At 42.4% G+C, this 288,358-nt stretch overlaps 1 protein-coding gene across 6 annotated transcripts; it reads left to right on the top strand.

The window, feature by feature from the left end:
* Nucleotides 1–53,330: 53,330 nt before the first annotated feature.
* Nucleotides 53,331–234,991, top strand: epc1 (enhancer of polycomb homolog 1). 6 transcript variants are annotated; one of them, XM_033045425.1, is made up of 15 exons: nucleotides 53,331–53,562; nucleotides 103,463–103,594; nucleotides 167,676–167,835; nucleotides 187,364–187,509; nucleotides 188,228–188,434; nucleotides 188,945–189,093; nucleotides 192,635–192,794; nucleotides 193,145–193,321; nucleotides 194,613–194,702; nucleotides 199,611–199,759; nucleotides 200,917–201,272; nucleotides 222,593–222,711; nucleotides 223,586–223,721; nucleotides 227,517–227,886; nucleotides 233,348–234,991. In XM_033045425.1, the coding sequence occupies exons 2-15, from the start codon at nucleotides 103,544–103,546 to the stop codon at nucleotides 233,418–233,420; spliced, it is 2,343 nt and encodes a 780-aa protein (XP_032901316.1). In that variant the 5' UTR covers nucleotides 53,331–53,562; nucleotides 103,463–103,543; the 3' UTR covers nucleotides 233,421–234,991. The 6 variants fall into 6 exon arrangements, 5 of the variants coding, with proteins under 5 accessions (XP_032901316.1, XP_032901326.1, XP_032901306.1 ...); XM_033045435.1 differs by lacking the exon at nucleotides 53,331–53,562 and adding an exon at nucleotides 54,144–54,162; XR_004415995.1 differs by lacking the exons at nucleotides 53,331–53,562; nucleotides 103,463–103,594 and adding exons at nucleotides 122,720–123,303; nucleotides 230,611–230,763.
* The last annotated feature ends 53,367 nt before the right edge of the window (nucleotides 234,992–288,358 follow it).

Raw genomic sequence — 288,358 nt, 5'->3', positions numbered from 1 at the left:
AATGTTGCCCCTTGTCTGGACCTTGAGTCCGTAATAAAGTTTATTATTATTATTATTATTATTATTATTATTATTATTATTATTATTATTATTATTATTATTATTATTATTATTATTATTATTATTATTATTATTATTGTCCAAATTGCCCTTTACATAATAGTGCTACCTTCTTGAACTCACACAGTCATGAGGAAGATATTCCCATTGTCCTGATTCAGCTTATTGACCAAAGAGTTGACATACACCTTTTGCCTGCATGGAGACGGCTTTACCCGGAGTTTTTAAGCTTAGGTTTTGGTTTATTATTGTCATATGTACAAAGGCACAGTGAGAAGCTTTGTTTTGCATGCTATACAAACAGATCAGATATACCATAAATACCTTTAAGGCTATGATCACATGGAAATAAATGCTTAGTGCATTATTATGTACTTAATCAATATTTCAACACATTTCCAACCACTAAATCCTATTCTGAACTTCCATTTCAGGCAGAATGAATTGAAGCATGATGTTTGAATACTGTGTGTGCATTCTAGCAATGACATTGGTGTCTCGGATGGAGAGGCATCAACTGGCATTTGAGAGCACATCTGCATTCTAATTAAATTGTCCACTCTTGGAACATGGTCTTACGCTGGCAATGTTAATGCCCACCTGCACCCTGGCCAAGTCCATGCATTGTAATCACCAGCACTCACCAACACAGACTCTGCACGTCAAACAAGCAAAAAATCACAGATGCTGCAAATATGAGATAAAAACAGAAAGTGCTGCAAGTATTTTAAATTTACGAGTCGTCCTTAAGTACAGGATAGATGCCGGAAGAGTGGAGGTGGGCAAATGTTGTACCTCTTTTCAAGAAGGGCTGCAGGGAAAATACTGGGAACTATAGGCCGATGAGCTAAACATCTGTAGTTGGTAAGTTACTAGAGAGTATTCTGAGGGATAGGTTATATAGGCATTTGGATGGACAAGGGCTGATTAGGGATAGTCAACATGGTTTTGTACATGGGAGGTCATGTCTCACAAATCTGATTGATTTTTTTGAAGGTGACCAAAAAGGTCGATGAGGGCAGAGCTGTTGATTTTGTGTACATGGACTTCAGTAAGACATTTGACAAGGTTCTGCATGGTAGGCTGCTCTGGAAGGTTAGATCGCATGGGATCCAAGGAGAGATAGCTGAATGGATAGCAAATTGGCTCCATGGAAGGAAGCAGAGGGAGATGGTGGAAGATTGCTTCTTGGACTGGAGGCCTGTGACGAGTGGTGTGCCACAGGGTTCGGTGCTGGGCCCGTTACTGTTTGTCATCTACATCAATGATTTGGATAAGAACATACAGGGCAAGATTAGCAAGTTTGCTGATGATACAAAAGTGAGTGGTTTTGCAGATAGTGAAGATGGTCATGAAAGATTACATCACGATCTGAATCAATTGGCCAGGTGGGCGGAGGAATGGTTGATGGAATTTAATACAGAGAATTGTGAAGTGTTGCATTTTGGGACGTCGAACAAGGGCAGGACCTACACAGTAAATGGTAGGCCTCTGGGTAGTGTTGTAGAGCAGAGCAATCTAGGAGTACAGGTGCATGGTTCCTCGAAGGTCGAGTCGCAGGTAGAGTCAAGGTGGTCAAAAAGGCTTTTGGAACTTTGGCCTTCATCAGTCAGAGTATTGAATATAGAAGTTGGGAGGTCATGTTGCAGTTGTATAAGATGCTGATGAGACCGTATTTTGAATATTGTGTTCAGTTCTGGGCATCATGTTAGAGGAAAGATATTGTCAAGCTTGAAAGGGTTCAGTGAAGATTTACGAGGATGTTGCCAGGACTAAAGGGTGTGAGCTAAAGGGAGAGGTTGAGTAGACTGGGTCTCTATTCTGTGGAGCGCAGGAGGATGAGGGGTGATCTTACAGAGGTGTATAAAATCATGAGAGGAATAGATCGGGTAGATGCACAGAGTCTCTTGCCCAGAGTAGGGAAATTGAGGACCAGAGGACATAGGTTCAAGGTGAATGGGGAAAAGATTTAATAGGAATCTGAGGGGTAACTTTTTCACACAAAGGGTGGTGGGTGTATGGAACAAGCTGCCTGATGAGGTAGTTGAGGCTGGGACTATTCCAATGTTTAAGAAACAGTTAGGCAGGTACATGGACAGGACAGGTTTGAAGGGATATGGACCAAGCGCAGGCAGGTGGGACACGTGTAGCTGGGACACGTTGGCTGGTGTGGGCAAGTTGGGCCGAAGGGCCTGTATCCACACTGTATCACTCTATGACTCTAAGTACTCTGCAGGTCAGGCAGCATCACTGAAAAGAGAAAAGGAGTTAACATTTTTAGGTCTAAGAAAAAACACGATCAGCTGAGTGTTTCCAGCACTTTATTTTTTATATCTGCAGCGGCTTGTGGTCCATGAAGATTGTAAATTTCACACCATACAAGTACTTGTGTCATACTTAACCCTCAACCAATATCAATGAACATATTGATCATGATCTCATTTCTCTCGGTGGGTGATGAGAGTGTGCAGATCAGCTGCTATGGTGGGGGTACAGCAATGATGGACCAACCGAATGTGACTGCGGAGAGGAAACCCAAACTATGGAGCACCCACTTACCAGCCCCCTCCTCCCAGACCCCTGCAAACCAGAAGATCTCAAGGTCTTCAACCGACGAGCCAGAGTCTGTGTTATGCAGTGGCTTAGAAAATTGTAGCGACACGAGAAGAAGAAGCTGCTATATTTCCTACCGAATAACCGTGCTTACATTCAAAAAGTACTTCCTTGACTGTAGTGATGATAGTTACGTATACTTTAGTTGTGAAAATGCAATCAAAGACAGAACTTTCTTTCAGAGAAATCTGAATTGCAATTCTCGGAAGTTCATTCATAATTCAATGAATATCGAACACTAAACTGGCTTTGATGTATGTCAGAGTGGAATAAAATAGTTTTTTTTTTTGTAAAATGGCCCCCAGCACATTTGCAAATACTAAAAGTATGGTGAAAATTTGATCAAGTAGCTTTTATATATTCTGCGACCAAAAGTATTGAATATAAGTTCTGAGTAAATCTAAGACTGAAGCAGATAATTCACTCACTGCCATTGAGAGTAACAGGGGGTTATTACTGGGTATGCAACAAGAGGTTATGCAATATATATTGTGAAAATAAAAAAACGTCTGCAGATCTGCAGGGTGGCACTGTGGCGCAAAGGTAGAGCTGCTGCCCTACAGCGACAGAGACCCGGGTTCGATCCTGACTACAGGTGCTGTAGTCCTGAGTACAGGTACGGAGTTTGTGTGTTCTTCCCCTGACCTGCGGGTACAGAGCAGATTTACGAGGGTGTTGCCAGGACTAGAGGGTCTGAGCTATAGGGAGAGATTGAGTAGGCTGCGACTTTATTCCTTGGAGAGCAGGAGGATGAGGTGTGATCTTATCGAGGTGTATAAAATCATGAGAGGAATAGATCTGGGTAGATGCACAGTCTCTTACCCGAACAAGGACAAGAGGACATACAATAGGTTTAAAGTGAAGGAGAAAAGATTTAGTAGGAATCTGAAGGGTAACCTTTTCACACAAAGAGTGGTGGGTGTATGGAACAAGCTGCCAGAGGAGGTAGTTGAGGCAGGGACTATCCCAACATTTAAGAAATAATTAGACAGGCACATGGATAGGACAGGTTTGGAGGGATATGGACCAAACGCGGGCAGGTGGGACTAGTGTAGCTGGGACATATTGGCCGGTGTGGGCAAGTTGGGCCAAAGGGTCTGTTTCCATGCTGTATCACTCTATGACACAGCTCATGACATCGATGGGCTATTCAGGACGAATCACATCACCGTGACATCATGGAGTTACCTGGACTGCTTTCTGTGGAAGAAAAAATTCCCAAAGTGTTATCTAAATTGTTTGTTTTGCATCTCCCAGTAGGAGTTGAGTGTTACATGCAGCATATGAGACGGGATAGGTTTAAGAATAGAAGTACACGTTTAATTCTTCCAGCTTTAATGAAACAATTGGTACTTTCATGACCCTCATTATTCTAATATTGACACCATGCTGGATTGTTGGAGGCAGCCTGTAAATCTAACTGCCCCTGTGAGGTGCAGCACTCATGTTTAGATTTATTATTGTCACGTGTACTGTGGTACAGTGAAAAGCTTTGTTATCCATGCGATCCTAATAGATCAGAGTTATGGCAAGGTTAGGTGTGAAAATGAGAGATTATAGGGGATGATACTGTCATAAAGAATACTGTCCTTGAAGAGATGGAGGGGCAGAAAGAAATGGGGTAATTGGTGCGCACATCTGAGAGTCATAGTGTCACATTGCACAAACACATGGCCTAACTTGTCCATGCCAACCAAGATGCCCCATCTAAACTAGTCCCATGTGTCCATGTTTGGCCCATATAGTCTTAAAACCTTTTCTATCATGTATCTGTCCAAATCTATATATTACTAAAACTCTTGTTTGTGCCGGCAATGTGTCACTCTGCTCTGCTTTTCCATATCTTCTTCCAAACGCTAGGCCACAGCCTTCCCATTTTCACATATTCTACTCCCATGTTCCCCGTCGAAGTGATAAACATCTTCCCGTCGCATTCCGACATATTTCCAGTTATTCATGATTTAAAGTTTCAAAAAAGCAAGAACCGCTTTCTCAGAGAGCGTGCAGTGATGATGTCACAATGCCTCTCACAGTGCACCAATTACAATGGGCTCTGAAACTGGCTGCCAACTTGCCACAATGACCGTTGCCAACAGTAACAATGGCTTCTCAAGCTGGCTGACTCACAGTGCACCAATCACAATGGGCTCTCAAGCTGTCTACGACCTGGGTAGGCCCTGGGGCAGGGAATGGGAGTGAGGGGAGGAGGATGAGGGAAATGAGGAGGGAGATGGGGCAGGGTCTCTACCCCCTCCCTCTCTGCCCAAGTCCCTTTCTGCCCCCCTCCTTCTCCCTCTACCATCCCTCTCCACTCCCCTCCATCTCTACCCCCTCCCTCTCTACACCCTCCCCCTCCCTCACTACCCCCTCCCTCTCCCTCTCTACCACCTCCCCCTCCCTCTCTATCCCCCCCTTCTCTGCCACCCCTCCCTCTCTACCCCCCTTCCTCTCTATCCCCCCTCCCTCTCTACCACCCCTCCCTCTCTAACCCCCCCCCCCCCTCACGCTCCCCCCCCCCCCCCCTCCATCTCCAGGGAGTGGTGAGTATTGGGACCTATGGGTGGGTGAGTGGTGGAATATTGCGGTCGGGGACCAGCCCTCCCCTGTGATGCCGCACACAACCCTCCCCCTCCCCCCCCCCCCCCCCCCCCCCCCCTGGGGGATGGGTCCCACTTGGTCTAGTATATTTTAAATGTTGTTATTGTACCTGCCTCAACTACTTCCTCTGGCAGCTCGTTCCATATAACCACTGCCCTCTGCAGGTAACAGTTGTCCCTCAGGTTATATTAAATCAATCCCCAGTCCCTTAAACCTACTGGAAGCCCATGATACCCCCACCTATTCATACAATCAATTTACTTATGATTTTATAGACCTCTATTCATTTCTATAAGATTGCAGATGTATCGTAAATATCTGCGGTCCCAGCACCGAGCCTTGCGGTACCCCACTAGTCACTGCCTGCCATTCCGAAAGGGACCCGTTAATCCCTACTCTTTGTTTCCTATCTGCCAACCACTTCTCTATCCATGTCAGCGCTCTACCCCCAATACCATACGCCCTAATTTTGCCCACTAATCTCTTATATGGGACCTTATCAAAGGCTTTCTGAAAGTCCAGGTACACTACATCCACTGGCTCTCCCTTGTCCATTTTCCTAGTTACATCTTCAAAAAATTCCCGAAGATTAGTCAAGCATGATTTCCCATTTGTAAATCCATGCTGACTTGGACCGATCCTGTTACTGCTATCCAAATGTTCGGCTATTTCATCTTTTATAATTGACTCCAGCATCTTCCCCACCACCGATGTCAGGCTAACTGGTCTATAATTCCCTGTATTCTCTCTCCCGCCTTTTTTTTAAAGTGGGATAACATTAGCTACCCTCCAATCCACAGGAACTGATCCTGAGTCTATAGAACATTGGAAAATGATCACCAATGCATCCACAATTTCGAATTATGCCTGGTTATTAGCTACAGATATATATACATGTTTCCTGCAAATATATATATATATCTGTGTGTGCGTGTGTGTGTGTATTTATTCATATACACACACACTGAACTATTTTTCTGAAGAAGGATCTCGACCCAAAACAACAATAGAGCACTATTGTCCAGGGAGAAAAGTACAAAGGTAAGCTAGCCAAGAATATAAAGGAGGATATTAAAAGCTTCTTTAGGTATGTGAAGAGGAAATGATTAGTAAAGACAAATGTCAGTCCATTGAAGACAGAAACAGGTGAATTTATTATGGGGAGCAAGGAAATGGCAGACGGGTTGAACAGGTGCTTTGGTTCTGTCTTCACTGAAGAAGAAAACAAACAATTTCCCAGATGTTCTAGAGGACCGAGGATCTAGGGTGACGGAGGAACTGAAGGAAATTCACATTAGTCAGGAAATGGTGTTGGGTAGACTGATGGAACTGAAGGCTGATAAATCCCCAGGGCCTGATGGTCTGTATCCCAGCATACTGAAGGAGGTGGCTCTAGAAATTTTGGATGCATTGGTGATCATTTTCCAATGTTCTATGGATTCCTGATCGGTTCTTGTGGATTGGAGGGTAGCTAATGTTATCCCGCATTTTAAGAAAGGAGGGAGAGAGAAAAAAGGGAATTACAAACCAGTTCGCCTGACATCGGTAGTGGGGAAGATGCCGGAGTGAATTATTAAAGATGTAATAGTGGCACATTTGGATAGCAGTAACAGGATCGGTCCGAGTCAGCATGGATTTACGAAGGGGAAATCTTGCTTTACTAATCTTCTGGAATTTTTTGAGGATGTAACTAGGAAAATGGACAAGGGAAAGCCAGTGGATGTAATGTTTCTGGACTTTCAGAAAGCTTTTGATAAGGTCCCTCTTGGGTGACTTGGAAAGGTTGGGTGAGTGGGCAGATGCATGGCAGATGCAGTATAATGTGGGTAAATGTGAGGTTATCCACTTCGCTGGCAAGAACAAGAAGGCAGATTATTATCTGAATGGTGTCAGATTAGGAAAAGGGGAAGTGCAACGTGACCTGGGTGTCCTTGTGCACCAGTCGCTGAAAGTAAGCATGCAGGTACAGCAGGCAGTGACGAAAGCGAATGGCATGTTGGCCTTCATAACGAGAGGATTTGAGTATTGGAGCAAAGAGGTCCTTCTGCAGTGGTACAGGGCCCTGGTGAGACCACATCTGGAGTATGGTGTGCAGTTTTGGTCTCCTAATTTGAGGAAGGACATTCTTGCTATTGAGGGAGTGCAGCCTAGGTGCACAATGTTAATTCCTGGGATGGCGGGACTGTCATATGATGAAAGAATGGAACGACTTGTATTCACTGGAATTTAGAAGGATGAGAGGATATCATCTAGAAACATGTAAGATTATTAAGGGATTGGACAAACTAGATGCAGGAAACATGTTCCCGATGTTGGGGGAGTCCAGAATCAGGAGTCACAGTTTAAGAATAAGGGGTAGGCTATTTAGAACTGAGATGAGGAAAAACTTTCTTACCCAGAGAGCTGTGAATCGGTGGAATTCTCTGCCTCAGAAGGCAGTGGAGGCCGATTCATTGGATGCATTCAAAAGAGAGTTAGATATAGCTCTTAGGGCGAGCGGAATCAAGGGATATCGGGAGAAGGCAAGGACGGGGTACTAATTGTGGATGATCAGCCATGAACATATTGAATGGCGGTGCTGGCTCAAAGGGCCAAATGGCCTACTCCTGCACCTATTGTATATACTTGTAAGTACATTCAAACACAATGCACCCATTGAAATATACTAAGCACACTGCTATATACCCAAACATCCTGGAGTACATAGAACATTATATATTGTTCTTATATATTGGGCATACTGTTTGACAACACAATAAATGGATTTTGGATTAGTTAATGGTGAAAAACAGAGCAGGAATAAACAGATTATTCTCTATGGGGTGGCTGTGGCTAATGGGGTGCCACAAGGATTGAATCTAGGGTTCAGCTGTTCATGGTCTGTGTCATTTGATGTAAATGTGTGAATAATGTGCACCATACCCACATCTGATAATAATACTAGCATCAGTTCATTCCAAAGAGGGAGAAAGATTCCAAGAGGATTAAGGGGCGACCGTGGCTGACAAGGAAAGTCAGGGACAGTATACAACTAAAAGAGAAGAAGTACAACGTAGCAAAGATGAGCGGGAAGCTAGAGGATTGGGTAACGTTTAAAGAGCAACAGAAGATAACTAAAAATCCAATATGGGGGAAAAAGAAGAGGTACAAAGGTAAGCTATCCAAGAATATAAAGGAGGATAGTAAAAGCTTCTTTAGGTATGTGAAGAGGAAAAAATTAGTTAAGACCAATGTTGGATCCTTGAAGACTGAAAAGGGTGAGTGGGCAGATGCAGTTTAATGTGGATAAATGTGAGGTTATCCACTTTGGTGGCAAAAACAAGAAGGCAGATTATTATCTGAATGGTGTCAAGTTGGGAAAAGGGGAAGTACAATGAGATCTGAGGGGGTCCTTGTTCATCAGTCACTGAAAGTAAGCATGCAGGTACAGCAGGCAGTGAAGAAAGCAAATGGCATGTTGGCCTTTATAACAAGAGGAGTTGAGTATAGGAGCAAAGATGTTCTCCTGCAGTTGTTTAGCGCCCTAGTGAGACCACACCTGGAATACTGTGTGGAATTTTGGTCCCCTAATTTGAGGAAGGACATTCTTGCTATTGAGGGAGTGTAGCGTAGGTTTACAAGGTTAATTCCTGGGATGGTAGGACTGTCATATGTTGATAGAATGGAACGGCTGGGCTTGTATACTCTGGAATTTCAAAGGATGAGAAGGGATCGTATTGAAACATAAGATTATTAAGGGATTGGACACGCTAGAAGCAGGAAAAATGTTCCCGATGTTGAGGAAGTCCAGATCCAGGGGCCACAGTTTAAGAATAAGCAGTAAGCCATTTAGAATGGAGACGAGGAATACTTTTTCTCACAGAGAGTTGTGAGTCTGTGGAATTCTCTGCCTCAGAGGGCGGTGGAGGCCGGTTCTCTGGATACTTTCAAGGGAGAGCTAGATAGGGCTCTTAAAGATAGTGGTCAGGGGATATTGGGAGAAAGCAGGAACAGGGTACTGATTGGGGATGATCAGCCATGATCACATTGAATGGCGGTGCTGGTTCGAAGGGCCGAAAGGCCAACTCCTGCACCTATTATCTATTGTCTATTATCTATGAGAATGCAGGGTGACTTGGGCAGATTGGGTGAGTGGGCAGATGCATGGCAGATGCAGTTTTATGTAGATAAATGTGATAGCAAAAACAGGAGGGCAGATTATTATCTAAATGGTGTCAAGTTGGGAAAAGGGGAAGTACAACGGGATCTGGTGGTCCTTGTTCATCAGTCAATGAAAGTAAGCATGCAGGTACAGCAGGCAGTGAAGAAAACTAATGGCATGTTGGCCTTCAAGAGGAGTTATGTATAGGAGCAAAGAGGTCCTTTTGCTGTTGTACAGGGCCCTAGTGAGACCACACCTGGAGTATTGTGTGCAGTTTTGGTCTCCAAATTTGAGGAAGGAGATTCTTGCTATTGACGGAGTGCAGCGTAGGTTCACAAGTTTAATTCCTGGGATGGCAGAACTGTCATATGCTGGGAGAATGGAGTGGCTGGGCTTGCATACTCTGTAATTTAGAAGGATGAGAGGATATCTTATTGAAACATATAGGATTATTAAGGGTTTGGACACGCTAGAGGCAGGAAACATGTTTCCGATGTTGGGGGAGTCCAGAACCAGGGGCCACAGTTTAAGAATAAAAATAAGTTTAGAACGGTGACGAGGAAACACTTTTTCACACAGAGAGTTGTGAGTCTGTGGAATTCTCTGCCTCAGAAGGCGGTGGAGGCCGGTTCTCTGGACACTTTCAAGAGAGAGCTAGATAGGGCTCTTGAAGATAGCGGAGTCAGGGGATATGGGGAGAAGGCAGGAACGGGGTACTGATTGTGGATGATCAGCCATGATCACATTGAATGGCGGTGCTGGCTCGAAGGGCCGAATGGCCTACTCCTGCACCTATTGTCTATTGAATTGTGCTTTGCTGGCATTGCTAGCATTTATTGCCTATCCCCAAGTGCTCCTGAAAAAGTAGTTTAGTTTAGTTTAATTTATTGTCACGTGTACCGAGGTACAGTGAGAAGCTTTTTTGTTGCGTGCTAACCAGTCAGCAGAAAGACAATACATGATTACAAGCGAGCCATTCACAGTGTATAGATACACTGTAAGGGAATAACGTTTAGTGCAAGGTAAAGCCAGCAAAGTCTGATCAAGGGTAGTCCAAGGGTCATCTAAGAGGTAAAAAGTAGTTCAGCACTGCTCTCTGGTTGTGGTAGGATGATTCAGTTGCCTGATAACAGCTGGGAAGAAACTGTCCCCAAATGTCAGCTGTCTTATTGATCCGCTACAGTCTTCCAGGTGAATATACTCCCACATTGCTATTTCAGGTCGGGAGTGTGGTGCCGACGAGAATAAATTTCTTCACCCAGGATGTAATGAATCCTTAGAATTTCCTACTGCGGAGTATATGGAGGCTCAGTCAGAGATCGATAGATTTTTTTGATATTAATGGAATCACGAAATATGAGGTTAATATAACAAAATAGCACAGAGGTACAAGATCAGCTATGATCTTATTGAATGACACATCAGACATGAGGGGACAAATCAACTAAACCTGCTCTTAAGTATTGCGTGGTAACTTTCACGGGTTAGCAGAGAGAAATATTGGCTATTCTGACAAATTAATCAATGACAAAAACCTTCCAAAATATGTTTATATCACGTTGGTAATAGCACAGTGCATGGCCACTGAATAACCAGTGGTGAGGACGTTTAATACAGAAATTGTAGTTATCCAATTAATGACTATTTTCAGATATAAGAACAGTTATGCTGTTAATATTTATCTATTGAATTTACATTGACTTCAGTCAGGCATTCGACTCCTGTGAAATTTAATGCCTGTGCTGACTGATGAATAAAATAAAGTGGAACAGATTCAAATATGTTGTGTGACTCACAATGGTATTTTAGTGGCACCAAAAATGATTTCCTCGTTAAAAAAAAGTTAGAAATACTCAGGAGGTCATGTAGCATCAGTGAAGAGCAAAACAAGAGTTACATTTTCCAGTTGATGACCTGAATGCAAGATCATGTAAATGAAAAATGAACTCTGTTTCTCACTTTACAAATTGTGCCTAACTGGCTGAGTTAAACGACCAACAATTTAGATCTAAAAGTAAAATATTGCAGATGCTGGATATCTGAAATAAAACACAAAGTGCTTTTAATACTCCGCTTTATTTCAGATGTCCAGCGTCTGCAGTATTTTACTTTTGGATCTAAATTCGTGGTCTTTTTTCCTCATTTTATCCTCCCCTGTGGATACATAAGGTAATTCATGCGATCCTCTGAGTCTTCCAGTACTTTGTCCAAGACTCTGTCTCTCCCATTTCCAGATTGCACCAAACTATTCAAAAAAATTGTCCGGATACATGTTTATCACTTATGCCCCTGTCCCACTTAGGAAACCTGAATGGAAACCTCTGGAGACTTTGCGCCCCACCCAAGGTTTCCACACGGTTCCCGGAGGTTTTTGTCAGTCTCCCTAATGGTCGAAAGTGGTTTCCGCTTCTATGTTCCGTCGATTATTTCAAAAAATTCAAAACCGGCCGCGACTAAAAATAGGTTGCCGTTTTAAAAATCGGTAATTTTTTAGTCGAAGCCGGTTGCGATGCTAGTTGAAGGTGGTTGCCGGAGGTTGTAGGTAGTGGAAGGTAAGACCTCCCTGGTGGAATAAAACTGGGTGAAAAAAAGGTCTTACAGAAACCTTGGGTGGGGTGCAAAGTCTCCAGAGGTTTCCGTTCAGGTTTCCTAAGTGGGACAGGGGCATAATGCCATTCCTGTGCTGGGTTCAGGGACACGGTCAAAGCGTCACAGACCAAAATGCAACATGTTTACTGATCCTACATATTCCAGGTCCAGGATCATGCAATGTGGAGAATGAATATATTATATATGGATGCTACTGAGAAATGTGAGTCCTTCCATTTGTATGCTATAGAATCCCTGCATAAATGGTGGAAGATGCACAAATACTCACCCACCAAAATCAAACATCTCCTGCCCATCCATGGCAGAATTCGAAGTTCCAACGTTGGCCTCTACGAATCCATGAAATCAGAGTGGAAGCAAGACATCCTCGATCCTATGAGATTGCCAAAGGTACAGAAGAATATAAAAGTAACAGTTTCGAGGAAATATAAGCCAAGCAATTTAAACAGTTACAGATGTGAGCAATTCAGATGCAATAAAATGAACCATTAGACTTACACTGCTGAAGAGGATGCATAATATTAGGCTTATTTCATTAGACTTTAATCGGTACATTGATGAAATTTAATTAATGAAATGCTTTCAATTTTACTCTGTTATTTTTGAATATTCTGTGAATCATTAATGAATACACAGTGTCAGTACAAACCTGACATCTCTATTCTTATAAAACTCTGATCTTGGATGTGTATTTATTTGTGTGTTTGTGTGTAATCACATCTTCAAGAAAAAACGACGCAATAACGATAAAATGTTTACATATTCCCGTAGACATTTTTTCCCCTGGAGTCCAAAATCGCCTTATCTGAAAATTTCATGCTTTATTTCTCGAGTTATTAATGAAAAAGTTCAAAAATCAGACAAAACTTTGAATTTAAAAACTGTCTTTCGCTGATGACATCACAATGGGTCTGCGTTGCATGCCGTCTTTATCGCGCTGCGAGTGACGTCACACCCCCCTGACCACCCCCCCCCCCCCAATTTGCATTTATGCCAAGCCAATTTACTTATGAACCTATGCGTTTTCGGAATGTGGGAGGAAACTGAAGAACTCGGAGAAAACCCACGTAGGTCACGAGAAGAACGTACAAACTCAGTACAGACAGCGCCCGTAGTTGGGAACGAATCTGGGTCTCCAGCAAGTCTACTGCTGCGCCACTGTGTCACCCATTTTATTAGAAAATCAGTGGCAAAAACCCAATCAGTATCAGTGAAATTAATGCGACCAAAGGAGATGCCAAAGACCACCTCCTGGATGGAGCTCTGAGTTCATCCATTCAGAGTCGCACCAATTTTCAAGAGGCCATTTGGTTCTTATATTGTTCAAGGCTCTCTACATCCAATATTATCTGAGGATTTTGTTTGCCCCAAGGCTGGATAGGCTTTACAATTTACAGTTCCAGACTAACATTCCTGAACAAAGGTAACTGAGGAATGTTTACTTTAATTTAGGGATACAGCGCAGAAACAGGCCCTTCGGCCCACTGAGTCAGTGCCGACCAACGATCCCCGCAAATTAACACTATCCTACACACACTAGGGAAAATTTACATTTATACCAAGCCAATTAACCTACAAACCTTTACGTCTTTGGCATGTGGGAGGAAACCGAAGATCTCGGAGAAAACCTACGGAGGTCACGGGGAGAACGTACAAACTTCGTACAGACAACACCCATAGTCGGGATCGAACTCGGGTCTCTGGCGCTATAAGGCAGCAACTCTACTGCTGCACCACCGTGCCACCCACCACCCAGAGAATGGGTCATGGGGGAACGGGATTGCATTGAGAGTCGGCAAAGATTCGATGGAGTGAATAGGCTTCTTCTCTATTGTGGGAAATATGATGATAAGATAACGTGAACTTAGAACATGTGGTGCTTCATTATACATTGCTGAGTAATCCACTATCAATTTTGCCAGCGACAAGTTGCATAAACCATCGTTTCTGGACAATACTATATCTATTGCCAAAATGGACCAGGCATTTCCATTCTCAATCCATCTTTACATATCTGACATTTGTTCAGTGCCAGACATGCATCTACTGATATCAATGATCATGCAGCATGTGATTCAACAGGTCGTGCCTGAACTGGGAAGTTGCAATCCAGAAAACCATCACTATTGAAGAATCACACAAAAACAAGAGCACAAGAAACAGGGGACATCAGTTGGGTCCCATCTGTAGGTTCACTGTGCTAACATAAGGCACTTCACAAGGTAGCTCCCAAACTCACTTGGCGCTATTCATACCTATTCTGGGGTGGAAAGATTGCAACCTTCACGTGGTCGGCCCTGTTTCGACGAGATGAGAAAAACATTTTTCACACTGAGAGTGGTGAATCTCTGGAATTCTCTGCCACAGAAGGTAGTTGAGGCCAGTTCATTGGCTATATTTAAGAGGGAGTTAGATGTGGCCCTTGTGGCTAAAGGGATCAGGGGGTATGGAGAGAAGGCAGGTACAGGATACTGAGTTGGATGATCAGCCATGATCATATTGAATGGCGGTGCAGGCTCGAAGGGCCGAATGGCCTACTCTTGCACCTATTTTCAATGTTTCTATGTTTCTATGTTTCTAGGAATGCAATCAACCTGGCGTGCACAAAGTTATCCTACAACTTTAGGCTGTGCACGCCATACGCAAGAAGAAGAAGATATCTATTCTAAAGTGTTCAAACTACCATGTATTTTTTGGAATGAAAAGACACAGATTGCTGGAGTAACAGCAGGTCAAAGTTCATTTCTTAAAAAGCAGATAGCAACAAAAACTGTTAAAGGTAAACCATGACAACCTTTGATTGATTCGTCAGGCGGGAGCGGCAAAGATCTACAATGAGCACAAACGTCGCTCAGCGCTTCTCAGGCTCCACTCACAGAACAAAGGAAACTTAGCACAATTATACATTTTTCTTATCAGTAAAACACTCCTACCAAGTCTGAATATGGCATGACTGAAAGATTCTGTAGCCTTTCAGAATATAAGAAAAGCTGGGTCCAAATCAAGCTCATCCAATGACAAGTTATTACTTATCTCTGCAGCGTTCTTTCAGTCTTAGCTTCTTTATGGCCTTGAAAAGAAGCACATGTTATGACACAGGTTGCCATCTTAATGTCTTTATTGAAAAGACAACCTGCCCTCCATATTGTGTTCCATATAATTTTCAAAATCATTCAGACTTGGCACCGAGTCATTCTTTTGTTCTACTAGATCATGCATTTGTAGAAGAATGATTCCATTTTAGATTTGACTATTAGATTTGACTATTAGCTCTTTCACACGCAGCATCTCCGGAGAAAGGGATAGAAGATGTTTTGGGTTGGGACCCTTCCTCAGACTGGTTGGAGTATGGGGAGAAAGCTGGAGGAGAGACGGGAGTGGGACAAAGCCTGGCAATTGATAGGTGGATACAGGGGAAGGAGGATTTAGTTGGCAGAAGGTTGGAAAAAGGCCAGAGATGAAAAGACAAAAGGTGGCACGATAAGGAGAAAAGAATAGAGAAGGTGCACGTGAAACACTGTCTCACCTGGAAGGACTGCTGGGATCCCTGGATGGATGTGAGGGAGGAGGTATAGGAACAGTTGTTACATCACTTGCGGTTGGAGTTAAAAGTACCTGGGGACGGGATGGTTTGGGTGGGAAGGGCTGAGTGAACCATGGGCCCCATAGCAGAAGCATCCACGTCATGGAGTTGGAAACTGGAAGTATCCTGAGCTAATTCTGCTACCAGCATCATCTATTGCAACAAGTGATGACTTCCACTGATTGTCTCAGGAAGCTTGCTTCCTTTTCAGGACGGACGATGACAGCGATATCAACATTTGAAACATGGAAGACGGACACAAAATAAGAAGTGAACTGTGGAGATGTGGAGGGAGCGATCTATGTGGAAATCACAAAGAGGTGGGGATGGGAAGATGTGATTGGTGGTGGGATCTCATTGAAGGTAGTAGAAATGTCAGAGAATGATATGTTGGATGTGGAGTGTTCAAAAGGGAACTGCAGATGCTGGAATATCGAAGGTACACAAAATTGCTGGGGAAACTCAGCGGGTGCAGCAGCATTGAAACTGTCTCCGGAGAGAGGAGGAGAACTTCTTCAAAGTAGGCATACCTTGAGGAGATATCGCAGTGGAGTAGACAAAGTGTTCAAAAGGGAACTGCAGATGCTGGAATATCGAAGGTACACAAAATTGCTGCGGTAACTCAGCGGGTGCAGCAGCATAGTCTGAAGAAGGGTTTCGGCCCGAAACGTCGCCTATTTCCATCGCTCCATAGATGCTGCTGCATCCGCTGAGTTTCCCCAGCAATTTTGTGTACCTGTTGGATGTGGAGGTTGGTTAAGTGAAAGATAAGGACTAGGGAAACTCTATCCTGGAGGATATCCTGCTGGCATGCTGGTTCTCCCGATTGCTAACCATTTTAACTCTCCTCCCTTTCCCATACCAACCTTTCTATCTTCTGCCTACTTCATGGCCAGAGTGAGGCTGGAGGAATTGCACTCCAAATACCACTTGGTTAGCTTACAACCCAATAGTATGAACATCAAATTCTCCGATTTTAGGTAACTAACCTACAAACAACCCTCCCCTCACCCTGCTTATCCCACTCCCCTTATTCTCCCCACTTTCTCTTCCCTGTGCTCCATCTGGATTCAAACATATTTCTCCCCTTACCACCCCTCTCCCTGTCTCCTCTGACCTGTATTCCTTCCTCTGGCTTTACAATTCACACCTCTTCTATCTTAATCTCATACTTCTTGTCTTTTCATCTCTGGTCTTTGTCCAACCATCTGTCTATCAAAATCCCACCTCATCTATATCCACATTTCACATGTGTAGGAAGGAGCTGCAGATGCTGGTTCACAGCAAAGATAGACACAAAATGCCGGAGTAATTCAGCAGGGCAGGCGGCATCTCTGGAGAGAAGGAATGGATGACATTTCGGGCCGATACCCTTTTTCATACCCTATATCTATCTATCCACCTTTCACTTTCCAGGCTTTGTTCTGCCCCCCTAGTTCACCCCCCCCCCCCCCCCTCCTCCCCTCACCTCCCAATCACTATCAGCTGAAAAAGGGACCTAACCCTAAATATCTATATCCATGTTCTCCAGATACGCTGCCTGGCTCACTGAGCTACTCCAGCATTTTATGTCTATCTGCAGGTAATAGTGTTTCTCTGTATCAAATCAACTACCCATATGTTTCTTGGTGGAAGAGTACATGGGTTTGGGAGTAATCAGTACTCTGACCCATCAATTGTTCCAGGTCCTGGCCTAGTGGATCTCAGCAGGGGCTATCTTTAATCGGAGTACTCAGTGCAATGCTGCTGACCCAGTAGCACGGTTAGCACTGACACTATTTAGTTTAGTTTAGAGATACAGCACGGAAATATAGTTGGGATCACGGAGACATGGCTCCAGGGTGACCAAGGCTGGGAGCGGAACATCCAGGGATATTCAATATTCAGGAGGGATAGACAGAAAGGGAAAGGAGGTGGGGTAGCTTTGCTGGTTAGAGAGCAGATTAACACAATAGAAAGGAAGGACATTAGCTTGGAGGATGTGGAATCGATATGGGTAGAGCTGCGAAACACTAAGAGGCAGAAAACGCTAGTGGGAGTTGTGTACAGGCCACCTAACAGTAGTAGTGGAGTTGGGGATGGCATCAAACAGGAAATTAGAAATGCGTGCAACAAAGGTAAAACAGTTATAATGGGTGACTTCAATCTACATATAGATTGGGTGAATCAAATTGGCAAGGGTGCGGAGGAAGAGGATTTCTTGGAATGTATGCGGGATAGTTTTCTAAACCAACATGTAGAGGAACCAACGAGAGAGCAGGCTATTCTAGATTTGGTATTGAGTAATGAGGAAGGGTTAGTTAGCAGTCTTGTTGTGCGTGGCCCCTTGGGCAAGAGTGACCATAATATGGTTGAGTTCTTCATTAGGATGGAGAGTGAAATTGTTAATTCAGAAACAAGGGTCCTGAACTTAAAGAAAGGTAACTTTGAGGGTATGAGACGTGAATTGGCCAAGATAGACTGGCAATTGATTCTTAATGGGTTGACGGTGGATATGCAATGGAAGGCATTTAAAGACTGCATGGATGAACTACAACAATTGTTCATCCCAGTTTGGCAAAAAAATAAATCAGGGAAGGTAGTGCATCCGTGGATAACAAGGGAAATCAGGGATAGTATCAAAACAAAAGATGAAGCGTAAAATTAGCCAGAAAAAGCAGCCTACCAGAGGACTGGGAGAAATTCAGTCCAGCAGAGGAGGACAAAGGGCTTAATTAGGAAAGGGAAAATAGATTATGAAAGAAAACTGGCAGGGAACATAAAAACTGACTGCAAAAGCTTCTATAGATATGTGAAGAGAAAAAGATTATTAAACAAATGTAGGTCCCTTGCAGTCAGAAACAGGTGAATTGATCATGGGGAACAAGGACATGGCAGACCAATTGAATAACTACTTTGGTTCTGTCTTCACTAAGGAAAACATAAATAATCTGCTGGAAAATGGCAGGGGGCCGGGGGTCAAATGAGATGAAGGAACTGAGTGAAATCCAGGTTAACCGGGAAGTGGTGTTAGGTAAATTGAATGGATTAACGGCCGATAAATCCCCAGGGCCAGATAGGCTGCATCCCAGAGTACTTAAGGAAGTAGCCCCAGAAATAGTGGATGCATTAGTGATAATTTTTCAAAACTCTTTAGATTCTGGAGTAGTTCCTGAGGATTGGAGGGTAGCTAATGTAACCCCACTTTTTAAAAAGGGAGGGAGAGAGAAACCGGGGAATTACAGACCAGTTAGTCTAACGTCGGTAGTGGGGAAACTGCTAGAATCAGTTATTAAAGATGGGATAGCAGCACATTTGGAAAGTGGTGAAATCATTGGACAAAGTCAGCATGGATTTATGAAGGGTAAATCATGTCTGACGAATCTTATAGAATTTTTCGAGGATGTAACTAGTAGAGTGGATACGGGAGAACCAGTGGATGTGTTATATCTGGACTTTCAGAAGGCTTTCGACAAGGTCCCACATAAGAGATTTGTATACAAACTTAAAGCACACGGTATTGGGGGTTCAGTATTGATGCGGATAGAGAACTGGCTGGCAGACAGGAAGCAAAGAGTAGGAGTAAACGGGTCCTTTTCACAATGGCAGGCAGTGACTAGTGGGGTACCGCAAGGCTCAGTGCCGGGACCCTAGCTATTTACGATATATATTAATGATTTGGACGAGGGAATTGAATGCAACATCTCCAAGTTGCAGATGACACGAAGCTGGGGGACAGTGTTAGCTGTGTGGAGGATGCTAGGAGGCTGCAAGGTGACTTGGATAGGCTGGGTGAGTGGGCAAATGCATGGCAGATGCAGTATAATGTGGATAAATGTGAGGTTATCCACTTTGGTGGCAAAAACAGGAAAGTAGACTATTATCTGAATGGTGGCCGATTAGGAAAGGGGGAGATGCAACGAGACCTGGGTGTCATGGTACACCAGTCATTAAAAGTAGGCATGCAGGTGCAGCAGGCAGTGAAGAAAGCGAATGGTATGTTAGCATTCATAGCAAAAGGATTTGAGTATAGGAGCAGGGAGGTTCTACTGCAGTTGTACAGGGTCTTGGTGAGACCACACCTGGAGTATTGCGTACAGTTTTGGTCTCCTAATCTGAGGAAATACATTCTTGCCATAGAGGCAGTACAGAGAAGGTTCACCAGACTGATTCCTGGGATGTCAGGACTTTCATATGAAGAAAGACTGGATAGACTCGGTTTGTACTCGCTAGAATTTAGAAGATTGAGGGGGGATCTTATAGAAACTTACAAAATTCTTAAGGGGTTGGACAGGCTAGATGCAGGAAGATTGTTCCCGATGTTGGGGAAGTCCAGAACAAGGGGTCACAGTTTAAGGATAAGGGGGAAATCTTTTAGGACCGAGATGAGGAAAACATTTTTCACACAGAGTGCTGAATCTCTGGAATTCTCTGCCACAGAAGGTAGTTGAGGCCAGTTCATTGGCTATATTTAAGAGGGAGTTAGATGTGGCCCTTGTGGCTAAAGGGATCAGGGGGTATGGAGAGAAGGCAGGTACAGGATACTGAGTTGGATGATCAGCCATGATCATATTGAATGGCGGTGCAGGCTCGAAGGGCCGAATAGCCTACTCCTGCACCTATTTTCTATGTTTCTATCTAAGTTTCTATGAAACAGGCCCTTCGGCCCACAGAGTCTGCACCAACCAGCGATCCCCGCACACTAACACTATCCTACACTAGCGACAATTTTTACATTCATACCAAGCCAATTAACCTACAAGCCTGTACGTCTTTGGAGTGTGGGAGGAAACCGAAGATCTCGGAGAAAACCCACGCAGGTCACGAGGAGAACGTACAAACTCCGTACAGACAGCACCCGTAGTCAGGATTGAACCCGGGTCTCTAGCGCTGTAAGGCAGCAACTCTACCGCAGCGCCACCGTGCCGCCCCATTGAAATGAATGCAATAAGCGGCGAGAGTGAGGTTGCTATGTTTCTGCACTGAAATCAATGTTTAATTAGACATTGGAAACCGCACTTCCATATCTGGGAGCTATCAAATTTAGCCTCCATTGTTTATTGTAATAACAATGTACTATTGAATTCCTTTGGCAAGCACTGTCATGTTAAATAATTCTCCTACCTGCTCCACTTTGCTTCAGTGCTGCACTTTACAGGCAGTGCTTGTAAATCCGTTTTCTTTTTGCATAATTACATAATGGGAAAATACAGAATGACATGGTTGTAAAAAGCCGGAAATCAACCTAATTTAATTACGCCTTCATCACAGTCAAATTACCATCGCACTCACTGTGCTTTTCAAATCTAATCTGCCATTATTGCCTATGCTAATGCACCTTGGCAGAACACTTTGACCTCTCCACTGGTCATTTTGGAAATTGAATGCACCACCAATCTGAAATCTGCCAGCAAATTACAGAGCTTGCCTCGAGCTATGAACTGTTATAAATTTATGAAGATTGATGTCTACTGAATAAAAAGATGTATGTGCCTGTGGGATGAATCAATGTGCATACATATGGTTATCAGTCATAACTGGACCAGCTAATCTCAGATGTGGGTGCAGCTGAAGTAGAGTCCAATCTAAACTCAGTGCCTGGGTAGCAATTCCTCATATCTAAGCAACATCAGCACGTTACAAAGGGGAACACTGGCTGTGATTCAGAGGTCTTTTCTTGATGACTTTTTACGATCATCAGGAGTCCAAATGTAATGGATCGATTTAACCATGTATTGTCTTTCCGCCGACTGGTTAGCACGCAACAAAAGCTTATCACTGTTCCTCGGTACACGTGACAATAAACTAAACTAAACAGCAAATATAGCTTGGTGTGCTAAGGAGGACCTGCTTGTCTAAAGAGGGTTGAGGGTCTAATTGTTATCAAATAAGAAACAGGAGCATTACCCCAATTGGCCCACTGATCTTGTTCGGCCATTCTATGAGATGAGAATAATAGAATCATCGAACAGGCCCTTAAGTCCACTGTCCATGCGAACCAGGTTAGCATATTGGACTAGTCACATTTGCCTGCATTTGGCTGATGGCCCTTAAAATTCTTCCTTTCCATATACTGTATTTATCCAATTTAGCAGTTATAATTTTATCCGTTTCTGGCAGATCATTCCAGATACAAACTAACCTCCAAATGAAAAGGTTAGCCCTGAGGTCTCTTAAATCACACATTAAGCCTATGTCCTCTAGTTTTAGAATTCTCTACTGTTGGAAAAAGAATATGAGCGTTCACTTTATCCATGCCCTTCATGTCCTTGTATAAGGCCAATAAGTTCACACCTCAGCCTCCTACGCTCCAAGAAAAACGACCCAGCCTATCTAACCTCTCCCTATATCTGAAGCCCACAAGTCCAGGTAACATCCATGAATCCCTTCCTCACTCTTTCCAATTTAATTACATAATTCCTATTGCTGGGCATGCCGTACTCCAAATGTCATCTCACAAATGACTTGTACAACTCATTGTACAGCTGCCCCAAGATTATGGCAGACCCAATCTTATCCTCAAAATGATTTACCCCCTCTTTCCCCAACTCTCCCGACTCCTTTGTAGTTCAAATACCCGACAATCTGCACCTTAAATATATTCAATATCGCCACCTCCACAACTTACTAGGTCAGAGAATTCCAGTAGGCCCCTCCTTTCCTCCTTAAATGATTGACCCCTTATTCTTAAATCATGCTTCATAGTTCTAAAACTCTACCACAGGAACTAGTGCTTCAGAATCCACCCTGTGAATTCCACTCAGAATCGTTTATATTTTAATCAGATTACCTCTCAATCTTTTGAACTCAATGAGTTTAGACAGAATTTATATAATATTTCTTCATATGTTAGCCAAACTACTGCTGCACTTCATCCAATGCAAATGTATCTTTGTTTAAATATAGAGACCAAATCAGTGTACAATATACTCAAGATGTGGCAATATCTCACTTGCCTTCCAAATTACCTGAGATCCCAGATACCTTTGTTATGCAACATTTTGTAGTCTCACTCCATTTAGATAATAATTTCCTTTTTCATTCCTCCTTCCAAAGAGAATTACCTCACATTTTTCCTCCTTTCTCCTCACGAGGAGAAAAGATGAGGTACAAAGGTAAGCTAGCCAAGAATATAAAGGAGGATAGTAAAAGTTTCTTTAGGTATGTGAAAAAGAAAAAACTAGTTGGACCCTTGAAGACTGAAAAAGGTGAATTTAGTATGGGGAACAAGGAAATGGCAGATGAGTTGAACAGGTACTTTGGATCCGTCTTCACTAAGGAGGACACAAACAATCTTCCTGATGTACTAGTGGCCAGAGGATCTGTGGTGACGGAGGAGCTGAAGGAAATCCACATTAGGCAGGAAATGGTGTTGGGTAAACTGATGGGACTGAAGGCTGATAAATCCCCAGGGCCTGTTGGTCTGCATCCCAGGGTACTTAAGGAAGTGGCTCTAGAAATCGTGGACGCATTGGTGATCATTTTCCAATCGTCTATAGATTCAGGATCAGTTCCTGTGGATTGGAGGGTAGCTAATGTTATCCCACTTTTTAAGAAAGGCGGGAGAGAGAAAACAGGGAATTATAGACCAGTTAGCCTGACATCGGTGGTGGAGAAGATGCTGGAGTCAATCATAAAAGATGAAATAGCTGCACATATGGATAGTAGTAACAGGCCCGAGTCAGCATGGATTTATGAAGGGGAAATCATGCTTGACTAATCTTCTGGAATTTTTTGAGGATGTAACTAGGAAAATGGACAAGGGAGAGCCAGTGGACTTTCAGAAAGCATTTGATAAGGTCCCATATTGGAGATTAGTGGGCAAAATTAGGGCACATGGTATTGGGGGTAGAGTGCTGACATGTATAGAAAATTGGTTGGCAGACAGGAAACAACGAGTAGGGATTAACAGGTCCCTTTCAGAATGGCAGGCAGTGACTAGTGGGGTACCGCAAGGCTCGGTGCTGGGACTGCAGCTATTTACAATATACATCAATAATTTAGATGAAGGGATTCAAAGTAACATTAGCAAATTTGCAGATGACACAAAGCTGGGTGGCAGTGAACTGTGAGGAGGATGCTATGAGAATGCAGGGTGACTTGGACAGGTTGGGTGAGTGGGCAGATGCATGGCAGATACAGTTTAATGTGGATAAATGTGAGGTTATCCTGTTTGGTAGCAAAAATAGGAAGGCAGATTATTATCTAAATGGTGTCAAGTTGCGAAAAAGGGGAAGTACAACAGGGGTCCTTGTTCATCAGTCAATGAAAGTAAGCATGCAGGTACAGCAGGCAATGAAGAAAGCGAATGGCATGTTGGCCTTCTTAACAAGAGGAGTTGAGTATAGGAGCAAAGAGGTCCTTCTGCAGTTGTACAGGTCCCTAGTGAGACCACACCTGGAGTATTGTGTGCAGTTTTGGTCCCCTAATTTGAGGAAGGATGTTCTTGCTATTGAAAGAGTGCAGCATAGATTTACAAGGTTAATTCCTGGGATTGCGGGACTATCATATGCTGAGAGAATGGAGCGGCTGGGCTTGTATACTCTGGAATTTAGAAGGGTGAGAGGGTGTCTATTGAAACCTATAAGATTATTAAGGGTTTGGACACGCTAGAGGCAGGAAACATGTTCCCGATGTTGGGGGAGTCCAGAACCAGGGGCCACAGTTGAAGAATAAGGGGTAAGCCATTTAGAACGGAGATGAGGAATCACTTTTTCACACAGAGAGTTGTGAGTTTGTGGAATTCTCCGCCTCAGAGGGCGGTGGAGGCTGGTTCTCTGGATACTTTCAAGAGAGAGCTAGATATGGGCTCTTAAAGATAGGGGAATCAGGGGATATGGGGAGAAGGCAGGAACGGGGTACTGATTGGGGATGATCAGCCATGATCACATTGAATGGCGGTGCTGGCTTGAAGGGCCGAATGGCCTATTCCTGCACCTATTGTCTATTGTTCCACTGACAGCTGCCTGCTCACTCATTTTGTCTAACCATATTCTTTTGCAGGCTCCTAGTTTCCTCACAACTTGCTAATTCACCTATCTTTATAGAAACATATAAATGAAAACAAGATAACCTGAGCAGATTGGGCCATTAGTTTCTCTCTGCCTTTCTGTTACTCCAACCAAAAATGAATAACTTCACATAGTGCATAGGTTACTTATTTGCCACTCACTTAAATCGTCTAAACTGTCTCGAAGCCTTATAATATCCTCCTACAATTTTTAATCAATCTATGCTCTTGGCTACTTTTTTGTTAAATCACATTTTGTTCACGTATCCAAATCATAATGAATAGCTGAGGCTCAACCACTGAAAGCTGAAGCTCTGCAAAAGTCACAGCCGGTCACATTGAAAAACTAGACATATATTCATCAGATAAGACACAAAAAGCTGGAGTAACTCAGCGGGTCAGTCAGCATCTCTGGACAAAAGGAATAGGCGGAGTTTCGGGTCGAGAGCCTTCTTCAGGCCAAGTCAGGGGAAAGGGAAACGAGAGATGTTTAGTTTAGTTTAGAAATACAGCGCGGAAACAGGCCCTTCGACCCACCAAGACCGTGCCGACCAGCGATCCCTGCACACTAAAACTATCCTACATACACGAGGGACAATTTACAATTTTATCAAGCCAATAAACCTACAAACCTGTACGTCTTTGGAATGTGGGAAGAACCCAGATCTCCCGGGGAAAACCCGCGTGGTCACAGGGAGGACATCCAAACTCCATATAGACAGCACCCGTAGTCAGGATCGAACCCGTGTCTCTGCCGCTGTTAGGTAGCAACTCTACCGCTGCACCACTGTGCCGCCCCGGATATGGATGGTAATGTAGAGAGATATAGAACAAATGAATGTCCAACACCTTACTTTCTTTACATCCACCACTGGAAGCTCTTACTATCTGCGTTTGAATTATTTGCTATTTTGCACCCTTTTTCATTTTTGTTCATTATTCTTTGCTGGTTTCTAACCTAAAGTTTTAATTCTCCCAATTAATCGGCACAATGCTGAATGCCTTTTTTTTTAAATTTGATACCATCTTTCTTAAGTTAGTCACTGTTAATATACCGCATACTTTTCAAATTGGGATATGCCTTTGTTGATATTTGTGAACTATTTCCTTAAATGCCTGCTTCTGCTGATCTATCATCTTAACTTTTAATCTATTTTCCCAGTGTTGTCTTTGTTGTAGTTACACTGTAATTACCTTAATTATCTTATGGACATAGCATTCAAACCCAGGTTTCTCACCGGCAGACTGAATGTGGTACAAATATTCCATGATCACGCTTTGATGGGGGATTCCTTATGATGAGATCATTGAATAATGCTTAATTCCATCTCTAAAATGCTGTCTGGTTAGTCCTAAAAAATTGCTCCAAGAAATGATAGCAAATACACTATATGAAAGCATCCTCAAGGCTATCCTTGTCAATTGTGTTTTTCCAATCAGTATGATGATTCAAATCCCTTGTGATCCTACCAGTGACATTTTAACCCTTATTCTCATCTCCACCCAAACCAGTTCTACGGCTTGATCTTCTGCACTGATATCATTCCTCATCACTCTGTTTATTGACAGTGGTATCATTCTGAATTGTCACATTCCACTGAATATTCAATTCCAGTGAGGGTTGATTGGGGATAGTCAGCATAGCCTTGCGCTCACAAATTGTCTCCAAGATGGAGCCCAACCCAAGCTATATGCCTACTAGCCACAGAAGCAGATCTACGATCTCATGTTAAAATCGCTCCACACTCTTAAATCTCTACTCCCATAGCAACATTTTTTTACTTTAACTACGATCTTCTTAAACTCCTCTTTTCCCTTATCATCTATCTATACACTGTAAATGGGTCGATTGTAATCATGTATCGTGTTTCTGCTGACTGGATAGCACGCGACAAAAAACTTTTCACTGTACCTCGGTACACGTGACAATACAATACAATACAATACAATACCATTTATTTTGGTGTTGAATTTCTTTATGAATACTGTGTTGTATTTTTATTAGTGTGCTGCAAGGACTTCAGAATTTCCCCTGAATAAGGGGATTAATAAAGTATTTATCTATCTATCTATCTATCTATTTGTCATTTGAACCTCATATGAGGTTCAAACGAAATTTGGTTTCTGCAGTCATACAAGAAAAGAACCAAGACACACACCAACACAATTTACACAAACACCCATCACAGTGAATCTCCTCCTCACTGTGATGGAAGGCAAAGTCTTGTCTCTCCCCTGCTCTCCATTCTTCTCCCGATGTCAAAGTCAAAGCCTCCGACGAGCGCTAGCAAGTCCGCGGCCATTTAAAGCCACGCCGGGCGATGTAAGGCCCCGCTCCAGCTCACTTTCAACCCCGCAATTCGGGCGGGAGAAGTCGCCGTTGCCGGTGCCCCGTGTAAACTAACAAACTTGATTGTGATTTTTGAAGTAGTAACCAAGTGGGCAGGGTGATGGAAGTAGTCTACACAGACTCCACCAAGATCTTTGATAAGTTTCTGCATGGCAGGCGGCTCTAGAAGGATAGATCGCATGGGAGAACAAGCTAATTGAATACGCAATTGGCTTAATGGCAGGACACAGGATGATGGCAGAAGGTTGTTATTCAGACTGGTGGCCCGTGACTAGTGATGTGCCTCAGGGATTAGTGCTGGGCCCAGCGTTGTTTACCATTTATATAAAAGACTTGGATGAGAATGTACTCGGCACGGTTAGTAAGTTTGCAGATGGCACTAATATAGGCAGTATCAGAGACAGTCAAGTAGGCTATCAAGAATTACAGCAAGATCTTGATCAGCTGGACGGGTGCACTGAGGAAAGGCAAATGGAGTTTATTTCAGATATGTATATATATATATATGTGTATGTGTATTTTTGTAAATCAAGCCAGGGCAGAGCCTTCACAGTGAACGGTACTGCCCTGGGGAATATTATAGAACAAAGGGATCGAGCAGTAGGAGTACATAATTCCCATAAGTAGCGTCACAGGTGGACAGGGTGGTAAAGAAGGCTTTTGGCACACCGGCCTTCATCAGTCAGGGCAATGAGTGCAGAAATTGCGACATTGTGTTACAGTTACATAAGATTTGGTGAGGCAGCTCTCGGAGAATTGTGTTCAGTTTTGCTCACCCTGCTATAGGAATGATGCACTTAAAACTGGAAAACATGCAGAAAAGATTTAAGAGGATGTTGCTAGGACACAAGAGATTAAATTATAGGGGAAGGTTGGGAACGCTCGGACTTTATACCCTGGAGTACAGAGATTGAGGGGTGATCTTATAAGACGTGGAAACAATGAATGCACACAGTCTTTTGCATAGGGGATCAAAAACAAGAGAGTATAGATCAAGAGTCAAGTCAAGAGAGTTTATTGTCATGTGTCCCTGATAAGAGAATGAAATTCTTGCTTTGCTTCGGTACAACAGAACATAGTAGGCATTGACTACAAAACAGATCAGTGTGTCCATATACCATTATAAACGTAAATACACACATGAATAAATAAACTGATAAAGTGCAAATAACAGATAATGGGCTATTAATGTTCAGAGTTTTGTCCGAGCCAAGTTTAATAGCCTGATGGCTGTGGGTAAGTAGCTTGTCCTGAACCTGGTCGTTGCAGTCTACAGGCTCCTGTACCTTCTATCTGAAGGTAGCAGGGAGATGAGTGTGTGGCCAGGATGGTGTGGGTCCTTGATGATATTGCCAGCCTTTTTGAGACTGCGATAGATCCCCTCGATGGAAGGGAGGTCAGAGCCGATGATGGACTGGGCAGTGTTTACTACTTTATGTAGTCTTTTCCTCTCCAGGGCGCTCAAGTTGCCGAACCAAGCCATGATGCTCTCTACTGTTCACCTGTAGAAGATAGAGAGAGTCCTCCTTGACAAACTGACTCTCCGTAATCTTCTCAGGAAGTAGAGGCGCTGATGTGCTTTCTTAATAATTGCATCAGTGTTCTCAGACCAGGAAAGATCTTCAGAGATATGCACGCCCAGGAATTTGAAGCTCTTGACCCTTTCAACCATCGACCCATTGATATAAACAGGACTGTAGGTCCCCATCCTACTCCTTCCAAAGTCCACAATCAGTTCCTTGGTTTTGCTGGTGTTGAGGGCCAGGTTATTGTGCTGGCACAATATGGACAGTTGCTCCATCTCTCTTCTATACTCTGACTCATCCCCATCAGTGATACGTCCCACAACAGTGGTGTCATCAGCGAACTTGATGATGGAGATCGCACTATGACCGGCTACGCAGTCATGAGTATAGAGAGAGTACAGCAGGGGGCTGAGCACGCAGCCTTGAGGTGCTCCCGTGCTGATTGTTATCGAGTCTGACACATTTCCACCAATACAAACAGACTGTGGTCTGTGAATCAGGAAGTCGAGGATCTAGTTGCAGAGGGATGTGCAGAGACCCAGTTTTGCGAGTTTGGTAACCAGCTTGGAGGGAGTGATTGTGTTAAATGCCGAGCTGTAATTAATGAATAACAGCCTGACATATGAGTTTTTGTTGTCCAAGTGGTCCAGAGCGGTGTGGAGGGCCAGTGAGATTGCATCCACCATTGATCTGTTGTGGCGGTAAGCGAACTGCAGTGGGTCCAGGTTTTTGTTGAGGTAGGAGTTGATTTGCGTCATGATCAACCTCTCAAAGCACTTCATCACCACAGGCGTTAGTGCCACTGGTCGATAGTCATTGAGGCACGTCACCGTACTCTTCTTGGGCACTGGTATAATTGATGCCCTTTTGAAGCAAGTGGGAACCTCGGACCTCAGAAGTGAAAGGTTGAGAGGGGAAAGATTCCATAGAAATCTAAGGAGCAATGTTTTCACATTGGGAGTGGTACGCATGCAGGAGTCAAACACAGACAAATTAGATTATAATTGGGCTGAAAAGCCTGTTTTCGTACTGTAACACTCTATTTACCTCCGGAATGGCTACCAGATTATACTCATTCCTATCTACTGTATCTGTTGTTCAAGGTGTGGACTCTTATACATCGGCAAGACCAAACGTAGACTGGGCGATCGTTTTGCTGAACACCTTCACTCAGTCTGCCTGGACCTACCTGATCTCCCGGTTGCCAAAACCCATTCCCGCACAGACCTTTCTGTCCTAGGCCTCCTCCATTGTCGGAGTGAGGCTAAACGCAAATTGGAGGAACAACATCTCATATTTTGCTTGGGCAGCTTACAGTGGTATGAATATTGATTTCTCGAACTTCACGTAACCCCTGCATTCCCTCACTCTCCATCCCTCCTCCACCCAAGTCGCACTAGCTTCTCGTTCACACACAGCAAACATCTCACAATAGCCTGTTTCCTTTCTCATCGTTACATTTTTGCATTTCTTTCATTCGTTTGTTCTAAATCTCTCTACATCACTGTCTATATCTCTCATTTCCCTTCCCCCTGACTGTAGACTGAAGAAGGGTCTCAACCCGAAATGTCACCCATTCCTTCTCTCCAGAGATGCTGCCTGTCCCAGAGTTACTCCAGCATTTTGTACTTATCTTCAGTTCAAACCAGCATCTGCAGTTCCTTCCTGCCTATTTGTAATCAACTTATTTATCTCGTTGTCTTCTCATATCATTTTTCTTTACTTGATCTCTACTTACTGATATATTCTTATGGTTGTATGTTCTTCTCCTTCCTAATGCTCTCTGGTTATTGTCCTTCAAAATTGTCTTTTCGTTTTTCTCTGCTGTCATCAGTAACCTTCACCTGAACCACTATCATCATTTCCAACTGAGGATTTCTCTCTTCTGATTATGTCACATCTGCTGCAAAGCTAGTTTAAGCTCTCTCTATTGCAAAATTCAATCTAATATTACATTTTCTTTAACTCGGGTGTAACAGAAATAGGGAACATTTGGAACAGCTTCAGTTCAAGTAATGCCGGATGAAATGTAAACCAATCTCCGGGTCGGTATATCTAATAAAGGCAGCATATGTGGGAGTTTAAATTCTTAGGATGCAAAGAAAAGTGGGAATTGCTCTCCTCAAACTTTTCTTTCTGGTATTCGCACAAAAATGGTTTTCATTTTTGAACAAAGGCAATTGATTTTACTTGTGTTCAAACTGAATAGCAATACAGATATTTGGTTTTGAATATACAACTGCTGAAAAAGCAGATGCACCAAGGCTTATATCCAGAATTAGAAAATATGAATCAAACCTTAGAATGCTTAAAAGTGAGCCAGTTTGAAGGTCAGAATTATAATATGCAATTCAGGTCAAATCAATTGGAAGTTAAAATGAAATATCTGATGCTGAATATAAACCAATTACAGGCCTCTGTCATAGGAGAATACATGGTTTGGTTTACATGATTACTAACTAATACATATTATATTTTGGACTTCAATCTAAGATGCATCAATTCCTTTTAATGGCTCACTACAGCTGAACTATCATTCAGATCTATAATTGAATTTAGTCAACTTTGAAGATCCATTGGACATTTATGGATGATAAAATGTATACATGCAATTCTTATCTCCCAGTGGCTCATCTGCCTAAAACATTGATAAGTCTTACCACTCGTAAGCATTCCAGAGCCAATCCATAATCTTTCTGAGTTAGCTGATCATTTCAAGACTGGCATGAAAAATTATATCAGTAAATTTATGTATGTTAGAAAAGAGAAATTCTCATTTTAATCCCCACCTGATTAGAAGGAATAAGGTGCTGCAAAATGAGTTCAGGGAGATGGGTAAAAGGCTAAAAAGCAGGGTGGTGATCCCTGGATTACTTATAGTGTCGCGTGCGATGAGAGTAGGAACTGGAAGATAGGGCAGTTGAATATGTAACTGAGGAGTTGGTGCAGGGGGCAGGGATTCAGATTTTTTAGTTTAGTTTAGTTTAGAGATACAGTGCGGAAACATGCCCAACGAGTCCACGCCGACCAGCGATTCTCGCACATTAACACTATCCTACACACTGGGAACAATTTACATTTATACCAACCCATTTAACCTCCAAACCTGTATGTCTTTGGCGTGGGGGAGGAAACTGAAGATCTTGGAGAAATCCCACGCAGGTCACGGGGAGAACATACAAACTCCGTACAGACAGCACCCGCAGTCAGGATCGAACTCAGGACTCTGGCACTTTAAGGCAGTAGCTCTGCCACTACGCCACTGATCAATGGGATCTCTTCTGGGGCAGAGGTGACTTGTAAAGAGAGATGGGTTGCACCTGAACTGGAGGGGGACCAATATTCTTGGCAGGCAGATTCGCTAGTGCTACATAGTGGGTTGAAACTAGATTGGCAGGAGGGTATAATCCTATGCAGGAACAAGGCAAGTGAGAGGCTGCAAGTCAGTATAAATGGTGAAGAACGTTCAGTGGACAGAATAGGCAATAGAATGGCAGGGAACGAGGAAGCACTGTCGGTTCGAAGTGAACTTATTTTAATGTGAGAGGCCTGACGGGCAAGGCAGAACTCAAGGCATGGATAGGTACGTGCTGCTGGGACATTGCAGCCATTACAGAAACCTGGTTGAGAGTGGGACAGGACTGGCAGCTCAATGTTCCAGGGTACAGATGCTGAAGGAGAGGTAGAGGAGAGGGTAAAAGAGAACGGGGTGTTGCTTTATTGATTAAGGATGTCACGGCAGTGGTTAGATATGGCATTACTGATGGTTCACCCAGTGAGTCTAAATGGATGAAGCTTCTTCTTCTTATCGAGTCCACACACAAGATTAGAAGTTGTTCAGCCAGAGCTGAACACACTTCTCGGCATCTGCACAATGGTGTCTGTCTTGCGCTTCTTGTGCTTCTTGTGCGTGGTGGTGGAAAGATTGGTTGAAACAGGGCCGCGACGTGAACGCTCTTTCCTTGGCCCCATGGATGAAGCTGAGAAATATGAAAGGGATGGTCACCTTGTTGGGAGTGCACTACAGGCCCCCAAATAATCAATGGGAATCAGAAGAGCAAATATGTCAGGAGATTGCAGGCAGTTGCAGGACTAATAAGTTTGACATAGTACAGGATTTTAACTTTCCCAGTATTGACTGGGACTGTCATAGTGCAAAAGGAGTAGACGTGGCAGAATTTGTCAAATGCGTTCAGGAAAGTTACCTCAGGCAATATGTAGAGGGCTCTACACCAGAGACAGCAACACTTGATCTAGTCTTTATTTATTTTTTATTTATTTATTTATTCCGAACAAGTAAAGACATTAAAGACATTAATAGTAACAAAATCGAAATTATCAAACAATTGGACATTACAATCAATATTTACAAAGCAATGAGAAGAACAAAAGCAAAGTTCCAATGTCCAACTCGGTGTCTGTACAAGCTCGAAAAGGAGTGAGAAGAGAATAACTTATTAAATCTCACCCCTTTTCCCCGACACTTCTACCATATTTAAAAATCAATTAATTACTAATAATAATACTACCCTAGGCAATTTCCCATAATACCTACAGACATATATATACATACAACTATTATGCACATACAAACTTCATATCTGAAGTACCCAAACATAAGTAAACAATAGTAAAGCAATAGATAAACATTAACCCCCACTTGTCAACCATCCCCTCCATCCCTGCACCCCTTGAAAATTATTTTTTTATATATCATTTGGTTATCATATAGTCTTGGGAAATTGGGAGGGGCAAGTGGATGAAGTGTTTGTGGGTGAGTCTTTTGGGACGAGCCACCACTGTTCAATTAGCTTTAAGATAATTATGGATGAAGACAAAGCCCCCCGCCCAAGTTAAATTTCTGAATTGGGGCAAGCCCAACTTTGAAGGTATTAGATAGGCACCCGCTCAACATGATTGGAGGAAGTTGTTTGCAGAAAAAGGAACATCCGGTAAGTGGGATGTTTAAATAAATATGTTGGCAAGGGTCTAGGACAGTGGTTCTTAACCTAGGGGTCGTGGCCCCCTGCGGCCTAACATCGTGGAGTTGGCGTCCTCTTGCTGGGACTTCTATAGTTCCAAAACCGTGAAGCCTGTGGACTTTAACATCTCGGAACGGGCGATCCCTTTGCCAGGGGTCGGCATTTGGTGCTCCAACCTGCGGACTTTAACACGACGGTGCTCACGGCCTCTGGTTAGCGACCGACTTCGGGAACTACAAGCTGCAGGAGTTTGATCGCCCTGATGCTGGAGCTTAGACCGCCCCGACGGGCGAGCTCGATCACCGTTTGCGGATGGTTCGACTGCCCCCGACCGCGGGAGGAAAGGAGGAAAGATGATAAGACTTTATTGTCTTCCATCACAGTGGGGAATGCGGAGGAGCCGCTGTGGTGGATGTTTATGTCAAATTTTTATGTAGTTGCGTGTCTTGTTGTTTTTTTAGTATGACTGTATGGCAAATTCCTCGCATGTTGCAAAACATGCCTGGCTAATAAATTACGATTATGATTATTATGATTATGATTTAAAAAAGGGGGGGCAGGAGATTGCTCTGGCAGATAATATTAAGGATAATCCCAAGAGATTTCATGTACATTAAGGGAAAATGGGTAACCAGGGGGAGAATAGGGGAATCAGGAATCAATGCGTTCAACTCTGTGTGGAACCACAGAAGATTGGCAAGGTCCTCAATGAGTATTTCCCTTCTATTTTTTTTATCGTGGAGAAAGAAATGAGCACAGGGGACATGGGGTAGTCAATGGAAGAGTCTTGAGGGCAGTCAGCATTACGATCGAGGAGGTGCTGAAGGTGCAAAGGTATGAAGGTAGATTTGTGTATCTTCATACATGTTAGGGCCTTCAGCACCTCCTTGACCATAATTCTGACTGTTGTAGGAAGCTAGGAAGCTAGAGAAGTAATTGCAGGTGCCCTGGCTGATATTTTTGAGTCATCATTAAATACGGGTTGAACTGAAGAGTGGCAAATGTTGTACCTCTATTTGAGAAGGCCTGCAAGGAAACGCCTGGGAACTTGAGGCCAGTGAGTCTAACATCTGTGGTTGGAAAGTTAAGGGCCTGTCCCACATTCACGACCTCTGCCGAGTTTGCCCTTGGCTCATACTCGCAGCATGGTCGGCAAGAGGTCGTAGGAGGTCGTAGGTAGGTCCTAGGTAGGTCGTGATGCTGGTCGTAGATACTCGTGGCATCAAGTAGGTCGGGGCGTTTTTCTAGCCTGATGAAAAATGTCCATGAGTAAAAAAGGTCGTGAATTAGGTCGTGAAAGTGGGACAGGCCCTTTATCAGAGTATTCTGTGGGATAAGATATACATGCATTTAAATGGACAAGGGCCGATTAGGGATAGTCAGCACAGTTTTTTTACATGGGAGATAGTGTTTCATGAATCTGATTTTGAGTTTTCTGAAGATATAACCAAAAAGATTGATGAGGGCAGAGCAAAAGACATTGTATATATGGTACATATATTCATATATGAACATTGTGTTCAGTTTTGGTCACCCTGTGAAAGGAAAAATGTTGTTAAGCTGGAAAGGATGCAGATTTCCGAGGATGTTACCAGGATGAGAGGGACTGAGCTATAGGGAATACTCTAAAGCAGGAGTCGGCAACCTTGCTCTGCATAGGGGCCAGGACCCGTGTCTGTGAGCGGATGGAGGGCTACATCTATCGCCATAGTGTGACACTTGGTGTTGTTTTCACGTATTTTTCACTTGGCATTACTTTTCACGTGTTTTTCAATTCGTTTTCTGCAGTTCCCAGGTCCCTCGCGTCCCCGGGACTGGCTAGCGCCCAAGTTGCGAAAACGAACTGAAAAAAAATACACCTGCGGGCCGGATGATTTCAGGTTGTGGGCCGGTTCCGGTCCGTAGGCCGTAGGTTGTCAACCCCTGCTCTAAAGAGACATCCTCCGATTCTATGGTCTCTCCAATATATTACTGGTACATTCTGATAAATTTCCCCTACCACTTCTGGGTTCTAAAATGCCATGACCAAAACTGCACAAAAATCTTCACTGAAAGCTGATCTTGGATTTGTATAGTTTTAATATAACATTCCTTGCTCCCGCACCCCAAATATCTCTTTAAAGCCAATGAATTAATAAACTTTTTTTAAAACAAACAACTAGATGAATTTGTCCTTCCACTTTCAAGGACTTACATAAATCCCCACAATATGCACAAGAAAATCTTCACAGGTAGACTCATGCTTCAAAACCATCCTTTCAAGTACATCTTCAACTGGAACACAAGATTTAATACATAATGTTACACTGCAGGAGCGGGATATGTGAAAAATGTATTAATTAATTGGGACTACATTATCTATTGGCACTGCAGTTCAATTTCTCCAAATGGTTTTGAGATCACATTAATCACCAGAGTTACTCTTGTGAAACATCTGTGCGTATTTTAACGTGAGCTGCCAATCCTTTTTTATGACCAAATAAACAATGAAAATAAACAGAGCATGAAAATGTAGTTTTGTTGTTGAAATCAGCATTTACGCTTTCCTTTACAGATAGGTTTCTCCTCTATCAATCATACGGCTTATTTTGGTATTTGCATCAGCTTTTTATTTGGGTGAAATACTGAACAAAACCCAAATAATGATGAGGCCATTGTATTTATTGGAGGCAATCTTTGGATATGAAATTGATACAAAATGCTGGAATAATTCAGCGGGACAGGCAGCATCTCTAGAGAGAAGGAATCGGTGGCTTTTCGGGTGGAGAGCCTTCTTCAGACTGAAGAAGGGTCTCGACCCAAAACGTCACCTATTCCTTCGCTCCACAGATCTGCCTGTCCTGCGGAGTTACTCCAGCATTTAGTGTCCATCTCGGTGTAAACCAGCATCTGTAGCTCTTTCCTGCACATTTGGATATGAAATAGCTGGATATGAAATTATGGATATTCTGAGGTTATTAACATGAATGGCACAAATGATCCTCAGTTACGTCGTTCTTATGACAAACATTCCCAAGAGAAATGAGAGCCAAGACAGCTTAGGATAGTTTACATTAAAACAAAAAGTAGGCAAAATCATTAATGTTATTCCAGGATAAGCAATGGATAGTAGGATAAAATGCATTATCCGGAAGTGGCTCCAGAAGTGGCGGCGTTGCCCTAGCCTCGCCTGCAGTCCGTCTTGTCTTTTTCTTTTTTTTGTTTTCTTTGACTTGTTGGAGTATGTTTTAGTTTATTTTTAGTTGTGTACAGTGCATTGAGAAAGTATTCAGGTCCCTTCACTTTTTCCACATTTTGTTACATTACAGCCTTCTTCTAAAATTGATTACATTCATATTTGTTATCATCAATCTACGCAAAACACCTCATAATATAAAAGCGAAAACAGGTGTTTAGTCATTTTTGCAAAATAATTAAAAATAAATAACTGAAATATCACATTTACGTAAGTATTCAGACCCTTTGCTATGACTCTCAAAATTGAGCTTCGGTGCATCCTGTTTTCATTGATTATCCTTGAGATGTTTCTCCAACTTGATTGGAGTCCACCAGTGGTAAATTAAATTTATTGTGCATGATTTGGAAAGGCACACACCAGTCTGTACAAGGTCCCACAGTTGACAGTGCATGTCAGAGCAAAAACCAAGCCATGAAGACGAAGGAATTGTCTGTAGAACTCCGAGACAGGATTGTGTTGAGACACAGATCTGGGGAAGGGTATAAAACATTTTTTGCAGCATTGCAGGTCCCAAAGAACTCAGTGGCCTCCGTCATTCTTAAATAGAACTTTGAAACCACCAGGACTCTTCATAAAGCTGGTCGCCCGGCCAAATTGAGCAATCGGGTGAGAAGGGCCTTGGTCAGGGAGGTGACCAAGAACCCGATGGACACTCTGACAGAGCTCCAGAGTTCCTCTGTGGAAATGGGAGAAACTTCCAGAAGGACAACTATATTTGCAGCACTCCACCAATCAGGCCTTTATTGTAGAGTGGCCAGACAGAAGCCACTCCTCAGTTAAAGGCACATGACAGCCCGCTTGGAGTTTGCCAAAAGGCACCTAAACAAGATTCCCTGGCCTGATGAAACCAAGATTGAAATCTTTGGCCTGAATGCCAAGTGTCACGTCTGGAGGAAACCAGGCACCGCTCAACACCTGGTCAGTACCATACCTACGGTGAAGCATGGTGGTGGCAGCATCATGCTGTGGGAATGTTTTTCAGCGGCAGGAACTGGGAGACTAGTCAGGATCGAGGGAAAGATGAACGGAGCAAAGTACAGAGAGATCCTTGATGAAAACCTGCTCCAGAGCATTCAGGACCTCAGACTGGGGTGGAGGTTCACCTTCCAACAGGGCAATGACCTAAAGCTCACGTCCAAGACAACGCAAGAGTGGCTTTGTGACAAGTCTGTGAATGTCCGTGAATGGCCCAGCCAGAGCCCGGACTTGAACCCGATCGAATATCTCTGGAGGGACCTGAAAATAGCTGTGTATCAACACTCCCCATTCAACCTGACAGAGCTTGAGAGGATCTGCAAAGAAGAATGGGAGAAATTACCCAAATACAGGTGTGCCAAACTTGTAGCATCATACCCAAGAAGACTTGAGGTTGTAATCACTGCCAAAGGTGCCTCAATAAAGTACTGAGTAAAGGGTCTGAATACTTATGTAAATGTGATATTTCAGTTATTTATTTTTAATTATTTTGCAAAAATTTCTAAACACCTATTTTCGCATTTTTATGTGGGCTACTGTGTGTAGATTACTGATAAAAAAAATGAATTTAATCCATTTTAGAATAAGGTTGTAACATAACAAAATGTGGAAAAGTGAAGGGGTCTGAATACTTACTGAATGCACTGTATGTGTGGGGGGGCGGGGGAAACTTGTTTTGGTCTCTTCCTGCAGCCTTTTCTCTGTCGTATCCCCCTCTCCGTCTCCGTCTGCGCTGAGGCCTAATCGCGGAGCTGGCGGCCTCCAACTGGGGCTGACCTCGGGGCTCCGGGGGCAGAGCCTGGACTCACCAACGCGAAGCTGGCCGACCGGGGCTGTGGTGGCGCTGCGGCCGCGGCCCTACTTCGGAGCCTCGGAGGCTTCGGCCGTGGTCCCAGTGGACGACAACATCGGGAGCTCACAGGTCCCAGGTTGGTGACCGATTCTCCGGAGCTCCCGCAACGACAGCTTCGTCCACTGGACTGGAGGGTGGCAGCTTCGTCCGCCCCGGGCCGCGGAGTTTGAACCAGCCCGTTCGCCGGAGCTCGGCTTCGGCCGCGGGACTTGCCATCGCCCGGCGGGGGGCACAGCATCGAAAGCCTGGATCGCCTCAACGCAGAGGGAGAACAAGAAAGGAAGAGACAAGGACTTTAACACTTTTGCCTTCCATCACAATGAGGAGGTGCCTGGTAGACTCACTGTGGTGGATATTAAACTGTGTTCATTGTGTGTTCTGTTATTTTATTCTTTGTCATGACTGCAAGGCACGTAATTTTGTTCAAACCAAAGTTTGAATGACAATAAAGGATACTTTATACTTTATTACCCATTGGGATAAAAGTCCCAATTTGGTAAGTCTACCATAAAAAGATATCTTACATTTTCATTGTATTCCCTCTTAAAATAATTATACTATTTAGCATTTAGTTCAGAAAGCAGTCGATATTTATAGGCTAGAACATTAGTAATGAAGTTTATAGGTTAGTGACCTACAATATGGTTGGGTCAGAATAGTCCTTCCTTATTTGCCGGAGTATTGGAATCTGGGAGTATTGGAAAACCACAATCCCAGAATTAGTTTAAACCTCAAGATGTTCAAAAAAATTCATACTGGGTAAATTATTTTCTTCCATTTATTAATCAGGTGTAAAATGCGAGATTTAGACATTTATTCACATTGAAACGTTCCACTGATTCGTTTATTTGGACATTTTTAATTGATTAGCATTCAAACTACAGGAAGACTGATACAATGCTCCTGTGTCATTTTCATTTTATTTTTGCTTGTTGTTTAGTTATGTTATGAGATGAGCCCATATTATTATTTTTTGATAAGTCAAGACAAGAGGCCAAGGGCCAAATTCAGGATCTCACCAACATGAAGCTCAGATTAATCAGCAAATGTTGGCTGAATGAGTCAGGCTTGGCTTTAAGGAGGATAATAAGTGCTCCATTGTGTAAATCAAAATGTAAAAAACAGCAGATAGTGGAAATCTGAAAAAACCCCAGAAGATGTCGGAAACACTCAACAGGTCAGTCTGCATCTCTGGTTAGAGAAACATTGCCAATGTTTCAAGTTGAAGATGCTTTGTTGGAACCAGGAATAAGAAAACAGGAAAGAGCTAATGCAAAATTATCTCCATTTGTACAGCCTGACTTTCTGCAGCCCTGAATTATTTCCTTTACATTTCAACAAGATGGTCTCTGAAACTTATTTCCATGCAAACCCTGGCCTCATCCCATCACTTATATTCCCTTTGCACTAACTATTCCCAATCTGTTCCATCACCACCTTCTTTAAAACCTAAAATTAACATGTTTTCTCTCTCCCATTTTGACAAAGAGCCTTCGATATGAAACATAAGCTCTTTCCACATATGCTGCCTGATGAGCTGGGTTATTTCCCACATTTCCGGTTTCCCACTGGATCTTTGACAGGTCACAACGCACTTGAAAGAAGTCTACTAGACCCTGCCGGCCTTAACTCACCATCATTTATTTTAGGTGACCTTCATAGCTCTGTGGGATTAGTTACTGGTCACGATTCGCCTTACCTGCCTTTTATCTTTTTTCTTTGATGTTTAACAAAGTAATACAATTAACGGTAAAAGAATATTCAGTTTAAACTCTTTAACCTTCTTGATCCTATGCCAATTTGCACATGGCACAGGTAGCAATCGAGAAATTATTACCTTTTTGGTTCTGCTTTTCAATTTAGTGCCTAGCTGTTCAAATTCCCTTAGCAGGGCCTCTTTCCTTGTTCCACCTATGTCATTGGTACCCACATGGACCACGATGACTGGATCTTTGCCCTCCCACTCCAAATTCCAACTGAAATGTCCTGTACCCAGGCACCAGGCAGGCAACACAGCTTTCGGGACTCGATCCTCGTGACAGAGAATTGCGTCTATTCTTGGCGACACTATCCCAAATGACATCTACATGTCTCTTCTCTTTCCCCTCCTCGATGTCTCCCTGATCCATGGTGCCGTAGTTAGGTTGCTCTTCCTTCCTACAGCCCCACCCTCGTCTGCACAGGCAGGAAAGGGGAAGATAGAGTACAGAATACGACACAGATAGGTTTATTGTCCGATTCATCTTTATCCCTTTGCGGACGTTGGACTTTGTCTGTGGAACTGAAGCACTACAATGCTCAGAACCTTGTACCTTCCCCTTTGCTCTACCTAATGTACTTGAAATTAACTTGATTGTATTTATGTATTATATTATCTGATCTAATTAGATAACAAGCAAAACAAAGCTTTTCACTATACCTCGGCAGATGAGACAATAATAACCCTAGACCATTCATCAGGTTATCACCGTCATCAGAACAGTTCAAATTTTAACTTTTACAAACTGATTTAGTTTAGGCTAATGGGGATTACTAAGCTTATTTCTGAAACTTTGTTGACTTGCTGGAGTTGAGTTGTTATTTTGAATTTGAATTAACGTCAACAAAGGATGGGAGGATGATAACAGCATTGCAGTTCTTTTAAATACAGTCAAAGGAGAGATGAGTAGGAAGGAACTGCAGGTGCTGGGTCACCCCGAATATAGGCACAAATTGCTGGAGTAACTCAGCGGGACAGGCAGCATATCTGGAAAGAAGGAATAGGAGACTTTTCAGGTTGAGGCCCTGAGTACAGATGGGCCAAATACGCTCATTGTATCTGTTCTTATTTTCTCTGAGAACTGTGACTTGAGGCAAGTTGGCCTGAGAGCTGCTAGAGTTTGAATCAGTGGCAACATTTAATTTCATAATTCCCGATTTGAGGAGTTGCACAAAATCATTGAAACAGAAGTGCTCATTTATACATGCAATATGATTTGTTAACTTCCTTGCTGATTTTCTGTTGCTTTCACCAAGGTTAGAGAAAATGTATGGAGTGGGACAAACAAGATTGCAGTTAGAGCAGAGGATCATAATGATACAGGCACACTTGTCCCTGAAAGTGGTGACACAGGTACATACTGTAGGGTGGTGCATAAAGCATTTGGTACACTTGATTACATCGGGAAGGCATCCGAGTAAAGGAGTTATGATATCATGTGACAACCGTGCATGGTTTTGGTGAGACCACACTAGGAGTATTGCGTCTGCTCACCCTGCCTTAGGAAAGATTTCATTAAGCTGGAAAGGTTGCGGAAACGATTCAGGTCGTTAGCCATAGAGTGATACATTGTGGAAACCGGCCCTTTGGCCCAACTTGCCCACCCCAGCCAACATGGCCCAGCTACACTAGTCCCACCTGCCCACGTTTGGTCCATATCCCTCCAAATATGTCCTATTCATGTACCTGTCTAACTGTTTCTTAAATGTTGGATAGTCCCTGCCTCAACTACCTCCTCTGGCAGCTTGTTCCATACATCCACAACCCTTTGTGTGAAAAGGTTACCCCTCAGATTCCTTTTAGATCTTTTCCCCTTCACTTTAAACCTATGTCCTCTGGTCCTCGATACACCTACTCTGAGCACGAGACTCTATGCATCTACCCAATCTCTTCCTCACATGATTTTATACACCTCAATAAGATTACCTCATCCTCCTGCGCTCCAAAGAATAGAGTCCCAGCCAACTCAACCTCTCCCTATAGCTCAGACCCTCTAGTCCTGGCAACATCCTTGTAAATCTCCTCTTGACTCTTTCCAGCTTGACAACATCTTTCCTATTACATGGTGCCTAGAACTGAACACAATACTCTAAATGCGGCCTCCGCGCCTCTACATCCTGAGAAGATTACGGAGATTCGGTCTGTCAAGGAGGACTCTCTTTAACTTCTACAGGTGCACAGCGGAGAGCATATTGACTGGCTGCATCGTGGCTTGGTTCAGCAACTTGAACGTCCGGGAGTGGAAAAGACTCCAAAAAGTTGTGAACACTGCCCAGTCCATCACCGGCTCTGACCTCCCCACCATTGAAGGGATGTATTGTAGTCGCTGCCTCAAAAAGGCAGCTAACATCATCAAATACCCACACCATTCTGGCCACACACTCATCTCACCGTTGCCATCGGGAAGAAGGTACAGGAGCCTGAGAACTCTGACGTCCAGGTTCAGGAACAGCTTCTCCCCTAGTCATCAGGCTATTAAACACTACAACCTCAAATAAGCTCTGAACTACAATAGACTATTATTATTATTATTATTATTATTATTATTATTGCACTGTTATTGTTTGTTCTTTTTTCTGAGTTTTTGTTATATTATTTAACATGATTTGTGCTGCATGAAGTAAGAATTTCATTGTTCTATCTGGGACATATGACAATAAAACACTCTTGACTCCCCATTGTCTTATACAGATGTTATCAGGACTCGAGGGCTTGAGTTAAAAGAAGAGTATTGATAGGCCAGGAATTTTTGATCCCTCCCTGGAGTGTGGGAGACTGGGAGCTGACCTTACAGAGGAATACAAACACATGAAGAGTCTGTTTCCTTGCTGTATGACCCTCTGACTATGAAGGGCCATTATTCTGACTTTTTATTAATACCGCTTTCTCAAATGATATCCAGTAAAGGCTATTTTATTATATCATTATGAGTAGAAAGGAGAGAATAGTTCAAAAAGATTGCATTGATGTGGCAGCAAGCATTCAGTTTGAAGGTCAGTATTTATTTTTCCACCTTTCAAAAAAATACAGGGATGCATGAGCTGCTTATTTTCTCCTGGGTGATGTTCAGACAGCCATCATGGTTAAAACGATCATCGTTTTAAGTATTGCAACTAACGTGTCAACTTGCTAACACTTCGTGAAGAAAAATAAATCGAGCTTTTCTCGCAGGACTTTCTAAGTTGTCATTATTATCCAATGTGGGAATGAAACGAGCAGTCGGATTGTGAAGGATGATTGGATAGAAGGTGGGACTGCGGACTGTCACCACCACCAATCAATAGGAGCAAGCAGCGAGTCCTTCCAAATTAGGTCAATGTTCTTTTTGTTCAACAGCAATATCATGTTAATCTTTAAGGCATGTGTTTGCGACGGGGAACCGTAAATGATTCCCATCTTCGTGCGATTAAAAAATGTATTTAAAACAACGTTTCCAGATACACGTAGAAGGTTGATCACCATAACTGTCGCAGGCTTAACTGGGCGTTCACAAAATGACTAGGGAGGAACAGCAGGTGCTGCTTTACAGACCGAAGATGGACACAAAATGCTGGGTATTCCAGCACTGTGTGTCTATGTTCACGAAATGACCGTTGAATTCGACCAGGAATGCCGACTTCGGATCTTGCACCTCATTCTCAATACGGATGTGCTTGAGAGTAGTGGGGTGGAATGCTTCCATTGCCCTGCTGTGGCTGTTTTCATGGAAGTATCTTCTCTATAGTAGAGTCCCTGCAATCTTGGCCCTCAAGGAGCATTTCTGTCACGACCCAATAAAGGAAATGGACAAGCGACGGTTCGGGGCGGAATCCTTCTTCGTATTATGGAATGCGAGGGTGGAGAAGAGAGATAGAAAAAAGAGGTCGGGGCAGGAGAAAAGTGATAGGTAAATTCTAGCGAGGGGAGTAGGGAGGGCTGATTGGCAAAGATAGTGACAAAGGTTAGAGATAAAAGGAGACAAACGGTTGTCAGAGAAGGAAAGAAGTGGAGGGAAATTTAAAGTTGGATGAAGGAATACGAGTGTAAGGAGACTAAGGGTGGGGGGGGGATGGAAATGAGTCTAAGGTGGAAGGAAAGAAACAAGTGATGGTGTGGGAGAAATGTGTGCATATTGGGGGGGGGGGATAAGTGGGGTATTATTTTAAATTGGAGAACTCAATGTTCATACTGTTGGGTTGTTGGCCTTCAAGGATTTGAGTATAGGAGCAAGGAGGTCCTACTGCAGTTGTACAGAGCCCTGGTGTAACTGCACCTGGAGTATTGTGTGCAGTTTTGGTCCCCTAATTTGAGGAAGGACATCCTTGCTATTGAGGGAATACAGCGCAGGTTCACCAGGTCAATTCCTGGGATGGTGCCGACTTGATGGACCAACAGACCATTGCTATATGGATAGAAATTATGGCGTGCCGGCCATCTAAAAACATTGTAGAACATTTAGAATTAGCTAAAATGGTAAAGGTAAGGTTATGAAAAGATTGGGGAAAAAAGCTTTTATGTAAAGGGATTGCCAGTCATTCTGCTGCAAAACCGATGAAGTAGTTAAGTAATGCCCCTGTCCCACTTAGGAAACCTGAACGGAAACCTCTGAAGAATTTGTGCCCCACCCAAGGTTTCCATGCGGTTCCCGGAGGTTTTTGTCAGTCTTCCTACCTGCTTCCACCACCTGCAACCTCCGGCAACCATCTGCAACATCCGGGAACCGCACGGAAACCTTGGGTGGGGCGCAAAGTCTCCAGAGGTTTCCATTCAGGTTTCCTAAGTGGGACAGGGGCATTACTCTATAGTATCCAGAGGCTTGGATGACTGATCCAGAAACCTGTTTGGATCCCACCTTGGTGGCAGGGAAATTTAATTTAAATTTCTTGTCATTAGGTTTGCTGATAATTACATCAGGTTAGGTTGTGAGTGCGGAGGAAACTACACAGACTTCAGAAGGAATATGATTGAGCTGAATGAGTGGGTGAGAACTAAACATGGAATATAATATTAGCGCAAGTAACGGAAAACCGGAGTATTTGATGCAGGTGAGAGATTAGGTAGTGAGACCATAAATGTTAAAGGGGCATAAGTGTGCTTGTCACTGAAGGCTAAAATGCAGGTTTGGTAAATTATTAGGAGGGAAAATGGTACATTATCCTTTATTTTTGATTATATTTACAATGTGTACGACTTTGAGGCCACATTGAGTGCATCATGTTCGAATCCCGCTTGGAGTGCATACTGTCGTTGTGTCCTTGGGCAAGACACTTCACCCACCTTTGCCTGTGTGTGAATGTGTGTGAGTGATTGGTGGTGGTCGGAGGGGCCGTAGGTGCAGATTGGCAGCCACGCTTCCGTCAGTCTGCCCCAGGGCAGCTGTGGCTACAGAAGTAGCTTACCACCACCGAGTGTGACTGAGGAGTGAATGAATAATGCGATGTAAAGCGCCTTGAGTATTAGAAAGGCGCTATATAAATCCCATCCATTATTATTATTATTATCATGTTCATTTTTGGTTTAATCATCCACAAAAGGATGTACTTGCCAGAGGAAGTGCAGTGAAGGTTCACTGGACTGGTTATGAGGGTGATAAATGAGTCCGATGAGTAGAGATTGAGCGGACTGGCCCTGAATCTCTCAAGAACAGAAGAATGAGAGGCAATCTCATTGAAATTGAGGAAATCTTTTTTTTTAAATGACAGACAAGATACATTTAGTTAATTAGTGTTCCCCTGTCCTTGCATGATTTGGCCAACATGTGACCCGAGAACCAAGGTAATGTATCATATATTCATTGAGTGATACAGTTTGGAGACTGGCACCTCGACCCAACTTACCCACACCGACCGGCATGTCCCAGCTACACTAGTCCCACCTGCCCGCGTTTGGTCCATATCCCTCCAAACCTGTCCTATCCATGAACCTGTCTAACCGTTTCTTAAATGTTGGGATAGTCCCTGCCTCAACTACCTCCCCTGGCAGCTTGTTCCATACACCCATCTTCCTTTGTGTGAAAAGTTTACCCCTCAAATTCCTATTAAATCTTTTCCCCTTCACCTTAAACCTATGTGCTCTGGTCCTCGATTCACCTACTCTGGACAGGAGACTCTGTGCATCTACCCAATCTATTCCTCTCATGATTTTATACACCACAATCTTCTTCTTTTCGTGTCCATCTTGTTACAAATGTTGGCCTCACTGTCATCGTCCGTCCTGAAAAGGACGCAAGCTTCCGGCGACAATCAGTGGGAGCCATCACTTGTCGTAATGGATGATGGTGGTAGCAGAATTAGCTCGGGATACTTCCAGTTTCCAGCCCCGCGACGTGGACGCTTCTGCTCTGGGGCCTACACCGCAATAAGATCAACCCTCATCCTCCTGGGCTCCAAGGAATATAGTCCCAAACTATTCAGCCTCTCCCTGTAGCTCGGCCCCTCTAGGCCTGGCAACATCCTTGTAAATCTTTTCTTTACCCTTTCCAGTTTGACAACATATTTTCTACAACAGTGTCCGGAACTGAACACAAAACGCCTTTTTGTCCATTCTATCTACCTGCGACCACCTTCAAGGAACCATGCACCTGCACTCCTAGATCCCTCTGCTCTACAACTCCCCAGAGCCCTACCATTCACTGTGTAGGTCCTGCCCATGCTAGACTGCCCAAAATGCAACATCTCACATCTCTGTATCAACCATCAACCATTCCTCAGACCACCTGGCCAATCGATCCAGATCCTGCTGCAGTTTTTCACAACCATCTTCACTATCTGCAAAAACACACACTTTTGTTTCATCTGCGAACTTGCTAATCTTGCCATGCATGTTCTCATCAAAATCATTGCTATAGATGACAAACTGTAACGGGCCCAGCGCCGCACCATGAGGCACACCACTAGTCACAGGCCTCCAGTCCGAGAAGCAACCTTCCACCATCACCTTCTGCTTCCTACCAATCTTCGATCCATTCAGCTATCTCTTCTTGGATCCCATGTGATCTAACCTTCTAGAGCGGCCTACCATGCTGAACCTTGTCGAAGGCAACGTGGTTGACTTTTACCTTCTGAAATGGCCTGGCAAGTCACTCAATGCCGTGTAATAAGGATATGCAATATAACGGTGGCCTATCAAGCAACACTCAAGTACTATAAAGATAATTTTGAGAGAGTAGTTGGGCTCGTTAGTGTTTGTATGAATCTTAAATTATAAAGGTATATCGTCGATGTACTAAGGTATGCATGTTGAACTCCACTTCTGAATACCAATTCTGTTGACTTTGTTTAATGCATATATGAGGCCAAATTTCTGCCCTGTAATTTTATGGCTGAGCAATTACCAAATTTGAAATGCAGTAATGGTAACAAGTCTTAACAAATGGACTTGTCATAAATATATAGAACCTTTTATGCGTGTTCATTCAAGTCCATAATGAAGTAAAACTAATAATTTAGCACTACCTACTGATGAACATGTTCTTATAGATGTACACCTCTGATGCCTACTTTACTTGCTATGGCCAAAGTAAAATTTAACATAACTGCAATCTACCAAATATTTCACAATACATATCTATACATTTATTTGAGTGTTATTTAATAAGATGTAAACTTGTTCAATTTTACTTAGCAAGTTGACCTACAAATAGTCAATATAAACAAAATAATAGCTGAAAGTCCACAATATAGGGTCATCAAATCTAATATTTATGTAATGATGCTGACATGTCCATTACAAACTTTAGGCGGTAAAACAGAAAACATAACTTCATGTAAACATCAGAACAGTTGTCTTACGATACGGTACAGTAAAGAAACAGGCCCTTCAGCCCAGAATGTTTGCGCTGAACATGACACCAAGTTAAACTAATCTCCTCTGCCAACATATGATCTTTCAGTTCACTGCATATCCATGTGCCTATCTAAAAGCTTCATAAGAACCACCATCATATTTGCTTCCTCCTGTACCCCTGGCAGTGAATTCCACCTCTCTCTGCGTTGAAAATCATGCCCAGCTCATCTCCTTTCAACTTTCCCTCTCTGACCTTGAAACTATGCCCTTTAGTCATTGTCATTTCTATTCTGGGATAAAGGTTACAGTGTCTGAACCTATCATTGCCTCTTACAATGTTATATATTTCTGTCAGGTCTCCCCTCAATCTCTGAGGCTCCAGAGAAAACAACTCAAGTTTATCAAACCTCTCCTCGTAGCTAATACCTTGTAAGCCAGGAAGCATTTTGGTAAACCTTTTCTGCACTCTGTCCAAAGCTTGGGTTTGTGTTTATTATCGTGCACTGAGGTAGAGCTTTGTTTTGCATGCTATCCAAACAGATCTGATGTACCATACATAAATACTCATACTATATATAGAGCAAAGAGGAAGATACAGAGTAAAGAATATAGTTCTCAGCATTATAACATCAATTCTATAGTCCAATGTCCTCAATGGGGTAGAGGTGAATCTTACAGTACCCTAGCTAATGGAAGGATTGTTCAGAAGCCTGATGACAGGGGGGGGGAAGCTGTTCCTAAGTCTATGCACTTTCAAGCTTCTGTACCTTCTGCTGGATAACAGCAGGGAGAAGGAATGACTGGAGTGGGACAAGCCTGTGATTATGTTGGCTGCATTTCTGAAGTAGCATGAAGTGCAGATGGAATCAATGGTGGGAAGTCTGGTCAGTGTGATGGACTGGGCTACATCTGCAACTTCTTGTGGTCTGGGGCTGAGCTGTACCCAAACCAAGCTGTGATGCATCCTGACCGTATGCTTTCTCTGGTGCATCTGTAGAAGTTTGCAAGAGTCATTGGAGATACACTGAATTTCCACAGTCTCCTTAGGGAGTAGAGGCATCGGTGTGCCTTCTGGGCTCTCGCATCAATGTGGTTCGTCCACGACAGATCATTGGTAATATTAACGCCAAGGAACCTGAAGCTCTCTACAATTTCCACTTCTGCACCATTGATGCTCCTGCGTGCATCTACCACATCCTGCCTGCAATGGGGACAACCAGAACTGCACACAATATTCCAAATGCAGCCTAACCACAGTTTATAAAGCTGCAACATGACTTCTTGACTCTTAGCTTCAGTGCCTCAGCAACGAAGGCAAGCATACCGGACACTCAAAATCTAATCGGGAATTAGACTCAAAATGTTGACTATTCCTTTCCCCTCATAGGCACTGCTGAGCTTGCTATGTTCATCCAGTAGATTGTTTGTTGCTCTAGATTAAATCTGTCACCAAAATCCAAAGTTTGTAATATGGCCAATAGAAAATAAAACTCTGTCAGCATATATTTCTGAGCATGCAGTTGGTTCAACAACACTTTAAGTATATAAGGCCCACTTGCCTCGAAAAGCAATTCTCACAAAAGATTTTGAGATAAGTTTGAAACCTAATTTTCAAAGATTTATATGAAACGTGGTGAGATTCATTAAGAAATTTGCAGGGAGGAACTGCAGATGCTGGTTTACACCAAAGATAGACACAAAATGCTGGAGTAATTCAGCGGGACAGGCAGAATCTCTGGATAGAAGGAATGGGTGACGTCTTGGGTCGAGACCCGTCTTTAGTGCGAAGAAGGGTCTCGACTCGAAACGTCACCCATTTCTTCTATCCAGAGATGCTGCCTGTTCCGCTGAGTTACTCCAGCATTTTGTGTGTATCTTCATTATGATTTTTTTTTGTAGTAATAATCTATTCAAACAATACATGTGATGACAGGGCCTGGGATTAAATAACTACGAGTTGTATTTATTTATGAATACTTAGAAGAGGCATGATTATTTATTGTAAAGTAGATTGTTAGTAAATTATCTTAGTGTAATTTGTTGTCACAGGCACGGCCAATAAAATATTTGTCCTTGTTAACCATGAAACGTCCCATCTGTACTAATCACATTTGCCAGCATTTGTCTTTGTTTCAAGTCTCATTAAATCTTGGTTGAAGATAATCATTGAATAATCAGAACTGTTTCTGAAGCTTGAGTTTTCTTTTAAATACTTAACTTAGAAAATATAATATAACTCCTGTATGCTAATTTTGAATTATGAAAACTAATTTTGTTAAAAACTTAAATGGTACAATATAGGTAATGAAAAGGAGGATCTAGTTGACAATAGACAAAGTGATAGATGTGGGAAGGTTGGAAGGAAAGAAAAAGTTGCATTTATATAGTGACTTTCCCTTCCCGATTCAGGAAATTTCAAGTAATTTAGTACACCAGAATTGCTACCACTGATGTATTACGGAAACGCATCAGTCTAAGCACAGTAAGCTCCCACAAGCAGCAATGTGATCAAAGAGATTTGGTGCCTTTGGCTCAAACAGTATTGATCTTAGGTGTCATGCATTACTGTCCAGTACTCCCAAGCACCTTAATTAGTACTTGATTAGTGCAGGTGTGAGGGGTATGTGGAGAAGGCAGGAGAATGGGATTGAGGGGAGAGATAGATCAGCCATGATTGACTGGTGGAGTACACTTGATGGGCCAAATGGCCTAATTATGTTCCTATCACACAAGAGCTTCCCCAGGCCTGTTAGTCTACTTGCTAATCAAGTCTTCTATTTTTGTTCATGTATCCATTATGCTCATTTATCCCAAAATCATCAACACCCCAAGTCTCCTCCATTGTCAGAGTGAGGCTAAATGCAAATTGGAGGAGCAGCATCTCATATTTTGCTTGGGCAGCTTACAGCCCATCGGTATGAATATTGATTTCTCTCACTTCAGGTAGCCCCGACATTCCTTATCTCTCTCTATCCCTCCCCGACCCAAGTCGCACCAGCTTCTCATTTTCACCCCACAAATAGCTAACAATGGCCTGTTTCCCTTTTCATCGTTATTTTTTTGCATATCTTTCTTTCATTCATTGTTCTTTATCTCTCCATCTATATCTCTCGTTTCCATTATCCCTAAACCAGTCTGAAAAAGGGTCTCGACCCAAAACATCACCCATTCTTTCTCTTCAGAGATGCTGCCTGTCCCGCTGAGTTACTCCAGCTTTTTGTGTCTATCTTCACCTCAAGTCTCCAGTTCCACTTCCTCTCAAACTGCAATGTCCTTTTTCCAGTGACCCAAGGTGGTGACTTCATTTTCCTAGTCTATTTTTACATAGCACTGCAAAGCACAGAAACAGGCCACTCAACCCAACCAGTCCATACCATCATTTATGCACCACCTGATTATCTCCAGTCTTTCCTCGTCTGACTCAGTAGAACCAGCCATTCCCTTCCCTCTCATTTACCAATCTAGGCTTCCATTAAATGGGTCAAACATTCTCCATGCTAGAGAATTGCACATTTTCACTATTCCTTTGATAACAAAATATTTCTGAATTCCAAGGTAGAAAAAATGCTGGAGAAACTCTGCGGATGAGGCAGCATCCATGGAGTGAAGGAAATAGGCAACGTTTCGGGTCTCTTGTTTCCAATGAAATTCTGGAACCTACACTACTTTGCATACTCCAAAAATCTGGGAAAGCCCAAAACTACATTGTCTAAATCCTTCCCGTCCCATAGAACATACATCATTATCCTAAATTCATTTTCTAGTCCTGGCAGACCCCAGGATTCTGACAAATGCTATTACATTGTCATAAGTAATTATATCTTTAAACTAATTAAACCAAATTTTACATGAGCAGTAGCATACATTCTTTACAGATCTTTAGGGGACCTATGTTTTTCTTTGGAGGCAGAGTTGAGGAATCGACCTATATTAGGTTGGCGACACCCGCATATGGAATATATGCAAACTGAACTTCACTGGGCAGTTGCATATGTGACAAATAATGCACTATTGATTGATTTATATTATGTAATGGATATTTTAACATAAAATATCATGATTTGGTGCAGGAATAGGTCTTACCACCTCCTGAGCTTCCAGCATTAAACAAAATGACTGATCTGTTTAAAATGCCATTTTCATCTCCTATCCCTTGATTCCTAATATTCATAAATCTATAGATCTCTGCATTGAACATGATCATAACCATGGCTCAAGGGACGTTAGGGTAGAAATTGTAAACAGTTACCCCCTTTCATTGCAGGTCTTATAGGGCCCACACCGTCCCCCCCCCCCCAGGCTCCGACCACTTCATTCTATCCTTTAGTAATTCCTTCTCCTTAGCAATAGAAAATATTTCAGACAAATGTTTAAACCATTTGAGACAAATGTTATGCTGCTATCAAGTCTCTAGGACACTTTTTGAGCTTCGCAAACGTGAACCTCAAGGTCTGCGGCTGATTTCATCATTTGATCCAACCTTGTAATATTTAGTTAAAATATAAATGCTCGTAAAGAATGTACTAAACGCGCGTGCAGAAAATAACAGTACGATTAAAAAAACCCCAGCAAGTTTTAAAGTCGCTCAGTGCTTCAAACACTTAACCACAGCACTCCTTAAAATTTTCCTCTGCTTTTGCTGAACAGCTCGTTCCACGCATTTTACCACCCTCAGTAAAACGCAGTTAAATCTAAACTGGCCTCTCAACCTCCCACTTAGATGCTTTTTAACATTTAAAGGGAAATTTGTAAAAAATAATAATTAAAAACCCTCAAAAGAGTAACAGACCTCGCGTGGAAAAAAACAACCTACTATGGTATGCATTTTGCCCCAAAAATTACTTTAAAAAATCCCAGCGAATATGATTGCATCATAGAATCGGCGGATCTAGGGAGGGTGTGGCTAAAACGCAGATTAAGACAAAAGCAGGTCGGTTCCACGGGGAGCCGGATTTAAAAAAAACACAGCGCGATCGAAACGATAACAGTCTCTACAAGGGGGGAACAAAAAAGCGGGAGTATTTACCCATTTTATTTTGTTTTAAACCTCAACTTCTGCCATTGAAAAGTGAGCTCATCGACCATGAGCTCGCTACAGGTGATTGGTGACACTCGCCGCCCAATCACTATGCGCCTGTTAGCCATTGCAAAGTTGTTAACCCCAAGAAGTCTTCTGTGGTTGTGTGTTTTAATCTCGGTGATACCACACGGCTGATTCCCCCACCACCGACCGACCCATCCAGCCACCCCCTCCGTCCCTCCCTCCCAACCTCTTACCACCCACCCACCCCCTCCCTCCTCCACCACCTACCTCCTTCCCTCCTGTACAGAAAGCTCTGGTGCCAGGTGGGAAGAGCAACGAACAACGTTTGCAAACAGCGATCCGGTGGCTAGTGGCTGTTTGATATTGTAAAACAGATTGGAAATATCGCATCTGTCGTTTATAACGCGCAAGTAACAGCCTATCTTCTGACAATCGTCTCGGACAGGGCTTGTCAACATCCTCCCTGGGTGCAGATTGGTGAGTATTTCTTTAAAAAAAAATCTATATATATATAATCTCGCCCTATTTCAATTCATAGATTTGAAGCTATTATATTTTGTAATGCAACTTAAACAAATTTCTTGGGGGCATGGTGGGGTGAAGAAAGGATATACATTAACAGCATGGGGAAGATGACGAGAGTATTATTCCCTTTGCTTTGGTCTCGATTCCGCCCATGCTGTCGCGTCAGTCGTGGCGAAAGATAGATAATTGTAAGCTTTTTTTTTAATTTAAGAGAAGGGGAGGAAATACAGCTTTCTTAAAAAAAAAAAAAAATTATAATCTTTATACCAAACCGTGATACCGGAGAAAAAAATATCGATAGTTTCTAAAATAACTTTATTGGATCGAGTTGGGACTTTTTACCCCTCCCCAGCCCATTCTTCAGATAGGGATAGCAGACAAAACGAGGCAGAATCAAAATGTGTACGATAAGCGGATTTTTTTTCCAACAAAAAAGGAAAAAAATGCTCAAGAGAATATGTGACTGATTATTTCCCATCCCCATTTCCAAGACGGTGAATGACAAATCTGATCTGCGTTGCCACCGGACACACTGTAACTCTTTAATAATGGGTAGGACTGCTGAGATATTGTTGGCTGCGTTTGGCTGGGGAGAGGAGGGATGGGAAATTGACATATTAACTCGCTTTATATTAAGTTACGGCTGGACTAATGGTCGCTGCTGCTGCTCTCTTTTGCAAATTCATGTTGTATGTTCCGCGCCATTGGGGCCAGTTCTGAAAAGATGTCTCTTTCCTTTCCACCCCCACCCCCAATCATACACTTTTTGTGGGGGTGGGCTTAAGAGTTTGGTCGGTTTAATTAGATATTAACACATGTAAAAGTTGCGCGTATTTTCAGGCATATTCTGGCTTTTTATTTATTTTTATTTTGCACACGATGGGAGATTCAACGACGCTTGGATTGTTTGCACTGACTGTTGTTGGTGGCGGCGCTGTTTTACCCTTAATTGGGGGGTGGGGAGGGGAGGGGAAGTGGGGGAGAGACTTTGAATCTAATGTCGATTTGACCAAATTGAAAGGGGAGAGAGAGGGAGAAGCGAGTGGGACTGAAAGGGAGGAATCAGAAGATATTGTTTTATTGTGCAAGGGGTAGAGACTTAGAATCGTAGAAGCACCCACACTTCGCACTGCCATGAGTATTCACCTCGATATAGGAAAAAAGAGGAATATCTTGCGCTCATCCTTGGAGGGGGCCCCCAGCTTAAACACATACTGGCTGATTCTGCTGCTTTTTACAAGGGGCGGAGATTTGATAAATTGTATCAAACGACACCACTTTCATTTTATTGAGAATCCCTCCTCCTCCCCCCGCAGGAACTCCTCCTGCGAATCTTCACACAATTCTTTGTAACTTATTGCAACCTCGTTGAGTTTGAGATTTAGATTTAGATATATACCGAGTGTAATGTTACTGGCGATCTGGGCGATGTATCGCTGCAGAAATCAGGTGCCATTTTCCCCCCCCAAGTTTTTTTTGTTATGTGAAAAGTGACGGCGGCGTTAAATGATCAAAATAAATGGCTGCATGAATTTTCTAACGACGTATATTTTGTTGGTGTGTTTTGTTTTAAACGCTTGCTGGAGGTTGATTTTTTTTTTCTCTTCTGCCTTTTGTTTGAATTGTTTCATACGGAATGATTTTAAAAGTGCAGCTTTGAGGAGGTGGAATAAAAAGGTGAATTGTATCTACAGTAGATGACAGGAGACAGACGTGTTTCGCGAAAAGAAAGACCCACATTGCTTTAAAAAAAAATCTTGCCACGTTGTGAAAATATCATCCAGAGTTCTGTACTCTGGAACCGTCCTCCAGCAACACCAGTGCAGAATCGTGCAGGGTGGCTGAGGCCATTGTTGTGCCACACTTGCAAGAGCAGTGATTATGCACAGACATATTTGCTGTCTTCTGTATTCAACATGACTAGTGACTAGTTGAATTATATCAAAGCTACGTATCAGGAATGTGTCAGAGCAACTTGGTGTGACTTGATCCTGCACCACCGCTGCAGAGAGAATAAATATTTATTTTTCTCTAAAATTACCAGGACCAATTTCATCATGAAAATTCAATGGAGCAAAACAATATCAGAAATATTTGATTGTATTTGTATAGGTGCAAATCAATTGAATCTTTTGTTATCCAAGAGTAAATTATTCATGATTATCATTGAATGCCAATGGCTGATATGCGTCTTTATTCAAGATTAAATTCAGATTTGCTTTAGAACCATCCAGAACTAATCAGTTGACTGCTGCAAATTAGGTTGTCTCCGACTCACTGTTAACATGGTGCAGTCACAAAGCATATTTCTGGCACTTTCAATCATCTTTGATGGGTAGGTGGGAGGGGAGAGGAGGAAGATATGCATTTAGGGAATCCATTCAGACCATCTAACCAGATAAGTGATAAACATCTAACCATAGATATCTGCATGTGGACACAGGAACGACTGCATTCACAACCTCTCTGTCCTTGGAGACTCTGGGTCCATTTGTTTATCGGATTTGTATGTCATTTATAATTGGAGGGGTGAGCCAATATTTACTGTTCCGTCTAGTTTTGGTTAACTATGCAACTTGCAGACTATAATTACATTTAGCATGAAACCACTGGTTTTGTTTTTTAAAGGGAAAATGTAAATATTTCCAATGTACAGTATACCCGGTCAATGTAATATTAAAAATTAATATATATTTCCTTGGTGTACACTCTTCAGCTCCATCTGATTTCATAGCCAAACGTGTGAAACATTCAACTTCTTAATGCTGTTCCATGCAATGTGATCAGACTAACTGTAATCTGCACCTTAACTTCATTGCAGCAAAGGTGGAATCATTACATTGTTTTTTTTGTTTTTAAAGCCCTGCAAACTGTCTGTTTTGAAAGCTCCATTGTACAAATATTTATAAACTTGGGATGTGGGAATGTTCTAGATTTCTAGATTTTTCCACGTGAAAAAAAAAGGTAATTCCTGATTTTTTTTCTTCTTGAAATGCCTAGGTCTAATTTTAAGATGGCTGTTTTGATTTCACATAACAGAACCTACCAATACAGATCATTTAAAAATCACATAAATCATTTGGCTCCATATGAGTACTCTTCAAGTCAATAAGATCATGGCTGATCTTTTACCTTGCTGCAATTTCCAGTGCTTGTCACATATCCCTTGACTTGTGTTAATAGTTTTAAAAAAATCAATCTACGTTGAATATATTGGATAGAGCTTCCACACCACCATGAGTAGAGAAGTCTAAAGATGAATTATCCTCTTGTAGTGAATACATTTCTTCCCATTTCCAATTTGATTGGGTAACCCTTGAATTTTTAGACCATGGCCTCTGATTTGCTGCATCCTGCCTAGGCGATTTAACATCACCACATTTACCCTCTCAAGCCAATTTAGAATGTTTAATGTTTCAATGAAATCAACTCTCCTTCATCTAAACTCAGAAATATAATTGCAGTCAGCTTTATCTTTCCTCGTACTACAAGTTCTGCATCAAAGGATTCAATCATTTGGGGAACCTTTGTTGCTCTCTATCAAAGTGCATCTTTCTTGGAAAAGATGATCCGACCTATATAAAGATGGTGTCTCACCAAAGCCCTATGTAACTGCAATCAAATTGGTTCTTGTTCTCAAAGCCTCTTATAATAATGGACAACATACAACATAGAAAACATAGAACATAGAAAATAACTGAGTTCTTTTGTCAATCTAAAGTCAACTTGACTCAAACACTTGTAGCTGTTGAAATCGATTCTTTATTCAGCTGAGACTAGTCTCTGAACCTTCCAACACAGAGCTGATAGAAACATAGAAAATAGGTGCAGGAGTAGGCCAATCGGCCCTTCGAGCCTGTACCGCCATTCAATATGTTCATGTCTGATCATCCAACTCAGTATCCTGTACCTGCCTTCTCTCTATACCCCCTGATCCCTTTAGCCACAAGTGCCACATCTAACTCCCTCTTAAATATAGCCAATGAACTGGCCTCAACTACCTTCTGTGGCAGAGAATTCCACAGATTCACCACTCTCTGTGTAAAAAATGATTTTCTCATCTCGGTCCTAAAAGACTTCCCCCTTATCCTTAAACCTTGCTGACCCCTTCTGGACTTCCCCAACATCGGGAATAATCTTCCTGCATCTAGCCTGTCCAACCCCTCAAGAATTTTGTAAGTTTCTATAAGATCCCCCCTCAATCTTCTAAATTCTAGCGAGTACAAGCCGAGTCTATCCAGTCTTTCTTCATATGAAAGTCCTGACATCCCAGGAATCAGTCTGGTGAATCTTTTCTGTGGCAAGAATCTTTTCTATGGCAAAAATGTATTTCCTCAGATTAGGAGACCAAAACTGTACGCAATACTCCAGGTGTGGTCTCACCAAGACCCTGTACAACTGCAGTAGAACCTCCCTGCTCCTATACTCAAATCCTTTTGCTATGAATGTTAACATACCATTCACTTTCTTCACTGCCTGCTGCACCTGCATGCCTACTTTCAATGACTGGTGTACCATGACACCCAGGTCTCGTTGCCTCCCCTTTTCCTAATCGGCCACCATTCAGATAATAATCTACTTTCCTGTTTTTGCCACCAAAGTGGATAACCTCACATTTATCCACATTATACTGCATCTGCCATGCATTTGCCCACTCACCCAACCTATCCAAGTCACCTTGCAGCCTCCTAGCATCCTCCTCACAGCTAACACTGTCCCCCAGCTTCGTGTCATCCGCAAACTTGGAGATGTTGCATTCAATTCCCTAATCCAGATCATGAATATATATTGTAAATAGCTGGGGTCCAAGCACTGAGCCTTGCGGTACCCCACTAGTCACTGCCTGCCATTCTGAAAAGGACCCATTTACTCCTACTCTTTGCTTCCTGTCTGCCAGCCAGTTCTCTATGCACATCAATACTGAACCCCCAATACTGTGTGCTTTATGTTCGCATGCTAATCTCTTATGTGGGACCTTGTCGAAAGCCTTCTGAAAGTCCAGATATAACTAGTTCTCCCTTATCCACTCTACTAGTTACAGCCTCGAAAAATTCTATAAGATTCGTCAGATATGATTTACCTTTCATAAATCCATGCTGACTTTGTCCAATGAATTCACCACTTTCCAAATGTGCTTCTTGTTTGCCATATCTGCAGATTAATTTAAATAATTTGGGTAGAAGGACACCCAGGACATTCTAAACATCAACATTTTTCAATCTCTCACCACTTACAAAAATAAACTCTCTTTGTATTTTGCTTCTGTCAATGTGGATGAATTTTCATTTTTCCAAAATGGTCTTCCGCTTGCCACAGCAAATTGGATACATTAAACTCAACTCCCTTTGTCCATTTCACTGATATCGAAATGTGAACAGCTGGAGCACCAACACTAATCCCTATTGATAGACCTAAAATGCTGGAGTAACTCACTGGGTCAGGCAGCATCTCTGGAGAAAATGGATGACATTTCAAAGCGATCCTGGTCCAACCACAGAACCTAAGGCCCAAAAAAGCACAGCCTCGACTTTCCCAGAACACAAAGGAAATTGTCCAATGACTTGACAATTTCTTCAGATGCACCATAGAAAGCATCCTATAGGGATGCATCAAAACTTGGTTTGGTAACTTCTGTCCAAGACCAACTCTTCTGCAGAGAGCAATGGATGCCGTCTAGTCCATTGTGCAAAGCCAACTTCCCCACCCCATTGACTTAATCTACACTTCACACTGCGTCGGGGAAGCAGCTAACACAATCAAGGTTGCTCACATTCCATTCATTCGCACTTCTCCCCTTAGGCAGTAGATACAAAAGCTTGTAAGCACGTACCATCAGTTTCAGGAACAGCTTATTCGCCACAGTTATCAAACAGATCTTTCAGATCCGATCCCCCAACCTACCATGATGTTGTCTTTGCACTTTTTATCTGCTCTACCTCTGTAGCTGTCACACTTTATGCTGCAGTCTAGTTATTTTTTCTCATTGCATCACTTGCTGTCCTTGTGTCTGATTAGATTGTACTCCTATATGTTATTAGTTGATCAGATAACATGCAAAATGTTTTTCACTGTACCTCAGTACACATGACACCAATAAACCAATACCTACACCATTTCATTGGTCATGGCCTTCCAACCTGAAAATAGACAATAGGTGCAGGAGTAGGCCATTTGGCCCTTCGAGCCAGCACTGCCATTTAATGTGATCATGGCTGATCATCCCCAATCAGTATCCCGTTCCTGCCTTCTCCCCATATCCCCTGACTCCGCTATCTTTAAGAGCCCTATCTAGCTCTCTTGAAAGTATCCAGAGAACCGGCCTCCGCCACCCTCTGAGGCAGAGAATTCCATACTCACAACTCAAAAATTACCTATTTATCCCTGTATATTGCTTTCTGTCCATTGGTCAATCCTCAATCCACACCAGTATATTATCATGTGCTCTAATTTTATCTAATAACCTTTTCAGTGGTATCTTATTTAAGACCCTAATTTTTTTTTAAATATATCACATTCATTGATCTACCCCTTATCCTACCAATTTCAAACTCAAAAATTCTTACAGATGTGTCAAACAGGATTTCCCCACTCATAAAGCTGTCGACTCTGCACAAACCCATTTTATTATCCAAGAGCCTTGTTAGCACTTCCTTAATATTTGTAACATTTTTCCAACTCCTGATGTATTACTCTCTTGAACATAGAACATAGAAGAATCCAGCACCAGTGCATGTGCTTCAGCCCACAATCTCTGGACCATCAGGTATCTACCCATATCCCTCCATTCCAACATATCCATAAGTCTACCCCAAAGTCTTAAAAATGCCACTAATGCATGTGCTTTGCCCACCACTCCTGGCTGTATGTTCCAGACAGTCATCGCCCTCTGTGGGGGGGAAAATACAAACTTGCTCTGCACACCTTCTTTACATAGAAACATAGAAAATAAGTGCAGGAGGAGGCCATTCGGCCCTTCGAGTCAGCACCGCCATTCATTGTGATCATGGCTGATTGTCCCCTATCAATAACCTGTGCCTGCCTTCTCCCCATATCCCTTGACTCCACCAGCCCCATGAGCTCTATCTAGCTCTCTCTTAAATCCATCCAGTGATTTGCCCTCTGTGGCAGGGAATTCATCAAATTCACAACTCTCTGGGTGATAAAGCTTTTTCTCACCTCCGTCTTAAATGGCCTCCCCTTTATTCTAAGACTGTGGCCCCTGGTTCTGGACTCGCCTGGGAACATTTTTCCTGCATCTAGCTTGTCCAGTCCTTTTATCATTTTATGTTTCTATAAGATGTCCCCTTATCCTTCTAAACTCCAGTGAATACAAGCCTAGTCTTTTCAATCTTTCCACGTATGACAGTACCGCCATCCCAGGGATCAATCTCGTGAACCTACGCTGCACTGCCTCAATCACAAGGATGTCCTTCCTCAAATTAGGAGACCAAAACTGTACGCAATACTTCAGATGTGGTCTTACCAGAGCCCTATACAACTGCAGAAGAACCTCTCTACTCTTGTACTGAAATCCTCTTGATATGAACTTTAAACTTTACCCCTCTCATCTTATAGCTGTGCCCTCTAGTATTTTATTTTCCATCCTGGGAAAAATATTCTGACTGTCTACTCTATCTATGCCTCTCATAATTTTATATTCCAGTCCTCGCAAAATAAATGCCAACATTGCATTTGCCTTCCTTACTAAAAATTCAAATTTAACTTTGGGGAATATTGCACCAGCACTCCCAAATCCCTTTGCATCTCCAATTTCTGAATGCACTCCCCATTTAAAAAATAATCTACGCCTTTATTCCTACTACCAAAGTGCGCAATTTCATACTATGCTACGCTGTATTCCATCTGTCACTACTTTGTTCACTCTCCCAACCTGTCCCAAGTCCTTCTGCAGGCTCCCTACTTCCTCTACACAACCATCTATCTTCATATCATCCACAAAATTGCCCACAGCCATCAATTCCATCATCCAAATTATTAATATACCACATGAAAAGTAGCGGACCCAACACCGACCACTGCGAAACACTGCTAGTCACTGGCAGCCAACCAGAAAAAGCCCCCTTGTTCCTACTCTTTTTGCCACCTTCCACTCAGCCAATCTTCTATTCATGCTAATGTCTTCCCTCCAGTACTATGGGTTCCAATCTTGTTTAGCAGCCGTATGTGTGGCACTTATCAAAGGCCTTCTGAAAATCCAAGTATACAGCATCCATTGACTGCTTTGTCCATCATGCTATTTACTTCCAACAGATTTGTCAGGCAAGATCTCCTCTTCACAAAACCATGCTGACACTGGTCTACTTTACCATGCTCTTCTAAGTACTTGGAAACCTCATCTGAAATAATGGACGCTAAAATCTTACCTTACCAAAAAAAAAAAAAAAAAAAAATCTTACCAACCGCTGAAGTCGGGCTAACCTGCCTATAGCTTCCCCTCATTTGCCTCACTCCCTTCCTGAACAGTGGAGTAACACTTGCAATTTTCCAGTCCACTGGGACCACTCCTGACACTAGTGATTCCTGAAAGATCACTACTAATGCCTCCACAATCTCTAAAGCCACATCTTTCAGAATCCTGGGGTGAAGTCCATCTGTTGCAGTTGACTTATCCACCTTCAGACATTTCAGCTTCAAGCACTTTCCCCTTAGTAATAGCAGCTCCACTTACTTCGGTCCCCTGACTCTCTTGAAATTCTGGTGTCTTCCACTGTGGAGACTGATGCAAAAACGTATTCAATTCATCCGTCATTTTATACCCCATTACCACTACTCCATCGTCATTTTCCAGCGGTCCAATGTCCATTCTTGCCTCTCTTTTACTCTTTACATATGTGAAGAAAGATTTTGTATCCTCTTTAATATTATTGAATAGCTTACCATCATATTTCATCTTTTCCCTTCCTATTGCTTTTTTAGTTGCCTTCTGTTGGTTTTTAAAAGCTTCCCAATCCTCAAGCTTCCTGCTAATCTTGATAATATTATATGAATGCTCTTTTACTTTTATGCTGTCTTTGACTTCCTTTGTTAGCCATGGCCACCTCATTCTCCCATTAGAATTCATCTTCCTCTTTAGCATGAAAAGATCCTGCATCTTCTGAATTACTCCCGGAAACCCCCTGGCTTTCCGGGAGTAATTCACTCCACGGTTGCTGCTCCACGGTCATTCCTGCTAGGGTCCCTTTCCAATCAACTTTAGCCAGCTCCTCACTCATGCCCGGGTAGTTGCCTTTACTCAATATTAATACCAACACATCTGATTTCATCTTCTCCCTCTCAAACTGCAGTTTGAATTTTATCATATGCTTACTACCTCTAATCAAATCCGGTTTGTTACACAACTCCAAATCCAGAATTGCCCTCTCTCTAGTAGGCTCGATCACAAGCTGCTCTAAGAAGCCATCTTGTAGGCACTCTACAAATTCCTCCTGTTACGATCCAGTACCAACATGATTTTCCCAGTCTACCTTCATATTGTGATCCCCTATGACCACTGTAACATTGCCTTTCTTACATGCCGATTGTATCTCATGATGCAATTTGTACCCTATATCCTGGCTACAGCTCGAAAGCCTGCATGTAATTCCCATCAGGGTCTTTGTACCCTTGCAGTTTCTTAACTCTACGCACAAGGATTCTACATCTTCTGATCCTATGTCATCCCTTGCTACGGATTGAATTTCATTCATTAAGAGCAGAGCCACCACTCCCCTCTACCCACCTGTCTGTCCTTTCAATAAGATGTGTATCCTTGGGATGTTCAGTTCCCAGGCCCGATCCTCTTTCAACCACATCTCCGTGATACCCAAATGGTGAACCTACCAATTTCTAACTTTGTTCCGTATACTGTGTGCATTCAAATTTAACAGTTAATTTTGTATTTGCCACCCGCCTTCTCAAATCGCTCCCCATTTTGCCTGACAAACTCTGTACAGACATCACCGTAGTCTGGATTGAACCCGGATCTCTGGCGCAGTAAGGCTGCAACTCTGCCACGGCGACACCATACCACTCTACTCACAAAACTCCTTGCAAGGATGTTGCTGCCCCTGTAGTTCAGGTGCAACATGTCCCTCGTGTACAGATCACAGCTGCCCCAGAAGAGATAATGGTCCAAAAATCTGAATCGCTGTCCCCTTCACCACCTCCTCAGTGACATATTGGATTGTCCTATTCTCCTATTACTACCCACACTAACACATGACACTGGGGGTAATCCAAGGATTACCACCCTGAAAGTCCAACATTTTAACCCTTTGACTAACTCCCTATATTCATTCCACAGAACCTCATCCCTTTTCCCACCTATGTCAATTGTACCAATGTGCACAACACTATGTCAATAGTATCAATGTGCACAACAACTTCTGGCTGCTTGCCAGTGACAGACCATCCTGCAGTCCTGTTTGCTGCCACAGAATCTCCCTTCTATCCACCTAACTATTGAGTTTCCCTTCACAATGACTCTGCCTGACCTCTCCCTACCCCACTGTGCATCAGAACCAGGCCCAGTGCCAAAATCCTGGCTGCTGTATTTTCAGGGTGTTATGGACTTGGACCAAAAATCCCTCTGTAATCAATGCCGTTAAGGGTATATATACTAGACTAAGTGGGACCCGCATCACACCGGAGGACTGGTCCCCCAACGCAATATTCCACCTCTCCACCAATTCCAATATTGGTGGCCAGTGGGGGGGGGGGGGGGCTCTGGAGCTCTAGTATGGGTGTTGTTGACTGAAGGGACTGGTTTCCAGAGGGCTAGTATGGACATTGTGGGTTGAATGGATTCTTGGGCTGGCGGCTCAGTCACTCAAGCCTGTTGTGCTGGCAGCTCACTCACTCACGGCTGGTGGGCTGGCAGTTGACTTGCGGCTATTCCTTGAAATTCCATTTCAAGCAGGGTGCAAGGCCACCAAATTCAAGTGCAGTTTCTGATCACTTGAAGCAGGATGCAAGGCCACCAAATGCAAGTGCAGTTTCATACCACTTCAAGCAGGGTGCAAGGCCACCAAATTCAAGTGCAGTTTCATACCATTTCAAGCAGGGTGCAAGTCTGCGAGTCGTGACCTCTACCTCCTCCATCTTGCAGAAACTGAGCCACCCCCACACTTCTGTGTTTTATAGTCCCTTCCCCCCCCCCCCCCCTCCCACCAGAAGGGATGTGGCCTTCATGGCGTGGCTGACAGGAGAGAGGATCTCAACATTTTTTAAACACTAATAACTCTTATTTTTCATCGATGGGAAAAATCCTCGGCACCTGATGAGCGGAGGGGAACTCTGAGTAAGATGGCCAAAAATCAGATGTATGAGGTCGAGTGTTTTCTAAAATCAATATAAAGCGCAAACAGGAAGTGGTCAAGATGAGACTTTTAATTATATAGAAGGCAAGGCAACTTTAATTTGGCAAGGCAACTTTAATTTGGCAAGGCAACTTTAATTCGGCAACACAGCTTTAGCATTTCCAAACCAAAGGCAATGCAGCTTTAGCATTTCCAAACCAAAGGCAACGCAGCTTTGGCATTTCCAAACCAAAGGCAACACAGCTTTAGCATTTCCAAACTATATTTTCAAACCACATTAAGGGCACTGACAGGTCAGTAAAACTACTCACAGTTTAGTAGACTTCTGGGTTTTATAGTGCCTCTGGAAGGGGCATGGTCTTCAAGAGAGAGAATCTCAACATTTTTAAAACACTAATAACTCTTTTATTTTTCATCGATGGGAAGAATCCTCTTGTCCTGTGCAGCGGAGGGGGACTCTGAGTAAGATGGCCAAAAATCACAGCTGTAAGTGTCAGCGATTCTTCTAAAATCAATATACAGAACAACAGGAAGTGGTCAAGATCAGACTTTTAGTAATATAGATAACAAACAGCAGCGGTTACAGCACAGATTGCTGTGGAACTCCATTGGTCACAGACCTGCTGCCTGAATATAGTCCTTCCACCATATCTCTATCAGTTCCAAATGCATACACCATGAATCCTGTGTATCTTAATCTTCTGAATCAGCCTAACATGCTGGACTTTATTGAATGCCATGAAGTCAACATCCAGCACCCTACCCTCATCACTCACCTTCGCCACCTTCTCAAAAGGCTTGATTAAGTTAGTAAGACCTTTGGTATGTTGCCTACATTACCAGCACCAATTCCTAACTCAGCACCATCTTAGATGGTGGTGGAGGGGAAAATGTGGTCACCATTGACCAGAAGGTAAACTAGAGTTAAGAAAAATATTTTTTAAGCCAGTTAAAAATACTATAGCAACAAGAGGTGGTCAGAGTCTGAAGTGAGTGGCTCAACTAATTTCCCCATAGCCTTCCAACCATCCACAGGGCATGTTAGGAGCATGATGAAATATCCTCCATTTTCTGTGATGCGTGCAACTTCTTCAATGATGCACAAGAATGCTATGCCATCCAGGGCAAAGCAGCCTGCCTGACTGACACACCCTCCACAATGAGTGTGCATGAATTACAAAATATACCGCAGTTCCTTATCAAGGCCAATTCCACATGGAAGATGGGTAAAGGCAGCAGGTGGGAACATCACCATCTGAAAGTTGTTCTTTCAAGTTGCACATCTCTTTGATATTAAAAATATGTTACTGTTGCTTCATCATAGTGTCTAGAGCCCAGAACTCGCAATCCAACAACAGCTGGGGAATAACTTCACAAGGAACATAACATTAGTTCAAGAAAGTGCCTCACCACCACCTTCTTGAGCAACTATCGGAGAAACAATAAATGGTGTCCTTTCCAACGGTGCCTACATCTTTTGAAAATTAGCCCTCTGATAGCCTTGCATGTTATTTGCAATGTCTGGATAGAACTTAACAGATATCCACACATTTTCATATAAACATAGCCCATTGAGAATATGAAACAAAACAGAAAATTCTGGAAATGCACAGCAGGCCCATGAGCATTTAAGTGCATATTAATCTTTTGAACAACTCAATAGAATAAAGGAAATTCAACTGAAAAATTGAGATGGTATTTTTGAAGGACGGTAGAAAGATAGGGGTGAAAGATTATAATTGGCTATTGTGTTATTGCTAATAATTTAGCAGGTGCTGAAAATGACAATGTAGTCCACATCAGTGACAATGACTTCACTCTTCAAGATGGTTGGCCATTCTTGAAACACTGTAAACACCATCTTCTGATCACTGTTGTTTTGCGGTACTTTTAAACCTGTGATGAACGCATAATTAATTTCATAGCTGATTTAAAAATTAAAAATTAATTTCCTGTGAATTATCAAGCATGATAATAGTTGTCTGATGTGAAAACGGCACTCTGTTGTTAGGACCAATTGTCAGAATACAAAATAAAGAAAAGTTTGAAATGGGAAAAAATGAAAGTATTTCTTCCTTGCCTTCCCGAGCCTTTAAAATAAAATATTGAGTTCCATTAATTGAAAAAAAGTAATGATCTGCTATTCAGAAGAATAAATGCAATGGAGCAGTGTAATGAGCCACCATGTGATTTTGTTTAACATGCCAGGAACAAATTTTATGACTATTAAAAAAAAAAAACATCTTCTACTTTAGCATTAAGTGTAAGGGAGGTTTATGGCAGCATGGATTCAGGGCAGCTTTTTATGCTGTCTGATGGGTCTATGCTAGTTTACATTTCCCCCACCACCCGTATTGTAAGAGCAAAGGGTTGTCAAATAGTGCTACATAATGCAAGTACATTGGGACCTGCTTGTCATAATCCTTTTCTGCATAGATGTTGCCTGACCCGCTGAGTTACTCCAGCTTTTTCTGTCTGAATCTGATACAGTTACAAGTAACTGAACCTATATTTAATTTAGTTTAGAGATACAGCACCTATAGTCAGGATCGAACCAGGGTTTCTGGCGCTGTAAAGGCAGTAAATCTATCGCTTTGCCACTGTGCTGCCCAAACTAAACTAAACTACATTCTTGAATTAATGGACTATTGATTATTTATAGCGATTTTCCACCAAAAAGGGAAAGTTTATTTGCTGACCAACTGAAGACTAGATCAGAGTAACATTTAGGTGCTTCATCTCCTCCCGCTCTACAATCCTTCATGTAAGTGAAGGGTGTCGACCCGAAACGTCACCCATTCCTTCTCTCCAGAGATGCTGCCTTCCCCGCTGAGTTACTCCAGCTTTTTGTGTCTATCTTCACTTTAAACCAGCATCTGCGGTTTCATCTTACACATGTATGCATCTGCCCCCATTATCATCGGATGCCCAAGGTCTTTCTGATATCTACCACCAGAATATCAGAATCTAACAAAAGCAAGAACTGTAGTTATATGCACACAAACTGAATGTTGACGATTTTGAATAAAAGGATATTGCATGGCGCAAAAAAAATAATTCCACATCACTGACTTGGTAATTATGCTTCTTTGTGAATGTCATAAGGAAATTCCTGTGACATCGCACACATACAGATTGTTACATAGATCTTGTGGGGAGAAAATTATCAGCTGATTCTTACAGTTACAATAGTGCTTCAACTCCCAGTGTTGTTGTTCAGAACATGTATAAACTAAAGAAGTAATTGTGACTGTAAAGCTGTCAGCTATAATCTTAAAACTTCCACATGTGTGGTAAAGAAATGTGAGTTTTTCTTTTTCTAATTCCTCACTCCAAGTCATTTGTGCAATCTTTCTTGTGTTTCTCAGAAAAAAATAGCAGATGATGTGGTGGATGTTGTATCAGCACTTGAATCCATTTTGTTTATAGTACATTTGGCATTTTGTTAAATAAAAGAATGAGAGATGGTAAATAATTGGAAGATGAAATGGAAGTGAAATTCCGACATATTTATAACTTTTTAAAATGGTAAACTGAAATCTTACGGTGATTGAGGATATTGTTTTGAATTTTCTGATTTTTTTTTTTTTATTTCAAGACTTCCATTTTACCTCTCATAGCAATTAATAATGGAGCTCTCTGTTTCCTTTGGTTATGCTTTCTTGTCTGCTGCATATAAAACAGAATACAAATTTCTCCTTCATCTTTACAAAAATCCTGTATGCCATAAATCATTTCCTGGCTGGGCTCGGACATGTTTCCTGCTCCTAGGCTCTTAAAGCAGTCAATAGGAGATAAGCATTGCAGAGTGAAAATTCGTTCTTTGAGGACTTGCGAGTTTAAATCATTGCTGAGCCACTTTATTTTGCAATGCTAATATTTTTCTCTTTCTCCAGACTGCTGTGCTTGAAATAAATAAGGCATTGAGACTTTATATTGGTTGACCTTGTGTTAATATCGAGAGAAAATATGTACATTTTGGGCAGAGGGTGGGGTGCAGAAGGGTGGGAGAAGTGATGACTTCCTTCATTCTTTTGTCCTCCACCAGACTCGTTTGCAAACAACCTCGCCTGACCTGTATTCACCACTTAACAGCTCCACCCCCTCCCTACCAGCTTCCTACCCTCGACTTCATTCTGCCTGGAGCATGATCTTGACCCAAATGCCATCTGTCTATTTCCCACTGAGTTTATCCAGCAATTGTTTCCCCCCCTCAGGATTCTAGCATCTGCTTTCTGTTGTGTTGCTGAAGGTAGGCCTAGGTGAAGTGGATGTAGAGAGGATCATTCCAGTAGTGGGAAAGTCTAGGACCAGATGGCACAGCCTCAGAATAAAAAAATAATTATTTTGTGTCCATCTACCGCAAGCTTCCGGCGACAATCGGTGGAAGCCATCACTTGTTGCAATAGATGATGGTGGCAACATAATTAGCTCGGGATACTTCCAGTTCCCAGCACCGTGACGTGGACGCTTCTGCTATGGGGCCCGAATAAAAGGTCAGACACTTAGAATGGAGATGAGGAAGAATTTCTTTTAGCCAGAGGGTGGTGAATCTGTGGAATTCATTTCCACAGCCAGCTGTGGAGACCAACGCATTGGGTATTTTCAAAACAAAGATTGATGGGTTCTTGATTTGTAAGGGCGTCAAGGAGAAGGCAGGAGAATGGGGTTGAGAGGGAAAAATACATCAATCCCCATAATCAAATGGCGGAGCAGATTTGATGGCCTGAATGGCCTAATTGTGCTCCTCAGTATTATTATGCAATGATGCGATTATTCTTGTGTATTTTTTGAACCACGAAGATAGCTACGATGGTACCATTGAACCATTTTGTGCTGCTAGTTAATGGCGTAGGCAAGGGAGCTTGTTTTTTATCAGTCATTCAACAGGAATCAGAGTGGTAGGGATCACATACATAGCAAAAACTGTCTGTGAGACCTGTTCCTTTTTTAGAAATATTCTGTCAAATATTATGCTTAAGCAAAATCTTTACCTTAATTTTGGCATTTGGGGGGTTGACTGATAGAGCAACCTACCCTTTTGAGTCAACGGGTAATTCCAAGTAATTTTTCTGGAGGATTGTTGCAGTGCAGCTTTTGGATCTATTGGCCAGTAACTCAATTTGTCAAAAGATGTAAAAACATTTATCATTACTTTTTTGTAAAGATAACAGAGGAGATTGAAGAAGGAAGGTCAGGAGATGTTGTCTATATGAACTTTATCAAGGCATTTGACAAAGATCCTCCAAGTTAGGCTGGTCCAGAACATTGAGGTACACGGGAACCAAGGCCAGCTGGCTAATTAGATCCAAATCCGTCTGATCTATCTGAAGAAGGGTCTCGACCCAAAATGTCACCCATTCCTTCTCTCCAGAGATGCTGCCTCACCCGCTGAGTTACTCCAGCATTTTGTGTCTACCTTAATTAGATCCAAAATTGACTTTGTGCTTGATGGCAGAGGGTAATGGTGGAAGAATGTTTTTCTGAATAGAACTCTTGGGTTATTTGGTGTACCCCCATGGCAAATGGTGTGGGCACCTTTTGCTGTTTGTGCACTTAGAAATAATAAATAGCAAGTTTGTAGATGACATGAAAATTAGTGGTTACTTTTGTTCACGGCTACGATAGGAAATATCAGTTGGAAAATGGGATGGAATGTTGGCAGATGGAATTTAGTCCTGACAATGTAGCGATCATTTTGGGAAGTCATCTAGGAGTTGTACATATACAGTAAATTAAATGGCACAAAATAATGTTGATGAACTGAACGACATAGGGGTCCAAATCTATTGTTTGCTGAAAATGGCAAAAACGGTCAATAGGATAGTGAAGAAGGCAAATGCTTGCTTTCATATTTTGGTGTACATAATATAAGAGTTGAGAGGTTTTATTGCAATTTTGCAAAACACTGGTCAGGCCACACTTGCTGCAATTTGTGCCGTTCTGGTGGTCACACTTATGGACGAATGTAATTATCGCTGGAGAGAGTACTGGGGGGATTCACCAAGATGGTGCTTGGATTGGAGGACTGTTGTTATGGGGAGAGATCTCATAATCTTATACCTCTGTCTAGTCACCTCCCAGCTCATTCACACCAGGGAAAACAAGCTCTCCTCGTAACTAGTTGCCCCTGTGGTGAAGGGGGCGGCGGATAACCCGATAGACGGGTATAAAATTTGTGGGAGCCGTGTATAGAATATATGTTCTAAAAGATTTTTGTTTAAGCAGAGAATGGTTGATATCTGGGACACGCTGCCAGAAGAGGTGGTGGAATCGGATACAATTGATATGTTTCGGATGCATTTAGACAGACACTTGCATAAGAAAAACATTGAAGGGCAAATGGGATTGATAGACAGTGTTTTGGGACAAAGACCCATCATTTATTTATTTGCATCTGTACTCCACAATTTGAGATTTGTAATAGAAAAAATCACATGTGGTTAAAGTGGACATTGTCAGATTTTAATAAAGGCCATTTTTATACATTTTGGTTTCACCATGTAGAAATTACAGCAGTGTTTATACATAGTCCACCCAGTTCAGGGCACCATAATATTTGGGACACAGCAATGTCATGTAAATGAGGGTAGTCATGTTTAGTATTTTGTTGCATTTCCTTTGCATGCAATGACTGTTTGAAGTCTGCGATTCATGGGCATCACCAGTTGCTGGGTGTCTTCTCTGGTGATGCTCTGCCAGGCCTGTATTGCAGCCATCTTTAGCTTATGCTTGTTTAGGGGGCTAGTCCCCTTCAGTTTTCTCTCCAGCATATAAAAGGCATGCTCAATTGGGTTCAGATCGGGTGATTGACTTGGCCACTCAAGAATTTACCATTTTTTAGCTTTGAAAAACTCCTTTGTTGCTTTAGCTGTATGTTTGTGATCATTGCCTTGCTGTAGAATGAACCACCGGCCAATGAGTTTTAAACTTGAGCAGATAGGATGTGTTTATACACTTCAGAATTCTTTATGCTACTACCACAGTTGTATCATGAATGAACATAAGTGAGCCAGTACTTTCAGCAGCCGTACATGCCCAGGCCATAACACCTCCACCACTGTGTTTCACTGAGGTGATATGCTTTGGATCTTGGGCAGTTCCTTCTCTCCTCCATACTTTGCTCTTGTCATCACTGATATAAGTTAATCTTCGTCTCATCTGTCCGCAAGATCTTTTTCCAAAACTGTGGTTGCTCTTTTAAGTACTACTTGGCAAATTAGCCTGGCCATCTATTTTTGCGGCTAACCAGTGGTTTACATCTTGCAGTGTAGCCTCTGTTTTTCTGTTCATGAAGTCTTCTGCGGACAGTGGTCATTGACAAATCCACACCTGACTCCTGAAGAGTGTTTCTGGTCTGTCGGACAGGTGTTTGGGGATTTTTCTTTACTCTTGAGAGAATTCTTCTGTCTTCAGCTGTGGAGGTCTTCCTTGGCCTGCCAGTCCCTTTGCCATTAGTAAGCTCACCTGTGCTCTCTTCTTAATGATGTTCCAAACAGTTGATTTTGGTAAGACTGAGGCTTGGCGGATGTCTCTAACAGTTTCATTCTTGTTTCTCAGTCTCATAATGGCTTCTTTGACTTTCATTGGCACAACTTTGGTCCTCATGTTCATAAACAGCAATATTTTTTTTCAAAGGTGATGGAGAGACTGGAGGTAAGACCAGGTGCTGAGAGCTCTCTTATACCTGCATGGAGGCAATTAAACACACCTGGGCAATTACAAACACCTGTGAAGCCATGCGTTCCAAACGTTATGGTTACCTGAAATGGGCGGAACTATGTATAAACACAGCTGTACATGGTGAAACCAAAATGTATAAAAATACCCTTTAATAAAATCTGACAAAGTGCACTTTAACCACATGTGATTTTTTTTTTTTCTCTATACAAATCTCAAATAGTGGAGTACAGAGGCGAATACATAAAGGACAGGTCTTTGTCCCAAACATTATGGAGGGCACTGTAAGCTGACAAAAAATATGGTAACAATGTGATGGGCGTCATTGCCCATTTTCTGTGCTGTACACTCAATAACTCTTGAGGGTTCAATGATTGCAAGGTTTCAAGGCCTTGTGATGGTACTCCAAAATGACCTTTAATTGACCTTGGTGGTTGCCAAAAGCAGCACTTATGACTCCAGCTACAGATTCTGAACAATACTGGAGTCCAGTAGGAAGGTCCAACTGTGTCATACCTAGCACCTAGAGATATGTTTATTATTTGCATGTGTAATATTTGGCTTGGGAGATTATTCAGATAAATATCTGACTATTGTCATGGCTTTAGCAATGGTCTTCTCTTGCCATGAAGTCAGACGTGCAACCCTTTGCTGACTATTCCACATCAGCATTTACATTTTCTCCACTAATTAAGTAACCTGTGCCGGTTGACACCAGAATTGGGATGATTTCCATGTATGGTCTAACTAAATGATAACTGACATTTGAACCATGCAAGTACTAGGTATTGATTTTCTAAAATGAGACACAGTCCAAATCATGTTTGACCTTCAACAGCAGTTTTGCAACTAACTAATAATATCTTGCATGTTATCATTGGTCAGTATCTCACCTGAGAGCCACATCAACCAGGTACTGGAGGAATAGAGTGGAGCATGTTCCCTGTTGCTTCCTTTGCTCTTAAAACCTGCTCCCATCCTGCCCCTTGAGATGTTCCACCATTGAATCGTATAATGGATAATCTGTACCTCCATACTAACCTGCATCTGTAGAATTTATTATATGTCTCCAGTTGCCTTGAGAAGGTGGCGGGTTCTTCATTGCCGTCTTGTTACTCCTTATGTGCAGGAAGGAACTGCAGATGCTGGTTTACACTGAAGATAGACACAAAAATGCTGGAGTAACTCAGTGGGACAGACCGCATCTTTGAATAGAAAGAATGGGTGACGTTTAGGGTCGAGAACCATATAACCATATAACAATTTACAGCACGGAAACAGGCCATCTCGACCATTCTAGTCCGTGCCGAACACGTATTCTCCCCTAGTCCCATATACCTACGCTCAGACCATAACCCTCCATTCCTTTCCCGTCCATATAACTATCCAATTTATTTTTAAATGATAAAAACGAACCTGCCTCCACCACCTTCCCTGGAAGCTCATTCCACACAGCCACCACTCTCTGAGTAAAGAAGTTCCCCCTCATGTTACCCCTAAACCTCTGTCCCTTAATTCTCAAGTCATGTCCCCTTGTTTGAATCTTCCCTACTCTCAGTGGGAAAAGCTTATCCACGTCAACTCTGTCTATCCCTCTCATCATTTTAAAGACCTCTATCAAGTCCCCCCTTAACCTTCTGCGCTCCAAAGAATAAAGCCCTAACTTGTTCAACCTTTCTCTGTAACTTAGTTGCTGAAACCCAGGCAACATTCTAGTAAATCTCCTCTGTACTCTCTCTATTTTGTTGACATCCTTCCTATAATTAGGCGACCAAAATTGTACCCCATACTCCAGAATTGGCCTCACCAATGCCTTGTACAATTTTAACATTACATCCCAACTTCTATACTCAATGCTCTGATTTATAAAGGCCAGCACACCAAAAGCTTTCTTTACCACCCTATCTACATGAGATTCCACTTTCAGGGAACTGTGCACAGTTATTCCCAGATCCCTCTGTTCACCTGCATTCTTCAATTCCCTACCATTTACCATGTACGTCCTATTTTGATTTGTCCTGCCAAGATGTAGCACCTCACACTTATCAGCATTAAACTCCATCTGCCATCTTTCAGTCCACTCTTCCAACTGGCATAAATCTCTCTGTAGACTTTGAAAATCTACTTCATTATCCACAACCCCACCTATCTTAGTATCATCTGCATACTTACTAATCCAATTTACCACACCATCATCCAGATCATTGATGTACATGACAAACAATAGTGGACCCAACACAGATCCCTGTGGCACCCCACTAGTCACTGGCCTCCAACCTGACAAACAACCATCCACCATTACTCTCTGGCATCTCCCATTCAGCCACTGTTGAATCCATCTTGCTACTCCACCATTAATACCCAACCATTGAACCTTCTTAACCAACCTTCCATGAGGAACCTTGTCAAAGGCCTTACTGAAGTCCATATATACAACATCCACTGCTTTACCCTCATCAATTTCCCGAGTAACCTCTTCAAAAAATTCAAGAAGATTAGTCAAACATGACCTTCCAGGCACAAATCCATGTTGACTGTTCCTAATCAGACCCTGTTTATCCAGATGCTTATATATATTATCTCTAAGTATCCTTTCAATTAATTTGCCCACCACTGACGTCAAACTAACAGGTCTATAATTGCTAGGTTTACTCTTAGACCCCTTTTTAAACAATGCAACAACATGCGCAGTACGCCAATCCTCCGGCACTATTCCCGTTTCTAATGACATTTGAAATATTTCTGTCATAGCCCCTGCTATTTCTACACTAACTTCCCTCAATGTCCTAGGGAATATCCTGTCCGGACCTGGAGACTTATCCACTTTTATATTTCTCAAAAGTGTCAGTACTTCCTCTTCTTTGAATCTCATAGTTTCCATAGCTACTCTACTTGTTTCCCTTACCTCACATAATTCAATATCCTTCTCCTTGGTGAATACCGAAGAAAAGAAATTGTTCAATATCTCCCTCATCTCTTTTGGCTCTGCAGATAGCTGTCCACTCTGACTCTTTAATGGACCAATTTTATCCCTCGTTATCCTTTTGCTATTAATATAGCTGTAGAAACCCTTTGGGTTTACTTTTACCTTACTTGCCAAAACAACCTCATATCTTCTTTTAGCTTTTCTTATTTCTTTCATAAGATTCTTTTTACATTCTTTATACTCCTTAAGCACCTCATTTACTCCATGCTGCCTATAATTATTGTAGAACTCCCTCTTTTTCCGAACCAAGTGTCCAATTTCCCTTGAAAACCATGGCTCTTTCCGATTTTTACTATTTCCTTTCAACCGAACAGGGACATAAAGATTCTGTACTCTTAAAATTTCACCTTTAAATGTACTCCATTTCTCTTCTACATCTTTCCCATAAAACAAAATGTCCCAATTTACTCCTTTTATATCCTTTCGCATCTCCTCAAAGTTAGCCTTTCTCCAATCAAAAATCACAACCCTAGGTCCGGTTCTGACCCTCTCCATAATTATATTGAAACTAATGATATTGTGATCACTGGTCCCGAACTGTTCCCCAACGCATACCTCTGCCACCTGACCCGTCTCATTTCCTAACAGGAGGTCCAGCACCGCTCCTTCTCTAGCGAACCTTCTTCAGACTGAGAATCTGGGGAGAGGGAGACGCGTTGAAATGGAAGGGTAAGGTATGAAATCGAGACATCAAAAGGGATGGAAATCAAGGGAAATGTACAATAGATCATTGAACGCTTCGTTGTCAACTACCCCTAGCTAACAAACAGTGGCAAACTGGTCAGGGTGTCAGCTGGCCGATGGCAAGTGGGCCCCCTTTATCAAGTGGACCCCTGATGAAGTGGGCCCCCTTTGTCTCCTGGCAACCAATATTTTTAGACCCAGTCCGCCACTGCTAACAAAGGTAACAATTTAATCAGGGAGGACAGTTATACGTCGGAAAACTAAGGTGGGGAGCGGTGGAGAGAGATGGAAAGCAAGAGTTACTTGAAGTTAGAAAAGTCTATATTCACATCGCTGGGTTGAAAGCTGCCCAAGTGAAATTTGCGCTGGGCCTCACTCTGACAGTGGAGGAGGCCCTGGACAGAAAGGTCAGTATGGGAATGGGAGGGGGGAGATAAAGTGTTTAGCAACCGGGAGATCAGGTAGCAGACTGAGGGGAGGTGTTCAGCGAAACTACAGCAGTTTGATGTAACTGATTAGCTTGCGATGTTTCTTCAGCGGTAGTTCAACAAATTTACACTGGAATCTCATTGTTTCACCAACATCAACCCCTGCCTCATCCTGTGGAATTTATGAGAACTGTATCATCAAAATTTTAGGAGAAGTATAAAACTAATTAGTAATCCTGTAGTCCTGGAAAACATGATAATTATAATAAGACAACAGTTACATTCATTTTATGTTAGTTCAAAACATCTTTCAGGAAACTGCATTAATTGACTGCATCTTGTATATCTCTAAAACCAATTAATTTGCTCAGTAGTTACATTTGATATTAGACAAAAACAATTGATGTAAAAAAAATATTGGCTAAGGTAAGTTGGTGCGTATGAATTTTAGAAAACCTGAAATATCATATAATTTTATGTACGATGCACTATCTTCGAGTTAAGGTGTATACTTTCATTTCCCTGTATCATTCTAAGTAAACCAACCATAAGACATTCACCTCCATTGTTTGGTTGATAAAATCTGCTGACAAGAAGTTTCATTAGTTTCAGGTGCAAATGTAGAAGCATTCAGTACTTTGAAAATTGCTTTTGTGCCTGTTTTTGTGTTTTGGAAAAGCCAGAACATTCCAGCGAATAAAGCATTATTCTGTTATTAAACAGTGTAGTTAGTTTTGGTTTGGGTCAGCAGTAAGCCAGCACAGATGTTTTAAACCAAATCGTTGTTTTCTGCTTACAAATAAGGCAGGCACGTGCCGTCATGGTAAGCAAGGTAGGCACTGCCTACCCTGACTAAAATTATAAAATAATAATTATTAAATATAAATAGTAAAGGCACGGGAGAATTTTGCCTACTTAAGAGACCGATCTCTTAGGTAGGCATAATTCTCCGTGCCTTTCATACGCAGTACATGTAGTACGAGAAGGTCTGTGCAGCCCGCGTGCCATTGATGCTGCTTCAAGCCGTCATTTTCAAGGGGAGCTGAAACTCTGCCTTTGCAGCGTGGACTGCGTACTGCGCATGCGCAAGTTTCTTGGTGGTTTTTTCAAACATGGATTGTCATTATCTTAAGAAACAAAGAGAAAATAATGGAGTTTGTGTACAAATAATGTGGATGTAGATTTCTTTGAGCTATATGTTTTAAGATACCGCATTTCCCGGCAATGAAGAAGCTATTGTTTACCCAAAAATATGGCATGAAAATGTACCTGCATCTCGGAAGCCGAAGGTTAGGTTGTTGGCCAAGAAAGATAGACTTGGCTATCCCTCAGTACAGCAACATCAAGAACGATGTTGGTGTACTGAGGGATAGCCAAGTCTATCCCTCATTGCTAGCAGCTGATGGGAAGCAGATGTAAAACGACAGCGCCGCTGGGGGGGAGGAGAGTGCCTTTCACAGCGTGTGGGGGGGGGAGTCTGGCCAGGGTTAAAGTTGCAGGTAGGCAGGAGCATTGAGAAGGAGGGGGTCGGGGATCATGCCAGCAACCAGCTCGAGCGGGTCAGCGGGCGATGGATAACAGGACAGCGGGCGGTGGAGCTTACTCCATGTGTCAGTGCGAGTAACCCCAATTGGTCCCTTGTTCGCGCTGACACAGGAGTAAGCTCCACCGCCCGCTGTGATGTTATCCATCCCCCGCTGACCCACTCCGCTCTATGATCTTTGCTCTTGAGCTGGTCCCCTCACTGTTCAGACGGAGAGCACTGCCAGAGGTGAGCGGACCGGCAGAATGTGCTGAGGTCCCAGCAGCCGCTCGCAGCCACCCGAGCTACTTCTCTCCCCGGCCACAATGCAGTGGCTCCGTGCTCGGAGCGCCACGGCAGCGGTGAATGAGTAAGTTACTGGCATGATCCCCGGGGATAAGCTGTAAACTAGGATATCTGAACTATGAGTGAATGCGAGCAGTTCGAGAGTGAGGATACAGACAAATTAATGCAAGAGTTAGGAAATGTAGATCTGGAAGATGTACATGGTAGGTCAGGCTGGGCATGTACTCCACTCCTAGAGAAGGAAAAAGAGGGGTGACCCAATATCACAGAAAGAGGATTGATACAGACATAAATCAAATTATCTGCAGTTATAGAATTCAATATTGAATGCAGCAATATTGAGGATGCAGCATGTCCAAGCAGAAAATGAAATGTTGTTCCTCTAGTTGGCATTGAACTTCATTGTAACAGTACAGGAGACCACAGACTGATAGGACAAAGTAGAATGAGATGGAAAATTAAAATAGAAAGCAGCAGGGAGCCCTGGGGTGTCCCTGTGAATTTAAAGCAGGTACTCTACAAGGCGATCATTCAATCTGTTTGGTTTCTCCAATGTAAGAGAAGACACCAATGTGAACATGAATGCAGTGCACTAACTTGGAAGAAATGGAAATGAATTGCTGCTTAACCTAGGGAGACATTTTAGGGTTTCTGGATGATTTGGATTGTCAGGAGTCTGATCTTGCACTTTAGTCTGATTAGTGAATGATGTTTGGAGCAGACCCATTTCCCGTTCCCTGTTGTTGCATTGTTGCCAACTAAAAATTCCAGCTCATTGACTATGGGCCAAAGAATTTCAAAGCAAATCCATCTGCTGCAGTTGAAAACGTTCTCACAAATTCCCACATAGTGTATTTCAGATACAAAGCCTACTCTGCCATCTCTTCATCTATGTTATGCAGATACAATGTTTATTTAAAGATTTTTAATTGTTTTAAGACCAGAGACCACACACAAATGTGACCTTTGCGAGAGAGACTGTCACTCCCGCATTGGTCTCTCCAGCCACAAGCTACGCTGCTCTAGCCGAGGTTTGGAGCAAGCAGCCAACAACTAGGATGCATCACCCATGACCGAGGGGGGGGGCCTACTACTACATACTACTACCTAGCCTCAAAATTAGGAATCTGCCAAATCGGAGGAGATGAGAATAACCAAATGCACCTCAGGAGAGGGGTGAATCTTTGGAATTTTCTAGCCAAAACGTCTGAAGGTTTTCTCAATGATTATCTTCAAGGCAGAAAATTGAAATGTTCTTTCAATAATATGGAAATTTAGAGACAAGTGATTACTGCAGAAAAGTGCTACAGAGGCAAAAAGATCGTGGACATTGAATGGCGGAAGAGACATGATGGGTTGAATGGCCTACTCCAAGATATTGCAGCGAATTGTGGACACAGTCCGGACCATTACACAAACCAATCTCCCTTCCGTTAAGGAAACTACATTTATATCTATCGCTGCCTCGGCAAGGCCAGCAGCATAATCAAGGATGAGTTGCACCCTGGCCATCTCTCTTCCATCGGGCAAAAAGTAAAGAATTATGAAAACACACACCTCCAGATTCAGAGACAATTTCTTCTCTTCTGTTATCAGGCAACTGATCCATCCTGCTGCAGCCAGAGAGCAGTGTTGAACTACTATTGGAGTATCTATGATTGGACTTAACTGGCTTTACCTTGCACTGGACATTATTCCTTTATCATGTGTCTGTACACTGGCTCGATTGTAATTATGTATTGTCTTTCTGTTGGCTGGTTAGCATGCAACAAAAGCTTTTCACTGTACCTCAGTACATGTGACAAATAAACTACAGTATGCAAAAACACATAAAATACGAGCAGGAGTAGGCAACTGTGACCATGAACCTGCCCTGCCATTTAGTATAACCTTGGCTACTGTCCTCAACTACTTTTTACATGATTTCCATAACCCTCAATTCCTCGATGTTTCAAATATTTACATATTATGGCCTTAAAATGAAAAGAGAAGTTGTTCTTGGAAAAAATTTATTCATAAGATCATAAAATGCAAAAAGGTCAGATTTCAGAAAACTTAAAAAATTATTGTATCTTGTGGAGTGTAAAGGACCAGCCTGAATAAAGGATAAAATAAAACTCAAAGTACTGGAGTAACTCAGTGGGTCAGGCAGCATCTCTCGAGAAAATGGATAGGCGGGAAATATGTTCACGATGTTGGGGGAGAGTCCAGAACCAGGGGCCATAGTTTAAGAATAAGGGGTAGGCCATTTACAACGGAGATGAGGAAAACCTTTTTTACCCAGAGAATTGTGAATCTGGAATTCTCCGCCTCAAAAGGCAGCGGAGGCCAATTCTCTGGGTGCTTTCAAGAGACAGTTAGATGGAGCTCTTGAAGATAGAGGAGTCAGGGGATTTGGTGAGAAGGCAGGAACGGGGTACTGAATGTGGATGATCAGCCATGATCACAGTGAATGGCGGTGCTGGCTCGAATAGCCGAATGGTCTACTCTTGCACCTATTGTCCATTCTGGTTGGTATTAACAGTTATTATGGTAGTGTTTTGTTTAATGAGTTTTGTTTTGCAAATGGAAGTACTTTTGTTTTGCAAATGGAAGTACTTCTGGGATTCGGAGTGGAGCCTCATAGGTTTGGGAGCTGCCTATCTGTGTCTGAGCACTGTGTGTCAGGGTTTGTGCGAATGAAGCTTAAGATTGCTTAAAGTGGTGCCATGCAAGAAGCTTGTTTTATCCTGAATAGCATCAATCTTCCTGTGTATTGATGGACCTGTACTTGTCCAGACAAGTCCAGATGATACTCGCACTCCTGACTTAAGCCTTGTGGATGATAAGGCGCTGGCATGCAAGGAGGTAAATCATTCACCACAGATACCAGCCTCTGAATCACTCTTGTAGGTACAGTATTTGCGTGTGTAGGCCTAGTTGATTTCCTGGTCAAGGCATCAACTCATGGTTGGGAACATTATTGAATATCAAGGGAAATTTTTTTTTTATATGTGCGAACTTGTTTATCAAATCATGTCGTATGTTGCTGTATTTCTGCAAATTAGTCATAAATTAATTTTCACAGTTTAGAAACATTTTTTATTATTTTACTCTTCATTTGCTTGATTCGTAGCCAAAGAAAATGCAGAAATTATCTGACTCACAGGTAAAAGGCTGTGGGCTCTGTTCCAGCAGAACTACTGGCCGAAGGACCTTACTGAAGCACTTAATTTCAGGCTGGTTTTATTGTTTACTGTTCCAACTTTTACCATGATGGTAGCGATTGAAGGAACTGCAGGTGCTGGTTAAAACCGAGCCCTGAAACGTCACCCATTCCTTCTCTCCAGAGATGCTGTCTGACCCGCTGAGTTAATCCAGGTTTTTGTGTCTATCATTCATGGTAGTGATTGACTTGGCTCGGGTCACTAATCAGGTCATTGTTTTCTTTTGAACATCAAGCAAGTGGGATCATACAAGTGCAGAGGTAGATTGGGCATAAAACTACAGATGGATTCATTAAGGCAGAAGAAAAGGCTTGCAGATCAATGGAAACCGTGCAAGTTAACTGAGGTAGTGATATCAAAGAACTGGCACAACTCATTAACTGAGAAATGGGAAATTACGTGCAACATGTAAAGGTGAAAAGGATAAAACATTTTAATATGTGAGATCAATTGGAGCTAGATTTTTGTAGCAGATTAAGATGGAGATTAAATAAAAGGATTTTAAAGAAAATAAGAAAGAAAGAAATTGAAATGGGTCAAGGAAAGTGTTTTGGAAATACCCAAACTGGGAAATTAGAGAGGATTATTCAAGATAATAAAGTGAGAGATAAGAATTTACAGCCTTAAAACATCAAAACTGATGTTCAATAGGGAAATGAATGTTAACATTGGCTCTGATGTAGAACTCCCAAGTGATTTAAGCCTTTCCAAAGATGTGCAGATGTGTGGGAGTGCTGCCCCACTGGAGGTGTTTACTTTCAGTTGTGAAACATAGAAACATAGAAAATAGGTGGAGGAGTAGGCCATTCGGCCCTTCGAGCCTCCACAGCCATTCAATATGATCATGGCTGATCATCCAACTCAGTATCCTGTACCTGCTTTCTCTACATACCCCCTGATCCCTTTAGCCACAAGGGCCACATCTAACTCCCTCTTAAATATAGCCAATGAACTGGCCTCAACTACCTTCTGTGGCAGAGAATTCCAGGGATTCACCACTCTCTGTGTGAAAAATGTTTTTCTCATCTCAGTCCTAAAAGATTTTGCCCTTATCCTTAAACTGTGACCCCTTGTTCTGGACTTCCCCAACATCGGGAACAATCTTCCTGCATCTAGCCTGTCCAACCCCTTAAGAGTTTTGTAAGTTTCTATAAGATCCCCCCCCTCAATCTTCCCTTTTTTTAGCGAGTACAAGCCGAGTCTATCCAGTCGTTCTTCATATAAAAGTCCTGACATCCCAGGAATCGGTCTGGTGAACCTTCTCTGTACTCCCTCTATGGCAAGAATGTCTTTCCTCAGATTAGGAGACCAAAACTGTACGCAATACTCCAGGTGTGATCTCACCAAGACCCTGTACAACTGCAGCAGAACCTCCCTGCTCCTATACGCAAATCCTTTCGCTATGAATGCTAACATACCATTCGCTTTCTTCACTACCTGCTGCACCTGCATGCCTACTTTCAATGACTGGTGTACCATGACACTTTTCTGTTTTTGCCACCAAAGTGGATAACCTCACATTTATCCACATTATACAGCATCTGCCATGCATTTGCCCACTCACCCAGCCTATCCAAGTCACCTTGCAGCCTCCTAGCATCCTCCTCACAGCTCCTCACTGCGCCCCAGCTTCATGTCATCCGCAAACTTGGAGATGTTGCATACAATTCCCTCATCCAAATCATTAATATATATTGTAAATAGCTGGGGTCCCAGCACTGAGCCTTGCGGTACCCCACTAGTCACTGCCTGCCATTCTGAAAAGGACCTGTTTACTCCTACTCTTTGCTTCCTGTCTGCCAGCCAGTTCTCTATCCACATCAATACTGAACCCCCAATACCGTGTGCTTTAAGTTTGTATACTAACCTCTTATGTGGGACCTTGTCGAAAGCCTTCTGAAAGTCCAGATATAACACATCCACTGGTTCTCCCTTATCCAATCTACTAGTTACATCCTCGAAAAATTCTATAGGATTCATCAGATATGATTTACCTTTCATAAATCCATGCTGACTTTGTCCAATGATTTCACCACTTTCCAAATGTGCTGCTATCCCATCTTTAATAACTGACTCTAGCAGTTTCCCCACTACCGACGTTAGACTAACTGGTCTGTAATTCCCCGTTTTCTCTCTCCCTCCCTTTTTAAAAAGTGGGGTTACATTAGCTACCCTCCAATCCTCAGGAACTACTCCAGAATCTAAAGAGTTTTGAAAAATTATCACTAATGCATCCACTATTTCTGGGGCTACTTCCTTAAGTACTCTGGGATGCAGCCTATCTGGCCCTGGGGATTTATCGGCCTTTAATCCTTTCAATTTACCTAACATCACTTCCCGGCTAACCTCGATTTCACTCAGTTCCTCCATCTCATTTGACCCCCGGTCCCCTGCTATTTCCGGCAGATTATTTATGTCTTCCTTAGTGAGGACAGAACTAAAGTAGTTATTCAATTGGTCTGCCATGTCCTTGTTCCCCATGATCAATTCACCTGTTTCTGACTGCAAGGGACCTACATTTGTTTTAACTAATCTTTTTCTCTTCACATATCTATAAAAACTTTTGCAGTCAGTTTTTATGTTCCCTGCCAATTTTCTTTCATAATTTATTTTCCCTTTCCTAATTAAGCCCTTTGTCCTCCTCTGCTGGACTCTGAATTTCTCCCAGTCCTCTGGTAGGCTGCTTTTTCTGGCTAATTTGTATGCTTCATCTTTTGTTTTGATACTATCCCTGATTTCCCTTGTTATCCACGGATGCACTACCTTCCCTGATTTATTCTTTTGCCAAACTGGGATGAACAATTGTTGTAGTTCATCCATGCAGTCTTTAAATGCCTTCCACTGCATATCCACCGTCAACACTTTAAGAATCAATTGTCTCATACCCTCAAAGTTACCTTTCTTTAAGTTCAGAACCCTTGTTTCTGAATTAATGATGTCACTCTCCATCCTAATGAAGCACTCAACCATATTATGGTCACTCTTGCCCAAGGGGCAACGCACAACAAGACTGCTAACTAACCCTTCCTCATTACTCAATACCCAGTCTAGAATAGCCTGCTCTCTCTCCAAGCTAATGTCCTTCCTTTCTATTGCATTAATCTCCTCTCTAACCAGCAACGCTACCTCACCTCCTTTTCCTTTCTGTCTATTCTGAATATTGAATATCCCTGGATGTTCAGCTCCCAGTCTTGGTCACCCTGGAGCCATGTCTCCGTGATCCCAACTATATAATAGTCATTAATAACTATATGCACATTCAACTCATCCACCTTATTACGAATGCTCCTTGCATTAAGATACAAAGCCTTCAGCCTTGTTTTTACAACACCCTTACCCCTTATACAATTATGTTGAAATGTGCCCTTTTTGATTTTTGCCCTGGATTTGTCTGCCTGCCACTTTTACTTTTCACCTTGCTACCTATTGCTTCTACCCTCATTTTACAGCCCTCTGTCTCTCTGCTCAAACATTTAAGAAACCCACCACCTCTTATTCTCTATTTATTATCTTTTTCTTCTTTCTCCCCTACATGTTGGGTCTGAGTGCTTCTGAAGTTAACTGGAAGTTAAGCAGGCCTGTGAATGATTCGGCAAAAAGGGAATGTTCTGCGCACAACTACTGGTCATCAACTCTGGTATTCAATTTTATAGAAGAAGCTGTAGATACCAGCTTATAAAAGAAGACACAAAGTGCTGGAGTAACTCAGTGGATCAGGCAGCATCTCTGGAGAATATGGATAGGTAATGTTTCAGGTCAGGACCCTTCGTCAGAAGGAAGGCTGAAGAAGAGTCTCAACCCCAAAACGACACCTCTCCATGTTCTCCAGAGATGTCTTCTGACCCACTGAGTTGCTCCAGCACTTTGTGTTTTTTTAATTTAAATTTATCCTGGCTTTGAGTTGTTGTTTCTGGGAGAGAGATCTCTCTGGTTTTCTTCAAAAAGGTTTTTTTTTAAAAATCTTGTTTAGTGTTCTCTGATATATTGGTCAACCTAACTAACTCTAATAATGTATCGTAATCTCTCAAAAGTAGAGAAAAGTTATTGGAATGTTGTAAATCACAGCAAATAATTGTTTTCCCAAAATACCTTGTTGACTCCAATGAACTTGGCTCATCGTGAGATCAGTGAGATGCTGTGTGCATTTGTGTTTCTTTAACGAGATTTCATGGCACATAGAAAAGGAAAATCATGAAAATGGATGATCTTGTTAGTTATAGAGTCATACAGTGTGAAACTTGACCACACCAACCAACTTGTCCCATCTATTTTAGTCCAACCTGTCTGTGCTTGGCCCATATCCCTCCAAGCCTATCTTATTCATGTACCTGTCCAAATATTTCTTAAACGTTGCAATACTACCTCCTCCACCAGCTCGTTCCAAACACCCGCCATCCTCTGTGTGAAAACGTTGCCCCTCAGATTCCTATTAAATCTTTCCCCCCTCACCTTAAACCTATGTCCTCTGGTTCTTGATTCCCCTACTCTGCGCAAGAAACTGTGTCTACCCGATCTATTTCAAGTTCAAGTGAGTTTATTGTCATGTGTCCCTGTATAGGACAATGAAATTCTTGCTTTGCTTCAGCACACAGAACATAGTAGGCATTTACTACAAAACAGATAAGTGTGTCCATATACCATAATATAAATATATACACACATGAATAAATAGACTGATAAAGTGCAAATAACAGAAAATGGGTTATTAATAATCAGAGTTTTGTCCGAGCCAGGTTTAATAGCCTGATGGCTGTGGGGAAGTAGCTATTCCTGAACCTGGTTGTTGCAGTCTTCAGGCTCCTGTACCTTCTACCTGAAGGTAGCAGGGAGATGAGTGTGTGGCCAGGATGGTGTGGGTCTTTGATGATACTGCCAGCCTTTTTGAGGCAGCGACTGCGATAAATCCCCTCGATGGAAGGAAGGTCAGAGCCGATGATGGACTGGGCAGTGTTTACTACTTTTTGTAGTATTTTCCTCTCCAGGGCGCTCAAATTGCCGAACCAAGCCACGATGCAACCGGTCAGCATGCTCTCTACTGTGCCCCTGTAGAAGTTAGAGAGAGTCTTCCTTGACAAACCGACTCTCTGTAATCTTCTCAGGAAGTAGAGGCGCTGATGAGCTTTCTTGATAATTGCATTAGTATTTTTGGACCAGGAAAGATCTTCAGAGATGTGCACGCCCAGGAATTTGAAGCTCTTGACCCTTTCAACCATCGACCCGTTGATATAAATGGGGCTGTGGGTCCCCCTCCTACTCCTTCCAAAGTCCACAATCAGTTCCTTGGTTTTGCTGGTGTTGAGGGCCAGGTTATTGCGCTGGCACCATATGGACAGTGCTCGATCTCTCTTCTATACTCTGACTCATCCCCATCAGTAATACGCCCCACAACAGTGGTGTCGTCAGCGAACTGGATGATGGAGTTCGCACTGTGACTGGCTACGCAGTCATGAGTATAGAGTGAGTACAGCAGGGGGCTGAGGACGCAGCCTTGAGGTGCTCCAGTGCTGATTGTTATCGAGGCTGACACATTTCCACCAATACGAACAGACTGTGGTCTGTGAATGAGGAAGTCGAGGATCCAATTGCAGAGGGATGCGCAGAGACCCAGTTCTGCGAGTTTGGTAACCAGCTTGGAGCGGATGATTGTGTTAAATTCTCATGATTTTCTCTCATGATTTCTCTCATGATTTTGTACACCTTTATAAAATTACCCCGCATCCTGCTGTGCTCCAAGGAATAGAGTCCTATCCTGTTTAACCTCCCCCTATAGCTCAGGGCCTCCAGTCCTGGCGACATCCGTGTAAAATTTCTCTGCACACTTTCCAGCTTGATAAATTCCTGCTATAACATGGTGCCCAGAACTAAACACAATACTCCAAATGCAGCCTCACCAACGTCTTTTATAATTGCAACATAACCTTGCAACTTCTGTACTCAACCATAGTATTTTATACTATAGTTCAGAACTAGATTTCTGCAAATAGTTTATTAGCATAATGTTTGTAACTGGATGAGCAATTTGAATGTCAGAATCCCATCACTGAATTTAAAAGAAGAAACATTGTCCATGGATACAATCTAGTTAGTTAAAGTGGGCTGTGAAAGGATTTAGAAGTAGTTTAGAATGGTTTGTAATGGGTAGGGTTTAATAATGTGAATTTAACAGCGTTAAAAATGTATGTGATGTGAATGATAACATGGAAAAAAACATGTCAATGAATTGAAAAGAAGGAAGATCAGGAGGCCAAATAGCATATCAATCTTTACCATTCAACAAGGAAAATAGTGCTTTCATGTGCTTGAAGAATATAAATTAGTAGTTAAACGGGTAGAATTGCTTATGGACATTTTGTAGTTTAAAAAGATTGAAGTGGACAATAAAAATCTGAGTTTATTTTAATAATAGGTGAAAGTAATACTGTAGGAGTACAAAGAATAACTTGGAAAAAGCATCGTTTTTCAAAAGTAAGTGAAGAACAAGAACTAAATGGGCTACAATGTGCAGTAGAATGCATATGATTCTTTGAGTAACTATCTTTTGTGTGGTAGTTTAGATTCCTGAACAAAATATAGAAAATATTTCATAGTTTTGTTTTTGTTTGTTTGTTTTCTTGAATTTTTATTGGAAATAATAGTTAAAACAAATTGAATCCCAATGGAGTATCTTTTAGATCCAATCGTGGCAATGCTCATCACTTAAGGGCCTGTCCCACATGGGCGACATTTTAGGCGATAACCTGAAAAGAGCTTGTGGTCGGGCGCGGTGTCTCCCTGCCGCCCCAGGATTTTGGAATGTTCAAAATCCTCGCGCGACATCTGCGTGTCTTATGTCGTGCGGCCTTTTGCACAATGAGGTACGGGTGACGCACGGTCATTGCCTATGTAAATTTATTGTGCGTCATTATGCGACAACGATGAGTCATGATTTATAGGGAAGCTGGGTAATCAAATGACGTCACGTGTCCCAGATGACGCAACCTGTCGTATATCTTGCTGTATCATGTCGCGGATGGACGTACATTCACACCGCTCAACAGCTGTGACGTCACGGGCGCTGTTCTATGCTGTTGCATGCCATCCTATGGTGACGCGTGGAAATTGGTGACGCGGAGTGTCGTACTACTTGACGGTTTTTAGGCGACATCGGGCGTCAGTCACTGACGCCCGTCGTCGTTCATTAAATCGCAAAGTGGGACAGGCCCTTTAGTAAGCAAATGATTGACCAACAGATACTGTAGATTAAAGTATATGCCAATGGACCAGATCCTTTGTAAATTGAGAAAAACAGATTCTCTTAACCACTAGTTTGTGATTAAACTAAGAAATTCATTTTCCTGAAATGTCCAATGATTATATTGAATCAACTTCTAAATATTTCTGGTGGGGTTTATATGAAATGAGTACCTATATGCATTGATATAGTATAGGGCTCGCATTTGAAGTATTTAGAAAAACAATTGTGTGGGTATGTGGAGATTTTTCTTTGATCTCTAATAGATGCTGAAATGTTCACTGCCCATTGTACTCATAGTTTGATTTTTAATATAAGAAATTAAATTTGGCCTTTGATTCATTGCATATTTAGTGTTAACGATAAAGATAACTTCCAGCCTGTTTCTAATCACCCAAAGGATCTGTGACATATTTTTGCAATATAAAAATTAATATCAGCAAATTTAAAAAATGCAGGCATTTGGTAGATGAAAAGAACCCTTATTAACCTGGAGTTGCATTGTGAATTTGTGCATGGGTGTTCAAACTTTAAAGATAAAATTATCAAGTCAGTCAAGTCAATTTTATTTCTATAGCACATTTAAAAACCACTCTCGTTGACTAAAGTGCTTTACATCAGTGCAGGTACTAACGTTCTACAATCAACAACACATACATAAATACACACATACAGCACTCCCTCAGAGGACCTCAAGAAAGGCTTGTGAGTAGAAATAAGTTTTAAGTCTAGACTTAAAATAATTGATGGAGGGGGCAGTTCTGATGGGAAGAGGGATGCTGTTCCATAGTCTAGGTGCTACAACCGCAAAGGTGCGGTTGCCCCTGAGCTTATGTCTAGACCGCGGGATGGTCAGTAACCCCAAGTCGGCCGACCTGAGGGACCTGGAGGTGGTGTAGTGGGTTAGCAAATTTTTGATGTAGGTGGGGGCAAGCCCGTTATGGGCTTTGTATACATAAAGGAGGATCTTGAAATTGATTCCAGTGTCGAGAGGCCAGAATCGGGGTGATTATAATTTTAACGGTGATTATGGCCAATTAACTTTTATTGTAAACGGACACCACATTTTGTGTTTCATAAAATGTGGTGTCATGGACATGGTTCATCAGTAACTTGATACTTCCATTTATAATTTAAAGACATTTCCCGTGATCTGATGACTTTAAACTTTGAGCTCTAGGGAGTTGCAGACTCTGAACTAGTTAATATTCTTCAAAATACATATTTGAAACGAGCTGTGATATTGCAATCTAATGTGAAGGAAAGGCAGTAATGTTAAGATTTTGCAATATTACATTGATTTTCATCATTTATTCGATTTCTCTGACAATTAAGCATCTCTACCAGATAACCTGAATGCCGTTTTAATAACCGTTTTGAACAGGCAAAAAAAGTTCCACGGCGATGAAACTCCCCGCCCCATCTTAATGACCACTACTCGGTAACTCTACCATCAACCAAAATGAAGTGCTTTGAACGATTGGCAATAGGCCTAATTTACACTAGTCTTCCAGACAATCTAACCCCCTGCATTTGTATATAGGAAAAAATAACCTACAAAGGATGCCATCTCTCTTTCATTACATTCAGTCCAAAATAATCTTGACAATAAGAACACCAATGTCAAGATGCTTTTTCTTGATTACAGCTCATCCTTCCACACCATATTGAATAAGCTCATCCCTAAGCTTCTGGACCTTGGCTTTAGGGCCTCCACCTACAACGGGCTTCTGGACTTCCTGACTGGCAGACCTCAGTTGGTTAGAATCTGTCACAATATTTCCTCCATTCTGACCCTCAGAGCTGTGTCCTCAGTCTCCTGCTCTACTCCCAGTATACCCATGACTGTGTGTCTAAGTACAATACCCATGCATCTTTAAGCTCACCGATGGTTGTTGCTGAATCTACAATGATGGAACGAGTACAAAAAAGGGATTGAGAACATTGTGGCAGGACAATAATCGAGCCCTTAAGGGCCTGTCCCACTTGCCGTCATTTGCGCGTCACGCAGGTGGCGAGCGAAGATTTTGTACATCACAAAATCCTGGGACACCGCGCGTCACTGCCTATGTCACCACGCACCATGTGCGCGTCACGACACGCGTGTCGTGATGCGTAAATGATGTGGCATAGATTACGCGCAAATGACGGCCAAGTGGGATAGGCCCTTTACTGTTGTCAGCAAGACTAAAGAGTTGGTTGTTGACCTAAGGAAGTGAAGGGGTGAGCGCAACCCTGTCCTCACCAACAGAGCTACTTATGTTGATCATGCTGCTCGCAATGTTTAAAAGGCATTTAGAGAGGCACGTGGATAAGAAAGGTTTAGAACGACATGGCCATCTAGGATTTGCTCAGCGGGCACTTTAGTTGGCATGCACACATTTAGGAGACAGCATGAACTTGATGAACCATGTCCAGTGCTGCGATGAGTTTATTGAAGGGCATTAAAAAATGCAGGTTTATTTTTTGCCACTGTTCCATGCTACAACATGTATCTACGTACAAGAACAATTCATATATGGAATCTGTTTTAGTTCATCTCGAGTCATATATTGTCTTTAGTTTGCAAGTAAACATTCATAGCAATACAAAGGAAAGAAGATATTTCTCATCATTTTGTGAATTTAAGTATAACATAGTTTGTGCTATGCTTTAAGGAGTTTGAATCTTATCCTTTTATCTTTCTTTTTAAGTTGTGATTCTTTAAAAAAATAAAATAAAATAAAAAATAAAAAATTCTACATCTAATAGAATTTGCATGTTTTGAGTACATTTACTGTTAGTATTTTGTACAAATTCATTTATTTCTACAGGATATATTAGTGTAAATATCCTGAATTTTAATTCTTTTCTGTATATGAGAAGCTACTCGTTGGTTACGCTGTAAAAATGTTTTGCATGCCACAAAGTTCACACTGGGTGAATTTTAAAGCTTCTGTTCTATGCAAGAATTTAAAAATTTACTCCAAAACCTGGTGACCTTCCTGTTCATTTGACACACATCTTGGTCATAAATTCATCCCGCTCCGTGACTTGATTCATTCACAGGATAAGACCAAGGCTGCCAAAGCCACAATTTGCTTCCCATCCCTAACTGTCCTTGAACTCATAAGCTAATTTATGGTTGATCACATTGCTATAGTTAAATATAGGTCAGACTGTGTAATGACTGCAAACGTCCGTCCTAAAAACATGAATGTTCCAGGTGCCATTTTAATGACAGCCTGGTAACGTTATGGTGGTTGATCCAACATTAGCTTATTATTCTCAAATTCCTTTAACATTTTCGTTCTTTGGCAGGCAATCTTGGCATTTTGTCCTATGAATTAAATAGTCAAGATATTTTGTCCAGATCCAAGTTACCTGTGAATCAACTTATCACTACCCTATGGCATAACCATGTTGAAAGTTAACTGACATATTTATGTTGTTCGAATACTCTTCATTTGGTGTATATTAAGCTCGACGTTGCTTTAACTTGCAGGCCCCTGGCATGTAACCTCTTGTTGCACGGGTCCTTTGATCTGACAGTGTGGACAGACCCAGAAATGTAACTGAAGCAGAACAGCCTCACCCAGCTATAATAAGTTTTATTGCCACATGTTCTGTACTGCTCAGACTTAGTGGCAACAGGTCTATTCCAAAAGTTTGCTATACTTTTTGGCAGAAACTACGTGTGCAGAGGATTTTTTCTCTCTCTCCATTTTCTGTTTGAAAATTTTAACTTGTCATGCAGAAACACATCCTTCGGCCCAACTTATCTATGCTGATCAAGATGCCCCATCTAAGTAGTCCCATTTGCCCATATTTGGCCCATATCACTGTCAACCTTTCCGATCCTTGTACCTCTCCAAATGACTTTGAAATGTTGCTATTGTACCTGCTTCAACTACTTTCTCTGGCAGCTCGTTCCAAATACCTCTATGTGAAAACTTTGGCCCTGAATGTGCTATTATATTTTCTGCCTCTCACCATAAACCTATGGCCTCTAGTTCTTAATTCCCCTATCCGGGGATAAAGACAATGTGCATTCACCCAATCTAGTCCCCTCATAATATTATACCTTAAGCATATGTCTTAAGCCTCCTGTGCACGAAGGGATAAAGTCCTTGGCTGCCCAAACTGTCCCTATAGCTCAGGATCCTGGATCCTGGCAACATAAATCTTCTCTGCACTTTTTCCAGCTTAATGGCATCTTTCCAATAACGGCAGGTTGTGTCACACTAATTTGATTGAGTTTTTTCAGGAGGGGCCAAAAGAGATTGAAGAAGGTTATGGCAGTGGATGTTGTATATGTGGATTTTGGTAAGGCTTTTGATAGGGTGCCACATAATAGGCTGATCCAGAAGAGTAAGATATATGGGATTCATGATGACTTGTATGGATTCATAATTGGTTTATCCATAAAAGACAGAGGGTCGTGGTTGACTGAAGATATTCTGGCTAGAAGTAGCTCTGACCAATGGAGTTTCACAGGGATCTATACTGGGACATACAAACAGTGTGGAAGGCTATCAGAAATCCAGTGGGATATAGATCAACTACAGAAATGGGTGGAGAAATGGCAGGTGGAGTTTAACCTGAGCAAATGTGAGGTGTGCACTTTGGGAGATTGAATGTGAGGGGAAGGTATTCAGTTAATGACAAGATTCGTAACAGCATTGAAGTGCAGAGGGATCTTGGAGTCTTAGTTCATAGCTCACTGAAGCTATGGCAGTACAGTAAATAGGGTGGTAAAGAAGGTGGAATGGAATAATTTATTGTCACATGTGACAAGGCACACTGAAATTCTTTGCAAGGAATGCAAATAGTCAGCACATAAACGGCGCTGACAAACTAACCCCGCCGGTTCCTCCTTGTTCTCTCCCCCCCCCCCCCCCCACCACCTCCCGGAAGCGTGAGAGTTGGCAGCCCTGTCTAAGGCCAGGATGTGACAAAAGACGCACAGGGAGACACATACACAAAGGAAGACACACACACACACACACACACACGGAGACAGACAGACACACACACACACACACACACACACACACGCGCACAGGGAGACAGACAGACACACACACACACACACGGGAGACAGACAGACACACACACACACACACACAGAGACACACACACACGGAGACACACAGAGACACGCACACACAGGGACACACACACACAGACACACACACACACACACAGGGAGACACACACAGGGAGACACACACACACACACACACACACGGAGACGCACACACACAGGGAGACACACAGACGCGCACACACACACGGAGACACACACACACACACAAACACACAGGGATAAACACACAGGGATACACACACAGGGATACACACACACAGGGAGACACACACACACGGAGACACACAGAGACACGCACACACGCACAGGGAGACACACAGGGAGGCACACTCACACACACTCAGGGAGGCACACACACACACACACACGGAAACAGACACACACCTTTCCTTCCCCCCCCTCCCTCCTCCCCCTCCCTCTTTCCTCCCCTCCCTCTCTTTCTTCATCCTCCCTCTTTTTCCTCACGCTTCCTCTTTCTCCCCTTTCTCCCAAAGATCCTCTGCTATAGGATCTTTGCTTTCTCATTCCCTTCCTTCATCCCCTTTCTACATTCCCTTCCTTCATCCCCTTTCTACATTCCCTCCCCCTGCCTCTCTTTGCCTCCATCCCTCCCTTTTTTTCTTTCTCTCTATCTCTTTCTCCCCTCCTCCTCTTTCCCGGGCCGCCCAATGGGGAGTCTGGCGGGCAGGGTGTAGCGTGGATTGGCGGCGCTGGCGCTGCCGTGTGAGTTGAATGGCAGGAGCTATAGGATCTTTGCTGCACAGTTTGTCTCTTTGCGCCACATGACAGCGATCTGCACGGATTGGGGAAGCGCATCAGTCCCGGGCAGCGGGTGTCAGCGCTTTTGTGCGCCGTCTGCGAGCTCTGCGCTTCCGCTATAGGATCTTTGCTGTGCAGGGACTGAAGACAGCCTGTCAGCGTGAGAATTCCGTCTTCAGCGTGAGGGCGTGAGAATTGGCTGAAATGCGTGAGAGTTGGCAGCCCTGCTTGGGGCATTCTGTATAAGAGTCAGGAGGTCATGATGCAGCTCTATAGGACTTTGGTTAGAATAGAATAGAATGCATTTATTGTCATTCAAACCTAGGTTTGAACGAAATATAATTTCTACAGTTTTTTACATTACAAAACAATCCAAGACCCACACTTAACACAGTTTACATAAACATCCATCACAGTGAGTCTCCAACATCTCCTCACTGTGATGGAAGGCAAAGTCTTTATCTCTACCCTTTGTTCCTTCTCCCGTGGTCCAGCAGTCCAACTGCAGTGTCAAGGCGAACTGGGGCTCCGATGTTAAAGCCCCCGGCGGGCGATGGTAAGTCCTGAGGCCGTTTAAGTCACGCCGGGCGATGTTAGGCCCCGGCTCCATGTCCTTTAAACCCGCGATTCCAGCGGGAGAAGTCGCCGTTGCGGAGCTCGGAAAAGCGGTCTCCCACCAGGGACTTGGAGCTCCCGATGTTCCTGTTCACCGGGTCTGCAGCCGGTGCCTCCGAACTCCAAAGTCGGGTCGCAGCCGCACGCCACCACAGCTCTTCCCGCTCCGAAGTTGGCCAGCTCTGTGATCTCAGTTCCGCAGGCTCTGCAACTGGAGCCCTCAGGTTAGTCCCGGCCGGAGGTCGCCGCCGGCTCCACGATGTTAGGCCCAACGACATCCGAGACCCGACAGGGAATAGTCGGGTCCCCGCACAAGGAAGAGATTTAAAACGGTTTCCCCCACAGCCCCCCCACCACCCCCCACATATACACAACTATAAAAAAATAATAAAAACGAACTCAAGACATACATTTAACAAGACAAAAAAGAAAAAAGACAGACGACTGTAGTCGAGCCGCTGCCATTAGGCGCCGCCACTCCCACATGGTTAGGCCGCAATTGGAGTATTTCATGCAGTTCCAGTCACCCCATTAAGGAAGTACATGATCCAATAAGGATATGGATCAGACAAAATGTAGAATCGATCATCTACAGGCAGATGAGATCAGTTTAACATGGCAACATGTTCAGCACAAACATTGTGGGCCGAAGGGCCTGTGCTGTACTGTTCTATGTTCTAAAATCAGAAACCTGCAGATGCTTGAGAAATAAAACATAAACAGAAAAGGCAAGAACAAATCAGCAAATCAGGCAGCATCCATGGAAGGCAAAATATTTAATGTTTTGGGCCCAATACCCTTAATAAGAATTGAGGATGAGGAAAGTGAATATTAAGTTACAGCAGCAGCAACATAGGGCCTTGTAAAAATGATTGGGTGAGGGTGACTTGCGGGAATGAATATTTATTGTCATTTTGTCAACTGCATTGATATTCAGAGGGATCTTGGGATCCAAATCAATCGTTCCCTGAAAGTGGTATCACAAATAGATAGAGTGGTAAAGAAGGCAAAGGTATGCTCAATTCCCCTATTGGTTGGGTCAATTGAGTATAAGAGTAAGGAAATAAGGATACGGCATTTGGAATATTGCATGCAGTTCTGGTTGACCCATTACGGGAAGGATATGGAAGCTTTGGAGAGGGTACAGAAGAGATTTACCAGAATTGTTCCTGGATGAGAGAATATTAGCTACAAGGAGAAGTTTGACAGACTTGAATTGCTTTTTCTGTAATGTCAGAGGTTATGGGGAGACCTGATAATCTATATACAGGTGCACAACCTTTTATCCGAAGATCCAAATAACGAAAACCTCCGAATAGCGGCCATTTTTTCGGTCCTTGAAGAAAGGTCCTTGAAAACGTTCACCGAGGGCGGCCCGCAGAGGTGACAGCGGAACCTCCGGTCGGTCCTCGAAGAAAGGGGAACTAAATCCCCATTCATAAAAGAGAAGGTGAGGGTATATTGCGCGGGAGGGTTAATAATTGACAATATGCTGCTGCCTGCCCGCTGAATTAAAAAGTTCCCACAGTGGACTCACGATATAGTGTTTCGTGAGTCTTGCGTGGGAACTTTTTAACTCAGCGGGGCAGGCAGCAGCAGATTGTCGCTCCCTTCAGTTTCACCCCACCTACACCCCTCTGCTTCCCGGCCATGTGTGTGACCCCTTCCCTCCCCTCTCCAGCTCCCCGCCCATTGCACCGGCGCGGGGGCTTTGCACTGTCTTCACGTCGGCGATTGCAGCAGGACCGTGTCAGGACCAATTAGACACCGACCACCAGGCCCACCGCAAGCATGGAGATCCCAGAGACCCACAGCCAACAGCAGCCCAGCCCCGCCCCACTCCAACTACAGAGGAACCTGGGTTGCGGATGACGGGGCGCAGCTCGGGGCGTCGTAGGGGCCCATCGGGGAGCGGCCACTCAAAGCCACGCCGGGAGATGTATGGCCCTGCCCCGGGTCTTGATGTTGGAGCCCCCGGCGGGCGCTAGCAAGTCCGCGGCAATTGACAGCCGCGCCGGGCGTTGTAAGGCCCCCCTCCAGGTCACTCTCAACCTCTATGATGTTTGCTCTCAACCCCGTAATTCGGGCGGGAGAAGTCGCCGCTGCCAGTGCCCTGCAAAGCAGTCTCCCACTGGAGACCCGCGAGCTCCCGGTGTCACCATCCACCGGAGTCGGGTCGCAGCAGCTCGCCCCCGCAACTCTCCACGCTCCGAAGCTGGCTAGCTCCACGGAGGTAGGTCCGTAGGTCCAAAGCTCCCACCGCCGCCCACCGTCCCCCAGGCCCACTGCAAGCACGGAGATCCCAGAGACCCACAGCCAGCAGCAACTCCAGCCCAGCCCTACTCCAACTCCAGAGGAACACGTAGGGGCAGAAGCTGATGGTGTGCAAGGTACGTCTTGTTCTTGGGGTGGCGGATGAGGGGGCGCAGCTCGGGCTGTGGGCGAACTGCCACTGGTCGCTGTAGCGGCCAAAGATCATAGAGGAGCTCCTCGATGATCTTTGGTAGCGGCCCATTGGGGAGCGGATTCCTCTGGAGTTGGAGGGGGAGGGGGGTATTGTGCTGTTTGATCGCCCCCTGCTATCCCAGGGACAGGGAGACACAGCGGCTTTTTAGACTGGTGGGCAATCACTTCCAAAGTTCTGCCCACACAGTCAGTACACCTCTCCTACACTGTATTTCATACAAACATTTATTCTGCAAGAAAAAACGACATTGAAGACTCAAACTCGCGATCGAGTAACTGCCAGCATCAAGGCGCAAACTCGCGACCTTGCGGATATGAGCCGAGCACTCTACCACTGAGCCAGCCATTAAAATCTACGCTAAAAAATTTCCATTCCGAAGACCGACAAATTCTGAATTACGAAAAGTGTCTGGTCCCAAGGCTTTCAGATAAAAGGTTGTGCACCTGTATTACTAAAACTCTGATCTTGTTTGTTGCTATGCGTGGGTGCGTGTCTTTGTGTCTGTGCATGCCTATGTGATCCCGGAATACGGCAAAACAGTACACGATAGCACTACAATTTTTGTGCCACCTTACTCACAATTTTCCTGTGGTGTGGTGTATCAAGTTTTGTTCAGATTTATGTTGTATTTTAAACGTTATTCACATTTTCTAATTTACAAAACCCCAATTTGAGAAAAATGTATTTCCTCTGCACAGGCACTTACAGCTATTATGTCACAATGGCATTGGTGCCCTGCCCGCTACAATGTTGCTATCCTAGAACACTGCGTCCTGCCAGCCCAAGCAAGTGCCATTGCATTTTGTTTAAAGTTTAAAATTAGGGAGGGTGAATAAGGGGAAATGAGCAGACCCTGCGCAGTTGAGGGCTATGGGTGAGTGGTGGAATATTGTGTTGGGGGAAACAGGTTGTGTTGGGGGAACGGGTGAGTGGTGGAATATTGCGTTGGGGGACCAGGCCTCCTGTGTTGGGGAATGGGGGAGTGGTGGAATATTGCGTTGGGGAACGCGTTGCGTTGGGGGACCGGACCTTCCGTGGGGGCTATGGGTGAGTGGTGGAATATTGCATTGGGGGATTGGGTTGCGTTGGGGGACCAGGCCTCCCGTGTGACAGAGACCCAATCTTTTATTCCTCAGGGTGGAAATATCGAAGACCAGAGGGTATAACATTAAGGTGAGAGGGCAAAGTTTAAAGGAGATGTGTGGGGCTGTTTATTTTTACACGGAGGGTGGCAGATGCCTGGATCCGGGGTAGTGATGGAGGCAGATACAATAATAGCATCTAAAGGGCGTTTAGATAGGCACATGGATATGCAAGGAAAGGAGGGATATGGATCATGTCCAGGCAGATGAACTTAGTTATCTTGGCATACTGTATGGCACAGACATTGTGCTGTATTATTTTATGTTCCATGTGCACAAGTGTTGTGAGGTACAAGCACAATGAAAAACTTGCAGCAGCATCACCGACACAGATTCTAACGACACACAAAGACATAAATTCTACATAAATTACATAAATTCTACAAGACAGTGGAAAGAAAATGACTGCAAGTGAAAGACGATACGTAATAGAGAACAATTCAACAAATGAACAGACCCTTTGGCCCACAAAAGTCTGTACAGAACATGATGCCAAATTTAACTAATCTCCTCTGTCTGCATGTGATCCATATTACTCACTGCCTCTTAAATGTCACTGTCTTATCTGCTTCCACACCACCCCTGGCAGTGCATTCCAAAACCTCTCCTTTGACCCTCCTGACCTTAAAGCTATGCCTTCATGACTTTCACATTTCCATCCGAGGAACAAGGTTTCCCCTCTCTATGCTTCTCATAATTTTATTTATTTATATCAGGTCCCCCCTCAGTCTTGCACATTTCAGAGAAAACAATCTTAGTGTGTCCAACCTCTCCTTAGCTAATGCCCTCTAATCCAGGCGGCATTCTGGTAAACCTCTTCTACACCTTCACAAAGCCTCCACATCCTTCCTGGAATGGATGCCTGATAAAAAATACTGCAGCATTGAAAGGTATAAAGATGCAACAAACACAGAGGAAGTGAAAGATTGCAACTACGCAATATCTGATATCAAATTATTTTGTCTGCAGTACTACTGGTTGCAATTCAGGAAATGCTGATTTGGAGCCAATAAGTAGTTAGAACCTCTCATTTTTCAGATGCATGAGATTTTTAAAGAAAAACTAATTTCAAGTTTAAAATATAATGCATTTAATGTTCCCTTGCATTAATTGGTCTGTCATTTAGAAGAAAAGCAGTTTATTCTGCTGAAAGAAATCTTGAGCAGATAGAAAAGCTAAATCCTATGAATATCAGAATATTTTTTTGATTAAAAGTGTGAGGTAAAAAAATGCTTGTTCCTTGCATTCAAAATATCAAACTCCCCCTTGCTGAGCGTCCAGCAGTCAAAATGAAAATATTTGTCTTTGAACAGAACTACTAGGAATAGCTTCTCTTGGATTCCAAATGAACAGAGTTCCTTTCAAATACGTCAGTCTGAAATTAGCTGATCTATGCGATAAATGTGATTCTACTTAAAATAGTTTAATAGGCTCCTTACATTTTCATTAACCAAGGCCGCATTTAGAGTATTGTGTTCAGTTCTGCGCACCGTGTTGTAGGAAAGATGTTGTCAAGCTGGAAAGGGTGCAAAGAAGATTTACGAGGGTGTTGCCAGGATTAGAGGGTCTGAGCTATGGGCAGAGGTTGAGTAGGCTGGGACTCTACTCCTTGGGACGTACAAGGATGAGGGGTGATCTTATTGAGGTGTATAAGATAATGAGAAGAATAGATTAGGTAGGTGCACTGAGTCTTGTGCTCAGAGTGGGTGAATTGAAAACCACATAGGTTTAAGGTGAAGGGGAAAAGATTGAATAGGAATCTGAGGGGTAACTTTTTTCACACAAAGGGTGGTGGATGTATAGAACAAGCTGCCAGACAAGGTAGTTGAGGCAGGGACTATCCCAACATTTAAGAAACAGGTACATGGATAGGACAGGTTTGGAGGGATATGGACCAAACACTGGCAGGTGGGATGAGTGTAGCTGGGATATGTTGGCTGGTGTGGGCAAGTTAGGCCAAAGGGCAGTTTCCACACTGTATCACTCTATGACTTGCGTTTTCTGACTGTATGGGTATTGGTGGGGGAGGTGGACAAAATTGTATCCTGTACTTACTGCCCATTATTAAAATCTTGTCCTCGCCAAATCTCTGGAACCAAATACTGTTTGAAATTCACTAACCTGCACTCAAATTGTACATCCAGTAAAGACGTTTTATTTAGCCATCTAAAAACAGGAACTTTTGTTTAAAAGGAAGCATGAAGTATGAACTGTATTTTCGTAAAGGGTTTTTTTCAGATTGACGCGAGTAATTTGAATAAATGATTGGTGGAAAGAACCCTGTGCAATGACACTAAGAGATTTTAAAATTGAGAATGGTCAGATTATGAACCAAATTAATCTGATTTCCAGCAACTATATTCTTCCCACTTTTAACTTGCATTTTGTGATCTTTACAAGCCCAATATAAATTATTTGAAGTGAATCTAATCCCTCCATATTGTTCCCAGAAGCAAAGGAATTAGCTATTACCTTCCATTCAACTGCTCAGATGTTTCATTGCCTTGCCCACAGATATTTTTACTAAGATGAAATCTGATTCAGTGTGTTGCACTTTACATTCAATTCTAAGTTCTATGCAACTTAAAACACACTTTCCTCAAATCTAACATGTCATTGACTTAAAATGTTCACGCTTTAACCCTCTACACAGATGCTCCTGATCTACCAAATATTCCCAGCATTTTCTGATTTTATTTTGGTCTAAAATAACATAGATTACTGATAGATACAATTATTAACATAGCAAAATACCACTTGATAACCATCAGTCTTTAGAAATATAAAGTGTCCGAGGCATTTGAATACTCCTCCAGTGAATTTCTGTAGTTAGCAATGACCTCTTGGAACAAATCCTAGACAGCACTGTGATTTATCCTTTTACTTGGATAGAGAACTGGCTGGTGGATGGAGAACTGGCTGGCAGACAGGAAGCAAAGAGTAGGAGTAAACGGGTCCTTTTCACAATGGCAGGCAGTGACTAGTGGGGTACCGCAAGGCTCAGTTCTGGGACCCCAGCTATTTACGATATATATTAATGATTTGGACGAGGGAATTGAATGCAACATCTCCAAGTTTGCGGATGACACGAAGCTGGGGGGCAGTGTTAGCTGTGAGGAGGATGCTAGGAGGCTGCAAGGTGACTTGGATAGGCTGGGTGAGTGGGCAAATGTTTGGCAGATGCAGTATAATGTGGATAAATGTGAGGTTATCCACTTTGGTGGCAAAAACAGGAAAGTAGATTATTATCTGAATGGTGGCCGATTAGGAAAGGGGGAGATGCAACGAGACCTGGGTGTCATGGTACACCAGTCATTAAAAGTAGGCATGCAGGTGCAGCACGCAGTGAAGAAGGCGAATGGTATGTTAGCATTCATAGCAAAAGGATTTGAGTATAGGAGCAGGGAGGTTCTACTGCAGTTGTACAGGGTCTTGGTGAGACCACACCTGGAGTATTGCGTACAGTTTTGGTCTCCTAATCTGAGGAAAGACATTCTTGCCATAGAGGGAGTACAGAGAAGGTTCACCAGACTGATTCCTGTGATGTCAGGACTTTCATATGAAGAAAGACTGGATAGACTCGGTTTGTACTCGCTAGAATTTAGAAGATTGAGGGGGGATCTTATAGAAACTTACAAAATTCTTAAGGGGTTGGACAGGCTAGATGCAGGAAGATTGTTCCCGATGTTGGGGAAGTCCAGAACAAGGGGTCACAGTTTAAGGATAAAGGGGAAATCTTTTAGGACCGAGATGAGGGAAACTTTTTTCACACAGAGTGGTGAATTTCTGGAATTCTCTCCCGCAGAAGGTAGTTGAGGCCAGTTCATTGGCTATATTTAAGAGGGAGTTAGATGTGGCCCTTGTGGCTAAAGGGATCAGGGGGTATGGAGAGAAAGCAGGTACAGGATACTGAGTTGGATGATCAGCCATGATCATATTGAATGGCGGTGCAGGCTCGAAGGGCCGAATGGCCTACTCCGGCACCTATTTTCTATGTTTCTATCTAAGTTTCTATGAAACAGGCCCTTCGGCCCACAGTCTGCACCGACCAGCGATTCCCGCACACTAACACTACATATGTTTCTATGTTACTTAAGCACCCAGGATTCACCGAGCATATCCTTGCCGAATTATTGAAGAACAATGGATTGCATTCCTGTTGGCGCAAAGTGCCTTTTAAAGCAAATTTTTTTGGTATTGCCGTGCTTGAATGAATGATGAAGGTCTGAAATTGTTGCTTATTATTTAATCCATCCTGACCTTTAAGCTATTTGAGTTACATAAAGTTGACACTTAATAAATTCAGGCAATCCCTGTATCTTACTTCTATAAAACTGACTATAGTTCAGTTTGACATTCTATGTATTATTTTCCAAAATACTAAGAAATAAAAGCTAAAATGTTTTTTTATAATTTCAGGTCTGTTTCTCCACTGTGCCCCATTCTCGAGCATCATGAAGGAAACAATAGCAACGATTGTAAATATGGACTGGATATTGTATGTTTGTTTTAATCGAAGCATTAATGAGCCCACTAAAGGATGCCTGCTTGGTGAGTCTTTACAAAATATTTATGTGGGTGTCGGGTGATGAAAAAATATTTGTCATGCAAGATTTTGTAAAGAGCTGGCAGTGGATATTAATATAATGACATGATTCTTTACTAATATTAAGCTGATGCAGAGCTGATTTATTTTGTAACATCTGCTGCTGAAGATTTTCATTATAATACACAAATTTTCATTAACACTGCATTTTCTTTATATTACAATGAAATGTGACCTGAATTATTTTATTGTGTGTTTTATAAAGAAAGATAGAAACCCCGTTTATCCATTTTCCCCATTTAACACCTTCAGGTTTTCTAGGATCAGTTAAATTAAAAAAAACGAATTACTGCTTTGTATGTGGAGTACAACTACTTTTAATGCTTGAAACACTCATGTTACAAAATAATTGATTTATTATTGTGGATTGATTGTTCTGCCCTGAATGGATTTAGAACATTTAACCCAGCACTAATGTGCAATTGTTAATTTACTACGACGATATGGGTGAGATGCACCACATATGTTCTTTTCATATGTGTATTGACCTAAGTGGGCTATTAGCCCAAATTATAAATAAAAACTTGAGTATTTATAAAAAAAATAATAATTTAAAAAAAAAGTTTAATATTGCTTAATTTGGTCAGAGGGGGGAAAAAAGAAAAGGATGGATGGGGCACGAAGGGAAGGAGAGATGAGTGAATGATGGGGTGGTAAGAATGGGTTGGAGTGAGAGAAGGTAATCTTCATGCATTGTCTCTTTGTGATCTCAAGGCACCCAGGTATGTTTTCACCATTACACTTTGCATTACACAGCATGTTTCGTGACTGAACCTTCTATTCTGTCCATCTAATCCATGCTGTTGTTTATGCTCCTCGTGAACATTGTCCCAGCTAATTGCATTTTCATTTCATTTCCATTGCCATTGCAGTTTCAAACACAGGGCAAGTCAAACAGCTCATTGCATTTTCATTTCATTTTCCATTGCCACTGCAGTTTTAAGCACATGGCAGGCCAAACAACTCATTTTATTTTCATTAAGGGCTAACAAATAATTTATTGCAAGTACATTGCAGACTCACAGTTCAGTTGATTCGCAGCTTAGAATGAGAGTTGTGGCCTCTCCCTCGCAATCTTGCAGAGTGACATGTCCAGGCATCCGGGGTTTTATAGTCCTGCTCCCCCCCCCCGGAAGGGGTGTTGCCTTCATCGCGGTGATTGACAGGCGAGAGGAACTCAAGGTTTTTTAAATACTCATAACTTTTTTAATTTTTCATCGATGGGAAAAATCCTTGGGGCCTGCTCAGCGGAGGAGGACTGAGTAAGATGGCCAAAAATCATAGTGATATATGGTAGCGTTTTTTCTAAAATCAATATACAGCGCAGACAGGAAATGGTCAAGATGACACTTTTAATTATATAGATGTTAATTTGGTTATTGTTCTTCATGGGGAATTGAAACTGTCAGATGATCTTTCCTTTCAAAGTACGAGTTATTTTTTCCGTAATTATACACACTGATTTGCATTGTTATTGTCCATTTATTAGAACTCTGCTTTTACTAATTCTGAAGATTCTGAGTTCATCAGCTTCCTAAGTTTTATTGTAGCTAGGAATACATGTCTGTAAGAATGAATGTGATTGGGGTGCAGCACGCAAACATTAAGAACAACATCAGTAGTTTAGTAAATACGCAGAATTCTTCACTTTACTGTAAGAAACATACACAATATTGTTAAGGATTCAGAAAATCCAGCATGGTAAGGCTGATGAAAGACACAAAAAGCTGGAATAACTCAGCGGGTCAGACAGCATCTCTGGAGAAAAGGAATAGGTGATGTTATGGGTCAAGACCCTTCTGAAGAACCCGTTTGACCCGAAACGTCACCCATTCCTTTTCTCCAGAGATGCTGTCTGACCCGCTGAGTTACTCCAGCTTTTTGTGTCTTTCTTCGGTTTAAACCAGTGTCTGCAGTTCCTTCCTACACATGGTAAAACTGATCTCAGTTGGTACATTCCAATTAATATTCTGTGGAGATACTTATTCAGTACACTAGGTCACTGCAATGGGAATGTAATTTTATTTTTCCATATTGAATCAGAATCAGGGAGGTGATGAGATTGGCTATATATATTATTTTTTTTTCTGTGAGGATGCAGTATTATTTCTATGCAAGGCATGATCATTCTTACTTTCTCCTCCTGCAGCACTGAATTCAGTGGTGAATCTTTCTGAATGTTAACTCCGCCGCCATTAACACAGTTATAATATACTTATTTACAAAGTGAATTAGAGCCCTCTACAGGTAGTATAAGCCAACTGCATATTTGGACACAAGTTTTCTAAGGCAGCAAATTCATTTTGCTGTTTCATTTAAAATTTGCAGTATCACGTAATAAATTGGCTGCTTCTTTACGTGGGGTTATTGTATCTAATCGTCTGGGCCATTTACATTTAGACTTTAGAGATATAGCACGGAAACGGGCCCTTCGTCCCACTGAGTTTGTGCCAACCAGCGACCACCCCATACACTAACACTATCCTGCACACTAGACAATTTACAATTTTATCAAAGCTTTCAAATATGTACGTCTTTGGCGTATGGGAGAAAACCCGAACACCCGGAGAAAACCCACATAATCAGAGGGAGAACGTACAAACTTTGTAGACAGCACCCGTAGTCATGATCGCGCTTGGGTCTCTGGCTCTGTAAGGCAGCAAATATACTACTGTGCCACCCCAATTTATTTAATGGCAAATGAAATGTCCTCTTCAAACAACAATCGAGGCATGGCTGCAAATGTTTATTTTGATTTCATATGGTTTTGCTATTTTTAAGATCTACTAGACCAAGGGCAGTTGGGTCTGCTCCCCCAACGCAGCCGTCCCCTACCTGTATCCCCCACGGGAGGCGTGCGGGGCAGAGAGGGAGCGGGGGGAGTCAGAGAGGGGGTAGAGTTTTTAGGGGTGGGGTGGGTGGGGGCGCGTCGTCACAGGGAAGGGCTGGTTCCGAACGCAATACTCCCTCACTCGCGGCTCCCGGCTGCAGGCTCCCACAACGCACCCGTCCCCATACCCATAGCCCCCACGGGAGGCCGGCTGCAGGCTCCATGCAGGATCCGAGTACGGGGGGGGGGGGGGGGGGGGGGTCGGGGTGGGGTGGGGTGACATCACTTGCAGCGCGAGCAAGAAAGTGGTTTTTTTTTGTCAAAGTCTTTTCAAATTCTTGAACATTTTCATAAATAACGAGAAATAAAGCATGAATTTTTCAGATTAGGCGATTTCGGACGCCAGGGGGAAAAATCTCTAGCGGAATATGTAAAAAATTTACAGTTAGCGCATCGTTTTTTTGAGAAGATATGATTTTATACACACACACACGCACGCACGCAAGATCAGAGTTTTAATAGTTAACTAGACCAAGTGCAGACCCGTTGGGTCTGTTCCCGCAACACGCAGTTGCGAGGGGGCGGCCTGAGGCGTCACACACACTAACCACCCCCATTGATATTATATTAAGAAGGGAGGGAGGAGAGGGGTAGGGCCGGCCAGCAGCCGTCGGCCTCAGAGTGAGCCTCAGCTCCATGGCCTCGCACCCTCGGCGCTTCAGACCCCGGGGGGGGGAGGGTGGAGCGGGCGGGCGTGATCCCGAGTGAGCCTGCGGGCCGCCAGTGAGGACGGCGAAAAGTAGCGGGGGACCAGCCGATCTGTGGCTTCGGCCAGCATGACAGAGCCAGGCCCGGGGGGGGGGGGGCCATCAGCCGTTATGGTCACGCGATGAGAATGTGGCCAGCAAGAGGCGGAAAAATGAGTGAGTGGGGGGGGGGGGGGGGGGGGGGGGTGAAGGATCTTATTAAAAATGTGTACAGAATTTTTTTTTAATGAGGAGTGGATTTGCGAATGTAAAAGTAAAATCGCTAGCAAAATGGTAAAAATCTCTGCGTTCTTGCGTCTGGCTTTCGCGGAGTAACGAATTAAAGGCAAAATCAAAATGACATACATCCCCACACACACACACACACACAGAGTTTTAAAAGTATACTAGACCAAGTGCAGACCCGTTGGGTCTGCTCCCCCAACGCAGCCGTTACCTACCCGTAGCCCCCACGGGAGACGTGGTCCTCCAACTCTAGCGGCTCAGGAATCAGCAGTGCGGCTGTTTTTAAATGCCGTCTTTGAGGCGAGATGTGGGCGCCAGCAGCCGTTATGGCCGCTGGACAGCAGGAGGCGACAAAATGAGTGGGGGGGGGGGGGGGGGGGGGGAGAGAAGGATTTGATTAAAAATGTGTACATAAACACGACAAAATTTAAGGAGGAGTGGATACTTGGAATGAAAAGTGAAATCTCTACCGAAATGGAAAAAATCAGGGCGTTTGTGGGTCGGGTGTTGTCGTGGCAACGAATCAAAGGCTGGCAACCACAAGTCAGGCAGAAAGCCAGCAGCCAGCCAGCAGGCACACAGTTTGATTGATAGATTGATAGATAGATAGATAGATAGATAGATAGATAGATAGATAGATAGATAGATAGATAGATAGATAGATAGATAGATAGATAGATAGATAGATAGATAGATAGATAGATAGATAGATAGATAGATAGATAGATAGATAGATAGATAGATAGATAGATAGATAGATAGATAGATAGATAGATAGATAGATAGATAGATAGATAGATAGATAGATAGATAGATAGATAGATAGATAGATAGATAGATAGATAGATAGATAGATAGATAGATAGATAGATAGATAGATAGATAGATAGATAGATAGATAGATAGATAGATAGATAGATAGATAGATAGATAGATAGATAGATAGATAGATAGATAGATAGATAGATAGATAGATAGATAGATAGATAGATAGATAGATAGATAGATAGATAGATAGATAGATAGATAGATAGATAGATAGATAGATAGATAGATAGATAGATAGATAGATAGATAGATAGATAGATAGATAGATAGATAGATAGATAGATAGATAGATAGATAGATAGATAGATAGATAGATAGATAGATAGATAGATAGATAGATAGATAGATAGATAGATAGATAGATAGATAGATAGATAGATAGATAGATAGATAGATAGATAGATAGATAGATAGATAGATAGATAGATAGATAGATAGATAGATAGATAGATAGATAGATAGATAGATAGATAGATAGATAGATAGATAGATAGATAGATAGATAGATAGATAGATAGATAGATAGATAGATAGATAGATAGATAGATAGATAGATAGATAGATAGATAGATAGATAGATAGATAGATAGATAGATAGATAGATAGATAGATAGATAGATAGATAGATAGATAGATAGATAGATAGATAGATAGATAGATAGATAGATAGATAGATAGATAGATAGATAGATAGATAGATAGATAGATAGATAGATAGATAGATAGATAGATAGATAGATAGATAGATAGATAGATAGATAGATAGATAGATAGATAGATAGATAGATAGATAGATAGATAGATAGATAGATAGATAGATAGATAGATAGATAGATAGATAGATAGATAGATAGATAGATAGATAGATAGATAGATAGATAGATAGATAGATAGATAGATAGATAGATAGATAGATAGATAGATAGATAGATAGATAGATAGATAGATAGATAGATAGATAGATAGATAGATAGATAGATAGATAGATAGATAGATAGATAGATAGATAGATAGATAGATAGATAGATAGATAGATAGATAGATAGATAGATAGATAGATAGATAGATAGATAGATAGATAGATAGATAGATAGATAGATAGATAGATAGATAGATAGATAGATAGATAGATAGATAGATAGATAGATAGATAGATAGATAGATAGATAGATAGATAGATAGATAGATAGATAGATACGACTGATTAAATAACATCCTCAGTTTGGACAATATCCCTTTCATGATTAATCCCCACTACATCTAATATATGAAAATTAACAATCCATAGGCTGCATATCCAAAATAAAATCAGAAAATGCTGTAAAACACTCAGCAGGCCATACATTATGCTATCTGACCTGCTGAGCTTTTCAGCACCTTCTGGTTTTATTTCTAGTGTAAAACCTTTTCCTTGATGTAAAGATAAAATTGATTGATTCTGTGATGAAGATATACTCTCATTTGGTAATGTTTAAACAGTACTCCAAATATCGACATGTCTCCAAAGCTGTTTGACGTTGCTCTTGCAGAATTACACAGCTAATAAAACTATTGAGAATTCCAGTTTGACAAATTGATCAGAGAAGCAACATTCTAATGTCCTGATTGTACAGTTATCAGAAATCCATCCAAACCACAACAAATAAAGGTCATCAATTAAGGTATAAATTATTTGGCTAATCGTAACATTTGAACCATTCCATTCATGTTGCGCAATTGCTGGTTCTACACTATCCTACCTCTCATCAGGAGAGGGACAGTGCAGATCTGTTTCAGCTTCAGTAATATATTTTTGATACTGACCTCCAACTCCCAGGGAATTTGCATGTTCTTACTGTGACTGCATGGGTTTCCCCCAGGTGATCCCACATCCCAAAGGTAAACTGGTTGTTGGGTTAATTGACTTCAGTAAACTAGTTGTCCTTGTTAGTGGCGGCGCCTAACGGCAGCGGCTCGACTACAGTCGTCTGTCTTTTTTTATTTTTGTCTTGTTAAATGTATGTCTTGAGTTAGTTTTTTATTTTTTTTTTTAGTTGTGTATATGTGGTGGGGGGGGGGCTGTGGGGGAAACCGTTTAAATCTCTTCCCTGTGCGGGGACCTGACTATTCCCTGTCGGTCTCGGATGTCGTTGGGCCTAACATTGTGGAGCCTGCGGCGACCTCCGGCCGGGACTAACCTGAGGGCTCCAGTTGCAGAGCCTGCGGAACTGAGATCGCGGAGCTGGCCAACTTCGGAGCGGGAAGAGCTGTGGTGGCGCGCTGCTGCGACCCAAATTTTGGAGTTCGGAGGCACCGGCCGCAGACCCGGTGGACGGGAACATCGGGAGCTCGCAGGTCCCTGGCGGCAGACCGCTTATCCGAGCTCCGCAACGGCGACTTCTCCCGCTGGAATCGCGGGTTTAAAGATATGGAGCCGGGGCCTAACATCGCCCGGCGTGGCTTAAACGGACTCAGGACTTACCATCGCCTGTCGGGGGCTTTAACATCGGAGCCCCAGTTCACCTCGACACTGCAGTTGGACTGCTGGACCACGGGAGAAGGAACAAAGGGAAGAGATAAAGACTTTGCCTTCCATCACAGTGAGGAGATGTTGGAGACTCACTGTGATGGATGTTTATGTAAACTGTGTTAAGTGTGGGTCTTGGATTGTTTTGTAATGTAAAAAACTGTAGAAATGATATTTTGTTCAAACCTAGGTTTGAATGACAATAAATTGCATTCTATTCTATTCTTCTATTGTGTCAGTGGCTGGTGGCAGGATTGGTAGAGGATTGGTATTGGCCTTGTTTAGAACATAGGGTTGCAGGGAAACAAGTGGGAGAATGGGATTGCTTTGAGACCTGCCCTCTAAATGGCTGGCTCCTTTGTCATTATGAAGATATGAACATCTTAGTGAATAATAATCCTCTGGCTACTTCTAATATGCACAAGAATAGGTGTCCATATACTGTGACTTTTGGTAACTTGTATGATACGAAAAGTTACTTGCCATAAATTCCGTGTCAGTTCTATAACCAAAAGAAAAATTGGGATATTTCAAATGGCCTCCGAAATCCCGAGATTTGTAAGGAGGAAAAAAAGTGGGATCTTCTAAGTGTCTTGCAGCATTGAAACGGGTACTTTGGCCTAAACTGTCCATGCTAACTTGGGTGTTTATCTGAGCTAGTCTCAATTGCACTCATTTGTCCATTATCAGTCTAAACTATTCTAACCACGTATTTGTTCAAATGATTTTTAAGCGGTGTCATTTCCATTTCCATTTCCTTTGGCAACTTGTTCCATATACTCACCACCCTTGCTGTGGAAAAACTTGCCCTTTGGATCCCTTTAAAATTTGTCTCCTCTCATATGAAACCAATGCTATTGAGTCTGACCCACATGATTTTAGAAATCTCCAAGAATATCACTCGGCCTATTTCACTCCAGGGAAAACAGTCCTAGCCTATCCACAAAATGCTCTGGAGGAATTCAGCAAGTTACATTGGTGAGTTTCTCCAGCACTTTTTTTTTTTTTTCTGATCAAGATTCCAGCATCTGCAATCTCATGTATCTCCTAGCCTGTCCAGTCTCTCCATATAACTTGATCCGTCCAGTCCCAGCACTATTCTTGTAAATCTTTTCTGCACCCTCTCTAACTTAATCACATCCTTTGTCCAGAATGACAACCGGAACTGCACACAGTATTTCAGGTGCAGTCATGCCAAAGTATTGTGCGGTGGCAACATGACTTTTGCAACTTCTTTACTCAATAACTCGGATAAGCAATAATTCGATTGATACATTAATTTGGGTAGGTACACGTTCGAGTCTGTGGCAGATTGCAATGTCCTTTGCATCATATGAAAGATAATGTGATTTTTTTAATTACAATGTAACGTGGTTTGCTTTGAATATTTAAAAACTGTGTTTTAAAGCATTGCAAGTATATTTATTTTTTACTACATATTTTTCTTTCCCTTCCAAATTAAACAGCTAAAATATAAATATTACCATTAATTGTGTTGAATGGAATGAATGAATGAATGAATAATTTATTGTCACATGTGACAAGTTACAGTGAAATTCTTTGCTTGCATGCCCATGGTATAAAAATAGGCACCACATAAAGGGCGCTTATGAAGTTACAAAGTATCCCGCGCCAGGTCTCCCTTTGTTCTTCCCCTTCCCTCACAGCGGTCCCCCCACGCCGGGTCCTCCTTTGTTCCTTCCCCCGGCTCACTTCCACGTGGTCCATCCTTGTCCGGAGGTCCGCACTGACCTCCACTATCGTTGCCGGGTCCTCTCCGGACGCCTCCATGGCGCCGACCTAGGCTCCAGCCGCGGGCTTCGTCAACTTGGGCGCCGGTCACGGGCTGCCTCGGCTTTGACCTGCGAGGCTCCAGCCTCGGCTTTTCCGTCGGCCGCAGGCTCTGTTGACTCCACTGACCGCGAGGCTCTGGCCTAGGCTTTTCCGCAGCCCGTCGGGAGGCGTCTGCCGCAGCAGCCTGCTGGCAGGTGCAAGGGCCTTAGGATGAGTACCAAAAATTCCCTCTTTAAAATACATTGCTGATCAGTTGTATTTCGTAGTTGACTTCACAATCGAAAATTTGGAGCATCCACTTTGTTGTATCAATGATTCTGAACAGATTAAATACAACTTTTAGTCTGATCTGGAACATATCAATTTGACAATTATTGGTTTCAGCTACATTTTAGGTTTATTGCTGTGCGATGCCGATTCTGCACTCAATATCTGCACCTTTGCTCTACCTATTGTACTTTAGTTTGACGATTGTATTTATGCACAATATTATTTTACTGGAAAGCACAAAACACATCTTGTTTTCTTGCGTAATAGGCGTGTTACATAAGCTTGGACTTGCGTAAATAATTCACAATAGGTGGTCCTGTTTCCTGAATGACCTGTGTTATCGTAATGGGAGGATGGTGCCAGCTTCCCATCTGTTTCATAGATATAAAAGCGTCACCCATGTACGCTACTCTTCCAGTGACACTGGGAAGGCAAGCAAGAATCAGGGAGGTGGTGGAGAGCAATTCTCGGCCGAGTCGCCGACATCTTCCACAGGGTGCACCAGCGAGCCCTTCTTCACCAGTTGCCACACCATTGTACCGACAGTGCTTTCGACAGGACGTGCTCAGTCACCATGGGGTCACCTCCCTCTCACTAGCTGCCACTGCTTTGTCAGTCGATGCATTGTTCACTTCCCCCCTGCCTCTTTCTCCCACTCCCTTCTCTTCCATCTTGGAATATGTCAGTGACTCTGAGGGAGAGTGGACAAAGCGACGGGAGGAGGTGGTGGAGGAGGGGAACAGATAAAGCGATGGCAGACAGGAAGAAGCGGCAGCTGGTGAGAGGGGAGAGAGCCTTTACGGTGACCGAAACGGCAGCACTTTCTATGGGCTGTCGGTGGCCCGTAGAAAGTGCTGTTGGCCAGGGGCTACAACGGGAGCCGTAATGACAGCCACTTCAACTGGACGGTACGGCAACTGGTGAAGAAGGGCTTGCTGGTACAGTCCTGCGTTTTTGGCGCCTAGTTTTAAAGTGAGACGACACAAAGTGCTGGAGTAACTTGGCAGACAGAATCAGCCTGAAGAAGAGTCCCAACCCAAAACATCACCTATCCATGTTCTCCAGAGATGCTGCCTGACCCAGAGTTACTCCAACTTTGTGTCATTTTGTGAATAAACCCAGCACCTACAATTCTTTGTTTCCACCGAATTTTAAGGTGATTCTGACGAGTAAAATCTGCTTTGCATAAGGGTTTATGGAACCTAACCCTTATGTAAGTCAGGGAGTGTCTGTACTTCAGTACAAGTGACAATAATAAACCGAAACTCTTTTGGTATCACTTGTAGCTGCCAAATGACATTTTGATCTATGTAAAATAAAACTTAACATTTCCACATCTAAATCTAAACGGAGGGTCAAATGTGCGGAATATTAGATTAGATCCTTTATTTGTCATTCAGACCTTTCGGTCTGAACGAAATGTCGTTGCCTGCAGCCATACATATAATAATAAACAACAGAACACACAATAAACACAAATTAACATGCACCACAGTGAGTTCACCAGACACCTCCTCACTGTGATGGAGCAAAATCTTAAAGTTACTGTCTCTTCCTTCCTCATTCTCCCTCTGTGCTGAGGCGATACCCCACCGGGCGATAGTAGTCAGTCCCGCGGCTAAACCGAGCTCCGCGAACGGGCCGGTTCAAGCACCGCGGCCCGGGGTGGTCGAAGCTGCCGCCCTCCAGTCCAGCGGACGCATCTGTTGACGCGGGAGCTCCGGAAAACAGGCACCAGCTCCCGACGATGTCGTCCATTGGCCTGTGGCCAAACCCCGGATTCAGGTCGACGCCGGAACGCCGCCCCAGCCACCAGAGCACCGTCTCAAATGAGCAATGCAAGAAACTGAACTTTAAAGCAAAAAAATAACTTGCTTGGATCACACGCCTATCATTTCTATCAATTCTAATATTCTATTTGCCCAAATAAACCATGAGACCTAATGATTGTATCATGTCACTACCTAATTAGCCAAATACTTTAATGCTGGCAGTTCTTCATTGAACTGTAAGTGGTTCTCGTTCTAAGCTGGACATTCCTGAACAACTGTAGAAATACTTAATATGTTGGCTTTTCTTTGTGGATTTCCAGACCGCACTCCAAAGTTGGACTCCTTGGAGTCCAGTGTCAAAGTGCAAACATGCTGCCGTTTGTCTTCTGAATTTGTGCTAGTTCATTAGTTAAAGGAGCAGTAGGCCATTCGGCTCATCGAATGTACTCCGTTAATCAATCATGGCTAATCTATCGTTCCCTCTCAACCCCATTTGCCTGCATTTTCCTCATAAACCTTGATACCTTCACCAATCAAGCATCTGTCAATCTCTGCCTTAAAAATACCAATGACGGCCTCCGCAGCTGTCCGTGGCAATGAATTCCACAGATTCATCACACTCTAAAGCAATTCTTTCTCATCTCCATTAAACAAAAACATAGAAAATAGGTGCAAGAGTAGGTCATTCGGCCCTCGAAGCAAGCATCGGCATTCAATATGATTGTAGCAGATCATCCAAAACCCGTTCCTGCTTTTTCTCGATATCTCTTGATTCCATTCTAAAGTTGCATCCTTTTATTCTGAGGCTATACCCTCTGGTTCTAGGCTCTCCCACCAGTGGAAACATCCTCTCCACATCCACTCTATCCATGCCTTTCACTATTTGGTAAGTTTCGATGAGGTCTCCCCTCGTCCTTCTAAATTCATTTCCACATCTACATCTAAAGGGAGGGTCAGGTGTGTGGTTGAAATAGTTAATTTGTAAAATACAGAGAAAAAGCTATGAGGAACCTAAGTAAAGATGAGAGAACTTAAAAAAAAATAAAAAAATTGAGTTTTCCAAACTTATTTAATTATTTATAAGTAATTTTATAAGACCTTTAAATGTTCTGTTTTTGAGTTTTACATATTTCTAACTCTCCAGCATATTCAACTTTCTTGACAGCTTTGATGGTTAGTTGAGTTTAAGAACTAGATTATCTGAAATATTTGTTTTTGAATGGGGCTTTATTCTCCTCAGCGTACTTGATATATTATGCCCGCAAGGTTCTCCTGACATCTATGGCATTGCATTTTGGATCTGATGATTTTGGGCAGAAATTTGACACTAAGATATGTTGAAACATAACAAATGGCTCAATGGGAAGTATGGTCAGCTCAATGATGGCTTTAGTTTATTTAAATCTGTTCTGACTCTAAAGGAGGCATTACTTCAGCAGATGTGAGCAGTGTCGACATTATTGTCCCAATTTTGCTAGCCCTTGCTGTCTCCTCCCCTTCCTTAACCCTCCAGCTGTCTCCTCCCACCCTCCCATCCGCCCGCCCTCGGGCTCCTCCTCCTCCTCCCCTTTTCCTTCCTTCTCCCCCCCCCACCCCCCATCAGTCTGAAGAAGGGTTTCGGCCCGAAACGTCGCCTATTTCCTTCGTTCCATAGATGCTGCTGCACCCGCTGAGTTTCCCCAGCAATTTTGTGTAACGTCGATATTCCAGCATCTGCAGTTCCTTTTTGAACATCTAATCTGAATGTCCGGTAATGTGGCGTCTTGACACCTTTAAATATATTACCAAACATTTGCTGCATTTATGTCCTTTGGCCATCTCTTGTTAGTTAGTGTAATGTTTAACCTGTCAGATGGGTATAGTCAGTTTTAACAGCTATTATCATAAAATGCCTTTAGAAAATTCCTTGCAACCTGTATATTTTGTTGTGGATAATTTATGTGGGAAGCGAGAGTGTTTATGTACCAATAGCAATAACGACCCTTGCTATGGCCATGTCATGATAATTTTTGGTCCTTCACAGAAAACATGCTTGCATCAATCTGTAGTGTGCATGGTTAAGCATATATGTTATCAAGGTCCAGGATTTATTGACACAGGTTAATATGTGAATGCTTCATTGAGCATAATTCCGACTGGTAACTTCGCACTTCGTCCGAGCACGCGTCATGCAAGCCATCTTAAATGACCACCTAAACTGTCATTTGGCAACCTAAAAAGCTGCCAAGGTTGCCCGGCTGGCAACAGGGGAAAAAAGTTAAGCGAGAGCCCTGGCAAATGTAGTAAGAAATGCAAGTTGATTGTTGTTTAATTTAGAAGGGCTATTTGGGTTCTCAAATGGTGGAAGGGAGGAGGTAAAAGGAGAGGGTTGATAACTCCTGTAGTTTAATGGGAAAGTGCCATAAGATGGGGAGGAGATGGTGGGGGACAGAAAAGTGGAGCTTTTTCATTATTACTGTATGTGGCGAGAGGATGACTATTGTTGATGGTTTTTGAATTCTGAGCATAACATTTTGCAGCGATCTATATGAAATGAAATAATCTGCTTGGTAGGTAATACCTCTTTTAAGGACTAGTTTCCAAAAGGATTAGGAAAACCTCATCCATAATACTGTAAAATAATAATAATTGTGACCCAATTTTATCTGGAACTCTCAGATAAAATGCTGACATATAATACTTAAGCTAAACTGCTTTATTAAAAATACTTACTTTCTATCACATGCAAAACTAGACTGATGGTATTAAATATAAAGTCCATGTAAAAGATTCTATAGGGCTATTCAAACTAAGTCAGTGAAGTTCAATACAAAACAACACCTTTTCTTTCAATAATAATAATAAACTTTATTTCAGACTCAAGGGACAACATGCACACATTGCATATAAAAACATATAATTTCAATCAGCAGTTTCAACCACAGATTAACATTTTCTAATAAAAAGGGTTTATCTCACTTGTTTCTGGTGACTTGTGATGTAAAAATCAGCTGCTGGATTTCCACCTCTTCGCCAGAGCATCTGCACATGAAATACTAAATGTCTGATTGTGATCTGAAGCTGCTCAGTAACTTTTTGTACATTAATCGTGTAATTGGCACAAAGGTTTGTGTAGTTATTAAAATAGATAGATTTATAGCACAAATGTCATAAAATACCGTACATAGTGTGAAGAAGGATAAAGTTGTTTAGAAATAATGGATGATTAAATAGTAATACTTGTGATGGCACTCTCATTAGTTTATTGTCCCTTGTACCGAGATACAGCGAAAAGTTCAAGAGTCAAGACTCGAGAGTGTTTTATTGTCATATGTACCAGATAGAACAATGAAATTCTTACTTGCTGCAGCACAACAGAATATGTAAGTAGTACATAAACGAGAGAAAAAAAGTTCAGTGTTGGATATATGCACACATATACACATACTCAATAAACAAACAATTATAGTGCAATGATAATAATAGTCTGTTGTAGTTCAGAACTTATTCGTTGTTGTGTTTAATAGCCTGATGTCTGAAGGGAAGCAGCTATTCCTGAACCTGGACGTTACAATTTTCAGGCCCCTGTACCTTCTTCCCGATGGCAGTGGTGCAATGAGTGTGTGGCCAGGATGGTGTCGGTCTCTGATGACGTTGGCTGCCTTTTTGAGGCAGCGACTCTGATAAATCCCTTCGATGATGGGGAGGTCAGGGCCGGTGATGGACTGGGCAGTGGTCACAATGTCTTGTCCTCAAATAAGATTTATAAAGTTGGAGTGAAAGCTAACAGTGCAAACAAAACTAGCCTATCCGGTCTCTCCTTATAACAAAGGTCCTTGTCCACATTCCAGGCCACATCTTGGTAAATCACTAATGACAACACATTCTTCCTGTATTGTGGTGATCAGAACTGTACCAGTCAGTTAAAAATGTACCTGTATACACATTTCACAATTGGTTAATTGTATCAGGACATTATCATCTTGCTTTAATTTCTGAAGTGACATTGTGTAACATGTGAGTCGTCAAAATCACTTCATATACTGATCGTGGTTCCTGAACTGTTTTGACAATTCATTTAATCACGCGTTGAATAATCAGATAAGACTTTTAAGAAAGATTTGCTGCACACAAAATATTGCAGCAGGTAAAATAAAACTTTATTTAACTCTATAGAGTTAGATAGAGCTCTAGGGGCTAGTGGAATCAAGGGATATGGGGAGAAGGCAGGCACGGGTTATTGATTGGGGACGATCAGCCATGATCACAATGAATGGCGGTGCTGGCTCGAAGAGACGGATGGCCTCCTCCTGCACCTATTTTCTATGTTTCTAAAAATACATTTTAAGCAATAATCCTATCTTTATTATCATATCTTCCTGATTTATTCATTTCTTAATCTCAAACAAAACCCTTTTTGTTAAATAGCTGTTTTTATTCCAATGTATTAGATTTTGGTATGTTCTCTGGAGCACAAAGTGTGCAATGGTATGTGATATCAAACTATCACATTTTTTTAAATTGTGTTGTCATTCTTCACCAGAAACACCGCACAGCAATAAACCTAAAATGTAGCTGAAACCAATAATTGTCAAATTGATATGTTCCAGATCAGACTAAAAGTTGTATTTAATCTGTTCAGAATCATTGATACAACAAAGTGGATGCTCCAAATTTTCGATTGTGAAGTCAACTACGAAATACAACTGATCAGCAATGTATTTTAAAGAGGGAATTTTTGGTACTCATCCTAAGGCCCTTGCACCTGCCAGCAGGCTGCTGCGGCAGACGCCTCCCGACGGGCTGCGCAAAAGCCTAGGCCAGAGCCTCGCGGTCAGTGGAGTCAACGGAGCCTGCGGCCGACGGAAAAGCCGAGGCTGGAGCCTCGCAGGTCAGAGCCGAGGCAGCCGCGATTAGAGGGTTTAAAATACAGATAGACTTGGATTATTTTCTCCATAATGCCAGAGGTTGATGGTAGACTTGATAGAAGTATATAAAATTATGAGAGGCATAGAGAGGGTAGACAGCCATAACGTTTTTACAAGGATGCAAATGTCCATCACAAGAGGGCATATATGCTGTGGGCCGAACATCGAAAATGTATAGAGAATTTAACTTTTGTGACCCATGTCTGGTATTTACTTGAAATTTGGCACAGATTTAGATAAAATATAATTGAGATGGATTTCATAATTCGTCATAGTGTCAAATGTTGCACACTAATTAAGCTAATTAGAAAATTAGATAGAAAATGTAAGCGCCATCTAGAGCTCAATACTTATATTACTCTATGGGGAGCCTAATTCTGTGCTGTGGTCTATTAAATCATATTATACTATATATATTGTGCATTCCCCCGTTTACCGAACCCCACTGACTGCCAGTGGGCAGAGTGGGGGCCACGGCCATAGTGGGCCTGGGGCAGTGCCAGGCTGGGAGACGGCTAAGGCATCTTCCACTGAGAGGAAAATGCCTAACCCTAACTCTCCCCCCCTTCCAGAGCTGCCCACAACTGGAGCTGGAGCGGCTTTGTGACTGGCTGCGGGCTCCGTACGTGTGGCCGCTCAGCGCGTCCACCTCGGCCAACATTCCCTTCTGGATCATCATGGTAATGATGGTGTGGAGCAGCACTGCCCTGCATGCCGTCCGGGCCGCCTTCAGCACCCCCATAGCACCGGCTCTGTCTGTCCGCATGCTCGCTGCAACACCGGCCGGCCGACAGCCCGAACGACCCCTCACAGCACCCACTGGCCTACCGACAAGCCTGACCGACCCCTCGCAGCACCTACCAACAGCCCGACCGACCCACCGCAGCATCCACCGGCGGGCAGACAGCCCGACCGACCTACTAACTGACCCTAATCCTAACCCTAGCTCTACATTTTAATTTAACAGTTCACATCATAACTTTACGATAAATCAGTTGTAAAACAAACTTATCAGCAAGGTTAGCATTACCTTTATTCCTTCGAAACCTTGCTATTGTTTTGATATAATTAGGAGGCAGCCATGATCCCAGTGTAGCTACCATGAAACATAGAGCGTGATTGGTCAATTGCCGTCCGACTCAATGTCATACGTGCATTAATTGGACAATTACTACTCGGAAAATTTGAGTTTTTAATATTTTTAAAATGTGCAGGTTTTGGTCTTGACAAGTTTCAGGTATGATTTCTAAAATATTTTTACACAATATGTTATAAATACGTGATTTGGGTCACGAAATGAAACGAAAAAGCACCTCGGCCCACGATCTAATAGGTATAAGGTGAGAGGGAGAAAGTTTAATGGAGATGATTTTCACAGTGGTGGGGGCCTGTAATGCATTGCCGGGATGGTGGAGGAGTCATTTGGATAGGCACATGCAAGTGAGTGCCGGAGGTTGGACCCTCATAACAAAGGGGAACCCTCCATCGAGAACAAAGGGGAACCCGGCGTGGGGGTGTCATTGGTGACTAAATGGAATACTTTGTAACTTTGTCAGCTCCCTATATGTGGTGACTCTTTGCATCTTTGGGTATGCAAAACAAAGAATCTCACTGTGACACGTCACGTGATAATAAAGTATAATTCATTCAAGTGCATTGAATAGAGGGAAATGGACCATGAACAAGTAGATGAGATCAGTTTATCTTGGCATCATGTTTGGTGAAAGCATTGTGGGCTGAAGGGCCTGTTCTGTGCTGTACTGTTTTACGTAAAGCTGATTTCTCAAGTCCTAAGTCATTTATTTTCTACCCGTATCACGTTGCACTCCTACTCTTGCTATAATTATTTAATCCCATTGAATAATATTCCAAATGCTACATATAATTAATGGAATACATACTTACTATAGTAATCATTAACAAATACCATAAAATATTATTGTTTAAGAAGAAACTGTAGAAGCTGGAAAATCAAAGGTAGACAAAAATGCTGTAGAAACTCAGCGGGTGAAGCAGCATCTATGGAGCGAAGGAAATGGGCAACGTTTCGGGTTGAGACCCTTCTTCAGAAATATTATTAATGACTTATTCTCTTAGAAATTGCTGGGCAAATTTGCATAAAATAAGAATCCCATTGAGAATACATTTTGGATCAATTTAGTACAGGTTTGGAAATACAAAATATAAACAAGTTGGTACCCATGCTGCCAGGTTTGTCTTGTTATGGTGTGGATTGAAACGCTCACTCATCAGTGCAAATAACAAGCCTTTGCGATTGTTTACTCGTGGATTGCGCAACGACTGTGTCATATTACAACCTGCCCATTGAGGTTTAAACTGTAGATATGATTGTAAAAGACATGTGACACTTCCCCTTTTCCCAACGGACCTATACTTTTTTTTTGCTCTCTTAAAAAAAACGAAGCCGCTTCTCCGCGAGGTTTGTAGAGGGCGCTGGTTGCAACAGCTGCTGGCAAAAACTTGCTATAACTGAGGGCGTCCATGTTGTGGCGTAGTTGAATTAAAGTTAAGAGTGGTGCAAATTTCGGGGCTACTTGAGATTGTGTTTGAAGTTAGTGCAGGAGCTCCAGCATTTTTGTGTCCATCATATGTTTTTGTTTTGGGTAACCACCCCATCTCCCGCCGACGACCTGCTATCCGAATTTGAATAAAAGCGCGGGGGGGGGGGGGGGGCAGAAAAAAGTTTTCAACATTCCCCGGGCGCCCAGCGGTGCTTGTGTTGTGCAAAAGGCGGTGTGGGGCAAGCTCCGTCGTGCTGCAAAAAGCGGCGGTGGGACTGGGAGCGACCTCCGCCGTTGTCGTTGCTGCCACCGTTGTGCTTGTAACGTGCAAAAGGCGGAGTGGGTGAGCTCCGTCGCTGTGCAAAAAGACGGCGTTGTGAGCAACCTCTTGTCGTCGTCGCTGTGCAAAAGGCGGAGTGGCAGCGACCTCCTCCGAGCCCTGTCAGGTGTTGTGCTGTGCAAATGGGCGGCGTGGGGCCCAGGTCCGCCGTCGTCGCCGGTTGAGGGCGACTGGATGGTCCGCGGGTGGATGAGGCGATTGAGTGAGCGGCTGCAGCCGGTGGAGGTGACGGATCGCGTCGCGAGCGGGCTGGCGGTTGACTGCCTGGCGCGGGTGCGCGCGCAACGCAGCGGGGCCGAGCCCCGTCCTCCCCGCCTCTGTGCATTGTGGGATGGCTGGACTTTAATGACCGCCATGTTGGCCATGGCGTATTGAAGCCGACAAAAGGAACCCAAACGGACCGGCGGCAAAAACACGCCTTTCTTCCGCTTCAAACCCCGATTTCTCTTCACGGAATGGAACTAGGATCTTCAGACTCTCATCCATGATAGGTTCCGGGCGGCTCCGTGCACGTTTTGCTGGGTACAGGCGTCAACATTTCATCGGCTGTTGAAAAAAAAGCGCATCTTATATATATATTTATATATTTCCTTCCACCATCACCGAACCCCCCCCTCCCCCTCCCCTCTCCCTTCCCCTTTCCCCACCACCACCCCCTCCTCCTCCTCCCTCCCGCGGTGGTGTTTGGGTTTGTAATTCGCCGCGAATACGGGCACACAAATCGAGGGAGAGCGAGAATAATGAGCAAACTGTCGTTTCGGGCAAGGGCGCTCGATGCATCGAAACCCCTGCCCGTGTACCGGTGCGAGGACTTGCCGGATCTGCACGAATATGCCTCAATCAACCGCGCCGTGCCCCAGATGCCCACGGGGATGGAGAAAGAGGAAGAATCGGTAGGTCGTGCTTGTGTCTTGTCTTTTTGTGTGTGTTTTATTATCCTCCAAAAGCCACCGGGCGGTTTGTGATGTCCGGGGTTGTGTGCTGTGTGTATGTGCGCAGCTTGCGCGGCCGCCATTACACGGCTCTCGCTCGCTTCCTCCCAAACATGGGGCCGGGCCGCGGAAACGCAGGCGGCCCCGGAACCACCCACACACTCCCCCATTCCTCGCCCTGCCTCGACAGATGGGGCGGCCTGGCCTGCTCGGGCCCCGCACGCCGCCCCTCGTCACAGGCGCCTTGACGGGATGTGATTTATTTTTTATTTCATGGTCGGGGAGCGAGGAGGGAGACATTGTTTTATTATTCACACCTCCCCCGGAGTAGAAATGGTCACGTGATCCGCCAGGAGCAGCCATTTTGTTGTGTTTCTCCGTGTCTATGGGTTGGGCCGGAGCGGCAGTGGCGGCTCTGAGCAGCGGGGTGGCGCTAGCGAACGCGGGTCCAGGCAGGCGCTCAGCAACATCAACACAAGTCAGTTCAGGGGGCTGTGCTGCTCCCTGTCCTCTGCTCCAATATATGCGAACTGTATGTCCGTTACTGCTTTTAACTGGCATTAATTTCATGTGGCGATATAAGTGATTTTTTTTTTGCAAGCTGTTTGGGTTTGCAGATGAATATTGTTTGTATCTCAACACGTGCGCGAATGATGCCAACTTTAGTGGCACGCTGCTGTTGTATATCAGTGTATGCTGAGGGAGAGAGAAGCTCACTGAAGTTTGTATTGCAATTTCTTCACATTAGTGAATAAGTACAGTTGTCCTACATCGATGGTTTTAACTGGCAATTAGTTTTACAGTTAAATAAAGTATTTTTCCAAACATTACTAGGGAATGTAAATTTGTACTGATCCCAACAATGTTTCTTTGGATTTCAGAAGACTTAACAGTTTGAAAATGTTAGTGAGTTCCAAACAGTATCTCAGCATTGTTATGATTGAATACTAATTTCTAAACTAACGTTTAAATTATCCAATTGCTAGAATATCCCTAAAGTGTTGTACAACTTGCCCATTTCTAACTTTTCCCCACTTAGCGTTTGTGTAAAAATTTATCTTCAGCACTAATCATTCTTTTCAACTACACTGTTGTGAATTTCTTAAACTCAATCCCATTACCATTATTCAGATAACCGTGTTACCAAAACAGCCTGTGAATTTGCCACAGCCTATGGCATTGTGAAGAGATATAGCACAGAAACAGGCCCTTTGGGCCGCTGAAACTGAACTGAGTTTGTGTTTACCCATAGAAACATAGAAAATAGGTGCAGGAATAAGCCATTCGACCCTTCGAGCCAGCACTGCCATTCAATATGATCATGGCTGATACCCCATTCCTGTTTTCTCCCCATATCCCTTGATTTCGATAGCCCTATGAGCTATACCTAACTCTCTCAAATACATCCAGTGAATTGGCCTCCACTGCCTTCTACCTTACTATCAAGTGCATGTTTACATAATCCTACTCTAACTCCAGATTGGCCTTAATTCCCTCAGGTTCTATACGCTCAGGGCAATTAACAGTGGTCAATTAGCCAACCAATTTGTGAGGCAGGGGGAAAGGCGTGTAGTGACATGGAGAAAGTTCAAACTCCATAATACTGGAAGTGAGGATTGAATCTAGATCAATGTGTACCAATTTGGAATATAAATGATACGCAGTTTTAATGACCCATGTTAAGAGAATAACTATTTTAAAACGTAGCGTGGATACATTCAATCTGAAATGTCGGAAATATGTGGATCATGTAGAAATGGACCTTCTGCTGGAGATGTATTTTAATCAATGCCCTGGGAGTTGCATATGTTCTTTGATATTAATCAGCTTTGGTTTTATGTAAATGGGATATGTTTTTTTGTATTTTAGCTTCTCCAAAATCTATCCATGCCTGTTTGCATTAGCATCTGAAATCGAATATGCTGAGAATTTGAGCAGACTGAGTTGATGTGTATTTCAATCTGATGATCTGTTCTCCGGTTAAACAAATAGCAAACTTAAAATGTTTGTACTTTTTGATTATTTTGCAAAAAAATCTCACAGGATCTTTGACATCTACACAGAGAATGTGCAGATTTGAGTGGCAACACACTTTAAAATCCATTATTCCAATTTAGACGCAGGTTGGATGCTACTGCAGTCATGTTTAGGTGTGGGAATCAGTACCCTGATTTTGCCTTTCAGATGAGATGTTAAATTTGAGCTCTGTCTGCTCTCTTGGATAAAGTATCCTGTGGGAGTATTTTGAAAAGGCCAGAAAAGTTGATCTATTATCAACATTTTGTGTGAGGCCTTTGGCTATAAAGTTCTTTGGTTAATAGTGAAGGTAGACAAAAATGCTGGAGAAACTCAGCGGGTGAGGCAGCATCTATGGAGCGAAGGAAATAGGCAACGTTTCGGTCGAGACCCTTCTTCACAGTTAATAGTGAAGTCATAAAAGGTACCAAGTAAATCAAGTTACCCGTCAGGACAGTTAGAATTTAGAGATGGCATCTGCAGCACTGTAATACAGTGGTGATCACATTGGACATTGATGAAAATATGTTGGGTTTCTGAAATGAGACAAGAAAACCCACGACCTTCTGACTTGGTCAAGTATGATACCACCAATTCAAAGAATGATTGAAATTGCTTGCCAATATATTGCATAACAGAATGGACTAACATTGAAAGATGATATTAACATTTTCAGGACTTATAGAATTGTACATCACCGAAATAGGCCCTTACGATCCTATCAATGCCTGTTCAAAGGCCTTTTAAAAGTAATTGTGAGTGTATATGTGTGTGTGTGTGTGTGTGTATATATATATATGTGTATGTATATATGTGTATATGTACATGTATGTGTGTATGTATGTATATGTCTGTATGTATCTGTGTGTGTATGTATCTGTGTATATATGTATTTGTGTGTGTACGTATATATGTATGTATATTCGTGAGTATGTATATATACACGCGTGTGTGTATATATACACACATGTATGCATGTATATATGTGCGTATATGTATGTGTGTATATATACGTGTGTGTGTATGTATATGTGTTTATATATATGTATATGTGTTTATATATATATATATAAATATATGTATATGTGTTTATATATATATATATATATATGTATACGTGTTTATATATATATGTATGTATGTATACGTGTTTATATTATATCTATTCTCTTTCTCTATTATCTCTGTCTTCTATGTATATCTATGTATCTATCTGTCTCCTGTCTGTATTCTCTTTTCTATGTCTGTATCTGTGTCTCTTTATCTCTATTCTTCTGTTGTCTCTCTATCTCTCTGTCTGTCTGTCTGTCTCTTCATCTATCTGTGTGTGTGTGTGTGTGTGGATATCCATTTATTTATTTATTTTAAAATTCACTTTGCCCTCCTTAAGTGCTCCTTACATCTTTTCCCCCCCGATACTGTTCTTTTGTAGGAAACTACCAAATAAATCCACGCTATGAAGTTCACATTTAAGTATGTTAATTAAGATGAGCTAAACGTACTTGCTTGAATTGATTATGAAAATATTAATATATGCCTTTATGTCCAGAAATAAATGGATATAACATGTTGGGCTGTTTTCTAAGTCCAGTACTCCACTGTTGCAGATGAAGCCAAATAATTAAAAATGCAAGAAGAAGGTCTGAAGAAGGGTTTCGGCCCGAAACGTTGCATATTTCCTTTGCTCCATAGATGCTGCTGCACCCGCTGAGTTTCTCCAGCATTTATGTCTACTGCCAATTAAAAATACGAGATGTTTATATATGGGGGGGGGAAAAGAGATGTAAGGGTCACTTAAGGAAGTCAAAGTGAATTTAAAAAAAAAATATATATATATATATATTTTTTTTTAAATTCACTTTGACTGTGTGTGTATATATATATATATATACACACACACACATATATACACACATGCGTACATATATACACACACACATATACATGCATACATGTGTGTATATATATATGTGTGTGTGTGTATATATATATACACACACGCATATACATACATACACACACACACACACACACGTGTGTGTGTGTGTGTGTATATATATATATGTGTGTACACAGCCGCTGCTGCTGTCCTTCTACCGATGCGCCGTGGAAAGTATCCTCTCCTATGGCATCCTGGTGTGGTTTGCTAGCTGCACTGTGGCTGAGAGGAGGGCGCTTCAGAGAGTTATAAAAACTGCACAGAGCATTGCAAACGCTCAACTGCCCTCCTTGGATGATATATATAGGGCCCGATGCTTGCGCCGGGCCACAAACATCAAGCAGGACACATCCCACCCTGCCAACCACCTTTTCACTCTGCTACCCTCTGGCCTTGTGCGATAAAATAACTTAATTCCAACAGAGAACACCGGTGAAGCAAAATGTAATTCCAAGAAATGCAACATTCTTTTTAAATACTTATTTATTATTTTTACTAATAAGTGTACATATGTGTCAATGGTTGTCGTGTTTGTATTTTTTAACGCATGCATATGCTTTGGAAAAGATTACTATAAACTTGAACACTGTCTATGTTAAGTAGAATGTGAGGAACATGTTTCATGACCCCAACTGTCCAAGGACATTGCAACATGTTTGTGTATTTATAGTCAAATTATGCATAGTTCATTAAGCAATGAGGTTCAATTTGGGCTTTCATTAAATTCATTTATGCCCAATGTAACAGTGATGCCTGAATATTTTGATTCAAATTGTTATTCTTCAGTCTTATGCAAAATAATACCAACACAGCAGCCTATAGGGGATTCTAATAGTGAGAAATCTGTTTAGTTTCTGGTGCTAGTTTTCTAATGATTAGTTATTTGTGCTAATGAAAACTGGAAACATCACAAATGAAAATGTTGTTTAAATGAATCATTAGTTTAAGAATAACTAAAAATGAGAAATGTAATAGAAATTTCAAAAAATATCTGTTTTTGGAAGAGAAGAATTATAGACATTAAACATGTGAACATTAAACATTTGGATCCAGTGTAAGCCACTCAGTTTCTCAAGTCTGCTCTGCGACAGATCTGATTGTGTAAACTCAATGGCATATTCTGGTATTCCTGCAGTAACCTTTGCTGATCAAGTATAGATCTATTTCTGCTTTAGAAATATTCAAAAATGTTACTTTCACTACCCTTGGAGGTTCCAAAGGCGCTCAGCCCTTTATAAGGATACATTTTGTCTCATCTCTGTTTTAAACAGTGGCCCCTAATTCTATTTTCTCAGTCAAGAAGAAAAACCCTCTTCAATGCTGCCCATTCAGCCCATATGGGTTTTGTATGCTTCTGTCCAATCCCATGCCTTCTTCATTTGGTTAATTATTATTTTTTTTAATATGAAAATCAATTTGAAATCTGTACATTTAAATTAAGTATTTTGAACGATTGGATCTTTTTGCAGAAATAAAATATTTATTAAATACAATTATGTAGATCCTCTTGAGATATTGTTCTACTCTTTTACACATCTTACCTCTTGTAGGATTCAATTTATGTTCATCCAAGTCATTAGCCAAAGTCCATATTTAAAATAAGTTGAGATGTCGGGCATTATCTCAATTTAAAAAAATCAATTTGTTGTTTGTTGGTTGCTCTGTTAAACCATACAAGTGGCTGAAATGTTATCTTTAAACATTTCTGTCAATGGTATTAATTTTATGGCAGATAACACAAAATGCTGGAGTAACTCAGCAGGACAGGCAGCATCTCTGGACAGAAGGAATGGGCGACGTTTCGGGTCAAGACTCTTCTTCAGACTTTAGACCCGAAACGTCACCCAGTCCTTCTATCCAGAGATGTTGCCTGTCCTGCTGAGTTACTCCAACTTTGTGTGTCTATCTTCAATGTAAACCAGCATTTGCAGTTCCTTCCTACACATTAATTTTATGGAGATGGATCATTCCGAGCAACAATTTTGGAAATACTTGAATTTGCAGAGGTTACATTTGTGCAGAAATGTATATATTACTAGACTAAGTGGGACCCGTTGGGTCCTAGCTTCACACGGGAGGGCTGGTCCCCCAACACAATATTCCACCTGTCCACCAATTCCAAGATTGCTGGCCAGTGTGGGGGGGGGGGGAGGGGGGGCTTTCTGGAGTGCTAGCGTTTATGTTGTGGGCTTAAGGGACAGGTTTCCAGAGGGCTAGTATGGACATTGTGGGCCGAATGGATTCTTGGGCTGGCAGCTCAGTCACTCAGGCCTGGCAGCTCAGTAACTCAAGCCTGGCAAGAAACTGCCAGAAATTCTGCCGAAAACAGGCGAGAGACTGAGAGAGAAGGGGGAGAGGATGGACGATCAATTTTAGACATTTTCATCTTTTTTTACAGTTGCAAAAGGCGCACAATTACAGTAGGCACACAGTTGCAAAAGGCATAGTTTAAATACACATAAAGGGCACTTACGGGTCATTATTCTCAGTGTTCTGTAGATTTCCAGCTCAGACCGAGTCGTGACCCTCTCCCTCCCCCATCTTGCAGAGACTGGGCCACGCCCACACGTCCGGCTTTTATAGCTCCTCCCCCTCCCACCGGAAGGGCCATGGCCTTCATGGCGTGATTGACAGGAGAGAGAATCTCAACATTTTTTAAACATTAATAAGTCTTATTTTTCATCGATGGGGAAAAATCCTCTGGCCCTGAGCTGGAGGGGGACTCTGAGTAAGGTGGCCAAAAATCACAGCCGTAAGTGGTCGCGTTTTTTCTAAAATCAATATACAGTGCAAACACGAAGTGGTCACGTTTTGACGTTTAATTATATAGATGTAGCAAATGGAAAAAATGTACCTACAAGCAGAAGTACTGTAATGGACCCAAAGATCGCGCATTAATCAACATGCAACCTTTTCCAGTTGTGTTGTGGTGAAGAGGCAGATTGGTTTCCACTTTCACAGATAAATGGGATGTGGCTTGTCCTGGTTATATCCTGGATTCTGGTGCTTATCTTATTTCACCTCTGGAGATTTTGGGTATTAGTGGTTGCTTCCTTTGAGGCCCTATGAAAGATATCTCACGAAAGCAAACTTGCAAATGTAGAAAGTAAGGACAAGAGTAAGCCAAGAAACAAACTGCTCAAGGAATTCGGTCGGTCAGGTCATATTTTTTGGAGGAGAAGTCCCCCCCCCCCCTCCCCCCCACACTGGCCAGCAATCTTGGAATTGGTGGACAGGTGGAATATTGTGTTGGGGGACCAGCCCTCCCGTGTGAAGCTGGGACCCAACGGGTCCCACTTAGTCTAGTAATATATAAACAGTCAACGTTTCTGGTCACGATATTGGGTCATGCTGCAGTGTCTTGAACCAAAACTTTGACCATTACTTTCCCTCAACAAATGTTGTTATCTAAATCATCTTGAAGCTTCATTGCATCTCCTTCACAATTTACCATCCAACTCTCTCCAGAGATGCTGCCCGTTTTGCTGAGTTACTCCAGCATTTTGTGATAAACACTCCCTGTGGTGTGCCTCTAGTTAACCATCTGCCACTCCAAAAAAAGACCCATTTATTCCGGACAGCCAACACAAACATGGTGCCTGTCTGTGGCGACATGTTGCCAGCAGCACAATGGAAAATCATCAAATATAGTAGTTCTCAGTTTACCTGTATAAAAGAAACAGCAGAAACCACCGATGCAACTGACAAGCTGCTAATGCATTTAAACGCAATAGCGCTATTGTGATCTACCAGCAGCATCGGAGCTGCTGACTGTAAGGGAATTCCTGATTGCAGGGGAATCCCCGATCTGGTGGAGGATTGCAGGAACAGTGAGTACTATGCCTGGAAACACCGGGGAGGCCTCCATGGTGGAGGCCTCCCCGGCGGGCAGGACTACAAGTCAGACTGAAGCGCTGGGGACTACGACTCCCTCTCCCTACCATCAATGTTCAAAGACTCGGCAACGGATCTGAATGAATTTGCCACAGTCACAGACTTCATAAGGAAATGTGTGGAGGACTGTGTGGAAGCCTTGGATGAATCAGGAAATCCGCATTCTTCTGAAGACCAGATCCCGGGCATTCAGGTCTGGTGACGCAGAGGTCCATAAGGAGCCCAGATATGACCTTGACATGGCCATCAAAAAGGCCAAAAGGGACTTCCGCTCAAAACTGGAGGATGGGTCAAATGTTCGGCAACTGTGGCAGGGTTTGAATGCCATCACTTCCGACAAGGCAAAACCAGGAGGCATCTCAAGCGACAGTGTAGCATCACTCCCTGAAGTGCCTGGACCTAATGGTATACCTTTTGTGTTCTGAAAATCTTCGCAGACCAACTGGCTGGAGTTTTTGCGGACATTTTCAACCTCTCACTACTGAGGTCTGAGTTTCCCACCTGCTTTAAGAAGGCATCAATAATACCGGTGCACAAGAAGAGTAAGGTGACATGCTTCAACGGCTATCGACCTGTGGCACTAACGTCCGTGGTGATGAAGTGCTTTCAGAGGTTGGTTATGGCGCATATCAACTCCTACCTCAACAAGAACCTCGGCCAAATACAGTTTGCCTACTGTCACAGCAGGTCAACGGAGGATGCAATCTCACTGGCTCTCCACTCTGCACTGAACTACTTGGACAATAAAAACACTTGCGTCAGGCTGTTGTTTATTGACAACAGCTCGTCTTTCAATACCATCATCCCATCCAAGCTGGTTACCAAGCTCACTTCTACTACCTGAGAAGATTGCGGAGATTCAGTATGTCAGAGGATTCTCTTGAACTTCTACAGGTGCAGAGTAGAGAGCATATTGACTGGTTGCATCATTGTCTGGTTCGGCCGAGAGTGGAAAAGACTGCAAAAAGTTGTGAACACTGCCCAGTCCATCACCGGCTCTGACCTCCCCACCATCGAAGGAATTTATCGGAGTCGCTGCCTCAAAAAGGCAGCCAACATCATCAGAGACCCACACCATCCTGCCCTCACACTCATTTCACCACTGCCATCGGGAAGAAGATAACGCCCAGGTTCAGGATCAGCTTGTTCCCTGCAAGCCATCAGGCTATTAAACACTACAACCTCATATAGGCTCTGAACTACAATAGACTATTATTATTATTATTATTATTATTGTTGTTACACTGTTTTTGTGTGTGTGTGTGTGTGTGTGTATATGTAGTGTATGTATGCATGTAGTGTGTGTATATATATATATATATATATATATGTGTGTGTGTGCATATATATATATGCGCTGAACTTTTCTTTTCTCTCGTTTATCATATCATACCATGTTTGCATATTCTGTTCTGCAGCAAGTAAGAATTTAATTGGTCTATCTGGGACATATGACAATAAAACACTCTTGACTCTTGAATTTCAAACCAGGCCAATCGTGCTTTTACACAATTTTACACACTAATCATTTATGTCAGCTTTTATCAGTCTTTCTAAATATCCAAGTATACCCTGTCCACAGACCCTTTACCAATTACACTCCAAACAAAAATCCCAATACAATTTCCCATCAAGAAATCCTTCTCGACTTTGTCTAATTTGTAAATAATTCCGATAAGTCTCCTGCATTTTCTGTGTGTTTTGTTTTACAATCGTAAAGCAATGCTCAACAGTAATTTTAGTGACTTGGGATATATGTGTGCAGTTAAGTACTCCATGATTTACTTGTTGATTTGAGCATGGAGGAATCATAATTAAAACCGTTACTATAATAAAATCAGAAAAAATTTATCTCTTTATAGTTTATCCTCATAGTCGCCCTAGATCTATTCTGTCAGAGACTTCAGCCTACCCCAGCCTATCCTAAATTAACAAACTGATTTTCTCTTTCCAAGTTCTGACAAATAATCTTTGACCTAAAACATTAATTGTTTCTCCTCCCACAGATGCAGCCTGAGCTACTGAGTAGTTCAGACATTTTAAGTGCATTGGTGACTCTGATTTGAGTGGGGGTGGGGAACCATAATTAAAATGTTTGTCCTCAATAACAAAACCAGGGGTGTTGCTGGTTGTGAGAGGGGGAACCGTTTCGGGCTCTGGAAACCTCCCAGGGAAAGAAAAACTGAGTTAAGACTTTTGATCAGAACAGATATGGGGGGGGGGGGGGGGGGGGGGGGTTTGCGGAGAAGGTGAGGATATGAGACCAGGACTGCCAAGTGGAATGTTGTAATGATTCTCAAAGTAAAATAAATTAATGGGGACAGTTGGAGAGAGATAATTGATCTTTTCTGTCTTGTGAATTGCCTTGGCTACCTGCCCTGTTTGTTTCAGTGGTCTGCTAAAACACGAATCCCTGGTCCATCTGTTCCTCAATACTTGGTAACCCACCATTTGTTGTTTATACCCTTATCTGGTTCGCCCTCCCTAAATGTATTGCCTTGCTCTTCAATCTGAATTCCTATTGTCACATGTTTCCTTTCCCATTCCTACTAAACAGTCTGTTGCTATTTTCTGCAGCCTGGCTTGGTCAATGAATGAACAGATGCAATTAGTGTGAGAACATGAATAAAATATATTTTGCTTCTGCTGTAAAATATGGGTGGTAAATAGTGAGAGCTGTTCATTTTGGGTGATCTGTAATGATCCTGGTGTACCATTCCAATGAAGAGCTTCACAGTTAACTGGTGTCATGAGAGGTTTTCGCTCTATCGAAATCATTAAAGTCGATGATCAAGCCATTATCAATCACTGCAGTTTGTGGGAATTTACTGTATGGAAAATTATTGGTATGTTTTCTGCATTACAGCAGTTACAATTCTTTAGAAACAAGTAATTGAGGTAATATTTCAGGAGACATATTCCTGCAAAGAATGTGAAAACCAATCTCTTCTTCTCTCCTCCCCCCCCCCCCCCCCCCCCCCCCCCCCCCCCCCCAGCCTTCTGCCATCTGACATTTTAATCATGATCATCCTATTCAGGAAGAATTCTAATGTGCATATGGACATTAAAGATGTGCTTATAGGCAATACAAGCTGATCAGTGCATTTAAAAGAAAACTCAGGAAGTGGAGTTAAGCTATGTTAATTTTTAGGTTTAAAAGATTTGTATTACTGAACTGAAAAATTGAAAAAATCAGCATGATGTGTTAATTGCTTCACGTTAATTATTGCAGCTGAATGGCCAGATTATAAGGCAAAGAAATGCTTAGAACACTTCCCGATTATGCCATTACAAGAGATTTAAAATGTAGTTACACAAAAATGCTGGAGAAATTCAGCGGGTGCAGCAGCATCTATGGAGCGAAGGAAATAGGCAACGTTTCAGGCCGAAACCCTTCTTCAGATGTAGTTGTTGATTATAATTTGATTATATTTTGATTAATTTGATTAAAATTATGTTGATTAAAATGTAGTTGTTGATTATACGTTAATGGCTGTCTGATTTGCAATTGGTGGGATGCAGCATGGTCTGATGGCATGCAACAAAGTTTGTGACTTTGCAATTGAGGATTATGCATTGATGCATAATTTGGTGCAAATTGCAGAGATTGAGAATTTCATGCCATGGCAAATATTGTGAAGACGACCAGAATTTTGTTCTGTGAATGTGATCAGAGTTGAGATTTTAAAAGCATTCATGTATGATGCACAAAATAACATTTCAATGTTTTGGATGAGCTGTAGATACAGAATAGAATTTGACTAGCAGTGCAAGAGGCAGTCATTAAATCTGAATGTAGACACAAAATGCTGGAGTAACTCAGGCAGCATCTCCGGAGAGAAGGAATGGGTGACATTTCGGGTCGAGACCCTTCAGAACATCGAAAGTAAAACATTGTCATTGGTGGTATGTTTATTTTGAAGCTAAATTGAGGGTGAGATCAAAGGAATAGTAGAGATTAGGCACGGTCATTTGGACTTTTGAAATGAATGTGGGGAACCATTGTTGAACTAAGCCTCCGATTTTTACTTACTTATAAATAGATTGATAGATTTGTATTAATCATGAATGAAACTTGGTGGGAGAGGAACAGAGCCGGTATGAAAACTTGAGTGAAACTGCTGACCCTGTGTCTATCGATGATAACACACATCTTGTGGATAAAATAGCTTCACCTGGAACAGGAGTTATCAGAGTTGGAATTGGAACCAAACATGCTGGAATTGAACTTGGCCTTGGTAAGAGTGCATCTTGAGATAAGATGGGTAAAACTTGGACCCATTCATCAAAGTTTGGAGGAATAAGGGGCGATCTTATTGAAATGTTTTTTAATTCTTGAATGGTTTTACAGGTTGAGTGTGGAGATTAAGAATCAGTTTATGTTGTTGTAATATTTTGGACCATTTAGGCCAAGATGAGAAAAAATATCTGCACTCAAAAGGTAGTTAATCAGGTCTAAAAAAATCTAAATCTCTATAAATGGATTTCCGCGAGACTGATGATCGATTGGACGAGAGGGACGTCGGTCAGCAGGCAGTGGGGGGAGGGGGACGTGATGATTCAGCGTGATGATTGGAGGAGGGAGGTGTCCAGGGGCGGGACAAGGCGCAGCCTTGTAGAGCGTGGCGCCGGGGCTGTTAGCGCAGATAATGGTGGCCCCGGGGGAGGGCAGCGGAGAGTGGGCACTAGGCTGGGAAAGGCTGGGGCGTGGTTGCAGGGCCTGGGCCGTGTCGATGTCAATATGCGTTTTAAAGCAAGTAAAGGGTGTGTGTGTGTGAACCCTGGTGAGCAGAGCGGGAGTCCCTGTGAGTATGAGCAGTGGGGTTCCCTGTGAGTGGGGAAGACCCTGCGAGAAATTACGGGCAAGAAAACAGTGGCATTTCAAGGTCCAATTATCAAAAAAAATCTGCATAGAAGAGGCGCTGCCCCCTTTTACCCCCGCCAGGAGCGTTGCCCCTTGGAATTCTACCGGGGCAATGCCCCCTGGACCCCCATCTCTTTTTTTCAGTTTTTTCCTGTCTCATGCCTGTTAATCTTTTGGATTTTTCACTCCCAGTGGTTGTGGTAGTTGTCACTGATCTCATTCAAAATAATAAATATATATGGATATAAATAAAATCAAGGGATCTGGGGGATCATGCAGAAAAATGGTATAGAGGTAAAAGGACATGATCTTGGTGAACGGGCTCAAAGCCTATACTATCGACTAATTCTCTTGGTTCTTAAAGGAGAACTTGCTTGGTTCTTAAATCAAGGCAAAGGAGATAGTAATCGACTTCAGGAAGGAAAGCGATACACATACCCCAGTTTGCATTGACGGTGCGGAAGTAGAGATGGTTGAAAACTTCAAATTCCTATGTCAATATCACCAACAAATTCTCCTGACCATCCATATTGAAGCAACGACCAAGAAACCCCACCAACACCTCTACTTCCTTGGAAGGCTTAGGAAGTTTGGCATGTCCCCCTACAACTCTCACCGACTTCTATCGATGCACCGTAGAAAGCATTTTATCAGAGTGCATCACAGCTTGGTTTGGGAACAGCTTGATCCCAGACCGCATGAAATTACAGCGAATTGTGGATGCAGCCCAGCCCTGGCCACTCTCTCTACTCCCCTCTCCCGTCAGGCAAAAGGTTTAGTATGAAAATCCACACCACCAGATTCGAGGATAGTATCTTTCCAGCTGTTATCAGGCAACTGAATCATCCTACCACAACCAGAGAGCAGTGCTTGACTACTATCTACCTCTTTGATGACCCTTGGACTATCCTTGATCGGACTTTGCTGGCTTTACCTTGCATTAAATGTTATTCCCTTATCATATTCCCTTATACACTGTAAATGGATCAATTGTAATCATGTATTATCTTTTTGCTGACTCGATAACACACAACAGAAGCTTTTCACTGTACCTTGGTACACATTACAATAAACTAAACTAAATGCTCAGTGGGTTTGGGCAAATAGAGAAATTGTATGTTTCAGATTGATGTATTTCCTGGGGAAATGAGAGACTGCAGGTGCTGAAATCTGGAGCCAATAATAAACTGTTTGAAAGTACTCAGCAGGTCAAGCAACATCTGTGAAGGGAAAAAAAAAGATGTCAAATTTTGGGTCAATGTCCAAGATTTTATTTAAGATTTACATTTGGAGCAGTTTGATATCAGTATAGCCGGGTGAGAGCTGTGCAGTAGATGAAAACGTGCTACGTGCAGCAAGTGTGAACTTCAGAGGTGATGGTAGTATAATGTGCAGGTCTGGTTCAACCTCTGGTTTTTTCCTCTTCTGCTTTCTACCCATTGCTTATAACACTCTGAATAATAACAAATAGATTTGACATTAGACCAGTTCCCTCCTTTTCTGTTAATATTTCTGTAGCTCTTCATTCCCATTCTGAGCTTTGTGTGTTATCCAATCATGAAAGGATTTGTAGAATTGTCAGAAGTATACCTTGTAGCATCAGTATGTTTACTGTGATTTAATTCTAGAAATTTTAATTATACTAGTGCTTGATTAGTAGATCATTCCGGAAATGGTGGCGCTGCCCAAGCAGCTGCGGCTCGCCTGCAGTCCGTCTGTCTTTCCTTTTTGGTTTATTTTGGTCTTGTTAGATGTATGTTTTAGTGTGAGGAGGGGGCGGGGGGTCTTTTTTTTTATCTTGATGCGGCCTTTTCCTTGTCGTGTCTCCGTTAGCGCTGAGGCCTAATATGGAGCTGGCGGCCTCTGACTGGAATCGACCTTGGGGCTCCATTGGCAGATCCTGTGGACCTGGCTGTGGTGGCGCTGTGGCTGCGACTCGATTTTTGGAGTTTCAGAGGCGTCGGCCACACGCCCCGTGGACTGTAACATTGGGAGCTCGCAGGTCCCTGGTTGGTGACCGATTTTCGGGAGCTCCCGCAACAGCAGCTTCGCCTGCCCCGAATCGCATAGTATGAATCGGTCCTTTCGCGTAATTTAAAATCGGCCGCGGTATTTTCCATCACCCCGCGGGGGTTTCAACATCGAGAGCCTCAATGCAGCGGGAGAACGAGCAAGGAAGAGATAAGACTTTTTGCTTTCCATCACAGTGAGGAGGTGCCTGGAGATTCACTGCGATGGGTGTTTGTGTTAAATTGTGTTCATTGTGTGTTTTGTTGCTTTTTTCTGTCATGACTGCATGGTACGTCATTTTGTTCAAATTTAGGTTTGAATGACAATAAAGGAAATTCAATTCAATCCGCCCAGACAAATAATTAATGGTTTTTGGACACTTTTTACTGCAATGTAAAAAGGGGATCATACTAGACCCACAATTATATGCTACATCTTGAAATTTCATACAAATTGTGAGAATAGAAGAGCAAAAAACCACATTATGCCAAGCAGCATCTCGGGAGAGAAGGAATGGGTGACATTTTAGGTCGCCGACCCTTCTTCATAACCTTAGTTTAAAATATATTTGAGGGATGAAGTATTTAAAACACAAGGTGTAATAAAGCTATTGGCTATGGATGGATAAACAAAACAAAAGCAACTTAGATTTGTTGAAGAAAACCATTAAAGTGACATTGGCACATGTATTTAAAGTCAATGTCAGCAAGCTGTATAATTTTTGTAGCTAATCTTGTGCATAGAATGTGAGCTAACTGGTTAACCCTGGTGCCTTCTAGTGCTGTTGTTGGTAATCATCGAGTAAAACTTTTATTTCGAAACTGGTAAAGGACAGAAAATATGTTGGTGTGTGTTCGAAATTAAAAATGGTGGTGTGTGAACATCAAATTATGGACATTTTTGATCAGAGTAATGAATACAATTCTGAGGTCAACAGCTAACATACCACAAAATAAATTAATCTGCATGAATTCAGAAGCCAAGATCTCAACTGGCAATTTGTTTTTGAGCTGAGAATAAAAAAAATAATGGAGTGTTAATCAATTTGTAGGCACTCAATTGACTTTTTACAAGTTTGGTATTGGACATTGGAAAGTTTAATATATTTGCAATCTGGAATGTCAGCTGTTGCGTTGAGACCTGTTAGACGTACATAAAATTATGAGAGGCATAGATAGGATAGACCATCGGAATCTTTCTAGGAAAAAAAAGGTTAAATACTAGAGGACACAGTTTTAAGGTGAAGGGCAAAGGTTAAAGGAGATATGCGATGCATGATTTTTACAGTTTTTACATGTTTGAGTGCCTGGAACCTGCTGCCAGGGGTGGGGTGGTGGTTGAGGCAGATACAAAGGTGTCATTTAAGAGACTTTTGGATATGCTACAGTGTACTATGTTTACATATTCTGTTGTGCAAGTAAGAATTTCATTGTTCTATCTGGGGCATATGATGATAAAACATCTTGCAGAGAAAGGAGGATTGTGGATTATGTGCAGTCAGATAAGAATTGGTCTTGGCATCATGTTTGGCACAGACATTATGGACCAAAGGGCTTGTTCATGTGCTGTACTGTTCTATGTTCTAAGCTTATTCCTTTTCTGTCTTTGGTGATTCAAGTGTAAAACCAATTTGTTATTAAAGGTACCCGATAAAGAAAAAGAAGGCAGTATGTCTTATCCTTGTAATGCCACAGAAAGAGACCCTTTGGACCATAATGACTTCCATCAAGCAGATGTATGCACATTGGAGGAGTAGAAACAATTCAAATAAAAGAAATTGTTTAAAAGTCGGACTTGTGCAAATTTGTAATTGTTACATGAAAGACTAGAAAACCAGGAGTTTACTATAAGCCTACAATATGGTGAAGTGTGAAATTATACGAATGTTAGACACAAAATACTAGGTCAGACAGCTTCTCTGGAGAAAATGGATGTGCTATTATACAGTTTGGTAAGAAGAAATGGGAAAGCGGAAATGTTTGTAAATGATGTGACACTAATGAATGTTAATCGTGAGAGAGACTTCACTGATCAGGTATTAGAAATGAGAAAGTAAGCAAACATATATAGCAAATTGTTGGGAAAGTAAAAAAAAAATTTGATCTACATCGCAAAGTTGATGCGAGTACAAACACATTGAAATCTTGTTGCAAATGCACATTTCTCTGGGAAGATTACACTTGTGCTGTGTAGGAAGATGAAATTGCCTTCAATGCCGTGCAGAAAACATAAGCAAGATTGATTCTTGTAAAGTTTTGCTATATCTGTGTACTTCCACTTTTAAAAATCATCCAAATAATTATAGAATACCTGTGTAGAACTTTTTATTTCTATGCTTAGATGGCTGGGACTAATTATTTTAAGTTTTTCTATTTTCGTGGTATTTTACTTTTGAATTAAATGTTCAATGTGTGAATGATGTTTTGTTTTTCTTGACTGATTATGGTTCAGAGCTACTGCACTCCAAACTCTCCCAGTTGACTGCCTAAACCCCTGTCAGTGGATCACCAATTTCCTGACAGACAGAAAGCAACTTGTGAGGCTAGGAAAGCACCTCTCGGACCCGCAGACCCTCAACATAGGAGCACCGCAAGGCTGCGTACCATCCCCTCCCCTTTACTCTCTCTACATCAACGACTAAACCTCCACAGACTTCTCTGTCAAGCTTCTCAAGTTTGCGGATGACACAACCCTGATTGGACTAATCCAGGATGGGGAGGAATCTGCCGACAGACAGGAAGTGACACAGCTGGCATCCTGGTGCCTTTGTAACAACCTGGAGCTCAATGCTCTGAAAGTGGAATTGATGGTAGACTTTAGGAGAGCTCCCCCTCTCCTCCCTCTCACCATCAACAACACCACAGTCACATCTGTGCAGTCTTTTAAGTTCCTTGGAACCATCATCTCCAAGGACCTTAAATGGGGGGCCACCATTGACTCCAGTCAAAAAGGCCAAACAGAGGATGTACTTCCTGCGGCAGCTGAGGAACCCCAATCCGCCACATGCAATGATGGTCCAATTCTATACTGCTATCGTAGAGTCTGTCCTCACCTTCTCCATCATGGTCTGGTTTGGCTCAGCCACCAAGCACGAGCCACCAAGCACAACATCCGGAGGCTGCAGCGAATTGTTCGATCGGGTGAGAAGCCTGTTGGCTGCAACCTTTTCTCCCCTCCCCTCCCCCCCATTGACGGACTGTACAATGCAAGGGCCAGGAAGCAATGAATGAATGAATACGTTTATTAGCCAAGTATGTACACATACAAGGAATTTGTCTTGGTGCTCCGCTCGCAAGTGACAACACAACACAACACACAGGAACAATTAAGAATGACACAAAACATTAAACATTTATCAGCCTTCAGTCCCATCAGTCTACCCAATACCATTTCCTGCCTAGTGTGGATTTCCTTCAGTTCCTCCTACACCAGATCCTCTAGCCACAATTACATCAGGAAGATTGTGTTTGTGTCCTCCTTAGTGAAGACGGATCCAAAGTACCTGTTCAACTCATCTATTCCTTGTTCCCCTTAATAAATTCACCCTTTTCTGTCTTCAAGGGTCCAACTTTGGTCTTAACTTTTTTACTTCTTTACATACCTAAAGAAGTTTTTACTATCCTCCTCTATATTCTTGGCTAGCTTAACTTCGTACCTCATCTTTTCTCCCCGTATTGCCTTTTTAGTTATCTTCTGTTGCTCTTTAAACGTTACCCACTCCTCTGGCTTCCCACTCATCTTTGCTATGTTGTACTTCTCTTTTATTTATATTTGCTCCCTGACTTCTGCCACGGTCGCCCATTACTCCCATTGAAATCTTTCTTCCTCTTTGGAATGAACTGATCCTGCACCTTCTGTATTATTCCCTGAAATAGCTGCCATTGTTGTTCCACTGTCATCCCTGCTAGGGTATCTTTCCATTCAACTTTGGCCAGCTCCTCCCTCATGGCTCCATAGTCCCTTTTGTTCAACTGTAATACTAAGGTGCACAACCTTTTATCCGGAGTTCTGGAAACCGAAAAGCTCCGAAAACCGGACATTTTTTCCAGGATGCCGTCTGCACACCAAAGCTCGCGTTTGGCGCCAAACTTGACCCGAAACGACCCACGGTCAACCCAGGTCTGTACTACTGTAGCGGCTGCCTCCTCCCCGGAGACCGGGGAGACACTTAAACATCTGTAAATCATTGCTTAAATGTTAGTCAGTTCGTTTGGAGGGCTTTTATGTGAAAGGGGGGAGGGGGGGTGTGAAGGGGGAAAACTTTAATTCTTAGTCCCCTACCTGGTCGGAGAGGCGGGGAGCGGGCAATGCCGTACCGGGTCGCTGTGCAGTAAGCTCCGGAGCGCTGTGGCCGCCGACTCCCAACATCGCGGAGCTGGGGCTGCGGGCGCCGCCGGTTGTAGCTCCGACCCCGGCAACTCTACCCCTGGCTGCGCAGCGCTCCAAATCCAGCGCGGCCGGATGCCCGCAGCCCCAGCTCCGCGATGTTGGGAGTCGGCGGTCACAGCGCTCTGGAGCTTACCGCACGGCGACCCGGTAAGGCATTGCCGGCTCCCCGCTGGTATCCCAGCGCTGCGACGCCGCCGACTCCCAACATCGCGGAGCTGGGGCTGCTGCGTTCGGCCGCGGGCAGCGCTGGATTTGGAGCGCCGCGCAGCCAGGGGTAGAGTTGCCGGGGTCGGAGCTCCAACCGGCGCGGCCGGACGCCCGCAGCCCCAGCTCCGCAATGTTGGGAGTCGGCGGCCACAGCGCTCCGGAGCTTACTGCACGGCGACCCGGTAAGGCATTGCCCGCTCCCCGCCTCTCCGACCAGGTAGGGGACTAAGAATTAAAGTTTCCCCCTTCACCCCCCCCCCCCCCCCCCCCCCATAAAATCCCTCCAAACTAACTGACTAACATTTAAGCAATGATTTACAATGATTCCCCGGTCTCCGGGGAGGAGGCAGCCGTTCCAGACTTTTCAAGCCGCCCGCGCTACCTACCTAATCTACGCTAAAAATCTTCCATTCGGAAATCCGAAAAATTCCGAAATCCGAGTAGTGTCTGGTCCCAAGGCTTTCGGATAAAAGGTTGTGCACCTGTACCTCCGATTTATCCTTCTCCCTCTCTAATTGTAGATTAAACTTGACCATATTATGGTCACTACCTCCTAATGGCTCATCAACCTCAAGTTTCCTTATCAAATCCAGTTCATTACACAACATTAAATCCAGAATTGTCTTCTCCCTGGTAGGCTCCAGTATAAACTGCTCTAAGAATCCATCACGGAGGCACTCCACAAACTCCCTTTCTTGGGGTCCAGTTCAAACCTGATTTACCCAGTCTACCTAATGTTGAAATCCCCCATAACAACTGTAATGTTACCTTTAAGACATGAGTAAGTGTGCAGTGTTCGTTGGGGAGAGGGTACCAGGGTTACGTTTCTGTTTATCGAACCTGCAGTAGAACTCGTTCAGGTCGTTAGTCAGCTGACGATTGTCCAAGGAGCGTGGGGCTTTCCTCTCGTAGCTGGTGATTTCTTGCAAGCCCTTCCAAACTGAAGAAGAGTCACCAGCTGAGAACTTGCTCCTTAAATTCTCAGAGTACCTTTCCTTGGCAGCTCTGATTCTTCTTCTCAGCTTGTACTTGGCCTGCCTGTAGAGGTCTGCATCCCCGCTCCTGTAGGCCTCATCTTTAGACTGGCGGAACTTCTGTAAACCAGGGCTTGTCATTGTTGAACCAGATCCGGATCCTAGTGGGAATGCAACTGTCCTCATAAAAGCTGACATATGATGTCACAGTGAGCAAGCGGGTAAGATCATCTCTGACCCCTCTCACCCTGGCCACAAACTCTTTGAAGTACTTCCCCCTGGAAGGTGACTCCGGACCAAAGATCTTAGAGCGGAGCAAGATGGTTTACTCTGCGAAAAAGCCGTATTAGGTGATTGGTAACTTCAGCGCCATTTCCGTAACCGGCTTCTGTCATGGCGTCAAGCTAATTCAGGGAGATTCTGCTGTCGGGCGGCATTTCTGGACAAAATGAAGAGGTGACATTTCGGCTTGAGACCCGTCTTCAGACTGAGTCAGGGGAAAGAGGAACTCAAGCATCCCCCCCCCCCCCGACACGGAGCGATCGCCGGCCCACCCCCTTGTTTTTTTTGTTAAACATCTATTTCATTCCGCCATTTTTTTAATTTCCCCCTTACCATTTCTGTACTTTTACGATAGCTGCCATGACCCGTTTAATGTCATCCTTCGCCCTGCTTCTGGTCTCGGCCCGCACCGATCTGCCAGACATGCTGTGTGTGTGTTTGGTGGAGTCTGAGGGGAGAAGCGCCGGTACCAAGAGCGAGCGAAAGCGTGGACAGACGGGCGAAAGCGCGGACAGACGGACGAAAGCAAAGATCATTGAGACTGAGTCAGGGGAAGGAGGACCAAGAGATATAGATGGTACTAAGGACAAATGAATGGAAGATATGCCTGTATCTCCCGTTTCCCTTTCCCTTGACTGTCAGTCTGAAGAAGGGTTTCGACCCGAAATGTCACCTATTCCACTCTATGATCTTTGCTTTCATCCATCTGTCCGCGCGTTCGCTCGCTCTTGGTGCTGGCGCTTCTCCCCTCAGACTTCGCCAAGCACGCACAGCATGTCCGGCAGATCGGTGCGGGCCGAGACCAGGAGTAGGGCGAAGGATGACATCAAGCTCTGGAAATTTATTTACTTCACATGTTTAAACTATAATGTTTTATTCTTAATGGTTTATGTCCTATTCTTAATTGTTTACTGCATGTCGTGTTGTTACTTGGGAGTGAAGCACCAAGGCAAAATCCTTGTATGTGTACATACTTGGCCAATAAACGTATTCATTCATTCAAATAGTGCTATTTCAATCTGCAGTAAATGCTATATTATTTACTCACTGGATTAACAGAATTTTGAATGTAAAGAAAATCAATATTAGAAAGGAATTATGAGGCTTTAATAAAACAAGTATCCTGGCGAGCCACGATTCGGGTTTTTTTCCCGGCGAGCTGAGGCCAGGCCTGCCACTGACTGAGGGCTCACTCACCGAGTATGGAGGAGCCACCTGGCAGGCCTGGCTCGCGCACTGCAGGCTCCCAACTCGAATCTGAGCCTCTAGAGTCGAAGGCACCCATGCTGCTGAGAGAGGGAAGGGAACTGCGAGATAGGTGGACCGTTGAGATCAAGGAGGGCTGCTGAGAATGAAAAGGGGGGGGGGGGGGGGGGGGGGGGAGGTGCACCTGCTGCCCCACACAGTGGCAGGCAGAAGGTTTGGTGAACTTTTGTAACTTTGTTGGTGCCTGAAATGTGGCAGCACTTGTATACTGCCTAGGTGAGGTCTACAATATGATTTTAGCGTTTTATATGCTAAACAAAACCATACAGCACTGCACCTGGGATCAAATAGAGTTTTTATCTCCCGAACTAAATAAAAATAATTGTCATTGACGGAATTTAGCAAAGGTCAAGTATTCTCTTTTGTTGGAGGACAGTTATGCCATGTAAGGTGTGAGTTGGATAGACTCTTTATTCTTTACTGTTAAGAAGAATGGTGTATCATTGACATGTGTAAAATTCTAAGAAGCTCCACAGTGGTTTCCCCTGGGTGAGGCATCATGTGCCACGGCTATTGATTTCTTGATATTAAACAAATAAAGGAATGTTGGGGGAAAATGCTGTTGCAGGAGATCAGCTGTGATCTTGATGAATGATATAGCTGGCTCCAAGAGCCAAATGGCATGCCTTGTTGTTGCAATGTAAATTTTTGAAAGCTTTTTTGTGTGTGTACTATTGGCTTAGTGACTTTAATGTTTGCGATCCAACAAAAAATTATCTTAATGTTTCAAAATCCCTTTCAGTGATTTTTAAATGACAAGTTAAAAGGACTTTTAGTCCTTGGACTTGAGGCTAATGAATTGCGCAATCGGAAGTATTTTATGCAAGTTAGAGGTAAATTTGTTAGATTCATTGGCATATTGCTAATTTAAAAGAACAATTAAACTGGTCACTAGAGATCATTTTTATTGTATCTATGCATGGTATGAGAATCCTATGTATGGATGTAATTCTGAGGCTATAAACCACTGATGTATTGGAGTATTGTGAGCAGTTATCTGAGGAAGGATGTGCTGGCGTTGGCGAGGGTCCAGATAAGGTTTAAACGAAGGATTGATTTAACATTTGATGAGTGTTTGAAGGCACTAGTACTCGCTGGAGTATATTGAAACTTCATTGAAACTTACCAAATAGTGAAAGGCCTTGATAGAGTGAATGTGGAGAGGATGTTGCCACTAGTGGGAAAGTCTGTGACCAGAGTCTCAGAATAAAAGGACATACCTTTAGAAAGGAATTTCTTTAGTCAGAGGATGGTGAATCTGTGGAACTCATTGCCACAGACGGCTGTGGAGGCCAAGTGAACGGATAATTTGAGACTTTGAGTTTGACAGATTCTTAAGGATGTCGGGGGTTATGGCGAGAAGACGGGCGAAACAGGCCAAGAGGGAAAAATAGATCAGCTATGATTGAATAGACTTCATGGGCCAGATTGTCAAATTCTGCTCCTAGAACGAATGAATTTGGAATCCCCTTAGCATGCAGTTGCATCGCACAAGACTGTGCTTCCCATTGCCCCTATACAATCTGATCTCGGAAACTATCCTAAGAGCAAATCCTCTTCCCTTTTTGCTCTTTCATTCAGTACATTCCAAATCATGACAACTTGCTGTTTCTGCGCTGACTTCAGCCTACTTCCATCAGCTGATGCATGTAGACATTTATCAGTTCCCCTTTATTCTGAGACCATAACCTTGGTTTTTGACGTTTTGGCAGGAGAAACATCTACTGTGTCATGTCATCACCAAACTTGAAAATATTGAACTCTGTGACATTGTAATATCATACGAGGAAGTAAAGAAGCTTTAAGGTATGAGCACTCTGAATCGGTACATGGTGGAATGGTATGTGAGAAATGTGAGGTCACCCAGCTGATAAACATTACTTAATAAATGGTGAGAGATTGGGTAACATTGATGTGCTTGTTACACAAGACACTAATTGCACAAATGCGGAAATCTTATTGCGAACGCATAGGGCCTTGGCAAGATGGCACCTGGAGATTTGCATACTGTTTGGTCTCTATACGTAAAGAAAGATGTACTTGCCAAAGAAAGTGAAGTGAAGATTTGCTTGATTGGTTCTGGCTATCGTGCAGGAAAATTGCATTAAGTCTAAAGACCAGCCATGATCTTGATGAATGGCAGAGAAGTCTCAAACGCCCAGATAACATACTCCTGCTCCTATTATGTTCTGTATTGCCTGAGTATTTGTGGAGAGAGAAACAGAGTTAATGTAATTCTTAAAGGGATTGGCAGGCTGCATGTGGGAAGGATGTTTCCCATTTGTAAATCTTAAATTAAGGGTGCTTGGTTTGAGAATATACTTTAAAAATTGAGATGAGGAGAAATATCCGGTTAGTCTTGGACGACTGAGGAAGTTCAATTGTTCATTTGAAGTCAAGTTATTAAAATTTGATGTGCTTTCTTGATTACAGCACTAACCGTATAATTCCGGAAGCAGGGTGACCAACACTGAACACACATTCCTAATGCGGAATAACTAAATTATTGTACAACTGCAACGTAACATCCTAACTTCTATACTCTAACCTAATTGATAACAGCAAATGTACCAAAAGCCCTCTTACCCACCCTATCCACATATGACGCCACTTTCAAGAAACTACTGTGCCCTCCGTGATGCTTGGGACAAAGACCCATCATTTATTACCTTGCCTCTGTACTCCACAATTTGAGATTTGTAATAGAAAAAAATCACGTGGTTAAAATGCACATTGTCAGATTTTAATAATGGCCATTTTTTATATACTTTGGTTTCACCATGTAGAAATTACAGCAGTGTTTATACATAGTGCCGTTCCCCCCCCCCCCCCCCCCCCCCCCCCCCCCCCCCCCCCATTTCAGGGCACCATTGTTAAACTGAGTTATTTTGTCAATCTAAAGTCAACTTGACTCAAACACTTGTATCTGTTGAAATTGATTCTTTATTCAGCTGAGACTAGTCTCTGAACCTTCCAACCCAGAGCTGCTCTGGGGCGGGTCCAGAGAAGAGTAACTTTGATAGAACTCATGTCATTTATATAGGTATTAGACATTTCAGATACAGAGGGTTTGACAAGCTAGTAACCAATCATCTGAGTCCTTCTGGTGATTTACAACATGATCCCCCTACCCTGGCCTCACAACCTTCGTTTGCCTGTGGTATAACTTTGCTTATTTTATTTCAACCCAGCAAAACCCCAGTAGGCTCAACTGTCAAAAACCACCCCTCAAAATATAAGATACATATGTAATACAATGATCACACAAGTCATACACACTTTCCATACCAAGAAGAAAGATATTTCTATAAATCTAAACATGGTCTAATGTTTACATTCCTACTAAGACAATACATTTCATAAATTGTTTCACTACAACTTTACACATTTTACAATACTATTACATATGTATTTAAAACATTAATTATATGAGTTTGCCGAATTTACTGTTTCTAAGTTCAAAACCACAACTCCCAACCCAAGCATACATGGGTCGTAAATCTGTCAACTTAATTAATAAGTGTTTGGTGCAAGGATACAACTCAATTCTAATGTGCAGCCCCTTTCCTGCTATCTGGAAGCTGGATTTCCAATCTCATGTACAAGGCAGAACACAAGGGAGATTTACAACTCAAACCATTACATCAGAATTACATCTGCTTCTTCGACTTTCTATAATCAAATCCATCAATCTAATTATCTTCCTCTCCAAGCAACTACTCCCCTTCACATGCATCCTATCCCTTATCCCAATCTCATTATAATTTAACATAGCCAAGGCTAACTACAGGGTCTATTATCTCTCAGCCTTGAATTCTGTCTCAAACTCAGCATAACCCTCACAGCTCAAGAATGTGCCATAGAGAAAGAGCAGATGACCTCTGGCCTAAAACGAGGCCCCTATTCAGCTATCCATTCTCCAACGCAATCATACCAAATACAATTTCCTCCAGCGTTATAATTCCCTCAAAGCAATAAACTAAGCTAAGCAGGTTCAGGTTTCTATGCTTTGATTCATCTTTCCCTGTGTGTATGTTTTATTGCACTTTATTTCTCTAGCACACATATTTCTGAAAACCTTAAGCTTTTCTTTTGCAAATTACCTAGCTTATATAAAAGTCATTATCCGAGCGGTTCTATTATAGAAATATTTCCTCACCATAATGTTTGGTACACAGCAATGTAATGTGAATGAAAGTAGTCTTGTTTAGTATTTTGTTGCATATCCTTTGTATGCAATGACTGCTTGAAGTCTGCGATTCATGGACATCACCAGTTGCTGGTAGTCGTCTCTGGTGATGCTCTGCCAGGTCTGTATGGCAGCCATCTTTAGCTTAATCCTTGTTTTGGGGGGCTAGTGCCCTTCAGTTTTCACTTCAGCATATAAAAGGCATGCTCAACTAGGTTCAGATCGGGTGATTGACTTGGCCACTCAAGAATTGACCATTTTTTAGTTTTGAAAAACTCCTTTGGTGCTTTGGCAGTATGTTTGGGATCATTGTCTTGCTGTAGAATGAACCAACTTCCAATGAGTTTTGAGGTGTTTGAACTTAAGCAGATAGAATGTGTCTAAACACTTCAGAATTAATTATGCTACTTTCATCAGCAGTTGAATCATCATTGAAGATAAGTGAGCCAATACCTTCGGCACCCATACATGCCAGGACGTTACACCCCCACCACCGTGTTTCACAGATGAGGTGTTATGCTTTGGATCTTGGGCAGTTCCTTCTCTCCTCCATACTTTGCTCTTGCCATCACTCTGATACAAGTTAATCTTCGTCTCATCTGTCCACAAGGCGTTTTTCTAGAACTTTCGTTGTTCTTTTAAGTACTTCTTGGCAAACTGAGACCCGGCCAACCAGTGGTTTGCGGCTAACCAGTGGTTTGCATCTTGCAGTGTAGCCTCTGTATTTTTGTTCATTAAGTCTTCTACCGACAGTGGTCATTGACAAATCCACACTTGACTACCAAAGAGTGTTTCTGATCTGTCAGACAGATGTTTGGGGATTTTTCTTCATTATAGAGATATTTCTTCTGTCATCAGCTGTTGGAGGTGTTCCTTGGCCTGCCAGTCCCTATGCGATTATTAAGCTCACCAGTGCTCTCTTTCTTCTTAATGATGTTCCAATCAGTTGATTTTGGTAAACCTGTTTGGCTGATGTCTCTAACAATTTTATTCTTGCTCCTCAGTCTCATAATGGCTTCTTTGACTTTCATTGGCACAACTTGGGTCCTCATGTTGATAACCAGCAATAAAAGTTTCCCAAGGTGATGGAAAGACTCTCTTGTGCCTACATTAAGGAGGCAATTAAACACTCCTGAGCAATTACAAAGCTTGTGAAGCCGTGTGTCCCAATCATTATGGTGCCCTGAAATGGGGGGGGGGGGGGGGGGGGGGGTGGACTATGTATAAACACAGCTGTGATTTCTACATGGTGAAACCAAAATGTGTAAAAATACCCTTTGATAAAATCTGACAATGTGTACTTTAACCAGATGTGATTTTTTTCTTTCTAATACTAATCTCAAATTGTGGAGAACATAGGCAAATAAATAAATAATGGGTCTTTGGCCCAAACATTATGGAGGGCACTGCGTATACCTGCACTCCTGGATCCCTCTGCTCCACAACACCCTCTAGAGTCAGGCCATTCTCTGTGAAAGTCCTGCACTGCTTTGACTTCCCAGAATGAAATTCAAATTTTTCTGTCTTAAATTCCATTGACCATTCATCAGTCGACTTGCACAACTGGTCAAGATCCTGCTGTAATTTTTGATAATAATCTTCGCTATCTACAATACTATTCACTTTACTGTCACCTCTAAACCTACTAATCATGCCGTCGCCTTTCCTCACTACACCGATGTTGTCTGATTTGATATTTTCAACTTCAATTATATTTCTATTGCCTAAGTTCATCTGAGCCATCTACATATCAAATCTAGTTAATTATTTAAATGCAAAATTCCCAACAGAAGCTACATATTTATGATATTTATTCCTGTTTACTGCTATTCTTGTATTCTGCCTCAAAGCCAAATTTCTTTATAGCTCTCTTCCCTTTAAAAGTGTACCCTTCAATTTTGTGAATGTTTACTGTGTTACTTCAGCAAAAGTTTTTTTACTATCTATATACACCATTTCAGATTATTAACTTAAGCTTGCTTTTAACAAGTCTCTACTCGTTTTGATTTGTGTTTTTGCTCTTTTATATGAATGAATTGTAACCTAGGCAATGGGAAATCTGAACTGTGACATTTGTGCTTTGACCATTGACGTTGTTAAAACCTATTCAAATCCTCTACGGCTTTTAAATTACTACTGGAAATAGGTCATATCGCTCAGTTCTGATTTCATGAGTGAACCTTGACATGACTTCTCATTTTCCTTCAATCCACACATCCCTTGGAATCCAAACACTGAATTGTTAATTGTTAATGTGGATCTCTTCATAACATTTTGGTTATAGCAGACGTAGTGTCCCTACCATAATCAGACACCACTGGCTCCTTAAGAACACAAGCTGCTAGTTACACCGCAGAAGTCATTAAAATTTATAAGCATTTCCTTTGGCCAACACCTGTGAATGATGAAGAACACACAGTGCTGGAATAACTTAGCAGGTCAGGCAGCATCTCCGGGGAGCATTGATCGGTGACGTTTCGGTCGAGGTCCACGACTGGATTGCGCCTCGCACCCGACCACCACAAGGCTGAGAACCGATGTCTACAGCCTCCCCGGTGGTCTCCCTGAGGCCAGGATCACTAAAGCTGCCCAGACCCGCTCCACCACCCCAGCCACTTCCTGAACAGCCCTACCAAGCTTCACCGCTCTGCTGATGCTACGCCTAGCCGCATCCAGACCAGACCTACTAACCGCCGAGTTACTGACCCCCCCCCCCCCCCCCACAAAATATTCTGTTATACAAGGGTTTACTGTAGATAATGACTGAGTATTCACAGCCCAATTGTGTATAGTTCCAAAGATTCAGCTCGTTTACGTTATTCCCTTTGTCTGGTTTTCCTGGGTCTGTCTGTTTGCTTTTAGAACCAACTGACCTTTTCCTATTGGAATCTGCTCATCCATTTTCCATTTTGCAGGTGTATTTTAACTTGTCATGACCCTTTTAATCAAGAATATTTAAGCATTGGTGGTGGAAAATTTACTCGAAGGGACTTTGAGGAACAGTATTTATTTGCATTTGTCAGTCAGCATGACTTTGTGCAGGTGAAATCATGTTGATTTCAAAGTTGATGAAAACATGAATTTGAGTTTTATTGAAAATATAAATAAGGAGCTGTCAAGAATGTATATTTTTTTAACTGGCAAAATTAATGGGACCTGACACCAACAAAATCATGGGATCAGATCATCACTGTCCTAGTGTTTTGCAGAAGATGCTGGATGGGATGTTAGCTTTTTTTGATACACTTTAGAAGTGTTGCAAATATGACAAGATCTTAATTCTAATTTTGAGTAATTTTAGGGTATAATTGAACAATTGTGGAAATTAGAGGGTCTATTGATCTCTTAAAATCAAAAACACAATTAGGGTGGTAGAATGAAAACATTTGGCCACAACACCTGTAGGAGAAGCAAAGAATTAGGGTACTGCATGACATAGTGAAGATGCACATAGTTTTCAATGTTTAGTTCCTTTTGCAATGATCTAATACACAAACAAAAGGCACTTTATAAAACATCTTTTGAAGTGCCACATGAGGAATACAGTTAGTTTAGTCATATTCTGTTGCATTAAAGATGCAAATATAGCATTAAGTTGTAATTGAGTAGATTTTATTGTTTAGTTCTTGTTATGGATGAGTTGTGTACATATTGTTAATTTCTTAATTTCAATTATTTGTTTTTACAATTCATATCTGACTTGAGGCTTAAATTATATTGTGCGACTTGAAACCTAGTAAATAATTTACCAATTTGCACTGCACTTGTATGTGACACTTGTAGTTTTTCCAAATGATGTACTAAAAACCTAGTACTGAATGAGGACAAACTTTGAAACAAAATACTCAGCGGGTCAGGCAGCATCTTTGGAGAAAATGGATAGGTGATGTTTTGAGTTGTGACTCTCCTTCAGATGCTGAGTTACTTCAGCATTTTGTGTCTCCCTTTGGTATTAACCAGCATTTGCACTTCTTTGTTATTACTAAATGAGTACATCCTGGCTGATGGTGCCATAATAAACCAAATGTTATGATACTTAGCTACATTGTTGTACTGGGAGCTAAAGAATTTTATACGTGCAGGCAACTGGATTACTTATCAGCAACTAGAGTGCGATCCTGAGTTACTATCTACCTCATTGGAGACCCTCGGACTATCTTTAATCGGACTTTACTGAAATTTATCTTGCACTGAACATTATTAACTTTATCGTGTTTCTGTATACTGTGGATGGTTTGATTATAATCATGTATTGTCTTTTCCCTGACTGGTGAGCACGCTACAATAAACTTAACTTCAACTTCATTGTCTTGGTTGCCACTATAGAGTAGTTTTGAATTGTGATTTCCCTTTAGGCCGAGGTGCCAAAATGGCTCTAGATTTTAACTTTCGTGACCCATGTCTGGTATCTACTTGAAATTTGGCACAGATTTAGATAAAACATCATTGATAAGGAATTCATAACTCGTCAGTGCAAAATGTTGCACAGTAATTAATTAAGCTAATTAGAAAAAGTAACACCGCCCTCTTGTGCTCAATAATATACAGCTGTATATTACTCTATGGGGAGCTCGATTCCGTTCGGGTGTTCTGTGGTAGTGCCGAGACTCGAATGGGAACATTGAATACAGGACTGCCTCAGAGGTCCCGGGTTTCACCGGCTCCTGAACCCGCCTAATTAATGCGTGAGGGCAGATCCTGTGCGTTCCCCAGTTTACTGAACCCCACTGACTGCCAGTGTGCAGAGTGGGGGCCACAGCCATATGGGACTGGGGCAGTGCCAGGCTGGGGGAAGCCTAAGACACTGGCAGGAAAATGCCTAAGCCTGACCATAACTCGCCCCCCTTCCAGAGCTGCCCAGAACTGGAGTCGCTTTGGGACCGGCTGAGGGCTCTGTACGTGTGTCTGCTCAGTGGGTCCACCTCGGCCAGCATGCCCTTCTGGATCGTCAGCAGCAGCCCACCCGACGCCACGATTACACTGAATGTCAACATGGTGGGGAGCAGCACTGACATGCACGGCGCCCAGGCCACCTTCAGCACCCCCATAGCACCGGCTCCGTCAGTCCGCTCGCTCGCTGCAACACCGGCCGGCCAACAGCTCACTACTCCCACCAGCCGGCCAACAGCCCGACCGACCCCTCACAGCACCCGCTGGCCGACTGACTGACCCCCTATCTTGCACCCTTCTGCTCAGCTCGGCCCAGGGCCGCCTTCAGCACCCCCATGACGCCGGCTCCGTCCTCAAAAAAAAATACACCTGCGGTCTGGATGTTTTCGAGTTACGGGCAGGACCTGGCCTGCTTGGGCCGTAGGTTGCCGACCCCTAACCCTAACCCTCTTCCACTGAGAGGAGAATGCCAAACCCTAGCCCTGACACTAACCCTAATCCTAACCCTAACCCTAGCTCTACATTTTTATTTATCATTTTATTTCACAGTTCACAACATCATAACTTTACAAAATAAATCGTTTGTAAAACGAAATTATCAGCAAGTTCGCATTACTTTCTTCATTCGAAACCTTGCTATTGTTGTGATGTTATTAGGAGGCAAGCATGAACCCAGTAGGCTTGTTGCATGAAACAAAGAGCATGATCGGTCAGTTGGCTTCCGTCTCAATGTCAAACGGCTTTGATTGGACAATTACTACTCGGAAAATTGGAGGTTTTCCTCATATTTTAAAAATATGTGCAGGTTTTGTTGTTGAAGAGTTTCAGGTATGATTTCTATAATATTTTTACACAATATGTTATAAATACAGGTAGATACGTGATTTGGGTCACAAAATGAAACAAAAAAGTACCTCGGCCCACGGTCTATTTGTTATGTGTTTAAGAAGGAACTGCAGATGCTGGAAAATCGAAGGTACACAAAAATGCTGGAGAAACTCAGTGGGTGACCGGTGTTTTTCCTTCGCTCCATAGATGCTGCTGCACCCGCTGAGTTTCTCCAGCATTTTTGTGTACCTCTATTTGTTATGATTGTATATGGTTGTTCTGAATCTAAGAATGGTAGGAAATAAGAGCAGCGGTCTATTGCTTGGCCCCTCTAGCCTGATGTTTCATTCCAAATGGTTGGTCTTTTCCGGACCTCATCTTTTATTGTAGTTCCAAGAGAAACACAGCAATCTTGGCAGAGGAAGAAAATGCAAGATATTTGCAGAATGCTTTATCATGGCAGTTTGATCAAAGGGTTGCTTTGAGGGTATAATTGGGGGTGGTGGCAGGTATTGGGAAGTTTAAATGAAGGTTATGGGCTCGGCACAGAAGAGTGAACTTCATGGGCAGTGGGACTATGTGATCAAATTATAGGACATTTCAATTTGCTGTGAGTGGGGAGCTTGTATCAGTTTAAACAGAATTTAGGGGGCTTAAATTTTCTGGATCATGAAGAAAATATGTGAATGTCCGAGATTTGTCAACAAGGATTTGGTTGAGGTTTTGGATCAGTTGAAGTTGGAGTGGTTGGCTGGCAATGTACATGATGTGTGTGGTCTGTCATTTGTTTGATTTAAGGAAATCAGTAAGTTAACAACAGATGTTCCTTAACGTGTAAAGGACTTGTTTTATCGAACAAAAGAAGTGTAACTTGTTCTTCGTTTACAAGATGATTTGGGAATACAAGCATAATTTAATAATGAAAAAAATAATGTTCTACTGTGTTGCCCAGATTTGATGTTGAGGGAAAAAATCTGCTCAAACTTGGTGCGTCTGTGGAGGTGGAGATTTTGAAGCAAACCCTGCATCAGGACTTTAATGTTAACTCTGTAATATGTTATGTACACTAGTGTCAATAATAAAGTTCATGTTTATGCAACATTATGTGCATGTTTAGGAAGTCCCCAGGTTATGACAGGGTTCCGTTCCTGAAAACCTTGTAGACCAAACTGTTTGTAAGTTGGAAATGAGCAAAAAAGTGCGTGGGAAGAGCTCACAGAAATAGCTGTGACGGGAGACCAAACCGTCACAGGAAGAACGAATACCAGCCATTCTGCCTCACTAAGCGAGCGAGTGAAACTGCTCTGCCCTCTTGGCTCTGCTTTTCTCAGGGGAAGTCACTTGGAAATGCTCCGTTCCCACCCAGCAATAGATTGCTGCAGCCTCATAACTGCCAGTAAATCAATCCATTATTCGCCCATCCATCCCAACAGTATCCCATATACTTATTCATATGTACAGTGCCTCTCAGTCAGGTTACAGCCTTGCATACACTAATACTGTAACCTTCAAATCAGTCAATCACTGATTTGAATGTGGGAATTGTGAATGCCATTTCATATGTTAGCGTGATGGAGTTTTGGTTTTATTCAAAATTTAACATTAGCTTTAAAAAATATTTTATGAACTTCTGGACATCCACAGCTTTGGTGGTATTTAATTGTGTGCTAAAGCTGGACGTATTTGAGGAATTCGGTTCATAATCTATCCTATTTAACTTATGGCACAAAGATGCATGTTTGCTTGTAATACCCAAAATAAAGTTGATGGTGCCTTAATTGTTAAATGTTTGCCGTGGGTTAATAGCTTTGGATTTAAGACTAAATTCTGTGAGATTATATTCATTTAGTAGACCGCTTAAATTTTCCCAAGTTTTCCACTATTTATATGATCCTAATTCTTTAGGATTAATTTAATTAAAGTTTGTCTACCTAATTTCTTAGAATACATTTTGTAAATGTGCAATATCTCTTCTTGCGTATGGCGCAGCCTAAAGTTGTATGTCAAGGGTAGACATCCAGGGCAGCACAGCATCAGCTACTGGGTGGATGGCTTTGATGCCCCCAGGGAAAAGCCTCAGTGGGCAGTCATTTACGATGTGTGGGATGGTCTGGTCTGGATGTCCGCAGTCGCAAGCAGGACTGCCTGTCATCCCCCACTTATGCAGGTGATGGGCTGTTCTTGTAGGGAGGGTGGGTGCGGGTTCTGTTCAAGGTTAACCATTGCTTGCGATGGAGGTCAAAACCCGGTGGTCTCACTGTGGGGTCTGTGATGACCTCTCCGTTGTTGGTGTTGGCATTTTTCCAGGCTCTACTAAAGTACACCAAAGCATTTCAGGTGGCGATGGTCCACTTCTAAGGTTCTCCGTCCTGCTACTCCGAGCAAGCTATTATTGTTTAGTGCTGCCTAATATTGTTTGATTTCCATTCAATAAATGCTGTTTGTAGGAGATATGATAAGTGCCACAAGTGTGTCTGAATGTTGCAGATAGATTTATTTAAAAAAAGAGAATTGTTCAAATTCTTCACGTTCTAAGTTTGCATGTTAACTAGGCCATCATTGTTAGAGTTAGAGGTAATCCAAGTGTGTAAATGTACATGAGGTTATTCATGAAACCACAAATTAACCTATTCTTTTGACCACTCCATATGCATGATGGGACATAAGGTGCTGGAGTAACTCAGCAGGTCAAGTAGCATCCCAGGAGAACATGGATAGGTGATGTTTCGAGTCAGGGCCCTTATTCGGACTGATTTTAGTGGGGTATGCATGGTATCTACTCATCAGCACTAGCATGTGTCCAATCCATTAATGATCTAAATCAGCTTTATTAAATGGAATCTTTGAATGGCCTAAAATTCTACATTTTTTCAAGGCTTTTTGGTTTATTAGGTGATGTAGCTAATTGCAATATAGTTGACATAGGTTGAATGATATAAAAGTGGGCACTTTCCAAGTATGTAAGAATGAGACACACCAGCCCTCCCCTGTGATGCCGCCCCCCACTCCTCATTCTCTACCCCCCTTCCCCCTTCCTCTACCCCCCTCACCCTCTCTCTCTCTCTCTCTCTACCCCCTCCCTCTCTAGCCGCGTCTGCGAAGTTGGGGGCTATGCATGAGTGGATAGGGCGGGGGATGGGGAAAAGGAGCGAATGAATAATATCAATAATATAACACCAACCCTCCCCTGTGATGCCGCAGCCCCCACACCCCCCCCCCCCCCCCCACGCACGCCCCCCCCCCCCACGCTCTCCCCTCCCCCCACAACCGCCCCCATACCCTACAACCACCTGCCCCATACACACCCTCTCCCCCACACACATGGGAGGTGAGGAGGGGGGTAGGGAGAGGAGAGTGGTTATGGATGGAGGGAGAGAGAGACTGAGGGTAGAGGAAAGGAGAGATGAGGGAGGGACTGGGGCAGGGATGAAGGCGAGTGGAAAGAAGAGGGAAGGTCAAGAGGGAGAGCGAGTGCTGGGGGGGATGAGAGGGAATGGAGGAGGATAGGGGTAGGAAGAGGGATGGCGAGGTAATGGAGGAGGGGAGAAGGAAGAGGGGGTGAGTTCAGAAAATATTTCAGAAATTGGCGAGTTGAATAAATAGATTTAAAGTCGAAGTATGGTCTCGAAAACAAAGATTTTTTTAGATACTTGCAATTAAGAGACTACTTTACAAAAGAGATAAGCCCAGAACTAGATGAAACTTCAAATAATGTGATCAAGGTGATTGTGGATGCATACAAACAGAAGGGGTCTCGGGTCATTTCTGCTTTCTACCAAGCTCTGGTGGAGAATCAACGCTCTACATAAAAACAAAATGGGAAGCAGAATTAAAAATTCCAAATAACAGAAGAAGAATGTTATCAAATGTATGAAACACAATGTACATCCACAAGCTCACTAGTATGGAGAGAATTTTGCTGGAAGAATCTAACTCGCTTTTTTATAACACCCAAAATAAAAAGCAGACAACTTGCTGAAGAAGGGTTTCGGCCCGAAACGTCGCCTATTTCCTTCGCTCCATAGATGCTGCTGCACCCGCTGAGTTTCCCCAGCAATTTTGTGTACCTTTGCTGTCCAACAACACTGTTGGAGGCTGTGTGGGAGTACGGAGACAGACCACTCACATATTTTCTAGAACTGTGTAAAGATAAGGCCATATTGGGAAAATGTTAACGCAGTTGTTAAAAATACCTTGGGTTATAAAATCCCAAATACCTGCCCTGTGATGTATCTGGGGCACATTGAAGATATAGTAAAGATAGAAGATACATATTTGATTAAAGTTTGGTTTGCAGCAAGTAAGAAGGCCATTACCACGCAGTGGTTTAATGAAAAAAGTCCAAAACAGGAACAGTGGTTAGAAGTTGTGCGAGACATCTTTAATATGGAGAAACTGACATATTCCTTGAGAGTCCAGGAGAATTCATTTGAGAAGATCTGGAAAAAATGGACCGTTTATTTGAGTCATGACACCAATTAGATAAATGCCGAGTTAGATATGGGAAGATTGTGTTATATAGAACTAGATGGTATGTTTGTGTGAATATTGAAATATCCCCAGATAACAAATTAATGTAAAGTTTTTTTTTTAATTTGGTAAGTGAACCACACTGTCTTATTCAAAATTTTTTTTTTATTTACTTTTTTTCCCCCTATCTGTTTATTTTTTTATTTTGATTGTTGTTTTTCTTATTTTGTTTTATTTATGGTGATGGTGTTGCACTGTTTTGTATATATTTCTGCGAAAAATCAATAATAATGTAAGTGGGGAAAAAAAGGAAGAGGGATGGCGAGGTAATGGAAGAGGGGGTGAGGGGCGGGAGGGGCTGAGCGGAGGAAGCAGCGGTGGTTGATGGGGATAGGGAGCATAATGGAGGAGGGGAATAAGGGACTGAAAAGGGAAAGTGAGATGCATTTACATTGATCTTATATTTTACAAGTTATTGCCATTTTAAACTTTAAAAACATCGCAGGCCGCACCTGAGGAGTTTGGCGAGGGTTGCCGTGACTCTCGTCACAACGGTAACCCGTCAGCCGCATCTGCGCAGTTGGGGGCTATGGGCGAGTGGTGGAATATTGCGTTGGGGGAACGGGCCCAACAGGTCCGCACTTGGTCTAATAACCACTAGAGCTGGGTTTGTAACGGATGTTGCAGTGGGATTTATTCACGTTGTATCTGGATTTATTTTAATTACTTTACACCATAGCAATCCTGCCTCTCAAAAAATGATGGTAAGATGTTTACAAAATGCTTATTCCAGTTTTGGGAATAAATTCAGGCAAGTGAGAGCAGAGGTGAAGCATGGGTAAGCCACGTGCCTCCTCTCTGCTGGATTATCATTTAGTAACAATTGAATTAATCTTTTTTTTTTGATTTAAATCTTTTTATTTGAATTTCACAGCAATTTGCATACATACAATGATAACAGACAGTGACACTCGGCATAATTGTGCAACAGTATGTAAGCGACACTCAAAGCCCTTACCCTTACCCACCTTCAACCCACCCGAATCAGGTCGGAACCAAACGGGGACAAACAACACTCACATACGTACACATCCACACAAATATGGTAAGATAAACGAAACAAAAAGTACTAAAAAAAAAACTTTTGTTTCGTTCACTAATAACAGTAAATAAGTAAGTAATTAAATAAATAAGTGTGGGGAGGGGGGGGGGTTAAGGGGAGAGCAGCTGCAGTAGAGCAGTACAATGGTGGAGAGCACTCAGTCCTCTTCCGAGTCCGGGGACAAGTTGAGAGAGTTAACAAGTTCCAAGAAAGGGTTCCATGTATCTAGGAATGTCTTGGTAGAGCCTTTGAGAGAGAAACTAAGTTTTTCAAGCTTTAAATTGTAAAGCACCTCCTTAATCCAGCGGGCGTGTGTCGGGGGACAGGTGAGCCTCTAGTTAAGCAAGATCAGTCTCCGGGCTAACAAGGTTGTAAAAGCTAGGACCCGTTTCACCGCAACAGAGAGGTTGGTGTTGGGAGGGGTACCGAAAATGGCTGACAGTGGGTTTGGAGGAATAGTGTGGCCGTAGGCTCTGCTTATCAAGTCGAAAGCACTCCTCCAAAAGGCTGCTAGCTTGGGGCAAGACCAAAACATATGGCTATGGTTGGCAGGAGATTGATTACATCTGTTGCAGGTGTCCCTAACAGCGGGGTAAATTCTAGATAATCTTGCATTTGTGTAGTGGACTTTGTGAAGGACTTTGCATTGGATTAGGCCATGACGGGCACATATGGATGAAGAATGGATCAAATCCAAGGCAGAGTCCCATTGCTGGTCTGTTAGTTTCGTATTCAGCTCACCCTCCCACGCAGCTTTTAATGAGGTATGAGGTTTCAATATAACCGACCCTAACAAGTTATACAAAACAGAGATGCATTTCTTCCGGTTGGGATCTAGAGCTAAGATGCTATCGGTCAGGGTTTCAGGGGGACGATTTGGGAAATAGGGGAATGTCTTCTTCACAAAATCCCTAATCTGGAAAAAACGAAAAAGGTGGGAGTTTGGGAGGCTATAGTTGGGACGAGAGCTCCGCAAAGGACGAAAAGATGCCATCCTTGTATAGGTTTTTAATACTACTGATACCGTTGCTATGCCAGGTTTTGAATGCGTGGTCTGTACTTGAAGGTTTAAAGATGTGATTTTTTGGCAGTGGTGTCAAGATGGAAGGGCCTTGGAAACCAAAGTTTTTCCTGAGTTGACTCCATATCTTGAGCGAGAGGGACGCAATTGGGCCTGCACCCACAGGTGTTATAGGAAGGGGGAGTTGGGAGCATAGGGCAGACCGCAACGGGAGACGTGAACTCGCCTTTTCCATGTGTACCCAGGTCGGTAGGTGGTCGCAATCATCATTCATCCAATACAGGAGTTTCAATTGAATTAATCTTTAATCTTTTCTGCCTTATCTCCATATCCTCTGCTTCCTTGTCCAAAAATCTTTATGTTAAAAAAACCTTTGGTTGTCATTTTCGGTCCAAATTAAGATGTCTGATTTGAATGGTCTGGGTGAAAGTCAAACTGCTCGTCTATAAGTAGGTTATTGGTTACTGTTTCTTGAGAACATTGCTGGTGGTGGCTTCCTTTATTTTGCAAACAATTGATAGTAGACAGATTGAGCAGTATGTAACCACATTGAAATTATTTTGCCTTTTCTGAACAAGATATTCCTTGACAATTTTCCAAATTGATCATTAAAAACCAGATTTACCATTATGGATTATGTTGGGTGGACATGTTGGTACTTCTAGGGCACAAGTCATCAGTATTGCTGCTAGAGTATTTATGGTTCCTATGATATTTGCTGTATCTTGTACTCTGCTGTTCATTCATACATGGAGTGAATAGATTTGCATGGAAAACAGTTGGGAGGATGCCAGATTAGACATCCATTTGGTAATTAGACTGCTCCTTTCATCACTGTTCATCCTTTTTACAATGCGTTAGGAGGTTGTAGCCTTGTGTTATTTTTGTGCTGGATCAAAAATGGTTCTGCAGATTAATTTATTAACCTCTGCCTTGCTCTGGATTAGCTGACTCCGGGAGGTATACATAATATAATTTATAAAATGCATTGAATGCATAAAATGTTTAGAATCACTGCGATGAATGTTCTACTCAACTTAAGTTGAAATGTCAATTTCTAATTTGTTTTGGACCATTTAAGACAATTATTGGATTTCCCAAGTGTGTTAGACGTCATCGGGTGGCGCAGCCTCAGTCATTTCGATTTTTTTGTTTTTTTAGTATGTCTAAAATGTATGTGCTCATGTTTCTCGGTATGTTTTTATGTGGGGGTGGTGGTGGTGGTGCGGGGGGGGGGGGGAATAGGGAGAAACTGTCACTTACCCAGTCACTTACCTCGGCGGAGATGCAAATTTTCTCCTAGTTGCATGTTTGCCTCCCTCGTGGCCTAACAACTTGGATTGGTGCGGCCTTACCCGGAGACAGCCCAGAGCTTCAGCAGCAGGCGCAGCGTGGACTTTAACCTCGCGGAGCCAGAAGACAGGCTCCGACCACCGGCCTGCTGACTTTAACATCGTGAAGCCGCCGTCTGCGGACCTTCTAGCAGCAGGCGTGGAGCGTCAGTGAAGAGCTCCGACCGATGGCCTGCCTGCGGCCTTTAACCGAGAAAATGCTTTCTCCGGTAAGAAAGTGGCCGGATCGGGTGTGTTCCATCCGTCCCGATGTTGGAGCTTCGATCATCCCGACGAGAGGGCCTGTACATCAGGCCGTCCGTAGCGGCGACCACGAAGGGTCAAGGCCCCAAACACGGGTGAACAAAAACGAGGACTTTATTGCCTTCCATCACAGTGAACACTGTGGTGGATGTTTATGTTAAGTTCTATCGTGTGTTGTGTTCTTTTAATTGTATGGCTGCATGGTAACTCAAAAATCACTGTACCTTAATTATAAATTTGAACTTGAATGTGCAATTTTTAAAAATTCTGCTTTGTTTACTAATCTCTATGATAACTTTAACAACCTGTCCTGCACTTTTGAAAATGACAGCTTCTTCCATACTTTATTCATCCAAGGCTATCCTTTCCAGTTTTAAGTTGTACTAGACCAGGTGCAGACCCATTGGGCCTGACAATATTCCACCAATGACCCAGGCGCAGGCGCAGCTGACGGGTTCCCATTGTGATGCCAGAGATCCCCGTTGTGACGCGAGTCATGGCAATCCTCCCCCAACTGCACAGATGCGGCCAGCAAGTGGGAGCGCGACTGCGACGTTTTAAATGTTCAAAATGGCAATCGCCTGCAAAATATAAGATCAATGTGAACTCATCTCACTCCCTTTTCAGTCCCCTATTCCCCTCCTCCATTATCCTCCCACTCTCCACCAACCCTCCTCTGCTCCCTCCCCATGCCCCATCCCTCTCCTCCTCCCCCTCCCCATCTCCATTACCTCACCATTCTGCTTCCTACCCCTTTCCTCTTCCATTCCCTAGCACTTGCTCCTCTTCACCCTCTCTCTTCTTTCCCCACTCCCTCCCTCTCTACCCCCACCCTCTCTTCTCCTACCCTCAGTCACTCACCCGTCCCTCCTTCCATAACCCCTCTTCCCTCCCTACTCCTCTCCCTCTATCCCCTCCTCCCCACTTATCATCTCCCGCCTTGCAACCTTGCGGAGTGCTGGGTTTGAAAATCATCGTGGTAGAATTTTGTCACCTTGCTGATTGTGGTCTTTAGGATAGAATCCATTTGCGGGGTTGGGGGGGGGGTGCTAAGTCCTAGGTCTTGGAGCCTTGGAAATTAGTTGATTTTTTAATTTAGAGAAGTTTGCAGAAACCAATTAACCTACAAACCTGCACATCTTTGGAATGTGGAAGGAAATTGAAGTCCTATCGCTGTGTCACTGCCGAATGATGCTGTTAAAAGCAAAACTGTAGTCAATGAATGGGAGTCCGACGTAGGTCTCTTGATTGTTTAGGTGTTCGAGAGAAGAGTTTGCAGTGCCTTTAAGTGAATGTTCAAAAAGCACATTTTCTAATGCCTTTTATTATTGGAGTGTGGGATCATTTCTAGAATGACATGACCTGCAGAGGATCTTGCGGTGATGCCTGCTTCCTTTGTTGTAGGTAGTTACAAATGTGTGCTGGAATAATCATTGCAAACTGCTTGTCCCAGCTCTTTCTTGCTCCGAGGTAGACAGAAAATGCTGGAGAAACTGAGCGGGTGAGGCAGCATCTATGGAGAGAAGGAATTGCGACGTTTTGGGTCGAGACCCTTCTTCAGACCGGAACGTCACCAATTTCTTCTCTCCATAGATGGTGCCTCACCTGCTGAGTTTCTCCAGCCATTTTTGTCTACCTTCGATTTTTCCACCATCTGCAGTACTTTCTTAAATCTTTCTTGCTCCTAACAGCCTCCCAAAACGAAGTAATGGGCAATTGCTGCACGAGTGCCAGCAGAGGCAAGGGTTCTTGCTAGATCGCCAGCACAGCAGCATGCAGCACAAGCATATGTATGCCTTGGAAGAATGGCAGTTGTGTTCCGACAAATAGTCCAACTTGAAAACTGAGACAGCTGTAACAAATCAGCATGAAGCAGATTTGAGTGTAATTACCGTGCCTTTTCTGGCAGTATACTCTGCAGCCATGGTAGATTGGTAGAATAAATAAATGTTGTTTGTGGGCTGCAAAAGAGCTGGAAATTATGGAACTATTCACGGAATCACAAAATAGAATTTGAATTGATTCTTTAGTCAGAGGGTGGACATGTGTAATTCTGTTCCACAGAAGGCTGTAGAGGCCAAGTCATTGGATATTTTTAAGGCAGAGATGGATAGATTCTTGATTAATACAAGTGTCAGAGGTTATGGGGAGAAGGCAGGAGGGGTCGGGGGGGAGATAGATCAGCCATGATTGAATGGAGGAGTAGATGGGCCAAATGTCCTAATTATGTTCCTATTCCTCATAATCTTATGATGTTATGAATATTAAAAATGTCCCTGAAAGATTTGATGGGGCCTCATTAGTTGACAGAATGGATTTATGACTGGTGATTGCATCAACAGGACCTTGGAGAGATTAGTCTTCAATTTTCTTATTTGTTTTGCATATTTTCTCTCTTTGATAATCTTGATTACTTCATCTCAATTACATGATGTTCTTGGGCATATATTTGTCTGCAACCTCTCTGCCAATTGACTTTTCACAAGTTGGTGCCTGGACTAAAGCATCTAAACCTCTTCCTATAAAACGTCACCTATGTGCTTCTTAAATATTTTGAGTCATAGAAACGCATGGCATAGAAAGAAGCTATTTTCAATTTGATCCTACATCCCAGACCTGGCTCATAATCTTAGAAGTTATAATTGTGTTCAAGTGCTTGGGCGGGTATTTATTAAATGGATAGATTTTTTTTTCCTTTCTCCAAGTAGTGTAATCCCAGCCTCCATTGCTAGTTGAATGAAAAATGATTTCCTCAATTCTGTGTGGAAAGAACTGCAGATGCTGGTTTAAATCAAAGGTAGACACAAAATGCTGGAGTAACTCAGCAGGACAGGAATATTTGTGTGTGATTATCTGTAATAGGATAATTCTGACAGTATTGCATTAAGACTTAAATATGCATTGATTTCATGTTTACATTGAATATTACTGCAGGATGTCTGAATCCATTATATATGATTCTAGCCAGCACGTAACTAAAGATATTATGATCTTTATGTAGCAATACATAAATTCATGAGTTGATGACCATGTGCGGAAAACAAAATGGCATTAGTGTAGGTTTAGTATAAATGGCTGCTTAATGGACCAAATTACGTGTTCCATGCTGTATAACTATGAATCAGTGAGACCAAATGCTTTTGAGAAACTTATGCTTCAATTATGGGTATATAAACAAAGTGCTAAATAAACTGAGATGGAGTTGTAGCATTATACAGCAGGTAAGCAAGCACTTTGACCAAACCTGTCAACGCCGACCAAGATATCTACCCAAACTAGTTCAGTTTGCTTGTGTTTTGCCACTATTCCTCAAACGTTCCTATCTGTATACCTATCTAAATGTGTTTAGGAAGTTCATCACTGGATGTTTTGCATTTATGTTTAATAAAAAATCAGCTTAATCGGAATGTCCGCTTGAGAAGGAAATGGGGCTGGCTCAGGTAGACAACTTGGTCGGCACAGACAAGTTGGTCTAGTGAGCCTCTTTCTAAGCTGGATAACCATGACACTAATTCAGCACGATAAGGTGATGAGCACCCAAGAAAGGCAGTTCCGTTTTTCAAGATTTGTATTTCTTTTGCATGCTGTATGGTGTGAATTCTGAAAGGGTTAACAGAGTTGGATTTGTCGTTGTGTTACATAAGGAACATGTTTGCCTTTCTCATTCCCGGTTACTGTTCAGTGACCTCTGCTGGATGTGTAACACTCTCAGTTAAATCAGTAGAAGTAGATTTACTGTGTCATATCTCGTGTGGATAAGGTGGCAGTGTTTCTATGAAATCACATTGTGTGTGTGTGTGTTTTCATTTTGCCGAACCAACAGAGGTTATGGCCACTTTGAGGAGTCCGAAGGTACTGGAGAGGTACCGCCGAGGAGACGAAATGTCGGCCTCGGAGCTCTGCCATGGGAACACATTTGCCAACTACCACTGGGCCAGAGTTCCAGTGCCTCAGCCACAAGGAGAAAATTCAACCTGCTGATCTGCAGCAGAAGTTGGCTGAGCGAACACAGCTGGGCTAGTGTTCATGATAAAATAGGCTGATTTTGTGAAGAGGAGATTTTGGTCCCAATGAAGTCAAGATTGGCCACCTGCCCCAGCCTAGGCACTGCATTTTCAGGGGGGGGGGGGGGGGGCTCCGGGGGGAGGGGAGGGGGATTTCAGGTGAGCTGTCGTAATTTTGTCCATATTAAAGTCTGCCAGACCACCAGTTGCTGGAAAATCAGTGGACATATATTTTAATTATTTCTCCTTTTCTCCACCATGCGCCCCCCCCCCCCCCCCCCCCCGCCTGCTGAATGTTTTAAATGCTAGTTCAAATTTTAACTTTGAAAAATTCTGAATTAGAATTGGTGAGAGATATGTCGCATATTAAAACTTTTTTTTAATCCTCTTCAGGAACATCATCTTCAGCGGGCTATTTCAGCACAACAGGTCTATGGAGAGAAACGGGATAATATGGTTATTCCTGTTCCAGAGGCGGAAAGCAACATTGCCTACTATGAATCTGTCTACAGTGGGGAGTTCAAGATGCCAAAGCAGCTTATTCACATACAGCGTGAGTATTAAATAAAAAATGTACATTTTTGTGTTACATGTAGGTTAGAGAGTTGTAATAACGATTGAAACCTGACAAATCTGTAAATTTGTCGTCCAGATGTACACAGTCACACGTCTTCAAGTAGCTTTCCTTCATATTTTGCTCTGTCGATTCAGTATAAGGTTATTGAATCTGCTGATTGTGTATTTCTGAAATGGCTGATCTTCAAACTGAAACAGCATCCTTATCTTTTAATATCCAACAGGCTTGATTAAGATGAGTAATTTAACCACCACAGATCTTTTGTAGAAAATTTAAGAAATTTACTACCTCTGGGAGGAAGGAATTCTCTCTGTCCTAAATGGCCATAATAGTGATCTTTCAAAAATTACGAGTCAGGAATGGTTCCAGACGATTGGAAAATTGCAAATATTACCCTGCTGTACAAGAGGAGAGCAAAGCAGAAGAATGGAAACTATAGGCCAGTTAGCCTGACTTCAGTAAAATTTGATAAAATAGGCTGATTTTGTGAAGAGGAGATTTTGCCTGGAATTCTTTAAGTAAGTAAATAGGATAGACAAAGGAGAGTTGTTTACCTGGATTTTCAGAAAGCCTTTGATAAGGTGCTGCGCCTGAGGCAAACACGAGGACTAGAATGCAAAAAAACAGGGATGTATTGCTGAGGCTCAATAAGGCACTGGTCAGACCACATTTGGAGTGTTTTGGGCCCCATATCTGACATAGCTTCAAAATTAAAGGAAGTTATTTTAGGAAGGAGATGAGGAATATAGTTAATCAGAGGGTGGTGAAACTGTGGAATTCATTACCAAAGAAAGCTGTGGAAGCCAAGTCAAAGGATATTGTTAATGCAGAGATAGATAGGTTCTTGTTGGTACAGGTGTCGGGGGTTATGGGGCGAAGGAAGGAGAATGTGGTTCAGAGGGAAATTTTTTAATGGCGGAGTAGACTTGATGGGCCAAATGGCCTAATTCTGCTCCAATCACTAATGAACTTGTGAGCTTATGAACTAAATGACCGTCTTCATTTTCAATTTTCTCATGACAGACTTTTGCTTATCAAGTCTGTGTTGGATCTTGAAACAATCACATCAATCCCTAATTAGTTCTCTCTTAACATATTTACAATAACCGATTAACGAAGAAACCAACAAACGAGGGAAGCATACAGACAATTGTCAAAATTCAGTTATGAAGTATAAACATCAGACTGCACTGAAAATCAAGATAACTCCGGGGTGTTGGATTTATAAGGCAGCAGCACTGCTTGCTGTGTTACTCAATAATGACCCGAGGACTGAGACAACTTGTACATGCCATTGAAGGTCAGTATGCAGGTGTTGTACGTACTTAGGCCTAATGGTATTTCAGCCTTTATAATGAAAGTTTTATTTCACGAGTAACAAAGACTTACTGTAATTGTACAGTGTCATGGTGAGACTAGATACGGAATATTTTACACTATTCTTTACCTAAAAACATTTACTAGTTATGGAGGTAATGAAGATTTACTAAACTGGTTCCAGGAAGTATTGAATTTGCAGTTTAAGAAATTGATTAGTCTGGGATTGTATTTTCTAGAGTTTGAAAATTGAGAGAATGCTTCACCTGAGGAGTCTAGAGGCAGGGAAATCCATTTCAGAATAAGCGGTAAACTGTTTAGGACTAAAATGAGGAAATATTTATTCACTCGGATGAACTTTTAATTCACTTCCTAGGTCGACAGCGGAGGTTTAGTCAGATTGATAGATTTCTGGATAATGAGAATTAAGCAATATGTTGATTGTGCTGGAAAACAGCATTGAGATAGAGGGCAGTTATGATCTTGATGAATAGCAAAGAAGGCTCAAAGGCCAGATATCCTACTTCCCCATAATTCTTGTGTTCTTGTATACATTTAACACTGCGCCCCTCATATCCTGTAATCTTATCTTTTGCCATGAAAAGCATTTTTTAAAGTTGATCTATGATTAAATAGTAAGGTGAAGCGAGCAGTCTTTTGTTAGCAGTTGAAATCAAAGTAATAATAAGATAATTCTTTGGGATGGCAATAATTGATATTTGAGAGGTTTTAGTCCACTGCATCCAACACAAGTTTCGGTAACGAGCTTTTTAATGAAAAGCTATGTTCGTACATTTGAATCAACTGGACTTAATGTGGAATAGTATTTGAGTGCTTACTGTCCATACTCGAGGTTTTTACTGTATTTTTAAAACCAAATGCTTGTTCAGGATGATTAACTTGGCAGTTTTGCCATATGCCAAATCAGACTTGGAAGTACAGGTACACAACCTTTTATCCGAAAGCCTTGGGACCAGACACTTCTCGGATTTCGGAATTTTTCGGATTTCAGAATGGAAGATTTTTAGCGTAGATTAGGTAGGTAGCGCGGGCGGCTTGAAAAGTCTGGAGCGGCTGCCTCCTCCCCGGAGACCGGGGAATCATTGTAAATCATTGCTTAAATGTTAGTCAGTTAGTTTGGAGGGATTTTATGTGGTGGGGGGGGTGAAGGGGGAAACTTTAATTCTTAATAATAATAATAATACATTTTATTTATGGGCGCCTTTCAAGAGTCTCAAGGACACCTTACAAAAATTGAGCATGTATAGGAAAAACATGTAAGGGGAATGAAATAAATAGTAGAGACATGACTAGTACACAAAGTAAAGACAGAATTCAATACAAAACACAGCATGAGGCAATTAATGCACAGATGAAAAGGGACGGGGACGTGGGGCTAAGGATAGGCAGAGGTGAAGAGATGGGTCTTGAGGCGGGACTGGAAGATGGGGAGGGACACGGAATTGCGGATCAGTTGGGGGAGGGAGTTCCAGAGCCTGGGAGCTGCCCTGGAGAAGGCTCTGTCCCCAAAACTGCGGAGGTTGGACTTGTGGATGGAGAGGAGACCGGCTGATGTGGATCTGAGGGACCGTGAGGGTTGGTAGGGGGAGAGGAGGTCAATGAGATATGTGGGGGCCAGATGGTGGAGGGCTTTGTAGGTGAGGACCAGGATTTTGTAGGTGATCCGGTGGGAGATGGGAAGCCAGTGAAGTTTTTTGAGGACTGGAGTGATGTGATGCCAGGATTTGGTGTGGGTGATGAGTCGGGCGGCTGCGTTCTGGACCAGTTGGAGTCGGTTGATGTAGGTGGAGCTGATGCCAAGGAGAAGTGAGTTGCAATAGTCCAGTCGGGAGGAGATGAAGGCATGGATGAGTCTTTCAGCAGCAGGCGGTGTGAGAGAGGGTCTGAGTTTGGCGATGTTGCGGAGATGAAAGAAGGAGCTTTTAATGACATGGCGGATGTGAGGCTCAAGGGAGAGGGTGGAATCAAAGATCACGCCAAGGTTGCGGGCCTGGGGAGATGGGGAGACAGTGGTGCCGTCGATGGTGAGAGTGGGGTTATTGATTTTGCTGAGTGTGGCTTTGGAGCCTATGAGGAGAAATTCTGTCTTATCGCTGTTGAGTTTGAGGAAATTATGTTGCATCCAGGTTTTTATAGCTGACAAACAGGAGTTGATATGGGAGAGGGGGGGGTTGTGGGGGGATTTGGTGCCACGGTAAATCTGGGTGTCATCAGCGTAACAGTGGAAGTCCAGATTGAAGTGGCGGAGTATCTGACCAAGGGGGAGGATGTAGATGATGAAGAGGAGGGGGCCGAGTACGGAGCCTTGGGGAACGCCTTGAGTGACTGCGGCTGTAGCAGAGGTGTGGTTGTGGAGAGAGATGAAGTGGGATCTGTTGGAAAGGTAGGAACGGAGCCAGCTGAGTGCAGAGCCTTCAATGCCGAGGTCCTTGAGTCTGGTGAGCAGGATGTTATGGTTCACTGTATCGAAGGCAGCACTCAGGTCGAGGAGGATGAGGATGTTGAGGGAACCAGTGTCAGCAGAGGTGAGGAGGTCGTTGAGGACTTTGAGGAGAGCAGTTTCTGTGCTATGGAGGGGGCGAAAGCCAGATTGGAGGGGTTCAAGTAGGTTATACGCAAGGAGGTGGGATTCTTAGTCCCCTACCTGGTCGGAGAGGTGGGGAGCGGGCAATGCCTTACCAGGTCGCTGTGCAGTAAGCTCTGGAGCGCTGTGGCCGCCGACTCCCAACATCGCGGAGCTGGGGCTGCGGGCGGGCGGCGCCGGTTGGAGCTCCGACCCCGGCGAACTCTACCCCTGGCTGCGCGGGGCTCCAAATCCAGCGTGTTGGGAGTCAGCGGCCACAGCGCTGGGATACCAGCGGGGAGCGGGCAATGCCTTGCCGGGTTGCCGTGCGGTAAGCTCTGGAGTGCTGTGGCCGCCGACTCCCAACAACGCGGAGCTGGGGCTGCGGGCGTCCGGCCGCGGGCGGCGCTGGATTTGGAGCACCGCGCAGCCAGGGGTAGAGTTGCCGGGGTCGGAGCTACAACCGGCGCCGCCCGCGGCCGGACGCCCGCAGCCCCAGCTCCGCGATGTTGGGAGTCGGCGGCCACAGCGCTCCGGAGCTTACTGCACGGCGACCCGGTAAGGCATTGCCTGCTCCCCGCCTCTCCGACCAGGTAGGGGACTAAGAATTAAAGTTTCCCCCTTCACACCCCCCCTCCCCCCTTTCACATAAAAGCCCTCCAAACTAACTGACGGGTAACATTTAAGCAATGATTTACAGATGTTTAAGTGTCTCCCCGGTCTCCGGGGAGAGGCAGCCGCTACAGTAGTACAGACCTGGGTTGACCGTGGGTCGTTTCGGGTCAGGTTTGGCGCCAAACGCGAGCTTTGGTGTGCAGACGACATCCTGGAAAAAATGTCCGGTTTTCGGAGCTTTTCGGTTTCCGGAACTCCGGATAAAAGGTTGTGCACCTGTACTGCTTTGATCAGTTAGTTCCAAGTTTTATTTCTGTATTGTGCATAAAGTGAATATAATTTTTCATGTGTTTTCAAAAAATAGTAATGATTCAGTTGAATGTTAGAAGACTGGAGCCGTTGTGAAGTCACGACTTTTGAGCTTCTTGATTGAAAACACTGCACCTTGGTTACTAATTTCACTGCATCCATGGGCTTTGTCATGGAACGAATAAGGGGTAGGCCATTTAGGACTGAGATAAGGAAAAACTTTCTTACCCAGAGAGTTGTGAATCTGTGGAAGGCCAATTCACTGGATGTTTTCAAAAGAGTTAGATTTAGCTCGTAGGGCTAAAGAAATCAAGGGATAAGGGGAGAGAGCAGGAACTGATTATGGATGATCAGCCATGATTTTTTATTTTTTTTTATTTTTTGGTATGTCCAAATGTGTGTTTTTAATGTTTCTCGGTGTGTCTTGTGTGGGGTGGTGAGGGGGGTAAGGGGGAAACCACTTTCGGTCGCCTCCTCCACGGAGAGGCGACTTTTTCCATGTCGCCTCCCTCGCGGCCTAACACTAAGGATTGGTGCGGCCTTTCCCGGAGACGGGCCCGGAGCCTGGGATCCCTCGTTGGGGATCCTCAGAGGAGAAGAGCTCTGACAGCCGACCCGCGGCCTACATCAGCTTGAGGCTTCTGCGGTGCTTCTAGTCGCAGGCGCGGCGGTGACTTACCATCCGGAGCAGGGTCCCACGCCGGCAATCCCTGGAGAAGAGCTCCCACCACCGGCCTGCGGCCTACGTCATCTTCAAGCTGCAGTCTCCAGTAGGGAAGCACCAATTCGGGACTTACCTTGCCTGTACATCTGGCCGCCCGCAGAGGCGACTGCGGAGGTTTATGGTCCCGACCACGGGGAAAAATGGAGGAGGACTGACTAAACTTTGTGCCTTCCACCACAGTGCTGTGGTGGATGTTTTTGTGTTAGATTTTTTATTGTGTATTGTGTGTTCTTTTTTTATTGTACTGCTGCTGGCAAGTTCATTTCACTGCACTTCATTGTGTATGTGACAAATAAATCTGACTATGGATTATTGAATGGCAGTGCTGGCTCGAAGGGCCGAATGCCGTACTGCTGCACCTATTTTCTATGTTTTTATGTATGCAATTGTTACGAATAGAAATCTTTGTATTTTATTTCAAGATTTGATCTGTGAACAATCACGTTCGTTAGATGAACCCTTACGATTACAATCAGTGTTTTCCAATAATTTATGTAATTGAACAAAACCTTAAAAATAACTTGAAGCAAAGATCACGCAAAAAGAAAAGTTTACCGCTGTAAAATAAGTTGGTGTTATCACTACTAATCTTGTCATTCAATTTGTGGTTGGAGCACAGCTTTTTTAAAAGGAACGGCGAAGTAATCATTGTAATGAAAGTTTCATTGTCTATTATGTAATGCATGGAACTAAAGTAGTAATTCAGAATGTTTCTGTTTTGTTGACTTGAAGATCTGTCAGTATGAGACGAAAAATTAGTTATTCATTGGAGTAGAACATCATTTAAATGGCGTGAGACTATTAGGGAACTTTTCTTTTCCGGAGAGAGTCTTAACTTTTCCATTAGAAATCGTCATGTTCATGTCCTGCTAAATTCTGTCCAGCAGTTTCCATCTAAAAAGGGTCATCTATACTCTGTAAAGATGTATTAAGTTTTTAGCTTGGGTCTTTTCTTTTTGTATTATGCCTCTACTTATAAACATAGATAGATAACTTGCTGCAATGCTCCAGCTTTTTTATCAGCTGGCCTGTGACTTAAAAAAATGTTTATATGGGCCTCATATTTTTTTTAATTATGTTTTTCATAGAAATGTTAGTCTTCCCATAATGCATTTATATTCTAATTATATATTATAATTTCTGCAGTGCTATGCTTTTTTAACCATGGCTTCAACCTGTTCTAAAGTCTATAGCAATCTTCCTTTGTCTACATGGTATCAGATTTGTTGCAATATTTACAGCAGAGCTCCTGTCACCCTAACTACATTTATTAATAAACTAGACCAAGTGGCACCTGTTGGGTCCCTGTCACACGGGAGGCCTGGTCCCCCAACGCAACCCGTTCCCGCAACGTAATATTCCACCACTCACCCATAGCCCCCACGGGAGGCTTGGTCCCCCAGTGCAACCCATTCGTTTCCCAAACCAATGTTCCACCATTCACCAGTTTCCCCCAATGCAATATTCCACCACTCACCCATAGCCCCCAACTGCACAGAGCCAATTCATATCCCCTTGTTTCCCAGCACTCCCTCCCCCTCCACTTCACCCTCCCTCTTTTTAAACTTTTAAAAATTGGCTTTTCACTTTAAAAAATTCAATTGCGCTTGCTGCCAGGACTCAGTGTCCTGGGATTTGCAACATTGTAAGGGACAGGGCCAGCAAGTGCAATTGGATTTTTTATAGTGAAATGTTAAGTCGGCAATTTATATAAATGAGATCTTATTGTGACGTCATAGCTGCTAACTGCCACTGCAATTTGAACTGATTTTTCACCAACTGGATTTTGTAAAGTTCAAAATGTGAATAACTTGTAAAATATACCATCAATCTGAACGAAACCTGATACACCACACCACAGGACAATGGTGAGTAAGGTGATCCAACAATTGTAGCGCTATCGTATTCCAATTTGGCGTAATTGACTCACTCGCACACAGACATGCACGCAAACAGACAAACTTACACATTTTAGAAATATATATATAGATATAGATAGATACAGAGGATCATAGATCCAAAACTGGCTATCATGAAAGCCAGTGCAAATCCCCTATTAAATCTAAAAACATCCATCCACTATATCCTTTTTCTTATCATCAAGCTAATTTATCCACATCATTCTTTCCTCTTCATTCCATCAGCTGCTGCTTAACACAGTAAACCCTAATTTTAATGGACCTCTTTATAACAGATTTCAGATATAGCAGAAGGACCTGCCGATGCCACCCCTGCTTGCACCTACTCGCAGGGTGCACCAGTGAACCCTTTTTCACCCACCTTGTGGCTGTTGTTGCAGCTCACATTATAGCCCCTTCGGGCTACTGACAGGACGGGTTTGGTGACCGTGGGGCTCCCTCCCCTATCACCTGCTGCTTCTTACTGTCAATGGTGGCTTTGTCCACTCCCTGCTCTGCTGTCTCACCACCTCTTTCCACCAATTTAATGGTTCAATATCTTTACTTCAGTTCATTAAATTCATCTGCCATTCAGAGAAGAAATCTAAATCTCAAAGAACAATGTTTTATTCACATTTGCTCAAAATTGCAATACTTAAGAATTGCAATGCGAGCAATCCAATTTCATTAATTGAGTAATGGGACTGAGATCTAGCAAATACTTGGAAGTGAACAGCACTCTGACAAGCTGTATTAAAAAAGAATCACACAGAGGCATGTAATTTTCCATTTTGTCTGTAACCTATTCTATATGTCTGTAACCAATAAATATGGCACAATCTCAGTGGGCTGAAGGGCCTGTTTCCATGCTGTATCTCTACACTAAATGGCCCACAATATTTTGGGTATTTCTCATTTCATTCTTGATCACCCAATCCTTTAAGATTGTAGCCCCTGATGCCAAGATCAGGGGAACCACAGTTCCTGCATTTGCCCAGTTAAACCACAAGAATTAATTTTACGTTTCATTGAAATCATCTCTTATTTTTCTGAATTAGAGACTAGGTTAATCTCTCCTCATATGAGAAACCCATTATAAGGCCAACCTTTGTTGCAATCCCTCTATTTCATGTACAATCTGGTTGGAAGCTCAGATCAGTACAGTTCATTCTTTGCAGGACTCTAAAATTGTAGTGGCACTTGTACTCATCTGTTTGACTTCCTACATCCGAGCTGTAGCTGCATGTTAATTTTCAGGGATGTGGTCCCTCCAAACATTAACATTTCAACCTCTCACCATTTTAAAACATTATCCATTTTGTTCCCAAAGTAAATTACCTCTCATTTTTCCACTTGATAATCTACCTGCCATAAGCTTGCTCTTTCACTCTGCCTGCGTTTGAAGCTTCCCTGCAACCACACTGAAAACTTCTGTAAATTGTCCCCAGTGTGCAGGATGGAACTAGTGTGTGGGTGATCGTTGGTCAGCGTGGATTCAGTTGGCTGAAGGGCCTGTTTCCATTCTATATGTACAAAATGAACTTCAAAGAATGGAATCCCTAGGCGCCATCGCTGCAGTTAATGACCCATCGGACTCGGTCTCAACCATGGTAGTAATCACCAAGAAAAAGACGAAATACGAATCGTATCAACCCCAGAGATTTGAATACTGTGATCAAGCGCCCGCATTATCCAATGCGCACAGTAGAACAGGTAGCAGCGACTGGCAAAGCGACTGTGTTCTCTGTTTTAGATGCCAAAAGTTCATTCTGACAAATCCCGTTAGACCACAAATCATCTGAACTAACCACTTTTGGCACACCTTTTGGCCACTACAAGTTTCTGCGAATGCCCTTTGGCATCAACTCCGCCTGTGAAGTCTTCCAGCGCATGATGGAACAGCTGTTCGCAGGACACCCTTGTGCCATTATTGTCGATGACATCCTCGTTGCTGGCCGCGACATGTCAGAACACGATGCCAATTGAAGGAAAGTATTGGATCATGCCAAGGACATCAACCTCATGCTCAACCCCCTAAAATGCAGATTTTGTGTCAGGGAAATGAAGTATGTGGGACACGTTTTCAAGTCACGGGGCGCCCATGAAACTCCTGACTGACAACGAAAGCCAGTTCACCAGCCCGTGCTTCAAGAATTTTGCCCAACGATGGGACTTCCGTCACATTATTAGCAGTCCGAATTCCCTCAATCGAACGGGCTGTCCAAGCGGGCAGTCCGGAGTGCCAAACAGGTTATGGAAAAAACTGATTTGGAAAAATCCAATGTTTACCTGGACTTGCTCAACTTAAGAAACATTGCCCGCGACCCAGTGCTAGGGTCTCCTGCCCAACGCCTCATGTCAAGGCAGACACGTACCACGCTGCCCGTACCCAAGCGACTATTACAACCATAGGTTCGTAAGTCATCGGTAGTTCAAGCACACCTTCAGCATAAGCACGAATCCAGAAACATTTGTATGACAAAACAAGCAGGCCTCTCGAGCCGCTGACAAGTGGTCAAGTTGTACGACTTCATATGTAAACTGACAAAGGTCATGGACGCCTTAGTTTAATCTGTAGCACTGCACTTGATTCACGTTCGTACATGGTCGATTCAAATGGAGGGATTTACCGGCGAAACCGTCAACACCTTCTACCAGTGAAGGAACCGCAACCTACGATCCCGTATCCAGATGTTCCTGTACTTGGCACCGCATGACCGATATTCCCAGCTCCCTGGCCCAGCGTCTGTTTGCGGAGTCTGCACCCAGCATGTATCCTGCTTTCTCGTCACCACGGTCGGTGTCCAGTTTCATCTCACCTCACTCGTCTCGCGGATCTCCGGTGTACCAACAGCCCCCGGTCTCACAGTTCTCGCCGTCGAAGGGTGGAGATGCGAGCTTGTACTGTACGCGTGCGGATCGCATTTGTAAACCTACCCTTAGATACGGGATTATGCTTAACCTGCTCCAGTGCTGAAGCGACTGCCTGTTATAGACGCCAGTTAAACTTGATTAGTTGTACTCGCATATATATTCGAAGTTACGTTATTTTCTTAAGAGGAAATATGTAGATCTGCTCTACCCAATACTAACACACACATGCTATACACCACTGGGATCCATAATCCAGTCCTGGTTTTACCATACAGTCACCATTTATTACTAATGCTTCCAGACACTAGCGGTTAGTCGGGATGATGACAGCATGCAGTGTAACTTTATTATATGCTAATAAACTTGTTGGATCATTACTTGGAGTATGTGTCTAGCTCCACAAGTAACTCAGTGGGTCAGACAACATCTCTGGAGAAAAATGATGGGTGACATTTGGGTTGGACTCTTCATATTCAATTTGATATCAATTTAATACTAAATGTTATATTTTTACTCCAAAAATAGAATATGCCAAAGCAATTAGCAGATCAGGCAGCATCCAAAGATCAGAATAGTTATGCCAACTCTTTCTCTTCCCATGGATACGGCTTGTCCTGCAACATTTTCTGTTTTGGCTTTCCAGCATATGCATTTTTAGCTCTAATTACTGATATTAAAAGTTATGTTTATATTAAATAAAAGGGTATCAGGTCTTTGAGTGGAAGAGTCAATGAGAATTATCTGCAAGAAACATCTGTATGTAAAACGTGTTTCCTTTTGTATGAAAAGGGAAGAGCTGATCAAAAGTCAATATTTCAGAAAATTTGGAACCATTACATTATAGAACAAGAAAGTTGCGGGGAAATCAAAAGATTTTGCCTTCAGAGGGTAGTTAATGTTTGGAATTATCTGCCCAAGACAACTGTGAAGGCTCAGTTGATGGGTATATTTATCACTGAGATGCCTAGATTTTTGGGTGTCAAGGGAAATGTAATTGGTTCAAGAAAGTGATACTGTGGAAAAAAATCAACAAAGATCTTTGTAAATAGTAGATCAGGTGCTGAATGACATACCACTTGTTGCTACTTGACAAAGTGGAAAATTTCCTGTGTGTGTGACCTGCTCACAAACTGTATTAATGCCCAATATGTTTGTGCATCAAACACGGACCAAATTATTTAATTCCAGAGATGTGGGAGGAATACCTGCCCTTGAAATCAAGGCAGCAGCATGGCAACAATTCATTTGGGTTGCATTTCTCATTTGTTAAAATATGTTACAATTATAATGTAGGTAGTGGTGTTCCAATGTGCCTGAAACTCATGACCTTTTCACTGATGTAAGTTGTAGGTTTACATCATAAAATTGTATTGTAGGTTTGGTATGTGTTGTCAGAGCAACCTACTGCATTGCACTACTGCAGTGCATTTTGAAGATGGTGCAAACTGTGTATTAGTGGTGAAAGGAAATAATATTTAGTATGGTAATTATATTTATAGTGTGATCCCATCTTGATGGAGATACTAATTCCCTACACTTGCGTGGCTTGAATGTTACTTGCCTCTTATCGGTCCACGCCTGAATGTTGTCTTGGTCTTGCTGCATGCAGGCATGGACTGCGTCATTTGCTGAGGATCTACGAATGGAATTGAACCTAGTGGAATCATCAGTGCAAGTCCCACTTTTGACCTTGTGGAACGAAGGTCATTAGTGAAGCAGTTGAAGATGATTGGGCCTGGGACACTGAAGCTCCTGCAGTGATGTCCTGGGGTTAGGATGATTGATCTCCAACTGCAAGCATCTCTTTTGTGCAAGGTACTGCTTTGATGTGAGGATCGGTCATTGTTGCCTCACCTCTGCAATTCACTACTTCAGTCCAATATTGAATGACAATGGGTAGTAATTAGGCAGATTAGCTTGTTTAAGAAGGAACTGCAGATGCTGGAAAATCCAACATATACAAAAATGCTGGAAAAACTCAGCGAGTGAGGCAGCATTTATGGAGTGAAGGATATAGGCGACGTTTCGGGTCGAGACCCTTCTTCGGACTGAAGGAGGGTCTCAGCCCGAAACGTCGCCTATTTCCTTTGCTCCACAGATGCTGCCTCACCCGCTGAGTTTCTCCAGCATTTTTGTCTACCTAGACAGATTAGCTTTGTTTTCTGTGAAGGTATGCCTCGGCAATTTTACACTTTGAGACCATGCCAGTATATTTGAACTGGAACAGCTTGACTAGAGGCACAACTAGATACAATGCTCTCCATAATGTTTGGGCCAAAGACCCATCATTTATTTATTTACCCCTGTACTCCACAATTTGAGATTTGTAATAGAAAACATGACATGTGGTTAAAGTGCACAATGTCAGATTTTATTAAAGGGTATTTATATACATTTTGGTTTCACCATGCAGAAATTACAGCTGTGTTTTTTAATCATAGACCCCCCATTTCAGGGCACCATAATGTTTGGGACACATGGCTTCACAGATGTTTGTAATTACTTAGGTGTGGTTTAAATGACTCTTTAATGCAGGTATAAGAGAGCTCTCAGCACCTAGTCTTTCCACCAGTCCTTCCATCACCTTTGGAAACTTGTATTGATGTTTAACAACATGAGGACCAAAGTTGTGCCAATGAAAGTCAAAGAAGCCATTATGAGATTGATAAACAAGAATTAAACTGTTAAAGACATCAGCCAAACTTTATGTTCTCAAAATCAACTGTTTGGGACATCATTAAGAAGAAAGAGAGCACTGGTGAACTTACTAATCGCAAAAGGACTGGCAGGCCAAGGAAGACCTCCACAGCTGATGACGGAAGAATTTTCTCTATAATAAAGAATAATCCCCAAACACTTGTCTGACAGGTCATGAACACTCTTCAGGAGTCAGGTATGGATTTGTCAATGACCAATGTCTGCAGAAGACTTCATGAAAAGTTAGGGGGAAAAGGTCTTGTGGACAGATTAGACGAAGATTAACATTATCAGAGTGATGGTAAGAGCAAAAGTATGGAGGAGAGAAGGAACTACCCAAGATCCAAAGCATACCACCTCATCTGTGAAACACAATGATGGGGGTATTATAACCTGGGCATGTATGGCTGCTGAAGGTACAGGCTGACCTATCTTCATTGATGATACAACTGCTGATGGTGGTAGCATAATGAATTCTGAAGTGTATAGACACATCCTATCTGCTCAAGTTCAAACAAATGCCTCAAAACCCGTTGGCAGGCGGTTTATTCTACAGCAAGACAATGATCCAAAACATACTGCTAAAGCAACAAAGGAATTTTTCAAAGCAAAAAAATGGTTAATTCTTGAGAGGCCGACCTGAACCCAGTTGAGCATGCCTTTTATATACTGAAGTGAAAACTGAAGGGGACTAGCCCCCCAAAACAAGCATAAGCTAAAGATGGCTGCAATACAGGCATGGCAGAGCATTACCAGATAAGACCCGCACTTCAACTCCCCTTCCCATTCTGAATCTGGCCTTTCTGTCCTGGGCCCCCTCCATTGCCAGAGTGAGGCCCAGCGCAAGTTGGAGGAACAACACCTCATATTTCACTTGGGTAGTTTACACGCCAGCAGTATGAACATTGACTTCTAATTTCAGGTAGTCCTTGCTTTCTCCCTCCTTCCCCTCCCCCTTCCCAGCTCTCCCACATAGCCTACTGACTCCACGTTTCCTTTTCCCGTGGTTAGCAGACAGGAAACAGAGTAGGGATTAACGGGTCCCTTTCAGAATGGCAGGCAGTGACTAGCAAAGATCCTATAGCGGAGCAAGATAGGCTACTCCTGCGAAATGCAATGGGCTGACGTGTAGTACGCTATGGAGGGGATCATGGGCATTTTTCCACGCCCATTTTAGTAACCTGAGCCGACCCGACTCGCAGTGTAATCAATGTTGTGGGGCAACAGTTTGTGTGGGTTAGATTCATAAATCTGTCAGTTCATACTTCTTGTCAACAATAAAATTTGATTCTGGTAATTGTCTTTTTTAATGTTTTTTAAATCATTTCTTTTTAAATGGTTCACAAGCAGTGTTTGAGTTGATTTTGTAGTAACCGGAACCGACCCGACTCGCAGGGTGATTGACATCGCGGGGGAAGTTTTTGTGCGTGATATAGGGTTAGATTCATAATTCTGTTAGTTCATAATTCTGTTAATTCTTGTTAAAGAATAAAATGTTTATAAACACACATACATGAAAATTATATAAATGTATATAATCATATAACACACACAATTATATTTCTTCTGATCCAATAATGAACTTTATTTCAGACTAGACAAGGGACATTAAATAAGAAACATTGTAAATAAGAAACATTGTAAGCCTCCCCGCAACTTCACACACACTAGGCCTTATCCCCCCCGGCACTCCCTCGCCTGCCCCCTCACTACAATGTCTCCCCCCCCCCCCCCTCCTATGCCCCTCTCCTCGCTGCCCCGCACTCCCTCTCCCTGCTGCCCCGGGCCGCGCACTCCCTCTCCCCGCTGCCCCGGGCCGCGCACTCCCTCTCCTCGCTGCCCCGGGCCGCGCACTCTCTCTCCCCGCTGCCCCGGACCCCGCACTCCTTCTCCCCGCTGCCCCGCACTCTCTCTCCCCGCTGCGGATCCAATCTTTGGCCGGAAGCAAGAGGGCGGAACAAGATGGCGGGGGCAGGTTGCTAAAATGGGTCATAAAATCACCCATGAATCCGCCCATGAGCGTACTACACGTTTGTGTGAGAGTAACCCATCTTGCTCTGCTATAAGATCTTTGGTGACTAGTGAGGTACCACAAGGCTCGGTGCTGGGACTGCAGCTATTTACAATATACATCAATGATTTAGATGAAGGGATTCAAAGTAACATTAGCAAATTTTCAGATAACACAAAGCTGGGTGGCAGTGTGAACTGTGAGGAGGATGCTATGAGAATGCAGGGTGACTTGGATAGGTTGGGTGCATGGGCAGATGCAGTTTAATGTGGATAAATGTGAGGTTATCCACTTTGGTAGCAAAAACAGGAAGGCAGATTATTATCTAAATCTCCAATGCAGTCGATGTGAGGAAGTCAGGAACTCGCTCATTTCCCTTCAGCCCACCTTGTCCATGCTGACCAAGTTGGCATATTCCAGATACAGACTGTGAAATAGTTGCCCCTGGGCTCCCCCTTGTATATGTTATTTTTCACCTTGAGCTTATGCCGTAAAGCTTTAGAATTTTCTAACCTGGGGAAAAAGACTGAGCATTCACTTTATCCGTGCCCTCTCATGATCTTGTACACCTCAGTAGGGTCACCACTCCTACCCTCGAAAGAAAATAAATCGCAGCCGATCTAACCTCTCCCTATAAATCAAGCCCATGTAACAAATCTCTGCACCATGTCCAACTTAATGCCATTATACTTGTCAGAGTTAAATTACATTTGCAATTCATTTGCTCATCTTCACAACGGGTCTAGATCTTAGTTCAGTTTATTGTCATGTGTTATGAGGTAAAGTGAAAAGCTTTTGGTGCGTGCTAACCAGTCAGCGGAAAGACAATACATGATTACAATCATGCCATTTACAGTGTAGGGAATAACTTTTAGTGCAAGATAATGCCAGTAAAGTCCGGTCAAAGATAGTCCAAGGGTCACCAATGAGGTAGTTTCAGGACTGCTCTGGATGTGGTCGGATGACTCAGTTGCCCGATAACAGTTGGGAATAAGCTGGGAAGGCTGTGATGCAACCAGTTGGGAAGACTTGGAATGTAGATGTACCAATTGTTATCAGAAGGGAATTGCAACTAGAGGTCAAATTAATTGTTTGCACCCATTTTTCAATAGGCTTGTTGGATTACTCGTTTAGCTATTTCACTGTTTTCAAACTAATTGATTGGGTTTCTTAGAGGTCCTGGTGTTAGCATTGTTTGATACAGAATGAATATCAACAGGTTTTTATTGATAGGTAACTCAAAACACTTCAAGTACATTTTTCTTTATTTGAACACTGCTTTCCTTCTGATTTAACTGGAAATTCTGATCTTGAATGTAGTATACCAGTTGTATTATTTAAACTGAAACTACTATAACAGGCAAATTAAGAATTAACAGTTAAGGAGGTGAGGTAATTAAAATTGAACACTCGTCCATATAATTAGTTGTTCTTGCAGCTGGTTGAGTCTCTCGTGCATAATGCTGTCTGTACTTAAGCTAACTTGCATCTCCACTGTCGATACAACATTTTACTTTATTACTCTAATAACAATTACGAGCACACTGCTCATTGGAGGGCCATTAGAGTGCGATTTTTTTTCAATTACAATTGAGAAAATGTTTATTTATAAATGGCTAAGTTGGCTGCAGGTGCAGAATAAGGTAGATGCCATGTTTGCTGAATTTTTGAAAATATTTTTTTCTTCGGTATAGTATTTCCTAAAGATGCATATAGTTTGTAAGGAACTGATTGTGGACTGTGGAAGAGGAAGGACAAGGACCCATAAACATGTCTACACAGGTTTATGGGTCCTGCCTTGAGTATTAGAAAGGCGCTATATAAATCCCATCCATTATTATTATTACACCGACGGGACAATGGTGGAGAGTCAAAAGCTTCAAATTCTTGCGGATGCTTATTTCTGAAGATCTTTCCTGGACCCAGCACACTGATGCAATTATAAAGAAAGCACATCAATGACTCTACTTCCTGAGAAGTTTACGGAGATTTGGTATCTCAGAGGATTCTCTTGAACTTCTACAGGTGTACGGTAGAGAGCATATTGACTGGTTGCATCATGGCCTGGTTCGGCAACTTTAGCCTTTTAAAACACCCCTCTGTGCTGCTTTCCAGTTGTACCACATTCTAAAAATACTGGAGTAACTCAGCGGACAGGCAGCATCTCTGGAGAAAATGGATAGGTGCCGGTTTGGGTCAGGATTGTTTCAGAATTCGAGTCTGAAGAAGGATCCCGATCAAATATGTCACCTATCCATTTTCTCCAGAGGTGCTACCTGACCCGCTTAGTTACTCCATCATTTTGTGTTTATCTTTGTCATAAACCAGCATCCGCAGTTCCTTTTTATTACATTTTACCATGTTCTGATCTGGACTCGCTACTACAGCCACGTGTTTCCAGAATGATCTATCCTCAACAGAGGCCTTGCCTTTATATCCTACAGGGCCTACCATGATGTAGAGCTCTTCTTCCATGAACTAGCTGGGCATCATGTTCGGCCCAAATATTGTGGGCCAACGGGCCTGTTCCTGTGCTGTTCAATTCTATATTCCAAGTACAAATAATCAATTAGTAATGGGTTATTATTGTTGAATATATCAGGGTGTTGTGAAAAACGTTGTTTTGCGTGCCATCTAGGAAAATCGTACCATGCAATAGCACATTAAGATAGTCCAAGAAATAAATATAAACCATTCAGAATATGTTATAACTGCAGAGAAATTTCAGGTAATCAAAGAGCAAGAGCTGCAATTAGATAGATTGGGAGATCAGCATATAAGGAACTTCAAGAGTCTGATAACAGCAGAGAAGAAGTTGTTATTGTATCTGGTGGTGCGTGCTTTCAAGCTTTTGTATCTGCTCCTTCAGATCTCGAAATGCTGCCTGTTCCGCTGAGTAAAGGGCCTGTCCCACTTTCACGACCTCTGCCGAGTTTGCCCTTTACTCATACTCGCAGCATGGTCGTCACGAGGTCGTGATGCTAGTCGTAGGTACTCGTGGCATCAAGTAGGCGTTTTTCTAGCCTGATGAAAAATGTCCACGAGTAAAAAAGGTGGTGAATTGGGTCGTGAAAGTGGACAGGCCCTTTACTCCAGCATTTTGTCTCTACCATGCAGTAGATCTAGTCTGTGTGGGAGGCTGGGATTGATGTGGGCCATGACCAGCCTCTCAAACTACTTCATGGTGATGGATGTCAGAACTTCTGGGCAGTAGTTATCAAAGCACGTTACTTTGCTTTTTCTTTGGCATTGGGATCATAGTGGTCTTGAAGTAGTATCTCAAATTGTGGAATACAGAGGCAAATAAATAAATGATGGGTCTTTGTCCCAAACATTATGGAGGGCACTGTAGGTTGGCTGTTGCGTCTTGAAAATGGACTAGTCCATCGATTCATAGGAGTTTGTCTTTTCCACTGGCCAGCACTGTACGACTTTCTGTACCGGACCCTCGCACTTGGGTTTCTGTTGCAAATAGGGAGAAAGAGCACGCCTTGATTGTCTGCAGTTTGGAAAATCAGACTATGGATTGAACAGTGGATGTCTTTGGTTGTATAGCAGTGGTCCCGGCTGTGTCCTCAGAACACACGCAGAAAGGGTGGCGGGAGTTTTTGTGGATATCTTTAGTCACTCCTTACTCCAATACACATTTCTAATCTACTTTATGGTTGGCCAGGAGACGTATTTGGTCGCACGTTCTTGAGGTTGGCCTGGTGGAAGTTTGTGCCTGTGATGGACAAGCACTTGATAATTGATAATTGGTAATTATGCATGTCACAAGATAAAGCACTTGAGGTACTTTGTTTAAAGATTATTGGTAGCAGCGCATAGTTCAACTAGTGCAAGCTTCACGTTCGCATGGAGTGGGATGTAAACTGCTCTCCGTGAATTCCAACAGCGTGATAAGGATGCACTTCACCATTAGATATTCCAAATGCAGTGAGTAGGAACACATCAGGGACACCATGTCTGTGAACCGTTATATGTAGATTAGGAAGCACCTCATGGTGTGTAGACATTGCAGTTCTAATGAGTGTTGAATAGAAATCAACCTCTTCTCTTTTCCTTAACTTGCCTGAGGACGCCATACGGTCCAAATGGCGAAGTCCTCTGGTCGTGTGGTACAGTCAGGTGATGCAGGTGTGAGTTGTGGATATTTCGCTTCGTTCTGATGAAGGATCGCATACCTGAAACATTAACTGGTTAACTATAGATGCTACCTTACTTGTTGAATGCTTCCAGCATTTTGGGTTTTGTTTGTATTTCTGTCTGTAATTTTTATTTTCAACGGTATTTGCCTTTGTGGTTTCACATCAGTAATAACAATTCATATTGCAAGCATACTTTTATTTACATTTATAAGGGAAGGGATAATGTGCATGTACATTTTCCAATAGAATACTAAACTACCTCAAATACAAAAATCTTATTACTACCTATTCTGAATTTGAGCTGCAATGTTGTCATCTTTAATCCAGCTTTTAGCTTGGACGCTGAGCAACCAGACTATGACATGGACTCGGATGATGAAGCATTTGTGAATAAATTAAAAAAGAAAATTGACATCACTGCACTGCAATTTGAGGAGATGATTGATCGACTAGAAAAGGGCAGTGGCCAGCAGGTAGGAAAATGTATTTACTTTATCTGGCTGCATTTATGGTGCCTTTGTTGTACAACAACAACAATCAACAACAATCAAAACTTTATTGTCATTTAGAAATACATCGATATATGCAATTCTAAACGAAATTCCGTTGCATTTGGCTCCCCGTGCAACACAAAATTAAACAGAAGGATAAAATGGATACAAAGATAAAATATGGCATTCAAGAGTCTGATGACTCGTGGGAAGAAGCTGTTGCAAAACCTTGACGTTCTGCTCCTTATGCTACGATATCTTTTGCCTGAGGGCAGCAGAGTGAACAGTCCATGATGGAGATGTGTGGGGTCCTTTATAATACTGCTGGCCTTAGACAAGCAACGTTTGCTCGCAATGTACGCAGTAACATGCAGAGATGCAGTTATATGGTCAAGGTTTTATTTCAGTGATATGGTGAAAATGTTGCTATATTTTTGTCACTTTGTTGACTACATGCTTTTTATATTGACAAAATATGCAGATACATTTTGGCCTATTCTGCTAATTGTTGGCAAAGATGTGTGCATTATTTGTCTGGTGGAACATGGGATTGATGTAGTCATATTCATGTTTGTTTCTGCACAAACTACCCTGTAGCCGAGGCATTGATGGGTATGCATGTTTTATTTTAGAATTGAGTTGCACAAAGTTCAATATTTAAATTTGATTACTTAAACTGAAACTTTAATTATTTTGTCAGTTGGTAACTCTCCAGGAGGCAAAGTTGTTATTGAAAGAGGATGATGACCTGATCTGGGAAGTGTACGAATATTGGATTCGGAAAAGGAAAAACTGTAGAGGTTGCTCACTTATTCCAACTGTAAAACAAGAAAAGCGGGATGGTTCCAGCACCAACGATCCTTATGTTGCATTCAGGAGAAGAACAGAGAAAATGCAGACTAGAAAGGTTTGTGAGATGTGACATGCATAATTACCAATTAAAATTGGGTCCTGGCTTCTAATCATCTTTTTAGAATATTTCTAAAATACCCTTTAATATATCAAAGGATGCATGAAATACAATACCAAATTTTAGTTTGGTAAACGTGAAATGATGTAATGACTTGTATGATACGTACTTTTTTTCACATATGTGTGGGAAAGAAATTAATGATGATAGCTGTTTTCGTTTTAAAATGAGATACACCATTATTTTGCTCTTGGTGCAAAGAAAAAAATGTTGATTTATCATATCTCATAATTTTGAACTGAAGATTTGCATTTTATAAAATACTCTTTAAAAAAAATTATGCTTATTTTGAATAGCTTGTTCGGTTGTATGAGTTTTAATAAATCTCATTTCTGTAAGTTCCTTTCACTATAAACACTATAATGGGTTTAATAGCAAAAAATGGCATTGATAATATAGTGTTATTTGCTTGATAAAGCTACAAAATAAAATGTTTATTTTCTACAGAATCGTAAAAATGACGAGGCTTCGTATGAAAAGATGTTGAAACTGCGCAGGGATCTTAGTCGAGCTGTAACTATCTTGGAGATGATTAAACGGCGAGAAAAAAGCAAGAGAGAATTGTTGCATCTGACTTTGGAAATTGTAGAAAAAAGGTAAATACCCTCAAGAGTGTCAATTTCTACATTTTAAGGGTGTTTCCACATAGCTCAAGTGCTTTGGTGCACATTAAATTTAGTAAATTTCCAAGTAATTTATTCCTAAACACAGATGTACGCAGTAACATCCAGAAATGCAGTTATATGGTCAAGGTTTTATTTCAGTGATATGGTGAAAATGGTGCTATATTTTTAAGATTTACTTCCACTGTCATAGACAATAGGTGCAGGAGTAGGCCATTCGGCCCTTTGAGCCAGCACCACCATTCGCTGTGATCATGGCTGATCATCTACAATCAGCATCCCGTTCCTGCCTTCTCCACATATCCCTTAAATCCGCTATCTTTAAGAGCTCTATCTAACTCTTGAAAGCATCCAGAGAATTGGCCTCCACTGCCTTCAGAGGCAGAGAATTCTACAGATTCACAACTCTCTTGGTGAAAACGTTTTTCCTCATCTCTATTCTAAATGGCATAACCCTTATTCTTAAACTATGGACCCTGGTTCTGGACTCCCCCAACGTCGGGTACATGTTTCCTGCCTCTAGCGTGTCCTCCCTGTGTTTCCGCTGCCTGAAGCAGCCAAAGATCTGGTGCCATGCCGGGGTGATTGCTCTGCCGAAGCCAAACAAGCCTAGCGATGACCCCAAGGGATACCGAACCATTTCACTGCTGTGTGTTCCATACAAGCTCCTGGAACGTCTCCTCCACACACGTCTCAATCCAGTGATCGACCCACAGCTGCCTAAAGAGCAGGCTGGCTTCCGAACCGGTAGGTCAACGGTGGACTAGGTGACCCTCCTGTGCCAAGACATAGAGGACAGCTTCCAGGCAGGGGAGAAGGCTGGCGCTGTCTTCTTGGACCTCACAGCTGTATATGATACTGTCTGGCTGCGTGGACTACACATGAAGCTTCTGGAAACCATCCCAGACAAGCACATGGTGAGCTTCATCATGGAGATGCTGAGGAACCGCAGCTTCAGGCTACACACCAGCAACGGGCAATGCAGCAGGGTGAGAAAACTTAAGAACGGCGTCCCTCAGGGCTCAGTGCTGGCACCAATGCTGTTCAACATCTACATCCATGACCTGCCTGCAACCCAGTCAAAGAAGTATGGCTATGCTGATGACCTGGCCATCCTACTCAGTAAGCCATCCTGGGAAGCAGCAGAAGAGGGCCTCTCTGATGACATGAACATCCTGTCTTCATACCCGAGGAACTGGCGCCTCAAGCTCAGCATGGGTAAGACAACATCTTCAATGTTCCACCTCAACAACAGGGAAGCGACCCGCAAGATGACGTCACGGTGGATAACGCCCAGTTACGGTCCCAGCCCGCCCCCACGTACCTCGGTGTGAAGCTCGACAGAATGTTGTCATTCAAACAACACCTGGAAGGTGCCAAGACAAAGACAAGAGCCTATGCCGCACTGATTCGCCGCCTAGCAGGCACCACATGGGGAGCCACGACGAAGACACTGCGCATGTCCACAGTGGCCCTGGTGTTCTCAGCCGCAGAGTACTGCGCCCCGGTCTGGTGCCATAGCCCTCACGCCAAGAAGCTGGATGCTGCCCTCAACAGCGCCCTGCCGACTGCCTCCGGATGCCTACGAGCCACCCCAGTAAACCAAATGCCCGTCCTAGCTGGCATCGCCCCAGCCAACATCAGACGAGAAGCAGAAACGCTGGCCCTCGAAAGGCACAGACCAGTGAATCCCACCTCCTCCATCAGATCGTCACAGAGGCACCACGACGAGTGCGCCTCAAGTCACGGAACCCCTTTGCCAAGCAAGCCCAAGAGCTGCTCTGCACAACACCGGCTGATGCTTCTACGGCCGCCTGGGTCAAGACGAGATGGAGAGACCAGTGGAAGTCAGCAGAACCATCTAGGCTACACCATAACATCGATGACCCCATGGACGTCCCTGGCTAGGACCTGCCCCGAAAGCAGTGGACAACCCTCAACCGCTTGAGGACAGGCATCGGACGCTATGGAGTAGCGATGAAGAGGTGGGGCCTCGTGGACAGCGCATCCTGCGAGTGTGGGGACCCAACACAGACAGTGGAGCACATAGTCACCAGTTGCCCCAAACACCGGCCACCGAATGGTGAACGAGGTCTGATTGACCTGGACGATGACACGTTGGCCTGGCTCGCCACAACGGAGCTGCAGGTCGAAAAGACACACGACAGAAGAAGAAGCGTGTCCAATCCCTTAATAATCTTGTATGTTTCAATAAGATCCCCTCACATCCTTCTAATTTCCAGTGTATACCAAGCCCAGTCACTCCATTCTATCAACATATGACAGTTCCGCCATCACGTAAATTAACCTCGTGAACCTACCGTGCACTCCCTCAATAGCAAGAATGTCCTTCCTCAAATTTGGAGTACAAAACTGCACACAGTACTCCAGGTGTGGTCTCACTGGGGCCCTGTACAACTGCAGAAGTAACTCTTTGCTCCTAAACTCCTCATGTTCTGAAGGCCAACATGCCATTAGCTTTCTTCACTGCCTGTTGTACCTGCATGCTTACTTTCAGTGACTGATGAACAACGACCCCCAGATCTCGTTGTACTTCCCCTTTTCCCAACTTGACACCATTCAGATAATAATCTGCCTTCCTATTTTTCCCACCAAAGGGGATAACCACATTTATCCACATTAAACTGCATCTGCCATGCATCTGCCCACTCACCCAACCTGTCCATGTCACCCTGCATCCTCATAGCATTCTCACAGTTCACACTGCCACCCAGCTATATGTCATCTGCAAATTCGCTAATGTTACTTTTAATCCCTTCATCTAAATCATTAATGTATATTGTAAATGGCTGCGGTCCCAGCACCGAGCCTTGCGGTACCCCACTAGTTGCTGCCTGCCATTCTGAAAGGGACCCGTTAATCCATACTCTTTGTTTCATGTCTGCCAACCAATTTTCTATCCATGTCAGTACCCTACCCCCAATACCATGTGCTCTAATTTTGCCCACTAATCTCCAATGTGGGATCTTATCAAAGGCTTTCTGAAAGTCCAGATACACTACATCCACTGGCTCTCTCTTGTCCATCTTCCCAGTTACATCCTCAAAAAATTCCAGAAGATTAGTCAAGCATGATTTCCCTTCGTAAATCCATGCTGACTCGGACCGATCCTGCGACTGCTATCCGCTATTTCATCTTTTATAATAGACTCCAGTATCTTCCCCACCACCGATGTCAGGCTAACTGGTCTATAATTCCCTGTTTTCTTGCTCCCGCCTTTCTTAAAAAGTGGGATAACATTAGCTACCCTCCAATCAACAGGAATTGATCCTGATTTATCGATGGACCCAAACAATTAAAAAGTTATTAAAGCCACAAAGTTCAATTTACATCCTTTTCAAAGCTATTTTCCTTTCCTGCCTCTCAACTGTAAGATTGGTGCATTTTGTTCCTTTAGTTTATTTTAAGCTGACACAGGCATTGTCCTTTAGCCTATGTTATGTCCCCCTGATCACAGAGAGCATTTGACCTGAAAATATCTTTCATACTCCAGGCACAGTCTCGGTGATTTCAGTGGAGAGATTTTATCAGAGGTCATGGAACAGCGGCAGCATGCAAAGCCTACCTACGCAGTGCCCATTATTCCAATATCAAATAGCAATCAATTTAAACATCAAGACTTTATGGAGTTTAAAGAATTCAAAGTTAATAAGGTAAGACCTTAGTCACTGTACAATGAATAATACAATGTTTAATAGTACACAGCAAGCTAACACTGAAACAAAGAGATGAGCACTGCTCCGAAAATTATCTCCAATAGTTTTCCAGTTAAGGTCAGTGGTTATCATTTGTTCTGTGCAAAATAACAGTGAAAATTATCAGTTTAGCTATTTATTCATTTTGGTATGTTATATATTACATCAGTAAGTTGTACAAGTATATTCAAAGGTAATTGCAGCAGAAAATCTTAAGCATTATATTTTCACATGGTTGAGTAAATGCCATTTATATGCCGATAGTTGCAATGTAGAATATTAAAAGAACTGTGCTTATTATGTTGCAGCAAGAGAATGTGGAGATTATACGACCCAAGCGAAAATATGAGAAGAAAAAACATAAAATCTCTCAACCAATTGCTGCTGCACCTCAGCAGCCAAGTCCTGCTGCACTGCCAGTCTTTAATGCAAAGGATATAAACCAGTATGACTTTCCCAGCTCGGACGAAGAGCCCTTCTCGCAGGTCTGTATTGTGCTTCATTAATGAAATACTTTGGGGTTCGTTTCTCTTTCTGATATAGCACTGAGTTACATTGTTTAAATTGAATTTAAATGAGAACAGGTGCAATTATAAACCTTTTTTGTCGTGAGGTTCTAAATATATAGTCAAATGTCGTGTAAAATTGTTGCTTCTACATATAATAATAATAATAATAAACTTTATTTTCGGGCGCCTTTCAAAGTCTGAAGGACACCTTACAAAAATTAACAGAAGAGAAAAAAACATATAGTCGGAGAAAAATAAATAACAAGGACATCATCAATACACAAATTAAAGATAGAAATCGCTCCAAAGACACAAAACCAAAAAATCAAAAAACACAATGTGAAGAGAGAGCAGCGGCATATGTCCACTAGGAATAGTGCAATGGTTTATCCATTGTTCAAATTACATTTCATTATAAATCTAGATGGAGAAACTACAAGATTGATAATGAGAAATATTTTTCCCATAATTCACAACTTGAATCAAGACCGACTATAATTCTCAGGTTAAGAAATGAGGGATCAGAGCCATTTGGAAAAGATAGTATGAGAAGAGTAGAGGAAAGGTTATGTGGGTTGTGGTTCAAGTTGGATCACATCTGATGGAAGATAACACAAGGAAAGTAGATCAATGTAGGAGGAAAATTAGGTGGTATAAGAGATTAAGGGAAAGGTGAAGCTGAGTGAGAGTGAAGAAAATATAGTTTGCCATTAAATGCTGTGGGAGAATTGGAGAGAAGAACAAAGTAATCATAAAAGCACAAGAATTATAGTCCTTTGCATGTGGATCAAAAAAGAACAGGGTGGGGAGAAGAGTACAAGAAGGGAACTGAGGGTAAGAAACAATCTAAAACCAAGCAGGAGGACCCTGATACGCTATTACACAAGAGGGTAAGAATCAACTTTTGAAAATATTGATTAACTTACCACAATTTTATCAACACAGATTTAGCATTATGAAGGGGGTGATACGTATTAATTGGCGAGGTTAGTTTTTTTTGAAAAGTTATAGTCTGTTGTAAAGCACAGTGTCTACTAGTAAATAGAAATGTGAGATATATACAGAAACGTTCTAGTACAAACAAAAACTGTTAGCTTAGCAGGAATATAGAAATGAATGCATTCATTGCTTGAGAAATTGTCTGAACCAAAGTGGAAAAGGCCACCGTAAACGGGTGCAATTATGCAGTGAAGTAAAAGATAACACTCGGTCTTCATTATCTTTAGTCTTTTGGAAAACTTACACTTTGTTTTTCTATTTGCCTAAGGTCCATTCTGCATCCTCAGAAGCAGAAGAAGAGAATGATCCAGATGGTCCTTTTGCTTTCCGAAGGAAAGCAGGATGTCAATACTATTCAGTAAGTGTAAAAAAATTGCATGTTGTTTTAGGTTGATCTTTGTTCCATATTGACTTTGTATTGCTTGAAGCATTGTGCTACACATTTGTGGTTATAGTTCAACTTAAGCATGAAGCATAGATTTTCTTGGATCAGAATTTTGGTTTCTGCAGTCTTTACATGGTTTCTGTTCCATAATCGATTTATTTCTGAAAATTAAAGTTTTCTGTTGTTTAAAAATAGTTAACTAATATTTATAAACTAAGCTAATGATAAATAAAAATTCGTAGGAAAGACCTGCAGTTGCTGGTTTAAATCGAAGATAGGCACAAACTGCTGAAGTAACCAGGCATGATATTCTTCCGATTTAAATCGGAATTCTGATTTTTTTTGTTTTTGTTTTCCTGTTTTTCAATTTTTTTGTGCCCGGTTATTTGGCGGTCAATCAACCGCAGTCTCTAAGGGAATTGCGTCCAATCACCGACCAGCTTCCCATAAAATTCCCATCCAATCAACAAATTGATCTCCTGCTGTCCACTCAGATACTGTCTCCAAGGGCATTGTGTCCAATCACATAATGCGCCGGTCACTCGGCGGCCAATCAGACGCAGACTCCAAGGGGCGTTGCAGCCAATCACCGACCAGCTTCCCTCAATGAAGCAGAAGATGGCTGCAGCCAAAATAACTTTTTCGGTGCTGTTTGCACACAGTGCTAGGCAAAGAGACATTTTGGGTAACATTTTTTGTATTAAAAAAAAAATGGAGGTAAATATCATGCCTGTATTTGGCTCGGAGGATAGCTCTCAGCCCTCATTAAGACTGTCTTTTTCCAAACTAACATTGCCTGACTCAGCGTCTGCAATAGATCATTGGCTAAACCTTTTATCTGTGCAACAGCTTAATTATTCTAAAGCTCTCTTAGCCACATATGTTGTCATACTAAGATTAATGCAAAATTCTGCACCCAATGTCCTACCTGTCAGTTACTACAGCTTTCCATTCACAACCACGTTTCAACCCTCTGGCTTCTGGTAAACAATGTATTGGTTTCAATATATTGAGTGTTGTTTTCATTGTGCCAGCCTTCTACTGTTTCCTAAACTCTGTAATCCTCCGAGATACATTTTCTCCCAATCCTGGTGTCCCAATCATGTATGAAATGAGCAGCTCCATTGTTTGCAGCTGTCCATTAGGCTGTGGGGGGTGGGGGGGGCAAGTTTAACATTTCCTCATTAGCCCTGCCACTTTGACATGTTGGGTTATCTCTCCTGGTAGCTCTTTTGTGGCTCAATTCAGTATTTTGATAGCACTCCTGTGGGCATCTTGGGATGTTTAGCTTTATTAAAGGCCCAAAGTCGTGTTTCATCTAGTTTAACTGAGGGAGCATCAGTTTTGAATATCACCCAAAGCATGCTATTTGTGGCAATATAGCTCCTTCTGTAAATGTGCCAGAAAAATTCTTTTTCTGCAATAAAGTTTTCATGCACTTCACAACTCTGAGGTTGCAACCATTGAACTAAGCTAGCATTTGACCTCTAATGTGACTTTCTCAATCTGTTTTTCCTCCCTTGTAAATAATGAATTGTATATGTATTTTTCAATCCTGAGGTTTTGAGTGAAATGTATGCTTCTTCAACATACAAATTCAGATTACTTTATTGTCATGCACATCAGTTTGCAATGAAATTCCTTGTACACATGAAGCTTCAGAGTAAACTGTATATACAGTGATATAAGCAATAATAAATTAGTGAAACGTAGCATAATGCTGCAGGAGCAGTGGATCCATAGTAGTGCAAAACTAAATTTAAGTCCAACAATTGAATAACCAAATTGAGGTAAAGTTGTTAATAGTCTGGAGGGGGTGGGAGATTGCAACCTTCACGTGGTCCGCCCTGTTTCGACGAATGCAATCAACCTGGCGTGCACAATCAAATAAGATCAAATAGAACAAGTTGTCCTCCAACTTTAGGCTGTGCACGCCATACGCAAGAAGAAGATAGTCTGGAGGGTCTCGACCCGAAATTTCACCTGTTCGTTTTCGCCAGAGATGCTGCCTGACCCGCTAAGATACTCCAGCTTTTTGTGTCTAGCTCGAGTTGTTAATAATTGGCAGCATCACCAGGAAGGGGGTGCAAAATAAATGGTTGGTTCCAAAACTATTCTGGACCTCCCAAGAAAGCAAACTCCTGTATCTTCTTCCAGTAGCTCTGCCATTCGATCGTGGCTGGTCGATTTTCACTCTCTACCTCATTCTCCTGCCTTCTCCCTGTAACCTTTGACACCCTTATGAATCAAGAACCTATCAATCTCTGCTTTAAATTGATTACACTAATCTTCTGTTCAAAATGAGCATAACTCGTTGGGGAGGGATTTGTTGTTACCAGCGATTCTGCCCAACTTTGCTTAGTATACTATAATAGCATGCCACAATCAGATATTTGTGTGGTTAGTCGGGGGGCTTGGTGCAGAATTGTCTTTTGGCACCCCTGACAGCTTTGTGAAATTTGTATCTAGATTTCCTGCACAGATTAGGCTCACCAAATCTAGATGACTATGACTTCAGTGAAATGTAGTGCAAGAGAGATGGTGTTCTACTTGACCCATCTTCCTGTGCCCAGATTGCAAGGCATCTAGATTGTCTGGAAGACTGGACCAAATGTGCACCATTAGCCATTATTCAAATCATTTCATTATGGTGGATGTTAGAGCTTACTGAACAGTTATCATTGAGACGGATTATCTTATTATTGGGGACTGAAATTATGCCAGTTTCCTTGAAGGGAATGGGAACCATTGGAGTGACGGTTTTGAAGATATTGTTGAAAATTGGTGGATGATTTGTTGAAAGTTGGTGGATGATATTCCAGGCCAGTTGCTTTCCAAGGATTTATCCGTATGAAAGCAGATCTGATTTCTGCCACCAATCTTTGTGGGACACAGCCAGCAGGGGATTAGGACACACCAAGGTGGAACTTTACTTGTTCCGAATGGGAATACTAAGGCATTGTGCTTATCTGGTAGAGGTCATTGCCAGATCTCCCCTGATTTTTTTAATTGAAGTTCATGTTAGCATGCATGTCCTGCTCCAGTCGCCTGACTGGATTGATTGAATTGAAGCCACCAGTTGGTTTTCGGGATGCTCTCTTGGCATCCCTGATAGCTTTGCGGAGATTATACCTGGTTTCTTGTACAGTGTGGAATCATCCTTCTTGAAAGCCTATGGTCACTTCAGACAATTGTACTTGTTTTGATGACAGTCATTCTACGTAAGCTAAAATCACAAGACTTTCTGTGTAAATATCCTGATTAGCTGAAATTACGATTCATAAAATTGTTGTAATTGAATAGGAAAGTATACCAATCACAGGCATGATATTCTTCCAGTTTAAATCGGAATTGCGTTTTTTTTGTTTTCCTATTTTTCAATTTTTTTATGCCCAATTATTTGGCGGCCAATCAACCGCTGTCTCTAAAGGGGTTGCGTCTAATCACCGATCAGCAACCCTTAAAATTCCCGTACAATCAACAAATCGGTCTCCTCTCGTCCAATCAGCTGCTGTCTCCAAGGGCGTTGTGTCCAATCACATAATGCGCCGGTCACTCGGTGGCCAATCAGACGCAGTCTCCAAGTGTTGCAGCTTCCCTTACTGAAGCAGAAGACTTCATACAGCTAAATTTGGTTATGTGTTTGAAAAATTCTAAGCTTCTGTTATGTACACCACCAGCAGAAAGCTTGGGAATCACTTTCAATTTATTGAAAATGCAGGAGCCCCCTGAACCCCCACTGGCGGGGGCCTAACCAGCCTCCTGGACCCCTGGCCAATACTTCCTACTTTTTTTCTGGAGGTGAATATCATGCCTGCAGTCATCAATCTGGGTAAAAATCACTTTCAGGGAAACTACAGGGAAGCCGGACCTACCATTTTCTAGGAAAAAGCACTGTATTTTTGAACTGTGAATTAGTTATTTTGATTAGCTTTCTCATTAAAATGAAGAATTAATATGCAAGAATATTTTCAGTTTTTGCAGGTTTCACAGTTAAAGGCTTGTGTATGTTACAGGAATTTGCAAGGATATTGTCAATGTTTTTGCTATTTAAAAAGTTGTTTGAAACAAAGTACTATTTTTAAATTTCATTTGGAGAATGCATTAGTTGTTTTACACCTCGAAAGCTCTGGAGAATAAAGCAAATAACATGGACTGAATGTCTCTCAATGGTGTGCAATTCAGTGAATGGGCTGAACAGACCAAAGCTACTGCCAACAATTTATTTTTAATGTAATTGCTGATCAGTCTCACAACAAGACAATTTCTTTGTAATCTAGTTTTTATATATATCAATGAAGAATTTCTGCAGATGAAAGTAGATAATTCAATATTTTAGTGGAGATTTATTTTTGCACAAAACTTCAAACTGAAATAAAATTCTAATGTTGTAAAAAATATAAACTACATTTTTTCCGGTTTGATTGCAGCTGTTCAGTACAGTAAGGCAGTAAAATACAGTTGAGATTAAAACTGAGTAGTTGGCAAGAAGTTGAAAGCAATGATTAAGTAGGTTTGTAATATGTTGAGTGATTACAATGGATACAATGTTTTTTATCAAACCGATATTTTTTTCAAATTTTGAAGGTTTATCCATTGAACATTTTTATGCACCATAAAATTAGAAAAGTTCTGAATAAAATGTGTATTTTGAATAGGATATTTAAATAAATCATTCCATACTGTGCCCTGCAAAATATTTTCAAAATATTGTTCATGAATATTCATGGTATAGCAATATTGGAAAAACTATCCAGAATGCCTGTGTTTTGGGCCTGTATGAATTATACTGCCTTCTGTTTCTTTTCTAAATGGAACAGGAAACCATTCTCAATTATGCATCTTGTTTCAGACTGGTTAATTTGTTTTTCTTCCTTGCAGCCCCGCTTGGACCAAACGGGCAATTGGCCATGGTGTAGTACAGAAGAGGGAGGATTAGGAGATGTTCGTTATAGATACTGCCTCACTACACTGACTGTTCCCAGGAGGTGTATTGGTTTTGCACGGAGGCGTGTCGGTCGAGGTGGAAGGTATGTAAAGAGTGATTATTTTAAACTTTAAATGTTCAAAGAGAGAGGTTATGGTATTTTTAGTTTTAATATATTGCTCAGAAGTAACTGCCATGTAGTAGTCCAACCTTAAATATTTTTGCTGTCAATTGCTTTCTGTGATGAAATGTATTACCTTTAAAACAGAAATAGCAATTTGGTTTCATCAGAGATGTAAATTCATATATTCAAAATTGCTGGACGAACTGGTCAGGCAGCATGTAGAAAGGGAATGGACAAATGATTTTGCGGGTCAGGAGCATTCATCAAACTCGTGTAGGGAGGAGACAGCTGGAAGTGTGAGATGGTAGTTGAGCAAAGACAGATAAGTGACAAGTGGAAACAGGTGAGGTGTGGGGTATTTGGCAGATCAGTGGAGTAAATTGCAAAGGTGACAAAGGGGTAACAAGGATAATCATCAAGGATCGAGGGTGATGAAAAGGAGTCAAAAGGGTATCAGATAAGGAAGAAGAGGTGTGAAATGTAAAGCCAGAGACACGGGTCAGATCCTGATCTCAGATGCTGACTGCGAGGAGTTTGCACGGTCTCCCTGTGACCACATGGATTACCTTCAGGTGCTCCGGTTTCCTCACACCTCCCAAAGATGTGCTGGTTTGTAGGTTAATTTGCCACTTTTTTAAATCCCCATGGTGTGAATCGAGTGGTTAAGGAAGTAGGTTAACATAGAACTAGTGTGAACGGATGATTGATGGTTGGCGTGGACTCTGTGGGTCAACGGGCCTGTTTCCATGCTGTATCTCTAAACTAAAACTAAAGTTAGATGGGGGAAATTTCAAGGTGGGATCCTTCGTCAGACCCAAAGTGTGACCTATCCATATTCTCCAGAGATGTTGCCTGACCTGTTAAGTTAATCCAGCACTTTGTGTCTCACTGTTACTATGCCAGGACTTGGATATGGAAGCATTTCTTAAAGGTGTCTTTTGGAAATGAACAAAAATAATATTAAACTGAAAACTAAATTGAGTGTTGTAAAAATTCCCGTGTTAATTCAATATGACATCATTTGTTTGCTATAATGTCTAGTTGTAAGTGTGAGAGCTACATTGTGACTGCAGTGAATTCACACGCACTAGGAAATCCTGAAACTTATTGCTGCTTTCTTTTTTCCCCAATTGTAGGATTTTGTTGGACCGAGCGCACACGGCAAACGACATTCTTCTTCATCAGTTGGATCCTGAGATCCTCTCTTCCCCACCCCATTCTCCATTTAATGAATTTGCCAATACCTCACAAATAAATACCTCGGATCATCCTTCTAGAGACCTCACTCAGATTCTAGCAAACATTAAGGCATGCCGATGGCAGCATTTCAGACCCCGGTCACCAAATCTTCAGGACAATGATGGTGATGAACTGTCCTCCCGAAAGCTGTATCGGGGTGTAAATCGAATCGTAACAGCACAACTTGGGACCCAGCCATGTAGTACCTCTGTCTCCAGCAAAAGCAGTGGCACTGGTTCAACACAGAATAGTGGTACGTGCTGTGATTACTCAAACAGTAATTTATTCAATACGAATGTGATTGCAATGCAATTCTGGGGCATAATATTGTATTATGCTGGGAAGGCAATGACAGGTTTAAACACAACTGCCTGCAAGGTCTTTATTGGCATCTTCTGCAGTATACTAAATAAAGTTGTATACACAAATTGACTCACCATTTGGAAGTTTGAACATGTGTTATGTGTGGCAGCACATTGAAAAAATCATGTATATAAAAATGCTGGATTAATTTTAAACTGAAAATTGTCCTGTTCCCTTTAACTGATTTAACTTGGCTGCTTTGCACATTTGCTTAAATACAAATGAAAATTAAATGTCTTTGTTTTCTTAGGATAGCTGTTTTGCTCTACCTTTAGTACCTTTTAAATCTTAAATGCTGTTAGGTTTTGAAGCCTGCACTGAAGCAGCAGAAAGCAATTAAACTTCTCTTGATGCAATCCATCCTTAAAACCTTTCTTTTTGTCTTGTTTCTTTTATTGTTTATATGCTGCTAAAATGAAATGTAGGGAAGCCAATGCTGAAAAATCTTAGGGAAAAATGCAAGAGGATTCACATTATTTCCAAAGATGCAAATGCAGAATTAGCTTGGGGGAAGTTGATTTGTTACTAATCATTTAAAACATTTCCTTAACATTATGGAAACTGCAACATTATAAAATAAGACCGTATTGGCCAATGAGACATCTGTTATAATGTGAGTAGGTTGGTAGAAGTTCTGTGCTGTGCATGTGTAGGGATGCATAGCGTGGATGGAAATGTGCCACGTTTCAATCATGTTAATAAAAATGTAAGATCCAGAATTGTACTATAGATTGACCTATGCTCAAATACATCCCAATGATATGATGAACATTCTCAGCAACTTGTGAAAACCGTTGTAATCTTTATCCATTTTTTGTGGGATCATATCTATACTTCAACACTGACTGTTATTTAGGATCCTTTTACAGGAAATTGAATTCTTTATGGTTGTGCAGTAGAAATCGTGAAAAGGCTGGGTGAGGTATATTTTGAGCAAATCATAGGAAACTTTTTTTCTAGAAATTTATCTGGCACAGGTGATTGAAAAGTGAATTGTATTCTCTAGTGTACGTTTTTCTATTTTCAAATAAAAGTTTTAAGTTACTCTGCCCTTGGCTTTTATGGAATAGAGTATAATTAACTAACCCCATTGAAGTTGCTTAGCTTGGAGTTAATACGAAGTAAACATCCTGTGCTCATTATTTGGCAATGTTAATGGAACAGGTGGGTTTTACCCCAAAGTTCATTTTCCGTTAGGATGAGGGTGAGAGTTTGACAATGATTATTAATGAGGTAGAGGAGACAGAGTACCAGCAAATTAATCTTTCAATGACACGCCCACAGCCGAAATGAATGAAATATGGGAAGTTTGAGACGCATTAATTTATCATTTTATTAAGTAATAACAAACAATAATCCAGGGTATTTAAAAATTCCCTGTGCCTCAGTAAAGAAGTAGAGCAGTCGTAGATTCATACAGCAGGGAAACAGGCCCTTGGCCTAAGTTGCCCATGTCAGCCAAGATTCCAAATCTATACCAACCCCACCTGACTGTGTTTGACCCATATCTAAACCTTTCTGATCCATGTACTTGTCCAAATATCTTGTAAAGCAGAAGTTGAGAAATTATGCTTGGGTGATGTAGCTCAACTTTAAAGAAACTTGAATTTTGGAAGTAGCTGTGCAAAATAGCAATGTTGGAAAGTTCACTGTTGGGTCTTTCTTTTTGAATCATAACTTTTTCTATTCTATAATGTTCTGAAACATGCAAATTGAATAAATCAAAGGAATGGAGTTAGCTTTTAAATTGCAGAATGTATTAGTATAAAGATTGGAGGAAACAAGATTTTCAAATTACAAGTGATTTTGGAATAAATAAGAAAAGATTGTGCCCAGGAGAAAGACAATTTTTAAACTATGTTGACCTTTTGCTATAAATTTTCAAATTATTACCAAGTTCACTGGTTTGATGGGTCAGTCTACATTGACATACTAATAAGATATACAGACAGAAAATCTAATTGAACATTTGCATTGTGACATGGGCGGTATTTATTGCCCACACCTTATTGAGCTCGAGTGTGATGATAGATCATTTTCTTGAACCATGAAATCAATCTGGTACAGTGTACAAATAGTGTTTTTGGATAGAGTCTTCCAGGACGTGGTCACGGCAGCAAAGGAGGAATGATGTGTTCCTTGGAAAGGAAATGATGGTCAATTCAGACACCTGCTGTTCTTGCTCATCTTGGTGATAGAGGTCACAGGTATGAGTGGTTTTATTGAAGTTGTTAGGTGGTATTACTATACTTTGTAAATCGCAAATACTGCAACTTTGTGTTGGTGGAGTTCATGTGGCAGTTCTTTGATTTACTTAGACAAGATGTTTATCTAGAATATCATTTCGAGAGATGCACCATCTAGCATCCTTTTACCATCAATTGCATTTAAAACCTCCTCTGAATATAATATTTTTTTAAACAATCATTAGTAGATCCAGATAGGCCTGAGCTAAATTGATACCAGCTTTATTATTAAGAGTGGCAAAATAAGATTTTAAATTCTTCTCCAGATTGTATATTTCTATGGGACAATCCATCATCTGGCATCTTCCAGGCATCTTCTGCAGTGGGAGAAGTGTTCCCAGCCTCACTTTTAATCTTGCAAACTGTTTGGGTTACAAATGGTTCTCGGGGATGGAACCCTGCCATGCCCTGGGGAGGCCTGTTGTTAGCGTTTTGGGGGCTCAATGTGGTCCCAAGCAAAAGGGCTGCTTTGTTTGGTATGGCATCAAGTTTCTTGAATGGTGTTGGAGTTGCACTTATCCAATCCAGGCAGGTAGAGAATATTCCGTTGTGGCTTCTGACTTGTACCTAGTTGATGGTAGAAAGGCTTTGAAATGCCAAGAGGTATATCACTCACTGGGGTACTCTCCTTTTTACCTGTTCCTTTAATCAAAATATTTATGTGGCTGGCACAGTTGAAATCCCAGAATGTTGGTTGTTATAGGTTAGAATATATCTATTGCAGACCTGAATTTGTAACACTGATATTCGAAGGCAAGTTAAGAAGCCCATAAATACAGGATATCCACAAATCTAATGCTGAGGACAAAATAAATCAAAGTTAAGTAGTATCACTGGTCAAAGACTAATAGCAAGTCCTTTGGTAATAATAATAATAATGGATGGGATTTGGTAGTGCAATCCAAAATATCTAATACATAATCCATTTAAGTTATGCCTTTATAATTGTAAATAATTGGAGTTGTATGTCTGATGGAGACCTGCCTAAAAAACAGAATTGAAGTAAAGGTGGGAGCCATGTTAGCTTAGTGTGCATTTTTCTAAATTAAAAACACAACGCTGGAAATATTCAGCAGATCAGACGGCATTTGTGGAAAGAGCTAAGATTTGGGGCCTAATACCTTGGGGTGGCGCTGCGGCAGAGTTGCTGCCTTACAGCACCAGAGATACAGGTTCGAACCTGACCACGTGTGCTGTCTGTACAGCGTTTGTACGTTCTCCTTGTGACATGCATTGGTTTTCGCCAAGTGCTCTGATTTCCATCCACATTCCAAAGATGTCAGGTTTGTAGGTTAATCGGCTTTGGTAAAAAAGATTGTAAATTTTTCACAGTGTGTGTAGGATAGTGTTAGTGTACGGGGCTCACCGGTCGGTGCGGACTCAATGGGCTAAATGATCTGTTTCCGTGCTGTAATCTCAAAACTAAACTAAACCTTTCATCCGAACTGGAAAGGAGACAAAAGCTTTTTTAAACCTTAAAATAAACTGCTAAGCATGACAAATCATCCCATTTCTCTGAAGAATTTATAATGTTGATACGATGCATTTGCACGGTTATAAATGTAGAAATGACTAGCTCAGATCTTTCTGATTTGGGGTTCCTATGACTTGTGTACCTTTTTTTTTTTAACTGGTATGTCTGGGCCGGTAGCAAGTTTACACATTCTCCCTGTGATCTTTCATCCAGGAATGCTAGTTTCCTCATAAAGGAGGTTGATTGGTTAATTGGTCAGTACAAATTGCCACTAATTTGTGGGTGAGTGGTAAACTTGAAGGGATGTTGATGGGAGTGCAGGGAGAATAACATGAGATTAATGTGGATAAGTGAATGTTCGAAATGCATACTAGATTGGCTGAAAGGCCTGTTTCCATGCCCTTTGTCTGGCAATGTGATTGGAGACCATGGTGGCTTGTAGCTGTTGCTTATATAAAAATGTTCCAGATATTCATGAATGCTCTAACTATAATTGAAAAATGCTATGTTGGTAAAAGATAAAATGTACTGTTATTCAAGTCTATCAGGTGGGTTCATGCTCCGTAATATCAATATCAAATGTGCCACCCCTATAATTTCAAATATTTTGATTAGAATTAGTACAAATCACTACAAATTCTTTGTTCCCTTTTGTGGAATTTATTATCCCATGTTCACAAAAATGTTCAGATTTGTTGTGAATTGATGTAATAGGCCTCAATTGGGCTGGGAGCGTGCGAGATCTGGCTGGGTGAAACTGTCAGCCAATCTGGATGCCTTGCAAGGTCATGTTGCAGTTGTATAAGACGTTGGTGAGGCCGCATTTAGAGTGTTGTGTTCATTTCTGGGCACCATATTATAGGAAAGACGGTCAAACTGGAAAGGGTACAGAGAAGATTTAAGAGGGTGTTGACAGGGCGAGAGGGTCTGAGCTATAGGGAGAGATTGTGTAGACTATGACTCTATTCCACGGAGCGCAGGAGGATGAGGGGTGATTGCCCAGAGTAGATGAATTGAGGACCAGAGGACATGGGTTTAAGGTGAAGGGGAAAAGATTTAATAGGAATCTAAGGGGTAACTTCTTCACACAAAGGGTGGTGGGTGTATGGAACAACCTGCCAGAGGACGTAGTTGAGGCTGGGACTATCCCAACGTTTGGACAAGTACATGGATAGGACTGTTTCGGAGCGATATAGACCAAACGCAGGCAGGTGGGACCAGTGTAGGTGGGACATGTTGGTCGGTGTGGGCGAGTTGGGCCGAAGGGCCTGTTTCCACGCTGTGACGCTATGACTGAAATTATATAGCCTCAAGCCATTTATTTTCCTTTTTAATGTGACGTGTTTTAATCGTATTAAAAGTTTGGGCTAGGAATTTGGATGAAATTCTAGTGTACAGAACTGTGCAGCACAAGAACAGGCCCTTCGACCCACAATGCCAATGACGAACATGATGCCAAAACCAACTCTTATCTGCCTGCACATAATCCATATCACTCCATTCCGTGCATGTCCATATGTCTATTCAAAAGTCTCTTAAATGCCAATATCATATCTTCCTCCACCAACCCCCGGCAAAGTGTTCCAGGCACTCGCCAATAAAAACATTTATTAAAAAGCACATTGTCTTTAAACTGCCCTACTAACCATAAAGCTATGCCCTCTAACATTTGATTTTTTCAACTTGGAAAAATGGCTCTGTGTGTCCACCCTATCTGTGCCTCTCATAATTTGATAGACTTCTATCTGGTCTCCCTGCTACCTCTGGCATTTCAGAGAAAACAATCCGTGTGTCCAAACCTCCCTGTAGCTGATCCAGTATATTTTATGGTTGACTCCTGTGTTTGTCATTGGCTGGTAAATATTTAGGATGGCAGAAATGATATCAGTTTTGCGGCCTACGGTGTTCTGTATGATAGGCTGCTTAGTTTATGTTCTTCATACAAATGAAGAGTATCCCATCTCAATTGTTAATTCCATCTTCATACAGTAAAAAAGGCCTTGAGTTGCAGAACAAAACTAATTTCAAGGCATGAGAGGCCTTCAACCAACAATCGATTGCCCGTTCCTTATCCTTGAGAGGGTTTTGTGAGAAGCCGACTTGAACTGTGGTAGTACTTGAGGTGTGGTATAGCTACAATCCTGTTTTATGAGGAAGTTCAAGAATTTTAACCAAGCGATGGAGATATATTTCCAGTCAGGACAGTCTGTGGCATAGAGGGCAACTTCCAGGTCGGGGTATTCCATGTCTTTTAATGGGATGCTATTTATAACTGAATGCCCAGCCATTATCTACTTGTTTAATCTTGTTACGTGGCGGTCCTTTTTGGAGGTAGAGGTTTCCTCCAGTGATTGTGGAGAAGACCCTTACTTGGCAGTATTGTGGCACATATGTTATTAGGCAGTTATTAACCCATGTCTGTGTGTCTCTAGACCATTCCAGCGTGTGGGCATAGAATGTTTCTCTTTTCTACCAACATAATTGAACAAAAGTAACTAATTCCATTACTAATGCCGCTTTGTCGTATGGCGTTCTCAAACTCCTGACGTGATTACCTCGACTACTTTCCTGTGTGTGAAGTATGTCTGCAGCCATTTGAGTGTTTTACCAGACTTCTTGGTACCATATTTGGTCAAATACTCAAAGACAGTCACTTCTCATCTGACCACCTGGAATTTTTGTTTTTTGGTCCATGTTTGCAATAAAGTTGTGAAGTGCTGTCATGAATTGCCAACTTTTTATTAGTGCATTAAGAATGGAAGTATTGCGAGATGTAAACAAGAAAGCAGGCTTAAATTTTGAAATCACTTGAACCCAGTTGTTTCAATGTATAAATGGTACATGTTGTAATCTAGTTAGTAATATATCTTTGTTTTTGTGCCTGGATATGACTGGAAGAGTATCTGGCCGTTGTATAATCTGCCAAAAGGAAATGAATAGACCTGACAGTTTTTTAAGCATTTAAGAAATGTTACTGGGAGGATTGTTGTATGTAATGCAGAAGCAGTTTAAGATTGAGCAGCTGGGGAAGGAATCCACTGGTGGAGAGGCAATAATAAAGTCCCATGTGGAATGCGGCAAATTGAATATTTGGACATTTTTAATAATTTTGCTGATTAAAATAAAATTGATTAATGGATTTCAAGAAAATAGATTTTGAAGTACTGTGGGTTGACATATCTAGGGAAAAATATATCTATGAAAAATCAGTGCATTGAGAATTTTCTTTGTTGCAGGGGCAGTCTTTTTCTTGGAATGTTAGGATTAATGAACTGTACCATCAGTAGGCCACAGCAGGCTTCAGGGAAAGAGTGTATGAATTTCTGGAGAGGCGCCCAGTAAGAGGAAACAAATAAATAGTATAATAGAATAACAGTGCGATCTGTATATTTTGGAAATATACAGTAGGAAACTGGATTGTATATCAATTGTGAATGGGCAAGTGATTCCCATTGCTCAGGAAATGATCGTTAGAAATGTTGCCATACAGTTCTGCCCCCCAAAGGAAGACCTGGCATTGGGAGGTCGCTGTGAGGGGGATGAGAAGAACAAAGGACGACCCGGCGGGGGAGGGGGGGGCGTACAAAGGTGGAGTCAGCAAGGGGGGACCAAAGGAGGACCTGGTGCAGGAAACTTTGTAACTTTGTCGGCGCTCTTTATGTGGCGACTATTTCACCGACTTGTCACGTGACAATAAAGTATTCATTCATTTATTCTATAGCGCTATCGTTGTGTCCCTAAGAAATCTCGTGTTATAGAAAATTGAATTATAGAAATTATTTTCAATATTGGGAGGGGGGATTAGGTGCTTGAGTGTTTCAAGACACTCAATACAAATCTATTTCACCCACAGGATTATCAAATGCATAGATCTCTTTAATATCTACAAGTTTAAAATACTGTATGTTTCATTGTTTAATAGAATATAGTGGCGTGTCTCAATTAATGAAATTGATGTCAACTTCAATGGCCACCCGCAGTAAAAAGAGCCTCTGTTATGCAATAATGTCTGATTACTGTGAGGAGGTTACATGGAAAGCTTTTTTTTACCTGGACTTTTCCCCCCCGAGCAGCTTTTTGACAACTTGTCAATTTTCAACATAATTTTTAAGTAATTCTATAGTTTCTGATTGAAATCACATTGTCACCAATTCGGCCACATGAACTTAACGATGTTCCCTAACTCATCAATGTTCCCGAACTCATCAATGGCTTTATCAAAGTGAATGATAGCAGAACTAATTGTGGTTTAGTATTGAAAAGTGGGAGAGGCATCAAAGTATAGAAACAAAGAACTGCAGATGCTGGTTAATATGCAAAGGAACGCAGTGCTAGAGTAACCCAGCATCTCTGGAGAGCATGGATGGGTGATGTTCTAAGTTCAGACCCTTCTTCAGATTGATTGTGGGGTAATAGGTTGACACAGGCGAGGGGAGGGGGGGGGGGGGGGGGTTGTTGACAGGCAGGTGGTTGAGTAAAGGCCAGTGATCAGAACCAAACGTGGGAGACATGTTTGAAGAGTTACAGATTGTGAATCCAGGGGAGGAAAGTAGCGCAGGGGGAGAAATGGGGGGATGTGCAGGGAGAAATAGGTTGGAGACCTGGTGGGGCACAAGGGAGAGGAAGGCGTGAGGGGGGAGGTATGCTAATTTGAGGTTGCCTGCAATTGGAGAATTCAATGTTCATACTGTTGAGTTGTAAGTTATCCAAGCGGAATATGAGAATTCATAGAGTAAGAGAGTTGTACAGATTTCCACTTTGTCCATGCAAGATTTTGCCATCTGAACAAGTCCCACTTGTCCACATCAGAACAATGTCCTCTACATCTTGCACATTGAAGTGGCTGTCTAAATATTTCTTAAACACAGTAATTTTATCTGGTTTCTCCACCGCCTCTGGCAGCACGATCCAGAGCTCAAACTAAAATAAAATTGTGTTTCCCTTTAAATTGTCAATAAACGTTCATTTAGATATCTTAAAAAAGAGTTTACATTGATATTTCTCATTCTTTTTAGAAACTTTCTTCCTAGAGTTATTTTAACGTCCTACCAACTAAAAATTGGTTGAACAAATTGAACTTCCATAAAATAACACTTGTACACTGCGTAGAAATGCTGCTTTGGTCAGTAATGCTCTCAAGTACATGGAAAACAGTTTATACTTTTCAAAATCATATGGGATCCAGGGTGAGCTAGATAACTGGATGCAAAATTAGCTTCTTAGAAGGGATCAGAGGTTGATAGTAGGTTGTTTTTCTGATTGAAGGAATGTGACCAATGCCACAAAGATATGTAATAGTCCACTGTCGTGTGTGTTAACGATTTGGATGACAGTGTAGTTGGGTTTAATAATTTTGTGCATGACTCCAAAATTGATGCTATAGTGGACAGTGAGGATGACTTACCCAAGTTTACAAAAGAATCTGCATCAGTTAGGGAAGTGACCAAAGAATGACAGATGGAAGTTAGCTCGGCAAGTATGAGGTGTTGCATTTTGGTAAGTCAAACCAAGGCAGTAGTTATGCAGTACATGGCAGGATCCTGGAGAGTGGTGTAAAGCAGAGCGACCCAAGACTAATAGTATACAGTTCCCTGAACGTGACAATACAGGTAAACAGGTGAAGAAAGTGTTTGGCACATTATTGAATATAGGAATTGATTTGTCATATTATAGATGTAAAAGACATCCTAAAGGTTTCAAAGGGACTTGAGGTGCAACATTTTCACACAGCACATGGTGTGCTAAATGGACGAGCTGCCTGAGGGAAGTGGTGGTGGCAGGTATAATTGTGACACTTAAAAGACATTTAGACAGGTACATTGATAGGAAAGGTTGGGGGGGGGGGGGGGGGATACGGACCAGGCACAGACAAGTGAGACTAACTCGGTTGGGCAACTTGGTCGGCATGGTTAAAGCGGGCTCCGACTCTATAACGTGGATGAGACCACATTTGAAGTATCGTGTGCTGTTCTTCCATAGGAAGAATGTCATTAATCTAAAAGGGTGCTGAAAAGATTCACCAGGATGTTACCAGAACTCTAGCTTTGGTGTGTAAGGCGAAGCTGGATAGGCTAAGGCTACCCTGAAAGCGTAGGATGATGAGGGATAATTTGACATTGTGGACAGTCAGTTTTTTCCTCCAAAGTGGTGTACCACCGAACTAGACAGCATAGGTTGAAGGTGACGAGAACGTTTTAAGAGAACCGAGGGATAATTTCTTCCCACGTAGGGTGGTATGTATATGGAACAAGTTGTCAGAGGAAGCTGTAGAGGTGGGTGTAATGGGAGAAGGAAATGGATTGGAGGGACTGGCTCAGTTATAAATCCTGATTGGTTGAGAGTTGGGCCGAAAGGCCTGTTTCCGTGTTATATGCCCTTAAGGTATCTGTCTCTGGAAATTGTTCTCCAATGTTATTACATTAAAAGCCAGAGATGCATATGTATTTATGTCACAAATATAAAAATGGACATGCTGTTATACTTCGACTATGATAAATTCATGTAGAATGTACATCAACAGATATTTAATCGTAAAATTGGAAGTAAATGGATGCAGAAAATGAATAATTATCAATGAATGAAAAGTCATAAAAGGATCGCATAGGTTTTAGTAGACATGTTTGTGCAAGTAGCCACCTTAAAAGCATTCTTGCTCACTCTCTTACCTGCACTTGAACTCTCATTCTCCAGGATAGTCTGACACTGCAGAAACAGGCCCTTCATCCCATCATGTGTATGCCAACCAGTATGTGCAGACCTATGCTAATCCCATTTACCGGCACTTGTTCCTTTAACCTTCTAAATCTTGGTGATTAAAAAATTTCATTTAGATACTTAAATGTTGTGAGAGCACCTGCCTCCACCGCCTACTCAGGCAGTATGTTCCAGACTGTAACCACCCTCTGGATGAAAACAATTCCTCATGCCTTTTTACCCCCTGCCCTAAACGTATTCTTCCTTGTTATAGACATCTTTAAGAGGGGTGAAGTTTTTCACTATCCATCCTATGCTTTTCAAAATTTTATACTCCTGTCAGGTTCCTCCTCTGTTCCAAACTATCTAATCTCTATGGTTTAAACACTGCAACCCAGGCAACATTATGGTGACCTTCTCTATACCTTCTCCAGTACAATCATGTTCCTCGTAACGGGCCTGTCCCACTTTCACGACCTCTGCCGAGTTTGCCCTTGACTCGTACTCGCAGCATGGTCGTCACAAGGTCTTAGGTAGGTCGTAGCAGGTCGTGATGCTAGTCGTAGGTACTCGTGGCATCAAGTAGGTCGGGGCGTTTTTCTAGCCTGATGAAAAATGTCCACAAGTTTAAAAAGGTTGTGAATTAGGTCGTGAAAGAGGGACAGGCCCTTAAATTGTGCCAACCAGAACTACACATGCTATTTCTGCTGAGACCAAGCCAATGTTTTGAAAAATTGTTATCAAAACCTGCTGCTCATTTGCATTGTACCACTTTAATAAAGATAAGTATTTTGTCTGCCTTTTTCTCCACATGCAGGATATTTGGGCTCATATGCTGTAAGGACTTCAGCAAGGTCTTTAAGGTTTTGCATGGTATGTTGCTCTGGAAGGTTAGATCGCATGGGATCCAGAAAGACCTAACTAACTGGATACAGAATTGGCGATGGTAGGAAGCAGTGGTGCTGGTGGAAGGTTGTTTTGTGCTGTGCCTTAACAGCTGGGCTGTTGTGCTGTTTGGGGTTTATCTCAACAATTTGGATTAGAATTTACAAGGCATGATTAGTTAGTTTGCAGATGACTCTAAAGTAGGTAATATCGTTGACGGTGAAAATAGTTATCAGAAATTCAGCAGGATCTTCATCAGCTGGACAAGTGGGCTGAGGAATGCCTAATGAGTTCTTTACAGATAAGTGCAAGGTGTTGCATTTGGCAAACCAGGGCAATACCTTTGCTATGAACGATAGGGCATTGGGGCGTGTTGCAGATCAGAGGTCTAACAGTACAGGTTCGTAGTTACCTGAAAATGGTGTCACAGGTAGGTAGGGAGGTAAAGGCTCTTTGGTGCATTTGCCTTCATCAATCAGGGTATTAAGTATAGGAGTTGGGATGTCATGTCACAGTTGTACAAGACATTGGTGAGGCTGCATTTGGAGTATTGTGTTTCCGTTTTGGTCATCCTGCTATAGGAAGGCTGTGGCTGAGAGGATTTACGAGGATAAAATTTACGAGGATTTGCGACGAGGATCTTGCCAGGACTTGTGGGCCTGAGCTATAGGGAGAGGTTGGGCAGTCCAAGACTTTGTTCTTGGAGCCCTAGAAGCTGAGAGATGATCCAAGAGGCGTTTAAAATCATGAGGGTAATATATAGGGTGAATATACCGTATTTTACCCAGAGTAGGAATCAATAACAAAGGAAGGGGGGGGGGGGGGGGGGGGGGTATATGAAATAAGCTGCCACAGATTGTTGGGCCAGGCACTATAACAGCATTCTAAAGACACTTGAACAGGTATACCCAAGTGTCTTTTAAAAGCTTGGGAAGTTTGTCAAGAGTGTTTTATTGTCATATGTCCCAGATAGGACAATGAAATTCTTACTTGCTGCAGCACAACAGAATATGTAAACATAGTATGATATGATAATCGAGAGAGAAAAGAAAAGTTTAGTGTGTATATATACATATACTCAAAATATTTTTATTTATATTCAAAAAACAAACCAAATAGTGCAATAAAAATAAAGATAATAATAGTCTATTGCAGTTCAAAGGTTGTAATGTTTAATAGCCTGATGACTGTAGGGAAGAAGCTGTTCCTGAACCTGGACGTTACAGTTTTCAGGCTCCTGTGCCTTCTTCCCAATGGCAGTGGTGAAATGAGTGTGGGTCTCTGATGATGTTGACTTCCTTTTTGAGGCAGTGACTCCGATAAATCCTTTCGATGGTGGGGAGGCAAGTGGGATGAGCTTAGAATTTATCATCTTTGTTGGCATGGATAAGTTGTGCCAAAGTGCCCATTTCCATGCTGTATAGCTCTGTCCTACCATTATTACACATACCAAAATACAGCACATTACACTGATCAGGATTTAGATTCATTTGTCATTGCCCTCGTTAATTTGTCAGTTTATTAATATCATTCTGTGGACTAAGACTACCCAACTCGCTATCATCAATAACAATATATATAGTGCCCCACCATAATGTTTTAGACAAAGACCTATCATTTATTTATTTGCCTCTGTACTCCACAATTTTCTAATAGAAAAAAATCACATGTGGTTAAAGTGGAGATTTTAATAAAGGCCATTTTTAAACATTTTGGTTTCACCATGTAGAAATTACAGCAGTGTTTATACATAATGTTTGGGACAAAACAATATCATGTAAATGAAGGTAATCATGTTTCGGATTCGAAGTCTGAGATTCATGAACATCACCAGTTGCTGTGTGTCTTCTCTGGTGATGCTCTGCCAAGCATGTATTACAGCCATCTTTAGCTTATGCTTGCTTTGGGACCCTTCAGCCTTCTCTTCAGCATATAAAAGGCATGCTCAATTGGGTTCAGATCGGGCGATTGACTTGGCCACTCAAGAATTTACCATTTTTTAGTCTTGGAAAAACTCCTTTGTTGCTTTAACAGTATGTTTGGGATCATTGTCTTGCTGTAGAATGAACCACTGGCCAATGAGTTTTGAGGCATTTGTTTGAACTTGAGCAGATAGGATGTGTCTATACACTTCAGAATTCATTATGCTACTGCCATCAGCAGTTGTATCGTCATTGAAGATAAGTGAGCCAGTACCTTCAGCAGCCATACATGCCCAGACCATAACACCCACACCACCGTGTTTCACAGATGAGGTGGTATGCTTTGGATCTTGGGCAGTTCCTTCTCTCCTCCATACTTCGCTCTTGCCATCACTCTGATATAAGTTCATCTTTATCTCATTGGTCCACAAGACCTTTTTCCAGAACTGTGGTTGCTCTTTTAAGTACTTCTCGGCAAACTAACCTGGCCGTCTATTTTTGCAGCTAACCGGTGGTTTGCATCTTGCAGTGTAGCCTCTGTATTTCTGTTCATGAAGTCTTCTGCGGACAGTGGTCATTGACAAATCCACACCTGAAGTGTTTCTGATCTGTCGGACAGGTGTTTGGGGATTTTTCTTTATTCTTGAGAGAATTCTTCTGTCATCAGCTGTGGAGGTCTTCCTTGGCCTGCCAGTCCTTTTGCGATTAGTAAGCTCACCTGTGCTCTCTTTCTTCTTAATGATGTCCCAAACAGTTGATTTTGGTAAGCCTAAGGTTTGGCTGATGTCTCTAACAGTTGTATTCTTGTTTCTCAGTCTCATAATGGCTTCTTTGACTTTCATTGGCACAACTTTGGTCCTCGTGTTGTTAAACAGCAATAAAAGTTTCCAAAGGTGATGGAAAGACTAGGTGCTGAGAGCTCTCTTATACCTGCATTAAGGAGGCAATTAAACACACCTGAGCAATTACAAACACCTGTGAAGCCATGGTGCCCTGCAATGGGGGGGGGGGGGGACGGGACTATGTATAAACACAGCTGTAATTTCTACATGGTGAAACCAAAATGTATAAAAATACCCTTTAATACAATCTGACAATGTGCACTTCAACCGCATGTGATTTTTTTTTCTATTACAAATCTCAAATTGTGGAGTACAGAGGCAAATCAGGGGTCTACACTATGGTCAATATTATTGATTTTGTTTCCTGGCTGTGAATGTGCCACAGTTATATAATCTGCCAGATTACCAGGCCAGTGGAATTGCAGAAATGCAAAATGTGAGCACTAGTAGAACCCCTCACCTCCTTACATAATGTAAGCAAATATTTGTTGGACTCAACTGATTATAGAGTTGCTGTAGCTCCTTTCCAAATGCTATCTCAGTTATCTGGTTAAGAAAACAATTTGTTGCTCAATATACAATTAATGTCACTTAGACATGGCATAAGAGGATAAAAACTTAATGATAGGTAATCGTGTGTGTTGAGTAGGTGAGAATAGCAATTGACCTGGCCAAAGATTGCCTGTCTCAGTTAATGTGTATTTTGCTGATTTTGTAGTTGGCAGAAATGCATAATGCCATTTACCTGATATTACTGAATGTCCAAGATAAATGTGGGCAATGCAAATACAGTCTGTCAGTTCAGTAAATGCTGCATCATTGTGGTATTGTTCCTGCAGTGTTAATAACCAGGTCGTAAGGGGATTTTTTCCAATTAATCATAAGATGTGGATGATAAATTGCGCAGCAAAAAAATCCATTAAACTCTGGCTTGCTGCAGATGCATACGAAGTAGATGCAAATTTCCTTAAAGGATGTTGGACCATGTGAAATTTTGCAACAGTGTTAATTTTACTGTCTCCGTGACTGTTTCTACCCTTTTTTCAGGTTTGATTGGGTTGAATTTTAGAGAGATGCTAAATGCTGTTGAGTTTTATTAGTTTTTAGAATTCTTCACTACAGAGAGCTGTGGAGGCTGAATATTTTAAAGGCAAAATATACTTTTTTTTGGTCTGTCTGGAAGTCGAAAGATTCAAAAACCCAACAGTTAAATGGAACTGACAACCTCTGATCAGCCACAGCCTATTGAACGGGAAAGCAGAGGTGAGGAGCACATGCCCCCCCTCCTCATATTTGTTGTATTCTTTAAAAAAAATATTCAACATTACATAATACTTTTGGTCAAGTGGTATATTAGATCTGTCCACCAATATTGTCATAATTGCAGTGTAATCCTTGAATCCAGAATAAGCATTGCCAACACTGCCATTCATTTCTCTGTCTCCTGCCCTTGCTACTGTTTCATTGCTATCCTTCCTGGCTCCCCTTTATCTTCATCAGTACTCAAGGCAATTGTCTTCCTTTCTTCTAACTGTTCATTCTGAGTATTTCCTTCATTCAGTTCCCTTCTCCCCCCCACCCCCTACCCCCCCCCCCCCAAATCGTGGTCGAATGACCAATATGAAAACAAATTATAGAATTCTATTCTTCATTTAATTAGCACATGAAGTATTATTTTTGAATTTAGAACTTGCCAATCACCACAAATTATTTTCCTTTTACTAGAAGTAAAAGGCAATGTGATCTGAAATATTTCTGAACCATGCAGATGATGGTTCAAATAGACAAAGCTGCTTGAACATAGGTTGCGCCGAAAGCTTATCACAGACAGTTTTTTCACGAATAATACTGTTATCTTTATTGAAACCTTTTGTCTTTTAAGTATCAATTTAATCCCAGTGTTGAAATAACTAAATATAAACAATGTGCCAAGATTTCAAGATACCAGCAAATATGAAGTATACCATAATTAAATACCTGAAAATTTACTGCATCAAAAAATTCTTAGGACCCACATAGTTATTTGATAAATATTAATTTTGTTGTTTGCCCCTTGAGCTACTCGTTTTGTTGGAAGATCTGACTTTTTAAATCTAGATTTCATATGGTTAATAAAAGTGTTCCTTACAATAATATTTGACTATTTTCATTAATTCGTGTGATAAGAGCAAAATTGGGCCATGCAGCCCATCAAGTCTACTCCGCCATTCAACCATGGCTGATGTTTCTTTCCCTCCGAACCCTATTCTCCTGCCTTCTCCCCGTAACCCCTGACACCTGTACTAATGAAGAATCCTATTTCTGCCTTAAAAAAGCATCCGTTGACTTGGTGTTGACAGCCTTCTGTGGCATTGAATTCTTCAGGTTCACCACCCTCTGACTAAAGCAAATCCTCATCTCCTTCCTAAAAAAATGTCCTTTAATTCTGTGGCTCTGACCTCTGGTCCTAGACCAGAGAGGATGGAATTCTTGGAACTTTCTAAGATTTTCTCTGGATAGCAAAAGTCCCACTCTCAGCACTTGCATATCTCTACATATTAAGTTTTAGGGAGTTGAAGAAATAAATCCTGTCTAACCTTCTGCATGGAGTTTTACATTGCATTAGAGTTGCAGCCATCGGATCTATTTCTGTTTTCCAAAGTTCACTCAGCACTAAAATAATAATTATACATCGGCCCTAAAGTGTGAGCAGCACTTATTTTGTCGTTTTTGTAAAATCGAGGAAAAATTAGAGCTTGGGTAAATTATGACCTGTGGTGAACATACCTCAAGGTAAATTGATGTTGCAATTGCATTATGGACCCCTAAGCAATGTTAGATTTGGGTTGAATCACTCATGATACTTGCCATTTCACTGTCAGAATAGAGCCATCCATAAAAATACACTATGATGATATCCATATAGTTAAAGTGCCTGTAATTGCAGTTATACTTGTTACAGCATCTAAATAGCTCCATTCTGTCAGAATTATGCTGTCCATTAATAACAAATAAATGTTCTTATTTCAAATTTAGTTTGTGAATGAGGAAACTCAAAAGTTGATATTTCTGTCATTAATGAAGGGGGGGGGGGTGATGAATTTATTAGTTGAAAAGCAAAAACCTTCACATGCTTAAAAAGAAACTGGTGAAAATGCTCCACAAGTTAGGTGGCATCTGTGGAGAAAGAACCTCTATTCCATTGTTCAGAGATCATCAAGACCTATGATTAGTCTCTTTCATTATTGGTGTCTGAATTGTTGAGTATTTAGCATTTTGTAGTTATTGGGGAGAATTTGTTTGCACACAAGTATATATTTTTTAATTCAACCTTTTATTGCTTGTCTGCTTTATCCTTAGAATAAAGTTCTTATAATTCCATCCTCTCAAGAAATGTCAGTACACTCTGTCAAATTAGTCAATTCAGAGAAAATAAATCCCAATTTTTTTCAACCACAAATAAAATGTGAGCACCAAGAAAATGTTCTTATTTCCGCATGTGTAATGCACACATTATTTATCAGGCACATATGGGGTTAATCCATCTTATCTGGATCTCATCTCAAATAAGTAGTGGCAAGGCTGAGGTTCGTGGTTTTATGTTGGAAGATTCCATCTTCCAACTTTGCATGCACATATAGGAGATGTTACATAATTCAAGAAACCATGACACATGGTGAATGCCAGGTTTATGACTTGATAACTGACCAGTTTAGAACCTGGACTTGTCAAAAGAAGTGGTATTTACAAATGAGTTTAGTACTAACATGTAGCATAAGTGTTTGATGTGTGAAATGGTAATTATATATTTAGCATATTACTTTAACCAATCGTAGACTCGTACAATATCACCCTTCACCCCACCACATCAATGCTGACATTTTCACCCATCTACAGTATTCCCATTTGTCCACATTAGGGACATATCCTGCTATGCCTTGCCTGTTTTATGTACCTGTTTAAATATCTTTTACATGTGGTAATTGTATCCAAATCTGCAATCTCCTCTGGCAGCACATTCCAGATCTCCTTTAAAAATCCATCTCGCCTTAAAACCATGCCCTTTTTATATTACTACCTTGGGGCAAATATGCCTCAGTTTCAACTTTATCAACCCTCAGTTTCCTTCACTCCAAATACAAATGAGAAAGAGCCTGGCTTGTCCATTCCTTCATTCCCCCCCCCCCCCCCCCATAATTAAAGTCCTCCAAACATGGCAACTCCCAGTGAATCTTCTCTGCACCCTCTCCAGTGCAACCAGACCCTTCCAACAGTGTGGCAACTAGGACTGCCAATGCTCCATCCAACTTTCTCAACGGATCTACATACTGCCTTAAATAAACAGGCGTAAATAAACTTTCTTGCTATCCACGGCATCACTCATTTTCATATCATCTGCAGGCTTACTAATCATGCCTCTTTCAATCACATCCAAGTTCATATATCTCACAAACAACAAAGCTCCTAGCACCAACCCCTTCCAATCTCCAATCATCCTTTTATGCAGTCCGATTATGTAGTTTGAAGTAACCTGGATAATGGCAGTTAAAGTTCTCCAATCCAGGCAATATCCCAGTGAATCACCTCTGTACCCTCATGTTTAATCACATCCCTCCTACAGTGTGGCGACCAGGACTGTACACAATATTCCAAGTGTGGCCGTCCACTGTTGTCTAAAGTTGCAATATTTCAGCCCTTGTATTCTATGCCCCAACCAATGAGATTAACCATCTACTGTGACAAATTATGTCCCAACTGTCTCCGAAGCCTGGAATGTTTAATTTCACAGAGGAACTACAATAATGAGTTTTTTATGGGGCAGCTTTAATGTAGCAATACACTTGAAAAGATTCTTCAGACTAAAGCTGTCTCTGAGCTGCATAAGATGATGCAGGGGCAATTGTGTGTTCAAGCAAGTGGATTTTGCAGAGCACTTTGAAGAAGAAAAGTAAATCAAAAGGGTTTAAAAATAAACAAGTTCATGGATGATCAAAAGGCCGTAGTTATAGAAATATAGATATCTTGTGGGCACGTTTTCATCTTGTGGTGAAATGTAATTAAGGCTTTGGCAGTTGCAAACAAGATTGCCATTACATCAAGGATGTTCGGAATCAAGAACAGTTAGGTTTTGGATGCAATCTCAGTGAATTATAGGGCTTGGGGATCTCAGAGATGGGGCAAGGCTGCAGAGAAATTGGGGAGGGTAAAATAAATTAAGGTATTGCTTATTTGGAGGCTAGAACAATGCAGGATTTTAAATAACTTTACAGTAGTTGGAATGATGGTTAGTAAGGCGTGCACTGAAATTCATATTGGTTTGTCTTGCACATAAGGTGCAATGAAATTCCCTGTTCGCATGAAGCTCAAAGTAAACCATATACATGGTAATAGAAAAGACACATTGGAGAGTAAATATGCTGATATACTTTCTTGATCATTGCATCAGTGTGCAGGAACTGGTTTACATTGCTGGTGTTGCGGATGCCTAGGAACATGATACTGTTGACCATCTCTACATCAGTTCTGCTGATAAGAACAGGGTTGTGTTCACCCACCTCCCTGCTTCCTTAAGTCAACAGCCAATCTTGCTGACATTAGGGGCTGAGTTGTTATTCCATACTAAGATGCGAGTTTCTCAATCTCTTTTCTGTACTCTTACCATTGTTTGTTGATCTGGCTGACACGTTGCTATAATCGGCAAACTTAAAGATCAATTTGGCGCTGTATTTGGCCACAGTCATGAGTAGAGCAGGAAGGAGACTGAGCACAACTCAGTTGCATCAGTGTTGAGCATTAGGATGGAGGAAATGTGACCAGATTTGGTTTGTTGCACTCTTACCAAGTTGGCAGTAATGTTGGGAATTTTCTTTGTATAGGATCTTAATTTAAATGAACATCAGAGAACATCTTGTTGTTTGGATGGTTGGAAAGTAGATATTGGTCCTCTCATTTTAATGAGTTGTTAGTGATGTGTGAAACAGAAATCAAAATCTGATGACTTGAAATGCAAATCTTATGAAACAGCTATCTTCTCAGAGCTCCATATATCAAATCTGGACAGCAAAGTCCTCACTGACTTTATATTTCTGCACCCGCCCCCGCCCCCACCCCAATTACAGCTACTCCAATGCCCTATGTGATGCACAAATATTTACACAAATTCTAACAATTTGAACATAAAAATAGTGCTAGATAAATCGATTATCTTAAAAAACAGATCAATCCTAAGAACTCTAATCTACCTCAGAATTTTGAAGATGATGCCTTTAGAGATAGTGGATCTTCTGGTTATCAACTTCCAAGATTTTGTAGGTTCTGGGATTGTTCTTTGGATTAGAGGGTAGCAAATATGAGTCTGCCTTTAAGGAAGGAGAGAAAGGAGCAATCCATCAGTTAGCATAACAAGGCTGTAGAAAATGCTTGGATCTATAATAAAGGATATAGTAAAATAACTTCTCAAATAATAATAGGGGGCGGGGCACATTTTGAGAAAAATGGAAGGCTTAGCAGTGAGAAGAAGTGACATTTATTTTGTTGGTAAAACTTTGAGATTCTTTACCCTGGCTGTGAAAATCCTGATATTTTGTTCATTCAAAACAAATCGATAGATTTGTGAACATTAAGGAAATCATAGGATACGGAGAACATACGCTAAGGTAGATCAGCCAAGTGCTAAGAACCACATGGTCTTTTTCTTGCGTTCCTATAAAATTTCAACTGTTAGCTGATGACTTGATGTGGGCAAACAATTATAGGATTCTATGTACCCATTGTCTGCACATATTTGGGAGTATGAAGATTCATTTGATTGTCATTCTAGTCGGCAGTTTTTTAATGCGGTGTCTTTGTGTCTGTGTATATTTTTTGCCTCGGTGCTCGTTTCTCCCCCTACTCTGCAGAATTTCATAATTGATCAGATGAATTAATAAAGTCCAACTTAATGCATTGAGATGACTCATTTGTGATAAATCAATCTTATTGAAGAGTGACATCATGACACAATGGGAAAAGTTGGCTTGGTGAACATATCAAATCAATATTTCTAATATGAAGAGTGCTGATTCTGGTCCTGTTATGTTTACTAATCCAAATTCTGAAAATGACAGAAGCTACTTGCGTCAGTTTTACTTTTGTATCAAATTTGCCTTAATAAATTGATTTGTGTTCAGCATTTACAGCAGAACAATACCAGCAACATCAACAGCAACTATTACTGATGCAGAAACAACAACTTGCACAGATTCAGCAGCAGCTAGCACATAGTAATTCAGGCTCCAATTCTTCACAGGTAAGTCCTGTCCATTACTTAAAACGCAGTGTGACTTGCAGATGGAGAATTGTTCTTATTTTTAAAAAGTAACTTAGAATCACAGTCTTGTATTCAAAATCTCATTTTCACATAAGAAACAAAAATGATTGGGTCAAAAGTTTTTTTTAACTCAGCAAGACAAAACTCAGCTCCATCTGAGTTACTCCAGCTTTTTTGTGTCCATCTTCGGTTTAAACCAGCATCTGCAGTTCCTTCCTACACATGATTGTGTTTAATATCTTTATATTTAAAAAAACAACATATTTCGAGACAAATTAGCAATGATAAAGAAATCCAAACACGAACTTAATGGGTATGAGTGATATTTGAAGGAATCGTATCTAATATAGCATAATCTTTTTTAAATCATTTTAAAGAAGTTGTATATTTTCAAGATTAGGATTGTGGTCACTTTGAAACTGTTACAGATGAAACCGTTTTGACAGGTTCTAAGTTATCAAATGGTTAATAGTGATGGGGCATAAATTAATATTTTAGAATATTCTGTGCCGGTTCATGTACAGGTGAGACAACAGCTGCAGCGAATGACAATGTTATTTTTGATTATGAGCCAGAAATCTTACAAAAATTACGAAACATTGCCTGTTGCATTAATGGAAAATGTTTACTCGTTCATTGCAGCAAGGGCTATCCTAGAATATCCTGCTGTCGTTTGCAAGAGCTTTGAATGTTAAATTACTCTTTTTATGTGATTATAATGACAGTCCTTCATAAATTTAATAGAATACAGATAGCAATATTTTTAGTATAAATTATTTTCTGCTAAAATTTCATTTTGGTTGCAACAAGAATATTTCTGGTTGCTGTATAATTTGTTCTGTATTTATGGCAGGGTTCTGTTTCAAAAACATTGGATTCAGTCAGTGCACAATTTGCAGCCTCAGCTTTAATGACATCAGAGCAATTGATGGCATACAAGGCAAAGGAGGAAGTGGTGCTTGGAATCAATGGTGTCCTTCAAGCCTCAGGTAAGTTTAATTTTCACAAAATGAAATGCTTTTGGAGGGGATAATGTAATTTTTAAAAATTCGGTGCAAATGCAATTTGTTTCAGAACTGAAAAGCAGAATGTTGAAACTAAATTGTAATGAATTTGGAAGCCATCCTCACCCTGTACTTTATGCTGCATTGTGCAACTTTTTATTGAAATGCAATTACTTGCCATTTATGCAGCACTCAAAATACAAAAACAAATACATTGTTCATTGCTGTCAAAATAATAGTGAGATTAATTCTTCATTCATTTATTTATACATAAATGGTAAATGGCTTCATGCTAAAGGCAGATGTGTAATTAAATACCTCAAAACATTGCTTTCGAAATTGAAATGTACTGCTACTGACTTTGCACTTGAATGGTTAAAAACAAGGGCTTGACTAGCAGGCTCATTAATGTATTTGCTCTTTGGATATGAACTGAACATATCAAAATTGAATCTTGCCCATTTTTATCATAACTACTCTTTAACAGCTTTTATTTACAACCAGTTAATGGCATGTTTAAATGTCGATGCCATTCATACCTACTGCAGCAAATTATGGCAATTGTAAAGATAAAATTGCTTTCTGGTCTACTGCAGATATTAATGAATTCTAAGTTATCCTTAAGAACAGCATACTTTTGTTTCAGTGATGGTATACATTATGTAATAATTAAATAGTATTTAAATTAGTTTTCTATTCTGAGTGTAGACAGCTCATTTAAAACGAGAGATATAGGGCATATCAAATAAAATGCAATATAATTGTGCCGGGTTTAATTGAGCTTTGGAAGCAAAATGTTCATTTAAAAATTGGAACTGATGTTGATTGAAATAAGTAAACGGGTAATCAGAAGTTGAGAAACAAGGAATTGCAGTTGCTATTTTATGAAAAGAGACCATGTGCAGGAGTAACTCAGTGGGTCAGGCAGCGCGTCTGGAGAATGTGGATAGGTGACTTTTTAGATCTAGACCCTTCAGACAGAATTTGATCATTTTATTGAAAAGATGCTTTTTAGTTGTGACCTGCTCTAAAATGTGGATGATATTTTATCCGGCTAGGAAAATATTGATAATTGATAAATTCTCTAAGAATATGAACACCTTTTTGCCCCTGTCCCACTTAGGAAACATGAATGGAAACCTCTGGAGACTTTGCGCCCCACCCAAGGTTTCCGTGCGGTTCCCGGAGATTGCAGGTGGTTGCCGGAGGTTGCAGGTAGTGGAAGCAGGTAGGGAGACTGACAAAAACCTCCGGGAACCGCACGGAAACCTTGGGCGGGGCGCAAAGTCTCCAGAGGTTTCCGTTCAGGTTTCCTAAGTGGGACAGGGGCATTACTCTGAGAGCTGCCTAATTTTAAAATCTTTCTGGGCATTATCAATGCCAGAATATAACAACGTAAAAAATATGATTAGGTCATTGGCATGTCATTTGTTAGGCTGACATCGGTGGTGGGAATTATGTGAGGTAAGGGAAACAAGTAGAGTAGCTATGGAAACTATGAGATTCAAAGAAGAGGAAGTACTGACACTTTTGAGAAATATAAAAGTGGATAAGTCTCCAGGTCCGGACAGGATATTCCCTAGGACATTGAGGGAAGTTAGTGTAGAAATAGCAGGGGCTATGACAGAAATATTTCAAATGTCATTAGAAACGGGAATAGTGCCGGAGGATTGGCGTACTGCGCATGTTGTTCCATTGTTTAAAAAGGGGTCTAAGAGTAAACCTAGCAATTATAGACCTGTTAGTTTGACGACAGTGGTGGGCAAATTAATGGAAAGGATACTTAGAGATAATATATATAAGAATCTGGATAAACAGGGTCTGATTAGGAACAATCAACATGGATTTGTGCCTGGAAGGTCATGTTTGACTAATCTTCTTGAATTTTTTGAAGAGGTTACTCGGGAAATTGATGAGGGTAAAGCAGTGGATGTTGTATATATGGACTTCAGTAAGGCCTTTGACAAGGTTCCTCATGGAAGGTTGGTTAAGAAGGTTCAATGGTTGGGTATTAATGGTGGAGTAGCAAGATGGATTCAACAGTGGCTGAATGGGAGATGCCAGAGAGTAATGGTGGATGGTTGTTTGTCAGGTTGGAGGCCAGTGACTAGTGGGGTGCCACAGGGATCTGTGTTGGGCCCACTGTTGTTTGTCATGTACATCAATGATCTGGATGATGGTGTGGTAAATTGGATTAGTAAGTATGCAGATGATACTAAGATATGTGGGGTTGTGGATAATGAAGTAGATTTTCAAAGTCTACAGAGAGATTTATGCCAGTTGGAAGAGTGGACTGAAAGATGGCAGATGGAGTTTAATGCTGATAAGTGTGAGGTGCTACATCTTGGCAGGACAAATCAAAATAGGACGTACATGGTAAATGGTAGGGAATTGAAGAATGCAGGTGTACAGAGGGATCTGGGAATAACTGTGCACAGTTCCCTGAAAGTGGAATCTCATGTAGATAGGGTGGTAAAGAAAGCTTTTGGTGTGCTGGCCTTTATAAATCAGAGCATTGAGTATAGAAGTTGGGATGTAATGTTAAAATTGTACAAGGCATTGGTGAGGCCAATTCTGGAGTATGGGGTACAATTTTGGTCGCCTAATTATAGGAAGGATGTCAACAAAATAGAGAGAGTACAGAGGAGATTTACTAGAATGTTGCCTGGGTTTCAGCAACTAAGTTACAGAGAGAGGTTGAACAAGTTAGGGCTTTATTCTTTGGAGCGCAGAAGGTTAAAGGGGGACTTGATAGAGGTCTTTAAAATGATGAGAGGGATAGACAGAGTTGACGTGGATAAGCTTTTCCCACTGAAGAGTAGGGAAGATTCAAACAAGGGGACATGACTTGAGAATTAAGGGACAGAAGTTTAGGGGTAACATGAGGGGGAACTTCTTTACTCAGAGAGTGGTGGCTGTGTGGAATGAGCTTCCAGTGAAGGCGGTGGAGGCAGGTTCGTTTTTATCATTTAAAAATAAATTGGATAGTTATATGGACGGGAAAGGAATGGAGAGTTATGGTCTGAGCACAGGTATATGGGACTAGGGGAGAATACGTGTTCGGCACGGACTAGAAGGGTCGAGATGGCCTGTTTCCGTGCTGTAATTGTTATATGGTTTATATGAAAGATGCTGGAGTCAATTATAAAAGATGAAATAGCCGCACATTTGGATAGCAGTAACAGGATCGGTCCGAGGCAGAATGGATTTACAAAGGGGAAATCATGCTTGACTATTTTCTGGAATTTTTTAAGGATGTAACTAGGAAAATGGACAAGGGAGAGCCAGTGGATGTAGTGTAACTGGACTTTCAGAAAGCATTTGATAAGGTCCCACATTGGAGATTAGTGGGCAAAATTAGGGCACATGGTATTGGGGGTAGAGTGCTGACATGGATAGAAAATTGGTTGGCAGACAGGAAACAAAGATTAAGGATTAACGGGTCCATTTCAGAATGTCAGGCAGTGACTAGTGGGGTACCACAAGGCTCGGTGCTGGGACCACAGCTATTTACAATATACATCAATGATTTGGATGAAGGGATGCAAAAATTACATTAGCAATTTTGCAGATGACACAAAGCTGTGTGGCAGTGTGAACTGTGAGGAGGATGCTATGAGAATGCAGGGTGACTTGTGGGTCATGATGCCTTAACAAATGCAAACAGACTTCAACATATAACATTAATTTAACTATTTTTATTAGTAGTCGTTATTTTAGTAGTTTCTTGTCTGACTCAGTCAAGTGTTCTAATTCTAATTTTTGTTTTAACTTCCACAGGATCGTACAAGGGCTTACACCTCACTAGTACCACGCCAACAGCACTTGTACAAACCAGTCAATCATCATCATTATCAGCAGGTTCAGCCTTACTGCCATCCTGCAGCAACACACAGACAACAACATCCCATACAGCACTGAGTCACCATGGAAATACTACGAACTCAAGTCCTCAGGTTTTGCTTGGCAACAGCCTTCGTATAGGTGTACCCAGCTCAGTAGCTGCTGTTAATTCTGTCACCAGTCTGAATGCTCGACATATACCACGAACTTTAAATACTGTTCCAACAGCTGCCTTAAAACTGGCTTCAGCAGCAAATTGTCAGGTGCCCAAGGTTGCAGGCTCCACCTCCATGGATGGAGTACCAAGGTAAGCTCCATTCTCAAATTGTTTTGTATTATAAAGAAAATGCCAGACACACAAGAGTTCAGTTGACTATTTTAACTTTTTCTTTAAATTAATTGTGGCATTTTACATTCATTATTTGGTTTACGTGGCTCAGATGTAGAAGAAAGTATTGCTCTTACAGCTTGTTTCCTTGTGTGCTGTAGTAAAGATACATTGTATGAATGATTATTCATTCAAGCAGTCTCTGACTAATGAATGGATTTATGCCCAAATCTTATAGCATGGGGGGAAGATTTGGGGTGTGAAACCAAAAGGTTTTATTAAAGATGTGAAAGTCTAAGAATCTTCAATTGCAGTAATTCCTTGATATTTATAAATCAATTTTCACCATTTTTCCTTGAAGTAATTACCAATAATGCAGACCTTTCTTAAATTGATTTTTTTAAAAACTTTTTTCTGATCTTTTACCTCTTGGAGGATTTCTGTTGTCACACTATCAACCTGTCACCCACTTGCAACAGTCATAATATCCAAATTCACAAAAACATATGTGGTTTTGTGGTTCGTAATTACAAATTTTATCTCTGTCTGATTGTAGTTTGTTGTTTTTAACTTTTCAACTTTTGTTCACACTTCTACTGCATGTGTACTGGTTTTAGACCACAAAAACTGTACCCACCACAGAAATTGATCTGGGGCCAAATAATAGTAATCGAGTGATACAGTGTGGAAACAGGCCCTTCGGCCCAACTCGCCCACACCGACCAACAATGTCCCAGCAACACTAGTCCCACTTGCCTGCGCTTGGGCCATATTCCTCCAAACCTGTCCTATCCATGTACCTGTCTAACTGTTTCTTAAACGATGAGATAGTCCCTCAGATTCCTATTAAATCTTTTCCCCTTCACCTTGAACCTATGTACTCTGGTCCTCGATTCCCCTACACCCAATCTAATCCTGGAGGAATTATCTTTTTGGCTATATATCGACCACATATACTTCTAAACAAATTAAAGGTGTCTAAGAAAGCGCCAGATTGATTGTTGAGGCCCCTTTAATGATCAAACACAAGAAAACATCTGTAAATAGAAATGGGAGTAGGACACCAGGCAATTCTACCCTGCTTGCTATTCAAGTTGATCTATGATGGCCTCAATTCCGCTTCTGTGCCAGTTCCCCATTATCCTCCATTCCTTGTTCTTTCAAAATATTTATCTATCTCCATAGTAAGTACATCTAATGATCTGACTTCCACCACCATCAGGAACAAAGAATTCTAGATAATACCCTCTATGAGAATTGATTTCTATGCATCTACATTTTAAATGACCGGCCTCTTATTTCGTAGCCATGTCCCTTTTTTCGTAAAACTTCCGCTGGTAAAAATTGTCAACGTCTACCCTCGCAGATTTTTGGGTATTTTAATAAGGTCACCTGTCATTCTTCTGAACTCCAAGGTATAAACCCCCAAACTGTCTTGCCACTATTGATAGAAACACCTCTCATCCAAGGAATTAGCCTAGTGAATCTCTTTCATCCTGTCTCCAATGCTACTATCCCCTTTTTTGGGGGTAAGAGGACCAATACTTCAGTTTTCCAGATGCAGCCTGTACAACCGTAACAAAAGCACCCTATTCTTAAAAATCTGAAGCTTACATAATAGAGGCCAACATTTCCTTTGCCGTTTTAATTACTTGTTTTGGGCCCGCCTGCTAACATTTTATGATTTGTGTGCTGGGATACTTGGATCCCTCTAAACTTCACTTCTTAGCCCAACTAAGCTTGTGCGTCCAGAATGCCCTGCATAAGCTACTGGGTTGAGCTCTTATTAAATCATACTTCAAGGTTTGGGGGAGGGGGGGGGGTGTTGTAGGAGGGGGAGGAGCAGGAAGAAATAACAAAAAATGCCCTAGTTATGTCCATAGGAAATATTTGGACAAGTCCATGGTTTTAGTCGTATCTGATTAGGATAGGAAATAATACGAGTTCATTTGTAAAGCCTCTTTTGAGTTACCCACAAAAAAATTTAGATGTCGCAATGAGATATCTCCAGGTTATCTGAAAGACAACTATACAGCAATTTATCTGACTTTATTAATTTGGTAACTCAAGACAAATGATTAAGACAGCACCAATAAAGCAATTCAAGAAAGCTGCATCTGTTTGGTACACCTTGATATAGCTTGTTTAAATATTATGCTTGTAGGAAATTATGTTTGCTGTCTTCGGAAGTTGCACTTATGCATATAGTTTGTCCTCTACAGGAAGGTGTGTAATTTTCTTATTGCATCATCCTTCTTATGGCCCTTTCAAAGCCATTTATTTGCCATAAATACTATGACATGACGTAGTATTCATAGTATTTGTAATCATGCAAAAAATGCATTCTCAGGACTATTTTCACTCCTCTTCTGCCATTCCCAAAACATTTTTACATAGCTTATTTTTGTGTGCAAATTGAATCAAGTGTATAGAACAATAAAGGGCTCAACTCCAAGTTGTAATGACATGACTCTTGGATCAGTACCTTTTTTTCACAATGGCAAAGGTCAGTGAGCACATGAAAAGTTTGGTTTAGGAAGCTAGTGGGCCCAATGGTATACCAAGTCTCTCCATTCAAGAGACTAAACACTTCTTCCCACTCTGGTTCTGAAGATATTAATATTGGTCATAATTCTTTAATGGTTTTAATTTTTCTATGAAGGGTACTGATGATGACTCACGCTTTAAACATCACACCTGCAGGAAGTGTCTCTCCATAAACACGTCATTGGCTCTGCAATTCATAGCGCCATAGAGACGTGATGTTGCCACCCAGAAGGTGAAATAGGAGTCATAAATGGAGACTTTACTACAGCACATCGGGAAACTTTAAGGGTAGGAGCAGGAGGTTGGGAGGCAAGTAAAGTGTTTTTGTTTTTTTTAATATTTTTTTTAAGTGAGCAATTGGATCATTTCCCCTTTTCAGAAGGAAAAGTTTGTTTACACTTTTAAATCTTTACGATTATCATAGCTTCAGAAATATATTTTGACATGAAAGTCCATTTAAATTTGTAGCGCTTTTTTGGCATTTTGAAGACAATGGTTCAGAAAGTCTTATTTTCTATTTCAGTATTAAGTAATGATAGTAAAGAAACAATCTTTATCCATGGTTCTAGTGTGCCATCAATGTTCCTATCTCTTGGAAGTTTGTGCAGATGATTATAAAAAAAAAAATATTATTTAATCTTGTATTGCTTCAGGCACAATACAGTGTAGTTCTTGAATAAACTATCAATATCAATGAAAACCTAGTTTTTAATGCATATATCATGTGGTTGGCAATAAGTTTTTCAAACTCATGCAACCTTTTATTTAAATTTGGAAAAAAAAACAATATTTGCTGTATCCCAAGGTAGAACGCTATCAAAATTTCTCCCAGAGGCTATATAGAAAGAACAATTATCTCCACTGTGTATGCTTTCTTGGATTCCTTCATTAATAAAGAATATAACAAAAACATAGCATAGGAAACTACAGGATAAAAATGTATACATGAAAATCTAGTCAAAAGCAGAATGGATAGAAAATGCCTGTAAATGCCCAGGTTACACTGAGGCACTATTCATGTACAAATCAATAGTTGTTGGACAGGTATTATATAATTCCCCCTTCTTATCGGCTGAATAGCCCATACTCAGATTGATCAGTGGAGACCATAGATGAATTTAGTATTTCAACGTGATTCTTTTTAATTTACTATTGTTTCAAAGAGATTTTAATCTTTATGTTTATTGGTCAATTATTTAGCTCCGTCATGATGTAAAATTTGAAGATTTAATAACACAATTAGTGTTGAAAGGATCCAACAGCAATTAAGTAGAATTTAAATGCGTTGTAATGTATCAGTTCAGATTTTGTTAAACATTCAGATTTTATTACGTATCGCATACGTGATTAGGAGCAAGTGTAGGCCATCTATTCCTTTTAAACTGTTCTGCCAGACATTAGGATCAGGTTGATCTATCTCAGCACAATTTCCTTTGCTCTCTCCATATCTGTGAAATAACAATCAAAGCTATTGATCTGTTTTGAATGAATTCAGTGACTGAAGCTGCACAACCCTCCATAGATTCCAAAGGTTCACCAGCCTCTGAGCAAATTTCTCCTCCTCTCCATCCTAAATGAGTTACCCCATATTCTGAGGGTGACTGCTAATTCTTTGCACCTCAGCTCCTGTATCCACCCTGTCAAACTCTGATGAATTTTGTGTGTTTCATTGAGATTCTGACATATTATTTGAAACTCTAGAGTCTCCAGACATGGTCTACTTGCACTCTAATATACAATTCCACCACCCCAGGAGTTTGTCTATCTTGTCTTCAATCAACTCGGAAGAGATTCTTAGTGCAGTTCCTTTGGTTTCTGCACTGCTGAGTCCAGTTTACATCGACATATCCAAGTCTTAAGTTTTCATGGTGGCCAATAATTTAGTCTAGTGTTATTGATAAAACAGAGCATGTTGTAATAATTAGTTACACTTCAAGAGGGCTAGGAGAGAAAATCCATCTTTCACTCAAGATCAGCCACTACCTTTGAAGAGTTGCATAAAAAGCCCTCTGGAGAGAAAAAAAGCAAACTGCTGAAGGAACTCAGTGGATCGCACAGATTGCTTCAGACCATTGCTTCAGTAGAAATACAGAAGACCTTCACACTTCTTTCTCGATTTAACTTGAAAAGCAAAGTATGGTCATTGAGGGAAAAGCCCTGTGAATAGAGCACATACATTGAATATATTCCATTTAGTGATAACTAATGATTTGCCGCTTGGGTCCAAATCCTAATCGAAAAGCATCCTAAACAAATGTTGATTTTTGAAAAAAATTATTTGGGACTAAAGTAGTGGGTAATTCATTGAAACGTGTGGAAGATTTGTCAGTCAGTAATGTGAATACACAGTGGAACCTATGGTTCATTTGCAAACAAAGTAATGTCTGGCCAGCTTAATCATGAAGGGGCTTGAATGGGAATTAAGTATTCTTGGAAGTCTTGTGTACGTGCCCATTGGATACAGATTGGGGACATTGGGAGATAGAGATATTTTAATGGTTCACAGCACCAGAGACATGGGATGACTCTTGACTTCAAATGCTGTCTGTGTGGAGTTTGAAAGTTCTCCCTGTGACCATGTGGGTTTCCTCTGAGTGTTCCGATTTCCTCCCACGTGCCAAGGCCAAGCGGGTTTATAGTTAATTGGCCTGTTTTGTTTTTTTAACTAAATGCTCCTAATTTATGGAGTGGATGAGAAAGTGGGATAACAGAGCTAGTGTCTCTAAACTAAATGAATTATTGCTAGCAATGTCAATGAAATTTTTTTTTCAAGAAAATTGATTATTGCAGAGGTCTGTTCAATCAGTTTTTGCTGTTAAGAATTTTAGTTTGCAAACATTAATAAAAAATGAACTTAGAGCAGCAACTAACGATGTGTATCTCTCTTCTCCAGGGAAAACCATGACACTGAAAAGCCAGCACTAAACAGTATAGCAGACAATACAGTGGCGATGGAAGTAACGTAGTGTCCACAAAGACGGCTGCAGCCTTGGGAACTCATTTAAGTGCTATGCATCAATAGCGTTTGTGAATGCAAGGGATGGCAGAATGCAGCACATTGCGTTTCCATGGCAGCTCTGGGGACTTGATGGCAATGCACATCTCATGCTTTTTTGTTACTGTTGTTAATAGGAATTGACATCTGTAAATTATGATACAGCAATTATCTGTACAGTACTACATATTTGTAATACACTTGTATATATGTTACTTGAATACTGAACTGTTCATTCGTGATGCTTTGCACTTGAAAGAAAAACAAAATTGCAACCAGTAAGAGTGAGATGTGAGAGATCTATAGAGATGAAGTGTCATCACATCATGTGCATGGTGCGGAACCTGCTGTTTTATCTATTTATTGTGCTGTGTTTACAGTTTTGTACACTGTACCTTCATTGGTTCCTGTGCTGTAGTAAATGTGTTAGGTAGCTGTGGACTCCTTGGTATTTTGTAAATGGTGAACATACTTGGTTCCCCTCTGGGTCCCTGAGTTTCTGTGTATCATGTAAAAATGGTGACATACATACAGATTTGAAAATTAAGGCATCGGTTTGTAAATGGGGATGGAACTACTTCATGGAGACATAGGGATCTTCCACTTATATTTGTTCTAACGCAAGTAACAAGCTGGAAATGAAGTCACACTTTTTTTTCAGAAGCAGAGAAGCTTCTGCAAAATTATTTTAGCACTAATTATTTTCTATGCTGCTTAGATTTTTTTGCTCATTTGAGTTTAAACAAATTGAACCTCCTTCAAACAAATCTGAGCTGTATCAGAGTTTCCCTTGCTTTTTCATATTTCGTTCATCATTTTATTTTTGTATCTGTTCAAGTTGTAAATTTCTTGATTTTGTGCTCCTGTACACACACAGACTTCATTCTTCACTTGTTCAAAAAGGAGAAGAAACAAAAAGGAGATAAGGGAGATGAATGCAGTAGTTGCTGTACGTGTATCATCATTCCAGTTTCTGAAACAGCCAGCTTTTACTTTCAGATTCTTGTGAAGGCTGTAAGGCCAGAACCACGATATCGGGTGCCTTCCTTTGGAAATAATAGACCTCTCTTCTGTGAAGAGATTGGTACTTAACAGACTACTACTAGTGCTTTGTCAGTACCTGAGTCTGAATGCCCATTCCAATGGCATATTTATCCTCAAGGTTTTTAATCCCACCTGGAATTGTGACAGAACTCTCACAAAATAAACCCAGGGCATTACATGTTGACCAACAGCTGTGTTTTTTTTTAAATTTTGTATCGTGTGTTGGAGTTATTTTTCTTGCTACATTAGAAAGAAAAGTAATTTGTGTATTTACAGTATTTTGTAATTGAAGCATTATGAAATGTGAGCTCTCACCATTTTACCATGCTGGTAAGTTAGATTTAAAATCTGGGGGGAAATTATGTGGCTGGTAATGCATTGAGGAGGTAACTTATTGGACCACTTCATAAATAACTTAAGTTTATAGCATACATCTTTTTCAAGACCTAATGCTTATATTGAAAAAAAAGTAAATTGATCCTTGTTGAATTTCAGTAATTACTTTGTTCTGCTTATTTTCATTTTACTACTTTATTGAATTGCACAATTAGATCATTGGAAAATAATTGCCTCTTAGTCATTACTTTTTTTTAGACCAGTGTAGCAATGAAAACATTGTTCCTCCTACGTGAAGCAACCACTTACAAATACGTTATTGCTGTCTTTCTGACAATTCATTATCCAGAGACATCTTTCCTTTTGAGAAACTTGTGATATGGTTCTTCCTTGGTGTGATAACTTTTATTAATACACGGTAATTTAGCTTTAATTTCCTTGCCCGAAAACAATAGTTCTCATGGTACTGTTAGTCTATCTTCAGCGCTTCACAATTGATGGCTCTGACATTTATTTTGTAAATGGCTTTTCCATAATTAATATCGGTGAAACCCAGAGTAGACAAGACAATCGCATTGTCAAGCACTTGTGTTCTGTCTGCAGTGCCATCTTGAGTACCCAGCTGAAAGCCGTTCCAGTTGACCTTCCAATTCCGTATCAGCCTGTCTTCTGGCCTTTTCTACTGCCTTGGTGAGGCCACATAAACTAGAAGAACAGTACCTTGTATTCCATCTGAGCAGTCATAACATTGAATTTTCCAGTTTCATAAACCACATCCCAGTGGCGCAGCTAGTAGAGCTTCTGCCTCACAGCGCCAGATACCCTGGTTTGATCCAGAACGCAGGTACTCTCGTTGAAGTTTGCACATTCTCCCTGTGACCACGTAGGTAGCCTGTGGGTGCTCTGCTTTCTTCTGACGTCCCAAAGATGTACAGGTTTGTAGGTTAATTTGCCTCTATATATAGCCCTTGGAGTGTAGAGAGTGGATGCAAAAGTGTGATAAGAACAAGTGTGAACAGGTGATCGATTATCGCCATGGACTCGGTGGGTTGAAGGGCCTGACTCTATGCTGTATCTTTTACTCAATCAAAAACTTCCATGTATTCCTTTCTCTATTTGATCCAACCAGGTTCTCTCACTGCCACACTATATTCCAAAACTTCACCCTCATACTCATTTTATTTCTCCTCGCCCACCTGGTTCCTTCGACCTATTAGCCATACACTCAACACCCTGTTTCCTCCTATTGTTCCTGTCTCCATCATCCCTCCTTTATCTGGTTCCACTTATCACCTTCCTTAATAGATTCAAAAATGTGCAGCCCTTTGTCTCCATATCTCTTTCCAACCTCTGTCTCTACCTCCACCCACCCACCTCACTACCAACTCCATCCTCGCCTAATTCCACTATTACCTGCTGGCTTCTGCCCCACTCCTTCCCCTCACCTCTTTATACTGGCTATCTCCCCTCTCCACTCAGTCCTGATGCACAGTTTCAAACTGAAATGTCAACTATTGCCTTGCCTCCACAGATGCTGCTGATCCTCTGAGTTCCTCCAGCAATTGTTTTGCTTCAGAATCCAGCATCTGCAGTGCCTCTTTATTTTTTAATTATTATTTGCCATATTTTTTCTTCAAATTAGGTCTTGCCTAAAAGGAGCAAAAAATATCAGATATTCAGCAGTTTGGCTATTGATGCTAGCTCTACTAATATTTGCTTGGATTATTATTGGATCCTTCCTTACATTTCATTGTTCAAGATGCTATTCAATTTTGGTTTCCAATATTGCTCAAGTTTGAAAGAGATTAAATATTTCCCAGTATATTAACTCAGTCCTTTAAATAATTATAGCCAAATTTATGTTGTTCTCCAAATGCAGAAACTGGTTCTAGCTGCGTAGTTTTCAATAATGGGTCACCATAGAACGCACATCTTCTTTTTAAAAGAGATATTCAAAAGACCATTCCTTTTGATAACCATTTATTTTTTCCTTTGTAAAGTCATCGTCATGCAGCATGGAATCAGGCCCTTTGGCCCAACTTCCCCATGCTGACCAAGACGCCACATCTACAAAAAAAACACCTGCCCACATTTGGCCCATATTTCTTCAAATCATTGCTATCCATGTACCTGTTCAAATGTCTTTTAAGTGTGACAGTACCTGCCTCAACTACCTCCTCTGGTAGCTTGTTCCATATATCCTCCACTCCCTGTGTGGAAAAAGTTGCCCTTAAGGGTTCCTATTAAATCTTTCACCTCTCTCACCTTAAACCATTGTCCTCTTGTTCTTGATTCCCCTATAGATAAAATACTATTCCCCTCATGACCTTTTACACCTCTAAGATCATCCCTCAGCCTCCTGTGCTCCAAGGATTAAAGTCCTAGCCTGCCCAACCTCTCCCTATAGATCACGCCCTCTAGTTCTGGTAACATCCATATAACAATAAAACCATATAACAATTACAGCACGGAAACAGGCCATCTCGGCCCTACAAGTCCGTGCCGAATAACTTTTTTCCCTTAGTCCCACCTGCCTGCACTCATACCATAACCCTCCATTCCCTTCTCATCCATATGCCTATCCAATCCTCGTAAATCTTTTCTGCACCCTTTCCAGCTTAACATCTTTCCTTTAGCGCAATACTCCAAATGCAGCCTCACCAACATCTTGAACAACTGTTAACAGAACATCTCAACTTCTGTACTTAAAACCCTGACTGATGAAGTCCAATATACTGAAAACCATCTTGACCAAGCTGTCTACCTGTTACACCATCTACAAGGAACTATGTGCCTTCACTCCTAGATCCCTATGCACTACAACACTCCCCAGGCTCCTGCCATTCACTGTAAAGATCCTGCCTTGGTTTGACTTCTCAAATGCAACACTCCGCATTTATATATATTAAACTCCATTAACCATTCCTCAGCCCACTTGCCCAACTGATCAAGTTTCTGCTATAATTTTAATAACCATCTTTACTATCTACAATACCACCCATATTAATGTTATCTGCATACTGCAAATCATGCCTTCTACATTCTCATCCAAATCATTGATATAAACCACAAACAGCAACGCACACAGCACCGATCCCTGAGGCACACCACTAGTCTCATGCCTCAAGTTTGAAAAACAACCTTCCACCGTCACCCTTCCTAGCATGAAGCCAATTTTCTATCTGTTCGGCTAGCTCTCCCTGGATTACATTTCATCAGTTTAGTTTAGAGATGCAGCCCCTTCGGCCAACTAAGTGTGCCTATCATCGATTCTTGCACACCAACAATATCCCACACACACGAGGGACAATTTACATTTATAGCAAGCTAATTCGCCTACAGACCTGTATGTCTTTTGAGTGTGAGTCGAAACCAGAGCTTCCTGGAGAAAATCCACGGGGAGAACTTATAAACTGCGCACAGATGACACCCGTGGTTAGGATCGAACCCGGGTCTCTGCCGCTGTAAGGCAGCAACTTTACAACTGCAATATTTATCATCTAATTTTCAGCTGGTGAATCTGCTTCCATCCTTTCACGCATTACAGCAAACTGCCTGAAAAAGATTATCTTCCTGGTAACTTCTGTTATTTGCTGATTCCTTTTAAAATTGGAATCCTCTGGCAGCTGATGTTTTTGTCATTGGGATCTCTTTCTCATTTATCAAAATTCAAGATTGTGAATGCATAATGTGTCCAAAGAAAATCAATTCAATTTGTTATAGTTTTTCCACCAAAGTATTCCATTACTGGTATCATATGTCAACCTTATTCAAATTTTAGCAAAAGTCTAAATATTTTTCCTGTGGTGAATTGGCCACAGAACTACAGTTAGGGCTTTATCTGAATTTACCCTGGCCACCTTAAAAAATAATTCTTTAAAATTGTATGAGGTTAGTTTATTTCTTGCTCTTCATATTGAATTGTATTACTTCATATTGTATTAAATTTCATCTGAAGAAAGGTTCCAACCTCTCTTACTCCATTTCCCTCCACAGATGCTGCCCAGCATGCTGAGTTTCTCCAGCACTTTGGGTTTTGCTCAAGAGTTCATCTGCAGTCTCTTACATCTCCATTAAATTTCATTCACTGGCCCCTGTCCATTTAGCCATGATCTAGCTCCTTGAAAATGTCTCCATGCCCCCTTCCAAAAAATGACGTCTAATGTACCCAAGTTCCTGATCATTCATGAATCAAAGCTGGCATCTGTTCCAAATCAGATATCTGGTGCAAAACATCACAACATTTTCTGCTAGTCTGAACAATGTCCATCACTACTGCTTATGTAAATTTCTCATATATATATATATACATGCATATATGCATTTGTGGCTCTTATCTCATGAGATTCACATTTAATGTTAGTTCTCTGGTACGGTGCTAATCATTTGAAAATCTACGTATACATGAACCAAACTACTTTGATTCAAACTTCATTATTCATCAAGGAACAGGTTTGTTAAATTTTTGCCCTTCTCAAATTCACTTCTTCATCTATTTATTGTCCCCCTAAGAAACATTTTTGTCCTTAAATCTTGAGGTTTTCCTTGAAAATCATGAGGTTTTGATGTTGCACTGTCTCGTCTATTTTTTAGGCTTTTCCCTGTTGTCTAAAACGTGGTGTGATAGATGCAGTTTCCTGGCACAATTGCCACTTTCTAATGATTAGAATGGAAATTTACCCCTCCCTCAGCAAGCTAACGTCCATCCTTCTGAATACTATGACTTTGAGTGTTGCTATCAAATGTTTTCTTTCATCTCCGCCTTTTATTCTATCAACCCTTCGGCGCACAATTCTCTCGTGTTCACCTAGTACCTCGTTTTTAAGATCCTTGTGGACCCGATCCTTTTTGATGTAAAAAATATTTATTTTGTTTTCCTTCCTCTACTTTTTTATTTCCTGTATTCAGTTCAGTTTTTGGATACTGCTTAGTTTGCCACAAAGGTAATGGACTAATCAGAAGCTTTTTCATTTTAACATCTTGTATCAACCATCAAGAGGGCTCTAATTTGAGGTCCCATTAACTCGGGGTGATATTTTCTGGATCTAATCCATTTCATATTGGAATAACTCATCAACATCTTTCGATCTTTAAACTGCTCGAGAAACTCAGTGGATCAGGCAGCATATCTGGAGTATCTTGATACCTTTGATTTTAGTTCAGCTTGGAGGCATCCTTCCTTGACACTAAAATTAACCCTATTCCTCAGTATTTTGTAGAGGGGTTTTTCTTGTCCTTATCTACAATTCCCAAATGTGATCTCAGTAAAGCAAGCTCCATGAGTCTCTCAAGGTACAGTGGCACAGGAGTAGAGTTGCCACCACCCAGTGCCAGAGACCTGGTTTGATCCTGACAAGGTGTGCTGTCTGGAGTTTGCATGTTCTTCCTGTGACCGTGCAGGTTTTCTCCGGGTGCTCCAGTTTCTAGCCCACATTACAAAGATGTACAGATTTTTGTAGGTTAATTGGCTTCAGTAAATTGCCCCTAGTGTGTAGGATAGAACTAGTGTAAGGGTAATCTCTGACTCGGTGGGCCAAAGGGCCTGGTTCCACGCTGCATTTCTGAACTAAACTATATTTTCGCAGAACCACATCCCAGTATTGTCTTGGATTTGGAACCTAGGATTCTTTTTTTTTAAATGGATTCAGGAATTGCTGCTTCCCTCACCGGCTCTTGAAACTGGGAACATTCTAATCTACATTGATCCCAACATACAACATGGCTATTTCTATAACTCATCCCCACTCAATTCAAACAACAATTCTGTATTTATACAGTGATAATACTACACTGTATACTACAGTATACTACAGCTGGGGGTTTCATGCCACAAATTAATGATAATTTAATCTGTGATAACTTCATGAGGCAAGTTGCTCTTTTCTCTCATGTGCAATCATTTGCACAATTGCCCTGTGTTGTCTTGTGAACTGTACACTTTTGTCTGTGGTACTAAAAATAGGCTTTAGCATTTATCTAAAGCATTTCAGCACTGCTTGCTTTTTCCTATCCTGCTGAATACTTGGTGATTTATATTTGGGCTACAGATAATGTCCCACTGTAAAGGCAAAACGGAAATCAACAGAGCTAAAAGTCAAATATTTTTTTTTAAAGCAATGAATGCTACTGTTAAATGAGACTGCAAGGCCTGATCTGCTTTTACAGTTGGATGTAAAAAATCACAACACTTACCAAATTGCTTCCAAGGTTTTACTTTGTTGTGGCCCATGTGTATCACTAAAATTTATCCTGATCATTACCCCATCATTTTTGCATTGCTCCATTATCTGTGGAGGCTTTGTTGGCAAGGTGACTTGTCTTTTTGTCTACCTTATCGCAATAATTTCAAATTCATTTTTCAAATTCGTAATTCGTTGATTGAAAAAATGATTTGGGATATACTGAAGATGCGAAAGGTGCTGTATACATGCAAATTTCTTTTTTGGATATAACACTTGCAGCAGTGAGGAAATGTAATGGAGGTGCATGAGGCCAGGGAGAAAAGATGTGTTGCAAAGGATAGAATTTGGCATGCTGATGAATATTGAATTGAGGCCATGGAGAGATTTATTTTTTTTTGTGAGAAAATTAGAATCTGCAATTGGTGCATTTTTAGGATGGAGCAATACAGAGTAATTAATGCAGAATTGGTTTATCAGGATTAGGTGCAACGAAATAATTAACACTGCTGCTGCACAGCTACAGAAATCTAGGTACTTCACATATCCACCTCTTAATATCACCAGTTTAAAATACCTCTATCTCAGATTTCAAATAAATTCAAGCTCTGACATCAAAGATAGATCAAAATTTCTGCTACCCTTTGAAAATCTTCACAGAATAGCCGAACATTAATGTTCAGAGTATTGCTCCCAGTTCTAGTCCCCTACAAGCATAGTCTCTTTCTCCCATCAGTTCACCTGATCGTCTTAAAAATCTGGATCAAATCACACCTTGAAATTCCAGGGAACGAGCACAAACCCATTCAATCAATCCCCAGAAGGAAAGTCTCAGCCTAAAATTTCAACTCCCTTTTCCACCACTGATGTCTGACCAACTGAGTTGCTTCAGTACTTGTTTTTCCTCCAGAGTCCAGCATCCCTAGTTGAACCCCAGTTATTTATAATATATACGTATTAACGGTTTAGATGAGGGAATTAAATGTGACATCTCCTAGTTTGAGGATGACACAAAGCTGGGTTGCAGTGTAGGCTGCGAGGAGGATGCAGGATGACTTGGATAGGTTGGGTGAGTGGGCAGATGCATGGCAGATGCCGATAAATGTGAGGTTATCCGCTGGTGGCAAGAACAGAAAGGCAGATTATTATCTGAATGGTGTCAGATTAGGAAAAGGTGAGGTGCAACGAGACCTGGGTGTGCTTGTACATCAGTCACTGAAAGTAAGCATGCAGGTACAGCAGGCAATGAAGAAAGCTAATGGCATGTTAGCCGCCATTGCAAGAGGATTTGAGTTTAGGAGCAAAGAGGTCCTACTGCAGTAGTACAAGGCCCTAGTGAGACTGCACCTAGAGTATTGTGTGCAGTTTTGGTCTCCTAATTTGAGGAAAGGTGTGCAGTGTAGGTTCACCAGGTTAATTCCCGGGATGGAGGGACTGACATATGATGAAAGAATGGGTCGACTGGGCTTGTATTCACTGGAATTTAGAAGGATGAGCGGAGATCTTATAGAAACATAAAATTCTTAAAGGATTGGACAGGCTAGATGCAGGAAAAATGTTTCCAATGTTGGGGTAGTCCAGAACCAGGGGGTCACAGTTTAAGAATAAGGCCATTTAGGGCTGAGATGAGGAAAGATTTTTTCACAAAGAGATTTGTGAATCTGTGGAATTCTCTGCCACAAAAGGCGGTGGAGGCAAATTCACTGGATGTCTTCATGAGAGAGTTTACCTCTTAGGGCTAAATGAATCAAGGGATATGGGGGAAAAAGAAGGAATGGGGTACTGATTTTAGATCAACCATGATCATATTGAAGGGAGGTGCTGGCTCTAAGGGCCGAATGGCCTACTACTGCATCTAATTTTCTATGTGCAGTCTCTTATCTCTGCTTGTAATAACCCCAAGTATTGGTTTATTATTGTCAGGAGTAGGATACAGTGGGAAAAAAATGGTTCTGCATGCTATCCAGGTAAATTATACCATGCATTGGGTGCAATCGAACCATACAAGAGTGGAACTGCTTGTGCAAAAAGAGATGCTATAACTACAGAGAAAGCGCAGTTAAAAAAATGTGCAAGGGCTGCTGTGAGATAGATTGGGAGATTAGAAATACATAACTTGCAAAAGTCCATTCAAGAGTGATAAGAATGGGGTGGAAGGGCCCTTGTGGCTAAAGGGATCAGCGGGTATGGAGAGAAGGCAGGTACAGGGTACTGAGTTGGATGATCAGCCATGATCATATTGAATGGTGGTGCAGGCTCAAAGGGCCTAATGGCCTACTCCTGCACCTATTTTCTATGTTTCTATGGAAGCCTTTCTTGAATGTGGAAGGATGGAACTGCAGATGGTCATTTAAACCGAAGATAGACCCAAAATGCTGGAGTAACCCAGCGGGACAGGCAGCATCTATGGATTGAAGGAAATGGGTGACGTTTCGGGTCAATCCTTCAGACTGAAGAAGGTGGAGTCAGGCCTGATGGGAGTGGAGAGAAGATAATGCCCTTGGAGTGAGTGGTCCTTAATTATGTTGGCTACTTTCCTGAGGCAACCCGAAGTGTAGGTGAAGTTGGTGGGGGGAGAGGCTAGTTTGCTGATGAACTGGGCTGCATCCACAGCTCGGCAATTTCTTGTGGTTCCGGACAGGGCAGTTGCCCAACCAAGTTGCGATCCATCCTGACAGGTTCTTTTCTATGGTTCACCTGTGGAAATTAAGAACAATAATTGGAGATATGTCAAATTTCTTTTGTAGTCTGAAGAAGTAGCGGTGTTGGTGTGCTCTCTAGGACATAGCTTCATCATGGTTGTTCCTGGCCGAATTGGTGGCATTTATGCCAGGGAATTTGAAGCACTCTGCCACCCCACTTCGGCACCATTATACCACCCTCCTAAAGTCAATGACTAGCTCCTTAGTTTTGCTAACAGAGTTTGACGCCATGTTCCTAAGCACTCTGCCTCGTTCCTGTACATTTGAAGAAGAGTCTCGACCCGAAACATCCTTCTCTCCAGAGATGCTGCCTGTCCCGCTGAGTTACTCCAGCATTTTATGTCTATCTTCAATGTAAGCCAGCTTCTGCAGTTCCTTCCAGCACACTTAAGTCTTGTCATTGTTTGAGATCCGGCCTATTGCGGTGTTATCATCTGTAAACTTGTAACTGGAGTTAGAGCAGAATTTGGCCACGCAGTTGAGTGTGTAGATGGTATATTGAGGGACTGCAGGGTACCGATGGTGAGAATTATTGTGGAGGATCTTTTGTCACCTATTCTTGTTTATTACAGTCCATGAGTCAGGAGGTTGATCTCCAGAGATGCTTCCTGACACACTGAGTTGCTCCAGCACTTTGTGTCTTTTTAGTCTTGGAGAGACTGCTGACCGGAGGGAATAGACCCCACCGAGGCTGGCATGGGCTAGCTCCTCATGCCAGCAGGATCCATCGCTAATCAGCGTTTTGGATCCATCCTTATATTGCTACGGAAGGAATCGACTATGAATAAGACAACTAGCACAGCAATTGACAGAGCAGCAGCCCCGGCAGGACATAAGCTACGAAGCTGCATCTGTGGCTGGGAAAAGATAACATCAGAGAAGGGTCTCAAGATCCACCAGGGCAGGGAAAAGTGCCTGGGAGAACTTGGTGTTGGGCCTCGCATTGACCATTACCTTCCAAGGGGTAGGCCAAATCAGTCAAGTGAAGCCCAGTGGCAGGATAACCACCACAGTCCACAGGGTATCAGCACCCCAAGCGAAGCTCAACCAAGTACTGTCCCACCAATGGACACGAGTCCAGAGCCCAACCAGCCACAGTCAGCGGTAGACAGGAAGATGGAAGGAAAAAAAGCAGAATGGAGCAGTCACTGGCTGTGGCTGAAGAGAAAATATACTGTCTGGGCTGCCACGTGACCATCTAGAGGCTAACCATAAGTCACACACCCAGGGCTGATCACCCTGCGGTGGGCCTGCCTCGACTGAGGGTGTCTTGTGATAAAAGGCCGAAAAACCCAGTGATGTTGAGGTACACAACTGAAGATGTGTCTGATTGGTAGCAAAATCACCTAGTGGTCACCCCCAAGAATACCGGCTGTCAGTTGTGGTGAAGAACCTTAGGGATCGTAGCATCCAGTCCTACTAATCAATATTTGTTAAGGAACTCATTGCAAAGCGGGATCTAGGAGTTTGGTGATGAGTTTGGACGGATTTATGGTGTTGAAGGTGGAAAATAGGAGTCTGAAGTAAATGTCCTTGTTATCCAGATGTTCCAGGGATAATTATAAGGTCAGGGAAATGGCCTCTGCTGTTAACCTGTTGTGACACTAGACGAATTGTAGTGGATCAGGGCAGTCTGGGAGGTTGGAGTTCATGTGTGCCATGACCAGGCTCTTGAAGCCTGGTCATTATGGTGGTGAATATCAGTCTCTGGATAGTAGCCATTCAGGCACATTGAAGAATGAAGAAGGGTCTCGACCCGAAACGTCACCCATTCCTTCTCTCCAGAGTTGCTGACTGTCCCGCTGAGTTACTCCAGCTTTTTGTATCTATCTTCACATTAAAGACGTCTGAGTACTCCTGCCAGCTGGTCAATGCAGGAACTGAGGACACGACTGGGGTCTTCATCTGGACTCTGCCCTCCGAAGGTTCACTCAGGAAAGCTGATCTGACATCTGTGGCAATGGCCATGGGTACAGGTGCAACTGAGGCTGACGGGGCAGCTGACACCAATCAACCAACATTCTGTTCCAAACAAGCATGGGATGCATTGAACTCTTCGGCGAAGATGTGTTGTTGCCAGCGATGCATGTCAAGGTATTATTCTATTAAATCTATATTACACTACCTCTAAAACCAATATATCCTTTCCATTATGTAGGAAGGAACTGCAGATGCTGTTAAATCGAAGATAGACACAAAAAGCTGGAGTAACTCAGCGGGTCAGACAGCATCTCTGGAGAAAAGGAATGGGTGACATTTCTGGTTGAGACCCTTAACACTAATGAGAGTCAGGGGAAAAGGAAAGGAGAGATATAGACCGATATATGCAAAAAAAGTAACAATGATAAAGTAACATTTGTTAGCTGTGGGCTGGGGGAAAATTAGTTACAGACAATGAGACTCAACAAGACGAGTGAAACCACGACCACTTGGGTGGGGGAGGGACGGAGAGAGAGTGGGGGATTCAAGGGTTACTTGAAAATAGGGAAATCAATATTCATATAGGTGGGTTTTAAGCTGCTCACCCAATTCTCCAGAGATGATGTCCTTTCCATTGTTTGGTACTCAGAACTGCTCTCAATCAATCAATCAATCAACCTTTATTGTCATCTTGCAAAGCAACAGTTGTACAGTGCAAAATGAGAAGACGTTTCCCAGGGAATACCGGAGCATCGCACATAAAACTTAAACATTTCACACATAATAACAGTAAAAACAATCAGTCCTTTAATTTGGTCTGTTTGGGCTTTCTACAGCGGTACTATATTTCAACCCCTATATACAGTATTTAGTAGTTCTCACAATGTAAAGACCAGCATTCCATCCCAGCCTTTCTCATTACTCTCAGTGCTTAGCCAGGATATTTTAACAATCTATGTGGATGGGTTTCGTGAGCTTTGGTTTAGCTTTTCACTACGTTCTATCCTTTGGTTCAAATAAGACGATCTCACTGTGCATATATATTGTCCATGTAACTGTTCTTCCATCAATACTGCTCTCAGGACCTTCTATGACACTTCGATATGTGGTTTTCTGTCTTATCATTCAAGTCATTGGTACTTCTGACCTCAAGGCAAGACATGAATGGGGCACCACGAATTACATCCTGACAATTTGTGCAATTCCTCATCAACTCGGCAGGCATCGGAAAACAAAGTGCAATTCCCTACTTGGGCCATTTTTTTTCTATTTCGGGAGCAAACTTCTTTTAATGTCCACGATAATCTCGATTAATATTTTTGTGTCCACTACTTCCTGTCAAGCTCTTGTCTTAAGAACATAGTGCTGAATCTGTAATGGATTAAGGGAGATTTCAATCTAACTAATATTAAAGTGCTGTGTAAAACAACTGTGGTAAACTGTGGCAATAATTTCCCAAATTATTGAAATCTATTTATTCCTCCATAAGTCCAATGCAAAGTTATTTGTTCATCTTCAAAGTAGATTGAACCAGCACAATTGTGTGGTGTTTTGAAGCATCGTATAGATTTACAGCATCGAAACAGGCCCTTTGGCCCAACGCCCACACTGGCCAATATGTCCCATCTACACTAGTGCCACCTGCCTGCATTTGGCCCATATCTCTCCAAATGTGTCCTATCCATGTATGTCTAAACGTTGAGATAGTCCCTGCCTCAACTACCTCCTCCAGCAGCTTGTTCCATACACCTACTACTCTGCGAGGAAAAAGTTACCCCTCAAGTTCCTATTTCCTCCCTTTGTCCTCTGGTTCTTGATTCCCCTACTTTAGGCAAGAGACTCTTCGCATCTACCTGATCTATTCCTCAGCGTTTGAACAAAATTAAAAACTGTATTCTTGAGTGCTAACTTAGCTTAGTTTAGTTTAGAGATTGAAACAAACCCACCAAGTCCGCACCCGTCAGTGACCCCATCACGTGAACACTATCCTACACACACTAGGGGCAGTTTACACTTATACCGAGTATACAAGCCCAAGCCAATTAACCTACAAACATCGATGGAGTGTGGGAAGAAACCGAAGATCTCAGAGAAAACCCACTTGGTCACGGGGAGAAGGTACAAACTCCGTACAGACAGCACCCGTAGTCGGGATTGAACCCGCGTCTCTGGCGCTGCAAGTGCTGTAAAGCAGCCACTTTACTGCTGTGCCACCGTGCCACCCTCGATTGCAAAATGCAAATGGAAATTAGTTTATTTCAAAAAAAATTGTCAATTAGTTTATCAGGTCACCACCTGTGAACAGTGCAACTTCAAGTAACTCCCCTAATGATGATGCCTGTGCCCCTTTTAAACTCACTGGGCCCCCGGTTCCTATGCTGTCTTTAAACTATCTGGAGCTCGGGTTCTTGTGTTTAGTTTAGAGTTTAGTTTAGAGATATGGAAAAAGGCCCTTCGGCCCACCGTGTTCGGGCTGACCAGCGATCCCCGCACACTAACACTATCGCACACCCTCGGGACAATTTACAATTTTTACCAAAACTAATTAACCTGCAAACCTGTACGTCTTTGGAGTGTGGGAGGAAACCGGAGCACCCTGAGAAAACCCACACGGGACACTGAGAAAACGTACAAACTTTATACAAACAGCACCCGTGGTCAGGATCGAACCCGGGTCTCTGGTGCTGTAAGACAGCAACTCTACCGCTGTGCCACCGTGCTGCCCTGCATAGTGTTCTCTGTTAAATGTATTATAAATGTGTAAGATATTTTAAAATGTAAATGGTTTGGGTAATTAATAGGAATAACACCTGGAAAATATGCCAGACACTCATCACCAAGGGTTTGTTTTAGTTTTAGTGATATAGTGCGGAAACCGGCCCTTCGGCACACCGAGTCCACACCAACCAGCAATCCCAGCACATTAACGCTATCTTACACACACTAGGGACAATTTACACTTATACCAAGCCAATCAACCTTCCAATCTGTACGTTCTTGGAGTGTGGGAGGAATTCGAAGATCTCGGAGAAAACCCACGTGGTCACGGGGGGGAAGGTACAAGCTCCGTACTGAAAGCACCCGTAGTCGGTATCGAACTCGGGTCTCTGGCACTGCAAGTGCTGTAAGGCAGCAACTCTACCGCTGCACCACCGTGCCGCAAGGTGCTGAATTATTGGAGTATTATGATATTAGGTTTGAAGTCATGACTTTATAGTATTCTTATTAATGATATCTTCAATCTGGGCTTTTTTGGATTTAAAGAACAATTACAATTTCTGGGGATCCCTGAAAGTTTGCAATTGGAGCAGTTACTTTGAATCTAAAATGCTAGTTAGATCGATTGTTTAGAGTGGTGCTAATTCCCGCCAAGGTCACAGCTTCCTCCCCAAACGCGCCAACTTTACGGGCAGCAAGGTGGTATATAACACAGTGCCAGTGACCCAAGAGTAATCCTGACCTCGGATGCTGTCTATGTGGAGTCTGCACATTCTCCCCATGACCGTGTGGGTTTCGTCCAGGTGTTCCAGTTTCTTCCCACATCCCAGGATCTGCAGGTTCGTAGGATAATTGATTACTGTGTAAAAAGAAAAATGCCCCTTGTGTGTAAGGAGTGATGTAGAACTAGTGTGAATAGGTGATCAATAGCGTGGACTTGTTGAGCCTTAGAGCCTTTTCCATGCAGTATTTGTCAATCAACCAAAAAACTGCATTTGCTGAGAACCTGAAATTAACAAACCTGGAAATAACGAGTCAGCATCTTTGGAGGGAAGAGTAGTGATCAGATTTACATAAGAAATCATTATATCTGTATCTCTAAACTAAACGAAAGAACATAGAATAGTACAGCAAACAGGCCCGTCAGTCTAGAGCCTGTGCCAAACATGATGCCAGATTAATCTCCTCTGCCTGCTGTGATCCATATCCCTCCATTCCCTGCATTCAGATGTCTATCTATAAGCCTTTTCAATGCCACTATCATACCTGCTTCCACCACCAGCCTTTACAGTACGTTTCAGACGACCATTGCTGTGTGTGTAAAAAAAAAAAAAAAAAAAAAAAGACCCCCACACGTCTTCAAACCTTCCCCCTCTGATCTTAAAGCAATGTCCTCACACCTTTGTCATTTCCAGCCTTGGCGAAAAGTTCTGTCCACCTTTTCTTAATTTTATATATTTCAACAAATCTCCCTTCAACCTCCAACGCTCCAGAGAAAACAATCCAAGTTTGTCCAACCGCTCCTTGCTGCTAATACCCTTTAATCCAGATGGTATTCCGATCAACCTCTTCTGTACCCTCTAAACCTTCCGCCTCTTTCCTGTAATGATGCAACCAAAACTGCACACAATACTCCAAATGCGGCCTGACCAAAGTTTTCTAAAGTTGCAGCATGACTCTTGTACTCAACGTTGCAACTGATAAATGCATACCAGACATCTCCATTACCAATCCATATACTTCTGTTACCACTAACGGGGACCTATGGCTTTGAATCCCGGGATCACACTGCGCATTAATCCTGATAGGGTCTTGCCATTAACCGAATACTTTCCCTCTTACATTCAACCTCCCAAAGTTTAGCACTTCACACTCCATCTGCCATCTCTCTGCACTGACCTGTAACTGATCTAAGTCCCACTGTATCGTTTGACAACTTTACTTACTGTCTGTGACTCCAGCAATTTTGATTTTGTCTACAGACGCACCGTAGAAAGCATTTTATCGGAATGCATCACAGCATGGTTTGGGAACAGCTCCATCCAAGACCGCAAGTAAACACCAAGGATTGTGGACGCAGCCCAGACCATCACACAAACCAACCTCTCTTCTACTGACTCCATTTATACCTCACGCTGCCTCGACAAGGCCAGCAGCATAATCAAGGACGAGTCACACCCAGGCCACTCCCTCTTCTCTCTCCCATCAGGCAAAAGGTACAGAAGTGTGAAAACTCACACCTCCAAATTCAGAGACGGTTTCTTCCCAGCTGTTATCAGGCAACTGAATCATCCTACCACAACTAGAGAGCAGTCCTGAACTATTATCTACCTCATTGGTGACCCTTGGACTGTCTTTGTGCGGACTTTGTGCAAAACTTTCCCTGAGGGTTTATGTCCCCTCAGCCATCAGGCTATTAAACCTGGCTCGGACAAAACTCTGATTATTAGCAACCACTTTCTGTTATTTGCACTACCAGTTTATTTATTCATGTGTGTATATATTTATATCATGGTATATGGACACATTTATCTGTTTTGTAGTAAATGCCTACTATTTTCTGTGTGCTTAAGCAAAGCAAGAATTTCATTGTCCTATACAGGGACACATGACAATAAACTCACTTGAACTTGAACTTTGCTGGCTTTACCTTGCGCTAAACGCTATTCCCTTTTCACGTATCTGTATGTTGTAAATGGCTCGATTGTAATCATGTATTGACTTTGTTGCTGACTGGTTAGCACGCAACAAAAGCTTTTCACTGTTCCTCGGTACACGTGACAATGAACTAAACTGATAAACTGAAGCTGATTTGAAGACTGCAATCTTGGAGGTGGTACTTGGATAAAGCCAAATAAATACTATAGAGGTAAGAGTGGTGAAACTCATCCCCTGGCCTTGGCTTTTCAGGTCTTGTACACTTCCTTACCTTCTCCAATTTAGCACAGAATATGTGGCACAAATGTTGTTTAGTGATGGTTTCCACAGTGGCAGTGTCATAAAACATGGTGTTTGAACAAATATCAAACTACTGCAGGAACTCAACAGGTTGATCAGCATCTATAGAGGCAAAGAGATAATCAATAACAGTGCAACAGGACTGCGCAAGATGGCTGCATCTGCAGATTCTCCTAGAAGGGGGGAAGAACAAAGGAGGACCTGGCGTGGGGGGGACCTCTGTGAGTGGGGGGGACAGGGGAAGAATAAGGCGTGGGATACTTTGTAACTTTGTCAGCACCCTTTATGTGGCGACTATTGCATACCCTGTGACAATAAAGTATTCATTCATTCTATGAAGATGGGTAGCTGCAGAATTAATTCATGCTACTTGTATGCTATATTTAAGACCAAAACTTTGTCTGTCCATTTATCTCCATAGATGCTGCCTGACCTGCCGAGTTCCTCCAGCATGTTGTTTTTACCCACGGTGGCGCTGCGGTAGAGTTGCTGCCTTACCGCGCCAGAGACCCGGGTCGAATCCTGACTATGGGTGGTGTCTGTATGGAGATTGTACGTTCTCCCTGTGACTGCGTGAATTTTCTCCGGGATATCTGGTTTCCTCCCACGCTCCAAAGATGTACAGGTTTGTAGATTAATTGGCTTGGTAAAATTGTACGTTGTCCCCAGTGTGTGTAGGATAGAGTTAGTGTGTGGGGATCGCTGGTTGGTGCGGACTCGGTGGGCCGAAGGGCCTGTTTCAGCGCTGTCTCTCTAAAGCTTAAATAAGGGTAATGGTGGGGACGGTACCCGGACGTGGCGCCGATGGACGAGAAGCCGACGCAAAGAAGTGGAAGCCAAATAACCGAATGGAAACTAAGCCGAAACGCCAAATAACCAAATGGAAACAAAGCCGAAATGCCAACTAACCGAAAGGATGGGACGCCTAAAAGCAAACTCACCGAATGGCCGCTCTGCCGAAACGCCACCTACCCGAAAGGCGTCGTCGCCTCCAGGCCAAAGGACCGACTGCCGCTCAACAGAAAAGTCAAATAACAGACATGACGTTGCCGGGGGGCGGGACTTGTCAGCAATTGGTCCAGACCACCGTGTCCATCACATCACTGTGGAGGGATGAACATTGTCCCACACCTCTGCTCCACCCGACCCGCAGCCCGCGGAGGGTGGCCGCGGGAGAGTGGGGGATGTCCCGAGCAATGCGCACCTTCAGCCGCTTACAACTTGGTGCTTGGGTTCAGATTGCCCAGTCACCTATGGCTTGTGTGGGAAAAGGACCCCCACCCTCCCGCCAGTGGAGATGGCTTCGTTTCCATTCGGTTATTTGGCGTTTCGGCTTTGTTTCCATTCGGTTATTTGGCTTCCTCTTCTTTGCTTACTCTTCTTGTCAGTTGGCGCCGTGCCCACACACGGGTGGGGACAGCGCTGCTGTGGACTGGCTGAAGAATGTCTAACAGCTGCATCCTTTTACAAGATCAGAATTCCACTCGGCCATAAATATACCTAAAACTCTGGGCCGTTTTTCTGCGTGGCTGTGGAGGATACTGAAGACAGTGAAAAATTAGTCCGAGCAATGGCTAGTGAAGCTAACGGACTGAAATGGAATGCTTATGTAACTTGATCTTAATTTGCATAGCTCCCAGGTCTGTCTAACAAGGGACACAACAATTGTAAGAGGTGGGCAGGATGCAGATGCATAGATGCAGGAAACATGTTCCCGATGTTGGGGGAGTCCAGAACCAGGGGTCACAGTTTAAGAATAAGGGGTCGACAATTTAGGACTGAGATGAGGAAAAACCTTTTTAACCCACAGTTGTGAATCTGTGGAATTCTCGGCCACAGAAGGCAGTGGAGGCCAATTCACTGGATGTATTCAAGAGGGAGTTAGATTTAGCTCTTAGGGCTAGCGGAATCAATGGATATGGTGAGAAAGCAGGAACGCGGGACTGATTTTGGATGATCAGTCATGATCATATTGAATGGCGGTGCTGGCTCAAGGGGCTGAATGGCCTACTCCTCTGCACCTATTTTTTATGTTTCTATGACAGTGTAGGAAGGAACTGCAGATGCTGGTTCACACTGAAGATAGACACAAAATGCTGGAGCGGAACAGACAGTATCTCTGGAGAGAAGGAATGGGTGACGTTTCGGGTCGAGACAGATTTTTCAGAATATAATAGGTGGACTGTTTGGCCCAGCACTGGAGTTACTGTAAATACAATTAGAACATGACTCAAAACTGATTTAGAAACACTTCAATGGCAACCTCTGAAGTAAGGTTGGGTAGTGGCTCTCACGGTTTAGCACATATATCATTATTTTTGCCTCTCAGTGATATAATAAATAAAACATCAGCTCGGTGAGCATCCAGCTCAGATATAGTGCTGGCAAATTAGCATTTCCTTCAATTCATCACCAAATGTGAAGTTCACATTGCTACCTAGGATTAGCTAATGATTTTTCGACACACCTGCTATATTATATTGTGAAGGTGCAAGCAAGTGAGCAATTCATTAATTTAACAACACCTCATATTCTGCTTGGGCAGCTTACACCCCAGCGGTATGAACATTGACTTATCTAACTACAAATAGCCCTTGCTTTCCCTCTCTCTCCATCCCTCCCACTTCCCAGTTCACCGACCAGTCTTACTGTCTCCGACTACATTTTATCTCTGTTTGCTTTGTTGTTACCTTCTCCCAACTAACAATGATCTATTCTACATTACCCTTGATCCCCATCCCCTTTGTCCCGTTTTCACACCTTACACTTCCTTATCTCTATCTCCCTCTTCCCTGATTTAGTCTGAAGATGGGTGACGACCCGAAAAGTCACCCATTCCTTCTCTCCAGAGATGCTGCCTGTCCCGCTGAGTTACTCCAGCATTTTGTGTCCATCTTCGGTTTAAACCAGCATCTGCAGTTCCTTCCTATGACATTAATTTATAATGTTCATATGCCTGTATTATCAGAATACAATCTATGTGGGTAAACCCAAGGGTGCCATTAGAGACAGTGCAAAACCTGGCAACTTTTACACTAAATGCCGATGCTTTGATGTTTCTCTGAAGTAATAGGAAAGGCATTAAGATGTGTTGCTTCAGAAGAGAAATCAATAAATGTTAGTAATTTCCTAGCAGCTCTATGGTACTGTACCCTTTGTGGCCATAACATCTATTCTGTCTACTTTGATCTCTCTTTCACATAAAGGCCTGAGATATGCCAGAGTCTATGAATGGAAGGTAGCTTTGCTTATCATCGATGAGCCAGCCTGGGTCGTGGAAGAAATGGACAGGTGAGTGAACAATAGTGGAATGTTAACAAGACTGCAACTTCATTTTTAGTTCTGCCTTCTACACTCTTACCATTTAAAAAAAACAAAATTGTTCCAAAACTGGGAATATATAATGCTTTGCCATTATACCGAAGACAGAAGGTGGTGGTAGAGGTGCAAGAAGGAACTGCAAGAAGCAGGTTTACACCGAAGATCAGCACAAAATGCTGGAGTAACTCAGCAGGACAGGCAGCATCTCTGGAGAGAAGGAATGGGTGATGTTTTGGCTCGGAACCTACCAGAGATGCAGCCTGTCCCGCTGAGTTATTCCAGCAGTTTGCGTCAACATTAGGTGGTGGTAAAGGGTTATTTTCCAAGCTCGAGGCCGGTGGCAAGTGATGTGCCACAAAGATCGGGGCTGGGTCCACCTCTTGTTTGATATTTGCACTAACGATTTTGATGAGAATGTAGATTGCATGATTAGTAAGTTTGTAGATGAAACTAACATTTGGGGCAACGGATTTCATACAGAAGGTGGTGGGTGAATGGAACAAGCTGCCAGGGAAGTAGTGAAGGTGCGTGGAATTACAGCATTTAAAAGGCCCTTGGATCCGTAGTACAAGGTTAAGAGGGATGTCGGCGAGGCACAGCAAACGGGACTGGCTCCATCAGTCATCTTGGTCAACATGGACGAGTTAGGCCAAAGGGCTTGTATCTGTGCTGTATATTTCTGGCTCAGCCTGTGTACGGAAGAAATGTTCAGACCATGCCCATAATTCTTGAAGTGCTGGATGTTTTCCAACACACTGGTGAATATTACAGGACTTTCCTCCTCCATCCCAAAGTGCTGGGATCGTTGTTGTTTGACATGTATGCTGATGATTTGGGTATGAATGTAGGAGGCATGATTAGTGAATTTGCAGATGTCACGGCCGTGGTGTTGTGGATAGAGAAGAATGTTGTCTATAGCTTCATCAGGATATAGATCAGTTGGTAAATTGGTCGTGTGTTAGCAGACAGAAATTAATCTTGACACGTTCGACATGATGCCTTTAGTGAAGTCAGATAGGAGTGAGATGTGCGCGGTAAATGGTTGGAATATTGACGAACAGATAGACCGGTGTGACTGGGAGTGTTCCCAATTTACAGTGACTGGGATTATTCCCAATGTACAGTGACTGGGATTATTCCCAATGTACAGTGTGACGGATTATTCCCGGTGTACAGTGTGACTGGGAGTCTTCCCAGCGAGTGGGGCCAAGCCCTCCAGTACGTTTGGCTGTGGATGTTGAAGGGACCCGCGCTGTAAGAGCGAGGAGGAATCCACGAGCAACCGCTGAGAGTGAGGTGAGCGGTGGAGGGGCGAGGTGAAGAGGTGAGGTGGGCCGTCAGAATCGGCCGCAGAGCCATGCAAGAGAGGTTGGGCCCGCGGTGGGTGCTGGAAGACTGATGTGCCTGCGGTGGGTGTTGGAGGTCGGTCGAGGCCACGCTGCCAAGGAAAAGAGGGAGCCGGCGTGTAGGGGGCTGCTGAGAACAAAGAAGGACCAATGGGGTCTACATTGAACAGTAACTTTGTCGACATCCCATACGTGGCGACTCTTTGCATACTCTGTGTATGGTGTGTAAAACAAAGAATCTGACTGTGACAAGCCGCATGTGATAATAAAAGTATCACTCATTCATTCATTCACCTAGTGGTAAAAGTCGCTAATTTCCTGAAAATGGCAACACAGGTGAATAGGTGGTGAAGGTGGCATACGGCTTGCTTGCCTTCAAGGTCGGTCGGTCAGGGCATGTCAGAGTTGGGGCGTTATGCTGCAACTTTACAAAACACAGATCAGCCATACTCGGAGTGCTGTGTGCAGTTTTAGTCACCACCCTATGGGAAGGAAGTGACTGTGCTGGAAAGGGTGCAACGGAGGTTCACATGTATCTTCCTCAATAGGAGGACATTAGGTATGGGGAGAGATTGGATAGACTGGGCTCGTTCTCCTGAAGAGGAGAAGGCTGAGAGGAGACCTAAAAAACGACGAGGCATGGATGTGGTAGATAGTTGGAATTTATTTCCCATTATAAGGGTATTGAATACAAAGAGTAATATCATCCAGGAACATAGTAACAATTTCCAACTGTATACTGATCATCTCGCAATGCCTCCACAATGTCTAAATCGATAGCCTGATTGTTTGTCCTGGGTTTCCTCCATTGTCAGAGTGAGGCCAAATGCAAATTGGAGGAACAGCATCTCATAATTTGCTAGGGCACCTTACAGCCCAATGGTCTGAAGAAGGGTCTCGAAACGTGAATCTGAAGGGTCTCGACCCGAAACATCACCCATTCCTTCTATGCAAAGATGCTGCCTGTCCCGCTGAGTTACTCCAGCATTTTCTGTCTATCTTTGGTGTAAACCAGCATCTGCAGTTCCTTCCTACACCAGTGGTATGAATATTGATTTATCTAACTTCAAGTAACCCTTGCATCCCCCTCTCTCTCCATCTCTCCCCACCCAAGTCGTACCAACTTCAAAGTCGTCTTGTTGAGTCTCATTGTCAGTAACTCGTTTTCACCCAGCCCACAGCTAACAATGGCCAGTTTCCTTATCATCGTTACTTTTCTGCATATCTTTGTTCTATTTGTTCTATATCTCTCTACATCGCCGTCTGTTTCTCTCATTTCCCTTTACGCTGCCTCTCCGTCTGAAGAAGGGTCTGAATCATCGCCTATTGCTTTTCTGTCTGACCCGCTGAGTTACTCCAGCTTTTTGTGTCTATCTTAGACTGCACGTTTGATGTATATTTATTAAGAAGAGTAAGTTTCCTCAAAAAGAAGCAAGGTCCTTGTCTGCAGTCCCCAAGGAATGTTCCAAATGCACTCATGTCGTTTTAGCTCCCCAGTAATAGTCTGAAATTGAACCAGACTCTCCCCAATTATGCTGTCGTGTTTGATTTTGAGTTGAGCTCTGGACCACATACCCATGACATCACTTGAAATTGCCTATTCCCATCTGCATAATATTATCCAACCTTTCCCCATTTTATCCACATCCTTGTTAATTCTGGCCGGGCCTTTATCGATCTACTCTCTGCAAATGAGATCATTAAAAAATTCTGCTGCCAATGTCTAATTAACACTATTCCCATTTAGTTTTCACATCTGTGCTTGCTGACTTCTGCAAGTTGCCAATTCATTCCTTCATTTAAAATGCTCATCAATTCTCATCAGTTTCACTCCATCCCATTACCTCATCCAATTCTCTGAGTCTCAGATATTTGCATTCCTTTTATTCTGGCCTATTAAGCAAACCTGTATTTAGTTGCTAAACTGTTGTGTTCACCCGTCCAAATGCTGTGATTTGCATTTCCGAGTCTTTATTTTGTTAACTCTTTATTTTCCTTTTCATAAGACACTAGTTAGGCAATAACAGTCGTTTTTAGTTTTAGAGATACAAGATGGATGCAGGCCCTTCGACCCACCAAACCCATGCTAACCATCAATCACCCGTTTACACTAGTTCTATGTTGGGCCATTTTCTCATCTCACTGAGGCCAGTTAACCTACAAATCTGCATGCCTTTGGGATGTGGAAGAAAACTGGAGCACCCAGATGAAACGTGTGTTCACAGAGAGAACGTGCAAACTCCACACAGACAGCATTCGAGGTCAGGATTGAACCCTGGTCTCTGGCGCTGTGAGGCAGTCGCTCTGCCCACTGCGCCACTGTGCCGCCCACTGTTCTAGTGTGTCCAGTTTAGAACCCAGACTAGGACGTATGAGAAGGTGATGGAGTGGGTTACCAAAGTGGTTGAAAATAGGGCTGCCCTCCTTGGAGGTCAATGGTTGAGAACAGCTCTGAGAGAGATGTACATGATTATTATGCATTTGGATAGGGTCAATTTGAAATAATCAGAAATTGACAAACATTTCAAATAGACTTGAATTTTATTTTTTTTTAATCGCAAGTACAGTTAATTAAAAATACTGGAATGAGTTGGAAATGCCAATATAAAGTAAAATAAGTAAAGCAGTTGACTTTTGTTTAAGAAAGAACTGCAGATGCTGGAAAAATCGAAGGTAGACAAAAATGCTGGAGAAACTTAGCGGGTGAGGCAGCATCTATGGAACGAAGGAATAGGTGATGTTTCGGGTCGAGACCCTTCTTTACTTACTCAGGATAGACAATCCTATTCAAATGACTGAGGCCACACATCTTATACCAGCAATGTCTGGTGTAGAGTGGAGGTGCCGAAAGCACTTTGGTCCCCCCTAACCCCTCCTCAGCACATTTGTACTGCATGGATACTGGTGAGTTCAGTGTTGCATTGGCAGTTCAGATGCACCAACGTGGAGCTGTCGTCCAAAGGGTAGGATGATCAGCCATCTAAGTTCAATTAAAATCATGAGAAGAGGGCTAAAGGTGAAGGTGATAAGTGGTAGGAGCAGAATTGGGCCATTTGGCCCATCAAGTCTACTCTGCCGTTCAATCACGGCTGATCTATCTCCCCCTCCTAACCCCATTCTCCTGCCTTCTCCCCATAACCTCTGACACCTGTACTAAAGGATTGCTCTATCTCTGCCTTAAAACTATCCATTGAAAGGAAACAAAAAGGAAAGGAAACAAAGAGGGACCCGGTGGGGCGCCGCCGAGAACACAGAGGGGGGGGGGGGGGGGGGGGGGGGGGGGGGGGGGGGGGGGGGGGCTGTGGCCGTATGCGGTGGCAGACCTGGTTCGCCACTGCGAGAAGTTAAGACTGTACCAAGAACTTTTGATACTTTGTCTGTGCCAGAAACGTGACAACTCTGTGCACTGCCTAGGTGAGGTCTGCTGTAAGATATTACCGGATTGTATGCAGAATCAAAGAGTTTCACAATACCTCGGTACATGTGACAATAAGTATGTAGGAAGGAACTTCAGATGCTGGTTTAAACCAAATATAGACACAATATTCGGAAGATAATCCGTAGTAGGGCCTCGACCCGAAATGTCACCAGAGATGCTGCCTGTCCCGCTGAGTTACTCCAGCATTTTGTGCCATTAATCTTCGAGGTTGCCTATAACCTGCCTGTGGACATTCTGGCACAAACTGGCACAGCTTTACGGTGAGAGCGGCAACGTTTAAAGGAGATGTGAAGGGGCAAGTTCTTTATTTTCCGCGGAATAGTGAGTGCCGGGAACACGCTCCCGGGGTGACGGTTGAAGCAGACATGTTGGTGGCATTTAAAGGATGGTTGGATAGGCACATGGATACGCAGGGAATGGAGGGATGTCGGTTGTGTGCAGATAGATAAATGATGGACTTGGAATCACATTCAGCATTGTGGGCTGAAGGGCATTTCAGTTCAGTTTAGTTTATTGTCACGTGTACCGAGGTACAGTAAAAGTTTTTTTTGTGTGCTAACCAGTCAGCAGAAAGACGATACATGATTATAACCTGGCCATTTACAGCGTATAGATACATGATAAGGGGATAACGTTTGGTGCAAGGTAAAGCCAGCAAAGTCCGATCAAGGATAGTCTGAGGGTCACCAATGAGGTACATAGTAGTTCAGGACTGCTCTCTGGTTGTGGTAGGATGATTCAGTTGCCTTGTTCATGTTCTTGAGTTGTAATGTTCTATATTCTATTATAGACAGAAATTGGTAATTAGTTGAATTATAACCTGAATGGACCTGCATTTACCTCTTCCCGTGGCTTTAAAGCAGAAATGGTGAAAATACTCACTAGGCCAGGCAGCATCCATGGAGAGAACAAGATGCTTAATGTTTCATGTCAGTGGCCTTTCACGACAACTCAGCCGTTGCGCCAACGGATAATTTAATATTTAATTCCCTTGAGTAGAGTTGTTTCACTTTTTAACCTCCTGAAAATAGATGCACTGTGCTTGCTCTCTGAAGATGTAAAGTACTGTACAAGATAAAGGATTGAGCATCAAATGAAAACTGACAACCTTTGAACGTTTCATGAATTTTTAAACCTACGGATAATATCCTTAAGATGCCTCATAAATATTGTAGACAGGCTTTGAAATATGCGTGTTATGGCCTCGATTTAGCATTAGAAACACAAAGTGGTTGTCAAAACTCACACTTATTGAAATGGACAACTGTATCCACCACTCCCACACAGGCAGAAGATATCTTGCTCCTTCAGAGGTTTAACTGCACAGGCATGTCATAGAAAAATTCTGTGCGGGGCTGCGTCTACTGAACATTGCATGAGGCAAAAGTGTGTATGCTTCACACCCAACCGGAGAGATGCAATTACGGTGGCATCAGGGGATTTCTTCTGGCCATGTTTTAAGATGACAATATTCTTGTCAGGGCTGATAGAACATTACTTATTAGAATAGATTATTCATCTCTAATCTCCTGAATTTATACCTTCCTCAGCCAGATCTAGCCTAATAGCACTACAAAAAAAAAAAATCTCCATCGCAAATTATTCTTCCCCCCCCCCCCCTCCCCCAACCCCCATTTAATCTGGATAAAGCCTGAAAAATCACAAGATCCTTGGGGAATGTTTGAGGACATTAATGAGAGTTATTATCAATAGCCCTTTGTTTGAAATGTTACTGGATGAGATAATGGTTAGAGGAATAAAGGAAGAGGCAAATATTCGTTGGTTTATTATCATCATGCGTACCAAGATGTAGTTAAAAAAAAAAAAAGATAATAATTTTTGCATTTTTCCAACTAAATCGTGTCAAACATAAGTACTTCTGGCTGATGCAATAGAAAAGAACAAACACAACACAGAATATAGTGTCACAATTACAAAGAAAGTGCGGATGTAAAAAATACAAGGGCCGTAAAGAAGTAGATTGGGAAATTCATCCCATGCATGCAAGAAATCCATTCAGAGTAAGACAATAGCAGGAAATGAGCTGTTCTTGAACCTCGTGGTACACCTTACCAGTCTTCTGGCTGAAGGGAATGGGGACGAGAGAGAATGCCCAAGATGTGAGTGGTCCTAGATTATGTTGACTCCTTTCCCAAGGTAGCATGAAGCATAGACAGAATTGATGAAGGGGATAGACATAAAATGAAGGACTAACTCAGCGGGACAGGCAGCATCTCTAGATAGTCTGAAGAAAGGCTGGGGCTAACCCATCGTTTAAGAAACAGTTGGACAGGTACATGGATAGGGCAGGCTTGGCGGGTTATGGACCAAGCGCAGGCAGGTGGGACAAGGGTTGCTGGGACATTGTTGGCCGGTGTGGGCGAGTTGGGCCGCAGGGCCTGTTTCCACACTGTATCACTATGACGAAGGTCTCAACCTAGAACGTCACCCATTCCTTCTCTCCAGAGATACTGCCTGTCCCGCTGAGTTACTCCTGCATTTTGTGTCTATTTTCGGTGTAAACCAGCATCTGCGGGGAAGTCAATGCGGGGGAGACTGGTTTGAGGATTGGACTGGGCTCTCTCTACAACTTTTCAATATCTTGCAGTCTGGGGCAGAACAGTTACCATACCAAGCTGAGATATACCTCAAGACAAGAGGATGTTTTATCAGATTCATCTGTAGAAAATTGATAAGAATCATTGGAAACATATACAATATCCTTCGCTGCTGGAGCATGTAGAGGCATTGGTGTGCTCCCTTGGCTGCAGCATCAAGTGGGTTGGATCAGGAGAAATGTATGGTGATATTTACATTGAGAAACTTGAAGCTCTCAACAATCTCCACTTCAGCACCGTTGATGTAGACTGGGGCTTGTACTCTACGCATGAAGTCATTGTCCTGCAGTTTTGCTAACATTGAGGGAGAGGTTGTGTCTTGGTACCATGCTTCCATCTGGACAACAGGAACACATATGTCAGGCTGCTATTCAACACAATCATCTCCAAACCATTACCAAGCCCCCAGACATGGCCCCCTGGACCTTGTTTGGCAGCTAGATCCTTCACTTCCTTGTTGGCAGTCCTCAATCAGTGCTTCCTTTGCAACAGGTTCCTTGACATCTTCATTAGGAGACTGCAAACAGTGTGGATCAGTAACACCGGTTGGCCCAGCAGTAGTTGCCCCCTTTCAGCGCCAGAGATCAGGATCGATCCTGACTGCGGGTGCTGTCTATATGTAGTTTGTATGTTCTCCCTGTGACTTGGGTGGGTTTTCTCCGGGACCTCCAGTTTCCTCTCACACTCAAGATGTGCAGGTTAATTAGCTTTGTAAAATTATAAATTGCCCCGAGCATGTGTAGGATAGCGTTAGTGTGCGGGGATCGCTGGTGGGCCTGCTTCCATGCTATATCTCTGAACTAAACTGAAAAACTAAACTAAACCTCTTCACATTGTTCATCAACCCAGGTGCACTTCAAGGCTGAATGCTTAACCCCCCTGCCCTGTTCTCCTTACACCCAGGACTGTGTGGCTAAGCACAGATCCAATACCATCCATAAATTGAATCAGCATTGAGGGGAGAGATGGGGCAGCTGCTTGTGTGAAGCCACAGCAACAAAGTCTACCCGCAAGTCTTCAACAAACCTAAGGTAAACAATGGTTGACTTCAAAAGTAGGACGTTGGAAGACCACGTGCCAGGTTTCATTGATGGGTCGGCAGCAGAGAGAGTTAGCGGCCTTAACCTCCTGGTTGCTATCTCGGATGGACTGGGACTTATCCACAACTCTCTGCAATTTCCTGGAGTCTTGGGCAGAACAGTTGCCATACCAAGCTAAGATACAGTGCCCTCACGTCGGAGTGGCCCAGCCCGAGGGAGGAAAGGCACTCATGTGAGGGCGATCCGGCTCGGGGCTGGAACGGTGCTCCGGTGGCTGGGACGGCATTCTGGCGGCGGTGGCCTTGATCCGGGGTTGAGCCGCGGGCCAGCGGCTGCGTCCGTTGGACTGGAGGGCGGCAGCTTCGACCACCCCCGGGCCGCGGTGTTTGAGCCGGCCCGTTGCGGGGTTCGGTGAGCCGCGGGACTGTTTGTGCCATCGCCCGGTGGGGAATCGCCTCGGCGCAGGGGGAGAGGAGGAGGGAAGAGACTGCAGCCCTATGATTTTTGCCTCCACCACAGTGAGGAGGTGCTTGGAGGACTCACTGTGGTGGATGTTAATTTGTGTTTATTGTTGTTATTATTGTATGATGTATGTATGACTGCAGGCACGAAATTTCGTTCAGACCGTAAGGTCTGAATGACAATAAAGGCATTCAATTCAATTCAATTCTCCATAATGTTTGTGACAAAGACCCATCATTTATTTATTTGCCTCTACATTCCCCAATTTGAGATTTGTAATAGAAAAAAATCACATGTGGTTAAAGTGGACATTGTCAGATGGTAATAAAAGCCATTTTTATACATTTTGGTTACACCATGTAGAAATGACAGCTGTGTTTATACATAGTGCCCCCATTTCAGGGCACCATAATGTTTGGGACACACCAATGTCGTGTAAATGAAAGTAGTCATGTTTAGTATTTTGTTGCATATCCTTTGCATGCAATGACTGCTTGAAGTCTGCGATTCATGGACATCACCAGTTGCTGGGTGTCTTCTCTGGTGATGCTCTGTATTGCAGCCATCTTTAGCTTATGCTTATTTTGGGGGCTAGTCCCCTTCAGTTTTCTCTTCAGCATACAAATGGCATGCTCAATTGGGTTCCGATCAGGTGATTGACTTGGCCACTCAAGAATTGACCATATTTTTGCTGTGAAAAACTCCTTTGTTTGGGATCATTGTCAGATTTTATTAAAGGCCATTTTTATACATTTTGGTTTCATCATGTAGAAATTACAGCTTTATGCATAGTCCCCCTATTTCAAGGCACCATAATGTTTGGGACACATGGCTTCACAGGTGTTTGTAATTGCTCAGGTGTGTTTAATTGCCTCCTTAATGCAGGTATAAGAGACCTCTCAGCACCTAGTCTTTTCTCCAGTCTTTCCATCACCTTTGGAAACTGCTGTTTATCAACATGAGGAACCAAGCTGTGCCAATGAAAGTCAAAGAAGCCATTGTGTGACTGAGAAACAAGAATAAAACTGTTAGAGACATCAGCCAAACCTCAGACTTACCAAAATCAACTGTTTGGAACATCATTAAGAAGAAAGAGAGCACAGGTGAGCTTACTAATCGCAAAGGGACTGGCAGGCCAAGGAAGACCTCCACAGCTGATGACAGAAGAATTCTCTCTATAATAAAGAAAAATCCCCAAACACCTGTCCGACAGATCAGAAACACTCTTCAGGTGTCAGGTGTGGATTTGTCATTGACCACTGTCCGCAGAAGACTTCATGAACAGAAATACAGAGGCTACACTGCAAGATGCAAACCACTGGTTAGCCGCAAGAAGTACAGTTTGCCAAGAAGTACTAACAAAAGCAACCACAGTTCTGTAAAAAGGTCTTGTGGACAGATGAGACAAAGATTAACATATCAGAGTGATGGCAAGAGTGAAGTATGGAGGAGAGAAGGAACTGCCCAAGATCCAAAGCATACCACCTCATCTGTGAAACACGGTGGTGGGGGTGTTATGGTCTGGGCATGTATGGCTGCTGAAGGTACAGGCTCACATATCTTCATTGATGATACAACTGCTGATGGCAGTCGCATAATGAATTCTGAAGTGTATAGACACATCCTATCTGCTCAAGTTCAAACAAATGCCTCACAACTCATTGGCTGGCAGTTCATTCTACAGCAAGACAATGATCCCAAACAAAGTAGTTTTTCACAGCAAAAATATGGTCAATTCTTGAGTGGCCAAGTCAATCACCTGATCGGAACCCAATTGAGCATGCCTTTTGTATGCTGAAGAGAAAACTGAAGGGGACTAGCCCCCAAAATAAGCATAAGCTAAAGATGGCTGCAATACAGAGCATCACCAGAGAAGACACCCAGCAACTGGTGATGTCCATGAATCGCAGACTTCAAGCAGTCATTGCATGCAAAGGATATGCAACAAAATACTAAACTTGACTACTTTCATTTACACGACATTGGTGTGCCCCAAACATTATGGTGCCGTGAAATGGGGGCACTATGTATAAACACAGCTGTCATTTCTACATGGTGTAACCAAAATGTATAAAAATGGCCTTTATTACCATCTGACAATGTCCACTTTAACCACATGTGATTTTTTTCTATTACAAATCTCAAATTGTGGAATACAGAGGCAAATAAATAAATGATGGGTCTTTGTCCCTAACATTATGGAGGGCACTGTATAACCCAATAGGATGTTTTATAAAGTTCATATGTAGAAATTGTTACCTAATTGGAGACATGCCCAATCTCATGAGCCTTCTAAGCACATAAGAGACATTGGTGCAATCTCTTGGCTGTAGCATCGATTGGACCAGAAGAAATTTCTGGTGATATTTCCATCGAGAAACTTGAAGCTCTCAATAATACCCACTCCAGCAATGTTGATGTTGACTGGGGCTTGTACTCTCCTCATGAAGTCATTGACCAACTCCTATGTTTTGCTAACATTGAGAGGGAATTGTACTAATTAATTTTGTGTTTTTATGACTGTTGGCAGATCAATTTCCTTCCTGGGATAAATAAAGTTCTATCGTATCGTAAGGAAACCCTGTGCTGCATTAGTTTGACGTGAAATAGGTAGGATCAATCTATTGTAAACAGTACTGCCTGTTTCCTAGCAATGAAGATTTTAATCTGCACAGCTTTACTCCTGAGTATCGGGCCAAGTATTCTCTTTAATTATGAGATTAGCATTGCTTGCACCTGATCCAAGAAACGGGAAAAGCTTCCCCTGGCTAAATGCCACCAAGTTTTGCCATTCACACCTTTCACCAATTTAACAAATTAATGTTCATTTTAAACAATGACTTTTGGCTGTTATACATTACGAGACTGATTTTTGAAACTCTGATGTAGGCTTTACAATGGAAACGTTTCCAACAATAGAAACGAGGACCAGAGGTTAAAGGTGAAGGAGAAAAGATCTAATAGGAATCCGAGGGGCAACTTGATCAATGGTGTTTTATCATTAATGTTTTATTATTATTAATGTTTAGTGTTTTCTGAGTCATTCGTAACTATCACTGTATGTCATGTTGTTACTTGTGGGCGGAGCACCAAGACAAATTCCTTGTATGTGAATACTTGGCCAATAAACGTACTTACTTACTTACTTACTTATTTTTCTGGTGGGTGTATGGAACAAGCTGCCAGAGGAGGTAATTAAAGCTGGGACTCTCCCAACATTTAAGAAACAGTTAGACAGGTACATGGATAGGACAAGTTTGGAGGAATATGGACCAAGCGCAGGCAGGTGGGACTAGTGTAGCTGGGACATGTTGGCCGGTGTGGGCAAGTTGGGCTGAAGGGTTGTTTCCACACTGTATCACACTATGATTAAGATAGATGCAATAAGCTGGAGTAACTCAGATCAAATAGCAGCTCTGGAGAAAAGGAATAGGTGATGTTTTGGGTCGCGACCCTTATTCAGACTGTACTGAAATGTTCTTTGCCAAAACTAAAAACTTTATAACCTTTATAACCTTTTTCCGATTCTCACTTTCCAATGCAAATGGGCGAACGAGCAGTTTTTAAGTTTCACGAATTGAAGACTGCTTTTGTTGAAGGGGCACTGCTATTTTCCAGTGTTCCAGTACAGTGGAGATTACAATGACTCTGACAATTAGCATAGTTCACCCCTGTGGCGAGTGGTTGCATTGACAGGAGATATTGCGAACGCATTCTATCAAGCATGAACCTGTTGCCAAATCGTGTCTTGCATCACTTTTTTACCCAGCTATTTATTCGTTTGCATTTCACAAAATGTAATTCAGGTATTGGCATTGCCGGAGAAAGATACGGAGGTGTGCCTTAATGGCTGTCATCCAGTAATTCTAACATCAACCATCATGAAGTGCTTTGAGAGGCTTCTTCTTCTTGCGTATGGCGTGCACAGCATAAAGTTGTAAGACAACTTGTTCTGTTTGATCTTCTGTTTGTGCACGTCGAGTTGATTGCATTCGTCAAAACAGGGTGGACCGTGTGAAGGTTGCAATCTCCCACCCCCTTTGAGAGGCTGGTCATAGCACACTCCAGTCTCCAAGGTAGCCTAGATCCGCTGCAGTTTGCCCACTGTTGCAGCAGGACCAATGCAGGCACCATGTCTTTGGTGGGACATGCACCATCTCAGGATAGAAGGAATGGGTGATGTTTCGGGTCGAGATCCTTCTTCAGTCTAAATAGACTTGACCCGAAACGTCACCCATTCCTTCTCTCCAGAGATGCTGCCTGTCCCTCTGAGTTACTCCAGCATTTTGTGTTGATCTTCAGTGTAAATCAACATCTGCAGTTCCTTCCTGCACACCATGTCTTTGGCTCTACACTCATTGTTGGAACAGCTAGATAACAATAACGTCTACATCAGACTCTATTCATTTCCCCCAAGTACCTTCTGTATCTCTTGCTTCCCTCTCCCCTGTCTCTCAGTCTGAAGAAGGATCTCGATCCGAAACATTACCCATTTCTTTTCTCCAGAGATGCTGTCTGTCCCACTGAGTTACTCCAGCTGTTTGTGTCTACATCAGACTCTTGTTTATTGACTATGGCACTGCCTTCAACACCATGTTCCCAACCAAACCCATCGCTAAACTGCTGGATTTAGAAGTCAGCACCTCCTTCTGCCACTGGATCCTAGAATTCCTGTCCTATAGACCACAATCAGTGAGAATAGGTGACAGAACATCCTGCATAAGTGTCAAAACCAGTGCCCAGCAAGGATATGTTCTCAGCCCCTTATATTAGGTATGTTACAATACTTACCTTCAGCGGCGCTGCAATTCTGCCACTGGCCGCGTGTGCGATTTTGGCGCGTTTGAGGGGTGGTGGGGTTAAAACGCGTTTTTTTTCCTACCTTGTCCTGTATTATATTTTGTTGGAGTGCACGATTTTGCTGAAGAATTGTTCCGACAGGCGTTCTGTGTGTCTTAAAAAAAAATTTGCCCGACAAGTTAATCGCTGGAGTGATTTTATAATCTGCTGACAATGGGGCCGGATTTTACGTAGGGGACAGGTAAAAGAAAGTAGTTTATTTTTATGTATAAAAGTGTTTCTTAAGATGCATTTAATTCACAATTTAAGTTGCGAAACGGTGATTTTTTTCCCCTAAGCGAACCGGCAGTGTATCTGCTGCCGATATGGGGGACTAAAATCACCGCAATCGCAACGTTCCAAATGGTCGCGTTCCAGAAAAACCCACTCGCAAGTTGATTTAAAGGGACATTAATTTACAGGTATTAAACATTAAATTCCTTGGCCTATAAACCGATGACAATGAAATTTTAAAATTATGTTATATCATGAATTCTTGTGTGACTGTTATTTGGACACTTAGGCTATTTAAAAATGTTAATCTAATCTTAAGAAATGGATAGATGTTTAGATCTAGTAATTGAATTTTGTAATTAGCTACAATTAGGTAACTAACTAATTGTATGCTTTAATTTCAAGTCATCTAAGTAAGATTGTTTCATATTTGTTTCAGAATGCTTCAATCTATAATAACTGAACATTTCTTTCAGTTCTCTTAATTTTTAAGAAAGTTATGGGCTTTCGACTATTCTCGATCACAGCTTTTGTGTTAAGTCAATGGAAAAGCAATAAGGAACAAGATGCTAATTTCCGTGTATGAAAATGGCCATAACTATTTTAATACTGAAGATATGAAAGTGAATTAGGTGTCAAATTAAACTTCTTTTTATGCTTTATCTGATGGGATAAATTACACTTGATTTTTAAAATCTCAAAATTTTGTAACATTGCTACTTATATTCCCAATGCACTCAAGTGAAATAGGTAGAGCAAAGGTGATGATACAGAGTGCAGAATATAGTTCTCAGCGTTGTCACACTCCATAGATGAAGTGTTATGTCCACAATGGTGTTGAGGTGCATCGGACAGTAATCTGCCTTATGGAATGACCGTTCAGAAGCTTGATAACAATGGGAAAGATGCTTCTCTTGAGTCTGGTAGTTTCGTTTTTTATTGTCACGTGTACCGAGGTACAGTGAAAAGCTTTTTAGGTGTTATCCAGTCCGCGAAAAGACTACACATGATTTCAATCAAGATGTCCACCGTTCACAGATACAGGATAAAGAGAACAACATTTAGTGCAAGATAAAGTCCCACAAAGTATGATTAAAGATAGTTTGAAGGTCTCCAACGTGGTAGATGGGAGGTCAGGACTGCTCTTTGGATGGTTCAGTTGCCCGATAACAGCTGGGAAGAAACTGACTCCGAATCTGGAGGTATTTAAACGTCTTTTAAACTTCTGAACCTCTTGCCCGATGGGAGAGGGGAGAAGAGGGAGTGGCCAGGGCGCGACTCGTCCTTGATTGTGCTGCTGGCCTTGCCGGGGCAGCGTGAGGTATAAATGGAGTCAATGGAAGGGAGGTTGAATTGTGTGATGGTCGGGGCTGCGTCCCACAATTCGCTGCAATTTCTTGCGGTCTTGGATGGAGCTGTTCCCAAACCAAGCTGTGATACATCCTGATAAAATGCTTTCTATGGCGCATCTGTAGAAGTTGGTGAGAGTTGTAGGGGACATGCCGAACTTCCTAAGCCTTTTAAGGAAGTAGAGGCGCTGGTGTGCTTTCTTGGCTTCAATATTGCTGGTCTAGGACAATTTGCTAGTGATATTTAGTCCCAAGAATTTGAAGGTTCCTACCATCTCTACTTCGGCGCCATCAACATATATTGGTGTATGTTTACCACTTCACTTCCTGAAGTCATTCACTTGCTGCTGGGGCACAAGTCGGGGCCTGATTAACCCCCGCTGGGTCGCCTGGGCGAGGGTGTCTGATGTTGTGAGACCCGAAACACCCGATGACCCCAGGTCACATCCCTGAGGATGCGTCCCAGCGCATCGAGAAGATGCATGTTTTTCACACTGGGGGAGGGGGGTGCGCGCGCGGGAGGGGGGCTGTGCGCGGGAGACCACCTCCCATGAATCCAACTCCGCCCCCCCGGGACGGAACCAGCCTTCCTATTGACGTGTGCAAGAAGATGGGGCTTTTACTCAACATTCTTAAAGCAGTCCTCAACCAATCCTCTCTTCTATTTTCTATTCTGCCTTCCAGCAATAAATGTTCATGGTGAGAGCCTGGAAAATGTGGACCATTGTTCACAATTCAGGAGCCAGCTCTTGTCACAACAAACATTGTTGCTGAAGCTCATCGCTGTCTACAATGTGCCACCTCAGCCTTTTGTTAATTGATGGTAAGGATGTTTGAAGATCGAGACCTCAAACCAGGCATGAATCTCGCTGTCTACTGGGCAGCAGTTATCCCTGCCCTCCAAAGAGCTTTCCACACCTGGATTAGTTCCAGCAGGCTTCTCAATGCTTCAAGAAGATGCCACCAGCACAGTCTCTACAACATTTTCCAAATCCAATGGTAGGACAAGAACTAAGGTCAGTATTCCCTCCCAGATCAACCTATACGTGGTATTAGGAAGGGTCTCGACCCGAAAGGTCACCCATTCCTTCTCTCCAGAGATGCTGCCTGTCCCGTTGAGTTATGGGCCTGTCCCACTTAGGCGACTTTTTAGGCAACTGCAGGAGACTATGCAGTCACCACTTGGTCACCTCATGTTTGCGGGTGGTTGCCGGGGAGTTGCCTTCATGGTCGTGGCCTCATTATGGTGGCTGTGAATTTTTCAAAATGTTGAAAAATTTGCGGCGACTAGAATGAAGCCGCCCTGGAGAGTAGCGAGAATTCTTGAGCCGTAGGATTCAAAACTAAAGCGAGCTGGGACAAAGGGAAAGCAGTGAGGGCAGCACATTGAAGCTGTGCATGGCGTGAGAAAGGCGTCTGGTATAAATGATTTAGAAGAGGTACGAGCAGAAAACATACACCACGATTGATACCTGCTGAAATAGCTCCAGCATTTGGCAGTCACGCCAGTCATGAGCACATCTGGGGACTTCCTCTTGAACATTTCAACTGAGGGACCGTCCACTGTTCATATTAAGGGGCAATAAAGTGTGGAGGAAGGAACTGTAGGCACTGGTTTAAACCAAAGATAACCACAGAAAGCAGGAATAACTCAGCAGGGCATCACTGGAGAAAAGAAATGGGTGACGTTTTGGGTCAAGACCCTTCGTCAGACTGAGGTGCAATAAAGACCGCTTTTGACATAATTGATCAGAAAGAAGCAATGGGAGGGAATTTGCAAGCAAATCACTCTTGCCCGCTGGACATGGCATGGGTCAGCGAGAGAGAAAATACATCAAATAAAATATTTGAACAAAGCATGATCACTGATTAAGGAATGACACTATAACGAGATATTTTAATCAAAGACAATACTTTCCATTGTCACTGTGCTTATAATAAAAAATGTAGGAGACAGTGAGATATTGTTCTGAATGTCAGGACTCTTACAATGCAGGTGGTGTAGAAATCCCATGGCCCAAGGCAAGATGCATAATAGTGTTGGTCATGCTCATACACCTCTTCCCTGGTTGTTATAGCATTTCAGCTGCAGAGAGATAGGTGTCAGAGTCAGGGTTGTGGTTGTTTTTTGTAACTGAGGGAGGGGTAGAGTGGGGGGAGGGGGGGAGATGAGGAGGCAACTGAGGCAGAAGAAGAGCTGCAGTGAGGGCTTGTATTTAACATAAAAGGAATACAAGGGTTTGTAGAAGAAGCAGGCATATCCACACGTGCACCACTAGAATTCTTCACACAAATCCTCTAGGTGTTCACACTTAATAGAGATAATTGGTGGGGGGTTTTTAATCAGACGACCAATGCCTCTACTTCCTCAAAGGGCTTAGGAAGTTTGGCATGTCCCCTACAACTCTCACCAACTTCTACAGATGCACTATATAAAGCATTTTATCAGGATGCATCAGAACTTGGTTTGGGAACAGCTCCATCCCAAGACCACAAGAAATTGTGGACGCAGCCCGGACCATCTCACAGACCAACCTCCCTTCCATTAACCATTTATACCTCACGCTGCCACGGCAAGGCCAGCAGCATTATCATTTCCCCTTCTCTCCTCTCCCATCAGGCAAAAGGTATAGAAGTGGGGGGAAACGCACACCTTCAGATTCAGGTACAGTTTCTTCCCAGACGTTATCAGGGAACTGAATCATCCTACCACAACCAGAGAGCAGTCCTGGACTACTATCTATACACTGTAATCATGTATTGTCTTTCTGCTGACTGGTTAGCACGGAACAAAAGCTTTTCACTGTACCTAGGTACACAAGTGACAAGAAACTAAACTGAAGTAAACTAAACCTGCACACAAAATCATCTACTTCAAGGTCAACGTCCAAAATTGAGATCATGTTTTGCAATTAAATTCATGATGAGATTCCAGAATGTAGTATCTAGAAATTCAATGATAGAATTTTTAGGCTGACATGAAAGAAAATGTAATTTAAGTCCAGGGGGATCAAAACTTCTTAGACGTTAGATCCCAGTTCAGAGCAGAAGACATGAGGCTAAAATTGTTGCTAGCCCTGTGTGGGCAATGTTGGAAGAGCAGAGAGATCAGTGAACACATCCAGACTGGTTCCGTATGATAGGCTTATCCGTAAAGTTAGATTACATGGGATCCAGGGTGAGTTAGCCAATCTGATAACAAACTTGGATTGGTAGTAGGAGGGTGGTGGTGAAGAATTGGCATGCAGAGTGGCACAGGTGATAGAGAGGCTGCCTCACAGTGCCAGACACCTTGGTTTGATCCTGACCGGTATTGACCATGTTCTCTCTGTGACCACAAGGGTTTTCTCCAGGTGCTCTGGTTTCCCCCCACGTCCCAAAGACATGTGGGTTCGCAGGGTCAATTAGCTGCTATATATTGTCCCCAGTGTGTAATAAGTGGATGAGAAAATGGGGATAATATAGAACTGGTGTGAACTGATGATCACTGGTCAGTATGGACTCGGTGGGCCAAAGGCCTGTTTCCATGCTCTTTCTTTCAGAGATACATAGAAACATAGAAAATCAGTGCAGGAGTAGGCCATTCGGCCCTTCGAGTCAGCACCGCCATTCAATATGATCATGGCTGATTATCCAAAATCAGTACCCCGTTCCTGCTTTTTCCCCATATCCCTTGATTCCTTTAGCCCCAAGAGCTAAATCTAACTCTCTCTTGAAAACATCCAGTGAATTGGCCTCCACTGCCTTCTGTGGTCGAGAATTCCACAGATTCACAACTCTCTGGGTGAAAAAGGTTTTTCCTCAACTGTCCTAAATGACCTCCTAACTGTGACCTCTGGTTCTGGACTCACTCAACATCGGGAACATTTTTCCTGCATCTACCCTGTCCAATTCTTTAAGAATTGTATATGTTTCTATAAGAACCCCCTCATCCTTCTAAATTCCAGCGAATACAAGCCCAATCGATCCATTCTTTCATCATATGTCAGTCCCGCCATCCCGGGAATTAAATTGGTGAACCTACGCTGCACTCCCTCAATAGCAATAATGTCCTTCCTCGAATGGATAGTTTTTAAAACAGAGGTAGATGGATTCTTGGTTAGTACGGGTTATGGGGAGAAGGCAGGAGAATAGGATTAGGAGGGAAAGATCGATCAGCCACGATTGAATGGCGTAGTAGACTTGATGGGCTCAATGGCCTAATACTGCACCTATCACTTAAGAACTTACGAATTGGCAGAACCAGAGTGGAAGCGAATCATCCGTGATCGCGAGGGATTGCCTGGAAAGAAGAAAGAAGACTAGACGAGTCTGTGATAGGAGCAGAATTAGGCCATTCGACCCATCGTCTACGCCATTCAATCATGGCTGATCTGTCTCTCCCTCCTAACCCCTTTCTCCTGCCTTCTCCCCATAACCCATGACACAGAATCTATCTATCTCTGCCTTAAAAATATCCACTGTCTTGGCCTCCACAGCCTTCTGTAGCAATGAATTTGCACATATTCATCACCCTCTGACTAAAGAAATGTCTCCTCATCTCCTTCCTAAAAGAACGTCCTTTAATTCTGAGGGTATGGCCTCTAGTCCTAATCTTTCCCACTAGTGGAAACATCCTCTCCACATCCACTCTATCCAAGCCTTTCACTATTCTGTACGTTTCAATGAGGTCTTCCGTCATTCTTCTAAACTCCAGCGAGTGCAGGCCCAATGCTGACAAACACTCGTCATAGGTTAACCCACTCATTCCTGGGATCATTCTTGCATTTTTAAAGTAACTCTCATTTGAGAGACGCTGACGAGACATCATTTCACAACACTGCAGGCTGAAATCTTGAAGTGTGGGAAAGAGCAATGCCATTCTCTAACCAGCAAGTGACCCAAAGAGTTTTAACCATCCCCCATCTACACACTGCTATAAACTAACTGACCAAGTACTCCATGTCAGGTTGCATCAGATTTCTTAAGGGCCTGTCCCACGAGCATGCGACTCCATGCGGCAAGCGCGAACTAACGTGGTCGCTTGAGCCATACGGCCTCGCGGGACCGGTCCCACTTCGATCGCCGGAGTCGTATGGAGTTGTGTGGAGCGGGTCCTGACATCGCGCGGGGCTCCGAAAAAATGACCGCGTTCAAAAATTCCATGCGGCAACGGCCTTCCGGTCCGCAGCCACGTCAACGCCGCACGCACCGTCTCAACGGGCGTGCGCAGCGTCTCGACGTTGTATGCAGCATCTTGACGCTGTACGTCACGCACGAACTTCCCGTGGACTTCGCTCGAACTTCACATCACTCACTCGACCTCCGCGTGGCCCCCGCTTCCGGTTTGGTCGCGCTTGCCGCATGCTCGTGGTACAGGCACTTTACTGAAACAGAAACCAGCAATCTGTCATTGATATCAGTACAATGGAGAGACAGCTTAACCGTTTAAGCTGCACCAGCCACCTTGGCTGCTAGAGTGGATCAGATCCTTGATATCCTGCAGTGAATGACTTAATACAGTGTGGAAACAGGCCCTTCAGCCCAACTTGCCCATACCGTCCAACATGTCCCAGCTACACTCATCCCACCTGCCTGTGTTTAGCCCATATCCCTTCAAACCTGTCCTAACCATGTACTTGTCTAACTGTTTCTTAAATGTTGGGATAGTCCCAGCCTCAACTACCTCCTCTGGCAGCTCGTTGCATACACCCACCACCCTTTGTGTGAAAAAGTTACCCCTCAGATTCCTATTAAATCTTTCCTCTTCACCTTAAACAAAGATCTAGATTCCCTTACTCTGGGCAAGAGACTCTGTGTATCTACCCGATCTATTCCTCTCATGATTTTGTACACCTCTATCAGATCACCCCTCATCCTCTTGCGCTCCAAGGAATAGAGTCCCAGCCTACTCAACCTCTCCCTATAGCCAGACCCTCCACTCATGGCAACATCCTCGTAAATCTCCTCTGTACCCTTTCCAACTTGACAACATCTTTCTGAGGAACATCTTTCCTATAAAGCCCCTGCCCCTCTGAGGCGATTATTTCGGCGACTACAGGCGACTGGGCTGTTGCCACATGGTCGCGGGGTGACGCCTGTATGGTCGTGAGTCGTCTCCTCAAGTTGCCGAAAGAGTTGTAATGTTTTACTGGTCGCCGCTGGATTTTAAAATGTTCAAAACTTTTCAGCGACTGTGGGCTTGACGTAGCTTGTCTTCTCCTGTCGTAGGTGCTGTCGTAGGTTGTCGCCAGGATGACGTAGGTTGTTGCCAGGTGACGTTGGTTGTTGCCGGGCGCTGACTTCGGTGAATTCCATTGGCGACTACCTACGTCAACCGGCGACAGGTACCGGCGACTGAAATGTCTTCAGTTGTCACCGACAGGGTCGTTGCTTGTCGCAGGTGGATGCAGGTTGACTTTGGTTGTCGCTTGTGTGGTCATAGGTTGTCGTAAGTGGACGTCCTAATGGGTCGCCGGTTGTCGGTAGCTTGCCATAGCTTGACGTCGACAAGGTGGTAGGTTGTCGTAGCTTGTCGTAGACATTGTCGTAGGAAGGGGTCCAGTCGCCGTTTTTTTGGCGACCTGCTACGCCTGTGACAGTCGCCGGCAGTTGCCAAAAAAATTGCCTAAGTGGGACAGGCCCTTAACTTACCTCCTGATGTCCCAAACACTTTACACCATCTCCAGGTACAAGTCAGGAATGTGGTGAAATACTCTCCACTTGACTGGAAGGGAGCATGCTAACATCTCAAAAATCTCATCAATATCCAAGAGATAACAGTCTGGATGAATGGCACCCCTTCAGTCGCCCTGGACATTGATTCCCCCCACCACTAACACACGGTGGCTGCAGTGTGTGTCAGCTGCAAAACACTCTGCGTGTTAATCACAAAGGTTCTCACAAAGCATCTCCCAATCCTGAAACCTCCAACATCAAGAAGGGCAGCTACAATTGCTGCCAGAATATTGCCCTCCGAGTCGCACATAATCACCACTTGGGAATATATCACCAATCCTTCATCGTTGCTGCGCCTAAATCCTGGAACTTCCCCTCCCCTAATTTCCACACCTTCTGATGAGATGCCATCAAAAGCAGGAAAACAGGTTCCGTTTTTACTCCAGGTGCATTTTCTAGCTGAGAGGAAAATAGATGCCAATATAAATTAGCCCCAACCTTTGTGTCCATATTAAACCATAAGAGGACTGACTCCTGCTGCAATTTGTGTTTATGCTTGCTATTTTGTTGCTTCAAAGTTAAACTTTCAATAAATGGGTTTATTTTTGACTGTGGTTGATTTCAATGGGGATGTCATTTTTCTTTCATTGCTAAATGCGAGTGCAGTCATAACACTTTGCTGAAGGAATGGCGAATTGCCAGGGACTCATTTAAGCAAAAGAATCTGTAGTACATATGTTCTGGTCTGATCAAGGGACTGGATTGGAAGCATTGAGTCTTTCTCTTCCCACAGATATCGTCTGGCCTGCTTAGTTACTCTAATATATATATTTTTTTTTTCCAGATTTTCCAATACTGAATTAACGATTTACAAATTAATGTTTTTTTGGTTCATAAAGCAATCGGAAAATCGAATCGCATACCTGGTATTGCCAAGAGTTCTAGTTTGTGAAAGGGATGAGGGGGCGGTGGTACAATTGCACAAAGTGTTAATTTAGAACTCATTCTATATCGCCTTTACATTTGATCAATTCACTTCAGGAAAACTGTGTAATAAGCTTAACGGCTTTTCACACAGCGACATCTGAGATGAAGGGATTGAACTGCGATAATAGACTTGGCAACCTGAGGTTTTATTCCCTCGGAATGAGAAGCTCAGAGGGTTCAGAATGAGCCATTTAAAGTAATAAAGGGAATGAATAAATCCATGACTAGAGTCACATGCAGATCAGTAACTGGCCCTTCGGCCCATCTTGACAATGCCGATCTTTTTTCCAGCTACATTGATCCCATTGGCATGTATTAGGACTCAGAAGTTCATAAGTGATAGTACAGAATTCGGCCATTCAGCCCATTGAGTCTACTCCGCCATTCAATCATGGCTGATTCATCTCTCCCTCCTAACCCCATTCTCCTGCCTTCTCCCTATAACCTCTGACACCCGTACTAATCAAGAATCTATCTATCTCTGCCTTAAAAATATCCACTGACTTGGCCTCCACAGCCTTCTGTGGCAAAGAATTCCACAGATTCACCACCCTCTGGTTAAAGAAATTCCTCCTCATCTCCTTCCTAAAAGAACGTCTGTAATTCTATGACCTCTAGTCCTAGACTCTCCCACTAATGGAAACATCCTTTCCACATCCACTTTATCCAAGCCTTTCACTATTCTATACATTTCAATAAGGCGCCCCCTCATTCTTCTAAACTCCAGCGAGTACAGGCCCAGTGCCGTCAAACGCTCATCATATGATAACCCGCTCATTCCTGGGACTGTTTTTTTCTATGCCTTGCCTATTTATGTACCTGTCCAAATGCCTCTTAAATGCATCTGATTCCACCACCTGCTTTAGCAGCATGTTTCAGATTTCTCTGCCACAGTAGGCAGTGGAGGCTAATTGACTGGATGTTTTCATGAGAGAATTAGATTTAGCTCATACGGCTAACGTAACCAATGGATATGAGGGTAAAGCAGGAACGTGGTACTGATTTTAGATGATCAGCCATGATCATATTGAATGGCGATGCTGGCTCGAAGGGCCGAATGGCCGACTCCTGCACCTATTTCTATGTTTCTATTTCAATTGCGTAAAAATGCATAGCCCTCTTTAAAAACTTTCCTTCAACCTTAGATCTATGCTTTCTTGTTTGTAATACCCCCACAATCCTGAAAGGGTCTTGACTATCTACTGTACCCTATCTCTGTCTCTCATGATCATACAGACTATGTATTGCAGAATATAGTGTAACAGGTCTATAGAAAAAGTGCAGGTAAAAAAAGTGCTTAGGCCACAGCAATGTAGATTGGAAGGTCTGGAATTCATTCTTAGCATATGAGATAGTCTGATAACAACACGGGAGGATCAGTTCTTGGATCTGACGGCAATCTGCTTTCATTTTTCTAATCTGCATTTTCTCTGTGGCTGCAGCAATATAGTCTGCTCTTTATTTGTTTCCTCCTTTGCACTCCCAGAGGCACTCCAGTACTGCATGATTTGCCTAGTTGGCACGAAAACAGTTCTCATTGTATTTGAGCAGGTGACAATGCTAATATATTAAAACTGGAAGTGATTCTTGTCAACCTGAAGCCAAGTTCTTAAATCTAAACAGATTTCAAAGATATGAAGCATGAGTTTGCGTTGGTATATTGAACATTTAAGAGGCACCTTGACAGGTACTAGAATAGGGTATAGTACTAGGGTATGGAATTAATGCAGGCAAGTGGGTGCAGATGCTCGAAAGTGGCAACACAGGTAGACAGAGTGGTGAAAAAGATGTTTGGCATCACGTATCTTCATCAATAGAAAGAAAAGCAGAGTCATAATTGAATTATTATTTCTTTTCCCTGAGTAGAGGTTGTACACACTCAGTGTGAAATGCAGCCTTGAGTCCACTGTATTTCCCAGTGCGCAATGGTCCATCCAGTTAGTCCACTTTTGGTAGCTCCCAGTGAAGAAAAGTTGGTATCTACCCGAAACTGTCAGCCAATATGATAACAATATTCAGAATTTTGTTTAGTTTAGAACTCGGAAACATGCCCTTCGGCCCACCGAGTCTGCACCGACAAGCGATCCCCGCACATTAACACTCTCCAACACTGGGGACAATTTACACTTATACCAACCCAATTAACCTACAAACCTGTACGTCTTTGGGGTGTGGGAGGAATCCGAAAATCTCGGAGAAAACCCACACGGTCAAGAGGAGAACGTACAAACTCTGTACAGACAGCGCCCGTAGTCGGGATCGAACCCGGGTCTCTGCCGTTGCAAGCGCTGTAAGGCAGCAACTATACAGCTGCGCCACCGTGCCGCCCTGGTCATTACAAGAGCTGGCCATTACAAGTGTAAAATGCACCAGGATAAGTATTGTTGAGACCAATGAATCATTCTAATTGTTATATTCTTTGGTTTAAAGCATGAATGATAAACCCTGGCCCACGGACCAAATATCTCAAGTGGTGGCTCCAACATATATTCTTCCATTGTACCATTGTACCTCCATTGTACCAGGTATGATTCTAGGGTCGCACTGTGTAACTGGACATCCTCCCTGCAGAGAGTGAGTTAGGGAGGGAATTGTGTTGGGTGTAACAGTGATGGTCCTGGAAGATGTTGGATGGAGTTAGATGGCCGACATGAAGGGACATTGGGCAGGTGATGAAGATGTGTACACAGACGATAATAGGACACATGTGGACTGAAGACGATGAATGGGCTAAAGCACCATTGGAGCACCACATCACCCCTGCCTACAGGAGCCTGAAAACTCTCACGTCCAGGTTCAGGAACAGCTGCTTCCCTACAGCCGTCAGGCTATTAAACACGACAACCTCAAATAAGCTCTGAATTACAGAGACTTGGGGGCATTGGTTTTGACCATTTGCACTGTTATTGTTGGTTGTTTTGTGTGTGTGCGTGTGTGTGTGTGTGTGTGCGTGTGTGCGTGTGTGCGTGTGTGCGTGTGTGCGTGCGTGCGTGCGTGCGTGCGTGTGTGTGTGTGTGTGCCTGTGTTTTTTGTGTGTGTGTGTGTGTATATGTGCGTGTGTGTGTGTGTGTGTGTGTGTGTGTGTGTGTGTGTGTGTGTGTGTGTGTTCGTGTGTGTGTTCGTTCTATTGTTTTATGTGGGACATATGTGGGACATATCTGGGACATATGTTTGACCTGGTCACCCCTATTGAAATCTCCAAACTCATCAGCTCTTCCAAACCCACTACCTGCTCCCTCGACCCTCTCCCCACTCCCCTGTTGAAGTCCTGCCTCCCCGTTCTCTGCCCCTACCTCACTAATCTCTTCAACTCCTCATTGTCCCAAGGAATTGTCCCCTCCGCTTTCAAAACTGCTGCCGTTACACCAATCTTAAAGAAACCTGGTCTTGATCCCTCCTCTCTCATTAACTACCGCCCAATCTCAAACCTCCCCTTTCTTTCAAAAACCCTGGAGCGTATCGTTGCGTCGCAACTTCATTCCCACCTCCTTGCGTATAACCTACTTGAACCCCTCCAATCTGGCTTTCGCCCCCTCCATAGCACAGAAACTGCTCTCCTCAAAGTCTTCAACGACCTCCTCACCTCTGCTGACACTGGTTCCCTCAACATCCTCATCCTCCTCGACCTGAGCGCAGCCTTCGATACAGTGAACCATAACATCCTGCTCACCAGACTCAAAGACCTCGGCATTGAAGGCTCTGCACTCAGCTGGCTCCGTTCCTACCTTTCCAACAGATCCCACTTCATCTCTCTCCACAACCACACCTCTGCTACAGCCGCAGTCACTCAAGGCGTTCCCCAAGGCTCCGTACTCGGCCCCCTCCTCTTCATCATCTACATCCTCCCCCTTGGTCAGATACTCCGCCACTTCAATCTGGACTTCCACTGTTACGCTGATGACACCCAGATTTACCTTGGCACCAAATCTCCCCACAACACCCCCCCCCTCTCCCATATCAACTCCTGTTTGTCAGCTATAAAAACCTGGATGCAACATAATTTCCTCAAACTAAACAGCGATAAGACAGAATTCCTCCTCATAGGCTCCAAAGCCACACTCAGCAAAAGCAATAACCCCACTCTCACCATCGACGGCACCACTGTCTCCCCATCTCCCCAGGCCCGCAACCTTGGCGTGATCTTTGATTCCACCCTCTCCCTTGAGCCTCACATCCGCCATGTCATTAAAACCTCCTTCTTTCATCTCCGCAACATCGCCAAACTCAGACCCCTCTCTCCAACCGCCTGCTGCTGAAAGACTCATCCATGCCTTCATCTCCTCCCGACTGGACTATTGCAACTCACTTCTCCTTGGCATCAGCTCACCCTACATCAACCGACTCCAACTGGTCCAGAACGCAGCCGCCCGACTCATCACCCATACCAAATCCTGGCATCACCATCACTCCAGTCCTCAAACAACTTCACTGGCTTCCCATCTCCCACCGGATCACCTACAAATCCTGATCCTCACCTACAAAGACCCTCCACCATCTGGCCCCCCCCATATCTCATGCCTCCTCTCCCCCCTACCAACCCTCACGGTCCCTCAGATCCACATCAGCCGGTCTCCTCTCCATCCACAAGTCCAACCTCCGCAGTTTTGGGGACAGAGCCTTCTCCAGGGCAGCTCCCAGGCTCTGGAACTCCCTCCCCCAACTGATATCCGCAATTCCGTGTCCCTCACCATCTTCCAGTCCCGCCTCAAGACCCATCTCTTCACCTCTGCCTATCCTAGCCCACGTCCCCGTCCCCTTTTCACTGTGCATTAATTGCCTCATACTGTGTTTTGTATTGACAGTTCTGTCTTTACTTTGTGTACTAGTCTGTCGCTACTATTATATTTCACTATCCCCCTTTCCTTATTTTTCCTGCTCCTCTGTCTCAATTTTTGTAGTTGTACCTTAGACTCTTGATTTTAGGCATTGGTTTTCAAAAAAATATTGGTTACAGAGTGTATACAAACTAATTATTAGTGAAAAATAATTGTCAGCTTTGATCTACCTCTGCTGCATTTTGACCTGTTCTCCACCACCTTCAATACTTTCTTTTGGGTTGCACTTGAAATATTGCACCAAAAACTAACACTGAATAAACAAACTATTATGATGCTGGTTCTTAAGTTGAATCCATTTTATTACTGGATTCGTAAATTTATGTTGTCTGACATTTTAACGCACATATTAAATCCTGTCACTTAAATCCTGTCCATCTGGTCAAGGTCTTCTCAGTTTCTTAGCATAAGGAATGTGTAGGAAGGAACTACAGATGCAGGTTTACACTGAAGATAGATACAAAATGCTGGAGTGACTCAGCGGGACAGGCAGCATCTCTGGATAGAAGGAATGGGTGGCATTTCGGGTCGAGACTCTTCTTCAGTCTAAAGTGGGACAAATATTTGTGTTGAATGAGGCTATTTTCTAAGGTCACACTCAGTCTGAAGAAGGGTCTCGACTGAAACTTTTAAAAAAAAATTCAAAATAAATATATACAATACATGATCCATACAAAACTCCATCCGACATTCTCGGAGGCTATACATACATTCAATATAGTTTCCTCAAATCACACTTTTACCCCACACCCTTGCCACTCACGCAGTCCATTGGCATGAAAGCTCCCGCATTGCAGCTCTCGTTATCGGGGCAGTTGAAGCTCCTGCGGCTTGGAGCTCCCGAAGTTGCTCTCAGGGACAACGAGCTCCATGTTGTTAAAGTCCGCAGGCCCCCCGCGTTTGGAGCTTCCGAGGTCGATCCCTGGCAAAGGGACCACCAGCTCCAGAATGTTAAGTCCGCAGGCTCCCGTGGTTGGAGCTCCCGAGGTCCCAGCAAGAGGCTGTCAGCGCCACAATGTTAGACCACAGTGCAGGCGGAGATACGACACGGAAAAAGTCGCATCTCCGTCGAGGAAAGAGATTTTTTTAAAGTCCCCCCCCCCCCCTCCAACATAATACAAAACTAAAGATAAACTAAAGAATACATTTTAAGAGGCTGTCCCACTGAGGCGACCTAATCTGCCAGTTTAGAAGAGTTTGCCCTCGACTCAAACTCGCAGCATGGTCGACACGTGGTCCTAGGAGGTGCTATGAGGTCACTGGAACTCTCCTTCATGCTCGAGGGAAGTTCCCCAAATACTCGCGAAGGTCGTGGAAAAATTTTCAGCATGTTGGAAATTTTCCACGAGTAAAAATTGGTCGGCATGGATCTTTTGAACTCTTAGTGCAGTGGAGTGGGGTCGATACTTAGTTACAGGTAGTCGAGGGCAGCCGTAGGTAATCTCCTTTGCTGACCGGGCATTTTAATTGGCTCATTGGAGTTTTCAGGACCAAGGAAAACTGACCAGTAGGTTAAATGCCCGCTAAACATGATTATACTTCTTAAAAGTGTCTCCACTCCTTTTCCACTCCTTCTCCCCCCCCTTCTCCCCCCCTTCTCTCCCCTCTCTCCTCCCCCCCCCCCCTCCACACTCTCTAAAGGACTTGTGGCAGCCGTCTTTTACCTTCCTCTTCATCGCGGGTGTGAATTTCAGACAGCGCTCCCCCGCTTTCCCTGGCCCCCGCCTTTGCGATGTGTTTGTGTGTGTGTTTGTGTGCGGTTTGTCGATCCAGCTCGCAGTTTCACCGCTGACGGTCGAACCAGTTCAAGGTTTTTCAGGCGAGTGCCCTCGAGCTTGAAGATCAAAGACACTCTTCTGAATTTGCGGATTAGGTCGCCACAGTGGGACAGCCCCTTTACAACAAACTAAAAACACAAAGAAGGAAAAAGACGAGGCAGTTTGTTGGCGAGGCAACCATCATACGGCACCCCCTGGTGGTCAGATGTGTAGGATAGTGTTAGTGTATGGGGTGCTCAATGGGCCGAAAGGCCTGTTTCCGTGCTGTATCTCTAAAGTCTAAAGACACAAGAAATAAATGCATTGTAACTATTAATAAAGATTACTTACTTCTGTTTCTGGTTTAATTAATATTTCATCTATGAAATTAGAACAATTTGCCATCAGATGCTCAACTTCCCCTTTCTGTCGATATAAATGTAATTCCAAGGATAAAAGTTGGTTTGTTTTTTTATTGTATTCTTGATCCTCTCATGTAGCTACTCCATACTTACAATTCAGAGGTTTCCATGTCATTTTGTTTTGCGTGTAATCATTAAGTAGATTGTGAGTTAATTATGCGAGGCAACAATTCAGTAAGGAGTGTGCTGTAAATATTCTCATCTAAACTAAGCTCATGGAATTGTATTCACTTTTCCCAATGCATGCAAGTATTCAGTGGAGAGTCCTTGAATGAATTAACACATCATAGCAAATGATTCGGGCACCAATACGATTCTCAGTCCAAAGATGGCATACTTGTACCGGTCACGATGGCGCAGCGGTATAGTTGCTACCTCACAGCGAATGCAGCGCCGGAGACCCAGGTTCGATCCTGACTACGGGTGCTGTCTGTACGGCGTTTGTACGTTCTCTCCGTGACCTGCGTGGGTTTTCTCCGAGATCTACGGTTTCCTCCCACACTCCAAAGACGTACAGGTATGTAGGTTAATTGACTTGGTGTATGTGTAAAATGTGTATTGTCCCTAGTGTGTGTAGGATAGTGTTAATGTGCGGGGATCGCTGGTCGGCGCAGACCCGGTGAGCCGAAGGGCCTGGTTCCGTGCTGTATCTCTGAACTAAACTAAACTAAACCCTGTAGTGTCCATTTCCCTTCACAGATGTTGCTTGGCCTCCAGCACTTTGTTCTCTGCTGTAATTCCCATATTTACAGTTCTTGTGTTTTCTTTGTGTATTCCAGTTGTCTATATTCTGGATTGATGTTTACTGGCCAATGGTATTGATATTGGGGGGTTTTTTTAAACATTTTTTCCGAGATACAGTGAGAAATATTGTTTTAGGTGCTATCCAGTCAAATCAGATTACCAGTACACAAGTTATACCAGTTTAGTTCAGTTTAGTTTATTGTCGCGTGTACCGAGGTACAGTGAAAAGCCTTTGTTGCGTGCTAACCAGTCAGCAGAAAGACAGTACATGATTACAATTGATCCATTTACAGTGTATAGATACATGATAAGGGATTAACATTTAGTGCAAGGTAAATCCAGCAAAGTCCAATCAAGGATAGTCCGAGGGTCACCATAGAGGCAGATAGTAGTTCAGCACTGCTCTCTGGTTGTAGTAGAAGAGAGAACGACGGGTGTGTAAATGGTCCATGATTAAGTTGTCAAGAAGGAACTGCAGATGCTGGAAGATCGAAGGTACACAAAAATGCTGGAGCAACACCGGAAATTGGAGGAACAGCACCTCATATTCCGCCTGGGTTGCTTGCGTCCGGATGGCATGAACGTTGAATTCTCCCAGTTTTGCTAGCCCTTGCTGTCTCCTCCCCTTCCTTAACCCTCGAGCTGTCTCCTCCCATCCCCCCCGCCCTCGGGCTCCTCCTCCTCCCTTTTTCCTTCCTTCTCCCCCCCACCCCCCATCAGTCTGAAGAAGGGTTTCGGCCCGAAACGTCGCCTATTTCCTTCGCTCCATAGATGCTGCTGCACCCGCTGAGTTTCTCCAGCATTTTTGTGTACCATGATTAAGTTGGCTGCTTTCTTGAGGCAAGATGGTGTAAATGGAGGCGATGGGCTGGGGCAGAATGATTTGTGTAAAGGGCTGGGCTGCATCCACAACTCTATGCAATCTCTTGCAATCTTGGGCAGAGCTGTTGGAATGTGCCAATGTGTTGGAATGGAAATATAATGAGATGGATTGTTCGCGTTTCATTGACCTTATTCTGTTTCCTGAACTGCTTCCTTTATCCACAGTCCCAGTGAAAACATGTAATAAGTTGATTATCAAAAAGAAAGGCACAAAAGGCAGCAAATGCTGTCATCTTGAGCAAGAAACAATCTGTTGGATGGACTAAGCAGATTTGACACCATCTGTGGACAGAGACATTTTGGGTCAAGATCCTTACATATATCGGCGAGGCCAAGCGCAGATTCGGCGATCATTTTCGCTAAACACCTTCGCTCAGTCCGTCTAAACGTACATGATCTCCCGGTTGCTAAACACTTTAACTCCCCCTCCCATTCCCATATTGACCTTTCTGTCCTGGGCCTCCTCCACTGTCAGAGTGAGGCCAAATGCAAATTGGAGGAACAGCACCTCATATTTTGCTTGGGCAGCTTACACTCTAGTGGTATGAACATTGCTGTCTCTAACTTCAAGTATCCCTTGCTTTCGCTGTCTCTCTGTCCTTCCCCCACCCTAGTTCTCCGACTAGTTTCACTGTCCTCCTGATTAATTGTACTGTTTGTATGCATCGCCAGTCGCCACCACCTTCAATGAACCGTTCTACATTTCCTTGATCATCGTCTGCTTTGATCTGTCTTTTCACACCGTACAATTTCTTTGTACCCTTCCATATCTCTAGATTCCCTCTCCCCTGACTCTCAGTTCGAAGAAGGGCCTTGACCCAAAACGTCACCCGTTCCTTCTCTCCAGAGATGCTGCCTGTCCCGCTGAGTTACTCCAGCATGTTGCCTCTGTTGTCCTTCTTCAGAGTGGAGTAGAAGGGAAATGGCAAGTAGGTAGAGATGAGTGGAAGGGGTGGGTAGTTGCTGGCATGTGATGCATGGATCTAGTGGAGGAGGGGTTGAAGTCTGTTGAATTAGGTGGGGAAGACAGGGGTGTCATTTGATTACGACTGCTTAACTCCATTGAAGTTGATTGCAGGGGGGAATAAGTGTTGTCATTTTAATTGATTTTTAATGAATACCAAACAATTGACTTTTAGAAAAATATGAACTGATTAGAGAATTCCACTCACACGGGAAAGAATATGCTACAACAGAAGCTTTTATTACGTCTCTTTGCATTATGACAACAGATTTGGCAACCCTTCATCGAATCGTTTCCTCAATTGTGTAGGAATAAAGTGATCCACACCAAATGGTACAATTAACCTTTAGTGTAATACCTGGCCAGGGAATCCTATGGATTATTTATTTTCTATGTCTAGGAAAATGTTGACACTTAAACATTCATTATCAGTTAGTTTAGAGTATGTTTCACTCACATACAAAAGCTCCCATCAGAATCCATGCAACACTTTCCTGCCAATTAGCAAAGAAGCAATCAGACACCAAAGCCTCAAAGTTACTATTGTTTATTATAACTTGGAATCATCGATAGTGCTTTAAATATTGTGTAGGAAGGAACTGCAGATGCTGGTTTACACCGAAGGTAGACACAAAATGGTGGAGTAACTCAGCGGGACGGGCAGCATCTCTGGAGAGAAGGAACGGGTGATGTTTTGGGTCAAGACCCATCTTCAGATCCAGCCTAACCTGAAACGTCACCCATTTCATCCCTCCAGAGATACTGCCTGCCCCGCTGAGTTTTTGATATTGCGTTTTTGAGTTTTAAATATTGACTCAAATAATTAGTGGATCAGGTTAATAGTTGAAGTACACAATGTCAGTTCAGTTACAGCACAGTTATTCAGCATTAGCTGGTTATAAAGATTAAAGTTTGATATGCCTTGCACTTAATATTTCCAGAATTCATATACACTAGTTCCCTTGAGCTGGAGATGGACACAAAATGCTGGAATAACTCAGGAAGCATCTCTGGAGAGGAGGAATGGCTGGGTGATCTAATTTCCTTGATATTCTCCGGCAGGTGACAGCCTCTCAAAAAACATTGAACTTCTGGCTGGAGAGTTACCATGGACGCCTCCTGGATTCTTTGTTTCTTGTTAAATCCATCTTCCAAA

This window comes from Amblyraja radiata, chromosome 2, assembly GCF_010909765.2.
Source record: "Amblyraja radiata isolate CabotCenter1 chromosome 2, sAmbRad1.1.pri, whole genome shotgun sequence".
In the NCBI taxonomy this organism is placed as follows: Eukaryota; Metazoa; Chordata; class Chondrichthyes; order Rajiformes; family Rajidae; genus Amblyraja; species Amblyraja radiata.
This window is presented reverse-complemented; position numbering and strand designations above follow the sequence as displayed.

What these genes read in the sequence shown, in the direction of transcription:
- epc1 (XM_033045407.1), top strand. Translation starts at nt 123,151, where the DNA reads ATGAGCAAACTGTCGTTTCGGGCAAGGGCGCTCGATGCATCGAAACCC. An exon ending in CAGGATGTCAATACTATTCA is followed by an intron (nt 194,703 to 199,610) that starts GTAAGTGTAAAA and finishes TCTTCCTTGCAG; the next exon opens with CCCCGCTTGGACCAAACGGG. An exon ending in TCCATGGATGGAGTACCAAG is followed by an intron (nt 227,887 to 233,347) that starts GTAAGCTCCATT and finishes TCTCTTCTCCAG; the next exon opens with GGAAAACCATGACACTGAAA.